Source organism: Toxotes jaculatrix, chromosome 14 (genome assembly GCF_017976425.1).
Source record: "Toxotes jaculatrix isolate fToxJac2 chromosome 14, fToxJac2.pri, whole genome shotgun sequence".
NCBI classification, from domain to species: domain Eukaryota; kingdom Metazoa; phylum Chordata; class Actinopteri; family Toxotidae; genus Toxotes; species Toxotes jaculatrix.
In genome coordinates this window covers 5,727,891-6,016,248 of record NC_054407.1, presented here as the reverse complement: position 1 = coordinate 6,016,248, position 288,358 = coordinate 5,727,891, and the positions used below count along the sequence as shown (strand labels likewise).

The 288,358-nt window shown below is 41.4% G+C and overlaps 2 protein-coding genes across 7 annotated transcripts; both read right to left on the bottom strand.

Annotated features, from left to right (window-relative positions):
• Positions 1-18,170: 18,170 nt before the first annotated feature.
• klf17 (Kruppel-like factor 17) lies at positions 18,171-20,223 on the bottom strand. Its single transcript, XM_041056076.1, has 3 exons — positions 20,002-20,223; positions 18,744-19,869; positions 18,171-18,622 (listed from the first exon to the last, which is right to left on the bottom strand). Exons 1-3 carry the CDS (start codon positions 20,095-20,097, stop codon positions 18,447-18,449), a joined length of 1,398 nt encoding a protein of 465 aa, XP_040912010.1. The 5' UTR covers positions 20,098-20,223; the 3' UTR covers positions 18,171-18,446.
• Positions 20,224-96,453: 76,230 nt separating this feature from the next.
• Positions 96,454-288,032, bottom strand: rnf220a (ring finger protein 220a). Of its 6 annotated transcripts, none has more exons than XM_041054711.1 (15): positions 288,014-288,032; positions 247,899-249,107; positions 140,008-140,137; positions 133,692-133,743; positions 130,205-130,300; positions 127,656-127,698; positions 124,738-124,862; positions 122,775-122,904; positions 115,777-115,969; positions 115,527-115,582; positions 115,206-115,317; positions 107,049-107,160; positions 103,564-103,758; positions 103,067-103,141; positions 96,454-98,917 (listed from the first exon to the last, which is right to left on the bottom strand). In XM_041054711.1, exons 2-15 carry the CDS (start codon positions 248,551-248,553, stop codon positions 98,846-98,848), a joined length of 2,046 nt encoding a protein of 681 aa, XP_040910645.1. In that variant the 5' UTR covers positions 248,554-249,107; positions 288,014-288,032; the 3' UTR covers positions 96,454-98,845. The 6 variants fall into 6 exon arrangements, with proteins under 6 accessions (XP_040910645.1, XP_040910643.1, XP_040910646.1 ...); XM_041054709.1 differs by lacking the exon at positions 288,014-288,032 and adding an exon at positions 262,771-263,143; XM_041054712.1 differs by lacking the exon at positions 288,014-288,032 and adding an exon at positions 262,771-263,143 and having other exon boundaries at positions 124,816-124,862.
• Between the last annotated feature and the right edge of the window lie 326 nt (positions 288,033-288,358).

Below are 288,358 nucleotides of genomic sequence, written 5' to 3'. Positions count from 1 at the left end.
TATAAAATGTCTAAGAACAGTGAAAAAGACACAGTTTCCTACATACAAAGGTGATACAAAGTGATTTAAAAAAGGAAACAATGGAGAAGCTTGAACCAGAGAACATTTGGTATTTTTGTTAGAAAAAATGACTTAAACAATAAATTCATTATCAAAAGATTTACTGATCTCGTCTATCAGCTAATCAAGTTTTTAAAAAGTTTCTTCATCAGCGGATTACACAACTTGTTTTGGTTCGGGCTTCACTTCACAACATGTTAAGAAACTGTCAAGCTCATCTGCACATTTCAGTCCTGTAAGACGTCATTTGGAGACTGGACCATGAGTCAAACTCTGCAGCACGTCTCCATCACTGACTCAGTGAATAAAAGTCCTAGACAGTGAACTAAAAGCCTCCCAGCAAAGGGAAAGAGAAAGTGGCCAAATATAGCCAACCACTCAAAGTTACACACATGCACACACTCCCCCTCTCACATCCATCATCCACAGAGCACCGCACACTGATAAAAAAAATAAATAAATAAATGATAACAAACAAAACTAATTCAAAACTGAACCTTACCATCCACAATATGATGTTTGAAGAAAAACCTATATAAAGTTCAGAAACCAACTTCTACATCTGAGAGAGGAACCAGCTCAGCAGTGAGAATCTAACTGGTGTGAAGTCTGTGATCAACTCACAGGGCTCTGGCTCCATCCCACTGGTTGACTCTACTAATGTACTGTATGTACACAAGGCAAGATTTGAGCTAAGCCTATTGGGCAATCCCAGGAGGAGTGGCAGTGAGAGGTTACATCAAGCTCACTCTGTCTGTGGGCTCTTATGAAGGATGTTCCCAGGCCCAAACAATCAACTTCCAGGCAGAGAGATCTCATAAAGTCCCACTGTATGTTTCTGACACTGACATAAACGTCCATTTAAAAACGAATTGAAACAATGAGTTAAAGGATGAGTTTGTATAAAAGTGAGTTCTGGGAACCCCCTCCCTTTTTTTTAATAATGTCATTTCAAATTGAATATTTATTGCTTTTGCACTTTTCTTTTTTTTCCTTTTCATGCAATTTATTGACTAATCCATAGTTAAAAAGTTGATATGTGCAGGCTTATTTGCAATTAAACAAATTCAGCTCATGGTAAAATGCAGAAAGAGGGGCCCTGTGCATGCAGCGATGTGCTTAAAAGGATGGGCTCAGGAGGTGAAGCAGCTTTGGAGACAGGTTTTGGCTATGGATGATTCAAGCGTGAGTAATGGTGCTGCACTTCTGAAACTTCAAAGCTTTTCTCTCAGTTTGGAGAAAGACTGCAGATGTAACACACCTACCTGTGTGACATCCCACACTGTTCCCACACTGTTCCACAGTGCTGGGGTAAAATAAAAATGAGCCTATGGGGCTCTTTTTACCCCCGATTCCTCCCACTCTATGTGGAAAGTGCACAGTTTTCTATGTTGGCCCAAGAATTACTGTGATAATGGGATTACGCACATTACTGTAATAAGAATATGTAACATAGGAACACAAAACTGAAATAAGGTCTTCAAAGTCTTCAAAGATTTTGACACAGAATTTTGGGATAATGTAATAAAACAGAACACACTTGTGCTTTGCTGCTGTATTAGTATATTCCCGAACACATTTTAAATTACATGGGCACAAACCAATTACATACTTTTTCATGAACAACTTCAAGTCATACAAATCGTGTAAGCTGCCTTTGGGCACAATGTATGAAATTTTCAAAAAGCTCATGGAAATATGATACGAGTGTGTCAATCATCTCGGGCAACTGTATTTACCTGGAACACTCCCAGGAACAGATTCAGTCTGTGTGGTTTGGATTTCTTCTTCTTCTTGTCCAACAGCATAAATATGAGAATGGAATTGTACATGCTCATTTCCATATAAAGCAGGAAAGTGAGATCAGATCGCAAGTGGTCACCCGAGGGGCACGCGAAGACACATTTTAATGCCAGGTGTGAGCTTAGAGCTGTCCACTTCAATCTGAGAAAAACACCAAATCATTATGTTGCATATGTACGTCTCCATGGACAAAAATCAACTTTTGGACATACAGTACATCATATGCCAAAAGGCAGACTGTATCTCAGCAAACTGCTCGACTAATCAACAGTGTAATTAGATTTCCATGTGGCTGCTTCTCGAGTGCAATTAAGCCTTTTTTTAAAAATTATGTGAGTCAGACTGTAATGATGGCAATTAAACAACACTTCTCAGAAAAGGTTTCTCAATCAACCAGAATGAAAGTGAAAGAATAAACAAATAAATAACCCTAACCCAACTCCATGGATGACACAGGCTTGAATGGATTGCCATGAATTTTGCTACATACATTTAACTCTGACTTTGGTGATCTCCTGATCTTTCCTCTAGCACCACCAACAGCTTGACATGTGTGTTTCTAAGTGAAATATCAGTTTGTTCAATACTTTAGCTGACAAAACACCTGCAAAACTAACAGCATCCTCATAAGCTGCACTTTGTGTTTAATGCTAATTAGCATATGTCAGATCGCTAACACCTTTAGCCTACCTGAGATGGTGAACACAGTTAATAACATAACTGCTAAACACCTGCATGCTTAGACTGTCACCGTGATCGTGTTAGCATACTAATGTTAGCATCAGGGGCGTCGCACCCGTGGGAGATGTGGGTGTTTTAACACCCACATCCTTTCCCGGCGAGAGGGTTCAACACCCACAGTTTTTTTTCTGCAGATTTTCCGCAGATTTTCCGCAGTTTTGCATAAACGCCTCATAACTTTCGCTCCGTTTCTCTGGCCGCTCTGTGTTCACGCTCGCTACGGCTGCCTCCTCTCCCCCTCCCTCTCCTGTTCTTGTTTCAAACGGCTTCAGACACCGCCTTTGAGTGAGACCGGCTGATGATTGGTTGTTCTGCCTTAAGTCCCGCCTCTCGTGCTGTTCGATTTATCGATCTTCTCGTCCTGAGGAGGAGGCGGGAACTAGCTAAGTTCATAGTTCACACCGGTACCGGCACCTTTTTCCTGGTACTGTGAATGAGTGTCCTTTTTGTATTTGTGTGTAGATGTGATTTTTTTTTAATTTTATACTGAGTGTGTTTTTGTACTTTTCTAGTATCACTCTTTTAAAAGAGTATTGTATACCCTTCTGTCATTGTATTCATCGTTTTTATTGTTTGGTCAAAACATATGAAAACATATGTGAAGCAAACTTTATTGGCATCCACCCCCCACGCTTCTGAAACACTTGCTACACCTCTGGTTAGCATGCAGCTCAAAACACCACTGTGCCTAAGTGCAGCCTCACAGAGCAGCCAGCCTGGCTCTACAGTCTTAAGCTGCCAGTATGCATCATCAGAGCTGCTGAAAAGCTTCGGAAACCCTCTCCCCCTTCACCCCTTTCAGTGTCAGATTAGCTGATAGATCGCTGCTATCTCTGTATTTAAATGGATATTGTTTTTCACCCCCTCTGTATGACGTCCAACTTTTCATGCCTTTGTGTGTGGTCATTCAGGACAGGTGTGGACACTTCTGATTTCCGACGTGGTTGGACAACATGTTGTACAAACTAGGAGATTCCTTCTCACGTAACTCACGTAACCTGACCCTTACACTGTGTCTACACAGAAGGTGCAATATGAGGAGCATGTAAGCAGAACAGCAGCAGCAGCAGCATTTATGGCATTTATGGGTGCAAAGCACAAGTAAATTCAAATCATTACATGATCTGTGTATAAAGCTGAACTGATTAAAACAGAAACATGTCTGTTCTATTATATGACCCTGAGACAGATGACTGAAAACTGCAGCTGAAACGCTTTCAGTGGACACTCTAACACTCTAAGACTTTCCTTGTCTTGTGTCCCCATGGCTTTTCATGTCTCTAAGGTCAAATGGGTTCAATAAGTGACAGATGACTTATACAGAGGTGATGGAACTAGTGACTAATATTGTTGAGAGATCAAAAGGTCCTCCCTTAAGGTATTTTTCACATCCTGCAGAAACAATGGTCCTTTTTCAAGCTTTTACATCAAAAAAGAAAATAAGTTAACCTCATCACACAGACTGAGACAAAAAAAAAAGCTTCAGTTAAGGCATTTTAAGGCCCTCCTGACCCTCCTGACCATAATTAGAACTATAGAAATATTAGCCTGCTTTTAGTTTTTTAAAAAATGGAGAATGCCACAAAGTTACATATTAACCATCTGGACTATTTCTTTCATAGGGCCCCATTTTCTGACGGGCACACAACTGAAGGATTAGTTAGCTAGTTAGTTTAGTTTAGTTATTTCTCCATTTTGCTAAACCATTTTCGACACAAAAAAAAACAAATGAACTAAGGCAAAGACATACAAGAAGGACTCATCAGTTACTTTCCTTTATCCTTTATCTAACGAACAGATGCAACAACAGCCGTCTGTACTCACACAATCACACAAGTTGTTCTCAACTTGCCCTCTACATTTACACTGTAACAGACTGAGGTCCTTCGGCCTGGTCTAACAGTGGATTCAAGACAAAATAGCATCTGTTATTGCTGTCGGTATTTACAATGCATCAAATTGTTGGGCTTGCAAAGCCTGTTTTCAATAATGTCAATATGCCGCAGTATGATTGGGACTCCACCAGCTCTGTTTTGTCATGATAGACAGCCTCTCTCCTACACTGTGTACAGATAGGTAAATATGACTAAGAAATTGTGATGGTACTCAAAGCAGTGATAAGTATGCTTAGGCCTTTGTTCAGCACCCAGCAAATAGAGCCAGCAAACTATGCATTACTTTGGACTGCTGAGAAAATAAGAACTCTTACAATAAGGCAATGGCATGGGGAATGAGAAGATATGGGATTTTAATATGAAGTGCAAAAATCATGATTTTTTTTTTTTTTTGTCATTGGTGGCATTCAAATGATTTTGGCTGCTGTGGTAGAAGAGTTGGAAAGGGAGGGGAAAAAAAGAAATGTGGACTCTTTCTGAACTCCGCGCTGAGACAAAAGAGCTAAAATCACTGAACCCAACAGCAGAGAAAACCTTTTCAAAGACATATTCGGATGGTAGTCAATGAATAGCCGCCGCTACAACACAAACATACGCAAGGAAGGGGTCAACCTCTCTTATCTTTTTAAATGAACAAAGACCTTGGCCCAGCAACAAAACCAGAGACAATAACAAACACACAATCACAAATATGTGCCACACAACACCCACCATACTTACTGATGATTACTGTATTTGGAGTTAGACTAGAAAGATTCCTATTAATGTGAAGGAATGTGTCGAGAATTTAGATGCAAAATAATTAGCCAAAGCATTCAGAGTGCTTCCATGTGTGATCAGTAGGATAAGAAATGTGTAAACAGGAGCATCAGAATAAACAGTGTGCTGGTTCAGAGAAATATCCCCCACCTCCACAGTTCCCCTAAGCTCTACGGCGAGTTTCAGCGCCTTGTAGCTAACTGTTTGGGTTTCACGACCCACAGCTTCTACTGCTTTGAGTCAGCCTCGCTGCTCTCATGAGCATGGTTTCTGGCAACGGCATGCAGCTGTTTTCAGAAAATAAAAATAAAAAATAAAAAAGGGGGACAAAACCATGGCGCTCCACCCGCTTAGCACCAAACGGCAGACAGACTAAGTTAGTGACTAGCTGAGGGAAAGAGTGGAAAATTAACTGACTAAACAGCCTGATGTTTCTCTCAGGAGCTGGTTGAAACCACAACTCCAAATAAATGCTAATGTTGCTCTGTATCTGCTAGTAAATGTGTAAATAGGCAATTGCTTGTAAACACTTTTGTCATAACAGGTGATAATATGTCAATATGTTTACCACATGTTCTGCTGCACCCAAATGAATGAAAAAAAATAATGCAAGTTTAAGGAATCATTCATGTCATAAGTTTAACTGTACAGTCCAACAGTATTATTCACTGTGCTTTTGTTGTGGCAACACAACTTAGGCTTCAGGAAAACACAAATGATTAAAAGACAACACTGAGGCAGTACTATACTACAGTAACTATGGGACAATAGCCATCATCAACAGCACCAGGAGCCAGAAACTGAAGCAGCTAAATGAAATTCAGCTATCACTAATTTAATTTGATTGTTTTACCACGCGTGCTTTGTCAAAATGTCTTCCATGAACAAGGCCTACGCTGCAGCCAGACAGGTCGACCTCAAGAGTCAGCTGCTGATCTGACAGCTGTCTACCTGCCAGCTGTGTGAAGACTCGTACGGTCTCTCTCACTCATTGGTAACGATGACATTTAAGTAAATTCTGAATATGAAAAGAAATTAATGAAAAATTCATTCCTGATCTACACACACAGAGAAATTACTTCTTGTTTTGTTTTTGCCCAATTAAACAAAACTTTCACAATGAAGAACTGTAAGAAATTCCCAAGGTGTAGCATGTGTATAAGATTCACACAGTGCTCTGCGTCATAATTCTCTCTACAGGTACTGTTTCTCTTGACTGTGTCACACGCATGCAGAGGCAGGGGCACATGCAGGGTTGCCAGGCTCTGTATTTTTCCATCCGGCTGGGACATTTCTGATGGCAGCACTTCGATTAAGACCGTGTTTAAACCCCACCTGATGTTTCATAACTGAAACAACCTTGAGATGCTGACACTGAACTGCTGCACTCCTCAACAAACACAAAACAGCTCTGCTTACCTGTGCTATAGGGCCCCCTGGTGGTCAAAGCATATAGGTATAAAATTTAAGCACTCCATCCTGTTCCTTTATGACCATTTCTCCTGCCTCTTCCAGTTTTCACCATGAGGTTCCACAGCAACATCGATATGTTCAAATCTGAAGATGTGTTAAGAGCAGACATTTCTGACATCAGTTCTAACTTGTTGTTGTGTTGTATCACGGCTAATATGCATCTCTCTCCTTGCACCTCTCTTTCCTTTTCCTCTGCCCATTCACTGTATATCTCCTAACCCCCTCTGCTCCTCCTTTGTTCTAGTCCGACAGTATCTGGGCATTCCAGATGTCCAGACATGTCTGGACTAATGCTTCACAAAAACAACAGTGAAATATCTCAGCCTACTGTGAAAACTGTCTGATGCAAAGCATGGGAAAATTCCATCATAACACATATCTGATGCTACTACAAATATAGTATGCAACAGTGAGAATGCAACACATACACAGTAATGTGCGATCATCTCTGACAGCTAACGTCGGCTATTATTAACCATGACCACAATATTTTCATGACCTCTACCAAGCGTATATGTAACCTAATCTTAAACCAGCACTAATTAGTTTGAGAAAACTTTAGGATAGTGAAACAAGCTGTAAGCACAAGCTTGATATATTACCACCTGCTAAAGTTGATGTGTGTTGATGTGCTAACATTCAGTTTCCTACTTACACATCTGGCAGACAAGGAGCAACATTATAATTCATTCAGTCATGCCACTTTTTTTTTTTGCTGAGAAACAACTGCATTCTTCTGCTGGAAACAACGCCGACGAGAGCGGGAGTGGGAGTTTACAATAACAGTAAAGTTAGGACATTAGCTGTTTGTCATGCACTTTCTCTAAACCTCACCTCACAACGTCTCCTGTTGATCACAGTGAGTTAAAAGTAAAGGGAAGAGGAACTGAATGTTTGTGACTTGCACATGATAAAATGCGCCTTTAAGTTGTGGTGATTTATTTTAGTCTAGGTGTCATTTGCAGCTGCCAAAAGCAATTAATAGGTGTTCGTGCTTTACATACCAAAGTCTAATAACAAAGAGGAGGAAAGCTGCAGTCTCAGCTATATTCTGTGTCATGATCCCTGTTAAAATGCTATGATGTGGCAACAAATGCGGATATCTACCATATTAATCTTTAATTTGTAACTGAGCAGACTGTAGTCTGATGAAGGTATAATGGTTGGTGTAAAGTTGCTGAAATTTTTGAGAAGTTTTGATACAATTCTTGTAGGTTTTCAGACATACCAGAGGTTTGAGTTATTAATAGCAAAATATCTTTAAATTTACACAATTACTGTGTTTTTGAGACACACACAAGAAAACTGAGCTGTGCTGAGGCTATAGGAGTCCCTGTCATTTCGACACACACTGAAATGTGTTACCTGCAGAGCACCGCATAAAGAAAGCAAACAGAAAACTCTAGGGTTGGATGAAAGAAAGGCGCTCCTGTGTGTGGACAAGGATATGGTGGAAAGGGGGTGGTGTGTGTACATGTATTGGGGGCAGGGGTTACTGCCATTCATGCATGCACAACATCTGTTGACATACCCCACTTTTAGCATTCAGCCACAGCAATACACGTACAACACACAGAACATTTTCTGATTGCGGGACACTGACGGGATTCACATATAAAAGTTATAGTGGTCCGGTAATAATGATTATTTTCATTATCACTTAATCTGTAGATGATTTTCTCAATCAGCTGGCTGTTTGATATATACAATGCTAAGAAATACTGAAAAATACCCTTCAGCTTTTAGCAAGTGGACATGTCTGAATGTTTGGTTTTGTCCAACCATTCAGTTTTCAAATTAAATGCTAAATGCAGAGTAATATTTAAAACATGTATCCACGGGCCTGTTATTGCTATTGTGATATTATACACATTGGTGGCATTAGAATATATGTGGCACAAAAATTGGTCGTGATTGGTCATAAAATGTGATCTGATCTTCTTTTAAGTCACAAGGATAAACAAACACAATCTGCTAATGCTAATAACCCACAATCTATTATAATCTTTTGTGTCTTTATTGAACACACCCATTCAAAATTCAGAGTCCTGGTGGTAAAAGCAAACGAACCCTTAGACTTGATAACGGGTCAAACTTCCTTCGGCATCAATAACCTCAAACAACATCTTGAGTTAGCTGCAGGTCTGACCTGCACCATGTTCAGGAGGAATTCTGGACCATTCGTCCTCACAGGACTGTTTCAGCTCAGACATATTCAGACATGTCTGCTGTGAACAGTTCCCTTGATGTTATGCCACTGTACCTCTGTTGGGTTAAGGTCTGGGCTCTGACTCCAAAAGATGGAGCCTCTTTCTTTGAGGTTATTTTATTGTAGTTTTACTTTCAGGGTCATTGTCCTGCTGCTGCTGCATCACCCAACTTCTACTGAGCTTAAGCTGGGGGAAAGCCACCCTGACATTATCCTATAAGATACCTGGATAAACTTGGAAATTAATTTTCCCCTCGGTGACGGTGAGCTGTCTGGGCCCAGAGGAAGCAAAGCCCCAAATCATGATGCTCCCTACAGCTTACTTCACGTTGCTATGCAGTGCCCTCACATCACACAGTGTGTTCTTACCAAACAATTCAACCTGAGCTTTGTCAGTCTCCAAAACATTTTCCCAGTAGGGTTGTGGAGTGTCATGGTGCTCTTTGGCAAACCTTTGAGAACTGTGGTGTCCTGCCACGGACAACAAGCTCCATGCACCATTATTTGCATATGGTAGATTCATGATCAGAGATATTCAAAAGCTCCAATGACTCCTTTAAGCCTTCAGCTGTTACTCTGGACTTCTTTTTTTTTTTACCTCGCCGAGTCATCTTAGCTAGATGACCGCTTCTAGGGAGAGTAGCCACAGAATTAAATCATCTCCATCCATAGACAGTTTGTCAGACTGTGGACTCGTGAATATCTAAACTCATTGAGATGACTCTGTAACCCTTCCCAGCTTTGTGCAAATCAAAAGTTCCAGATCGTAAGTTTTCTGAGGCATGGTTCACATCAGTAGATGCTTCTTGTAAATAACAAACTCAAAATGTTTTTTTAAAAAGTCCACGTATTACTAACTCCTCACTCCAACTGGCTTTTGTTTATGTCATTAGCAGAGGGGTTCATATACTTTACACCTAAATGCAGATAATTTCAAAAGGGTTCACTTACTTTTCCTTGCCACTGGAAGTACTACAAGCTGCTGTCACTGGCAGTCACACATGATTCTACATTATTAATTAAAACTCCACTGGTAAATCAACATTAGCTCATCACACATGAATCCATATCAGCATATACTGTATGTCAGCTGATAAGTAACAAGAACTTGAAGCATAGAAATGTCCCAGATATGTTTGAGGAAGTTCAGGGGCAGTGTCACTACTGCACAGTGCATCAGATAGCAGTGACAAGTTGATTGTGCAACTTTAAAACATCCCACACAGTACACATCCTGATAACAATAATACAACACAAAGTAATCTGTTCTATTTTTTCCTTTTCTGATGATCTTTTACTGCCTTTTGTCAGCTTTGTGGCTCCGTAAACCAAATCAATACAATGAATTGAAAAACAAACTGAAAATGTTTGAGTGTCACCCCCACCACCATCCCCCACTCTGCTTCCTCCTTAAGTGGAGTCACAACAAGGGGGAGGCCACTACCGATGCCACGTGTTTCTCCACGCTAAGATTAAATGTTCTCTCTGCATCACAATCTGAATTACTCTGCCTGGGTAACGCCTTTATTAAAATTGTCCACTTTATGAACACGTGTTGAATGTTGCCCCCCCCCCCCCCCCCCCCCCCCCCTACTTTCCTAATATGGTCATTATATATCCAACCTCAACATGAACCACAAAGTTGCTCCTTTAACAGGATGAAATCCCATTACAGCCCGTGGTCTGGTGAGCTACCACTTACTGTTTAGAAAATCAGAATGAAAACACAACACGCTTCCTCCTCCTCTTATGTCAAGGTGTTGTCTTACCGCGGAGGTGAGCTCTCGTCCTGCGGCTGAAGTCTGCTGTACATATATGGAGTTTATTTTTCCGCCAATATTGGGGTTATTGGAAGTTGCATCACCTTGGTCTTCCGTCCCTCTTCGGTCACAGCCGGGCCAACAACTCCTCCTTAAGCCCCTCCTTTCCTACTCCAGAATAGGCGGGGGGCAGCAACATGTGAGGGCTCTCTGTCTGTCTGTCTGTCTGTCTGTCTGTCTGCCTATCTGTCTGTCTGTCTGTCCGTCCACACTCAACCTGTCAGACACACTTGGTAGCAAAAGGGGCCCAATCAATTTGTCTGGCGTACACTGCCTGTTCTCTACTGAGCCATATCATTGAATTACTACTAATACGGTCTCTGTTGATACTTAATTATATGTACAAGCAATTAAGTATCAGCTACGCGTAATTCTACATTACACATGTTCATATAAAAGCCCGAAGATGTCTAGAAACCAAACTTGAGAGGCGCAGACACGCCGTACAGATCACTGTGTGGGCAGTAATTAAGCTCTGATCATATCACGGAGGTGTTTTACCGGCAGTGAGACGCCTTCTAACCCGCTCTCATTCATTTCAGTGTCTCTGTGAAGCCACACGTGTTCAGCGGAGGAATGCATGCATGTGTAGCTCCTTCTTTTGTTACAGGAGCATGGCGCGACGACTCCTCGCAGAGAGCCGGGTGATTGGCTTTGTGTTGTGCGTTTGCAGGCACTTTGTAAGCAGTGCAATCAGATGCGACTGCAGCCGATGTGATGCTCGGTGCGCTTTGATAATAATGCGAATTAATGTCAGTGAAGGCAGAGGTGATGATATGCGATGCTCCAGACAGGTGTGGTAGCCTCGGATACAGTATACCACTGGTGAGAGATGGAAGGTTCGGGGCGTCCACTAAGAAGAGATTAGTGGATGTGTGACAGATGACAGATGTAGCCGACAATGGGTAATGGCACTCTGGAGGTTATTTTTTCCTTTCTTTTGTTATTTTCTTTGCATGCAGACACAGGCTTTACCTTATTTTTTTTGGACCGATCAGGTTGTAGGGCTGTTGGGAAAGCATAGGATGCAGGCGCGGTGATGGTCAGAGGCTGGAGTGAGAGGAGGGAGGTGAGGAGTTTGGGGTGGCGGTCACAAATTTTTCACATCCTGTAACGGCACAAAATGTAATATGTTTAAGAAAACGCCTCAGAATTTGGGCTTATATTTAATTTCAATATACAAATACCAACGCATCTATGGATAGCCTAACATCATGGATGTTAGGGGAATATGGGAGATTTAAAAAATAATATAAAGGACAGTGCAGTAATAAGAATTGAAATAAACAGGCTAAGCCGATCAATGATTGTGACTTTGACAGCCTCCAAACAAAGAAATACAATCGTTCCTGCAGCTGCTCTTCCTCCAATTGTGAAAAATAACTAAATACATTTACTCCAGTATCCTACCTGGATACAGTTTTAAGATGTTTCTTTTTTTCTTATGAGTTTCCTTACAAAACACTGAAACCCTGTACTCCAAACCACCTAAATGTATAGTTTATATGTATATAAAATAAAGTAGATAAAACTAGCACCACTGTGACCAGCTACAACAGGAAAATGCTTCTGACACATTGATGTACCAGCACTTATCCTACTACTACTACTACTACTACTACTAATAATAATAATAATAATAGTAATAATAATAATAATAATAATAATAATGTGATTTTTCAGGACGTAGATGTTGAATGAAACACTTTAAGTGGTGATAAGTATTTGTATATATCGTGTTGCTATATGTAAAGTATCTGACTATTTCTCCCACTGCTGTCTGCTTCACAAAAAAAGCACAATTGAATACATGATTAGCAAAACAAATCAAATCTTCTTTAACAAAAAAGGAAAGATAGTTTAGGCCTTCGTGCAAGCTTCCCCAGGTATACATTAATCATTCATTTAGTTTTATACAAGGGCATATTCTCAAAGTGCTGAAGTGTTAAAAGCAAAAAAAAAAACAAAACAAAAAAACATAATGCAAATACAAAAAAGAAAATCAAATCTAAAAACAAATTATGAAATGCACCAAAAAGGGAGATGTCAGGGAAATCTTAAGTAATTAAAGTGCTCAAAACAGAAGAGAATGTCTTCCTGTCTTTTCACACAAAATAAAAGACAAAGTTCCTTAAAGTTCTGAGGTCAGAGTTTCCTTCAAACTTTCCAAGGTTTTAGAAACTGGGAGTTTTCCATCTCATTTGTCTTCATGTTGGTTCCTCAGTCGACCTAAGTTTCAATTTCATTTCATTTGTTTCATTGCTATATACAGTCAGACACAGCTAAGGAATTTTCAATTAACCTGGAGAAACACATGCCAGGAGAGATAGTTGTTACATGACTGAATGTCTTAAAAGATGAGTTTGTATGATCAGCAGAACAAAATACATTGTAGATCTGTGTCCTTTAGAACGACAAATAGAAGCGTCTTCTGACCTGACGTCTCCAGCCGCAGGACTACCTCATTGGACCTTTCCTTCCAAAACTGTTACAAATCACTGCTGAAAAATGAATCAGTTATGTGATGTGGCTAAGGTTGGTTCGGTTTAGGCAAAGATCATAACTTACAGTAGGTTTTGTTGGTTGCAAAAATAAAAAAAAATAGTTAAAAAGAGCTGCTCACAGCAGACGACCTAGGAACACGACTGAAGTTCTGAGGATTCAAACTAGCCAAGGATTCATTCATTACTGTTCCCAGCAGCACTGTGAATGTTGAATGGGTTTGTTCAATAAAGACACAAAAGCATATAACTGCTCATGTGTTATTAGCTTAAGCACATTGCGTTTGTCTGTACTTGTGACTTAGATGAGGATCAGAGAACATTTTGTGACCAGCTAACAAAGAAAACCATGTCATTCCAAATGCTCCGCCATCTTGTTCTTGCCGTTTTAAGTCCATTGTTTTGTTGAACCCCCCCTTGCTCTTGTCATAATCCCTATGGCTGCTTTAAAGCTTTGTCACTTTGGTGTAAACATATGTCGTTTTGGGGCACACGCTGAAACAAACGATGCTGACGTTCTTCCTGTTAGTACAGTCTCTGCAAACCAAAACAATGAGCTGTGAGCCTCATAAAACGCTCTGCACAGCCGATGAGAATCATCATTATGAGCGACCCCTTTCAAATTACACAATAATTTGATCTATTATCAATATAAAAATACTGTGCAGCTTTAAGACGTAGATATTGCCACTAAATTTTACATGCTGTTCTTATGAGGAAGCTGGTGAAGATAAAGTTTTATGTTTTTGAGATTTGAAGATATTGAAACTACGACACCCCATGACTGTCAGTGACAAAAGGTGGCTCACAAAGTGTCTTCTACCTTTGCTTCTTGCCGAATCACAATAAAAAGGATCCTGCACTCCTCATGACGGCAGAGAATATCTTTATCCAAGCCGAACTGATACAATCCTCCATTTATCCAATTTGGCTTCTGTTTGTTATATTTGTTCACCACAAAGTTACACTACAGAAAGAAGGTTGTCACGTCCCAGCGGGGTTTATCTTCTTGAGAGAATGACAACAATAACCACAGCAAATTTTTCACACACCGATACCGGACCGTCACAAGTAAATGCGCGGCCAGTGCTGTTGACACAGGATCTGGTTCTTCAACTATGGCTCCATATAGAAAAAATACAGAATAATACAAGGTGTTGTATAAATGTACAAATTATTGCAGGATAAGGTTTATCAGATCATAAAAATGTATTTGAATTCAACACGGTGTATGGAGTAGATAAACACTGCAGGATTTGGTTTCTTTTCTGGTGTCATGAAAATGCTAATGCTGAAACTAAAGTCATTATCTGGCATTTTTCATGAGATTAAGAAGACATGGCCTCTAAAATCTGCTGTAGACACCAGAGTTTCTCCCATGCCCTTCCTTTGACCTAAAGGAGTAATAGTGGAGTGTTTAGGGAGTGGCATGTCTGAGAAAAAGACCCTTGTGAAATGGAGGTCTGTATCAGAGTTTCCTGCAAGGATCTGTATCTGTGATCCAAGTATGTTTGATTTATGTTAATCTAATGTATTCTGCTGTCATAATAAGAGGCCTACTGTCACTTCAGGTTACATCATTTTAATAACATTTTTTTTTATTATTTCCTTGGTTTGAGCTGAAACATACTGAGAGTGGAGTTTGACTTCTGACCTAGTGACAGTTGGCAAAACCCAGAATCCCTTGGGTTAGGTAAACAAAGTTACAGGGGCACACATAGCTTTGCCTCCTTGACAACACACATGCACTCACAGAGAGTACTAATCTATCATTTCCACTATAAGGAACAAAGTCATTCAATATACAGTACTGGATGGACTTATAATTCATATACATACCATGTGCATCACTCAGTTTTGCGTTAGTTATACTTCAGATTTAGCAAATAATCTAAAGGTTCAATTTGATAAAATAAATAGTATAAGAATCTCTGTCATGCAGTTCTTTGGATGTCAACAAGAACACTTGTTTTATTTTTTCAGAAAGAAGTTACCTTTGTGTTAGTACTTAGATTGAGGATTGCGTGTCTGTCACAAAGCGGATCGTAGAGCTGGAGCAGTATGCATGTTAAGAAATAAGTAATCAATCAGTTTTATGAATTGTTTAGCTTTTAGGGCAAAAACATCTTGTATAACTTGAGGGAAAAATTGTGGTTTGTGTTCAAATAAGCACTTCGTTGAGGTTAGAGGACATTTGCTGTCATTGTTACAGTAGTAAATGCTCGGTTAAGTGTCTCCCAGTGGGCTAGAGTCATGATTATTACAACTACTAAAGGGTTGTTTTCCACTTAAATATAAGTTGTTTATGAGTATTTGCTGAAATGGCTGATGTAGTCTGCAGTATTATGTATGGTCTATGCCATCAATGTTGGGGTTTGGTGTTACAATCTGTTTATCTGTAGGACAGTTTGTCTGTCCAGCCTGAAACCTGTAATGCCTTTTTGGCTTCCCTTTATTGAGAGACCAGAGTTCTACCACTCCTCAGATTGTGTGCTAAAGGGTTAGAATAGCAAGTGATCTGCAAGGGCCTCAGTCAGTATTGAAGGTGAACATATGGACTTTCAGAACATGGTCAGACAACGCCATGTCTCCACCACATCAGAAAAGCAAAGATGTAAATGCTGCTTTAGAGTGGATACCGATGAACCTGATTCAGGTTTCCAGGTCTCTGAAAGCACACTCTCTAATTGGTAATAATAGGCCATGATCAGGTCAGCACGCATAATAATCATTCTCCCACTTCTACTTCAAAGGTGGATAAGTACAGGTACTTATGAGGGAGATTATCTGCAGTGTGCTGCATATGTATCACTAAACTGTTCGCACCTAATTCAGAGTCTTTCTCCACAAGTTGCCTAGTACTGATTCATCTTGGTGTCACTTGGTATTGGTCCAACAATCCAAGGAGGAATAATGAAGAGCCAGTGACCACTTCTGTGTTTGCTTTGGCCCCTTTACCTTTCAGTTCCTTCAATAAACTACAGAACCTACAGTATAAATAGAACCCATAAGTAAAAAACTTCATCAGAGCTTGGATGCTAAAGAACAAATTTGTCTCGATGACTCAGGACAGAAAAATGTACAAAAGCCAATTTCACCTGTGTGTGACTGTAGAAAATAGACAGCAATAAGGAGAAAGAACACAGAGAAATACTGTGGCAACAACCTCAATAGCCTGTTTTAACTGATACCACCGCATGTAGAAACTGAAGCAAAGAGGACATCTAGTGGAGAAACTGAGGGATGACATGGAAAGCGTCACAAAACATCTAGACAGGAAGCTTTGCACAGTAGTCTAGTACACACATTCTAGTAGTTTAATGGATGTCACTGAAGATACACACACACACACACACACACACACACACACATATATATAGATAGATAGATAGATATAGATAGATATAGATATACATATATAGCTTCAGTGACAGCAGCCTGTCACTGAAGCTGGTCCTCTGTCTGGAGATGATGCTGTGCAGTGGATACTGTGGATTGTGGAGGATTTATAAGCAAATTATCTTTAAACAAGACAGTTTCAATCCAAGCTGGGAGCAGAAAGTGACACTTCATGTTACGTTCAGGTCAACCATGGCAGGGACATAATGCATCTGGATGATTTATGAATGAAACAACTCTGCTGCTCAACCTTTAGAGCCTTCAATCGATTGCTTTTGTCCATTGCTGGATGTATAACATATACTGCACTGAAACACTATACAGTCCAGGACAATACACCCCTAACATGCAAAGTTGTAATCCATTTAAACGCAGCCCGTTACCCATTATATGAATGAACACTAGGGGGCGGTGTTTAATAAGCAGTGACACAAACCTACATAATGAGAGTCACCAACCCCAAACTGTCATAACATCACACTTATGCCGCAAAGTGTCTTTAAATAATATTATAGTAACTGATGATATCATGCGATGTCAGATGGACTCACATTAGACCTACAACTTGGACTCATGTTTATATAAACCCACTGACTTTTTTTTAAATCCAGATAACACAGGTATGTTATTGTGTTTCACAATTATGGGAACACCAATTTCCTATTTACACTATAACCACATTTAGTTTGCCAAATTCTAACCCTTTAGATCCTGAACCACATTATGCTTTGCTGTCTTTTTACTTCACTGTGCTAAGATGATGTTTAGTGCGATTTACCTCGCACTAAGCATCATTAGTGCGAAGTAAATCAAAGCAGATGTAGAGTTGAATGGATTGTGGAAATAAAAGTCATTGACAGATATATTTGTAAAAGTACTTTTATTTTTGAGCCTGTAAGTACATAAAAACAATAGCATTCTTGGCGAATGATACATCTGAGTTGCAATTCTGTTCAAGTACAGCAGTTTAACCATTGCGGTGGATTTCTTCATTCTTAAAAAACATATTTTCCATAACAAAATACAAAGTGTTGTGTAACTAAAACACTCGGTGATTAATAACATCTGAATTAGAGTGGGGTGAGGGTGGATTGACACGTATCCTGAAATTGACCGAAAATACATAGTACCTGAATTTTTTTTTGGCATTGCTCATGCAAACCTTCACAAAACCAAAGAAATGCTCAGCAAATCTATAAAATCTGTTGTGTATACTACCAAAGAGTGTGAGAAAATAGAATAAAAAAACTGTCAATAAAAACCCTGACCTGATTTGTAGTAGTCAAAGACATAAGATGTAAACATTACAAAAATACAGTTTACATATGTACAATGGGTCCTGCCCACAGTGAGTTTTCCCCTTTGGGAAGCAGATACAGTCTTGTCAAGGCACTCACCAACAATCAATAACTTATTTAAAAGACATGGTGAGGAAACGTCTTAAATACCAAAGTACTATAACTTAGCCAAAGATATTTGTATATGCACAGATATGTACAAAAAACGCCAGTTTTTCGACAGAGAGGCACTTGACTTTGTGGTACGAGATGAAAACCACCAGCATGACTTGTTCCTGTAGGAATAAATTTGTGGCACATCATGGGATCAACTGCCATAATATGGTTTGGATACTATGGTCCCCACAGGAGCGTTTTGTTTTACTGGCTTTGGCCAGATGCACAAAGTGCCCAGTAGTGAGCGGCCAATTCGTGCTTCTTCGGGGTTGTTCTGACCATGATCCCCGAGATGGATTTGGATTCAAAAATGTCCACTTGTTTAGTGCGGCCTACATGTGCCTCTTCATGTGGAGGGCCAGGTGATCTGAGCGAGAAAACGCACGCTCACAGAGGTGACACTGGAAGGGTCGGTGTCCAGTGTGTTTCCTGAAGTGACGGGTCAGCTCATCTGACCTGGCAAACTTCCAGCCACAGCCTTCCCAGTTACAGTGGTAGGGCTTTTCACCTGAGGGACGTAAGCAAATTAATTTGTTTAGATTAAAGTTCTTTACAACACATGAACAACACAAATTATGAAATAAAAAAAATGATTCCTTGACTGAAAACCTTAAGTTAAATGTGCTCACCTGTGTGTGTCCTCATATGGGCTTTGAGGTGGGAGCTCTTAGTGTATGTTTTCCCACAGCCCGGGAACTCGCAGTTGTGCGTCGCTGCACGTTTTCTGGCCCACGACCTGCGGCCTCTCTTTTGCTTGACGCTCGCTGCCTCATCGTGTGGGTAAAACTCCAGCAACGATGGCGACGAGGGAGGGGTGAGCATCATCCCCTGCATAGAAGCTGGGTGATGCTGCTGGTGAACGTGCAACGGCTCTCTGTGCATGTTGTACTGTCCTTGAAACTGTGGCACACTCTGGTGTGTGTACTGCGGCTGGTAAGGCGCGTTCATGTACTGGTTCTGGAGATGGTGTTGACTAGGATGAGGGCTCATGGTAGAGTTCATTTGTGCCAAATGACAGTCCGTGCGTCCCTGAGGAGCGTGGTGCTGCATGGGGTGCGCACCGAACCCCGGTAATGCACTTGGAACTGTGGCATGATGGTGCGTAAAAGCTGCTGGATGCACGGTGCGCATCTGGTGCTTCTCAAACATCTGTCCCATAAAATCCCCGCCAACAGCAGCCATCATACAAGACTGACCTACAGGCTCGCTTTTGATTTTGTATCCAAGCGGTGGCGGCGGAGATGTGGCCACTTGGTGATGACCGGGAGCAGCGGGAATGGTGGAGCTGGACTGGTGATTCAGCGCTCGCAGTTCGGTGTACTCTCGCCCGTCTCTGGGCCTGTCCGGTGAACACTCCCCCGGGTAGCTCATCTCAGGCGCGAGAAGCTCCGCCATGAGGCTGCGGACTGGGTTCGAGTCTGTGAAGCTCGCGGCGCCGTGATAGCTCTGTGAGGCCAGGTGAGGGGAGGGGTGATCGCTACAGTCTGGCACGGAACCACCGCTGCAGCTCTCCGGAGACTCCGGCAGAGAATACGCACACTGCTGCTGCTGAGGGGGAGAAATGCTGCTGTTGGTCACAACGTCGGAGCCGATAGAGTTAGACAAAATGAACTCGAGGTCCAAGAATTTCCCCAGTTCGTCGTCGTCTCTGGGGGGTAAAGCAGGAGACTGCACGATGCTGAACTCCACTTCAATGAGCGGGTTGTCTGCGCCACCTGTTGCGCTGCTTCGTGCACACTCATCCACCTTGCACAGCTGTACGGGAGCACACAGAAAACATGAAGTGAGCCTAATGTGAACTACTAGCAATATGAACTAAAAACACACATATATTCACTGGAATAAGTGTTTTTCCTATCATTTCCAAACTCAAAATCCTCTACTTACATTATCAAATTGTTTTCCTTCCATGGCTTGAACACTTGGATACGATGTCACGGCAGGAATCACAGCTTCAGCTACAGCCATGCTGACTGCTTTCATGCAACAAGCCAGAATTAGAAATGCGCACAGACGCAGTCCTTTTTGTCCATAAAGCGCGTATTTGGTTTGTAACGTTGGCAGCTGAGGAGCGTTCCAGGATTCAGGATGTGTGTATCAACAGAACTGCCGGAGCCTCTTATAGCGTCTGTGCCTCATACCGGGAGGTGTGGCTACACCCCCACCCCCACAACACACACACACGCTCTCTCTCTCTCTCTCTCTCTCTCTCTCTCTCTCTCTCTCTCTCTCTCTCTCTCTCACACACACACACACACACACAAAGCTTCCCCCACGGCACCCAGCAGTGCAAACAAACATAAAATATAATTCAGGCACGCCGAGCAGGTATATTACTGAAGTGCATTAGTAAAGATCCATGGATTAATAAATAAATGAGCATTGCTTTGCATCCCTTGGAAGTTCTTCCAAAACACACATGAAACTAAACTTTCTACTTTTTCCAACTTCACATGGTTATTTATAAATTATGCAAATTTCAATTTCTCCATTGTATTTTCAGCATGAGTAAGGCCGTAAAAGTGTGAGAAGAAGAGTGTGAAGTGTAAAGGTTACTTTTAAAAGGTATCAAATTCACCTCCACTGCGATTTCCCTCCCATGGGAAACCAAACATTTCCCTTGAGGCAGGTACAGGGGGCGATACTAAACCTGGCAAAAGTCAGGGAGTGTTGGAGAGTCAACAATACTGTGCGTAAAAAACGATTTTCCCGTTGCCTGTCAGTGTTGTGTTTAAGTGGAAATATTCCTTTAAATATATATTTTGGAGGGAACCGGGTCAGGCTGGCATCATTCTCTGGCCTTGACTCCAAAACAGTGACACTTTTATTTCACAAATGTAAAAACTCTCTCACAGTTTCATCCCAGCCTCTTCAAACACACACGGACACACACACTCGCACATCATTAATTTGTCCCGACTTGATCCCTGCGTGTTTAACACAAACACAAACGTGTGAAGAGGCGGCTCATTCCCGAAGCCCATCGAAACAACCTGTTTATCTGGAAGTCAACAAAGGAATACATGTTTCTTAATGACCCCCCCCCCCCCCCAACCCGTAATGTCCCCTGCAGACATTGCTATGGTAATGTACAGGTGGATGGGTCTCGATAGAGGCCGACGGAGGGAGAACAGGCAACAGGGCGAGACAATAAAAACTGAGAAAAATGATCTGACTTTCGTTTGACTTTGAGCCATTCATTAGTTTAGCTTGTGAACATCCTTATACACTGTATATAAAGTGACCAGTGTTTTTTTTTATGTAACACTAACCCACTAACCCACTCCAATTATACACAACTCTACATAAATCTCTTTGGATTTCTGTTATTGGAGTTTCATAACAGGTTGTTCATAAAAGACTTGGACCTCTCTGGGGTCAAGTAAAGTCACCACGCAAGGGAGAATAATGTTAATAATAATAATAATGTTAATGTGAAGATACTGTTCATGCCTACACACATATAACATGTAAAACATTAAGAAATATGTAGAAATACCAGTTTCAAAAGCCAAATTTTTGAAACAAAACAAACACTATTTGTATTAAATGTATTTCTTGCTTTCTTTCTTTGCTGCATCATTGCTTTTTTCAAAACAGCTATACAGTAAGGTTATCACAGTTTAGCACTGCATAACAATTCCCTGGTCTCACATCTCATTAGACTGGATTAAAGTGCATTTAATTTACTGCAAATACCCCAAACTGAAACGAAGCCAAACAAACTGACGCAAACATTTCTCTCTTTGCTTCTTTCTCTGCTCCTGCAGGTGTTGTGAGAGGCAGCGTCCTGCAGCCCTCTCCCTTTTATACTCCGTTATTTTTAACCTGCCGGGCTTACGCCAAACAAATTCCAGTTCTGACTGTGTGCCAAGTGGAAATGGACTCTGTTTCCTGAGGAAAACTAGACACTTGCTTCCTCTACTTTCACTCTGCAGTCACCTTTAGCTGTAGTTACTGATGATGCAGACGTGGTGCAGCTCCTGCTTGCACGGCCCACAGCTGATTAACTTTTTGATTGATTGAAAATAGTATCTGTTTAGGATGTTTTGTGTTTAGGGCACTATATACAGTGTGATGAGTTTCTAGTTAACTTTACTGTACTACAGAACCTTCTATGGAGTGATTAGAATCCTGTTTGAGATTTCCTGTCTTAGTATCCTTGAAAAATCCACAAATTGAAATTTAATTTTGCAAAGATCAGAACTCAAGCCCACTGAAAACATGTTGTGCGCTCCCTTGCAGAGAAAGCTATCCTCTATCTTGTTCCATCTAAGGCATCATCAAACTCAGGCCATGTAAAACCCAACTGGTTAAGAAAGAGAGACAGATACAGATAAAGATTCACCCGGGGCTCGGGTTTCTCCTTTTGTCATTCTCTGTTCTAAATGGGAGGAAGTCTTACAGCTCGAGTGTTTTCTAAACACAGTTACTTGAGATTACAGTTGAGCAGACAGACAGAGAATCAAGGCAACTCACCCTGAATAAACTCAAACCTTTCCTAAGTAAACATTTAAAAAGCTGTTTTATCTTGTTAAATTGTTTGTGTAACTATATATTAAAAAAAACACTATTTTTTTCCTGGAGTATGTCCATGTTTTGGAGCGTTGTTCCAGTATCTTGATTGGTAATTGAAACTTGTTTCTAAATGTCTGATTCATTCAGTAAAAGTTTTGTTGTTTTTAATTTGTTTTGGAAAAAGACATGATTTGCATTAGTACACATGCCAGATGTGTTTGTGGGCTACTCCAACCACTTCTGCTCACATTTATTTGAAACAACACTATGGCCCTGTTCACACCATCCATGTTCCTCCTCTGAGTGCTTGAAATCGGACCTCACTTCTCCGCTCTATATGTACATCATTTCTGTTTTGCAAAGACCAAATGCATCCTCCAAATGTGGCCTGAGCAACCTGATCTCAGTTCACATCTGTACTCACAGCTGTGCACTTCTGATTGGACCAGCTAAGACACGTGTTAATGCCAGGTATGAACCATACAACACCTCACTGAGATGACGGCTGACATCCTGATTCCCAACCAGGGATACTTGAAACATACAGGGCACTTCAGCAGTTGCAGGGGTGTGTGTGAATAGATTGACAATCTCAAGTAAATAAGAAAAAAATGTGAAATTACAGCTTTACTGAAAAAAGATTGAGTCACATGAACAAATGTTTTACTACTGATCATATGTGAAAAGTGGATGAATGGCTGAAATATTGAATGAATTGTTAAAATTGTTAAATATACCGGATAAATAATTGAAATGACTGCATAAAAGCAATGGACAAATAGTTGAAATGGATAAGTGACCCATCCAACTTCTGCCACTACACGTGTTTGTAGTACAAATGAGGAACTGAACAAACTGACCTGAACATTATTTCAAATGTTTGAAAAAAAGTTGTTGCTTTACATAATTCAAACTTGTTAAATAGCATCCAGTTTAAAATCACTTCAAATTAACATATTTGGAATCAGATAAGTGGTGATGATGAAAGGATACTGAGTTCATCTAACAGGACTGTAGGGGTCCGTCGGACAAAAAGGTTGGAAACTACTGATTAAATGACTCAGGTTCTCATTGGTCCTCCTTCCTGTCGGCTTTGATGCTTTGATGCGGGAATTTTCACAGGAATCATGTACTGTCATCTGATTTTGTCATCTGATTAGAAGTTTGTTTCTTCCACACAAATGTTGCATTCAGTCACTGTCTGAGACCCATTTACAGACACATGTGACCACGCATATGCATTGTTTTTGTGTTCCTGTCCAATCGGTAGCTGTGCCCAAAACAGCCAGGAACCATGCACTTAGCAGAACACACACACACACTAATAGCAATTATCCTCATCACCCACAAAGTGAGGGGAAACCCAACTGTTATCTTGGATAAATATGCCACCGTGCATGGCATGAAAAAGCAACAAAGTGATTAGAGAGAAAAAAGAAAGGACAACGACTGCACGGAGACGGCCTGGTTACCTTCTAGAAAGATATCAAAAGGAGGTGGGGTGGGGGGGGCAAGAACAAATGCAAACTGCAGAGTAGAATCATGGGAAAAAAAGAACAGCACTAACATCAGCCTCAGGCCCTGTAATCAGTAATTCTGGTCTTCCTGAGGCCAGAGTTTGACGCCTGGTGGGTCAAACAGTCTGACTGCAAGAGTGGGAAACTCTTCACGGCTGACCGGACTGGACTGGATTTAATGGGCTGTGGGTTTGGTTTTTTTTTTTTTTTTTTTTAAGACTGCAGGATTTATCAGCTTTAAGTTATTAGGTTTACAGGAGGCCAACTTATTAGATTTACTCAATATTTATTCATCTATTTATATACATACACGTGAACAAAGAGATAAATACATTTTACTTTTTATTGTATAATGTATAAAATGCAATAAATGAAATGAAATTAAAGTCACATGCCTGATTTAACATGATCCCATATGCTAATTAAGTCACTCATTATATCAAACAACAGATCATTGGCCTGCTATGGCGTTTAGCTAAAGTCCTAAATGGTTTACCTTTTTGCAGTAGGCAAAGCTCACGGTGGTTAAATGGTTTAGCAGCATTCAGCACTAATGAAGCCATTAGCAGCTAGCTGTTAGCCTAATGAGATCAGGTTGCCACATACTTAGCAGCATGTTGGCTGATTTACGTATCTTGTTTGTGTGATCAGGATCAGACGTAATTAGGAGCTGGAACTGTAATGATGACCCACTGAGTGGAGGGATACACAGAGACAGAGAGACTCATGAATGTTTGTACACTCTCACAACTCACTGCATCGTTTTTATCACTAGCCCCTGGTTAGTCTGACTATCACTGTGGATTTAAAACTGATTTTACTCTAATCATCACTATCTAATCATTATTTTAGCCTCTAGTCATTTACTATTTTTTTTATTATACAGAGCATATGCTAAGTGACCTCCTCATTCAAAATCAAATCAGCTCAAATGTGCATGTATGTCCTTGGTAAGGCTGTGCATTGTTCATGGACAGCCTCCATAACAATTACCGACTCTTACTGTTACATGAAAGTGGTTTGGTGCTTTTTAAGACTTTAGTCCAGCTATAAGAAGGTGGCCAGAGAGACAATTAAAAACAAAATCCAGGACCACACATGCAGGAAAGCTGAAATCCAGTTTTACTGTAACAGCCAGACATAATTGGAAGTTTAAATTATTTTAACATTTGTCCAAAGCAACTTAGCTCCAGTTTGACAAGGTGAAAAGTCAGACTTTAGTCACTGTAAAATATAAGTTAACAAGAAGTACTCAAAATGAAGCTGTCATCATTTTCAGAAATTAAAACTTAATCAACTCATTTAGCATTTTCATGAACTGTACAACATGAACAAAGATGCTCAGAATGTATTTTATGCAGCAGTTTCCTGGAAAATGTAGTAATAATAGTTGTGCTCTTTTTTGCATGATGCACTATAACTTCTTTTAAAGTAAAGTAGATCAAATGAAGTCTGTGAATGCTTGTGAACCTTTAACATGAACCTATGAGTCTGTTTCCTGAATCCTTAAAAAGTATTATGGCTGAAAAGTTTTCATCATGCTACTTGCTAAATTATACTAACCTTATGAGCATTGCTAATACTGGGTATGATTGAGAATTTGTGTGAAAAAAAATCAAACTTTCAGGGCACTGAACTGACTGTAAAAAAAAAAAAAAAAGGGAAAACTTCATAATGTGTCAGACTGAAGAGCAGAGGATCTGAGTTTGAGTAACTAAACTACCAACCTAAAGGCCAGCAGCTGTTATTCTACCTGATCTAGCACTTTATTCAAGTGTGCTGGAAAGAACCGGTCTCGCTTCTTTCTGTCTCAGTTTCAGCTCTTTATTTCTCTATATTAGCCTGTAGCAGCAGCTGAGAGTCTGCCCATCCTGGCTACCAGCTCGCTCTTTACCTGAAGGGCTATTTTCCTGTTCCACCTGTTTGGACTTCTTTTGTATGTGTGTGTGTGTGTGTGTGTGTGTGTGTGTGTGTGTGTGTGTGTGTGTGTGTGTGTGTGCGTGTGTGCGTTTGTGTGTGTGTGTGTGTGTGTGTGTGTGTGTGTGTGTGTGTGTGTGTGTGTGTGTGTGTGTGTGTGTGTGTGTTTCCCATGGCAGCATACCCATGTCACAAACAATAAACTTTTATAACACATCTGAATAAATATGGAGTTTGATGAACATACTGACTGTTGTGTTTTTAGGAAAGAGATCACCATAATATTTTAGTCATACACATACACTGGTACAAGTCGCCAAATTATTACGAAGTGCTGCAAAAACCAAAGCATAAGAATGAAAGCAGAGACATAGAAGCGAAATGCTCCTCAAATCAAAATATCTAAACACAGAAGTCAAAGTACAAACACTGTAAAATAGTCATAAATGCACTCAACAGGAGTGTAAATAGGGAAACAATGTGTGCAAGTTCAAGATTGGGGGGCCACAATTTCCTTTGTTTTTTTTTTTTTTTGCTAAAGATACCTGTATGTAACCCATGTGAGTGACTGGTACTGACATCAGTCACATGCAGATAAGTGGCTTCTAAGCTTTGATATACAGGTAACAGTGTCAAACAGCAATAATTAGCATAACATCAGAAGGTCACAGCATAAGGAAGGCAAGTGAAACCACTCGTTTTCGTTCTTATTCCAACCCGTCTTAGCCAGGTATTTCTGGAACATCAACTCTTCACAAACTGTTAAATTTACTTTCCCATGCATTTGTAAATGTGGCAGCTACTTTGTTCTGTTCCTTTGAAATCACAAGTGACACAGTGAAATGATTTTTAAATATATATATCTTTTAAGTAAGTTATTTCTCCACTCATTTAAACTTGTTTTCCCTTAATTTGTCACAAAGCTGTATCTTTAAAAGTGAACTGAAATTTGAATTCTAACATTTTATGTGTAAGTAAATATGAAATATAATGATGCTACAGACATCATTGATATTTTTTATCTTTCAAAATGGCTTTTGAACATATTTGTGGAAACAGTCCAGGTTTCAAGCCTCTGTGTGGGTGTCTCCCATGGCAGTGACTGACTGACACTGGAGACCAAGTGATGCAAAGAGATGCACTAATAACCTTGGTGCACTATAAACTGAAGCATGTCATACTATACAACCTGTGAACGCTAACACAAGGCATTTGTTTTCCCCCTTTTTAAGTTTGCATTCCTCTTGAAAAGAGGAAGCTAGGAAGTTAACTAGCCTAAGCCTTACTTGTTGACAGTACGTTATTTTTCGGTCATGCCATTTCAGTTCCTGTTGAGACACTGGCAGCTCCCACGCTCTCAGTGTTGTCTTAGTCCTAGATTATGCAAATGTCTACTTATCGTGTGCTGAGTCTCTTCAGTCTGTCCAATTTTGGTGACGGCAGATGATTATCAGAACTCACAGCGATGAGTCAACTCTAAAGATTCACAGTCCCTGGAGGATGGCATTATGGGGGTAATGGGCTGACACTGCAGAAAAATAAATGAAATTAAATGTTCTTTCTTTTGGTAATTACTGTAAAAACAAAGGTGTGCAATTTCCTAGAAAAATTAATTTCAATTTCACTTCAAATTTAAGGGTTACAATATCGCACATGTTTGAAACAAACAACGAAGAGTAACCAGAAGCAGTTTTTCCACACTTTTTCTATCCTATTCTGTAAAGGTCAGGAAACACAAGAGTCATAAACTCAGGGACCTGACACCGCTTCTGGCCGTCTAACTTTGTGCCATAAATAGCCAGCTTATATCATTACAAGTGGGTTTCTGTTTAAAGAAAATGGCTGACAATAGGTGCGTCATTAAAGAGGTAACGGGAGAAACACTGTGTGCTATAACGGGGAGATGGTTTAGGGTTGCTGCTGCAACATAATGTCTATATATCCTTTCAGGAGCAATCCTCATGCTCTTAGGCAATAAGCGATAGCTCTTCATCCATCTTGGCTGCTCCACTTAGCTCGTCTTTCAGTGACTGAGCTGCGTTACTGTCCTAACCACTGATGATACTCTAGAAAGACACACGACAAAGGCAGAAAATCACATCCATTGTTGTGCTTTTGTGAGAGGTATAAGGAAAACATACAATGCTTGACATTTTTGGTTATTATTTAACGCATAATGGTGTTCATTTCTGCCGTGTGTGGGTATCATATGTACATACAGCTTTCTTGCCGTTGGACCCCTTGGACACCAATTTCACCCTCAGATCAAAATATGGAAAACTTAGTGTCACCATAAGACCAAACACCTAAGCACATGTCGTGTGGGCACATGATTCACAGAACAGAAGAAAAAACAAGTCTTGGAACCATTTCAACGCCAGGCCTTCAACGCCGACAATGATTAATCCAACCTGTTCAACTTTAAGAAAGTCGCAAGCGTAGCAATCAAGAGAAATTCACACGTCTGTGATGGATGTCAGATGACGTAGTGCTTTCTGAAATACCTTGTTTCTTTGACTTCCGTCACGGGCTATGGAGAAGTTAAAGAGAGCTGCTGCACAACATGGGTGAGTGATAGGCCAAGGGGTGATGTATTGTGTATAACACGCTGTGTATTCAGTGTAAATACAGGGGCTCATGGATGGGTTAGGAGTTCAGTTCCCACTGGGGCCACCCATGCAGATCATAAATCTATTAGGAAGAGTTTTGTCACTGAAACATGCAGGACCATGGAAAGTGACTCCTGCTTGCTGTTGTACAATGTTGACAAGACCATTGTTGACAATGTTGACAATTCTGTGCTTATTGTTATTAGTCATGCTAGCAGTGTGGCCCTAGGGACGGTAATGTCAGTCTGTCTGTCAATCCACCACATTCAGGGTTCCCAGATGATGAAACCTAATTAATAACTTTGGTGATGTCCTGTCTTTTCTTACAGTGACACCATGAGGTTCACATTTGTGGTTTGGAGAGAAATGTCTTCACAACTACTGGATGGATGGCATGAATTTTGGTACAGACGCTCAAGGATAAATTTACAATTCTGCAGTTGTAATTTGGCATTTTACCAAATTAGCTGTGTTTAGGTACAACCAAACGCAGGTGGACTAGCATGGCTATAGATTTTTTTTTTCTGTTGTTCAGGGTGGATAATTATCATAACACTATCACTGGTGAGTCAGCTGACCGTCCCTCCAATGTGGAACACATATGTGCTTCCCTGTCATCAATATACAGGTGCATAGGCCTAAATTCTAATTTCTACAATTTGTACATGTCATTCATGCATTTGGATGTAATTTGAAAGACACTGAAAAGAATGAAAAAAAAAACACTGTCAGTGTTGACTTAAGAGTTGTGATTGTCATCTACACACAGAAATACATTTTTATATAACTTTTGAATGTCTAAACTAAATCTAACAATATTCTCATTTATATATAAATAGTTTTTTGCAGTATAAGCTGCCAGTAATAATCATAAATACTTAGAGGGATTACCAGTGTATGTCCTATGTAACATACCTTTATTATCTCAAATATAATTTTTCATTCCAACTTAACATGAGAGAATAAAGTTATAATAGTTCCAATGAGATTTGCTTTAAGTCTGATTTGATTTCAGTTTTTCTTTGTTTATGTGGACGGGGTGGGAAACAGACAGACTCTTCACTGAAAAGGAGACATGAGGTCTCTCAGGTCAACAACTCTGCTTGTTGATATGCTTATCTTTATCTTTCCAGGTGCCTTAACTGGACTGTGACTATGACTCTGATGACTTAAATTACAACAACCTTTTCACTGAAACCAAAGAGCCTGAATATAAACAGTCAACAAAAGTTGTAAATGGAAACAACGCTTGTTTTCATTGTTTTGTCAGCTGAATGCCCTTATATTTGTGTTTTTGCCCTAAGTGGGAGTCAAGAGCCAACTGCTTTTAATAATTTGCAAATCCGATGGTTGTGTAATATTTGCATTGCATCATATTTCACCTGCTTCTCCTTTTTCATGAAAGCTAACAGTTCTTCCTGTAGTGTGTCACTCAGTCTTAGGTGGTTAAGACAATAGTCATATAGTATTGAACCACTCAAGTCACGCGGTGATTCACGATTGGGGATTGATTGTGCATTTGAAGGAATATAGTGGCGCACCTGTTGAACATCTACGTTTTCACACTGGAATGTCAAATAAATAAATTCTTTGGTAACACTTGAGTGGGTGGAACAGTTAAACTGCAAAGCTCCTGACCACGCAATGCTACTCTGAAGCCTTGTGAAAAGGCTGAATATAAGCAAAAAACGATTTCGTGCTTTTTCTACGGCAATACTGTCATATCACTGTAACTCAGCTCCTGGTAGCACTATGTGTGGTTAAGTGAGGTACTGGTTTTGATCTTCTCATCTAACTTTCAGCAAAAAACATAAACAAGTGACTTTTACTGCAAACAGTAAGGCCTACCCACAGCTGTGTCTGTGAGCTGTAACTGGCCAGGTAATAAATCAGTAAAAATAAGAGGCCAGTGGCTTCAGCTGACCAGTGGTTTGTGCAGGATGCAAAGCTGTGCAGGACACTGTGAATGCATTCAAATACTATTGAAATAAAAGGTTTTTACTACGCAGAAAAAAAAACTAAGCTAATCAGAAACTTTTAAAAATGGGACAAAAATGTAACCAACATGGAAGTGAAAGGAGAAAATACAAACTTTTTTCTGTCTGTTTCTTCTCAGACCTGGCAGCTGAGAGCTCTAAAAGCTAGAAGACAGACGTGAGAGCAAATAATTACCTTTCCCAGGTAGCTGCACTGATTGTTGGCGGCTGGAGGATGAGTGAAGAGGGCACTGTGGGTGTGTATGTGTGTGTGTGTCTGAACACAGCATGTCCTTTTGACCTTGCAGTGCTGCAGACACACACAGAGAGACGGTTTTGTGTCCCCAGACAAGAGGTCTGCTTTCACCTGAGCAGGCTTGGCCAATTACACCCTTCAAAACCCCCCAGCAGAGACAAAGGGGAGCAGAGCGGGATGAGTGACTGGGACCAGGCTGGGAGCCCCCTTCATTAGTGGAGGAGGGGGGAGGAGTGTGTTTGGGAATGGCGAGATAGGAAAATTTCTGAATTTAGGCACTGAGAGTTAAAAAAAAAAACAAGTTTGTGTTTTCATGCTGATTTGCATATACATTCAAATCAGGATTTCGTTTTCATAGGAATCATCTTTGATGAAATATCCAAGAGCGCTGACATAGTTGTGGTTCATGATGTCCCTCGGGGTGGCTGGTTTTGGCCAAATGACATTCCTCTGTGTTTTCAAGCGTGTGAACATGTTCAGGCATGGCACATACACAGGTTTGGTATTTCTGGAGGCGTCAGCTGGCATCAGATCACATTCTGTGATTTCATGCCAAAATCTGAGAGAGAATCCAGATTCGTCCTCTGTGGTGTGGTTTGTGTGGTGACTGCAGTGAATGCGTGTGAATATTCTAACACTGAAACTGGCATGAAAGTCTGCTTCCTTTATCATGAGCGTATTTACATGACAAAGAGGCACACATGCTCACCTGAGTACACAAACATGAACCTATGCATCTGGCAGATACATTAATAATAATGTGACGCAAAATCAGTGGTCTGACATGATCAGTTTCATTCTTTTCCCTGTTGACACTTGTTACTCTTGTGATTTATGAGCTCTGATGCAAATAACCTTTAATTAACTTGTCATTTTTTTTTTTTTTTTGTAGTTTTTCCAGGAAAAGCATTTATAAGGAATTTGGCAACTTCGGTCGAGGAGATCGACATTTATTTGCAAAATCCTGTCAATCATTAAAATGTCACGATCAGAGTCTAATTAATTACATTTTTTATGAGATTGTACAGACAGAAAACACCCAGGAAACATGACCTTAAGGATTTCTCTGAGAGAGATAAGCAATCAATCCCTATGTCAAGCGACAGTTGCAATCAGAAACAACACTGAGAACTGCTTTGGGTATTCAGTTATGTCATTACTTGGACATAATTTATCTTCCTTTCTGTTGTGATCTCAAGAAAGAAATCCAGGTCAGTGAGGATGGCGTGAAACTCTTAGCTGTTTTTGAAGAAATATACATTTTTGCAAATACTGTGTGATCTGTATATGGAGCAGGACAGGTGAATTACAGGCGTTTATATGCCTGTAATCTGTGGATTTAACCACTTTTTGCTTCCTGGCTTTAGCTTTTAAGGCATTACCTCCTCCCAGGCAATGGGGGTACCACCCTGGGGAGAATCAGTCTTTAGGATGAATTTAAAAGAGTACTGCACTGATTTAACACTGCACACCTTTAACACTGTCAGACTCACTATGGACAAAGGATCAAAATCAATGCAGCAGAATCAGGGATGTCATATTTTTCATCCCACACGTTCTTCCTTGTCAAAACCAGGTGGCTATACTTCCCACAGTTCAACTCTCTGCCAACAGTTCCATTGGAGATGCGGTGTGCTGTGTCAGTAGCTGCTCATGTAGCCTCAAGCCTCAAACACAGGTGAGGAACGGACTACAGTTTTCTGATAAACTCTCTTCTTTCTATCTTCGCACCCACAGTTCTGAAAAGCTAAAGAAATCAGTGCCACCAGTGACAGATCCAGAAACATCACTGAAGACGACAAAGACTTGAACATAAAGTTAGCTAACAATGCTACAAGAGCAGCCATGCCACCACATCCAGCCCTCCATTATCCATACCACCTATCCTCATAAGGGTCACGGGAGGGAACTGGAGCCAATCCCAGCTGACTTTGGGTCAGGGATGGCATATAGAGACAAACATCTATTCATGGACAATTTAAAGAATTGAATAGAATCTGCATGTCTCTGGACTGCGGGAGCTGGGAGTAGAAGAAACTGGAGTACCCGGAGGGAACCCACACAGGCACAGGGAGAACATGCAAACTGCAGATTCAAACCCAGAACCTTCTTGCTGTGAGATGCATCACTGTGCCATGGCACCAGAAATGTTGTTAATCATTGACACTCACACCACTGTTACCTCAGCAGATGCTGAGATTTCAAGCTCTCTTAACTAACAAGCCAGTCCAACCCTATATACAGTTTGTAGAAAATACCCGTGGAAATGCTGTATGCTTGTACTCAGTTCAGTTTTGAGATACTTGCACTTAACTGTTTTCCATTTTTTGCTACTTTATCAATCTCCATTACAATTCAGAGGGAAATATTGTCCTTTTTATTTCATTACATTTATTCAGCAACCACTGTAGAGTTACTGCTTACTCTGCAAATATAAGAGTTTACACATAAAACATATGTGTATACAATATGATGTATTCTTACAAATTAAAGTACCCAGCAATAAAAGTTAAAAGCTCCATCTGACCAGGTACAACATTACAACATTAACTATATTCAGTATATCCATTAACGTAGACCGACAGCACTGTAGAGCAGTGTTTCACTGGCATAGTGCAGGGTAGTGTAACGCTGTAGATGTGATCATATAGTGAAATCAAGATCCAAATATCTCCTTCACGTCTAAAACAATTTATCAATGATTTCTACAGGACTATAACATCACACAACAGATGGCATACTAACAAGTCAGTCCACCTTACAGTAACGACAGTAGTGAGTCATTCTGGTAAACCTGTTGTTAGGAAAACATTTTGTAAGGCACACTGTGCCAAACTGTCAATCACTTTACACCTCCATCTCTTTCCTGCTCTTTTTGCTGAGGTAAGATGTTTCATAATATATTCCCTGGTGTCTGTGTTGTACTGTCTGTGTGCTTTGTGGTGTTCAGTGCATTAAACCTGCCAGGCCTTTGAAACAGCTGTCATGAAGATAGGGCTGTTATTGAAGCCGTTATATGATTTAGTCCCTGAACAGCCGCAGGGGCCTCCTTCAAAGAGAGCGAGAGCCAGTGTTAGATTTTCACAAGCAACCATCCCTCGAGATATGTTCAATCACGCATACGCATGCAAACACGCACATTCAAGATACCTACACAGAAACAGGAATTCAGAATAATGTACGCAGCTATGATTCTCTGTGTGTTTATGGGTTAGGTGTGTTGCTCGTGTATTTACATATCACATCCTTTGCAATTATGTGTACTATTATTATTATTTCTATTATTAATCATCAATCGCTTAGCTAACAGGAATGCTAAGTGATTTTGATTAAATGATCCTTCTTCCTCTAAATTTAAAAACCCACTGGCTTATCTATAACACCCACTGTGGCAAAGCTGGACACCAGGCTGTTTTTGTTTTTGTGAAAAGCTGACAGTTTGGAGATGAATATGTATATTTTCTTACAAGACACTGACATGTAAACATCAGAATTATATGCTGTTTATATAATTAAACAACTGATGGTCTTTTAACCATGGATGTTCAATGTTACTTCCAAACCTACACTGTATTTGAGCAATAGTTGGAGACACTGATTGGAGGAATCTAAAAGGTACAGACTTTTTGTTTGTGTTCAGTGGTATACACTCAGTCTAGGGTTGCCCTGCATCTTCTCAAGGAAGTAGACAAATTAGGACTTTTATCTGCACTGTCATCAAGAGAATGTAGCTGCTCCACTGATAATGAAAGGGAGATTTACTTTGCCGACTCATCTTGGGGCATCTGAGCCCATTTATCACTTTGTTTGTTTCTCTCAGAAAGGTTTGCGTTTTAGTCTTAATTTATCTTTTTTTTCCTTTGGCTAATGATTGTAATTTTTGTAATTTTCTATGAGCTACATGCTTCCTGACAGGTTAATTCTTCTCTGCTGTGTAAACCTCTCCGAAAACCCTGAGGTGGTCTCTGGATGTTTTACACAAGGCTTAACTGACCCACATTCATCTTTTGGCTTTTCAAATCAGGTTGACAAGTTTTCTCACCCCTAATTTGTCATCATATGTGCTCACTGACTTTGCTAAATACTCCCGACCCCTCACCTGTCACATTTAGAGGGCTAATGGGGTCCACTTCAGATAACTGTTGTTTGACCAAGTCTGCCTCCAACCTTTAATAGTCTGCTTCAACAGCCCAAGCAGCGCAAAACAAACTTGAGCACAGAAGTAAAATGCACCACACTATCATATGGCTGCACACATTCAGATGGAAAGCACAGGAACATATATATACACATATTTATTGACACATTTTAACTCATTTCTTGTGATACCATGGCTTGGAGTTATCTTACACATATTTTTCACACAGACCTTTAAATGTGCCAGATGAATGATTTATGCAAATGCTGATTAAGTGTTTTCAGTTTCTGGGTCATTCGGGGGTCTCTAACCTTATCTTTCACTTATTAAGCAAGGAGCAGACTGTTCACCTGACTGACGATATGAGCCACAACAAATGGCTCAGTTCTGATGTATTCCTCAATCATGTTTGTGAACAGTGCGAGTCTGAACTCTTCTTTTAAATCCAGCACTATTATTCTTTATTTCTTTATTGATTATTCTTTATTTACTATTTTTATACTTTTGTATTCTCAAGTGCACTGGGGGAAGGGGGGGGGGGGGGGCTCCACCAGTGCTGTTGTGCAATCTACATGTACAGTGACAATAAAGGCTATTCTATTCAATTATTTCCCATAACAGTTAGATCTTGAGGATATTTTTGTGTATGGGTATCTGCTCTTTCCAGGTCTTCATGGCAGAAAGGAGGTTGTGTGACTCACACTATGGCAACACAGAAGGTGTGTTTATGAGAACAGTATTGGCCCAAACATAGGATGACCCCAGCCCCCCGAGATAGATAGAAAAATTCCTTATCATTTAAGCTTTTTCTCTCTGTAAGTGAAATATGAAAAATGGTCACATGCAAAAACTCAGACTTGGCTGTTTGACAGATGGTTCTCATTTCTGCAGCAAAGATGTTTTTGGCAGAAAAAAAACATGCTGCAAGAGCCTTCAGAAACTGACTATGACTCACTAAAAATGGACATGAAAACACTTGCTAGCTTACAATAGCTTCATTAATGCAACAAACAGCCCGTAAGTCAACACTCTCTGTGTTACACCGGTTCTCTTAAAATTCAGAAAGAACATCTGGTGTTTTGAAAACATAACTGTCTTGACTCTGAATGTAAGATGAACTCCACTTTTTAATTTTCAAAAATACATACTGTCCTATATCCGGCAGATATGGTAACTGAACTTGACGGAACCTAAAATTGCTCGCAATATGTTTGTACATGAGGGAAGAAATGTAAGTCACCTTGGACATATTAGCATCTGCTAAATGTCTTCCCACTTTGTGTGTGTGCGCGCATATGTGCTGTTTGAAATCTGAATGTTTTACAAATTTGTGAAAAGTCCCAAAGTAGAGATTGTTTTCCTTTACCAGTTTGGAAATACAAGGATGGGTGCTTTCTCTGTTTCTGGAAATGGTGGCTGACTATCCTTTGGTCTACTCATTCAAACATGACAGATATGTGACATACTTCTAGTTTAATTCTAAGGAATTGTCATTGTTTATGAATGTACCAGCAGTAGCGTACTGCTAAGTTCAATGGAAAACTGCAAATAATTATTCACACAATACTTGGAAACGGTGACTTGTGAAAATCCTGTAGGTATGAAGGTTTCTGCTCATCAGCACATGATGCTTTGTCATTTTTTTTCTTAGAATCCTGTGTGTTGATGTGTGTTATCACCTCATCCATATAGTAGATGCAGAGGGCCGGACAGTTCTTCACAGTTCTTATCAGACTCTGGACTCTTGCATTTCGGTTAGAGAGAAGGCGCTATCTCACCTAGCCTTCTAAGCTCTCTGGCCTGTTCGTCACAGATTAGCAGAGATGAAATTCAGAAGAGTCTACGCTCCTCTGCGTTTAATTGGTTGTTTGGTTGTTGAAGTTCTAGTTTTCTTTATGAACATTCTGTTTCTGTTTTTTTTTTTTTTTTTGCTCAGCTCTCTTTCTTCAGCTTTCACATTTGATATTTCATTCTCCTTCATCCTTATGTTGGGAGCTGGTTTGTTGCAGCTAGAGCTTGCTGTCGTCCTTGCTCCTTTGATAAGGGGTTATGTAACATAAACATGTTGTCATTTTTTCCACAGAATTTGTTTGGAAAGACAGTGATGAAAAAAGAAGAGAATCAGAAGAAAGAAAAGAAAATTGAATATTATCTCCATCAGATGTGCACATCTTTCCCCAAGATCCAAATAAACTGCATTAAAACAACAAGAAGGATGAGGGTTTGTTATCTTTTTGTCTTCTCAGACAGGTTATGGATATGCTCGGATATGCAGGACATGCTTTGAAGTATTTACTATTTTGTGTAATCATCTCCACTTTGCTTTCTTAAATAAACATTTTGCTATTTTACTATTTTCATTTGCAGTTTCAGAATTTTCCCTAGAAGAGAAAAAACCCCTGGCCACTGGCTGCTTAGAGCAGAGGCACATCAGATACATCACAGATGAGTGCATCTTCAAAATTAAAGCCCCTGTTTACAGCCTTAAGCTATGAGGAGTTCAATAAACGGCAATGTCAAAATCTGAAAACGCCTGAAAAGGTATAGGTTTTGCTTTGTGTGTACTGATAATGAAATTATTTATCACAGAGATTATGAGGAAAGAGCAGCTAACATGGTAGAAGTGTGTCTCCTCTTCATTACATAAACTGTGAAGCGATAAGCTAAAATAAGAAATTTGTATGTAGGTATTGTGTCTAAAGTTGGCAATGCACAATTTTCCATCTAATTCTCACACAGTCAGGATAGCTTATGATCTGTCTTGTTTAAACAGTTTTTCAAGTTTGGTGTGACCAAGATGTCAAGTTGTCACGGCAGGTGGAGGCAGCACAGGTAGGCAGGACCCAAAAGTGCACACACACAGGGAGGCAGGTGCAGTGAAGTTATTGTAATTGGTGAAATAATGCTTACAGACAAAGGGATGGTAAAGCCGGCAGGCAGACAGCCAGGTACAGACAACAGGATACTACACGCAGGTGGCAGGGACACAAGGAAACACACAGTGGCATAAGCCTCTTTAGATGACATGATACACTTGAGCTGTTTTGAAAATGTACCTGTCACTGTGATGGAAGTTGTTATATAATAGAGTATCTGCTTTGACAAGTCTAATTTCTTTTTGGCTACACATGTGCTCACCACAACTGTATCACCAGTTTCACGTGTTTATAATAAACAGTGTTGAATGTCTGTGTGTTCATGTTGCATGGTGATGAGTGTTCAGTGTTATATAACTGTCCTGTTCTGTAGTCATGTCTGTCACTGCAGAAGAAAAAGTCAAACATTGAACCTGGAAGATTTTTATCAAAAAGAAGTTGTTTTTTTTGGCCCTCTAGGCTGACTTCATCACACCCCACAAAGAAGGACTTAGCTCTGCATAGCCAGGTGTGCAAGAGTGGGCAGTGACAGTAAAGACTTCCCCTTCACTTGCAGGAATCATTGGGGGTACTACATAAAGCATTGAGACTAAAATAAAAATTTTGGACACTCAAATAAAATGGCAAGAAGTAAAAACTAGTACACAGGGAGTGATTTTATAATGATCACTGGTAATTATTGTTCTTCACCCTTTGAGATTTAAATAATTGGGAGTTGCTGCTTTGAGAGCATAAATGTTTATGAAAGAATGTTAGGATAGCAAACTATATTCATTTACTTTGCACTAACCTAAGTTGCCTAACCTTTGATTTACTCGTGACAAATGGTTTCACCACATCCCCTGCTACACTACATGAATTCAGTCATAAAAGCTTAATCCATATCACGTAATCCACAAGAAGATACTCTGTATTCATCACTGAGGTCAGTTCTATTAATGCCACAAGAGGAGCCAATGGAAAAGCTTTTTATTAGATGTAGATAGATTGTACATGTTCTCATATGTTTTTAGAAACTGTAGAATTAAAGGGTTTTTTTTTTGGAAGTTTTTAAAATGTGAATTAAAGTAGTCATGGGACTGCAATAACAACAGCAGCTGCAAGTGTAGAATGTCAGAGAAATGCCATAAGAGGAACCACAAGCATGTTTTTTTTTTCTTTGTGTCAACAAGGCCTCCAGCTAACACTGTTTGACCTCTAATTTTGCCAGTTATTTTCTTGATTACCCAAATAATTATTTTGTCTCTAAAATGTCAGAGAATTATGAAATGCCCATCACAGTTGAAAACATCTTCAGATGTTTTCATTTGTCTGAACAACAGTCCAAAATCAAAAGATATACAGTTTACGATGATATTAAACTGAGAAAAACACATAATTCTCACATTCAAGAAGCTGGACCCAAAGACTATTTGGAGCTGTTCATGAAAAAATGGCTCATGGCTTTGGCCTAACTATATGTATTAAGGACATATACTATTAAATTATATTGTTAGTATGGGCAAAACTGGAAGCAATGTAGTGTTTCTTCGACACTAACAGCCACAGCTCCTGAGTCCAGTACAGTACGTCATGACTGCTTTATTAACAGACCACACATTTTCCCAGTTAGCAGATTGGCAGTTGTTGTTGTTTTTTTTCTATTTTGTTATCGTCTTTTCTATTGGTTGGATCCAGAAATGGCGCCTGTGGTTTGCAGATAACATCATTTGCTGCAGCCACATGAAGAGAAACACCAACAGTCAATTACACCATTAGTACTGATGGTGCAGGGCAGATGACAGTGTTTGCAACCACTGGGTAAACACATGAAGTTCAATCTGCTGTGTCACTGCAGGCTAACATGCAAATGCGCACACACACACACTGGCTGGCACAGATATCACTATGCTCACACATATTTATACATATTTAAAGCAGCCATCGTGATTTAGAGACATTTAGCTGATATTCAGACACAGTACACAGCTGAAATCACCAATTATGCAACTAAAATTGTGTTGATTACGTGAAAGTGTTGAACAAACATGCAATGAGTTGTGCTGACACAGCAAAAAAACGAGGCGCAAATGAGGCGTAAAGGACAAACCAATTAAAACTCGCTTTGCTGTTCTCTATTATAAAACTTTAACAGCACACTTCAGATTGCACAGCAGTAACACAAAAGACACTTTGTTTTACGAGATTCTTGGGTGGTGCATACTGTCAGAGAGAAAGGGGTTGGATAAACAAAAGAGGAAAAGCTCTGCTGTTAAAAGTGAGTCACCTGAGCAGGCTGAGCATTGCTGTGTTTCGCAGGCAAGCAACGTCACGTTCACTGCCGAAACATACATCTCCTTCAAAAGAACTAAGAGGAAAATGAAAACAAATACTAAACATAAACAACGCCAGCAGTTTCCAGGATCTCACTTATCTCAGTTCATCTAGCTCAGTAATGAGTCATACTAACCACAGAAAATCAACAGTGGAGATAAATATTACAAAAGAAATGCATCAAACATGACTTTTCTTGTAAGATGTGATTGTTTCCACAGCAATTCTATGAGATACGTCCAAAAAAGTTTAAATAAACCACCCAATCACGCTGAAACTGGCCTAAATTTCGGGCTGTAGTCCTACAGGAAAAGGTCTGCGAATTATATCAGCTTGTTGTTTGAACGCATCTACCTGTGAAATCTGCCCATGAGCTTATGAAAATGCATGACTGACTGAAGGATTACCAGGAAGAAAAACAAGCTTTCAATCAAACTCTTGATCATGGAAAGAAATAGCAGAGATTTCCAATACAGACATGGCCTACATGGTGCATTCATGTTCTGTTGTCTTAGGAAGCAATCTAATCAAGTTGTAATCTTAGAGCCCACTGACACTTGTTGTGTCTATCTAGATAAAATCCAGATGAGATGTAACACACTTTCATCACACTTAGCCACATATATATGTCTGTGTTATACAGATCAACAATAATAATACCTAGGTATAACAACAATCTGCAAACTAACACAAACACATAGATGAATGAATCACATTTACAGACTTCAAGCAAGCCCCCCTTGCCCACACAGATCATTCAATGGTCCAGCTGATCCGGGATCAGATCAATGTTACAATAGCCCTGTGCATCTTCTGTATGATCATAGACATTGAAATTTCTGGAGTCTCTTTTCTCCCTCCTTCAAGCAACAGGAAGAGTGATAGCTAATGTCGGTGTAACCGCTGTGCAACTTGCTTCCATTAGGAAGGGGGCAGATCCTGAGGAAAAGCATTTACACCTTTTCAACATTCATTCCTTCATTCAACCTTTATTTAAATCTCAAGGAACCATTGGGGGAAAACCCCTCATTTTCAATGATGTCGAGAGCACAAAAACACATAGAAAGGATAAACAGACACCACTAAGAACAGTTAGATTCAAAGGTAGAATAATTGGTAATCATAGTTTTAAAGTGTTCCATCAAAACCATTGTGTTGAGTTTAAATTCACATCGTAAGATACTCCAGGTAGACGCTGCGGAAAAACTTAAAACATTACGAAATGGCTTGAACATGTGGAATAATTATGTGACCAATTTAATGAAATACTAAGACATGGTGCCATGTTGCCTGTCAAGACTTTTTATTTCTAAAGTCTTGAAAGGCAACACACTACCATGCATGTCTCATCTCACAGATAAGGGAGCCCTTCCCACATTATCATATATAATGCAATGATGAGTAGTCACTGGCACCAGTAATGAATCTGACCACAAAGTGATAAACTGAATCCAGTGAAGTGAGAATGGAGGTAGAGACATGTCTGTGGATAACAGACAACCTCAATGATCTGTTTCCTACAGGACAAAGGGAAACTTATTTTGTTTCTGTATAGGTATCTGATTTTTTGTTTTAACTTACTTATGTGTCCATATGAAATTTCAAAGCGAGTTTCTGATCCAACCAGATGCCCAGATACTTACTCTGGGACCCGTTAGGTGCTGTGTCCTGTTAAAGTGCTGATATGTAAACAATCATCTGTAACATTTCGGGCTCTAGAGAATATCATGTATTTGGTCTTGTCTGCATTTAAAATTTAAAACTTCAAATTTAAAAGTGAATGTTGTAGGTTGTCAAAGGCTTGCTGGAGGGCTTCCCAGATTTTATACAGGGTGGATATTCTTCACTTCTATTTTATGATCCACTTGCTGAAGGAAATGCAGTTCTGGCATCCAGGCAGAGAAGCGAGTGGAGCCACTGATACTCCTCACATGTGAGATAAAGCGTCCCGATGACATACTTTCCCAACAGATACTGCAACTTAAGCCAACAGCCGATTGCCTCATTGCAGTCTGTTTGTACACAGTTCAAAATTTGCGCCTTTCAGTCCCCAATCCGGAAGCAGAAAACTTTAGGAAAGTGTGTAACGTGTTGTAATAATGTAACATCTGGCTATAGTGTGTCTCACCACCTCCTGAGGTGGTTCAAACAACTGGAATTCAGCTCATCTCGAACGTTCTTTGGATGCATTTATGCAGAGCTTTTTTAGACATTGGATAGCTATCTGACCCACGAAGTGTAAAGAAGGTCTAATGCAGCAGTCACACTGTATTCACTTGTCCAAGCAAAATATGTGGGGTGGGAACTTGGTGACATAGCGACTGCTTACTAGTTGGCCACTATTGTCGCTGGTGAGCTAACTGTTCTCTAGCTAGCTGGCCGGCCTGGCTGGACTAACGCTAGTAAGTCACAATAGTTATCACTACTCCCACTGCACTAACAAGCTTGCTAATGGATAAGTTCACGCAGTGCATAACAGTACACAGTGGAAAAGATAACACTATCAAAATGACTCACTATTGGTAGTGAAAAGAGTATTGGTGTAATTTTCTATTACAGGTTGGAATGTAACATAGCTGGACCTCTGTGAATCACAAACTGCAGCCACAGATGGAAAGAGAATAGATGTTCATGTGTTCAGATCATGTTATAAATGAGTGAATATCACCAGTAAATGCTTTGTTTAGTTTATGGTTTCATTTTTGCTTTTACTGTGCTACGTGTAATTTACTTTCACTTTATGTTTCAGTTTTACACCACAAGGAAAGAAATGAAAATAAGTTCCTGATTTTCAAAGTAAGTCCTGTGTTAAGTCTAAACAGCCAGTGGTTAATTTAGATGCTGTGATTTACAGTAGGAAGAGCAGTCTGACTCACTGGTTAGTAATGTTGCTTCACAGAGGGAAGATCATGCCATTACTCTCTTTTCTCTGTTGCCTTCCATGAACCTGTAGGTCAGGGCAATTTTTAACTCTAAAGTGCCTAGGCGTGAATCTGAGTGTGACAGTGTTTGTTGGTATGTTAGTTTGTGACTGCTTACTTGTCCAGCATGTTTCCCAACCTCTCACTCAATGTGTGCTATAATAGGCTTAATCACAAGCATTCTATGTAGGCAGAGAAAAAAGATAATATGCGGATGACCTTTACAGTAGAAATGTGAGTAATTGAGATGGACGTCATCATGGGATTTCTTCCTTTTCGTGACAAACTTGGCTACTGTGACTCGGAAAAGCCTGATTAATGTGGTTTCCTGTCTGGTGACAGGATACAGTAGAAGATACTGTATGTGAATCTGTGATAAAATGCATGAGAAAATATTACGCTGGTGTGCATTAATGCCAGATAGCTAAACATATACACCCATGTATATTAAACTATGACAATGTCATGTCATCATCTGCCGCTTATCTGGGTCCAGGCCCAGGTCACGGGGGCAACTCCCGCCCAGTCCACAATGCACCGAAGTCCTACAACACCTCTCACAGGTGGTGAGCCCATGGGAAGTGGTGCCGTCCAGAGTGGGGCTCAAACCCACGACCCAGAGAGATTGAGTCTCATGCTCTACCAACTGAGCTAACCGGGCGGCCACTATGACAATCTACAATAAATGTTCCATTCCAAATGTTCCATTGTTTGTGAGATGAATGAATGGATGAATAAATTAGCAAATAACAAAAATCAAATTTAATGTGAAAGGTGCTGATTGTAGTGACGAAGGCACAGAGAATTTATAACAGTTCCTGTCATCTCTATGGAGCATTTTAGCATCTTTTAGCTCATTGTTTTGGTTTGAAAGCCCGCTACATTGCTGTTCTGGTTCTGGCTCTCACAGCTCTCATACAGCCATGTTTTCACCCTCAGCAGACAGTTGTATTTAGAGAAGAAACTCTGTACGTTACCAGCTCAGAGCCAAACTGCATACACACAAAGTTAGCGATTGGCTTGTGAACATAGTTAAGTGTTAAGCACCTAAAGAACTGGTTGAGTTGGTGAGGACCAAAATCACAGTTAAAAGGAGAATGAATATTGGGTTTACTTTTATTAGAAGGCCAGGAACATGATTCCAAAGGAATGCCATTGTTGCTTCCTGTCAACTGGATGTATAATTAGGCTTATTGTTGGCTAACGTTCAAAATGACTTTCTAAGGTGATATCATGTCAGTGTCGTGTTTACAGGTTGTTCCACTGTCCACATGAGACCAAAAAAAATATCAATGAATGTTGCTACGAAAATGAAAAAATCAAAGGCAAGCTACAGTACCGTACATACTTCAAGCGATGAATGAAAAACACCAGAAAAGCCAAAAGATACTACAGTTTATCTGTGAAATTACATTTATATATTTTGTGTATTTAATTTACAGCTTAGTGTCTAGAGTTTTAAGTTTTAGCAAAAGGAAACACCAAAAACAGAAAGTTAATCGGTCAGAAAGACAGAAAAACAGTAAATGTGACGACCAAGATACCACAGATGTGATATGTGCCTTAGGCTGGTGCAACCTCATTAATCCTCCCCAGAGGCAGGACAGCTAACTCTTGGCTGGAACCTTTCTTTGGTTCAACGCCTCAGGCCCTCCCCAGACAGATGGGATTCACTGGTTTCCTACGGGAGCTCATCCACTCTGGAAACCATACACCACCCCAACAGAATGGTTATCACGAACAGGCAACACACACACACACATACTGTAACAGAAGCCTGTTACCTTTCACTGCTGTTGTTTTTTTTAAGTTTGTTACAGCCTGTAAGACGAGATGAGCGGATTTTGGATTATTTCCAAGGGCAACCGTGTGTGTGTGTGTGTGTGTGCACCTGTGCGTTGAGGCGAAGTTGATTTTCAGGACTGTGAGTGTTTGTGCATATATATGTGTATGTACAATAAGTATGCAAATACTGGGATTGTTTCCTGCCAAGTTTATGGGTTGTGATTCCACCCTCAGAGGATCTTGTACTTGACAATGTCTTTTTTGTCTCATCCAACAGTACACTAGTTTCCCTTCTTATGTACAGTGTCACTCATAAGTTTTGAACATTCTCCAATGACAGAACTGTAATGTGAATATTGACTTTTACTCAGCTGTACATTCAAAGTCTGACAATTAATGAATGGCCCTTTGTATTTGTGTTGAATGCCCTGCCATGAACTTACTAATGTCACCTTAAAGTTTCTGTAGTAAAGTTAATTTGTTTTGTGGACATGTACTGCATCATAATAACTTTTTCAGTGACCGTAGGTGACCATATGAGAGAAATAAACTTGAAATTTTCATGTAAGTGATTACAGTAGTTCTCAGAGAGCATAGTAAGGCTTACTGAGACAGGTGAATGAGCTTCACCTGAGCCTGACAGATAGCCTTGACCATTGCCCTCTCAACGCCTTGTGTGCCCTGAGGACAGGTGCATTTAGTCAGAGGACACCTCACATATAGTCCACCAACATGTCTTTTACACTCCTCATCCTCATCATACGTGCCTTTTAACTTCTGTACTCTATTGCAATCAGGACAATTTGTATTATACTTTAAAGTTTAATTTCCTGCATTTCCACTCACGTTTTTTTTATGACCAAATTAAAAAAAAAAAACACATAAAAACAGGTGGATAGATATGCACTTAGTGAGTCACGGAGAAGCAGAATGACAGGGCTCCATTCTATTTCATAGATAAGCTGATTCAAATATGTGAGATACAAAAACCTGACGACCTAACGAGCCTAATCAGATATTTTTTGAAGCAACTTGAACAAACTCTTTGTTTATGTGGCCAGTACCTCTTTATAATTTGGTGAATTGACATCGTGACAAGTCATACGAGACGAGGTGCTTGCACTTTCTATTTACACTGTAACCATGGATGTAAAGACAACAACACCTGGATCACTTTCAGGATGTGCCTTTTTCATATAATTTTCAGGTGGATTTAGCCTTGAACAAAAAGGATACGGTTAACAGCGGAAAGACTAAGCCGTGCTGATTCCGGCAACATGTAAGTCATGTCGCTGTGTTCACTGAGTTATGACAGAGAAGAAATGATACTATTTCTGATGCAAACTGTGTTAAATGAGAGAAAAGAGTAAAGAGAATTAAATGTTCTGCATTACAGGGAATAACTTTCATATATAGCCTGTAAATTCCACCTACGTTTGCTAAAACTCTGCCTAAAAAGTACCATGGATGAGGCTATAGTGTCCTAACTGGTAGCTATAGCTCTGCATGTTGTGCCTTAGGCTCACACAAGAATGATGGCACCAGCTTGGAAAATCAACAGCACACAAGTATGTGCTGTTGATTTTCAAAGTAATAATCAGTGGTGACATAGCTACAATGCTATGACATACTGTATATACTTTATCTGGAGACTTGTTTTCATATCACATTTTTACAACTTTCCTTGGGGTGCACAGGGAATGATACAATTAGTAGCAAATGCAAAAACAAGTATCTTGCAAGAACTGTACTTGCACTTTTGCATCTGTGTTACAAAAAATATTTTTAAAGTTAAAGTGTAAGATCATTTTCCAGCTTGTCATTGAGGAAGTGGTCCTTTGTGCAAAGGCACTGACCTTACATTGTTTTTCCTTAGAGTACAACCTCTCAGTGACATGTTATCCTCTATCTGTGTTACACCCCTTTAAAACTCCTAGGCCCTCTCACCTGTCATCCTGTGACAGTGAAGTGCAGCTCTTTGGATGGAGTGACCTCTCCATCCTCTTTTTTCTTGACACTTTGTATTCTCTACGTACGTAACCAAAGCCTCCCAGAGTAACCTCTCACTTCCTTAATCTCTCCACCCTCCCTGACTTCTTCATTTTTCTCTTTCACCACTATGATCTGTCCTATTCTCTCTCTCTCTACTTTTCTTTGTTTTTCCCTCCTTTCCCTGTCATTCTCCAGCACACTGCCCTCTCTGTTATATTCTCAGGGCTGTGCCACAAGGTGAAAGAAAATTATGGAAGTTTTTATTGGTCTTTGTAGATCCTTAATCATTTTTTTAAGAAATTAAAAGACAAATTTACTGAGTAAGTTATGCGTTTTTGTGGATATGACTTTACACAAGACAAATCAAAAAATACACATTTATGGAAAGTTAAATATTTGAGGGTTATGATACACATATGTGGACTGTCTTCTGTGGGTTACAAGTAATAAAGTGCAATAAAAAACTTCCATCGAAAATTCCTTCACATGTTAATGCCATTCCTTGAAAGTCCAAAGAGGCATGTTCGCTCTTTCACACACACACAGGCTCCTTTCATAAATTGAAGTGCTGAGTTCAACTGGTTTTTATTGTTTACACAGAAGACCCCTGAACAGAGGAATCCAGTAAAATGCTTTTGCCCCCAGGACATGACTGTTTAAGATATGGGAGATAAAACGTTTTAGCCATGATGGTAGTTCAGCTCTGTCCTCTAAATGGAAATGTCATCTAACCGGTCAGTCCACCACTTTCGTTCAGTCTGAAACATCTCAACTTCTAGTGGACAGACTGTTGAATGAAATCTGGCACAGACATTCATGGTTTTCAGAGTATGAATCCCCTGACTTTCCCTGTATATGATATTGTAAATCTTATATCCAGAGAATGTCAGTAATCTGCTTTCTTGCATACTGTTGAGTCAAGCTTTGGATGGAGTTATTCTATTATGTTATAAAGCCTGCCTGAAGTCACGTCGCACACATGCCGCTGTTAGCATTTAGCTTGAAGCAATGATAGCCTGGCTGTAGAATCTTAGTCTTATTTGCACAAAAACCTGTGTCTTAAACAACAACGCAGTTCAAAGCACAATCCATCCTGTTTATCTGTTTAATTACGTTTAATTTTCCTAAGCCATTTACTGAATAACCCAACCAATTCACACAATCATTTTCAAGCCATTTTAAGTTTGGGCTAACTGTGCAGTGTGCGGGTGTATTGTATAAAGGAAAATATAAATATTAGAAGGGGCCTCTGTACTAAATTATTTGGATCAGAAAGGAAAAACAAGGATTCCTTGCAGTTGCTTTTTAGGACAGTGTGTGTTTGTCAGAACAGCTCAGAGCCAAAACATGAGATGTGATAAGTACAATGGAAGTGAGGTGTGCAAATATTTTAGTAAATAAACAGAATAAAACAAGAAAAATAAAGATAAACCAAGGGAAAAAAAACAAATTAAACTGAAATGACTGAAATTAAATTTTAGGATGAAATTACAAGGGAGAAAGGACCAGCTGAGAGAGACTGTGATAGGCATAATAATAAGCAGGTATAATAATAGATACATATAATAATCTATTATAATAATAATAGATTATTATACGTACGATAAATTACTGTTTCAATCTGCTTTATTGTCTTGACTTGAATGTATGCCATCACTTAAAATGCATATGCATTACAGACAAAGTTCTTAAATTTTGCCTTTAAAAATATCTTTCCATAATATTTTATTCCACTTGGTTATTTTATTGTGTCTTACTCCATAAAAACACATATTTCCAAAATCTACAACCCGACTAGTTAAAATCTTTCCACATACAGCAGTTGGCCTCGTGTTTGACAATGGAAAAGCAGCCTAGGCGAAAAGGTTTGATATCAAATCACAAGGTACTGTCCGTACTTCTGGTGAAAAAAAAAATCAGCCGCCTGAATTTGTATCAGAACAATATCAAAATGTTAAAAATATCCTGTGAGAATAATTACAAGGTTTCTCACATAAAATCTTTTGTTGCAGTGAGACAGTCAGATAACTGTTGTCTCTCTAATTGGACCTCTTGTCCTTCACAGGGCAATTTTCTAAACAAAACATATGCTTTACATTCTCCTGTCCAGCTGCAGTCTGGATGAAAACAAGCTGGACAAAATCCATTCAGATTTCAGACTGTAATTTTCTTGAGAGTTTTGTACCCTGGTACATTTGGTACAAGTGCTTTTCGCTCCTGCAAACAAAATGATGGCTGGAAACACTCCATGATTAATGGGGATGCTGCATGCTAACAAAACACATGGTGATACATATGAATAGTGTCATGAGAAGGACAGAATAATACAGTCATTAAATCTCATTGATTAAAAGGGCAAATGTGAGCCTGGGCAGCCGTTTTTGGTATTTTCTGTGGCTGCTGTGTGCATGAATTCAACTGCAGTATCTACATACACAAACAAAGCAAGACGTCTGGGCCCGAGGGAGGGTAATTAAATCCCTGCTGATTGTTGCATAATTTTAATTTAACCGTAACTGCTCATAGTAATAATATTGCCAAATACTTCCCCGCAACAATCAGTATTTATCGATATTCTTTTCAAAATGTGACTCAAATACTGTCTGGATGTTGTTTGCTGTTTTACCAGGCCACACCAAACACCCCTAAGCATTGTTGGTTATTCAGTCAGAAATATTTAATGTCATAGACAACCATTTAAGATTTTAAATCAAGTTTTAAGTACAGCACTTGAGTAAACGTAAATCTTAGATTCTATTCAACAAAAAAATATTTCAAAATTGTCATTTATATTATAACTCAGACCTAATGGACAAAAAAGTAAGGACTGACTGAGTACACGACTTTTGATTTAACTAGAACTTCCCTTCACTCTATGCAGATATTTTTGAAAAACAGCTTTTTCAAAAACAGTCTTCAGAACGGATACATCAGAGAAAACAGGCTGTGTATTTTAGAGCGTGTGGGAAAACTGAGCTTTTAGAAAACAATGGCATTAGGTTAATAAAGGTAAGAAGACAATTTTCTGTCCTCTCTAAACCTCCCGCTCATTTTGAATGTTAACATAGCCAATCACACAGTACAGTACAGCTGTTGTTATTAAACTGTATTTTGTATAACAATAAGACATCAGAAGATGTCAGCTGTATTAGAATATAAAGCACAGAGAAAGTGACTTCACAGAACAGGAAAGGGCAGGACAGAAGCTGAACCCGCTTAGACTTAGTGGAGTAACTGGGCTGTATCTGTCTACACAGCACAGCTTCGTTGTTTGCTAACCAATCTACAACAAAGAGTAAGCAGTTTATCTGTTGTCCTATTGGTCAGATGTCTAAGTGTGGATGCAGAGCTTCATGAAAATAACCTGAAAAATGTTAGTGTGGATGCATATCACTTTTACAACAATACCACCATAAGAAAAAATGACACCTAGTCACAATCACAGTCTGTCACAAAGTGGAATGTAGTTGAGGGCAATGAAAATGCTGACTACACCCTGTGCAGTAATGGGTGTGTGTGAGTGTGTGTGTGTTCCATGGAAAATCATTTCAGCTGAGTGATAAGGAGTTCCCACTGTGCCCCGCTGGAAAGAGGAAGCTGGCCGAGTTTATTACAGGTCAGGGCGGCTAGGTGCAGTGTCACCTCACAGCTCTGTCTGATGATATTAAACAACCGCTCAAACATGGCTACTACACCTGCAGTGGGGTTCAAAGGTCATTCTGCACACACTCAGTGAGGCCCAGAATAGATGCAACAACAGGTAGCTGATATACTTAGACATATGCAGACAATTCCGCTCATTCTGCAGGGACGAGAGGTGTCTCACATTAATGACACAACTTACTGACACGAGGTATCACTGAGGAACGTATTGTGTTCTGTTTGCTGACATTTAGCAGCCATTTGGTAATCACACTATTCTTCTACCTAACTGTTGTTCAGAGGACAATCATCAACCTGACATTCATGCTATGGAGTTACAGGAAACTAATCTGCACATAACCAACCTTTACAAAGAAAGGTGAGTTTTGCAAGTGAATTGACTCATGAGGCATCTATGTAACTTGGCACACAGGCGCATGCATGTTTCCATGTGTGAGACTATACCTGTGACATGTTTCCCTACATGAAAAGCACACCTTAATTAACTTGGATCAGAATCTTGAGGGGTTTTTTTTCAACTGTTTTATGAGTAATCACTCTGAACATCATTCTTTCATCACTCTCATCAATCTTTACACGCTTGACAATTTGTATTTTCCATCATGTATGAGTTCCAGTAATGGTCAAAATAATAGTAGTCTAGTAGTCTACTCAAAACCTAGGAGAATAAAATACAGTTAAATCTGTAAATTTCCCTGTATATGAGTAGTATACTGAGATTGTCTCAGTATACTTCAGTAAGGAGGCTCCCTGTTTCCTGATCTTCTCCTTTTATTTCCCTTTTGATTCTGTGAATGCAAATTCAAAACTTGCTACACACTGTAAAGCTTGTAGTTCATACCATTGCCACTAAGAATTCTCATTTGTGATTTGCTGGCAGGGTTTACTTTTAGGAGATACCTCTGATAAAGTTTGTTTGCTGTTCTAAATTACACAAATACACTTGGCAAGGACAGTAACAGTGAGGTTTAGGCAAAGAGCTCAGAGCTATTGTTATAACCAACATTCAAAATAGCTACATAACCTCGCACTAAGAACCATGCACATTTCATTTCAAACATGTTTCTTAGTTGTGTGAATCTGGAAGTTTTAATCATGAAACAGTAGCAGGAAGAAAAGAGAACATAAAATAATGTTAGACACCAGTGAAGCCAGTGTCCTGCAGGTGTGAGGGACAGATGCAAGGTAAGAAAGAAATGTGCCCAAAAATGTACAGAAAATAAGGATATGTAGAGCTGGATTTATATAGTAGGAATTAAGAGTGAGAGAGGGAAGAGTCAGAGCAGGAGAGAGAGGCAGCCTAGGAGTGTTGAAGAGAAATGAGAGTGCTACAAGGCTCGGCTATATTGTGTAGGAGAATGTAACTGTTGTTCTAGATTTGCTAACAACCAGCTGAATTTCTCCACATGGGTGTAATGCAACCCGATTTTAAAAATCTCACCTCCAGCCAGGCTTTGTGAAACGCACCCATTGCTGTTTAGCTAGGGATAAGTGCCAGAAATCCTGAGGTAAACAAGCTTTATTAAATGGTATTTACAAACAAGATAAAAAAATGTTATATAATGACAGTAAGTAAATTATTTCTTTGTATTTTAAATTTGACTACATGACATTTTATTGGTAAGTGGCCACAGCATAAGTTGCCATCTGCCAACTTGTTGGGAACTATCTCTTACTTATACTATGGGCTCTGAAAATTCTGGTTGTCCAAATCAACCAATGGTAGGAAGTGGAAAGAGGACTCTAGGACCCGCATAAAGTTTTTCTTCTCTTAAAGCAAGAATGAGGGAAACTTTGAGTCACAGTAAACTTGTATCCTCATGTGTGTACCTCCCTTGCAGACACTTCTCACACACACAAACTGCCAAACAACTCCAGCGTATGGGCTTTTTTTTCCTTCCAGTAAGCAGTGATAAACAACAGTGGATGTACAGTGGGAGGCTGGGTCAGAGTGTTAAAAGGAAAATGTTTGCAAAACTTGATTGTCATGACTTTCATAAGAACACTAACCCTCCAATCTTGGTTTTTAATCTTGTTTGCTAAACAGGTTTAGCCAGTGAACGCACATACTGATCTTTCGATGTATGCTGAGATTAAATTGTGCTTCTTGACACCAAAAAATCATCTTTCTTTGGCAAAAGGAAGATAAAATTAAGTAGTAGGACTGCCTAGAAAACAAAATGTTACACCCAACACTTATCTCACTCAAATTATGTTTAAGGGAGAGTTAAACGTCACTAAATCTGATACAGAACCCAGGAATCAGGACTGTATGACAATGGCATCTCAAGCTCTTGCAGGATTGAAATCTTGGCTCTACTTTTTCTTTTTCTGTGCACACCCATATGCTGCCATTATTCAGGATATTCAGTTGAGCGACCTTCATGGGGGTTGATGATAAGTTAGCACCTGCTTTGGACAGTGAGGGGTCCTGTACTCCATCCCAGTTCAGGGAAAGATCGTGGACACACCTGAGCTCAGCAAGGGAGCCAGTGCCCCACCTCACCCAACCCAGTCTCACGTGATAAGTAGAGGGTCGACACCACCAAAAACAGTGGGATGCTAATTTGCAGCTCTACTCCTTCTATGCCTTGAGGTACAATCCCAAGCTTATTATTACTTGTCCCTTCGACTGCTCACACAGAGTACAGGTTTCTCAAATGTATATGATTCCCATAATGCATTCTCACAACAGTTAGTTTCAACCTCGTTCGTTTCACATTAGGTCATAGGCCAAGGAACGTTTTATATGGATGGCAATGTCAGTTTAATACAGGCATTCAACACATAGACAACAATGCAGACTGAATTAAAAAAACAAAAACAAAAAGGTAGTGGGTGGTGATGGAAGACGTGATTTTGTCTTCCATCACTACCCCTGGTAACTAGCCATGCAAACGCTTTCATTTTTGTCTGCACACCTTTTGCAATCTTCATCTTCATCTCTGAGGAGACGTTCATAACAATGAACTCAATATCTGTTCCATTTCCATTTCATACCTTTCACTTCTAATGTATTGTTGTGGAAGCAGAAATCAGATCAGCAGACACAGATATCTGCATGGCTTGACACCAGTGAGGGTAGTGAGAGAATGTTTTTTTTTTCGTATTTAGCCTTGCATATACTGAAATCAGTCATGAATCTTAGACCATCAAGGTTTGATGGGAGGAGCCTGAGAAACTTTTCTGAGGCATCCTGATACAGGCCAGATAAAAGAAGACACATAGTATTGTAGTTCAACTTTACAGCTTCAGCCCTCCAAATTACAGGAGAATCTAAAGTTTACAGCCAGGGTTGTTTAATTGTGATTGCAACATCAATGAACACAAATGGGTAGTTTACAATGGGAAAACTAAGGGGTTTATACACCTTGATTATAAAGGTTATTCATATTTAAATGTGGTCAGCTTGCAGTAAACACAGGACAGGTTTGGAATGTATACTGATACTATCACATAAAAAACTTCATGTGTCTGATATGTGAAAGTTTAAAGATGAATGATAATATAAGACGCATTCTGAAAGCACTCACACCCCTTCACCTTTTTCACAGTTTGCTATGTTGCAGCCTTGATGTTAGAATTGTTTAAATTTATTTTATCCCTCATCAATCTAAATTCAATACCCCAGAATGACAAGGTGAAAAGGGGATTATAAAAATCTTTGCAAATTTATTAGAGGAAAAACTGAAGGGTCACATTGACAAAAGAACTCATTCTCACATTCTCCCCTAACTGCTCAGAGGTGGCCGGTTCTAGGAAGGTTGTTAAAACTTCTCCCATTAAAGAAGTATGGAGTACACTGTGGTCTTGGGAACCTCTGCAGAGAGCTCCATCTGCAGAAAGCTCCATTGACACTGTCAGCTCTGAGACCTTATATAGAAAAGCATCTACATTGGTTCCTTTCCAAATTATGTCCACTCAATAGAATTTACCAAAGGTGGACTCCAATCAAGGTGTAGAAACATCTCAAAGAAGACCAAGAGAAATGGGAGAAAACTGATGAGGGAAGAATGACACACACACACATACACATATACACACACACACACACACACACACACACAGTTCATGTCTTAATAAAGGTCAGCATATCAGTGGTGATGTGAAAACATGTTTTGAGATACATGTAATGACTGTTTCCATGTACCCTGACATATTCTGAGATAAAGCTTAGTTTACACATCCCGGAGTAATATCTCTTACATCAACAAACTGATGTTGTCTTAGAACATTTTAGTTTATTAGCACAATTAGTCCATAGCCTCATAAACGCATAAACACAGATCTGCAGATCTGTGTTTCTCTTGACTGGCAAAGTTAACTGTTGGTGTTTCTGCTGCACCACAACCTGAATAATAATATCTTCTCTCTTTCCATTTCTGACGCCACACACACACACAGTAGCGTTGATAAGACATCAGAGAGAGTTTTTGTTAATTGCTTCGCTGAATTCCTGGCAGAGAGGAAGTGCTTCCATAACTGCAGCTCAGATGCCAGAGGTCAGATGGCATTAAAAAAAAAAAAAAGGATCACAGGCAGATGATCTGCAGCCAAAAACAACAGTGGCTCTGTTGCAAAAGAAAAACAATAAGCACAGTTTCCCTCAGATGCCCCCTTTGCTACTAGCACTCTTGACATGGTGGGAGTTCCATTACATTAGTCAGTGTTGTAGTTGCGAGACATACAGTAGACCAGCAGGTTTAGAATATGCTTAGTATGCACAGCACTTCACAGCCTAGCCTGAAGTTTCTGTCCTATAGAAGGACATGCCAAAAACTCAAGACATGTAACATAATGCCCACACTACTGACATGAGAGCACATGAGTTGGAAGCAGCAAAAACAACAATAACAACTAAAACAAAATCAAACGCTTGACAGTGTTGGATTTCTTTGCTGTGTGGACATATAGTTCACACACACTACAAGAGGGAATGGCAATGATAGCATCTTCAAGTGTGTGTAGATATGAAACAGGCCTTTAAAATATCTAGTGATCTAGTGATTGTTTAACTGGTTATTTATGTTTTGACTGACATTTATATGTTTTTTTTCTATATTAACCCCTCCTGCAGAATCAATTAAAATAGAATGATCTTTATTGTCACTATATACTCAGGTATAATTCATTTTTTGCATGGAATCTCTCCTATGTATGAAAATGAAAAGCAGGACCAGAAAGCAACCATAATAGCAACAACTCTACCTGAGGCCATCAGACTGTATAATACATATGTAGCCTCCAGAACTGTGCTCTAAATTCCACGTGAATTTCACTTAGATTAATCTCTCTATTTACTATACTATAACTATACTGTGTTTGTTGTGTATGTGTGCTGCTGGGACAAACTAATTTCCCTCTGGGATTAAAAAAGTCTATCTATCTATCTATAATATTTTTTAAAGAGTAATGATTGAGCAAGTTCAACTTTAAAGTAAAAGGCACTTGTTAAATTAAATGTACATATTTACAAAGGTTGAGTGTTATAAATAAATAACTAAATTTGGAATTGTGTTTACGAATTGTGGCTGCGGTAACAGTGTGTGAGGGTGAAGGTGGGAGTGTTAGTATGTGTGTGTTTCACAGCCTTTGATGTAAGTGTGTGTGCCACAGTCCTTTGTGTGTGTGTGTGTGTGTGTGTGTGTGTGTGTGTGTGTGTGTGTGTGTGTGTGTGTGTGTGTGTGTGTGTGTGTGTGTGTGTGTGTGTGTGTGTGTGTGCACCCACAGTCCTTGTAATCAGTTCTTTGGTTGGGCAGGGAGGGGTGTGATGGAAGTCACAGCTCTGGGAAAAAAAAACTGCCTCAGTCCTAAGTTACTCATTTGATTATTATAAAACCTAACATCTGATGAGTGGCTTGAAATGGTTTAAACTGGGGGACACACACAACGGTACTACAAGTTCAAACTCTCTGTGTGTGGACGGAGTCTACGAGTAAGATTCATTCAAACTAAATATGTGAAAATTCCTAAACTTTTGTCCGTGTTTGGAAATAAAAACAGAAAACACAGCTTTGATTTATAACTGACAGTCTGACAGCTCCACTGAGTTAGTCTCCGCTGTGCCTCATAGGGCCGCCCAGTGGGCTTCACCGCAGGGGCTACAATACCTGTCCAGCCCCTTTCCCGGGGACCCTCCTATCATAAAGTCAGAGTTGTTATTCGTGGAACGCCTGCAGCTCGAGTTACAGTTGAGTGTTTAGGACAGGAATGTTCTGTAAATGTATCTAGTAAAATGTGAACAATGCTAGTTTAATTAAACCTATGCCTGAACCGTGGAGGGAGCTGGGCTGGGTTGCCATTAGTTTACCCCATGGGGTGATACAGCGGGCTAGCAGCAGGGGCAACTATACCGGGACAACACCTTTCCCCTTAGTCTGTTCCACCCATCTTCTCTCCTGTTTCCCTTATGTATATTCACGAGGATGAACACGTGAATGTTTAAACAGAAATACAAAACCACCAATATATTAGCAGATTTGAAATTATGAAATGTTATCTAAGCTTTCATGGTGTTTGAGAGGGTTGCTTTGTTTTATTAAGGCTGCATTATACATGACTGTTATAAAAGCAGACCCATCTTGCAGGTCTGTATCTCCAAAAGGGGATCATAAAGAATCATGCTTTTTTTCTCAAATTAATTTTTGGAGTCTTATTGGGTCTCTGCCAGATAATATACAGGAAGTGACAAAATCAAAGATTAAAGCGTGGAAGGTGTGCAGTTTTCTGACTGAATGATCACTGTTTTTAAATGTTTAATATTCCAGGCAGATTCAGACAAGAAGTTTTCTTTCTTTCTTTGTCAGAGGTTTGAGCAGAAATAAATTAGCAATCTTTTTTTAATCTGAAATAAATATTTCATCCATGTCTTAAATGTAAAATGACTTCATCTGCCCAAATAGATTCTTTATATCTATATATCTGATTTTAGTGAAACCATACAAAAAATCTAAGATTTGGAGATTTATAAAAACAGAAAAAAAAACCCAACGCATTGCTTTAATTTACAACTGCCTGTCAGACAGTTTCACTGTGATGTTCTGCCACTTTGTGCCTCATGGGGCTGCCCACTGGGCCTCACAGCAGGGGCTACAATACCTGTCCAGCCCCTTTCCTGAGGACCCTCCTACCATAAAATCACAATCATTATTTATAGATAGCCTAAAGCTCAATTCACTATCTGATGTTTGGGTTAAATATACTGTAAAATGCTCCTAAAACAATGTAAAGGAGGTGATGGCACCATTCTACCTAGGCTGCCACAGTGTGCTTCACACCAGATGTTACAGTATGTGACCAAACCTTTCCCCTGGGCCTTACAGGTACCGTACCTCATATCATGCCTAGCACGATAAAGCCTTTAAGGTAACAGGCCTCAAAGGCTTGTTAGCGCTGTGGAGAAAGATGGGGATGAATAATAAAAATGAAAGTGGGACAAATTATCACTTCAAGATACTGAAAGCCATAACAGCAATGTTTCTTAACTGACAGAAATGTTCCTTTTTCTATTTAATCCCTACAGACATATTTGTATTTGTTGATGCAACAACACACTACAGCAAGACCTTTGTATATGTGGTTTCCTATATGTGTTGAAGAAACTGATATAATTGTAATTCTGGACTGTAATAAAAATGATGGCTGATGCAAAGGTGTGTGTGTACGCGTGTGGCAGTACTTGCACAGGCATGTTTTGGTGTGACTGTGTTCACGTGTCCCTGTGCATGAGCCTTCGTCCATCCCTCACCTGTCGCCCTACCTGTCTCCTGCAGTGGGAGAGGCTTCACACCGTGGAATGCCTGTTGCCATTTAAGCTCCATTACTACCTGCTGCTGCCCTATTCTCCATGCCCTCTATTGCCTGGGGTTCATATTGGATAAGAGCCGTAAAGCCCTGCGTTTCATGGGGCTGGGTTGGGTGTAATTGGAGGGAGGCAGGCCCCTCATTCCCAGCACTGCAGGGGGCTACAATCACAGGCTTGCCCAAGCCTTTGGGCCGCCCCACCAGGCGCTAAAGAGGGTCTAAAGAGGGCACCGCAGGGGATGATATCAAACACCCCCAGAGTCCCGGCATAACAGCAAATAAAACTGCAGGAGAGGGAACACATATACCGACTGTCTGTCTGTCAGGACTTGTTTATTGTGGTGAATAAAGCATTGTGCTCAGTAAAGAGGCATGCAAAAAAAAGGGGGTGTGGGGGTGTGTGTGTGTGTTTGTGGGGGGGTGGAAATTAAAGGGTCCCTCCAGAGAACTTCTTGCTTTTGTCAGTTTGTTTATGCTGCTGATTGATGAAAAAAAATAAAAGTTTTTCTTTTTTACACTAAATATACTAGTTTACAGAAAATCTCAAGTCACATTCTGAAATCACAAAGCATATATAAATACAAAACAGTTTTCTGTTTTTCTGATTTTAAACAATAATGTTAATTTTCAATTAACCCTTCAAGGAATAGTTTGGTATTTTGAGAAGTTTCTTGCCACACGACAGCCAGCAGCTAGTTAGCTTAGCACAGAAGCAGGAAAAAGGGTGAAACAGGTAGCCAGGCACTGTCCAAAGGTAATATAATCCACCTGCCAACAGCTAAAGCTCTCTAAGTAACATGTTATATCTAGCTCTTTGCTGTTGTTAGCATAAAGACTGTTTGCAGCCTTTATGCTAAACTAAGCTTAGCTGGCTGTAGTTTCATATTTAGCTGGCTGTAGCTTCAAATAGTAATGGCCTTCTAATCTATCCCTGGGTAAGACAGCGAATAAATGCATTTCTTAAAATATTGAACAATTCATTCAAAGAGTATGTACTCTTTTTTTATATGTGAGTGAATTGATCTCTGGGAGATGAGAAGCAAAGAGAGACTCATGCAGAGAGGCATGACACACACACACACACAAACACTCCCTGCATCCACATCCTGCATGGCCTGATGGGGCACCACACTACAACTTAAACCCAAACTTGTCCCTCCACATTTGCCCACAGAGGGCCTGACTTAGTCACACACCCAACAATAACAAAGAACCTACAACTCAGGATGTGTGAGCCTACTTGTCAATAGCAAGAAAGACAGTGTAAAATCAACAGCAAACGCTGGCAGTAATCTCTCATGCGAGGATCAAGGTGTGTAAAGAAGTGCTAAAGTAACAGTGAAGTTACAAGAGAAACAATATACAGTGTGTAGTGTAGATATGAGAGGGCTGGGTTCTTTCTGTGTGTACTTAGCAAAGCTTGTGTGTGTGTGAATATGTGAGAGAGAATGTATGAGCACGCAGGTTTGTGTGTCCATATTTATTCACATTTTTTACGTGTGCTTGTGTATACATTAGTGACAGATGTGTGTGTAATATTTCACTTTTGTGTGTGGATTTACATATTTTGCTTCTGTGTAAGTTTATGTGGACAAGTGTGTGTGTGTATGCATCTAGTTTACATGGTCTAAAGTATACAGACAATAAGAGAACGTTTGTTTGTGTGTGCATGTGTGTTCAGTGTGTTTGTCTATGTATTTACATGTGTACAGTATATTACATGTGTGTCCTCGTAGGTGCATACACGTCCGTGTGTGTGAGCCTGTGTTTTAAAGTGTAGATGGATGCTAATCCTCCTGGAAGCCACAGTGTGACAGAACAAAGCCCATCTCAGGTGTCCAGCAGGTCATGTTGAGTTAGCACTAACAGCGCGATGAAAATCACTGTGTCAGTTCCCTGTATTGTCACGAACATGCAGTTTGGGTTGAGTCAGGGGCACAGGTGGGACGCAGCACTGACACCGTCCAATCACAAGACCTGGATTCAAGCTCTCATTACTACTAGCATCCGCCCTGCTGACCTGTCTTTAAGACAAATCACCTACAGCTCCAGGGCTGCTGCTCTGTAGCTGACCCTGACCTCTGACCTCACTGTAGACGAGAAAAGAGAAATCCCCCAAAGGGATTTGTCAAGTGCTACGTTATTTTTTGCTACTGAGTGGAAGTGTTGATACAATTAAACACAGTATTAGGATACTGGACATAATTTTAACGTGAGATCAGAGAAAGTGTGTAGTAGTTGAATATTCATGGTTAGTTCAGATCACCGTTAGCCAATAGTTTTTTTTTTTTGTTTTTTTTTTTTTTAAACTTAGTCACAGTTGTTAGGACTTTCAAAACTACACATGTAATAACTGTTGTCAGTGGTAGAAAGCAAATAAATATTTACCATTTAAGCTATTTTTACTTACAAGTTTCTTTGCAAATTAAGATATTAAATATAACACCTATGATCATCTTATAAAGTATGATTCACTGTTTTAGATTAGTTGTTGACCAGCAATGACACAAACATGCTGCATACACTGTAACACACTGGTAATAGGAATAAAATAATGTGTTAAACTGTATATAATAGTATAACTGTGTAGGACCAACTCTGCATAATGAATTCTTTGACATTTGATACTTCTGAATGCCGAACCCGTAACCCATAATTGTAATAGATTCTGTTTTATTGTACACTTCTACTATCACTTGATATCAATAAGTACCTTAAATGATCAAAAGAGTGAAGTAAAAAAGGCACAAATAAAAACATCCTAAGTTGTAAGTACTGTTCATTCATAAAGGTGGTCAAACTCCTTCTCATGCCCTCAAGGTCTGATTGCAAAACAGTCAACAATGAATGCTTACGTCTCTCCCTTTCACCCTTCTCCTCTTGAGTGCAGTAGCTTTTACCTGGCAAACACAGACCTCTTCTTTTTCCTGACTGTGCTCCAGTCATCTTTCCCTCTCTCTCCCCACATCTTTCCTTCTTCCTTCCTCTTGTTCTTTTCCCTGTCATCCCTTGTTACTGTGAATGATGACAGCGGACTGACACCACCAAAGTACAGCCAGCTGTGAAAACACACTGAGATCTAATGGTGAGAGAGAGAGAGAGAAATAGAAAGAAGAAGACCAAAGTGTGGAGGAATATGAAGTGAAAATATGACGATTTACTTATGATTAATTACTCACTTGGAAATTGCAGTCCTCCTGAGACATCCTCAGGGACACAAGATAGCCCAGTACTGTTTGGGGAACAGTGCTTTGAGGCAGGTAACTCTTAATAGCTGGAAATTCTCAGCACAGAGACGATCTGAAGCTCGACTTTGGTGTGGCTCTTTAAATTTCCTGAGTTTTGTGGCTCTTGGCTGAAGCTAAAAGATCATACCAGCGTCATCAACGTTTTTCTCTCTCCACCATGCATGACATTAACGCCTTCACCCTTCCTGCTTTTTGTCGCTGTTACTATCAGGTTGAACATACTGTACGCAATAACTGCTACCTACTTGAACTGGAGTCATAAGGGGTACAACATGTTCATCTGCACTACTAACAGTTTCAGTTTTGCCAGCACTGCTACAGACAGATTTTAGTGGTTGTAGCTATCTATAGCTAATTAGACTACGAGCTCAATTAGCTGGTGGGAAACATCGCTTCCAACTGACTAGCTTTAAAGAACCCAGTAAAAAGTATCTTAAAGATGCACTTGATAGATAGATGCATAATGACATGGTTCAAAACCGAGGCAAAAGCTGCATGAATGTGATAATAAACCATTATCCTCTTTTATATGTTTTTATCTTTATTTTCCAGGCCAACTGTAGGAGCATACCATATTGCATCTGTACACATAGATCTGTATGTGACAAATACAAGTTTGAATCCTCTGAATATACAGAAAATTTACTAAAAAACTACAAAAAAAACTGAATAAAACAAGAATGTATTTGAATTTTATCTTGCTTATTGCTGTATGACTGCATAACCTTCAGTTAAGAGGTCACTATCACTTTTCCATACATTGGAGTGGGTGGATTTCAGTAGAGCAAGTAGAGAGAAATTTCTCATAGAAATAGAAAACACTGTGACAGTAAAGAGTGCATCAAGGTGTATGTGAACATGGCGTCGGTGCTCACAGTTCGTACATGTTTAGCCTATAAAGGTTTGGCGATAGGACGATTTACATTTTCCTATTTGTATGGTGTTTAATGAGGAAATATGGAATAGCCAAAAGGTCTGGTAGTTTAATACATACACAGTTTTTTGGTGGATTTTTCAGAAAATTATGCCGTACATCACTTTTGTGAGAACCAATTAAATGCATGATAATAAAGGGCAGTAAAGGGCTCCTAGTCTGTATTAATAGCAAGATTCAAACCCTGATCTAAAAACAATCATTTCATAAAAAACTACAAAAAAACTGAAAAAACAAGAATTTATTTGAATTTTATCTTGCTTATTGCTGTATGACTGCATAACCTTCAGTTAAGAGCTCACTATCACTTTATTTATACTTCATTCTTCATATCACAGATGATGATTTAGTGCAGTTTTCTGATCCCTGTGGAGAAATTATGCAGGTTCTTTCACTTCTCAATCACTCACCAGCACTGCAGATACAAAAGAACAGCCTTTAATTAGATACCAGGTGAGTAAACACCCTTTAAGCTATAATTACTCTGCCAATTCAATTTAAACACCTCCTTATCCAAAATTGTCCCAGTCAATTAAAATTCCTGCTCCTCCAACCACTAATTCTCACATGAATTAATCTAAATTGTATTAGTTCATGAATTAATGTCAAAACAGATTTACAGCTGTTAGTTCAACAACTCCATCCAAAAAAAACAGATTTCCTCTTTCTAAAGATATAATTAACATTTTGTTCCTCACACACTTTGAAGGGGGACAAGTTGCATGCAAGAGAGTTGCATCTCTCTTCATCCAGCGATCAACACATTGGCTTGAGTCCAGCCAACACCCATCCCCTGCTGTGCCAATTGGAATTCCTACCTGTGGCGTTCCCACTGGCACTCACACATTATAACATACACCCACACACACACACATGTGAATGTGTTTCCAGTCCGCACTGACTCCTTGATCACTTCCTAGGAAGACATTAATGACAGTTTCGAGAGCGTCACCATTACTTCACCTTAGCTTCCCCCTCTCAGGTATTTGTCCAGAGCGGAAGTCTGAGCAATTAATAGGCTGAGAGAGAAAGCAATCTGTTTGACCTTTCTAAAAAAATGTGCAATGAGACAACACAAATGAAGAAAAAAATTCTCTCAAAACTGTGCCATTCTATAGTTTTTTCAATATATTTTTCTTCTTATTGAAGATAAATGAATAGTAACAAACCGGCTCTTGTGATTAACCAGCTAAAGCCTTTTGTCAGAGGTGTGTGACTGAAAAAATTCAGTGGAAGCTGTCAAAGAACAGCATTCCTAACACTGACAGCTTGCGGTAATCTAGTCACAGCAGAAAGTGACCAGTGATCTGCCATTAGAGCTTGATGTGTAAAACAGCAAAGTTAAATAAGCTGCATATGAGAAACACACTGAGTAAGAGCCACCATTAAATACCACTGACTAACATGTCTTATTTCTTAATTCAGTGAAAATCACCACTTGTACTGTTACTTTGGAGACCATAATCACTGCTTATATTTCTAGTGATCTGAAGTCATGACCTCAAGTATGTTCCTTTCCATGTTCTAAAACAATTTGGCATCCACAAGAGCAGCTGCTGTTAGAGACTGAAACATTTGTGATTTGATCAAAGTTAAAGAGACTGGGTGCAAGCTCACATGCATGTGGAAACTCAACAAACATGCACACTGTTACAGCCAAATTATGTTGGTATTATAGCGACAATAGCGATGGACAGATAAGAGCAGTCATGTTGTGAATAAGTCCTTAAAGCTGGAAAAATACACTGTTAGCAGTCAAAATGCTTCATCAGCAGGTGGAGCTGGTGTGGACATCAGTTAGGGCCAATCACTTCAGCTCTTCTCATTCTCTTTAAAACATCAGATCTTCTTCCCAAGCATCAGATCTTCTTCGTGACTACCGTGGGGTGGCTACAGAACATAAAAAATGGACTCATGCAGGAGTGGTGCTTCATATTTTCCATAGAATGGAGTGGGTGGATTTCAGTTGAGAGTAGAGAGAAATTTCTCATAGAAATCGAAAACACTGTGACAGTAAAGAGTGCATCAAGGTGTATGTGAACACGACGTCGGTGCTCTAATTATTATCCAACACTCAGTCAAAAGGCCTGTGTGAAGTAGTAGAACAGTTCGTACATGTTTAGCCTACAACAAGGTTTGGCGATTTGACAATATACATTTTGTCTTATTTGTATGGTGTTTAATGAGGAAATATGGAATAGCCAAAAGGTCTGCTAGTTTAATACATACACAGTTTTTTGGTGGATTTTTCAGAAAATTGCATGATAATAAAGGGCATTGTCCCCTCATCCTCCTCTCAAAGATTCAAACCCTGATCTAAAAACAATCATTTCTATCAATAGGCCTGTTGTAAAATGAACATGAATGAAAGTTGTTACTTATATGTCTCAATATCAATCACATTTGGAGGACAGGCACTGGGTGGTTCCTGTTCAGCATCTTTAGTTTGAGTTTCAGAGAAGTCAGACAAAAATGAAAAAAAAAAAACAAAAACTGTGACTGTAACTACAAATGAAGAACTCTGCTTTACTGGTGCAGAACTTTCTCATATATAATTCAGATTAAAATAAAATTCTTACATCATTTGTGGAAGAAGTGTTAGACCCTTTACTTGAGTCAGAGTACCAATGCAATGTAAAAACAAATGCCATAACATAAGTAGCATTTTGAAATTTTTAACTTTACATTTAGACCACAGAACAAGTTTTGTGGTTCCCAAAGTTGGAGCAAGGCCCATCCAGAGGGTCAAAAGATTAACCTGAGGGTTTTTTCTCTAATATTTTTTTGTGAGATCATGTTATCTCAATGGACAATGATTTAAAAGCAACCATCTGACAAGTTTAGACGGGAAATCACTGTAAGACTGCTCAGAACTCACATACATCTGAAACAACTGTGTAATTGACATGAGGAGCGAGGGGTCCGTATTAGAAAAATGATCACTTGCTATAAGAATTTTAACCTCTAACAAACACTGGATGATCCCTGAACTTCTCCTGCTTTATGTTTGAATGTCAACTAGCAACAGTGAACACAACAGCTGTGATCTCAATTTACTTCTCACAACAAATGTATGGCCCTATGATTTCCGTGATCACCGAATCGCGGAATCGGCCTACCAAAACGGAATCCACTATTTAACGCGGAATATCGCGGAATTTGACATAATTTGTCAAGTTGTGTCGGGTTCCGCAATGTTCCGCATTAAAGAGTGCATTCCGTTTTGGTAGGCCAATTCCACGATTAGGTGATCGTGGAAATCACAGGGCCCTACAAATGAAACTACTGAGTGTCTCACACAGGGAGACAGGAGTCCACATACCCTCGTTTTGCTTTATCATTTCACAAACCTCAGAGTTTGCACACATATATTACTCATCCATACACTTGTTACCTCCACCAAGGAGATTATGATTTCACCCGTGTTTGTTAGTGGGTTTGTTTGTTTGTTTGTTTGCTAGTTTGTTTGTTTGTTTGTTTGTTTATCAGCAGGATTACACAAAAAGTACTGCTCCAAACTTGGTGGAGGGATGGCACTGTTTTCCTTTGGTGTATAATGCCCTACAATATAATATCCATCGAGAGAGAGGATGTCACTGTAGATCTTTTGGGGCAGGGAGGACTGGACAGGATTCACACAGACTAGTCTACCTTACATAAATAATTAATGTCAAAAGGATCATAAAATAAGTAAAAAAACAGTGAAAGGCAGTGTATTATGATATATGGGTATGACTAACTTTTAAAAGCATGTTGGGTGTCTCAAAATAATTACCAAAAACATCTTCCTCCTCTTTGGCACCTCACCAACTGAAATCATCTTCCAAATTAAAGAACAAAATATGTCACTTCCCCATGCCATCTAGAAAGACACAAAAAGCATTTTCTGATCTGATCTGATACACCTGGCAGCAAGATGATGTGACAACATTGACAATCACAGGATAAGCAACATTATGCCCTGCAGATCTACTACAACATCACTTCTTGTTGAGGAAAAATAGGAATCTGTTGCCACATCATAAAACTGAGTTATGATTTTTCAACACTAAATGTTTTGGAAGGCCCACACAAATGATACTGTCTCACAAACAGGAAAAAAATGTTTTCAGCTGAATTCAATCTATGCAATCTATCTCTGTCTCTGAATATAAAATACATTTTATGACTTTCACAAAAACGAATGTCATCCTTGCCAAGTGTTTCCTGTTAATTGTCTTTAGGTCTGAGATCTGAAGAACTTGCAAGGAAGATAATGTCGTCACTATTGTTGCAGAGTAAACAGGAACCTTATCATATTGTGCTACATCTATTCAGGTTCATCTCAGCATGACTTTGACCTTTCAATCATTGTTACTTGCCTCCCTCTGTACCTGCAGGTTCTCACTTATTGTCTGCAGTGTCCGAAGGTGCTGTCAGACCGGATTTTGATCATCATTCATTTCTGTGAGAAATGAGCTGAGACCTATTTGCTTCACAAACTTTTGTCTGATCCACAGTTGCTTGCTTTCTTATATTCTATAAGTCCAAAGCTACTCTGTAGCCTACATACAAATCAAGAAGGATCTAATATACCACAGCACAGTCCGAGCAGGAACTCAATCGTTTATTCTCCATCTGATCATGTTAAAGATAATGATTTCCAATTCATGAGATCTCCAGTGTATCACCCACAACTAAGTTAGATAAATATTTCCCACATAATCCTGTCTCCACTGTTCACCTCAACCGTGGAGGTAGAAAGTGGAGGGGGAAACCCCCTGGAATCCCTGCATCCTGTGTGGCCTGTGAACCCCAGTTCAAAAGGTCCTGAACCATTTTGCCCAGAGCCTCACAGGATCTTATATATGTAAATATTTAACATATTACTCACACTACTTAAATATTTAGTCTGTTTTTCCTTTCAGATAAAATTATACTCCATCGTCTGTACACATCTAACAGAACAGACTGTTCCTATTTTGATCAGTCCTGCTGTTTACACAGACTCGCTTTCCACTCTTCCTACACGACCGTAAAAACAACCCAGAATGCATTTTTATGCTTAAAACTTATTTTCCCCTCATTTTTCACATGAAACTACAGTGACTGTGTATTGGGCTCTGAGCACTTTCAAACTGCAGTCGACCTACAACTCAATACTGTATGGGCACAGTATCAGACTAAAGAAAATCAAAAAGGCCTTAAAATTTCAATCAAGAGAAACCCCTTGACCCTGACACATTTCCTTTTGCTACACTATATGAACACAGATAGAACAAGACCAGAAATGGCCAGGCTAGACCACTAACTAGACCCCACTGGCCCTTAATAATAATCTGGGGCTAACTGATGGAGACAAGGCAAAATGAGGGAAGGAGACTGGATCCCTTTGTGGGCTACCGGAACTACTATGGCTCTTTGTGAATGTGTGTGTGTGTGTGTGTGTGTTTCCCTCAGTGGAGGAAATGCTACCCCTCTGGAGACTATTACCCAGTACCACCATTAGCCCTGGAAGACGGAAATCGAGCCGCTTTGTTTTCCCAACTTCCCACTGGTGTGGAAATGGCACACATGAAGTCTGCGAGTCCGGAAGAGCGAAGGACAGAGTGAGCAGGCAAAGTAACTGTTTGATTATGTGGTTTGTGGTCGGAGACGTTTAGCTACACAAACCATACTTGGAAAATAGCAAATTATAAGTGCAGGTTTTACATTCACTTTATTTGTCTTCAGTGTCAACAATTATTTAATTAGATTTTGTTAATGCACACAATCTGAGTTAGAGCCACAGCTTTTGCTGAGCTCCGTTCCACAGAGTAGGAGTTCTTATCACAAGGTCACAAGGTGTTGTCATCCAAAGGTGTGGCTACCTAGGCCGAGAAGCTTGGTTGGTGTCCACCATATTAGTCACTGAAATGGAGACTGAGTCACTGAAAGGCTGCATTCGGTCTTGTTCTGTTGCTCTACTGGAGGCTTCCTATTTAAAACCAAGGCTCTGAGGCTCGAGAGCGTTGTGTCTTGTTCATAGTGTAAAGTCTTCTGTTGTTTCTAGGTGTTATTTCAGGGTATTCTCCACTTATATTAAAATCCACCCTGCACACAGAAATACTGGAAGATTTGGGGTTAATTAAATATTTGAATTTCAAAATAGTAGATATTGAAAACTTGCGGTCACTAACTTCAAAATGATCAGTATAGGCAGTACACAGGGTAACAAGGTACAACTCAAGAACTCTCATTTTACTATTGTGTCTTCTAAGCAAAACAGTCCGTGTTTCTTTCTCCTTACTCCAAGCTGTCAGATAAGATCAGTATCTGTGTTTGTGACTAACCATAAATAGAATTCATGTTTGTCACTGAAAACTTGAGAAGACCAGTCACTCTTTCTGTTTTCAAGTTGAGGAAGTCTACAGTCTATAACCTGTTGATCTCCTAAATAAAATATCCCATATTCAGCAATCCCTCAGGTAGCTGTTCAAACCTGACAGTGTTGAGGAACAGCCAGTGAACACAGAACTGAACTGACTGACTGCCAATCATATGAGAAATGTCTTCAAACCTGTGGCTAACACAAAAACTGCTCAGATGTGGTCAAATGATGGAGACAAGCTCAAATTAGAAGATTAACAGAGTGGAGGTATTACTACACAGTCATTTCAGTTTTCCAGTCTACACACCAGATCAACCATTACTGATGTGAAAGCTTCCAAGTGCTGCATTAACTCTTTTAGTGATAACTTTACTTGTCATTAACGCTAACTAAATTATCCATTGTATAAGAAATGTGGGATGAATTGCCAAACTCTTTTATAATACATTATCTCCTACACTCTCATGGTTCAACATTCAAACACACACACAACGTAATCACTAACAGGTGTTGGATGAATTTTGAATGCTATCTGGTATAAAATAACATGATAAGTGAGATATGAGTTTGGGCTACAAGCCAAGAATGATTATAGACTTCTTGATAGTGTTTACTGGTACACCTGCAGAATGTGGAGAGCAGAGCAAACAAAGGACACTGAGTCCTGTTGGCGAGCAGACAGAGCTACATTTGAATAACTTTAGCCTGCATGTGCCCAGCTTGATGGTGTACATGCAGAAAAGACACAAAAGCTTGGGTGGTATTTGAAAATGCAAGTCAGGGTGATGATGGTTTCTGTATTCCCTGTTTATGGATTGCTTCACTGTACATCAACACGCATACTGGACAGATATATGCACACACACTCAAAGATGCCATGATGGGCACAGCATAGATACCTACTCTTTTTTACTAACTGTTATTGGCAACAACAAAAATTTGTGATTCATTGATTGATTTCAGAAAAAAGTAACACAGCTAAAACATAAGCATCCACAAAAAGACACAGCTGTAGCTTGTAGAGTCACCTGAACAATGCAATGACAGGGGTGAGACAAACTGCCACTGTGTAACAGTTTCCTGTACAACTCAGTCTCTCAACATTCACACAAAGACACAGCACTTCACACATGTATTTACATGTGTGTTGTGTTTTCCCCAACATAGCCTATACAATACACTACTTTGATGTTGAACTATCAGCTCTGAAGCATTACCCTGAAAGGATAAGTCTGGTTATATTGTATATTATCTTATTGTCAAGAGTCAACAGTGGAGTGGCAAGGTTGGGGTGGACTGCAGGTGTACAAACCGTCACACCAGTGACTGAGGTTTGCATCCAGAGTCCTGTGTGTGGTTTAGGCAATGAAATCACTTTGGTCAAGGTTAGTTAAAGACAGTGGTTTTGGTTAAATTGAAATATACATGTATCTGAAGTCACTGTCAACACTTCCCATATTAAACCAGACCACAACCTTTCACTAACCATAACAAAGTGCTGTGAGTCCCTAAACAAAAACGGAAAATCCGTGTCCATGTACACAAATAAATAGATTAAATTTTGTGACTATATCACAAACTACTGTGAGACTGGGTTGGTTATATAGCTAAAGCCTGATGTGTCTATTCCTATGTGGCACAGAGCTCTATTGTTGTTCAAAACTGTTCAAAACACATCAGTGAGAGACACTGTTGCACTGGGTGACACGTTCCATTGTGTTTCTATGAACATGGCTGTTGTGTCTTGCTGCCAAAAAGGCCAAGCAGAGCACCAAATGTTTATAACCCTGTTTTAGTAACATTTGCTAAAAACTAAAGTGTTCAGTTGTTTTAGGGGATATTTAACTTTTATGAATATATTTATATGAATGTGCCAAAGACAAAGACAAGGTAGGGAACTCAGAGTGTTTTGAGAGACGAAACCAGTTTATAAAATAAAGAATAACACAAGCCTTATCCCTTAATCCTTTGATATGCAGTTAAGGGTGTCACATCCAGCTCCTGAGTCAGGTCCTGTTTGTCTGTTTGTTCCCTGATACCAGTTTAGTTAGTTTCCTGTTTTATTTTGAAATTACTAACTCCTTTGTCTTTTCTGTAGATTCACTTCCTGTCCTCCTTTGTTTCCCGCCTCAGTGATTACCTGTCCCGCCCCTAATGTGTTGAACCTGTGTCTAATTGTTTCCCCGCCTCCTAGTGTATTTAAGTCTTGGTCTCTCCTTTGTTCTCTGCCAGATCGTCTTTGTCTGTATAGTCGAGCGTTCCAGCATTTGTTCCTTGAGTTACTCCCTGTGTGATTTGACCTGGTTTGTTCTCCTTGCGGTTTTTGCCTTTGCCTGACAATTTTGATACCTCTGCCTGATTTTGGACTGCCATTCTGTGTACCGAAAAGATAGACCTCCTGATAAATGGATTGAGAGAAATTGTGGACTGGCAGGAGAACATGATGGCAGCAATCGGAGGATCCCTTAATCTTCTGCTTGAGCAGGCCCAAATGACTGTGAGTCAAACCACGTCGGTCCTGTCTCTCCTCCGGTGGCGCCTGCTACTGACCCGGCTCCTCTGGTTCCTTACAACATGTTGTCTCCTCACCTGTCCCAACCAGAGAAGTTCTCTGGCGATTCTGGAGACTGCCAAGGGTTCCTGACCCAGTGTGACCTGCACTTTGAGTTACAAGCTGCTGCTTTCCCTTCTGACCGAGCTAAGATCGCCTACATCATCTCCCACCTTACCGGCAGAGCCGAAGCCTGGGCCACTGCAGAGTGGAGTCGGAAGTCTCCGGTATGCTCTTCCTTCTCTCTGTTCACCCAAACATTCACGCAGATCTTCCAACAAGTCACCCCAGGTCGTGAGGCAGCCCGTGCACTCCTCCAGCAAGGGAAGAGCCGGGTTGCTGACTACGCCATCCAGTTTCGCACACTGGCAGCGGAGAGCGGCTGGAATCAGGCAGCGTTATTCGATGCGTTCATCCACGGATTGTCTAGCTCCATGAAGGATCAACTAGCTCCTCTCGAGCTCCCTACAGATCTGGACTCGTCGCTTTGGCTATCAGGATTGACAAGAGAAGGTGGGAGAGGGAACGGGAAAAGCAGTGTGATTCCCCGCCAGCCCGGAGGCAGCAGCCTGCTAGGCCGGAGCCTTTTCCCTGGCGGCAACAAGCAGTCTCTCCAGCGCCCCCTATTGCACCGGAGGAGCCCATGCAGTTGGGTCGGACCAGGCTTACGCCAGAAGAAAGACAGCGCCACTTTCGGGAGGGGCGGTGCATTTACTGTGCGCAACAGGGGCACATCTTGGCTACCTACCCAGTAAAAGACCGGGCTCATCAGTGAGGGAGAGGGCACTGGTGAGCCGAACCATTCCCTTTCTGTCCCTCTCGTCCTTTGCCGCAAGTCACTCTCACCTCTCCTTTCCTCTCTCTCAAGCAGGCAGTGTTGGTGGATTCGGGATCGGATGCAGACTTTATGGACTACAACCTGGCAGAGAGACTGGGGCTGTCCACTTCTCCACTCTCTACTCCCTTGGAAGCCAGTGCCCTGGATGGTCGTCTACACAGACTTTCCTGACATTTCTAAAGTGCCCTCAGACTATTGGGACCTGAAGGAGGTCTTTAGCAAGACCAAGGCCATTTCCCTCCCTCCTCATCGCCCCTATGACTGTGCTATTGACCTCCTCCCTGGAACCTCCCCTCCCAAGGGACATCTTTACTCCTTGTCAGGACCAGAACAGCAGGCTATGAAGGAGTACATTGATTCTTCACTAGCTGCTGGAATCATTCGGCCTTCCTCCTCCCCGGCTGGAGCTGGACTTTTCTTCGTGGATAAGAAGGACAAAACTCTTCAGCCCTGCATTAACTACCGTGGACTTAATCACATCACCATAAAGAACAGGTACCCCCTTCCTCTTATTTCCTCAGCTTTTAACCTGTTAAGAGGAGCCAAGGTTTTTACCAAGTTAGACCTACGAAATGCGTATCACCTGGTAAGGATTAGGGAGGGGGATGAGTGGAAAACCACTTTCAACACCCCTAGTGGACATTATGAGTACTTGGTAATGCCATTTGGATTGACGAATGCCCCAGCTGTCTTTCAGGCTTTGGTAAACGACGTTCTCAGGGAAATGTTGAACCTATTTGTCTTTGTTTATCTGGACGACATCCTCATCTTATCCCCGGACAAGGAGACTCATGTGCAGCATGTCCGGGAGGTCCTCCAGCGCCTTTTGGACCACCAGCTGTACATTAAGGCGAAGTGTGAGTTCCACGTTCCTAAGGTGTCCTTCCTGGGGTTCATCACCTCAGAGGGGGAGATTCAGATGGATCCTACGAAGGTCAGTGCAGTCTCAGATTGGCCTACACCCTCTAATAGAAAACAGGTTCAGCGTTTTCTTGGCTTTGCCAACTTCTGCAGAAAGTTCATCAGAAACTTCAGTGTGGTGGCAGCTCCCCTGCATAAACTAACCTCTCCCAAAGTTAAGTTTCTGTGGTCTCCCAAAACAGATGAGCTTTTAGGAGACTCAAAGAGAACTTCACCTCTGCCCCAGTGCTGACCCTCCCAGATCCAAAGCTCCAGTTTGTGGTCGAGGTGGATGCCTCTGATGTTGGTATTGGAGCCGTCCTCTCTCAAAGGTCAGTCAAAGATAACCGACTTCACCCATGTGCATTCTTGTCTCGCAAACTGTCCTCCTCAGAGAGAAATTATGATGTCGGGGATCGGGAGCTGCTTGCCATCAAGGTGGCCTTGGAGGAATGGAGACATTGGCTGGAGGGGGCAGTGCAACCATTCTTAGTGTGGACAGACCACAAGAACCTGGGGTACATTCGCACAGCCAAGAGTCTGAATGCTCGTCAAGCCAGGTGGGCGTTGTTCTTCAATAGATTCCAGTTCACCCTATCTTATCGCCCCGGGTCAAAGAACACCAAGCCAGATGCCCTGTCTCGCATTTTTGACCCAGACCCTAACCCTAAGGTGTCCACTACTATTTTGCCTCTCCCATGTGTGGTTGGGGCTGTTACTTGGGCGATAGAGAGTCTGGTTAGAGATGCCTTACAGACTGTCCAAGTACCGGACGGGTGCCCCCCGAACCGGTTGTTTGTTCCCTCCAACCTTCGTTCACAGGTTATCCACTGGGCACACACCTCTCTTCTATCCTGTCACCCTGGCACCATGCGAACCATGTTTGTTATCCAGCAACGGTTCTGGTGGCCCTCTATGGAAAAGGAGGTGAAAGAGTATGTTTCAGCTTGTCCCATATGTTCCAGCAACAAAACCTCCGGACGCCCCATGGCAGGTCTCCTGTGTCCTCTCCCAGTGCCAAATCGTCCCTGGTCCACCATTTCCATGGATTTTGTTACCGGACTTCCCCTCGCTGCCTCACCTCCCAGAACCCTTCATCGTGGAGTAAGCAGTTGATTTGGGTTGAGTATGCTCACAACACCTTACCTTGCTCCTCCACTGGTTTATCTCCGTTTCAGTGTGTCTATGGGTACCAACCCCCTCTGTTCCAATCCCTGGAGAAAGAAATCGAGGTGCCCTCTGCTTGGGCCTTGATTCGCCGGTGTAGGCGCACCTGGACCCGGGCCCGACAAGTTCTGTTGCGGAACTCGGAGCGCTACAAGAAAGCTGCTGATCGCCGCAGGACACCCGCTCCAGCCTACAGACCCGGCCATCAAGTTTGGCTGTCTACCCGTGACCTCCCTCTGAGAGTGGCACCTCGCTTTGTTGGCCCCTTTCCAGTCTCCAAAGTCATTAACCCCCTGACCGTCAGACTTAAGCTCCCCAGGTCCATGAGAATAAACCCCACCTTTCATGTCAGCCATATCAAGCCTGCTCTGGAGAGCCCACTGGTTCCCGCCTCCAAGCCTCCTCCCCCTCCCCAAATAATTGATGGAGAACCAGTCTATGCAGTTCGGCGGCTATTAGCGGTGCGATGTCGGGGCCGGGGGTGCCAGTATCTGGTGGACTGGGAGGGGTATGGCCCAGAAGAGAGGTCTTGGGTCTCTGCAAGCAACATTCTGGATCCTGCTCTCATTTGTGATTTTCACAGGGACCATCCTGAAGAGCTTGGGCCATCTGGAGTCGGCCGTGGAGGGGGGGGGTACTGTCACATCCAGCTCCTGAGACAGGTCCTGTTTGTTTGTTCCCTGATACCAGTTTAGTTAGTTTCCTGTTTTATTTTGAAATTACTAACCCCTTTGTCTTTTTTGTAGATTCACTTCCTGTCCTCCTTTGTTTCCCGCCTCAGTGATTACCTGTCCCGCCCCTAATGTGTTGCACCTGTGTCTAATTGTTTCCCCGCCTCCTAGTGTATTTAAGTCTTGGTCTCTCCTTTGTTCTCTGCCAGATCGTCTTTGTCTGTATAGTAGAGCGTTCCAGCATTTGTTCCTTGAGTTACTCCCTGTGTGATTTGACCTGGTTTGTTCTCCTTGTGGTTTTTGCCTTTGCCTGATGATTTTGATACCTCTGCCTGATTTTGGACTGCCATTCTGTGTACCGACCCTGTTTGGATTAAAGACCAGTTTTTGCCTCTTATTCCTGTGTACTCGAGTCGTGCTTTTGAGTCCCTGTCTGAGCCCTCCCTCCTTGACAAAGGGAGGATTTCCTGAAACATAGTGAGGGCACAAATCAAAGGCAGTAAAAGTGTATTTTCCTGCACTAAGAAGTTTCTTTTGATTTTTTTTTAAAGTTTGATTTTTTTTTTTTTTTTTTTTTTTTTGTGAAGCTGTCAGTGAAATCCACTGACAGTTTGTACACAGAACTGGCTTTCAAGGGTTGGATATTTGACACAGATTTAAAAAAAAAAAAAAAAAAAAACCTTTTCTGTACAGTATTTCTTTAAAAGAAAGATGGAAAACTATAACAGTATACAAAAAAAACACACACACACACAACCTGGATGTCTCTTGAATCAAAATCTGTAACCCACGGCTGACCAATGCTGGCAAAAGTTTGGCAAGTCTGATGGCAAAGGAGCTATCCAAGTAGTACATAGACATAACTAACTTCATTTAGCAAGAATGTAAATGGAATCCTATCAGCACGGTGCTCAGTTTTCTCTCTTATCAGGTATTCAATTGATGTTCAGCTACATTACACACAAGAGCAAATTAGCTTCAAAGTCAGTATGTGTTTTACTTTGTCTTTATATGAAGTTTCTGTGTAAACGTGACAAAAAAAGACAAGTAGTGATCTGCAACAACTTTTCAGCTTGGACCAGTATGGCATCCATCCAGTGTGGTCTGGCTCACAGCATTATAATAAACACACACTCACAAACACACAGTCATGCATGGATCAAGGCACGTATTGTTAATTCCCTTGAGAAACTGACCACAAACTGGCTCTGTAATGCAAAGAGGAAGTGTTGGGTCTCACTGCAGAGGAACTTCAAAGGCCCCAGATGGGATGCTCATTTGCTCAGGGAGATTTTCTATTTAGATGCTATTGCAGCAGTGGCACCACAGCAGCACTATCAAACATCTAGGAAACCCAGCATTTGGACTTATTATTGCTTTTTTCCGTTTTTGTTTTTTTTTAACTCTCTCATTTGACCTTGTTCTCTCCGTCCCGTCTCTTCTCAGTCGCTCACTCGTTAATTTTTCCACTGTTTTTTGAAGTCTTAAGCTTGAGTGAGAAAAGTATACAGTCTATGCATGCCTGACATAGCTCTCCACATCAAACAGCATAAATACTGATGATAACTTCAACAGCCAATTTGTTTGTCTTACAATTTGATATGTATCTCCGTGTCATGTGTTGTTTTAGTCAAAGCTTTCAAGTGTCCCAGTGATTCATGTCCTGTCAGATGGTCTCCCTCCCTCTGCTGCTGTTTCCCTCAATGTGTTTCATCAGAAAGGTGAATCACTTTAGGCAAAAATACTTACAAACCTCATATACACCACTTATAAAAAAATGTATGTATATAAATATATCCAGCTCATTAGCCTCCCATACTGTGTGTGTGTGTGTGTGTGTGTGCTCCTGCTTCCACACAGTCATTATGTCAATACAGACAACTTATAAACATAATTGACTGATAAGGAAGATGAGACGTGATGAGTTAACCTCGGCTCACTCACTCACTCACACACACACACACACAGAGAGGATTGTACACTTACTCAGACATCTGACCAGCCTCTCTTGGAGGATTGTGATAGGTTATCACAGGCCATGCCATACACAAACAAAGAGGCAGACGAGTCTCTGGACAGAGAGGAAAACGTGCTCAGACACTCACACGCAAATACATTTATAGCATACCTGTACATCCGGGTAATTATCTGTATGCATACACATACAGCATATGTGTGGTAAGAGGAATTAAATAAAGAAAAGAAGAAAACAACAAAATAAAGGAGAAAAATCAGAGGCTCTAGCAGTGTCGTAGGTTCAAGTATTACTAGCTTAACAATACACATAAACCACACCAACCTAGTTGGTCAGTTTCAGCAAAACTGAGATCTTGGTCATCACAATATAACAAAATTAAACTTTGAATGTGCTGCTTCATATACACTGACTAAGCACTTCATTAGGAACATCATATTAATACTGGGTAGTAAGATGTTGGAAACTTTCCTCTGAGATTCTGCTCTGTGTTGACATGACTGCATCACATCATTTCTGCAGATTTTGTCAGCTGCACATTCAAGCTGCCAGGCTCCTGTTCTACCACATCCCAAAGGTGTTCTACTGGATTCATATCTGGAGACTGTGGAGGCCACTGAAGTTCACTGAACTCACTGACATGTTCCAGAAACCAGTTTGAGTCTTTAGCTTTGTGACATGGAGCATTATCCTGCTGGAAGTAGCCATTAGAAGATGGTAACAATACACTAGATATGCTGCAGCATTCAAACTGTGATTGACTGGTATTAAGGGCCCAACGTTAGCCTAGAAAACATTAACCACACCATTACACCAGCAGCAGCCTGGACTGTTGACACAATGCAGGTTGGGTCCATGGACTCATTCTTCTAATGTCAAATTCTGACCCTCCCATCTACAGCTTCTGCAGAAATCCAGATTCATCAGACCAGGCTACGTTTTTCCAGTCTTCAGCTGTCCAGTGTTGGTGAGCCCACTGCACCCTCACATTTCTACAGAGTGGTTATCTGAGTTACAGTAGCCTTTCTGTCAGCTCCAACCAGTCTGACCATTTTCCTCTGACCTCTCTCTTCAACAACATGTTTTCATCTGCAAACTGAATGTTTTTTTTTCTTTTTCCCACACCATTCTGAGTGAAACTCAAGAGACTGTTGTGCATGAAAATCCTAGGAGATCAGCAGAAGGTCCTGTAGAACTTGCTTGTTTGGGTAAAAAAATAACCTAATCTATATGTTTATTTGCAGTTGTGCTGTCGAGTGACTTGAAGAACTGAGCACAAGTATAAGAAAACAGATGCTGGTTTAAAGGCAAAGGGTGGTCACAGCAGATATTGATATAACTGAGGCTTTTTCTGGTTACTCACTTTTAGTGTCTATGCCTTTTCCATAGTACATCTGAAACTAAATCTACACCCTTTCTTTCACTGAATCTTGCTCAAGTTACACTTTGTTCATGAGCATCATTGCCTTGAAAACCTGATGTCACTTTCTGTTTTGTTCCAAGGAGAATAATACTTGAGTATTACTGGACTTTTATTTATTTATTTTTATAAAGGAGGCGTTTCATGTTTATTTTATTGTCTTTGGATGCTGTGCTGCCTGTGGTCGGTCTCTTCGACCATTCAGGCTCACACCTGCAGACTTTCCTGAAATGCTCTGTGATTAAGATCAAATTCACTCAATTAACATTGAAATACACTGCCCTCTGGTGGTTAACGTAAGAAATACACTGTATTCCTGCACGCGAGGAACCCTTTGTAATGTGACTGGGGTTATAAATCAAATCCTAATATACTAACGCAAACTTATAAATAAAAGTTAATTTTACCATAATTTATGCAGCATTTGAGGCAAGAGGCATTTAACACTGTGTAAATTCAGATTTCCACCTATTTAGTAACAAAAATGAATTCATGCAAAAATGCATGTGTACATAGGCCTGTTTTCTAGTTCAATTGCAGAATCGTTTGAAATATGAACACACACACACACACAGATAATTCCTGCACAAAATAGTTTCCAAGCATCACGTAACTGTTGCTGTTTGTATACATGGCTGCTTGCCCCTGTATCAGTCCAGTTTAGATTACAATCTGTACACAGAGACCAAATTATAATAAAGACTTGTTTGTTTGGGAACACTAACTTCCAACTGTGAAATACTCCCCAGCTCTGAATGGTAAATTCTCAGTGATTATTGTTAACCAAGTGTTCCTCATCACTGGAACGGTGGATGTGTTTGAAAGTGAAATGGGATGAAGTCATCAGATGAAATAAATGGACACCGACATAAAGGAAAAAAATGTCATGAACATGGGCGATTTGCTCATCAACAAAAGCTAGCTGCTTTCTATCAGTCAGCGCAGAGTGCTTGATGTGAGAGGTGATTAGAAAAGTCAACCAAAACATAGTTGAGAAAACAAAACCTTTTGGTGGGTCAAAATGTCATATAAAAATACACGTACACTTTTGATAAAATCTATTGCGTGCTACCTGAGGGCAGCTTTAAAGACTGAGAAACACAATGGCATATCAGTCATAAAAACATGGTGCCATAAAAACACGAGTGCACACATCCTGATGTTGGATCTGCATTCATGCCGGTTTGATAAGATCGACCTCATAAATGAGTATGAATGTGTGGTAAAACCTGACTCTTTAATTACTGTATCTATTTCACAACTGCTATGTTTATGGTTTAGCATGACTGTGTATTTCAACAGAACCAAAGCAGAGGGTGTCTATTTTGTTGCACAATACTGCACATCTCATGAAGATGGAGGATGCAGAATGCCTCACAAGTATGGCTTAGATGTACTGACACAGCAAAATGATCACAGCTAAAACATAACAAAGTAAAAACAAAATGTGTCCAGTCAACTTACCAGTAGCTGAATTTTCTCTTGGGTGTTTCCAAATGTCTCGCAGATGTCTTTCATCTCTTGGGTTCAGGGCAAAGGTTTCTCTCTAACATGGAAAGAAGTGTGGTTGGTTTTAGACATTCCTCTTCTGTCTGTGTTGTACAAAGATCAGAAAGAGAAAAGACAAATCAGACATGCTGCTGGTGCTTGTGGAAAGTGCCAGAAATGCACTCAGACATTAAAAGCTGTAGGGGTAAATCTCCGGAAGATTTGGGGGTATTGTTTAAAATTTTGCTGTCATCTGAAACATATATTGAACTCTAGCTAAACCTTTTAACTAAATTACAGCTACTTTCACCTTGAGTCAAAGTTTGCACAGCTTAAAATATGATAACAAGTTGCACGACTCGGGGGCCCATGAATCTGCTCATAACCCTGAAAAATAAAGTAGCTGCCTATTTAAGAGTATCAGGTTTTCCTATAACAGGGCTCAAACGTGGCTTCAGTTCAGGCAAGTCTCATGTAATTCAGCTACACAACAGCAGAACCCTCTGCACAGGATGCTAGTTCAAGTGTCTTCACTGACTCAGAAATATAGTGCTGCTGTATAGTCTGAATGTTTCGGACTGTATTGACTGCATGAAAAATGTGATTCTGGTTTTAATATAAATAAATAAAAATAAATAAAAAAAACAAAGGTGTGTTAAAGTTGCTAATGCCACCAGCAGCTGTGTGTGAGAGACACAAACTGGGGCTATGGTGGGCCAGTGTTCCATTATCTATACTTCAGAGTCAGAACACAACACAGACCTCAGAGTCTTGCCTATTACATTGCAGTTAGGGAGGAGCCAGGCAATTCAGCTTAATAAATAAATAAATAAATAAATAAATCCCCTGTTTTAACATCATATACCAACAAGGGTCTTTGTAATTACATGCATAGCACAAAAAAATACGGTTTAGTGTGTAGGTCCTCTTTAAAAATAGATAAGATCTGCTTTGTTTCATAAAATCTCTCTCTCAAACACACACACATACACTCACACAGTCTCTCTCTCTCTCTCTCCCTCCCTCTCTTTCTCTCCTCTCATATGTCCAGCCCCATCTTGGTTTTCAGTATCAGCAGTTTTGATCATAACATTTCACTCGCAACTATCTTCCATAAGAGGATCCAATTGCACACGCACACACGGACGTGCACACACACACACACGCACACAAATGCACACATAGCTTTTGTTACGAACATAACCTGATGGAGCTTATCTTGAAGAAGGACAAGCATTATGGAGGCCCGTTGTGTGTGTGTGTGTGTGTGTGTGTTTGAATGTGTGTATGTGTGTGTGTATGTGTGTGTTGCGCACACTGTGGAAGGACAAGAATGTGATCAAAGCCAACAGGTCTGTCTTCGCTGGAGGTCACAGGAGGTGACAGACAGAGCTGTAGACACACAGAGGAAATGTTCAGGTAGTATATGAGAGCTCTGCGACAAAAAGATTCCTAGAAAGAACAAACTGTTCTCCATCTCCATTTGTGCTTGTTTTTCAGTTCAGCTCCCGGTGGAAAAACACAGGCACCTTTAGTTAGTACCTTTATGAATATTTGCTGGGCATAAAAGTACATTAAATAAAGCCAAGCACATGCTGTGTTTTGATGCTATGTGCCAAATCCTTGTTGACACATTCAGCATGAACCCTCTTTTCTTCTTTTGTTTGACTTTCTGTACTGCAGTGAGAACTGAAAGGTTGGTTAAACCTGTCCATCAGGGTTGCCACTTATCCATGGCAGGACCTTTTCCAGGAAGTCGGGAAATTTTTGGGGAATGCAGGAACTTGAAACCAGAGGGGGGCCTAGTTCAAGTTTTGGTTCCTGGTGCCTAAAATTTCCTTCTACTGCAGTAGTGCCTTCCATACCAGCATCTGTGGTGTTTGCAGTGGTGCGTGTTACCAACTGGTCAGCTTATCAAAAGCCAAGAGAATGCAACACCTTGTGTACAGCTTTCATTTACGCTGTAACCAGTGGTTGTTGCTAGCATAGATATTGGGCCATGGTACTGACTCTTCCTTTCAAAGTCTGCACACCTCCTTATCAACATCCTTTCAAGCAACACGTAGCCATGCAACAGCAATTACAAATGCTGACCCTTGTTGACCCTTGATCCTAACTCTGGCCTATCAGGCTAACATGTCCATGTCCATATACAAAGTATCATTCACCTGAGACGGTTCATCTTATATACTGGAACAGTCATAGCACAATGGTCAGCCATGCATAAACAGTAAATACTTTTTGTGATGGCTCTTGTTGCTTTGTACTAAGTGGTGACACTGAAACGTGTGCGATAACATTAAGCTAATTTTTCTTGTACACACTTTGGAGATGAGACTAAGGGACAGGAAGCAGAGGAGGTAGACAGAGCCCCCTGGGTTTTCTAAGTAAATGCAGTGTCTCCACCACACAGACATTTAATCAAGTTAAACTTTTAGCTATATGTGTGTGATTGTGGTCTTGTTGTGCACATGGCTTCATAGAGGTTTCCTTTCCAGCCACTGAGCCCTTAAACAGTTTTCCAGGTCCATAGCAGAAAGAAAAACAGATTCATTCTGAATGTTAGTAACACGGCAGAATTCTGTCAAGAGAAAACACGGGTGGTTTGTTCATGGATTGTCAGATGTGGTGAAAACACAAACATGAATGTGTAAAAGGTAAATTAAAGCCCTCAGTGTGCTCAAATCTAAACAGACATTAACCTGACAGGGTTCAAGCAACTAAATAAATAAATTAATAAAAAAAAAATACAGTGTCATCCAGCATAGAAGTTGAATTTGGTTCAACTTTTGCTGTGATGCAATCCAGCCTCATCCTATCTCAACTAACAGCTATGGTGTGTCAAACACCTACAAGTTTACATACCTGGTAGACTGCATCATCATTTCATTGTGCCAACTGATAACTTCCTAGAGTTGTCAAGTGCTACATCTTTATTGTTTTGTCATCTGACAAGCATTTTACCTGTAGCTGAGCGAGCACTCTAGTGTGGCCCGGTGTCGTTTTTTTAAATGTTGGGACTATTTTCAGTCCCAGCACCTGTTTTTCAGATTAAGACTATCTTTATAACTTTCCAGCAATCAGAGACAATTATGCAAAGCAGTTGGGGAAGTGTGCAGAAGTGTGAAGAGTCTTGACTTTGCCTTTTAAAACTGAAGAATGACTAAACAATGTAGTCACTGGCTCTCATCTATACAGCTGCACAACTCATATAAACAGCTCTCATTTATCCCTCATCTCCTGCTGCTGCCCCCCCCCCGCCCCCGGGAACTCTACTTTAGCTTTCTTTTAATTCTATATTAATGTACCATAATAATTTTCAACTTAATTTGTAAAGTCTCTTATTGGTCAATGGGTAATATTTAATTCATTCATTTTCTATACTGCTTGATCCGTCAGGGTTGTGGGAGGCTGGAGCCTATTCCTGTCAATCGCAGGGCTGACACTCAAAGACAGACAACCACACCAATCACACAGCATTTAGAGTAGCCAATTAACCTAATGTGCATGCAAACCCATGCGCGCACAGGAAGAACATGCAGACTCACAGACACACAGATGAGCCCAGACTGGGGTTCGAACCTGGAACCCTCTTGCTGTGAGTGACAGTGCTAACCCCTGGTTAATATTTTCCCCATGTAAATAATAAACTGAGGGACAAATTCTTCAATTTAAGCTTCTATCCACAGTCATCATGAAGCGGCACCATGTCGCCCCCATTTTCATTCCTTTGCATGCAATCACACCACCTCTAACCGTTAAATCTGAATGGACAGAATAAGTTGGAATTTGTATATTTGTATATCCTCAGGATAGGAGCATGCTCGGGCAGAAAGAATCCCTGCATTAAGGCTGACATTTCCTGATTACGATCTGTTCAACCATCAACGTCAATCACCTGGCATTTCACTCACACATTTACACAAGTTTCCGCTTGTTACCCACACAACTTCACTTCTACTTAGCTCCTTGACATGTCAGTTCTACACAGGCATCTTTCTCCAAGTCACAATAGGCAAATTATGCTGCATGAATTACTGTTGTATAGGTGATATAATTAACTTGGACCGATTGAAATTCAACAGATCATTTCATCTGAACCTTGAGGAGAAAAAAAACTGACGGTGAGGAAGTCATTGAAGTCAAAGAGAGGATTATCATCACTTTTAATGCAACTTAAACATTAAAACCATCTAATCACCACAGGAATATGAATACCCTTTCTAAAACCGTATCTATTATCCAACACAACAAAAGCTATTGTTTCCCACAATGCACAAGTCCTTCCTATGTGGAGAGACTATCCCTGTGAAAGACCTGGCTGGTAGTATCAAATACACAGTTAACACTGCAAGTCAAACCCTTGGTCATTGGATCTAGTGGATAAATCACTAAATCATGCCACAATAGCCACGGACTCAGCTCATTCACACAGGCCACATGAAAAGGGAAGGAGAGAAAGAGGGAAGTCTGACTTCCATGGCTCAGGCCAGCCAGACAAAAGGCTCTGGAACAGCGCTGCCTCGGGACAAAATCATATGACACTGGTGCACAGGAAATCACCCAAATTGGCCATTGTCTGCGACAACATCAAAATCCCTCTGCCTCTACACAGGGGCAGGGAGAGAACTGAGAGAAGATGGATAAGAGAGGAGGAGAAAGTGCAAGAGTGAGGGGTGAAAGAGGACGGGAGAATATGTTTTTGTGTGTGCAAGACATTTGGGAGAGAAAAAAATAGGAATGTATTTCAGTTTTGGAGCAGTTGTTGTCAGTAACGGCATTAATGTTGTGTTTGCTGTTTAAACAGGGACTGATTTGTAAAATAAGGCCAAATGTGTAGGTGTATGCTTGCAGTCTAAAGCTTGATAGACAGTAATAGCTCAACCTGCACCCTACAGCCATTAAAAATGGTAAAATGAAGAGTAATATTTCAAAAGCACAGTTACAAAAAAGTGAAAGAGGATCTAGTTAACTACTTTGTATTGACACTGGCAAATTTTTCACCCGATTCTCCTCAATGGAAAAGTCAACCAAGGTTTTTTATTCTTAAAGAAACAGTTGTGTTAATGCAGCCTGAATCATGTAAGGAATACTTCAGAAATGTCAAACTTAGTCCAGCTGTTACACTGCTTTCCATGGAGTCTCTTTAATCTATTTTTTCATATTCTTTTTTTTTTTTTGCATGTGATTTAATGGAAGCCTGTGAAATATGCAAAGAAAATTGACTACAGCAGCCCAAGACCTGATTATAAGGGTTATTTCATGACAGTTATTTAGTGTTAATTGTGTGTTAACAGTTAGAGCCATCCATTGAGGTCTGAGGTCAATTTTTACTGTCATTTCATGTAGTCTTCACTTGTGTCTTCACAAGTGTCCTTGTCCATGTGTTTCATTTATGTGCTTTTAATAGTTTTCAAACAACAATGGAGCTCCATGGCACAGAGGAATGAGACACATCAAGCTTTGGATATGCAGACAATACTGATCAATTTACTGTTGGTTTTTGTCTTCTGTCTGTGATGTGTTGATAATAACCTTAAAATCTTGAATACGTTGATCATTACAACCATTCAGCCTGAATAATCAGACATTAGTTGTTTATTCTAATACTAAATATCAACTTCAGGTTTTACATTCATCATCATGCAGATAAAATAAGTGCACGTGGAAATGGCAAACATGCAATAATGCCTTTATCTTATTTATCTTATTCTTTGCTTTGTCTGTTGCTTGCCTCATCAATTTGTTTTACGTTTATCCTACTTGCATTCTTTTCTGTTTATATATCAACCTAACGCAATTGCATTGTATAAACTGAATACATTTTAAACATTGTTGTACTGTCTCTATAGAAATAATAAGGATTTAACTGAATGAGAAAACCATAGTCACACTGGGAAATCCAGGGGTTGTGAGGACAGTTAAAGCATTCAAATGAAAGCAGGACTGTGGAACAAGTTCAATAAACAGAACACAAGGTGATCTGTAATTCTGAAAACAAGCCTACAACTCCCCCTCCCCCTCTGTTCATATATGCATTTGAACAGGTGAGTAAAGTCAGGCAAAGAGTGATGTGCAGGTAGGCAGTCAGCCAGGATGTCAGGTACAGCCTGAGGCAACACTGGCTCTCATCTATTCAGCTACACAACTCATATAGACAGACAGCTCTCCTTTGGCCTTCTCATTCATCCCTCATCTCACCCCCCACACTCTGGGAACAACCCCCCCCACCCCCCACCACCACCACCACACACACACACACACACATACACACACACTGTAAACAGGGTTAACAAAGCTTACACAACTCTTTTGTTCCCAAAACTGACAGAAGAAAATGGATAAAAAGATCAAAAGAAACATTATTTCAGTTACAACAGCCATACAGACATTAACCCGGCGACAGAGGGGGCGACAGAGTTAGCTGTTGCTTCGGTCCATCTATGATTTGAGTTCTCCTTACATTACTCCATTGTGGCCCTCCCAAATGTTTTACGTTTTAAAGGGACAGACGTCTTAAACAATAGTGCATTACCAATGCTATGTATGCAAAGAATGTCTTTAATCACAATCATAAGCGATACAGTGGCAGCTATACAGCTATACAGTGCCACAACCTGCTCCATGTCCAAAGATGCTAATTTTTGCTTGTTGTCAGCTGTTAAATGTTTCGTGGAAAAACTGGTGTTGTCCACTTGTGTCTTAATCTGATTAATACTGGAGTTTTGCTGTGCATGTGACTTTAGTAAATAATATACATGATGCAGTTACCTGTAGTCCATTACTGCGATACCTGCACTTATTATGTGCTCTACTAAATTCCATTATAGTTCACACTCCAATTTCTCACCTGATCATCTGTATCTCCAGAGCAGGTCCCAGTCTGACCGCTGCTTTCAGCAGGCCAGTCCTTCTTCCGGTCTCTCTGTGCCGCCTGCAATGTGACCAGATACCATTATGTTACCAGAGGAACAATGACTAACCATGATGATCTTTTTAATTTGAATGATCTGCTTGTATTAGTAGTTTTATTTACTTTAATAGCATCATGTTGTTTAGCCAAGTATAAATTGGGAGAAAAACAGTGTACACTGTACAGTAGTAGATGGATGAAGTATTAAGATCCTTCACTTAAGTAAAAATAACAATACAACAAAAGTAAAAATACTCCAGTATTCACATCAAAATGTTGTAAAAGCTTTAAGTACTGGTTTGGTCTGTCTGGCACCAGATAAATCTGATTAATGGGAGAGGAAAGAAGAGAAGTGCTGATTCACACATGTGATTTCAGGTTTTGGACTTTTTCTTGTATCTTAGATGTTTGGTGAGATACTGGATGATTTGAACATTTAATGAAACGAAACCATGTGAGACAAAAATCATTGTTTGGTGGAGCTGTTAACAACTCATGGACATCTGACATGTGACCCTGATTACACACTGCTGTTTGTTAACAATCTGTTGTATTTTAAAAGCTTGTTATATTATCTATTGCCCAACATCTTCATCTTAAAATTAACTAGTAACTAAAGCTGTCAAATAAATGAAGCAGAATAAAAAGAATAATATTTCCCTGGAAAAAGTAGCATAACACGGAAATACTTAAGTATTGAGTACCTCAAACTATGCTTAAATACAGTAGTAAATGTACTTAGTTACTCTCCACTGCTGACAGTAGTCACAGTTACCTGAAACGTTAGCTTTTGACTTATATACTGAGCTAGTGTTAGCTGTTCAGGTGTCCAGTTACGTACTGTCTGAAAAAACACTTGTGGCTGTCGGTCCTTCTTTCTCCGTTTTTCAGCCATTACTTCCTCCATTCGTTCACCTCCGCTGACTGCGCGAATTTAAATATCCGTCAAATTATCGCCACAGACCAAAACAACGCGCTAAATTTGAAAACCGTGTTGTACCTGATAGGTAACCTCGGGCGCAACCAAGTGTGATGGCAGGGAGGGGGGTCACACACGTGTTTTCCTTAGGAAACGGAAATTAATTGAAAATAAATAGGAGGGAATTATTCGCATATTTTCTACTGGACATTGGGTGGACAGATTGGTATTTTCTCAGTCTTTCTAAAAAAAAAAAGAATGCGTGGTTATACCCTAGTGATGTGCCCTTCAGCCCAACAGTGAATTCCACCAGCTCCAATGTTTTTTTACATTTATCTTTAATCTTTTTCCACTGCTCCCACAAACTCACAAGTTTCTTTTAAAATTAGAATAACATTTCTGACAGCTCACTGTGAAGGCTGCTACGGTTCCCTTAAGCAATCAATGGGCTTCTGTGTCAGTGGGTGTGTGCAATGCATGTGTACAAATGTTAAAACAGCAAGACTATAATCCCTGTCTGTGTTAAGCTTCCACTAACTGAGCATTGTTTCACTGTTTGCACGAGTAAGAGCAAGAAGTTTACCCATTTGCTTGTAAAAATCTTGACAACAATAACAGGACTCTTCCCCTTTGACAAACTGACATCTTAGTTATGGGATTAGGACACGGGCTAGCTTCTGTCAGTTATAAGTGTTAACATCTTGTTACTGAAGAATAATCCAGAGGGGAGTTAGGAAGGGGCTCCACAGGAGCCTGTGTAAACATCTCTCTATTATGAGTTTATCTAGTGCATCTGAGGCAGGAACTGTAAAATGAACATTAATGTTCCATTCACAAACACCAACTGAAAACTTAAGGATATCCTGGACCAAAGTTTGCAGCATCCTCATTCTTCAAAAGGATAAACATCAGGTCATATGTCTGACTGCTGAAAGAATTTGTTCCAGTTTTTGAGGTCAGATTCAAGGCTGCAGTACTCCAGTCACTTCTCAGTCTTCCATCTAGCCTCAAGTGTTTAATTATTATTGTTTGCATTATTTAAATTTCAATGGAAACGTAACTGTGGCAAAATCCTATATATCATTACTAAAAATATATTTGAAAATGTATTTTAATGTTTATTTCTTCTAATATTTGGGGTTATACAATTAAATTATTGGTAAAACTCTTTACAGGTACTGTGTGTTACTGCCATCACCAGCACGTAAGTTTGGTGTGCATACACCAGATGACTCATACTGATTCTACAGTGTATCTTTTGCATGAAACAACTAAGCATCTTTATTTTATGGATATCTCTTTCTCACATTAAGGTGTCTTGACTACAGCCTGTCTGCTTTTATTAATAATGGTTAAGTGTGATTCTGCAATGTTGCACAATTAGCACTAACAACAGTCTGTTATATCCACTTTTTTTTAGATTTAGTTTCTACTAATATTCAAACAGAGCTACAGCCACAGATTCTTCCTTCGTTGTCAGCTATAGTGTGTGCTGTCTATCACCTTCTGTTGATCTTGAGCTCTTTGCTGATTACATAAAGTGCCATGCAAACAAAACATTATCTTACAGTCAGGCTTTAGAAAGATTAGTTGCGCCTTCAAACAGGCCTGATGTTATCTGATGTGTTAATGTTAACTTGTAAAGAGCCAGCTTTAAAATGACTTTAAAATGACAACTGTTTACACTGCAGAACGTGAGAAATATTCAAATCAAGTTCAGTGATACTGAGCTAAAATGTGACTAGCACAGTATTCTGTCTTTATAGGTCAGTGGATTAAGAAGTTTTAATTATGCTTTTGTCATCTTTGTATCATTTTTATGAGGAACCAAAGGCTCATGAATGAACACCATTTCAGGCTGTGTGACAACCTATAAAATGAACTAGACTAAATCATCGTCCATTATGACGCTTTGTACAAGCGTGGAGTCCAACTGGCCGACATAATGCGATGTGTTCTTATCTGTCACCCCACCTAATATGTCAACAGTTTGTCTTGTCTTCACAATACACACTTAGGATTAACATGTAGATACTAGCTTAGGATCAACCAGTGAACACAGGTCATGCCTTGCTTTGCATACACCAGATCAAACGTGTCGCTCTAGCAGCGTGACTGTGTGTCATGTAATCCTGTCAATAAGAATGGACAATGAAGCGTATCCTCTGAAGCTAAGTCATTTTACACCTGTGCATGTGAAAAGTTGCAACGTATTTTTCATGCCCGGTTTTAAAGGTATCATAGTTTTTGGTCACACTCAAGTATTGTTATGTATGTGATCCTTTTGTTCCTAAAAACTTAAACACTTTAAAAAGTTGCAATGTGTTCACTACTGTGATGGGAGCAACTCACAATATGACCAGATCCAACTTTGTATAAAAAATGTTGTAAACATGCACAATCCCAGTAGGAAGAAAGCTATAGATTTTGGAGACTCTTTGTTTTTGTGAGTGCCACCAAACTTTCAGTGTTCTAGTAAGTATGCCCGTGACCACATTACCCATAAAACAACATGTGTTGCATACATATTCATGATCTAAAGAGGGGAAACAATTGATTTTGATGCCATATGACCTCTCATGCAGAGACACTATCTGTCATAACTTTTCATATGAAGCTTGGCTTAGTTCAGTTAGAAAGACTAGTTTCATGCTAACCCAGTTTATTCGCGTTTCCTACTTCTAACTTAGACTGTGGTCATTCATACTTTTCACTTCAAGCTGTCAGATTCTGCCATGACCCCTGTGAGCCAATCATCTTGTTGCTGTAAAACATGACAAACTGCTCCCTCCGCATCTGTCAGCTGTCATTTCAGTGTCTGATTAACACCACCCATCTCCGCCACATTCAACGCACGTTTTCCTCAGAACAAACGCCCCAGATTACAACTGTACAACCACCAGTGTCCATCTGTGGTACATGGCTGTCTGGCTCATGCTGCCACAATGCATCACAATAGGGTCTAATCCCTGAAGACGTCTGACATACTTCTTTCAATTTTTCTATTGTTCACAACATTTCAAATATGTTCAATGGGAAACTCTTTAAGCCCTTATTTCAATTAAACATGGTGTCACCCACTGAACATAATGTTGACAAGGTTGTCATATTATGATGCATAATAATACACAATGGTAAAATTGTGAAAGTGCACTTAGATGACATACTTCTAATACTACCAGATCAAGTTAGTCACACACCATGATCCTCATACTGATGCAAACCCAAAGTTACCTATTTTCTTTACATTAGCACATTAGGAGCAAACAATAGGTCCAAAGGACGAAGCAGTGAGGGTCGAGTTTTGTAAAATACAAATTTTTTACACACCAAATGAGCAATGGAAGCAAAAGTGACAGAAACTTCAATCAGAAAGAGAGCAGTGTAACCTCTGCAAGAGTGTGTGTGTATGCGTGGGGGTGGTAAAGACAAGCAGGTAGAATATCACAGGAGATTTAGGGGGGAACGAGTAACCCCTCCACCCCCAACAGACCCACACACACACACTCATGTTCCACACACCCGTTAGTCCTTTTCACCATTATCTACTGTTGTCATCTCCCCCTTTCAAGATATGGGGATCCTGTAGCAAGACCCCAAGACCCCCCTCTTTCCCCTCAGACACACACACACACACACACACACACAGAGGGCCAGTGTTCTCCCCTGGGGGGCTGACCAAGATGAAAGGAGGAGTGGTGAAGGGGACTGAAGGAGCAGATAAAACAGGTGAGATGACCTCGCTCATCATCTTTTCTCTCAGCTCTCTGTCCTTTTCCCACATCAGTACAATCACTCCTACTTTCTTTAAAGCAAACTTTAGTGTGTAGTGTATAGTTACATCAGTGTCACATACATACATAGATTTATGTTTGATGTATGTATGTATGTATATAGACATGTATGTTTCTAACAATGTGCCATTATGTTAAACAGTACCTTCAAATACTTGTATTTATACTACAATAATTTCTTTGTATGTCTCATCTTTGTTAAGTTAAAGTGAGTTGAGTTAAAAGCTAAGGAGGATCTATAAGGTCTAACATGGCCACCTGGAGGGGTGTTTGCTATAAAACACTGCCACCGTGTGGACATTTTGATTCACTGCGGGAGAAGGCAGGAAAACAATACTGTGAGGTATTACTGAGATTACTAAGTAAATAAAATAATATCTAAACATGATATAACTCAGTGAACAAGGATATGATGACAGATGTTTGCTACTCATTGTTGCAAAGACCTCTTTATTCTGATACTAACTTAGTAAATTTGGTAAATTATTCGTACTGCCCCACGTTTACTGCAGTGGTGGGAGAAGTGTTAAGATTCTTTACTTAAGGGCAAAAAACTTCTGCTACTAGTAAAATGTTTGTATTCAGAATTTCACTTAAAATAAAATCAGCAAAATGTATTCCAAGTATCAAAGGTAAAAGTACTCATTTGCAATCAATTAATGAATTAACGTGAGCATCATGTTCATGCTCTGATTAGTTGAAGTGGAGCTATGTGTGAGGCTTTGTAACCAACTTTGTAATTTTATAAACTCACCTAAAATCTTAATCTGCAAAGTAAGTAATAACCATCAAATGCAATGGAGTAAAAACTACTATATATCCCTCTGAAATGTAGTGGGGTGTAAGAATATAGTAGCGTAAAGAATTTTTGAAAAGGAGACAAAAACCATGGGAACTCAGCTAGTGGCTTTGGGTGGAGCGAGTTGATGAGCTGAATGGCCTTAATGACTCTGATCCAGCCTTGAGGGGGTTCTTCTGTCAACTGGATCCATTTCCTTCCTCTTTCTGCAGGCGCCTCTTGGATAGATTTCCTGGTACCTCTGGCACCCAACCTAGAGTTGAGCGCACACACACACACACACACACACACACACACACACTGGCCAATATTATTGTGTTAAACTCCAAGTAAGCTAGTGATTGAATCAAAATGCAGTTGTGTGTATTCTTCTGAATGTGTATTTATGGGTCTTTGTATGTTCACTGTGAACATACCACATGATGTGTGAGTATAGGATTTGTGGGGAAGAAGGTGGGACAGGTTGAGTACTGTTATATTGATTAGTCTGCGTGAGTGTGAGTGTGTGTGTTTGTAAAATGCCAATAACTACCATAGCCTACTGTGTACATCCACATTAGGACACACACTGTCTGACCTCCATAAGACATTTCCGTGGATCTGACAACAGTGGTCACAACTGTGTTCCTGTACACACACACACCCTGGCTAACAAATAATTATATTCAGTTCATCAAATTCTGTTCTATTCTATTCAGTAATGTATAAAAGTAAATGAATGTGATGAATAATACTGACCTTTTTAATTATTCTCTCTGTGGTTAAACTACAACACATTGTACTTTCTATCCACATTGCAGCAGTCTGACTCCTGACTCACCCATATGTGTAGAATTATTTATCAGATTATTAAAAGTTATTACTGCATTTTTCAAAATATTCAGAATCCAAAACTTTCTTTGTTGAAAAAATTACACAGTCCAGTTGAAAATCTAGTAGTATTTTTGGACATTACTACTGGGACTTAATCCCCTTAAGCTGGGAAAATAAAAAGAGTCACAGTTCCTACACTGTTCATCTAATGCAGATATAAACCCCCCACCTCTGTTACCAGCACACAAAGAGAAGTGAAATATACCGAAAGTTGGGCAAGCATTCCCATGGAAACCCAGAAATAATGGCCCAATGATAGGTCAAACTGATGTTTTGGCCTAACATTGGGCCCTGCAGTGGGTGTGATGCCTTTGAATCCTTATTTCACCCAAGCAAAGAGCAGCTTGGACACATACAAAGTTATATTAGTTATTATTTTAACCATGACAACAAAGGTCCTCCAACCTTTGCAAAAAGTGCTCATTTTCACCCAAACATTGACATGATCCCAAACAGAAGATGACATACTTCTAATACTACCAGATCAAGTTAGTCAGTTAGTTAGTTAGTCACAACTTGGAGGGGTGTTGAAGGCAAAGCTTTGACCCACAACAAACGTCCTGATTAGACATATCCACTGTAAACACTGTGGAGCATTTAACAGCTAAAGAGCCAGAGATTCCCTCAGGAGCTGGTACAGACCACAGTGGAGACCAAAAACAGAGCTAATAGAAACTGAATATTAATGTTTGAAGGTGTCAGTGATAACTGAGTGCTGTAACTGCTGGATGTTTAAATAAGCAACTGTTTTCTAAAAAGCTGTTGCTATATAAACTTAGAAGGTGATGAGAAATCACTGTTGTGCTCACAGCTTGATTCTGCTGCCCCCCAGTGGCCAAAAAATAGTTACTGTTGTTCAACTATCAGAGAGATACTTATTAGACAATACTGTAAATTCATATATATTCAGAGAATATTGCAGTAGCTCAACACAACTCCAGAATTTTCTACCAAGCTTATCTCCTGCTGTGGTTGCCTCTCATTCAGTGCAACTTTATTAGCATCTGACAGCATTTACAGAAGCACTTACTGGGCAGGGCTCAGTCTAATCAGGCCTCACCTTGGTTTGGGTTTTAAAAAATCAGCAAATACTGCTTTTGTTTAAGGCTTGGACACAGATCTGAGCGCCAACTAGCTGCGAGAGAGATCATATTGTTGTAATTCTTGCTAATTAATGTTGCAGTTAAATGAGCTCTGATGTTTGGCAGGATCGGTTTCTATAATACTGTTTAACAAGAGTACGCAGGCACACACACACATACACACACACACACACCTTTTCTGCAAGCATGCTGACACCATCTGGTGATCTGCTCATAGCAGCCTGATAGCAGTAGTGGGATTATGTTGGATTTTATGGAGAGAATGGCAACTGTGTGTTAAAGTCCTCTAGATGGCAATGCTGCCTTCTTGGTCTGCTTCACTAAGCAGTGAAATGAGAGCAGCCCTGATTACTACAAGCCACTTGAATGACTTACTAACCCTACATCAGCTAACAATAATATTTATCTGAGTTACTGCTCCTGGAAGACAGGTGTCAGTGTGACAATTGTCATAAAAGTAGCCCAAAAAATGAAGTTATGATTTTGTTTAGTGTCCCTGCACCTATTACCAGCCAGTCTATCATCTCACAGTACAGGATTCTAACCAGGACAGACAGAGCCAATCCCAGCCCCATATCTGCTGTGAATGTACTGATCATGGGGGAGAGCTAGGCCTCCTGTGAAACCAGTTGTATGATGTCTTCAGTGGCTCTAGAGGAGATTTTTAAAGTTTGAGAATATGTCTCCAAAGATGTCATTGGAGTTATCTGAGATTGGACTTAGACATTTCCAACAGAAAGCAAACAAACTGAAGCCATGACAAACTGAGCCATGAAGTTTGCAAGACTGAACTCATGAGATGGGTAGAGGACAACATGACTTTCTTTGTCCTTGAATATTCTCTGGATAGTAACATATTTTGTGCAAAAGAGTATAAAATAAGATACTGTATCTTTGTGCAATGTTTCCTTTGTTTATGAGTACAGTTGGATTTTCTTGCCCTGGTCACACCTATTTTTACAGAGGTTTTAAAGAATCTTAACATTGACATTATACACAGCTTTGGGATGGTTGTACTCACTGGAAAAGGAATGGCAAAAGACACTGTGCTATAAGACGAGAGTACCCAGCATGCCGCCCTGCCATCCAAAACTGATCGCAAAACAGTTGGGTTTCAAGCAAGGCTCACCTCCTGCTGTGGTTTCCTCCCTTTCAATAAAACTTTATTAACATCTGACAACACTTGTCTTAACGACTCATTCAAACAATGATCTAACACATATACATGTGGTTGTTTCACCTTATGGAAAACAGGCTTCTAACACGGCAGCATCTTCTACAAGGCTGTGTGTTTCAGCCGGCCTGCCTGAGCAGGGGTAAGAACAAATATCTCACCTCTGCTTGGATCATCTACAGCCAACAAATGGATCAAAAACAAAAATCAATCAAAAATTTTTAGAAACACATATTTTGGGATCTCATTTCCAACAATGAGAGGCTAAGCACGAAAGTCATCTGTGTTTCTTAACTCTGGGCAAAAATTTGCTGTTGAAACCTAATGTTGATCACCGCCACCACCACCTGCTGCCCCCTGTGCAATTTTTATGCTGTCACCTCCAAGTTCCCATGAAGTACAGTGCACACCGCAGACTATACATGGCATCAGCTTCATTGTATGATCAGAGCACAACCAGTAACTGAGCTAAAACAGCCTGGTCCCAGTTTTTGTTTTTTTGCAGTATGTTAAGAATAATAAGAATTAAATATACTAATATGTTAATAGGGGCAGATACATTTTGAAGCAGACAGCTAAGATTAATGGATTAATATCTGAACTGGTATAAATGTATATGATCAAAGGTGCAGCAAACTAAAGCAGTTGATAACTGTTTGAACCGTCCAGCCTCTGCCACTAAAAGTGGTAGTGGTATGATAAACTTGCCCAGACCGACAGTTGAATATAATTTTCAGGCATCCTAGTTACTCTACAGAGTTGTATCACAATTATAATTTTCAGCAGTACTAGAAGAATAATAAAACATTAGCTCAGCCTCCCAAGGACTGAAAAAAAACAACAACCTAAAACACTAAATTGCTTCCTTGGCACACATGCCTTGGCAGCAATGAGGGGGAATTGAAACAAGAAAAGCCAAGGAGGGGGGTAATTGAGATTTACAATCATTTAATTAATGTCAAATGTAGTTTACAAACGGGAAAGACATGTACCATTTCCAAGAATATACAAGACACAAATTAGTTCTGACACAATCCTCTTGTGCAATTTGTCATCTTTGGGGCAGGTTCGAATCAATGTAAGATCAGAGGAATCACAACGTGAATGCAACAGCGCAGCGTCGCAACCTTTTCCCTATTCAGTATTTACCTACCAGGATGTGTAACTACATGATGAGCTGAAACCAAAGAGAACAGAGCTAAGAGAAAATACAGGCTCCTCAGCAGAGATGAATTCAGCTACAACGGCTGCTCGACTCGTGCTTTTCTCACCCCAGAATTATTATTTGTCTTGCTATAAAGAAGGATCCCAGACCCCATTTCTTTCTTTCTGAAAACAAACGATGACTGTTTAAATTGTGGACCTTTAACATTGTTTCACAGCGGATGGAGATGATCAACTTCAGATGCAAAAAAAAAAAAAAAAAGTCCAACGAGAGCGAACACTGACACGGAGATGACACGCAGTCTATTAAAAATGCACATGAACAGAGTAAGTGTGTCTTTTGCATTAAGGCCATCTTCCTCACCTTTTTTTTCAGTGAACACAGCAACAGTTTTCTTCACTATGTCTTATTTTACCAGCCGGGTTGTGTCAACAGGACCACGCGTGGTATTTGAGAAGTTTTATTTTTTCTTTTTTTTTTTCAGCATTTCTTACAACAATACAGACGTCACAGAATACATAGTTTTACAAACACAAAGCACACCACCACCTTGGCTGCTGCTGCCGTAGAGGGACAAGGGGGAAATGTTGAGGTTGCCAGTTCAGCCTTGACCATCCTTCTTTTCCACAGACTTCCCTCATCTGTTATAACTTAGAAAGAACCTGCCCATAAATGGGTTGCCATTTTGGGACCTTTTTCGCGGCACAGCAGTATGAGAACAATGGAAAAAAGCGTTCTTTTGAGACGTGTACCAGTAAAACAAAATGTCTAGACTATGATCTGAGCATGTTGTTACTCCAACTGGGAGGAAGCAGAAATGGAGGTTATAGAAAAAGAGGCTCAGTTGGACATCGCTGCAACTAAAGAGCAGTTCCATCATTCTGCTTGTTTGCAGGAAACCTTGGGCAATGGGAATCTCTCCAGTACTCTGCAGAAAAATTACACCACCTAAATCCTGACCATCTAGTCTTGAGTAGTTTATTATTACTTAAATTTTCTTATTCCTGTACAGTGAAATAAAACTTTAACAGCTCTTCAAATTATCTTTTTTTTCTTTTAAAAATACAGAAGGCTTCTTTTAATCCAGCCATTTTTTCCCCCCAAAACATCATTCCCAAACCCTTCCAACTAAAAACAGGACTTTGATATTATATACTTCTGTGTGTGTCTGATGGTAACACGTGCCTGTGTTTGCATCTGTGTGTACATGTGTGCGCATGTGTATGTGTGTCTGTGTGTTTGTGTGTGAACTCTATGTCATTTACACCCAACATTGTAAACATACATAGAACTATATTACATGTGCTTGCACTGCATCTCGGAAGGGGAGAAATTTTGGTTTACTTCACTAGAACACCACTAAAGAGGGAAGAGGGGGAGGGAGGGGCCCGCGAGAGGAAGAAGACGAAGAAGAAGAAGAGGTGTAAGAGGAGAAAGTGTCAAACTCCTTTTCAAGGTTGTGAGGTTATTCTCAGTTTGGTTGAAAGCTCAGTTTTAGTGGCCCTTTTTTTTTAAATTCTCTTAAGCAACAGGGGCATGAAGGTAGAGTTTTCTCTCTGGAACAGAGAACAAAAAAAAAAAAAAAAAAAGGAAAAAGAAGCTTTCTGTCAAGTCTTCGGGGCAGAGCCTGTTTGTCCAGCACCACTGAAATGTCAAAGAAGAGCTATAGGGGGGGAAAAAGAAGTCTTTATATTCTGCATCACGAAGTTCCTTTCAGGTCCAGCTCTGCCAGCGTGAAGCTACCATGTGTCAGCAGGGCGTCTTCACCGACTTGCAAAGTCTTTCAGTGGACGACACCCCGCGTCACACGTAGAAGGAGTCGTGTCAGTAAGGCAGAGGAAACAAGCCTACTGACCAGTGACACTGCAGGGCTCTGTGTTTTCATTTTTTTTTTTTTAAATGGGTGGCCAGGCAGCCAGGGAGTCAGTGAGTGCTGCTCAGTCATTCATTCAAACAAAGTTTTGACCTCCTCAAAGGTTCAGCGGAGTCTCGCAGACAGCCGTCCTGTCTCTGTACGCTCTCTTTGAGCTATGATACAGGCTGTACGCGAGAGAGAGAGAGAGAGACAGAGAGAGAAAACAAATGTAGATCGACGGGGAGGGTGATGAAATTCAAGATGGAAAGAGGAATGGACTGGAAGGACGAAGAGGCGGGTGGGTGTGCTCTTTACAAGTAGACACGCCTCAGGTCTCCGGGTGAGGTGATGGTGTTGCACTGTGGGCACAGCTTCTTGTTCCCCTGTGACGGACAGAGAGAAGAGAACAGTTGGCTTGGTTATTTAGAAAATGGCTCTCTCAGGATGCATGTTTGGACTACAGCTGGGTGATAAGGCAACAACAGCAACAACAGCCGATCAACATCAAACTTGAATTAAACTTCGACTCAATGCAGACAATACTTCAAATATGTCAAAGCGACTCATGCCTGTTTGGTGTGCTTTCCCTCACACATCCCCTCCAAAGATTTGCAACACTGTTAATATCATGATAGTTGGAGCCACAGTTAGACTTATACATATATTATCATGAACAATCATACTGCACACGAGCAATTTGAAGATGTCCTTAGAGTTCTTAAAACTTGTGATGGATATTTATCAGTGTTTTCTTTTTGTATATTCTATAGACTACACTTAGATGGACAAATAATTATTGTAAAATGAAAATCATTGTTAGCGGTCGACTTAAAGGCTCAGCTCCTCTGCTCTGTATTGGTGGTGAAGTAGAAGATGCGCTGAACTAAAATCATTCACTCTCCTCTGCATATTTATGATTCCATGTGCATTTTGACAGTTTTAACAGTGCTTCACAGCTGAGCCGCTCCTACCACCTCCTTCAGTGTGAATCTAAACCTCCACTGTTTGCAGCAGAGCTCTTCCCTCTCTGCCCTCTCCCGCTCCCTCTGCACTGCTTTGATAGTGTGCCATCTGCAGTAAAGCAGCAGGCGATAATATGCAACACAGGGCTGACAGCGTAACAGCGCTCTGACTGGGTGGTCTCTACCGCTGTCCTCCACCTCTCTGACTCTTTCCCACCGCCTCTCTCCGCCAGCCAGCTTGCTCCTTTCTCGTGCTGGCTGCTAACCGCCGTCTGCGGGCGCATTCCTGCTGACAGTTTTCACTGTTCTGTTTCTGCATTGGTTACAGATGTATGAATACATATAAATGTCAAAGCAGATGATGTAAATTACTTAAGTATAGTGGTACATGTGGAACGAACTGGAAAAGGAAGCTGCAGCAATTGATTCTCATTATCTTTGCTTCCCTTTTAATTTAAAGCTTTTACCCATATTTAGGCCACAAATATTACCATCAGAGGATTATCTCTTTGGTATGTGAAGATTCTGCTCAGTGTACAGGGATCTCTGCAAAATGTCGACGGTGTGAATTTAGTAATGGAGTCTTTACCAAAGGAAATGCTGTGTGTGTGATATTCAACACAGGTACAACAGAATGCAGAGATCGCATAACTGAGGAGCGCCCGCACCTTCCAAATCCCTGCCGGTCAGTAGAAATGTTCAGGATCGTCTGACCCCAAGGATTTATAGGCTTCTTTTCCTGTAAGCCACTGAATGAACTCTTGGAATGGGTGCACAGGTGAAGGCAGTGTGAGGGGTGAACACATACACACTCGAGTGGACTGAGGTGGTGCAAGAGTCTGACAGATCTCACACACTCCTGCTAAGAGGATTTGTGGCTCCAGAGGACTCAAAACAGTCTCTTCATGTGTTAAGAGAGAATGAAGAAGAAGAAGAAGGAGGAGGAGGAGGAAAAGTGTGGAGGTGAAGAAAGAGGGAAGAGAGGTGGAAAGAGGAGGAAGGGTGGAGGATATGGAGAAAAGTCTGGGATCCTACACACGCTGTAAAATGGATGCATGCAGGTTTCTGGGAATTGTTTGTGATTTTCTTTTCTATGTTTATGTAGAGCTGCAATGATTGACTGATTAATCGATTAACTGACTGAGAGAAAATTACCTCTCACCTACTTAGATAATAAAATAACCAATTTAGTCATTTTTTGAGCAAAAATGCAAAACAAATTCCTGTTTCCAGATTCTCAGACATCAGGATTTTATTCTTTTCTTTGTCACACATGATAATAAATTGAATATCTTATCCTATATCTGCTTCTTCAGGTGTTGGTTAGACAAAAAAGACATCTGAAGACATCATCTGCATATTTGTTCACTTTTTCTGACATCTTATAGACAAAATAAACAACTGACTAATCAAGAAAATCCATTGTGTCAGGCTTTCCTCATGTAAAATGTCATAATTTTCTATAGTCAAGCCTCCAAATAACATTTCCCGGTGTCTTATAATTAACATACGTATATTATCATTAACAGATGAGCAGTCTGGTTTCCATCTAAACCGGCCTGAAAACCACATGAACGTGTGAAACAAGGTCCAACAGATTCACGTGAAGAAGCTCATTTGTAAAACATGATATTCTCTGATGTGTCCAGAGAATTCACCAAACCTCTAAACTTCCCCTGATAAGAGATAAACCCGTCATGTTCCCAGGAAGCTAAAATATAACAGAGAAATAAGAGTGTCTCTGTGACAGTGTTTTTCATTCGCACACCGTGTGAGAAGGAGCCCTCCTCTTGTTTGTTTGTGCGCCTGTCGGAGTTCTGTACTCCCGTTTAGTGTGGGCGGTTAACTGTGTGTGTGTGTGTGTGTGTGTGTGTGTGTGTGTGTGTGTGTGTGCCCGTCACGCTGCGCTCCAGCTGCCTTCCTCATTAAAGCGGTGAGGGGCTGGGCTGACGTTAACTAGATTCCCAGGCATTTACTTTGATCAGGTTGGCTCTCCCGTTTTTATAGCTGTCTCCAGGCTAACAGTTTTATGCCCTGTGTATTAGACCAGTGATGGCGGCATGCACGGGTGCACACACACACACAGACACACACAGGTACCTAGCAGATGGAAACAATGGGTCTCAGTCTCATTCAGGAACTTTTTCTCACTGAACCTCGATACAAGACAACCTTACCATTAATTTCTAAAACATGCACAGACCTCTGTTTTCTCTGTAGCAAAATTCATTTCTTCATGAATCACAATTGATCTTAAATTGGACTCATCCATGGCAGTACAGTTCAAGTGATCACTGTAATTTGCCAGAAAGCAATTTACAGTGATCAAAATACCACATGGTTTTATGTATTGTACTATTAAACATTAATCAAATCATTTGGCAATTGTGATATCACACTGGCCCAAACCAATGCAAAAACATATAGAGGCAGAGCTAAAAATCCATAGTCACACAGGTGGACGTGGACCATACGGCAGCCGCACTCATTACATGACAGGAAATAATCTATGTTGTTGAAGGGTGAAAAATGAAGGCAGCTTTGATGTTGTGGGGGCAGGGTCGTTCTCGTTAGCACGCATACACTCTGCATTCTGTCATGCTACGTTAGCTATAAGTATCACAGAGAATGATGGGAATTCCCTCATTAGCTTTCAGGGTACCCTGTCATAAACTTCAGTACTGGGCGAGTCAAAGTTTTCAGCTACTCACAGATCTAACGTTTTTTCAGGATCTGGGTTCATCCCGTCGGGAGCATGAATGTCATGAATGAATGAATCACACACACAAGTATTCATTCACAAATCCCTACCCTTGTCTTTGTGTTTGGTCCTATAATTGTTCCATTGTGAGTGCATTGTTAATTGAGAGTTAAGATCAAATGGAGCTAACAGAAGGGAACTGCTTGTTAATAGTTATTGCCCTGTGTGTGTCAGAAGCCAACCAAGTGTGCAGGTGAGTAGGAGGCTCTGGGGGGGAAAAGGGATGATGAACAGAAAACAAAATACAAAGAGGTGAGACCAGAAAGGGGAGAAAAGAGGAGATAAGAGCGAAGAAATGAGAGAAAGCCACTGAAGAGTGTGTTTATCCTCCTCCAGCAGGACCACTGTTTTTCCCTGCGCTCCATTTACCACATTAGCACCAGCTAATTACACACTGCTGAATGTATTACACTAACTAATAACCAACAAGACCAACGTGGTGTGTGTGTGTAGACCCAAGGCATTATGTAGAACTTTGAGTTGACCACTTTATTCCAACATTTTAACAAGCCTTTTGGGGACCATTCCATCTAAGCTTTTCCCCTTACTGAGAATTGAAAGTGTTTGCGTTGCCTGGATTGTGTGTGTGTGTGTGTGTGTGTGTGTGTGCAGTGAGAGAACAGGTCATTTGGGAAATATTCCATTTTAGTTCCTCCCTATGGGGCATGGACACAGAGAGAAACTCACTGACTATGAAATGAGGCTGCAATAACTGCATGTCATGAGGAGCTGCCCTGAAGGAGTGAGTGAGTGTGTGTGTGTTTGTGTGTTTGTGTGTGTGTGTGTATGGTGCGTGAGTTTGTGTGTACCAGAGTCCTGAGCCAGCATTCTTCACAATGGACATGCCAGCACTGGATGGAGGTGAGCGGCATCGTGTAGGAGTCCTAAAAAAATAAAAAAAGAGAGAAATTACACCCAGTTCACGGGACACACACATGCCAGTTAGCAACGAGTACAACACTGTACATTCCCTGACCGACCAACCAACAGCATCAAACCACTAACCATCAAACGACACAGCCAGCAGCCACAGAACCACTGAGCAAGGCAGCATGAAGGAGGGGGGGGGGGGGGCAACGAACCGGCAACCTGCAGGTCACACACACACACACACACACACACAGACACGATATCGGGCAGGCAACGAGCAGAGACGGAGGGGAGCAGGCAGAGGGAGGAGAGGATGAGGGGAAAAGCCATGAGTGAACCCAGTCTGATGGGCGCTCTTTTCTTTTCCTCTCGAAAAGAACGAAGAGATGAGGGAGGAGGAGAGGAGTGGGGGGGGGGGGAGGAGGGAGTACCTTACCCTCCGTAGGGGCTGTGGGAGGAGCCTCTTTATGCCGCTGCCGTAGCCACCAATCACAAGGCCCCTGTACAGGCAGTACAGGCCGAGGGGGAGGGACTTAGGCTGCCTCTCTCCGACCTCACTGGCCAGTGGCCGGGGCCCTGGCCACACCCCTAGGCTCTTGATCTCCGCGCCTGATTGGATAGCAGGCTTTCTCTGCGGAAGGGAGGGGGTTTGGGTGGGAGAGGAGAGGGGGCGAAAGGTGGCAGCTAATCATAGTGCCGGGCTTGTACTGGTCGCGCGCACACACATACACCACACCGACCCACACACACACATGTGAGAGACTACGCCAGTGACAGCCAGGCAGCAACAAGTCCAATGAAGCTTGGGAACGACTTTGAGAGGTTTGTAGGCTGATGACTTGGCTCAGCTGACTGAAGTCGATATATATCATCTCAAAAACCGTCATGAGGAAAACTCTGAATTGAGATATACACATTTTAATGGCCACTCCACTGAGTTCAGCTGACTGGTTTCTGTGGCTCTGGAGGCTGATTTCCAAAGTCATCCCTGATGATGTTATCACGGTTATCTCGTCTTGGGTTTGAGACTTAAAACCTTTAACAAAATAGAGATGTCGGGTTTGAAAGAGGTGGGCATTTAGGAAGCAAGGAAGATCTAATGAAAGACGCTGTTAAGTTGCATCATGGGAAATGTAGGATACATGCTTGACCCACACTTTAGACTAAAAATCAGGATATCGTGTCCTCTGCTGCTTTGATAAGTACCATTTTTTAAAATGGTCTCTTGTGCGTCTTGTAAGTGCAATACTAAGGGCTTCGGTTCGATGAAAACAATGTGCTGATATCCTTAGTTTAGAGGGGTCAACACAAAGAAAGGGTCTGTCTTTGATTTCCAGCATGTTTGAAACAGCTGTTGGTTTTAATTTCAGTTTAATGGCTTACTTTACAGACAGTATAGCCAAGCATCAGTCCTCCAACATTATAACTGTTTTCAGTGCTTTCATCTGCAACTTCGTTCTGCTCCAGTCACAATCTCTGTCTTGTGACAGCAATTAAACTGACTAATAATATTACTAGTATTATTTTAAAAAAATAGTGCCTCATATTATGTGAATACATATAATAGCAGAACTACTTTCAGACATCAAGCTAAAGTTAAATGTCCCTTCTGTAAATGACCAGTAGATGGGGGTAGAAATCCACTGATATGACCGAAGCACAGCACTGAGCTTGCTTCAGGGCCAGGGAAGGATATCAAACTACTTGAGCCAACTTGGCTACAGCAGGAGAGCACTTGTTTCCCACTTACATACAACTACCTGAGCATTGGGAGGTTATGATCCATTAAAAAAAAAAAACACGTCCTGAGAGAACATGTAATGACTTGACAGCTGTGCTGTTTCTCAGTGTAATCTGAGTCATAACTCTGCTGTTTGGGTTTCGGCTGCAGTGGAAATCTCAGGCTTCTCTGACAAACGTCTCCCATGTTTCCACTACTGAGAGTAATCTGATGATTTAAGATCAGACACACAGAGACAGGTTAAAGATAGACAGAGACAGATCAGATGTATGACATCTATGTGTACACATATTTGTGTTTCTCCATGTGTGTGAGTGAGTGAGATGTGGGACAGTGACAGATGAGCAGAGAAGAGCCTTGTGTCCATGGGGCAGTGAGTGATCGATTGCTGTGCCTTGCCCTCCGTGTCACCTCGGGCACCCAGCGACCTTTAGGAAGCGCAGGCATCAGTAATTACCCACTTCTCTCTGACACACACACACACACACACTCACACAATGCCGACGCTGCACTGTCCACAAGCTTGAAGGATGACAGGATGGGTAGCTGACACAAAGTGGGAAATGCAAACACTGATTGGGGGGGCAGGGGTAGGTACAGTCACATCTCAAACATCTGATGAACGTGAATATTGACGATGTCCCTCGTTCTGCCTGATATTGTCAAGGAACGACATGCGGCTTATATCATTGATCTGGGAGTCCAATCAATCAGCTATACCAGCTGTGAGGCACAGGAGCAGCTTTTCACTTTGCAATGCAACACTACCCCCCCACCCTATGATTCCAGGGGCTGTGTCTCAGGTTTTGTACAGAATGAACCTTCTGTGTCCATGATATAGTCCTGAATGTATGCTGTTATTTAAATATATGTAGCTCCACATTCTTCTTATGAAGCTCTTAGTTTAAATCAGACAGTAAAGCGAAATAATTAGCATTGGAAACCCAGTAGCATGAAAGTCTTTCCTGCCAGCAGACAATCCTGTCAACTTGCAAAGCCATGCAAGAGCAGAAACCACCACAACACAACACAACAGCAGCACAACACCACCAGCGCTCAAACAGTGGAAAAGCTACTCACACATCCAGCAACTACAGACACGACATGCACAATTATCCAGCACACAACAAAATACACTAACCAACCTGATGCAAGTGAAAGAAATTGTGAATGGATATTTTCTTGTTGAACAATATATGAGTAAAGTGGGCAAATTGTATCCCCAATCACAGAGTAATTAGCATGATGAAAGACTATGTACAGACTGTGTCCCTATTCAGGGTCTGAATCCACAGAGCGTATGGATCCTGATCTGGAGACCAGGCTGACCCTGCACCTCCTCCCCAAATGAGATATTTTAGACTCAGACACCTAAACTAAGGTTAAAAATCTGCAAAGTTTCACAAAGCCCAAGTCTGACACGGTCTTCTGTTATATGCACAGTAAATGTATCTGTATAATTTTCTTTTCTCTGTAACGAGATCTGATTAACGTTCCCAGGATGCTTACAGGAACGAACAGTGGGGTCTATACCTGGCTTCCATTTTCCTGTGTTGTTCACGTGACATAGCATCGACCACCTCAAACCAAATACCTGTTAAGTACAATGTGGCCACAGGCTCACAAGGAATGTGAAGTGTGGGCTGTGGGACATTTAAAAGTTCCCTGTGGGGTTTTTTTTTTTTTTTTTTTTTTTTTACATCTAGTTGCGTTATGGGGCTATTTTCCTATGATTTTCAGATTTTTCCTCCCCATTGTGTTTGTCATGTGTGTTCATCACAAAATGTACAATAAAGGTTACTCATTCTTTTGGCGAGTAAAACTGAACATAGACAGTGGATTATTTACAAGGAATCTCCACAGGGCAACTCTAAGTATGTAGAGAATATACAAGTTGTGTCCTACACAAAGGACATCAGGGCAAAAGAAGACAATATTTAGAGAAGCCTTTAACCAAATTTAATAATTAATGCAGACTTTGGAGGATCTCAGGGATTGTGAGAAATTAGCTACTATTAGCACTATCTGTTAACGCTGTAAACCACAGCGTCGCTTATTTATGGTACTACATGAAGTTTTGGAAATGCTGGATGCAGTGCCCTCTGACAAGGGGCACAGTGCCTCTGTCAAGGTATGATGTGCAGAGAAACAGAGAACATTCATGTGAACGTTATACTCACCATGCAGATGAGACACTTATATCGGTCTCCTCTCAGTATCTGCCTCTCCAGCTCTCTGATTCGAGCCTTCAGGGCCTCCATGGTGGTAGCTGTGGACTCCTCCTCCGTTACCCTGGAGCACAGGCAGAGAAAGAAACAGAGAAAGATTTGTTTAGGTTTGACATTAAAAGACACACAGACAGGTACGAGACAGCGTGTGAAATTCAACACCAGCCACGACTGAAAAGGTAAAGTCAGGCTGTATCTGCACCGCGGCAAATAAATCAGTTGTTTAAATCAGTGTTAAAGAGAGAATGACTTCTGCTCGCACTGGTGTTTTCAGTGACTTTAACACTGTCATATGCAGCTCTGGATTCAAATATATGGGTTCATTCTACAGATGTGAATTTCATTAACTCCTATCTCGTGCGTCGAGGTTGGATTCCCCATAGCTTTCTACTGACTGCCATCTGATTACGGCCCCCTCTGCCATGTAAATCTGCTCTCTGTCACTCAGTACATAGGACAACATGTTTCTATTGAACACCTTCTCAGTCTCACAGTCAGATATCTTTAAAGCCTCCCCTCCTTTCTCTCACTCTCTGTGTCCAATATATGGCATGACATCCTTCTATTTAACACAGCTGTATCCTCACAGGCCCTATTTTAACACAGATTTACTACTTCAGCCCCCCTCCCCTTACTCGCTCCCACCACTCTTTAATTTTGGTCAGACTCCACCCTCCTTTTCACTCCTCATTCTCACCCGTTACCGGCTTTAACTTAAATGCCCTGTCGTCTTTTTACAACCTCTCATGTTCACCTTTCATCCTCCGCATCTTCCCAGTTATGTTTTCCGATCCAACCCCGTGTCCTTCTTTCCCTTTACAATTTATTCCCTTGCCTCTGTGTTTATCTCTTCTTCTCATGTCCCTCCTTCATCTCTCTCTCTCCTCCAACTCCCTCCCTCATTCCATCCACTTGTCCTCCCTTTCTTCCCGGCCTCTAAGCAGCCTCTGATTAATGTGTAGCTTAACAGAAAATGTGCATTTAACACTGTCCAGCAGCATATGAAGCGGCCATAACTAAATCAATACAGCCGACGCACAGACCACAACACTGATGATGATGACGATTGGGCGCAGGGAGACGAGGCCGCACGAGCTGGCCGGTGTTTATTATAGCCATCCACTCGTTCTTGAGAAAGATGCAATAGCTGTGTGTGTGTGTATGTGTGTGTTTATGGTGATGTGGTCATTTTGCAGCCTGATAGCTGGCTGATCTATGGTATTGATCTGGATGGGGAAGGACAAGCGCAAAAAGGGAAGGGAGGATGAGTGCAAAAGGGAATTATAAGTGGCTGTGTGTGTGTATGTGTGGCCTAGGATACAGCTTCATTTGTTGCATCCTCAAACAGCAGAGGCTACAGGGGAAAGGAAACGAGGATCGACTCTCTCAGTTTGTATGTGTGTTCATCTTTTCATCTGTGCCACAGCAGCAGTTTTACTTCTTACTTCCCCGATTCTCGTCTTCCAACAAGCTCATTAAAATAAATTGACCATTTAAATTAAATTGAAGATTAAATTAAAATGAAATATTTCAGGTTTGCAAGGCCATCACCAGATGTCTTCAAACAGCCCAGTATTAAGCTGAATCATGCAGCTTAGCAGAGAAAACTTATGACTGCGTTTAGTTAAAATTCTTTTCCGCAGAAACTTGTTACGGAGCAAAGACAAGTCTGAAAACTTTGACCGTTTAAGCCTTGATCATAATCCAGGACAGACGCAAACAAAACTGCCAAAAGAAGCAGACTTTCTCTATTTTCTCATTGCAAACTGAATATTTTTGGGCCTTACACTGTTTGTTGGGCCAAACAAACACGTGAGGACATCACCTTGGACTGTGATGGACATTTGCTCACAGTTTTCTGACAGTTTATAGTTGATTAATTGATGATGAAAATAATTGTTAGTTGAGACCTGACTGGTATCTTTAATTTGACTGCTTATGGCTAGAGCTTAAACAATTAGTCAATTTATCAATTAGTTGTTAACAAGCAAATCAATCAGCAAATATTTTGGTAAAAAAAAATTTTCCCAAGCAAAAACACCATAAATTCTCCTGTTCTAGCTTCTCCAATGTCTCAGATTTCCTGCGTTATTGGTTTTATGCCATTGTAAACACTGTAGACTATATTTTAGGGTTTGAATGTTGGTTTGACAAATCAAAGAATAAGAAGATATAACATTGGGCTCTGAGAACTTTTTTTTCTGACAATTTCTAGACTAAATGCATAAAAACAGTCAACAGATTAAACAATAATTAAAATAATTATAAGTTGCAGAACTCGTGGCATTTTATTGCTTCAAGTTGGCTGGTTCTTTCCACCTGTGTCACCCATTACAACAGTGGAACATACTATTTCTTAGGTATCATCCCTTATATAATGAAAACATATCACTTTCCATTCTCCACAGGGAAATCAAATGTCACGACCAACTACAGAGCAGCTTTACTCAGGCTGCTCAGGACCTGTCTTGGTGAAGAACATTTCAGCAGGTTGACTGTGTGACATCAAAGGGACTTGAAGGACATCAACTCTAAACACAGAGACACCCTGCCGCCACAAATATAGCAGGAGATTCTGCTTCCTCCATGAGGTCTCTGGGAAAAGTCGACCTGCTCTTGGCTCCTCCCCGTAACCCCATCACCATCCCGTGTCTATAAAGACCTAGTTGGGAATCCTAGCCTGACTCGCCACTCCATGCCCTATAAACTGCTTTACCCTCTCCTCTTATAAGTCCTGAGCTTGTAAAAAGCCATTTAGCCTTGATTAGCCTGCTAGCTTATAAAGCAGCAGTGGACTCTGGCCTGGATGGGACTGGACGGGGGTTGTCCCTCAAACAAGGCTGTCTCTTTCTTTTAACAGTTCCAATAAATCCCTCTGTCGCTCAGTCTCAGTTCTCCTTTCTTGTCCGAAGCGAGTTAAAGAACGAAGATGGAAAAAAGTTTTACTCCTTTCCTCCAAACACTATTCCTTTATCCTCTCTATCTTTACGATGAATATTCATTTAGTATGACTAATTTATAGAAAACCACAAGTTGTTTAATTTTCCAATGCGATAAAATGACATGTTAATTTATCTCTATGCTCCTGTGGTTGTCTCAACAGGGGAGTGGAGGGGGAAGTAAGAGGGGAGGAGGAGGAGGAGCAAAGATTTAATGGAGGTAAAAAAAAAAAAGGAGAACAGGATGATTTCACAGGGCTGAGGAAAGGAAAGACAACTCTCTGGGGCTAAATGTGACACACACACAGATAAACAACCTCTCAACCAGCAAAAACCACAAGTAAAAAATCCTTGAGTTTAAGGCCTTTATGCTATTTGTGTGTGTGTCACTGATTTAAGCTGGCTCAGGGGTTTTCAACGTTTGCGGTCTTGGAGCCAAAATAGGAAAATTTATCTCACTCTGGAAACCGGGCTTAGAGAACATTGTTATGTTAACTCACGGGAAAAAAAGAACTAAGAGTTCAACTTGGGTTACAACTTAAAATGTGAGGTGTTCCTGGGTCAAGAACTATACAAAGATAATCTGGACTAGGACGCCCCATAAATGTGGGTCCCAAGAGCAGACAAGTGTGACTTGATCACATTTAAATTTGCTGAATCCCTTTGACTCCCTACTGGAATTTTTAAGCATAGTTTAACAGAGTTTCTGATACCTCTATGTTTTGCACCTTGATCTAACAGAGCAAGAGGAAATACAAATATGAGAAATTTGTTAACTTTGGAGCTAAATAAATCTGTGTAACCTGGAACTGAGAAAACAAGGAGTCTTGATCATAAAACCAGAGCTACACACACTGAAATACAACTTCCATTGACACAACATGCTGCTACTCCAACTCAATTACTGCCCCACAGGGTTTTCTGGATGACATGCACATGTTTGTAAGTGAAAGAAAGTGAAATATCAGTACATTTCTATCTGGAGTCATCCCTATGGCCGAAAGGAGGCGAGAAAGCCAGACAGAGACAGATAGATGGCTCTGCCTCCCCTCTATTTAGCGCTCTGTCCCCAACATGTGTGGGGCTATTTCTCATTTCATTAGTGGGTATGTGTGTGTGTGCGCGTGTGGCTTCAGACCTCTACCATCTATCTCAATCAGCCCTGTGTCTTAATCTACTGTCTACCTACATTTCAGCCTCGCTCAGCTTCCCTCTCAACACGAGGACAAACAAATAATAATTAAAAAAAGTACATTTCAGTTATTTTTAAAAACTATTTTGGCACCATATTCTGGCAAACATTTTACCCACCAGATAGGAAGAATAAATTTCTGTGCTGCGTAAAATAGCAGCAGTAAATCTCTTTAGAGCATCATTCTCTGCTGCACCCTGTTAACTGAGGCCTTAACTACACTGACACACCATGATAAAACATTTAAGTCACTATTGATTTCCCCTGCCTCTGCCCGATGTGTGAACGTGTGTGTGTGTGTGTGTGGGTCTCAGATGGCGAAAGGGAAGGGGTGGGGTGGAGGAGGAGGGGTGGGGGGCATCTTGTAAGTGCCACAGAAAAATTGAGACAGAGGACGGGAAGAAGAGAGAAATGGGATAGAGACAGAAGCAAGAAAGAGAGAGAAATGTGGCTTGGAGAGAGAACAATAAAGAGAAGAAGGAGAGAGGAAAAGGCAGAGACAGAGACTGGGCAGCCTGTGTGTGTGTGTGTGTGTGTGTGTGTGTGTGTGTGTGTGTGTGCGGGGGGGTGGTGGAGGGTAGAAATCTAGCTTCATCACTTCCAAATTGAGGACAGATTCAATTATTTGCAGAAACCACATGGAAATCTCTCCGCATTGTTCCAGCTGGAGCACCAAATTTGGCAGCAATCGCATTGGCGGCATTGGAGGGGCCATTTATCTTGGAGGGGAAAGAGCGTCTCAGGCGCTGTACGTGTATATGTATGTGTGTGTGTGTGTGTGTGTGTATGTATGTGTGTGTGTGTGTGTGTGTGAGCTCATTTATCTTGCAGGGGAATGAGCAGGGGAACGAGGACGCCCCGGGAGGCGACCAGATCATTACCCATCTGGGATCAGAGACAGAGAGAGAGAGAAGAGAGAGAGAGATTTCACTAACGCTGCCCTGTGCAAAGCCACACACACACGTGTACAATGTATCAATGTAACGAAAGGAGACAAATCTCATTTTCATTTGGGGACGGAGGGGCACAGAAGCTCCACAAATACGGGCATTTATAGCGAGCGGAGAGGAGTAAGGCAGGGAATTGCTCCAGCCAGCCAGCTGACTGCTTGTTCCAATGCAATCATTCAGCATCTAGTTGGCTCCCTTTAAATGGATACTTAGATTAAGGCTTGTTCTGCTCCAGGTGGCCACTAAGACCTCAGCTAGAGCATCATGTTGTAACACCCGCACCTACGTTTGGGCCACAGAAAAAACGTTTTGATCTGTGCCTGTACCTCTACAACACAGAAAAAAAAATCCTCAAACCTCACACATCTATAAGATTTTACACAAGAGTTAAGGATTAACAGGACCCTTGGTACTCTACCACTGAACGTAATGTCTTAAATGGTCCAGTTGGAAGCCCAGGCTGAAATCCAAGGGGCCTTCCTGTTGTGGTGGTAAGACTGTAGGACATCTTCCCACAACTGAAGGCATTAAAAGTCCCTCCACTGAGGACATTCTTGTATTTTGGCTCTTGGATCTTCATTACTTTCAATGTCCCTGTGTTCTATAAATTTTACTTGTAGGTACTCTTGATTTTTAACCTTACCATAAAATCGTCTAGCGCTTTAAATGTACTTTGGTTAAATCAAGTAACTTTGCCTTTTCCTCTCCTGATACCCATTCCACCATCTCGTCTCAGGATATCAGCTGAGTGAAAGAACCAATCTGATCTCCCTGCTCCCTTATCCTAAATGGAGTCTGTTTTTTGTAAGGAAACAGGAGAAACTGATTGCTGTGGCAGTAAAAACCCAACTGGCAGCCTGCCTTGACTGAGTAAATGTGACTGATAGCTGAAACTCTGATTTTTTTGTAATGACATTGACAAAGAAACTGTATTAAAACTGAACTGGCTGCGTCTGGGCAGCACCAGATCTAATTAATAAGATCAGCATCTGTGCTGATGCTTACTTTCAACCTGAAGGTGACTCGGCCATCTATATATTGGCCGTTTCTTGTGAATACAGAACTATGGGGACTTTTCACCTGAAAATCTAATCTTAGTCTGTTCAACAGTGAAGCACGACAGAAACTGAAATGTTAGAAACTCAGGCTTAGAGCCTGTTCCTCACTTATACGTCAGCTGTCAATGATTTAGTCTAGTGAACCAGTCAGGACCTGCTGGACCGCTGCGTCTCCACACTGAGACACCGACCGCTCTACATCTCTTCCTCTCAAACACAAACGCACAGACACACAAACTAAAACAGGAACAATCACACTGCAAATTATCGAATGCATCCTCTCGCTCAGCAAACACACACACACACACACACACACACACAGAGCTCTTGCCTTGCAGGGCTGTTTCTGATCAATACACGTCAAGCTGCTCTGCTTATTCACCAGTTATCTCCTCTGCTGATATTTAATATGGGGAACACTCACACTGGGAGCCGATTGATTCATTTAAATGAAGCATTTATCGCATGCAGCCTCGCCAGAGGTGAAAGGGGACATGTTATGTAAAGCTATAACCTGCAGGCTACAATTACCTCTAAAGTAATATTTTAGTGGGTATAAACCTCCAAAAACCTAATTCCGTCATTAGTTTCTTGGTCAGCAGGCAGCGTGGCCTTCGACTCAGGTATCCAATGACAGGAAACACACATACATGAAATCTCCACTAACATTGTGCCTGAGGAAATGACTGAAGTGGGAAAGGTTAAACAATGAGATGAGAGCGATGATTTTTAAGGGGCACTCCAGGTGAGCAAAGAAAATCACTTTAAGAAATAAGGGTTTGGGATGGAAGGTAACAAGCAGACATCAGAATACTGACCCCAGCTGTATGTGTGTGTGTGTGTGTGTGATTGCATGGGGCAAAAGGACAGGAGAATATGCCATACATGCAAAAGCAACCAATCTACCAAATCCCTCTTCTTCTTTGCACTCTTGCCCACCGATGTTTCTCTCTCATTCTCACAATGAGCTGACCTCTATTACCAATGCAGGGGACGGTCTGTGTGTGTGTGTGTGTGTGTGTGTGTGTGTGTGTGTGTGTGTGTGTGTGTGTAGTGTGTGTGGTGTGTGTGTGAGTGTGAGATTGTTTACTTGTGGCAGAGTATGGATGAGAAAATGGAAATGAGGGAATTACAGAGCACTGGCCTTTCACACGTAGGGTGTTCTAATGGATAGGATAGTGTGTGTGTCTGTGAGTGTGTGTATGTCTGCAACCTAACCAGCTAAAAGGTGTGGGTTTTTTTTTTGTAATGTCCAGTTCTGTGTCCACCTGGAGTTGGACAGGTAAATATGATCATTTTGGGAAGTTAACATTTGACAGTATTTCTGCTGCACATACAAACATACAGTCTTATTCATTTGCCATCGTTTACTAAAGGGGCTCATAAATGGCATATTTGAAATTTGGTTTATGATTTTGTTTAATTTTGGAGACTCTGTCAATAAGAATCTATTCCTCAAATCCAAACTGTGTCCAAGCCAGAATCAAACAATCCAAAGAAGCGCAATCTGTGTGAAAATAGTTTACTATCATGCATCGTGTGTCTGAGCTGTGATGACGGCGTGTGTGTACACACGTGTGAACAAAGATTCATCCTGACACTAGTGTGTGTCTAGTATCTGTTTGAGTCTATGTCTCCATTAATGATTCTAAGGTTGCTCTGTGCTCTAAGAGAACAACTGCAAAGAGAATCAATACCTGAAGAGACCCTCTACATCTCTCACACACACACACACACACACTCACACACACACACACACACACACACACACACACACACACACACACACACACACACACACACACACACACACACACACACACACACACACACACACAGTGAAAACAGAAACAACACAAAATGCTATCATTTATGACCCTCTACGAGTTCACTCTCCCACAAGTAAGAAAACTCATCAGAAAGTCATAGAAACCAGTTCATGTGCGTGCGCATGTTTCTGGGGAACCTACTTTTCGATCTCGCTGTTTTTACAGGTGCGCGGGGCACAGGAGGAAGAGGAGGAGGATGAAGGAGTGCTGGGGTCTGTCTTGCTGCTCTCGCCGTTGCTTGTTGAAGGCATCTCTGTATACACAGAGGCAACACGGTTAGGAATACACACCTAAACTTCTTATTAACATTTTACTTACATGGGTGAGATTTAACATACATTCATACATACATAGAAATTAAAACAAAGCCAAACAAACCATTCTTACTGGTTTTTAACCCAAATAAGAAATGAAAAAAAGTTTTAGTAGGACATATGGAGTGTTGTTCGGTTCCATACTTACCATCACTAGCCCATTTGGAGAACTCGGGCGTTATTCTGTTCGAGGGCATCCCACCGCTGCAACACAGAGCCACAAACCGTGGTGTGAGCAAGAACTTAGAGATAGATCAGTACTGTGTAACAGTGCTGGAACTGAAACGATTAATTAGATTATTATTTAAAAAATTAGAAAATGATCGTTATTTTATGAGCCATAAATAGTGTTAGAGATATGAACTGTGCTGGTTCAATTAATAGTTAAGCCTTCGTACTTCAGCACGGCTCCCCGTAGTGCCTCCCTCTCTCTGGCCTCTCCTTGGTCCTCCCCGGCTCCAGAGCAGGGGATGATATCGGCCTCGGTGTACTGGGCTTTGCCATACTCCAGGGTGTCGTCTCCGTCCACGTCTAGGTCGGCGTCGCTATCTGCCGCGCTTTCCTTGATATTACACGTGGCAAAACCTGTTCCTGTGAAAACAATAGAGAGCACTGTATGTGTCCTGGGGCTCTGACACACACTCAAACCTGCACACTCACACTCAGCACTGCCTGGTGCTCCCTAATATTAAACAATATACTTGCCCTGTTTAACACTAACTGTTTTTAAAACGTTTCAAAATTTTGTCTCAAGTTTAACTCGGCTTATTTTTTAGATATCCTGGAGGAAGGTGGGAAAAAGAGGAAAATGTGGTCAGAGAAAGAGGGTGAGGAGAGAGACAGCATTCAGACATTGGGTGAACTGATGAAGACTGACACCTCACCCATCAATCTTTGGAGGAGAGAGACAGAGAGAGAGAGTGAAGAGAGATAAACCCAGTGATGAACGCTCAGACAAACCCTTACCGCTGCCTGACTGCTCCCTTCAGCTCCACTTAGCCACAGAACCGCCTGTGTGTGTGTGTCCGTCACTTAGAGGTGTCTCTTCAGTGTTTGTTTGAGACTGTCTGTCCCTCTGTCATTTAGGCCCTGTCTCACCAACCCCTTGAAGGAGTGTGTGTGCGCTCAGGAGTGTGTGTGTGTGTCTACCTGTCACTTACACCATGTCTACCATGCAAAGGTAGGAAGGTGTGTGGGTGTGTGTGTGCAAGAATGTTAGTGTGTATGTCACCCTGACTATTTAAGCACTTGAAGGTAGGTAGTGTGTGTGTGCGTGCACTTGCACTTCACTTAAGATGTGACTGTGAAGGTGTCCGTGTGTGTGTCTACCTGTGACAGGCCTGACAGCCATCTTATTTACACCTATCCCAATTTCTACAAGCTCTCAACTGGACGAGTGTGCTGTGTGTGTGTGCACGGCAAGAGTGTGTGGGACCAGATACAAGCTAGACAGAGTTGACAGCCATCTTATTTAACCCTCTGTCTCAGTGTGTGTGCACGTCTCGATACTAGACTTCCTATAACAGTTGGTCTCAGTGCACTGCGGTGTCTCACTGCACTATAGTGTCTTTGTCAAAGTGCAAATCAGCCGCTAGGGCTTGTCTCCAAGGTTCTTCTGGGATTTAAACATCTGCCGCAGCTTCTCGTCCCACCTAACTCTGTAATTCATTTCATTCCTACTCTTGGGGGAAAAAAAAAAAACCATAAAAAAAGCAGGGGGAAGAGAGAATGTGAGCACGGGAACAACTGAAAGCTACTGTGATAAAACGCACCACCAATGCTAAGTCATTTTATAACAGGCCCATGGTTTTTAGTGATCAAATAAAAAGGACCTTTTAACTTTTATTTGGTCTCGGCGGCAGAGGGGAACATATGGGAACAATGGGTGCACAGTGTAAATCTAGCAGCCTGATGGCTCTGCTCAGCTACTGAGGCTATAGGTTTTCAGGGCACAGCAGAAGGCAAACTGAGCACGCGTTACAAAAATACAAGATTACAAAAATGTACCTTTATTTGTCAAGCAAAAATGCCAAATATCTGCTGGTTTCTGCTTCTCACATGAGAGATTTTGTATGGTGTGCTTCCTCAGATTTTGGACTGTTGGCTGAATGAAACAAGTAATCTGAACTCATCTTCTTGGGCTGAGGAAAATTGCAAAGGGCAATTTTCTCTATTTTCACTATTTTCTTTCATCTTAAACCAGCGGCTGTGCAAACATTGTGCACCTGTGAGGTTTGACCCCATGTGATCAGGATATGAATTTCAATTTGCTTGTGCACACACTGTAAAAATATGTGCTCTATCATTTTTGAGAATTTAAAAATCCAAATTTTAAGCATAGGCTTATTATATCAACACCCCTTTAATGCCCAAAAGACTCCAAAAGTCATTAAGTCTCAAGTTACAAGTATTATACATCAGATCAATAAAATGTGATGAGAATTAATGAAGCACAGACGCTTGAGTTGCTTACACAAACACACACAAAGGATATATAAACAAATGAGCTCACTCTGGAGTCATTTGGAAATTAAGCTTTAAAATGTAAAAAAAAAGTTGAAAGCATAATTTTTTATTTAGACTGCACAAACGCGCGCAAATGATTTAGAATGGTTTTATTAATATCCTGATCATATGGGGTGCTGCTGGAAAAAAATCATGGAGGGGGACACTGTATAGAGATGACAATCAATTACTCAACAAAGACCTCTTTAAATGTAGATAAATGTCTAAAAGAAAAAAAAACAGTGAATTGATAATAAACTGAAAATAAAAAGTTTTTTTTAATTGCCGTTAAATTGCCAAGAATATGATGCTGTTCTTATTGATACACAAGTATATCTACTAAACTGGATTTCACATGGCCTGATTTGCATGTGTATACATATCTGTGGTGTGTTCACTGTGAGCGTGTGTGTGGCCTGTTTGCTCAGTGTGTGTGTGTTTGTGTTCTCAGTCCTTTTACCTGTTCCTCTAAGCAGTCTTGGCAGGCCAATCTAATCTGGCCAGGGAAAGGTCAGCCCCACTCTAACTGCCTTTCACTCACATTATGCACCAATGCCCCCCCCACCCCCCTTTCTTCACCTCTCTTCCTCCTCCTTTCCTCACCTCCTTCTCCCTCCTTTTTTGTATCATCACTTTTTTATTCTTTCACATTTCTCTCATTCATCTGCTCTCCACTCTTCTGCACTTCCCTTGCTTTTCTTGACAGTTTGCTTCTTTACTTCTCTTCCACCACATTTTATTGCTCTGTTTTGTTTTCTTCTACTCGTGTATCACTTCCTCTCTCTGTCCCTCTCCTGTACCAGTCCTGCTCGATGAGCTGTTTCCCCTCTTTTCTGCTGGATGGGACAGGATCAATATACACACTTGCATTCTCCCACATCCCCATCCTGGCCTGTCTCATTATCATAACCAACTCCTGAATATCGTTAACACTACACATTTTATCGTGTCAGTTACATGCTTCATGACAGCAACACAGGAGAGACTCAATTTACATACATGTCACCACAACAACTTTACAATTACAGATGTGAAGAGACAAGACAGGATCAAAGGACTCATCAGGCAGACTGGGAGCCCGGATCAACCCACTGACCGACCCCGGCGACATCCCGTTACCATAGCAATTATCAGGACCACCCCAAGAAGCAGAGAGGAGGGGTGTCAAAGGTCATCGCACTATCTCTCTGCCATTTACAGGTCAGAGGGAGAGAGGGAGAAAGATGGGGAAAGGGACACAGACACAAAGACATGAGACGGCCATCTTTGAAGTGCATTTACAAAGAAGAGATTTCTCCTCTTTCTCGATCCCTCTGGGCCATCTCAACCTGCAATAATCCCCCTCTTCTTCTCCTCCGTCTCTCAGGACGGCCTCATATCAAACCTCAGGATCTGTCTGTCTGCCATTCCATCTGCCTCTCAGTGGCTACAGTAACAGAAAAACTATTTTCTTCCAAACGTCAATTAAAGTTTGTGTTTTCAAGCTCGGTGATGATGCAGGAAAAATACAGAACACTAACATGCACAGTAAATAAAATATGTATTATATGTAAACGTAACCAAGCACGTTCAAGACATGCTAAGAAGATCAGGATGGAAAACGACATAAAAAACATGAGTGAAAAGATGTTGCTCTCTTAAGCCTTCCCTGATCCCTAACAAGTTACGAGTAACAGTCAAACCACACTTCATGTTACATTAGGAGCTAAATGCGTAGCTGGTGTTACTGCTCATAATTTAGTGATTAAAGGGAGATTATTTTCCCTCACTCCTACCAGTAATAACAACACTGAGCTCACCAAGCTAACAGCTGAGATGTAGAGCTGAAATGATTAATCAATTGATGGATTAGTTGAATGTGTGCTGTTTTATATTTTACACTTAATATCTTTTTGACTTTAGACGATTGATTGAACAAAATAAGCAGTTCAAAGATGCTGCCATGAACTCTGGGACACTTCTAACGATCCTCTGACATTAAAGCAAGACTATGCAACTTTTGCAGAGCAGTGGCAACAGCTGCCTCTGCAGCCACAAGTGGTATTTACAGGATGCTGGTGCCCGGCAACAAACACTTTGACATGATGTCCGTACTTAGAGCTAGCTGCTGCTTATAGCTAGCTGAAGACCCATGGATGGTGGTGTGTGGACTTAGTGCTCTAAATTACATTACAAACTTCTCGTGGGACATTGTACCTGCTCAACACATGTTACATAGTGCAACAAAATGACTGTTAGCTGCAGAGACCTGGGAGCACGGGGACATTACTAAATGTAGCTCGACATGGAAAGAAATAGAACAAGTATCAAAAAAGGTTTCGAACACCCCCCTGCCCATTCAAAACACATGCAGATCTGGAGAAAACTTGGTTCTCATAAATCAAAATTTTCTTTTCCATATCTAGTTACTTTGCAGCTCATAAACCAGACACTTATAAAGTCCACTAGACAGATAAAGAAAGCTGTCTGTCTGTGCTATGTGGGTCCTTTCAACCTGGCTAAGCTGGTGCGAGACACAGGGAAGTCTTCCCTCACACAGAGTTGAATCATAAACTGATCTTGTTCGATTTTTTTCTCTCTCCCTTCCTCCCACCCTTCCTCTCCCCCCCTTCTCCCTTGAAAGGGCCTCGTTCCCTCTGCCTTTCTTCCTTGCAGTCTCAAAGGGAGGGAAGGATGGTGGCACTTCACAGAGGGATAGGCCCTCTCTTCATCCCGCCAGCTGAGGAGACCCCCTGCAACATCTCTATATCCGTCTAGCCTGCCAAGAGCCTGCTGGATTCAGCGGCGTCTGTTAGAACCACTGAGGAGCTTTCAAGACAAAATCCACCTTCTGAGCCTTCTGCCGAGTGTGTGTGTGTGTGTGTGTGTCTGTGTGCGTTTCAAGTCGCTCTCCCCAGGCCACCTCAGTTATCTGTGTCACATCACAAGGTGCCCTATTAGAGCACGGCAGAAGGGTCCTGTGTCTGCTCGTTTAACGATGTGAAAGAGAGACGGACGGATGGAAGGAGCGTCGGGGAGATGGATGGACGGGTGGAGAAGCCACCTCCCACCCCACGAGCTCCTCTTTGGCGCGGTTTAGTTGAGATTTCAACATTGATCTGTCTTGTCTCCTCTCTCTCTGGCTCACAGAGAGGGAGGGGGGGGGGAGAGAGGGAGGCAGGTGAGGCTCAGCATGTGTGTGTTTAACAACTGATCGAACAGGGAGAGAGGGAGGAGGAGAGCAGGAAGAGGGACAGATGAAAGCAGAGGCAGAGCCAAGAGAGTCTGAAGGAGCCTCTTAGAGATGACAACAACTCTTTACCTCCATCTGCGCACTTCTTCATGGCTTGCCTCTGTCTTGCTTTCTCTCCACATTTTACACGCAAACACAACTGAGACTGTGAGCACAGTGCATACATAAAACTGTGTGTGTTCCAACAATTAGGTAAACACAAATAACACTTTTGTTTTGTTTAGAGCCAAATTTTGTTTTGGCATGGACTTCCAGCAAGATCGAGCAAACTGTGCTGGATTTTTACCCAAGAAGTGGCTAATGCTCATTACTGGTTGTAAGTAATGCTGTTAGAACAGTCACTGTAATTCATTACTTTACAGTTATACTGCACATCAGACTCAGTAGTTGTTTGGTACTCTCAGATTCATACTCTTCTTTGCTTATTATTTGAATAAGGCAGTTTAAGATTAAAACTCCTGCTTTGACAATTTTAGATTGTGCTTGTGTGACATTTTATATTTTAGAACTGTGTTTCATTTCATTTTGCTATAAGTACTGAAACACAGGTCTTGTATCAGCACTAATGTTGATAATGATCCCCTGTGCTTTTCTTATACTGGTGAAACTGACAAACACATCCTTTCATGTACTGCTGAAGTATTTGGCTAATTAGGCAAACTGAGGGTCTACTGAAAATTAATCAGCAACTTTTACAGCAGTTAATTGCTGTAGGATTATGTGGTATCTAGCAGTGAGGCTGCAGATGGCAACCTCTGGGCTACTGTAGAAACAAGATGCAGCCTCCGTGGAAGAGGACCTGCTTCGTATGTAGATGTGAATTGCTCATTCAGCCAACAGAAACACAACAATTCTTAGTTTCAGGTAATTATATACTAATGGAAACATAATTATAAGTATTATAACACATTTCTGCCAATAGATCCCCATATAACCTACACACCATTACGGAAAGTACAAGTTTTAGAAGAGCTACCAGAAAGAGAAAGTGACTTACAGCTAAGAGGGAGCACTGTAGGTGTGTTGTGTCACAGAGCAGCCACTGTGCTCCCCAGTGACCAGCTCTCCCATCCAGTTCTATAATTGCATTCCTAGGCTCACACACACACACGAACACAGAGCGGTGACCAGCGGGTCAATTGCCCAGCTAAATGTGTTTTCCTTCCCCTTGCTAAGAGGGTTGTGTAGGGCCGAGCCAAGCTGAGCCGGGCTGACCCCGGGCCAACCCACACGGCCACCAGACCACAGGCACCATTTACGACTCCCCGGTCGACACCGGTCTCGCAGAGCTAACACTGCTCACGCTGGACAGGAACACAGGGAATGATGGATGAGCCGAGAAACAAAGATGGAGACCGGCAGACAGAAAAGAGGAGGAGAGAACAAACAGGGAGCTGGGCTGACCCTGTCTGCGCACTGCAAACTGCTGTGACTGGACGCGGCCATGGAGCCGTGACCGGTCAGTCAGTCATCTAACGAGCAGACGACTGGACGCCTACCATCATCACACAGCACACACACACCAGCAGTGATGACAGAAAACCACAGGAAAGATGGGAAAGACAACCTACCTCTGAAAAGGAGGTTATCATCTGAAATACAACGAGCATAGTGAGATGAGATGTGTGTGTGTGTGTGTGTGTGCGTGTGTGTTTGTACCTCTGAAACCTCCCTCCAGCAAAGCTGTAGCTCTGATCCTCTTCTGCCCTGCCCACTCGTACTCCTCAAAGCCCCGGCCATTCTCTCCATCCATGTCTGCAGAGTCATCGTCGCCTAACGCACCCTCACGCTGACACACAAACACACACAAGGACATATATTAATTACAGCAAAAATATACTTTTAAAAAGAGGTATTGTTCTTTTAACTCTCGCAGAAACACAGGTCTTCTAAACTGAGATTTGCATTTGTTCATTTTACTGTTTTAAGTAGCCCTGTGAAAGACAGGCCAGATCTCCATAGCACACTTTACCTGTACTGTACCAAACCACGTGGAGCTGTGATCAGGACCTGTACTGTCTGCATGCTGAGGACATCCAAAAGACAAGAACGGCAAAGGGAAACGACACCGCTCATCTCAATCACATGTAAAAGTTTGGGTTGTGCACCAACGACACTGTACATCTGAACATCACTAACTGTTTTCTTCTTCTTCTGTGGTATTTGTTTTTAGTCAAAAACCAAAACTAAAGAGCAAAGGAAACAAAGAAAAGCGTTTGTTACTCAGCAGCTTTGTTTTGCTGTGCTTGTTGCAGCTATAAAGAAGTCCATTCCACCTTTGAACTGTCTGAAATCGATCTGCCGAAAAAACACAATATGCTGAAAAAGGTCTAAATTGTGTTTCACTTGACTTATATTGAGCCACGAGCGAGCCCTCAGTGCAAAATATAACACTTTCGGCAAGTGCTTAAGAATAAACCCCTTCTAAAAGTTTAGCGAGTGTTCAGTTCTTCAGCCAAATACACTTTTTGACGGTTTAATCATCTAATAAATTCTGTACGTGATCTTGGTGCTTAAAACGTTTTTCAGGGTTTTTAAAAAAACACTGCAGCTGCCTCACCACAAGGATGAAAGGGAACAAAAACACATGGCAAATTTTACAGTGACCCCTGCTTTGTGATCCATTTGATCAGTCAGAGCTGACGGAGGCAGTTACATTTTAGGCCTGCCTGTAAGTCGGAGCTACACAGCGTGGTACAGCACTGATCAGTGTGGGAATCTTTTGCTGTGAACACAGCTCCCGTGGCAAGGTACAGCACTGGAACAACAAAAGAGTGCTACTGAAAAGAGGTATTAGTGTCTCTACAGCTCGAGTAATGGAGTCAGTGAGGAGAGATTCAGGAGGAGTGGTGATTAGGGGTGAGGGTTTTTTGTCAATGGTCGACCCTGTGAGGTGCCCAGCAGCAACAGGGAGGAAAAAAAAAAAAGAAAACAGAAATAAATAGTGTTGGAGCTACATCTACTGCAAGCAAAGTCTGACTGACCACGAACTACAGAAACTACAGGTGTCACTGTTATGCTCATACTGGAGCAACATGCCAATGAATGGGATGCAGCCATTTCATATGGGATAAACTGCAAAATACAAGTTTCTTACTTGAAATTAGTTAATATAGGTTTTTAAAAAAAGCTTAAAAATGACATAACACTACAGTCACTTAGAGATCATTATTTTTTATAGGCCCTGGACTCTATTTCATGTGGGGCATTAGAATTACTTTTCTATGAAATATGAACTCAACTAAAAGCTGAACTGTGACAGCAAAACTGATTCTGAAAGCCTGTGTAAGCAAGGTCAATCACAAGCTTCCATCTCTGCATCAGACTGATTCAAATGAGTCCGAACACATCAAATGTTAATGTCTCTGTTGTATGTATGTTCCACTCTCTCTCAGACAGTTATTCCCATATGATGTGAATGCAGTGCCGCCATTTAAAGAAAGTTAAGAGGTGGTCAGTGTCTAGATGAACTACTTTTACTACTGGCTGGTATCTGCACTACAGTACAGAAGTGATTGGACAGCATCTACAGGAAGTAAAGAGGTGACTGGTCAGCATCTACAGGGATAGAAGGGTTGATAGGCTGTCCGACTGGCAGGGTTCGGGGCCCGGATTGTACTACCTGGATCAGGCATTGTTCCACATGTCTACTCATCTCCTCCTCGCTCCCAGCCAATGGGGCGCTGCACAGCGGACATACCTGGCCCCCCTCCTCAGGCTTCCTCCTCTTCATCTTCCCTATACGGGCTGGAATCAGGAGAGAAAGAGAAACAGACATTTTTAACATCACGTTAGTTTGTTGATAACATATTTAAGTTTTATCTACATGATATCACTGGTTTCAAGGCACAGGAGATCACCCAAAAATAAAAGCCCTGAGGGATATTTATGTAGGATGAATGTGTTCCTTTATTGAATGTAATATACCTCCACAGAAGGCCTGCTATTTATTCTCAATTCTGCACAAGCCTTCAAGCATAAGAGAGAGGGCTGAGCTGGCTAAAGTTGGCTCCTCCTGAAATGTGTTGAGAAAGAAATGACACGAGCTGAATGTGACAGTCTCAATCCTGTGCTGACACTTTACATCTATGCCACCCCTCTCCCTCCATTTCTTCAGCTTTTCCTCTCCCTCCCTCTTGTCTGAGCCCCTCCCTTCCCCCCGCCACGCACACACATTTAATTAGAAATTTAACAGAGCAGAACAGCCGTCATTGCGCCCCGAGTCTCTGTCGTTTTTTCTTAACTGCAAATGGTGCGCAGGGACATTAATTTTTAGCTGGCTGGGAAAGCAGAGGAGGCCATGAGGGACTGTGGCAAGGGATGGAGGGAGAGGAGGACATAAGGCAATACGCCATGGCTGCAGGGGAAGAAGATGGAGAGAGTGAAGCTGGGAGCTTTACAAAGAGAAACGGCCTCCTCCTCCTCCTCGCCAATTCTCCCCTGACGCTAATCGAGGGGAGCGTTGTTAAATACAGAAGGGAAGGGGCTGCTAATTAGGTCCGGCAGGGATCTCTGCGCCCCCGCCATTATACCCCACATGAGAATGATTCCTGGTTCCACATGAGGGGAGAGAGAAAGTAATGGAGGGCGAAGTTTAAACTAAGTCTTCTTCAGCTCTTGTCATGGGCTCTGACTAAAAGCAAGTTATCTGTATGCTGCATCAAGACGGAAAAGAGGCAACACCGTGAACTGACATTTGTGTTAAATATCATGGACCTTAAACCGTGGGCGTGTTTCTGATCTCAGTTCAACCTGAGGATCGTGTTAGAAATTCAGCTCTGTGGACCCTGGCTCATGAAAACACAAGATGATGATTCTTGTCTTGCAGCCTGTTTCAGACTTGAAGATAAAAGCAGCTGGAGTACGGATGAGGTCTTGTGTTAAGGGGAGAATTGAGGAACACTCTTCTATTGTAGATAATGATCACTACCAACAGCAAGGTGCCAAAAATGAAATATGAGATGATTTACAGTCACCAAGAGGGGACATCTGTGCTTAGAGGTATATGTACTGTATTGTAAGCAGTTTCTTTTGACCAAATTAGCATCCTGTGATGGGGGTTTTTCACAGCAGACATTCTGACTTGGCATACGACTCTGTCCTTTTCAAGTGTCCCAGTAAGCCATGACAGAGTGACAGCGAGCCAGCAAGCACAATATTAGGATGCTGAAACTACCAGCCTATTGGCTACATTGCCATCTGTGCAACAACATTTATGAATCCTTAAATGACAACAGAGAAATGAAGCGACCCAGTGCTGCTTTACAAAACCTCTGTGTGAGGACTGTGGTGAAACTCAAGACACTGCTTAGCACCAGCTCCTCCTGTCGGACTGGACCACTTTTCTCAGAGCTCAGTCCAAGTTTGTACCCCTCCTTTATTATCATTATATTTAAGTCACAGAGCTAGGACTGTGATTTTCCCAAAAATGAATAACCGGCGAGCTCTGAAAAACCCAGAGGGTTGTTTATTAACACTGTTCTGATCATCTGGATGATGATCCTGGATTTTAAACCTGTTTAAAAAGTTGCGACTGTATTTCCAAATCCAGGTTGCCAGAAATTACATGCCTTTGCTTTTTTTGTTAAATAAAACGGCAATAAATTCACATTATTTTGAGTGAAAACATAACACAATGGGGAAAAACATAAATATATACTTTTATAACATATGTTAAAAATGTAAATATTGCTTTACTTTATAAAGCAGGGACATTAACATTTCCAACGGCCCTCTTGGTTTGAATTACAAAAAAAGATTAACAATTTGGGAAACGAGCTAAAAGAAACAGTTTTTTTTTCTATCCAGGTAATAAGAAAACACTTTTTGCCTTATACTCAGAAGACAAGAAGAAAATGCATTTAAAACTAAGATTCCTTTGGCATATGGGGGAAAAAAAAAAAAATATATATATATATATTTATATTTATATTTATATTTATATATATATATTTATATATATACACACACACACACACACACACATATATATGTATGTATATATATATATATGTATATATATATATATATATATATATATATATATATATATATATATATATATATATATGTATACATATGTGTGTGTGTGTATATATATATGTGCGTGTGTGTATGTATATATATGTGTATATGTATATGTATATATATGTATGACAACCCAATTTTGTCTCCTGAGCCTTGATACCAGTGAAATCATGTTTTCCAGTTATTTGTGGTAACAATAATCAGTTATCACTGATTGTTGTATTCATTTAAACTGCTGGAAATACACTGCTACATGTGTAATATGTATGCTTTATGTGACACATTACATTTAATTTTTTTTTTCCTCCAAATATACTCTACCATGTCCTTAAAATTTAATTTCAGTAAATCTTAACATTTTTCCAGAGATTCAACAACCAAAACCAGGTCTGAGAACAGTAATAAACTCTTATTAAGGACATTTGGACAAAATGGATTTGTCTGAGCCTTATAATGTATATTAAAAGGCCACATTAAGCATCACTCAGGAAATGAGATGATTTGTGTACATACCATTCAATCTTGTTTGCCTGTTTGCCCGAACTCGTAAAAATGTCTGCAGGCAGGAAGGGAAAAAAGAAGAGGGAGGAAATATACGTTAGACACTGAAAAAACATTATAAAACATTTACAAGGACAAATATAACTTTTCAGAATGAGATTGCTTTGGATGCTGAGGGCTTGTGTACAGGGACTGGGGCACTATAAACAACTGAACCTACTTCTCTCTTCTGTTCCACCTCCTCCATGACTGTCAGCTTTCTGTCACAGCTCCTTCTTACAGCCGCTAAAACTCACTGCTGCAAACTGCCCGAGTGTGTTTCCAGACACCGAACATCAGCGCAAACTACTGCCCGTGTCTATAATTTAATACGGATGGAAAAGGATTGAAAGTGGCGCCCGTATCGGCAAATACTGCTAACGACCGGCGCCATGTTGGCTTGTTTTGATCATGTGACGCGCTGGAGACGGAAGTGGGGAAACGTCACATGTTGTTCTGCGTATCGGTCGCTGGGGGGAAGCAGCGGGTTTCATTAGCCACTTTCCTTTTCAGTAATGAGTTTGGTGTTTAAATAAAGGCTTCATTAAATACACAACTATTAACTACAACTGCTGCTGTTTATATAAACTAATACAAAAAAAGATTCTGTGTGTAAAAGTAATGACAAAAATGTTTCTAAGCTTGATAATTTGGTGCTGTTTGTTGAGGTTCTACTTTCTACTTTCTGGTGCTTTCTAAATATATAGTATATATAGAAGTATTCTGATCCATAAGCAAAAGTATAAAATAGTTATAAATAAATGTAAAGGATTAATAGCACAATATTTTCCTCTGAAATGTGGTGAAGTAAATGTATGAATTAGCATAAAGTGGAAGTACTCCAGTAATTTACAAGAACCTTAAACCTGCTCTTAAGTACAGTACTTGAGTAAATGTATTCAGTTACTATCCACCACTGGCATCAGTAGTGTACAGTTAATGCAGACATTTGTATCATTGAATCTGTAACATTTGGGGTCCGGGGTAGTTCAGGATGCCTGGGGTAAATTCCTTGCATCAAGTAATGGTCATAACATTAAACTTAATAGCATTGTGAAATAAATTAAGCGAGGTCAGATTTCTTTATTCTCTCCACTCCTTCTCTTGCAGAACGTACGTCTCAGGTCTACCGCGATTCAAACCCAGAGGCCTGTATGTCTTTAGCTATATGTGCTGACTAAAGCAACCCCAGTCGCAGATATGGATGCCCTCTGTTTGACACGGCAGCAGTGAGTAGGTATCAGTTCAGTCCTCTCACCGGCCCCATCATCTATCAGTGAGGGACGTCAAGCAGCCAGGCCAGGCCTCCTCTTTCTGTTCTAGCCCTCCATTCATCTCCTCACTCCTTCCCTCTCCTCCCTCCTCTACCCTCCCTACCAGCACTTGAGTTATAGGCTCACTTGCCGTGCATCACCACTACTACCGTATCATTATGATACACTCACTGAATGGCTGCGGATAGGTCAGGTTTTAAGAAGAAGGGAAAAGGTAGATAGAAGAAGAGTGCTGAGACAGACTGACAGGCAGAGAGAAGGTGGCAAAGTCTGCCATTATGCTTCATTTTCAGGGTGGTAAAAAGAGTCACCATTGACTTAATCATTTGTATAATATAAGGTGATTTCAGCAGTTTCACTTAATGAGAAAATCTACTTTATCGCTATAAGGTCTTTATGAGCTGTGTCATCCTGAACGTATGGATGTAATGTCTGCATGGACTTAATAGTTCTTATTTTATGGTGTAAGGGGGTAAAGCCACTTAACCCAGAGATACATCATGGCCAGAAGAATTACCCGAACAAACTTTGATGAATATAAGAGATAAAAGCAGTCAGGGAGGGCTTTAAAGACAGCTGAGATTTAAGGAGATTGGCCTGTTGGTCAATTTAACTGCTGAGAGGGCGTAAAAACAAAAATCTACCATCATCCCCTGCTATGCTGTTATACATCTGTCATAATTAGGGAAATTCACAATTTGATTCAATACATTATGGAAGTCTCGTGATTTGCTAAATTATTAATACGGCCAAAAATCTACTAAGTATACAATACATTTAATTTACTTTAACATTAAACGTAATGAAAGTAAAATATTAGCTTCTTACGAGGGCAACATTGATGTTTTGCCTAATTTAATGGTTTCTCAGTAGCAAAATAACAACATTATCAGGTAATTTGTATTTTGATTTAGTCCCTGTTACTACAATATACCTTCACATTGCCTAAAGTAACACGCCTTCACTTGGAGACCAATGGTATTCATTTGCATGAGCTATGTAGTGGGATGGAATTTCCATGTTTATATTTAGCGTATCATGACTACTGAGTATTTGTGCTTTGAGCTTATGTAACAGGGTGCATTTCACATAAACTGGTGAACTAATAAAAAGGAGGAAAATTATTTTTTTTAAAAGTACAAGGTTGTCAGGCTTGTTGTTCTAGCTTTAAATTTCAGGGGAGGATAGGTGAGCAACTCCTCTGTGTGTGTTTGTATGTGTCTTTGTGTGAGTGTCCGTCAGTGTGACCTGGTATCTGTCGGAGTGGTGGGCGTCTTCAGAGGACAGAGGCGAGACCACGGGAGACTCTCCCTCACGCTTGATGTGCACCGACAACAGCATCGACTAAAGGAAGGGAGAGAGAGAGAGAGAGAGAGAGAAATAAAATGCCTTCTATATGCAGATGATCTTGTTATATTATCACCTCTGGAGCAATGATTACACCTGCACCTGTCCTTGCATTACAGTTGCTGCATGGGAACAATCAATAAACACAGACAAGGCAAGAGTAATGCTGTTTCCAAAGAAATTTAGATCTGAGAGAAACAGATACAATTTCACTGTTCACTGTGTGCTACACCTCACTTTGGCTTGACAATAAGAGCATTTGAATGATTTAACATGGCCACGAGGTTCCTTTGGCTTTTTATCTTATTGCAAAAGTCCATACAGACCAAATGTTGTGAAGAAAACATTTGTGTGCTTGCTGCTGAAATTTGTGTGGCTCAAATGACAGTCGGAGTATGAATAACGAAAGAATTTGAAAAGCAGTTAAAATGTAAGTGCTGAGTTGAAATGTCAGTGTCAAAAGATATTAAAATTTCAGCTTAAGTTCAAGTACGGAAAGGAGTCGAAATTTCAGAATCCACTTTGTGTTTGCATTCTTGTTCCTGGAAGTCGTCCCTGGCACCTCCAACTGAGATGAAAGCAACTGAAAGCAGTGTAAGTGTTTAAAGCAAAATGTATAGATTGAACGTTGGAAACAACTGCAACAAAATGTCTTGTGTATATCAGATGAACAATATCAGAAAGGAAATAATTTAAATTTCTAAAATTTAAAGTTTATTTATGTATTACAACATATCTCTTACACAGAAAAGAAAAAAAAAGAAGAATGAGGAATCTTTACCCTTGGACTATTTCAGGAGTGTTATTGCCACAGATGCTGAGAGCGACACGTCATTGATGATGACTGTAACCTGCCTGACTTTGTCTATAAAATCCCTTCCACTGATTAGAGTTAATGTTTATGGGACATTAAGAGGAGTTAGGGAAGAAGGAGAGGTTGAAAAAAGAGGAAGCAGAGCAGCGGATGAGGAGGAAGGGTAAACATCTGAAAAGGAGGAGAGTAACGGTCTGACATTACAGGACACTGCCTGTCCATAAATCTGTCTCACAACACGCTCTCTCTTTCTCTCTCGTGGACATACACATATAAAACCATATCAGCTTCTAACCCACTCTGTGACAAAGACAATCCAGGGAATTCCTCAAGTGAACAAGAAGCAAGCAGATAAAAAAGAGAGAGAGAGAAGAAATGAGAGGCAATATCACTTTTTTACAAGGCTTAGTCCTGACAGAGTTGTGTGTATGTGTGCGTGTGTGAGTGTGTGCTTATGTTTTCATATGTGCCTGGGCTTTTTTTTTTTTACAAGGCAGCTATGAAATATTTGTATTTACAGTCGTCTCCTATTAATCAAGTGGAAAGGGGCAGAGCAGAGGCTTAAGTGCTCGACAGCAGTAATCTAATAATAATATGTGAGAAATGACCAACCTCCAGTGCTGCCACAGTAAATTGGACATTATGCATGGTGCTTTTATGCCTGTGTGTGTGTGTGCGTGTGTGTGTGTGGTCTTTTTTTTTCCTCTTTTATCCAGGTTTAAAAAGGTCAGGAATCATTTACCTGGGGGCGTCTGGGAATATGCTTAAGTTTTATCATTAGAATATGACATTTAACGGTATTCTACATTATAAATGAAGATCTTCCAATGAAATTTTTGTCTTTTAAACCAACCAATTAAAGCAACATGCAAAAAGATGGGCTACAAAAAGGTTGTGTTTGAAGCTACACTCAGGTGAATCACTGGATTTAGACCCGATTGTACAGAAATAGTATCTTGAAATTTGACTATAAAGGCTGTAAACCAACGTGTGTGTGTGTCTGTGTGTTTTGTGAATTTGTGTTGTAAACATTTTTAACCTGTTTTGTAAATGCAAATCAATAGTGAAGACATAAAAAGAGGCAAAGAGAAAAAGGCAAATGTGTATCTGAATCTTTTCATGAGCATGTGAAACAGTGTAGTATCCAACATGGGTGTGTACGTATGTCAAAGACTGTGTGGCCTGACAGATATCACATGTTTCTCCTCTCACCCAATCACCTTAGCTTAGCAAGTGGGCCTAACACCCCATAAGGAGGTGCGTTAGGGTTAATCTCCAGTCTAGCAGGGTTGGATGGCACATACTGTAGAGGCGACGATAACAACAGGCCCGTGTGCTCCAGGCTGGCCCTCTTCATTCTTCATGCCCTGCCGCTGAATACTAAACAACAGTGGTGAGATGCACAGTCACGGTCGGAGAGGAAGGCCAACACTCACCCCTCAACCCTGCTCTGTCTGCCTTTCTCAAGTACAAGCCCACCCACAGTGCTGTGAGCATTGCTTTAAGCCTGGGTCAGCACCCAAAGGTGTGTGGGAATGAAAATGGATCCCGTGAATTATTCTAAAACTCTCATGGTGCATTCATGTGCACGTTATTTGTACTTTTACTGCAGCGGGGCATCCAACTTTCACTTGGTTTTTGGTTAGAAACGAAAAACAAACATGAAAACGATGAAGCACCTCGGTGCTTTAGGGGTTCTCTCAGAAAACACTGACACAGGTCTGAGCAATAATGAAGAGCAGAGTCAAGCTATACATGCAATTCATAAAACCATCTCACCATCTTGTTATTTCCTGTCCTTTTTTTTAGGAGTCTATCCAAAGGCCCTGCAGCTTATTCAAAGGACTTTCCTGTTAAATCTACTGTCTAGAGAACATGTTACATATGTGGAAAGGTCTTCTTTTCTTTTTAAAAAGGGTCTCAGCCTGGCAGCTAGTGATGTGTTCGGATGAGTTAGTGGAGGCAGACACCATAAAGGAAAGCGACTTGATGGAATCATGAATCTGTCTTCCTACAGTCTGACGTTATCTGTCTTTTTTTCTTCTCGTTTTTTCCTCCTTTTCTGTCTGTCTGCGTCTCTCTCTTTGTCTCTCTAATTGGAACAATCACAGTACTGTGCCTCTTGGCCCGGCTGCCCGTTGGATCACAGGAGACTGGTACTTCTGTGTGTGTGTGTGTGTGATATAAGACAGAGGCCTACGGTACAGCTGATTTACCCATAGTGCAGCAGAGAGGAACAGAGTCTCAGCATCAGAGTGTCAGAGTAACAGCTATGCACACATTTAAATTTCCATTCAATGTTTTAAAATCGTTCTTTCTCTTTTCTCACTATATCAATGCATAATAAAAATAGTTTTGATGTGTGACCATGTTAATGATGACTGATTGGCAGAGGACGTCGTTTTTGCGTTGCACAAAGAGCCATTAAACCTGTACTTAGATTTTAAATACAGGCGGAGATAAAGAGAGATGAATGACAATCTTAATTCCCGCTGTGGGAACACAAACACAGATGACATATTATATTATAAGACTGCCTGTGGATAAATACTGTATGAGAAAATTAGGTCTCACCTTAGGGGTTCCTGGAGTGGCTGCTCCATCCTTGGGTGAAGGGTTCTTACTGCTGTAAAGAAAAATATAGAATAGAGTGAGGTTGTATTACATAATGCAGTGCAGGGTTTGATCTGTTTGCATGGCTCACACTTATTGAGAAATCATGGAATATCCAGGAATTGTTATAAATGGGTCACAGACCAATATGCCATTTTTTCAATTCTTTCATTTTTTATTTAGTCGCCTCCGTGTTTTTTTTCCTGTTTCCCCCTTTTCCTCTCTCTTTCTCCCCGTCCTTCTCTCTCTCTCCCCTTCTGCCTTGGCCTCCATCTCTTTCCCTCTCTCGCTGACTTTCACTCAAACACAGAGATAAATTTCTCCCAGTCTCTTGAAGTGTTGCGACAGGCTTGACATTGACAAAGCGAGACAGGGTTGTCATGTTTGCTTTAAGACCCTGTTAGCACTCCAGACCTCCTTGGACACACACACAGACACAGACAGACACACACACACACACACACACACACACTCACATAGACTGACAGACAGACAGTGGCAAACCATGGAAAGAATGGTGCCTGAAACTGAATTGAGCGCGACCTCTAATCTGACAGCATGCCTTGGCAGACAAGGGATTTCCTTTTTCAATGGATGGATGGGTGGATAATAAGAATAAGAAGCCTTATTTATATGTCACTTATCTGAGAGAAGAATTTACAAAGTGGTGCACAAAAAGGCATAAGAGCAAGACAAGGACAATATAAGACCAGAGAGAGGAAGGAAGGAATATAAGAGGGATGGATGTATGAAGCACTGTGGACGTGTTCATTCCTTATTCTGTGATATAAGATGTACTGCAAGTCATTTTTCTATCTTAAAAAGAGATGGTTGACATTACTCTGGTATATTAATTGTTTTGGTGGAAACCACGAGTGTACAGGCAACAGCCATGCATTTAAAGGGGCACCAATTTTACTCACAAACACAAGTTTATTAGTCACTGGGAGAGCAACTCTACCTGTGAGAACAGTTGTATAATGTCGCCTGTTGTTCTGGAAGGAGCTTCGTGAAGTCTGAGGAAATAACCCTGATGATATGATCGGGCTATCTCGGCTCAGTGACAACAAATTTATAACAGTGGAGAGGTGGATTTTAAATGTGGGGCATTTCACTGGCAGAAAAAGTCTAATGAAAAGATGATGGATGCATGATGGGAAATGTAGGATCCAGTGTTATTAGAGCTTGACACCTACGAGAGGCTAAATTTTAAGAAGCAGCTTAGTGAGTTGAAAGTTATTATCAATAGTTATCAGTTATTGTTAGTTTTCATCAGTCTTCATTGCTGCACTGCTGCACGGAGCTGAATGAGTAGCACAGATGATGTGTATCAGTGTACAGTATCTACATGTGTTTGCATGCGTTAAAAGCTTTTGTTCATGGTGAACTTGTCTGTGAAAACGTGTCATTACTGTTTCTGAGCTCTTGTGTGTATCTGTGGATGTGCACATGCGTCTCTTGCAACTGTGTGTATGTGTGTCCCTGTCTTGTGTGTGTGAAAGCTGAACAGTGTGCCTCACCTACACTAACAAAGAGAATAAACATGGGTGACACAGTCAAGCTGCCGTGTAATGCAGGGGAATCTGCCACCACCCACCCAACACACACACACACACACACACACCTCTCTTACCCCTTTTCTATCTCTGTCTCTGTCATCTCTCTCTCTCCTTCTCCCTCTATCTCTCTTTTATTCATTACCTGGAACCTCTGCAGAGGCATCAACAATAACAGCCACCTCTACCTGCTTGTTGACAGTGTCAAACAGCGACAAGAGAAGGAGGGAGAGGGAGAGAGAGGAAGAGAGAGCGAGGGAGGACAGCAGTCGCATGCCTGCCACGATGGGAGAAAATTGCCACAATGACAGAGGGGGTGATGGAGAGATGAAAGGAGAGTGAAAAGGGGGAAAGAAAAGAGGTGGAAGGAGATGAAATGTGAGGTGAGAGAGAGAGAGAGAGAGATGCGGTGAGGGAGGAAGAGCGGGCAACATAAAGACAGAGATCGAGCGAGGGAAAGATGAAAGAAGACAGAAAACAAGAGAAAGAAAGAGAGGGAGTGATGGGAGAGTTGGTGTGTCATCGCCGCCTCTTCTCGCAGCTTCACACGTCTGTTTGCCCGGTTCTATGAATTTTTGATGGCGAGGGTTATGGGGCTGGAAATTCCAGCTGCCTGCCATTTCAAAGCCAGGAGAAGAGTGTGGAAATGAGCAGCACAGCAAAGTGAAACAAACACACAGACAGGAGGAAACGCAAGGAAGGGAGGAAAAAAAGATGGGACATGAAGCAATTTAATAGGTGTTGTGGTAATGAGGCATGCGTGTGAACAAGGGGAGACAGGTGAGCGCATGTTGCTGTCTCAGACATGTCTTACAACACATTGTCCCACTGTGTCATACAGGACCTTCTCTGAACTGGTTAAACCTAAAGAAGGGGCAAGAACCTGTGAGATCGCGAACAGGAAGCAGTCATACACTGTAGGTACAAGGGATCAGGTCCAATGTGCCACTTTGTTTTCACTGACTACAACAAGTCAGAAGATAAGAGATCATAACTGGGGACATAAAGGGACAGTCCAGCAATTTAGTGTTACACTTCCATTAAGCTGGGGTGATTTGCAAGAGATAGATTAAGAAAAAAATGGAAACTGCGGTGGCTGAGAAATGTAAACTTTTACTTACTTTTACCTACATTTCCCATAATGCTCAGTAGTTTTTTGTTTTAAGTTTAAAGCCAAATAATCAAAAGAAGACATTGTAGATGTACAGCTGGACTCTCAGTCTGAGCAGTACTCCTCGTGATGGGTAAAGTAGTAAAGTAACAGTAGTTAAAACTCTGTAGAAAGCAGGCGTAGAACGCAAAACTACTTTGCGTTACCCACAGTACTTTGAGGAATCATTCATTTGAGATGTTAATGTGATTTTTTTTCATGATTCCAGAAAATCATTGGTATAAGATGAATGATCTCTGTGATCTGTTTGTCCTCCTCAAACCTGTTTAAATCTGCATCAGTCCTACACAAGGAGAAACAGGCTAGGTTTGACTGACAGCTGGAAGGGCCCTTTGTCCCTCCCACCTCTACTCCCTACCAGAGGAGGACAGAGAGAGGAGGCGGGGGGGTCTTTTTTCAGAGGGAGTTGGGTGGAATAGATGGAAGGAGGAATCCAAGGATGGTGCTAACCTCAAGTTACTGATTGCTTTTTGCCTTTTTGTGTTGTCTGCTGGAGAGGAGGGGGCTGCTCCGGTGGAGGCACATTGATTATGGAGGAGGAGGAGGAAGAAGAAGAGGAGTGGGGATATGAAGAGGAGGGGTGATGGGGTATGTTGATTACTTTGCCCCCATGAGCCACCTGACATGTACAGGGCATGATAGATTTCCATTTGCTCAACTCTACGTGTGTGTGTGTGTGCGTGTGTGTGTGTGTGATTTCCATGTCCATACATGAGAAGCTGTGGCCCATGAACAAGCGACAGGGCTCACAGTCACAGGAGAGGACAGGTTGGCAGTTGTAATCAAACACACACACGCATGCATGCACACACACACATACAGACACACACACACATGCACACAGGCAGAACAGAACAGAAAAGAGAGGAGAAGAAATAGAAAACAAACAAACCCACAGAAGCAGAGATATCTATAGAGGAGACAGGCAGATATGGAACACACACATTTTTCACACCAGGACCCTCAGACACACACACACACACACACACACACCTTCTTCTCCATACCCACAGCTCTTTCATTCAGCAAGTGCTGGTCGTCATTAAAGGCAGATTTACTACAAATTGGACCAAATTCCCACTGTCACTTTCAATGATGGCTGCTACCATGCAGAGTGCCAGAGAGAGGCAGAGGGAGAGACGGTGTGTGTGCATGGTTGTGTGTGTGTGTGTGTGTTATAGAATGAGGTTGCTTTTGTGATATAACACACACAGGCGCACACACCTTCTGCCTTCATTTCATCTCCTGCTCGCATTCTCTCGAACATGCACACACATACAAAGTCACACTGAGACATTTTGCGTGTTTGAGTATGTGTAAAGGAAAATTTCTCTCAGAATATTTGGAAATTGAATCTGTTGCATCCGTCTTTTCTCTCTCCTCTCTTGGCCTCTATTTTTCTTGGTGTGTGTGTGTGTGTGTATCTGTAGGATGGGTTAATGGCAAGTAGCTAAATCAGCCAGCCGTGACGTTGGCCACCATCCCATCTCACCCAGGGATGACGCTGTTTCCTTAAATAACCGTGTGTGAGTGATGTGTGTGTGTGCGTGTGTGGGTTTTGAGCTTGTGGACTATCTCAGACCCACAGGGAAGGGCAGACTACTAACCTTTATTAATTATTAACACACACACACCTCAACCATATCACACATTGATGGATGACTGACCCTTACTGCTCCCTCTATTCTATTCTATTCTATTCAAATTTTAAACTTGGTACTTTCCGGTTTTTCCAGGGCTTTCAGCCACATCTCATGGTCTTCATCAACAGATGAAGTCAGATGGCAATTTAGTTGTTATCATGACGTATAGGAATTTTAGATAACAGCTAAACTGCTGCCATGACAACTGAGAAAGCTCCAAGTGGAACTTGCAGTGAGAATTTTTTTTCAGTTCCACTCTTTTCATTTAGTTCTCTAGATTTTTTTTTTTTTTACTGAAAAGTCATCCATCCTTTTTCTAAGTTCTCTCTCCATCTTGTTCATATCGATTCTTCATTCTTCTTCATGACTCTTCTTATTGTTTTCTGAGTTAAAGGACACAGGCAGATGCTTAACAATCTGTATCTTTCCCCATTATTAAAAAAAAAGCTTCCTCCCTTACTGTGTTTCTGTCTCCACATACATCCTTTCCTCCTCACAAAGCCAAGAACAATTACACATGTTGACCCATTGAATCTGAGGACAATGGGTTTATCCCAGGTCAGTGCTGTGGCTTGAGGAGAGGATACCCGATTAAATGTTAGCAGCTAAAGACAAGATAAAACCAGGTAACGATTGAGGGACAGGATCAGGTCAGAGGGAGACAGAGGAGACTGTTAAAAAAGAGTTTGGTAAGAAACATGGATAAATGTGAAGATGAGAAAATGAGAAGAGAGAGGAAGAGGAAAAGAAAAAAGCAAAACAGAGGAACAAAAGAGGAAGATGTCTGGGAAAAACAAGAAGGTGTGAAAGGAGAATAGGGAGACGACAGCAGAGAAGAGAGGAGAAATAAGGAGAACTGGTGTACAGACAGGAGGAGGGGTGGTGTAGGTGTAAACGGTGGGTCAATGAAGTGTGATTTCCACGTGGGGTGACGCTATCTGTTGCCCCGTTCCTCCGGGTTAATGGGGACTATCATAAAGCTGGGCCGCTGAGGTGGACACCAGGTCACGTCACACAACACACCCACACATGTATGTACACAAACACACACACATGGCCAGACGTGCGGTCAAGGTGAAATATGGATCCTAATGGTTGTGTCCCATCGTTAAAAGGGCTTGTAGTTGATTTATCCACCGTAAAACAGCTCGTGCAACTGCCATGATGAGAAGAAGGGGGCAGTGGTGAACTTCAGGTCACAGGTTTGAATCCTAATCCCTGAAGGAAACACTTAGCGCTACGTTGATGGCACGCCTCCGCCTTTTATGCAGATTTATGGCACCAAAATCTCTGCTAAGAAAAAATATGGGTCACTGAGCCTGACATAAGAGCTGAGTTAAAGCTCAGCCTTCACCGTATGCCTGAAAAACATTCATCTTCATGAGTCCTAAAACTTTACCTTTCCTGCTCCATTATAGTGTCAACTGTGTCAAGCAAAGTAATGATGACGTATGTTAAATTAATTTATATGACCTTTTTGACACTCGGACTTGAGGAATATTAAAGAAATACCTCTATTTAAATTTGGAAAAATTTCTTATTTGCTGCTTTACAGTCAAGAAAAGGCAGATATCGGTTGGTTTTCTGTGCATAAACAAACATATGCAGACATGTGTTTAGTTTAGCTTAGCTTAGCGCAAAGACTGAAAATGGGAAAAGCAAGTGAGCCACTTTCAGAACCTGAAAAAGAAGTAACCTAACTTAGCTTGCTCGGTTAGTTAGTTCAGTCTCTGCTCAGTTGTGATTTGAACTTTGACTTGATTGAACTTACTGTAAACTGTGTGTGTGTGTGTGTGTGTGTGTGTGTGTGTGTGTCTGTCTGTCTGTCTGTGTCTGTCTGTGTGTCTGTCTGTCTGTCTGTGTGTGAGTGTATGGGAGAGAAAGACAGAGATGTGTTCAAGGCCCACCTGAGGCATATGGTAGCTAGCCTCTCTATCTCTGTCTCCATGTGTTCCTGTAGCTCTCCGGGCCTGAGCAGCACCTGGCAGATGGGACAGACCGGAGCCTGGCTGTCGTACAGGGACATCTTCTTTTTACCTGGAGACAAGACGGGAAGCAAAACAAAGAGAAAAACATCAGTATGTGTACAGGACAAAGAAAGAGCCATGCACCCACACACTTCTTTTTTTTTTATGAATCTCTTAATGTCTGCTCATGATCAGATTTAACTTTTTGTCTGTTTAATCTGTTTGGAAACTGATACTAGTGCTACACAGATAAATAAACAACAGATTACAGCAGTTGTCACATTCTGTGAAATTGTCTGGGCTGGTCTTTTGGTAGAGTAACAATTTTATTAGGCTAAAACTCAAGAAAATAAAGTTACAGATTCAGCATCAAGCACATTCAAGTGAACTTCATTTTGTATTCTTGCATGCACAGAGGATGGAACTTTGCCCTTACTCTCTAAAATCACACATTAAGTATATATGCAGTGAAACTCTGCATTACACACACGCACAGTAAGGGGAATAGAGTGCTGTACAGTCTCCATTGTGTAATGTTTCTCTCAGGTCAAAGCAGATTTAAAGAATTGTCAGGCATGGATGAGATAATGCTGTATAGAGTCTGCCAACACTACCTCACTTCATTGTCCTTGATCAGCAGGGCACAGGGTGGGGCCCACCTGTACGTGTGTGTTTGTGAGTCATTGTGTTTCCGGGGGTATGTGTGAACAGTGTGCGCATTGTTGAGCGTGCATTTAGCAAAACAGCCTTTGTGTTTGTGTGTGCATAAGTGTGTGTATAGTGCTGTACATCCTTTTTTTTTTCAAGCTTATCTTTGAGTCTGTCTACATTGGCTAAAAATATCTGCTATTGAAAGTGTCTCAGTGCTTAATGTTGGAGGACACTTCCTAAATTTCCTGTATTTAGCCAATCTAAAGGGCTTTTTTTAGGCCATGAACAATAGGCTCCGCCTCAGCCAGGATATCCTGTTTAGACTGCTTGTCACCACGGCAACAGGAGGACCAGGTAAGGGGACTCCCTATCTGTCTTGTCTTTGGTGTTTCTCTCTTTTTTTTTAACGCACAAACACGCACATGTATAGATACACATGCACACGCAGCCCTCTGGGGACACGTATCTTTGCTCACATATTGGTCAGTCACAACAGTTTCCTGCAAGAGGACTCATCAAGAGACAACTAGTGGGGAACATGCACACCTACACACACACACACACATACACACACACATAATTCCACACACGTCATCCCCTCCCTCTCTTTCTCAGAGCGTGTGTGTGCATACTGGCCTCCCATTCTCCTGCACCACTACTTAACAGAGCCCACAGCACTGGACACGTTAAGTGACTTTGAAAAATAGGTAATCGATTACTCTCTATCTCTCTCTCTGCCCTTCTTTCTCTGCCTCTATTTTTTCTCTTTCCACACCTATCCCTCTCACGCACTTTCTCTCCAGCCTCATCCATTTCTAATTTTCTGCTCCCTACCTTCCATTTATTTGTTTCATTTCCCTCTCCTCCTCTTTCATCTACCTCCCATCTCTTCTTTCATTATTTCATTGTTCTTCTTTCTTTATTTCTCGTCCCTTTTTTCAGCTACCCCATCCCGTCATCTCTCTTTTTATCCATGTTCCTCTATGTTTCTCATCTCCTTCCAATAAGGCACAGAAGAAGAGAATTCTTTTTCTCTGCCTTATTGTCTCCTCCACCACGCTCCTTTTGGTACATTTCCCTTTCTCTCCTCGTTTCTCCATCTCTTTTTCTCGACCCCCTCTCCTCCTTTCTCCCCTTTATTGCTTTGACAAGATAATTTCAGTCATGCTGAAGCCGTCACCATCCGCCACAGCAAACAAAGAAAGATCCAATCCCTGTCTGCAGCTGATGGGGGCTCTTTCTATTCTGCAGGCAAACACACACCTGGAGGACATGAACAAACACACACACACACAAACACACAGCCCATGTACACAAACATGCCTACACTTGATTATTTTTTGGCTTTTGTAATATCACAGTTTGTTTTTTTTTAAATAAATGCTTATTTGGCACATTGTGAGTTTACTTTTTTTTGTATTTCACCGTGCTGTGATTTTCTTTTGAATTGTGGAATTTTCCTTATGGATGTGACTTTTATTTGCACTGGCAATAAACTGAGAATAACCGAATGTAAATGCGAGCTCCGTGTTCGGTGAATTGATTTGAATTCATCTTACAATAAGGCCAAAAACAAGCTGTTAACCACAAACACATTTAGTACACGCACAAAGTTTGCTATTTCTGATGTAATGGAACAGGTGGAAAATCCACCCCCATGTGAAAGAATACAATATATATATATAATACTGATAAATACTCAGTTTCATAATTTTGCACCTCCTTGAGTTCAAAGTGTCAAAGTGATTAAAAACAGGTCACCAACCAGTTGCTCATTCAGATCTTCAGTCATAACAGTATTAACAATCACAAATTATTTGTTCCAAATCAAAATCTGTATTTTGCAAAAGTCAGCTAAATTAAAAGACTTAAGTCAAAACTGTTTTTGTCTTTTCTCTCATTCATTATTTTCCATCCGTCTTCTCTCCTATACGTCTTTCCTTTTTCAAATCCATGTTTTCGGTCACCTTTTTGCTATTACTCTTCCTGATTCTTTCCCATTTTTCCCTTCCTTTCCCTCTCTCCCTCTATTTTTCCCTCTGTTTGTCAAACGCTCCCTGAGGGAAGTGAGTGATGGGGAGCGGTGGACGAACAGATAAATCCAGGGGAGGAGGAGAAGAAGAAGAGGAGAAAGGGGGAGAAGGGTAGGGGTGGGGGGGTGTTGATGTGATGTCGCACACCGGGCTTGTCAGCGCCTTAAAGATGATTAATGTCAGGGCAACACACACACACACACACACGTACATCAGTACATACTCCTGCTTTGGACCTCACAGCTCAAACACACACACACACACACACACACACACCCTGCGGCACGACAAGGGTGCGTTTAATCTCGGGGAGCAGAGGGAGGGCACCCGAGTCAGAGAAGGTGGGGGAAGAGGATGGAGGTGAGGAGAGGGCCGGACAATAACAAGGAAATAGGCCTGACAGGACTTTTTAGTGTTGAGATTCCTCAGTGAATGCCAGCTGGCGGAGCGAACGAGGGATGGATGGATGCATGGATGGAGGAGAGGAGAGAGAAGGTGTGGATCTCTCTGACAGCCATGATGGAGTGTCGGCCTGATCCCCCCTAATGTGCCAAGATGGATTGTCTCATCTCTCTTTCTCCGACTTTCTTTCCCTTCTCTCTCCCTCCATGTGTCATTCGACCTCACTCTTTCTTACTCCCTCTTATCTCCAGTTTTCCTGATTTCACCCTTTTGTTTCTCCTTCCAGACCCGATCTCTCTCTTTATTTAACCCAGCCCATCTCTTTCTCACTCCCTTCTCTTTCACCGACTTCCCTCCTTTTCATATCTGTCACTTGATCCAGTTACTGGCGCTCACTGGTTTTGGTTCATGTCACAAAACAACATGTCACCCAGCTGGCAGGAGGCATATCCACTGACTTTTTGCATCTTTTATGTGAGTAACCTGTTTAATCCCAAATTTAAGTACATGTATTTTATTCCTTAGACCTCCCTGAACACACAGACTTTATACCCTTTTGATTTTAAACAGTCAGTCAGAATTCATACAAAGGCGAGGAGGTCAAATTCACTACCAACAACATGTCTGAAGAACAACCACCTATTCACCACTGCACCGTGAAAGGACCAAGAAAAGACATCTGAAGATAGTGTAGATCTATGCCTCCCATGTTTTGGTTGAATGAGGATACACATGGGCTGTGGAACGTTGTCACAGGCTGTCCACTTCTTGACGGGCTCACAATACTTCTCAGCATCATTGGTTGCTATGATTACAACATTGTTATCTCTCGACTGTATGATTATCTTTTCACCCCGTGACCTCAGAGCTTTAGCATGGCAGGTGGCACTGTCTGACTAAGTGAAAAGGTTGTCAAGTTACACCCTGGAAGAACTTCTGGTTGTTTGGCTAGACCAAGGACTACACTCGGGCCCTGTCCTAGGCCAGTTTCAGGGAGATGTGTGCGCATTCTGCAGCAGGGCTCCATTTGATACATATACCCTGTAGAAGAAGAGGTCATGAAGAGGTCAGAAGAAGAGGTAATGCAAGACTTTTGAGAAGACTCATTCAGTGCTGTGCAGTGATCAACCATTTGTACAACTTTAATTTAGCCTTTGTTCACTTTTGTTACAAGACCCTAACTGCAGATATCAAAATAGACTTCTTTTGGATTTGGGAGGAATATTACTACATTAAAAGTACTGTCAACGCCAATTTCAGATATAAAAACATGTGAGCATCCATTGTATTTAAATGTTTGTAGTGGGGGTCTCTCAGAACCACAGGAGGAGTAATGAATCATTTGAAATTAATCTGTTCAAAATCAAGTATTAAGCTAATGTAGTCTCCAGCAAGTTAAAAAAACAAAAACACATATGATCCATATTAGACATCAAATAAGTCCTTGATTAGGCTTTTATGGTCCTGTACATTTTAAATAATGATAGGAATTTCACACACATACACACACACACACAACTAGACAGGCAATTATAGACACCAGATGGTGAGGAGGATAGAGCTAGATCATACGGAAGAGTGGAGAGCAAAGAGGAGGAATCTTCCTTCCCTTTTCGAATGTCGTCACTTTCACCCCAACTTTCTTCCTAATATCCTTTCCTTCTCCCTCCTTTCCTTCCTTTGTGTCCTTACTTTCTCCATTGCTTTGACCTTACTTTCTTTGTACTTCTAAGCCTTCTGCCTATCATCTTTCCTTCCCTCTGTCCATCTCTGTGCACCAACAATTGTATGATTATTACAGCTTTTACAGGATTTAGCTCTTTAACCAACAGCTAATTCATCAAATTACGTCCATCATCATTTAGCAGGTTTAATCGGTTTGAACGCTTCCAGCATTCTTCATCTTCCTTTATTTATTCATTTATTTCACTTTTTCTCCTCTCCTCTCTCTCTCTTTCTCTCTCACTCTCTCTCACTGTCTCTCAGTGTCTCTCAGTGTCTCTCGCCCCTCTCCCTGTGTTGCTTTGGTCCAGATGAAGTGGGAATCAATAGATGCTAGATAGCGCAGGCTAACAGTCACAGACTACAATGAGCTGAGGTAAAAGGCCACCTCCAGAGAGGACAGGGATTGTCAGCTCAATACACACTCTCAATGGAGCCAGAGATAAAAAACCATTTGGGGTGTCCTCATGGCTCAATGGGCTAAGAGGCAAACCTTGTACTCACAACACTGTGGGTCCAAATCCCATTTAATGACCTGTATTGCGTGTCATCCCTTTGCTTTTATCTTTGCCCATCATCCTGCCTCTCAGGAAACAGGAGATTGGCGTATGTTGGACTATTCCTGAAACCAAAAGCTAAAACAATGTTACGTATTGGCTGTAAATCGAAACCAACATTATCCTAAAGCTAGCAGCAATTTCTTGAAGTTTTTTTGTTTACATTTGTTAACTTTTAAAAGAGGCAAGCAGCTGGATTGAAAGAAATGCTTGACTTGCCGTGAACTTGAGTATTTCCTATCTTTAAAATCTGCTGCATGGGATTGAATTAACTTGTAAATTATACACACAATCAGCTAATGAGCACTGCGCATGTAAACTGGATTTAAACACAACAATAAGAGTCAGAAAAGAGGAGGGCCAGATTTATGAGCTGGCACACAGACAGTATGTTTGCGGGCGACACACATGTCCACGCACAGTGCAGCGTGCACACTTGCAAAACACTCAAGCACATTTCCCAAATGGAATCACAAAGTGTCTCCATGTAGAGGCTGTTTTTCTGTCCTTGAACAACTGTCTTCTTCTTGTGTGTGTGCGTATAAACACACTTCCATTCCCCCTCCCTGTTGTTCCCCTAAATGAGTTTTCTGACATGCATCAAGTGTTTATGCCTGCTACCCCTCTTTTCTCGTCTTCCCCTCCTCCTTCTTTTCCCCCCTCCCCTCGCAGCGCGCCCGGCCGGTTAGCTATAACACCCGCCAACATCGGTAAACAAGGAAATCTCTCAGCCGCGGCCCGGCGTGTAACCGCATTACCGCGCCCGATAACCTCTTCAAATAATGTGCGATAAGGGGAATTTGATTTGATTCACGGAAAGGGAAAGGGGGCCACTTCTGCTCTCCCTCCAATCTCTTCCTTTTTATTTCCATCCTCTCCTTCTCTTTCTTTCGTTCCCTTCCATTTTTCTCTTCACCCTGCCATCTTCTCCTCTTCCTCTTTTCACTTAGCCCGAGGGTCTGAGCCTCCTCCCCCCCATCTCATCCCCCTCTTATTCTCCCCTTCTCCAGAATGACACCGCCTCGCATCCACAATCAAATAAATCCCGCAGAGGTGTCAGCCTTCATTTCGACTCTCCCCTCTCTTCTCCCCAACTAGCGCAAGGTGAGGTGAGAGGCCTCCGTAAAGCCATCATCTCCATAATGGCAAATATGAGCCCTAAAGCCCAAAACCAGGGGCCGTATTAACACAAATGGGACTAGCAAGGTGTGTGTGCGTGTGCCTCCCAGTGAGGTGATATGGTTTTTTCTTAAGTGAGCTGTGATTTAAGCAGGCTAGACACTAGGCTGATCACTAGCTCTGTGTGTGAGTGTGTGTGTGTGCAAAATAGATGAGGCTGTGTGGCTCATTCAGAGGACATTTGATGAAATGGAACGGGGGTCAACTTCAGTTTGCCACCCAGGCTGCGTTGCTTTTCGCTCCGTGCATGTGTGCATTTCCTGTGTCTGTCTGACGGTGTGTGTTTATGTGTTTGCGTGGTCTCACTACTTGACAGTGATGCATGGCACTTTTAAATAGCACTCCTCCACGCCCTGCTCAAAACTCATCACCAGGCTCTTTCACTATCCCTCCCTCCCACCCCCACCCCTCGCGCTCCCTGGGGTTGTCACTTTTAGAAAAGCAAATGAAATGTCGGCGCGGCGGAGAGGAGGCATGAAGAGATAGCCGGATAGAGGGATAGAGAGGGAAAAGGGGTGTGTGTGTGCTCGCAGAAGTGTGGATGTGTTTGCTGTCTTTTTAAGTCAAGGGATTCAAAATATTTCTGTGTGAACATATGCACTTATATATGTTCTTTCATTCTGCCATTGGACGAGTGGAGAGACCTTTCAGGGCTGCTTTGTTCTTAAATAGAAACCAAAAGAAATGTATATGAAATTTTTGAGGATTTAGGAAATTGAAAGGGAAAGACCAAGAAATTGACACATCATAAATCACCAAGCTGCCTGGTTTTGAACATGTGTTGATAAATGGTCATCTAATGATCCTTCTGTGTGTGTGTGTGTGTGTGTGTGTATGTGTATGTGTATGTGTGTGTGTGTGTGTCAGCAAGTGTAATGCTGGTTTTTACTCCTGGGACGCTGCTGCATGTGTGTGAGTCTGTCTGAAAGACAGCGGTGTGATGCTAGCGAGGTTACCTCCGACTACTGACAGCTGTTTATTCAATCAGTCACCTTGTCAGTGTGCGTGTGTGTGTGTGTGTGTGATAGAGAGAGAGACAGAGAAACAGAGAGAAAGAAAGAAGTAAATTAATGGAGCATTAACCAAGCACTGACCCACAGAGCAGAGGTACATGCAGCCACTATAGGCCAAATCTCAATTCAAGACTCCTATCACGCACAAACACACACTCTCACACAGGCTTCAGGCCTTAGTTCCCTGCCACAGTGTTCTGCAGGAAAAAAAACAAACTCATTCAAAACAGATAAAAGCAGGTGTAAGTTTTTGCTGCTTACAGAATATTACTTAATATAACTGTTTGATTTTATGTATCAGAAAGATTTCAAACACGAGCGTTGAATTACTGACTATTAAGAAATACAGATCTGTCATTAGAAAATCAAAATCCTAATGATTCCTTGTGCCACGTTCTTCATTTTTAATTCTCTTTCTATTGTCCACACATTAAAACATGACATAATTAATAATTAATTGTTATAATTAGCATTTCATATTTAATGATGTTGGAAACCTGTCAATTGTGCATTTTGCATATTAAATGATTCTTTTGAACCTAAATGCTATTTGTGTATGTTTTATGTTATTGCACAGTAAACTACTTGCCATATATTAGTCTGTGATATGTGTATATCCATCACACTCATTATTATGATCATTAAAAAATGTACGCACCAAAAGAAAGCCACGTTTCTGCTTTTCCTGACCTGTGCCCTCCATTTTCTTGTCTCTCTGCTGACTGACTCTATTCCGTTTGTCCTTCCTCAGCTGTGAGGACGAGGAGGAGGAGGGATACCTAACAGTGAGGTGTGGGCGTGAGGCCTGTCGGCACTCATTTCCATCCCAAAGGGCCTCATCACGACAGGAACATGCAGAGTCAGTGGGCAAAGAGGGACATCAGCAAGTCTGAAATAGACGCTCTGAGTCAGCCCTGGTCACCACACACACACACACACACACACACACACACACACACACACACACACACACACACAGACACCACTTGTTCGTGTGTGTATGAGCAGAATGTTATCATGTGAAAATTACACTGCATGTTAAGCATTGTGTGTGTGTGTGTGTGTGTGTGTGTGTGTGTGTGTGTGTGTGTGTGTGTGTGTGTGTGACATGGCATCTATAAATATGGTACAAACTCTGATTTGTATAGATCTCATTGATTATTCACTTATTATTATTATTGTTATTAATGTCAGAAATTTCTCTCTGACATACAACATGGATGATCATCAGTGCACCAGCCCCACTAGTGCACACCTTAAACTGAGTACCTGTAATTCAGACAAGCAGGTTTTCCTATGTTACTTCTCTTAGTTATTTCTCTCTCTCTTTTACCTTCCTTTTTTCTTTCATTCCGTCGTCTTTTATCTCTTCGTTCCCTTTTTTCTTTCTCTCCCGATTCCACCCTCATCCTGCCTCTCTCTCTCTCTCTCTCTCCCTCCCTCTCATTATCTGTCTCCCTGCTGCTTTCATATGGTCTAGCAGCTGAATTAATTACCAAAGCCAATTAACGCTAGATTGGCTGATGTTTTAACTAATTAGCTTTAATGAGGGTGCCGTGGCTGCCTGCACTGTGTTAATTGAATCCTAACAGCGGAGGAGGCAGCCTGTGGAGGCAGAATGAGAGGGATGGATGGATGGATAGATGGATGGATGGATGGATGGAAGGATGGAGGCATGTGCACACTTACATACACACACACACAGCTTGGTAATGATAATATTTAGAGCACATCACAGGAACACCCACCCTGTTGTTGCCACGGGTTTATCATTAACATCCTTGGCCTTTCTTACAAGACACTGTCTCAAACACACACACACACACACACACACACACAGAGGAAAATGAAAAAAAAGGGAGATGATTATGTTATGTCACCGTGTGCATTCCCTTCATTTGCCGGGTAAAAGTTTGTCTCAGCTAACTAGGTTTTGTTAACAGAACTCATATCCTCACCATGTATCTCCTGGTTATACATGGCTGTGTTTGTTATTGCAAAACGTGCCTGGCTAAGAGGAGCAGCAGATTAAAATCTTAGATTAATGTCATGCTGTCCTCTCGGTGCCGGATTACCTGCTGCGTACCTGAACTTCATTTTCACCTGCTTTGTGATAGCAGCATCATGAGGATGAGATGTGAAATCCAAAAGGTCCTATGGATAAACCTATAAACGCAAATTCCACATTATGTCATTTATAAGGTTTGAATATTTTCATCTATGAGTTCTGCAAGCTGTGAGTCAGATTTTTGGTGTTTATTAATCCAAGTTCCTCGACCCTTAACCACACCAAATCCTTCGGTTAATTTAAAAAATGTAACAACATCAAAGGAAACATAAAACACTATTAAATTCAAGAAAACTTGTCCTTTTTAAGTACAAGTTCCACACTGGCCTACAAAACCAAAATGCAATAAGTACAGATTTGGTTCCAAATTGAGTTAAGGCAGGATGTGACATTTTGGCATTTGTTTAACCATATAAAAAAGCCACAAAACAGAGCTTAAACCAAACTGTAAAAACTTCACTCTGCCTGTGTAGTTACTGTATTTTTGGGTTTTGTTGTTGCTGACCAGGGTGCAGTTGCTTTAATATACTGTGTGACAGAGAAACAGCCAACGACACAGCTTAGGCTGAGACATACATCTAGTAAACGTAAAGCTTTGAAGACTTAAACCTTAACTTAATTAAACCACAGTGGAGAGATTAAACCTTTATTGAAATCAATCTGTACTGTGCCAAAATAAAGGAGACACAGCGGTTCCACCTGACACTCACACTGATTGGAAATGACTGTAGATTTCAAAAAGCATTTTTTTAAATCAACAGTATAACTTTGAATTACTAATGCACCAAGTTAGATAAAGTTATAATCATCATGTCCTCCCTCTGTGAGTCTTCCTCCATCCTGCTGATCCAAAGAGACGAACAGCAGCAGATTGTCTGAGGTGGCTATAAAAATCTGCATGGCCGTGTAAAAGGCTTAATGATTTTAAAGTTACAAGAGAAAAGAGCCTGCAGTTTGTCTCATCCATCAAGTCTAGCACCGGCGCCTTCGCCAAATGGCCCTGCCACCTAACCTGGTGCTCAGCACTGCAGGGCCAAACACACCCGCCCTCCCTCTCTCTCTCTCTCTCTCCCTCCCTCTCTCCCTCCCTCCCTCTCTCTCCCCATCCCTCTCTGTCTCTAGCACACATTTTATCTTTGTCACACTTAAATTATTTCTTTCCTTACTCTTTGAATCTCTTACACCTTCTCTGTGTCACCTTATATTTTTCATCAGTTTCCTCTTGGTATCTCTGTGAAAAGACAGGAACTGTAGAGTATAGAAAGGTTCTGAAAGGATTTTGTCCCCCCAGTTTAAACCTCAGCCTTAAGAAGTTTACTTCGACTATATCCAGAGGACATCTGAACAGAGAAAGGCTGGAGTCTCCTGTATAATTTAATAAAACAACAGAGCCCTATATAACGTGATGGTCTTCATCATTAATATTTCACCGTTATTCCTAATAAAACACATGTTTTTTTTTCTCTCGGTTTGGTGTGCAAAGGTTAAAGTACCCATGAGCCTCATTGGATTTTGATGCCACAGGCTGGTTGATGCAGAAAACACTAACCACGTTCCAAAAATCTGTCTTTCATATTTGTAATGAAACGCACCATAGCTGCTGAACTGATTAAAAACTGGTTGATTCAAATTGTCAGAAGCACAAAAATCACTCTCTATTAAACTGTAGTACCAGAATCACTTTTCCTCACCAGAGCACGTGGTTTTTACTTCAGGACACTGTGCTCATAATATTTCAGGAAATCAAGCTGAGCTCTTTACCAAGGTTGTGAGAGAAGGTATTATATCATCTTTAAGCCCCCTGTAGACCCTCAGGCACCTCCTTAACCACTTCCCACTACAGCCCACCCCCACCCCACCTTGCAATAAGCTTCCTCTTACACATGTTAACCCTTTGGCCTGTTGTTGCAAACTGTAATCAATAGCAGCACTCACAACTCTCTCTGTTCCTCTCACATGTTTAGAAATCAGGCAAAAAGACAGACATCCGTTAATACTAACCATTTCTATGTTTTGATTTGATTTTACCGCCTCCCTGTCTGTCTGCCACATACTCTGACATACATATCAAATCCATGTTAACACACACACACACGTATCCCTCAAGAGATGCGGTCATGTCAAGCAGAGGAGTGGGGATTTTCGTGTTCCCATTGTCTGCTCATCTGTCAGATGGTGGTACACTGCATTCACACACATCCACACACACACTGAGAAGCAGAAACTTTTCAGTACTTTGACCAGTGTATCTGAATTTTTTAAATTCTATCTCTATCAAGCAGTTTTCTTTTTGTCTAAAATAGCGAGAGGTGCCTGCTTCAATGCTGCACGCTGCAAAAAACTTCCTCTCCTAAAAATAATGCTAATACATGCTCAGTGAAAAAGTAAGAAATTAATAACAAGGTGCTGAGATCATTGGTTTACAGATTGTAATTTCACTTTTTCCAGTTTAAAGACATACACCATATTTTTTGCTAAATCAGATTATTTAACAGCTTGTGCTGCATACATCCATGTCTTCTGCTTCCTTCTTCAAATTACTTGTTTTTCATGCTGACATCAATGGGCAGAACTCAGATTTATAGCTTGTGATAACTAACTCTGGAACATTTGGATTTATGGTTTCTATTAGTGACACTCATGTCATTCAGACACAATAAACGCTATAAACACACAGATATACATCCGTGGTGACAACAATAGCCAAATGTAAATCAGATAAATAGATGAAATTGAACAGTCATTCAAACGGCCCCATTCAGCTCTGAAACCTCATGAGCCTTTTGTACAGCAGATGCTATTGTAGGTGTGTGTGTATGTGTGAATGTGTGTGTGTGTGTGTGTGTGTGTGTGTGTGTGTGTGTGTGTGTGTGTGTGTGTGTGTTGGCTTGTCAGCGATTGAGAAGAACCTATTTCCTCTTGCTGAATCCCTGGCTCTAAATGATGGATTGATATCTTTCTCACTGTGGATTATATGTGCATATGTGTGTGTGTGAGTGCGAGTGTGTGTGTGTGTGTCACTGGCCCTCTCAGCCTCTTGCTGCCTCTCCTCTCAGGCCCTTATCAGCTCTTGTCACAAACAGAGGATAGGGGATAATCCTTCATACAAGGGGAGCAGTCTGGCCTTCCATCTATCTCGCTGTCTGTCTAGCTGTCTGCTATATTACCCCTCTCACCAGAGTGTCACCGGAATAGAAATCAAACAGACACAAAGCAAACTTCCTGCATCTCGGTAATCTCTGTTGGCACGACTTAGATGGCAAGTTTGATGAGAACAAAACTTGTATTTTTTTTTTTCTACAGTTTGGTCGGATTGTACAAAGTTTGCTTCGAATACTGTGTAATTATTTGCACTGAGGATAAACATATAAGTTAAAAGTTTACTGATGGGAATTTTGTGTTTTCCTTGGGTGTCAGTTGCCCTGGTTGAAAGAAAAACGGACCACAGGCCCCGCTGGAAAAATGACTGCAACCCAGATAATGAAAACTTTCCTAAGTTTCTGGTCAGGCCTACGCCTTGCGGCGCTGTGTTGTGGTTTGGGTGCTTGCCATGTCCTCATGACAGTGGGTGCTGCGGGTCACCCTGAGTTCCAAGAATCAGAGTGTTCCCTGGCTCTAAATTGGAGCAGACAAGGGTTTGCCTGTGAAAACATGACTTTCACAGCATTTCATAATGTCACCGAGAATCATTTATATAGCACTCACATAAAATAATTTACACGAGCACTTTTGTTCTAAAATGAGATTTTAGAGAGCAATAAAAATAAAAATAAAATAACATGAAGACATTAGAACAGATTGTTGCCCACACTGACTTGTACCACTTGAGAAAAGATCCATTCCAGATGGGAAAATCATGTTGTCTTATTACTTTGGCTCAGCCTAAAATACACGAATACTCCATACCCACATTACATTCTTTCTGATGCCTCTGACTGTCTGTCTGTCTGTCCGTCTGTCTGTCTGTCTGTCTGTCACTCATTCCCTGTAAAGTAATACAATCCAGAAATGGGAAAAATGTACAGGATAAATATATATCTGGGTGGTAACACTTGACAGGTGCAGACCTGATGTCTATCTGCTGGAGTGGGTATTGCACAGGTCACACCTGAGGCTATTTTGTGTATGTGCATGAGTGTGTGTGTGTGTGTGTCAGTGCATGTGCATGCAATTGGACATCATTGTGATCTTTATCATCATGCTATCTCTCTGCTCTACAGGACTCTGCCTATCATCTCTTTCTCCATCCATTCCTACTCATTTCCTGTCCTTTACTTTCCCTCCTCTCCTCTCCTCTCCTCCCCTCTCCTCTCCTCTCCTCTCCTCCCCTCTCCTCTCCTCTCCTCACCTTTTCTTTCCTTTCCACATTTGTCCTCTGTTTCCTTCTCTCCCTCCGCCTGGTGATATCGAAGTGCCCAATAGAGGGGGATGTTTCACTACACTTTCGTGGGGCCTTGGTATTTTTCTCTGAAGAAATAATGTTCCACAAAATGTCCATCACCTTACATTTTGCAAAGTGTCAAATCCATAAAACAATTCCTTTTTTTTTTTTTTAACAAAAGCATTTTCCCTGTTTCTGAATGTCTTAAGATGAAATGTCTTACATGAAAAACACTTGTTCAACTAATGTGAAAAAAAGATTCAAGAACAATGATGAAATTAAACTGGACAAAAAGAAAAGTCAGTGACTTTTAGAAGCTTGTCTTAAGAAAACAACACTTTTTATCTATTTGCAGGGCATCAGGGTTTTTGCTGCACTTTCTCAATTGCTGCTTTTGTATAAAACCATGTATCTACAAAACATTAACTTTACATGAGCTAAGACAAACAGCCTCATTTTCAGTGGTGTGACAATGCATTCTTCAGACTATCAGATGGGGTTTTAATAGATTTTTTTATGATTAAGAAGTAAGATAATTTCCTCATCTCTTTGAGAAACCCTCGATTCTTCAGTTTAACTGACAAATTAAAAATCTGCAAATCCTGACATATGTAGTTTTCACTGGACAGTGATGATGCTGTCTCTACTTTTGTTTACTCTCAGATTCAGTATGGGGACAGCTTGAAGGCTTTCAACTCCAAAAACACACACACACACACACACACACACACACACAAACTCATACACAGACACACACAAACTCATACACAGACAGGGTTGAGGGGACGGGTCTGCAGCTCAGATCAATAGAAAATTAAAGAGACCGAAATGGTTTCTGCTCACATATTAACCTTCCCTCTCTTTTCTCCCTTTGCCTTTCTTCTCCTGTCTTTTCCATCTTCTCCATCATCCCTCTCTCTCTCTTCCTCCCTCTCTCTCCGTGTCTCTCGCCCTCCCCTAATAGCCGGTGCCACTGATGACAACAGTGTTTCAAACAACTTGAGTATAGGTTTTAGTGACAGGGAGAGAAGAGATGTGTTTTTTTGAGTTTGAGCTGTAAAAACGGCAAGAAAAAAGAGAGCGAGATGGTCGGATGAAGGGATGGGGGGGCAGTAATAGCACAGAGACGACAGGGGCTTTGGATACTCTCTCTGTAGACACACACACAAGTACACACACACCGTCTGGGGACTCAAATCTCAGAGCAATTTTCAGGCCGGATGATTGGCAGCTTGATGCGTATTCTTCCCCTACAAGACCGGCTGATAACTCCTGCTATCCCATTCCACTCCACCATCCCTCCCTCTCTCTTCTCTCTTTCACTCACTCTCACCATTTTTTTTTTTTTTTTGCTGTGACTCTCTCAACACCCCCATGACCCGATCCCCTCCTACTCCCTTCTCTCACCCCTCTTTCCATCCTTCTTTCCCCCTCTCTGCCTCTCTCTCTGGGCCTGTTGTGGGGCTATTACAATGACAGAGGCGATAAGGGACATTTATCACATGTGCGGTGGGGTGAGCGAGAGAAAGCCCTCAACAGGTCTAGGAGGAGGAACACACACACACACACACACACACACACGCACACACACACACACACACACGCACACGTCCAGACACACCACACACATTCAGCATTGAGACACGCAGAAACACACACATCATATGCATGCAAATGTGCGCGCGTCCGTGCACACTTATATACATAAACACAGACAAATAAATAAACAGTCAGAGGTTGCACATGCTTGCACACAACTGCATAAGCTCACACACTCACACACATACACACACACAATGTAACGGTGAATCATCCTCCTTCTCCCCATTTTGTATTTTGCAGTTGAATGAGGCCAATTCCCCATAATTCAATACAGTTGAAAAATGAAACCTCTGTAAATCGCTACAGCGATTTTACAGATCCCCGCTTATCCTCATAATTCATTATTTCCAAACTGTAACAACATTACATTTCATTTGTAATGCTCTGCCTGCCTCAGCCATTTGCCAATTGTTATATCTTATTGTTTTTCCCTCTCCAAGAGGGAGAAAAGTGAGTTATTGGGGAAGAAATGGCGACTGGCTGGGTGGCAGGGTTTGCTCCTTCTCTACCTGTCTGTCTCCATGGCTGTCTATTTATCACCTTGACTGTCTCAGGACCTGCCCTGTCTTCCTCTCCATCTGTCTGTCTGACAGACTGTCTCACTAACTGCCTGTAATGAGAACGCAACAGGCAACAATGAACACAGTGAACAAATGAGAACAGAGTTTTTGTCCTTATTGTGGTCAATTGATAATAAAGCCATTGTTTTTCAGCCTTATAGACACACATAGACTCACACGGACTGAGTGGACTATTGTTTTTCAGCACCGTGGTACAGTCAGATCCACAGCTGGATCGGTGCAGGGCAGAGCCTGGGACAAGGATGGGGTGAGGAAGAGGAGGAGGTAAGGAGTTGGGAGAGGAAGAATAGAAGGAGAAAAAACAGAGGGAGGAGAAAGGGTGTGTGCTGATGGATAGAAAGAAGAAGCATTGAGATTGTTTACTTACGTAAAAATACCAACACAACAACGTAAAATTACCTAAGTAAAAATCCATAATTCCTATAATTCAAATTCATAATTTTCTGTAAGTAGAAATCAATACTTTCAGTGCTTCCTGTTGCACTTGGATGTTCATGATGATTATTTTGGGCGACATATGAAAAATGAAATTATAAGCTAATAACACAACACACACCAAACCATCTTCAAATGCTCAAATAATCTTATCATATGAGATTATTCACTGAAAAGAAACCTTTACTTTTTGATTTTTCTTTAACTACTTAAAGCAGCTCTGCTTGAAAAAAAAAAACAACTTACTACTGAAGCAGGAAAAAAAATGTTCTGCAATTTAAAACATTATACAGCAACCCATTAGCTTTTGCCAACAGGGCAGAGAAACATCATTTCACACTAGGTACTGCAAAATAACTCAAGATGGGTGTTCGAAATATTTACAGCTTCAAAAAGGGATTCTTCAAATAGGAAAAAAATCACTTAGATCAAATACTGGAATCGCCATTAATCTGAGAGCTAAAAACATGCTTTGATGTCTCTTTCTCTTGCACACACACACACACACACACACACACACACACACACACACGCACACACAGATGCTGAGACACTATCCTTCCTGCAATCCCCCATTTATCACAGCTGTAGCCACTCTCCAGCCCTGCCCATGTTACTGTACCCTGTCACACTGCTGGCTAAACAAACTGCTCCTTGATGTATGAGGGCTTACACCGGCCATAAACTTATTCACTTTTAACTAGCATGCTACCGGCTTGGCACAGCCAGACATCACCTTTACACTGTGTGTGTGTTGTGCTGTGTGTGTGTGTGTGTGTGTGTGTGTGTGTGTGTGTGTGTGTGTAGCATATGAAAACTGCTTGTGAGAAATTAACCCCCTGGGTACTGCTTATAACTCACTCCTCTCTTTCTTTCCTCTCTCCTTCTCCTCCCTCCCTTCCCTGTCCATCTATCTTTATTCCTTAGCCCAGGCATTAGTCCTGTATCTATTACCCATTAGAGTTTGTATGTGTCTTTGACAATAGAGGAAATGGCTCAGCGGTAGAAGGAGGAGAAGAAGAGGAAGAATCACAGGTCTTATATGTCTTACTGGACGACAAGAGGCTTTCTGTTAGTGAATGAATGGCGAGAGAAAGTGTTTCTTCTCCTCTCTTCTCTTCTCTTCTGTGTTAATTGAGTACATCCAGATAGGACGAGAGTGTAAAGCCATATAACCAATATCAGATTTATGGTTAAGCTTGTCATGTTGGCACCATGGCACATGTGTCAACCTCCAACACCCCCCACCCAGCTCCCCGTTCTCCCATGGTGCTTTGCTGTTTTATTGACTATATGTATTTATTGTCTCCAGTCAGTCTGGAGTCTATCAGATGACGCTAATCTGGCAGAATGTGATTAACAATTAATTGATGGTTGCAGCGTTATCAATGGCATTGCCTCCTTGACATGGATGCACAACACAAACAGAATATGCACACAGACGCACACACAACTCAGCAGGTATGAACACACTCTGGTGCAAACATGCAAACGAGCTCAAATGAAAGCGCACACACACATCACCCACCAACACGTACGCACCACATCAAGCAGCACCACCTATGCACACAGCTAGTAAAGGTTAATTATGTAGTTTTTTTTTTTTTTTTTTTTCCAGCGTTTTATGGCTGCAGTAAGTTGTAGCTGCATGGGCCCCCTTCTTATCAAGCAATAAATTCATTAGTGGCTAACACACCTTGCTGGGGCAGCTCATTTAGTTCTGACAAACAAGATTAGAGGACAGAGGGGGCAAGAGGGTGGATCTGAACCAAGAACTCTGAGATCATAGGACACTGATGTAGACATGCAGGAAAAAACTGTCCTTTTAGTTTTACTGTCATAGAAGAAATAGACTTTTTTTCCATTTTTTTTTTTTTTTTAGATGTACTAGAAATGGAAAAAGTGTGAAGGCTGGTTTACAAAACACTGAATGCATCAAAGAGAGTGGAGAGTGGGAGATGAGTAGCCACACCAGGCGGTGCTGCTTTTTTACATTTTCTAAAACATGGTAAATTAGAACGTTGTGGAGATGTATGATTTGAGTTTAACTACATGCAAGGCTGGGATATGAGTATGCGCTGGAAATTTGTGTTAGGTACAAGCACTTAGCATTAGTGATTAGCATTCACAGGCTAACTGAAGTGTTCACAGTTAGCATCAATGGACATTTAGAGCCACTAAACCCAGGTAAAAGGTTTAGTTAATGTAGACCAACCCTGGGAGTTTGTTCAGTCTTATTTTACAGTGTTTCACTGTGATCTATAAACATGTTCCGTGTAGTTTTAGTATGAAAAAGTTAAGAATATTGTTGGAACACAGACTGTTAGATAGAAGCAATATATATGTTTTGCAGAGGTAACTGTAATTTAATGCGTTGCTCCACTTATAACTCAGCATTTCACTCTCAGCCTGTAACAGAGGATCGAACCATATGAAAGGTTAAAATATATTTGTTGAGGGAAAGAAAAAAAAACAGTAGTGGACAAGCCTTATTATTTCATTTAAGTGTAATAACCCTTACACACACATGGTTTTCTTTAAATACACACACACACTCCCTAACTCAAATACAGCTTCACTCGCCTCTTCTTGTTGAGCTAAATTGGCAAATATCACCCACTGTGTACAGATGCAAACACACATACACTCTTCAGGCATCGTTTTTTTTTTTTTCCATCTCAGATGAAAAGGATGCCAGCTTGAGACGTCAGCAGACAAATCAAAAATTCAATCAGTCACAAGGTGTCATCATTAGGGCTTATCGCACACACAGGATGTGACAGACCTGTGTCTCTGTGGGTGTCTGCTATTGGCAAGTACACACACATACACAGACAGACACACACACCTACACACACACACACACACACACATACATTTGAAGAAACATGAACAAAACATCCATCCATTAGTTCTAACACTTATCCTTGAACAAAACATACACACATAAACAATAGTCAGTTTAAACAGCAATGCGCACACAGGCAGCCTCACACAGAAAAAGAGATGTAAATATGTGTGTATTATAGATACCCACCCACACACCCACACCTCAGGCACAACACTTTGCACTGCTAAAGCATCGGGACTTTAAACTGTGTCTCATTTCCACTGCAAAGAGGCAGGCAGACAGAAAGAAAGGGTAACAAGCTGTTTGGTTGTGTAAGCTTTCATCCAACAATACACAAATAAAAGCATATTGAAGAGATCACTAGATATGAAAATGTCGCCTTAAGCACGCTGGAAGGCGTCTTATTGAAAAAAAAAAAAAAACACAGCCTCAACATATGATATTATCAGCCAAGCAGAGTCTAGATAGAAAGCTATCCCCACTGATTTGAATGCACTGATGGTGACATGTGACTCTAAATTGAAGCAGGATCTTTTTTTCTCAAACAGAAATACTGTATATTTGCTGTCAGTTGTATGTGTTATATGTTTGCATGCAGATTTCAGTTGGTATTAAAACTAAAAATCAGACAAAAAAATTGTTTCACTGAAGAAAAACGTATTTATAGTGAAGTTCTTATTACCACAGAATAACTGCATGATTATAGCAAAACCCGTGTTTTAATGTTTTACTAATAGCTGTCATGTGCATGCACTTAAATAGTAATTTAAGTCAAGGTTATTATCCCTGCTAATAAGGAAGTATGGTAGTCATATCAGGGCCTACATGGTGATCCAGAACAAACAAACAAAAACATGATTATGGGCTCATAAAAATAATTTAGGGTCATATTAAGGATCCTTGTTATCCACAGCTGTGAACCAATACAGCAAACTGTACCTGTTAAGTCATACAAAACAATTTGAGAGAGTAATAATGATGCTTGTTACTCACAGATGCCTATTTAGGGGAAATATTAAGGGAACCTGTCATGTATTTAGGGAGCAGGGGAGCTGTGTTTAGGCCTGGTATAGTGATCCAGGATAAACACACAACAGCAAGCTTATTTACAGACTGAAATGAGAGCCGGATCCTTTAGGATCAAGTGCTCTAGCTGTTTGGAGGAGGAACGTACTTGGCATAAACTACCTTTAAGCTCTCAATCAGACACACAAACATACAGACAGACAGCAAATTACCAATTCCAAGTTGCTCGGTAGTTTTTGACCATGCACTTAAATGAGGCCCAAGCTTGTTAAAACGCACTTGTGTCACATTACTGTAACAGTTTGAGACCCATTTTGAGATTGGCGTGTCCTCAGTGATTTATTTTCGTGGGAAAAAAAACGGAGGCCTGGTGCAGCCCTCGTTTTGTAATACAAGGAAGAGGTTAACCTACGTTACCCGAAAATTTATGCTGCAGTGTAACTAGAGCTGGTCCGTTGGCTCTCCTGAAACCACACACACACCACACATCCCCTTTCCTCTATTGCAACGGCTTGGCAGGTGCTGCTCCTGTAACAGTGTGTAGTTACAGGAAGTGAGTTTTACTCTGAGTACCACAGAGAGACAGACGAGCAGATTAGCTAACAATGTGGTGGAAGGAGGGAGGGAAAAGGAGAGAGAAAAGTGTTGGGAGGTGTGAAGGTGTGTGTGTGTGTGTGTGACCGTAAATCAGACCAACATCACATGAACCAAAGGCCCACAGAGTCTCGTTTCCCTGTTCTTACTGGAAGTACACACACACACACACACACACACACACACACACACACACACACACACCCTGATAAACACTGAATATTGTTTAAAATGGGGGTAAGACATATTCTATTCTATTCTATTTGATTCTATTCTATTCTATTCTGCAGAAGTGTACTCTGTTCTCCTCATCAGCACAAAACAGCTCTCATTACACTCATACTACTTCAGTAGTCACCAGATGGCATCCACCCTCCGACTCCCACCCCCACCTCACCATGCATCCACCACCCCCCCAATGCCTTCCTCTGCCCTATTATTCTTATGTCAGTAAACGTGGCCTGGTATAAATCCAAGCCTTTTAGTCGTCTTCCACTCACTATAATATGGCCATCACCATTAGAATGCACGCACACACACACACACACACACACACACACACACACACACACACACACACACACACACACACACACACACACACACACACACACACACACACACACACACACGGGGCGTCTTCTCTATAATAAGGCCATCACCATTAAAGCTGTCAGTGCCGGAGTGTTGAGTATTACTGCAGAGAAATTACACCTCACTCACCCTCCATGACACTGTGTGACCTGCAAACACACACGAGCTCTCCATCTGTCCTCACACGCATGACTCTATGTGCATGTAATGTTCACTGTATCTGTACGCGTGACCGTGTGTTTCTCTGTCTACGCCTGCCCATCCAGTGAGAGAATCTTTCTCACCATGCGTCAGGGGACCGTATCTGTTTTCAGCTGGGAGTCCTCTGACTGCCCCTGTTTGACACATGCAAACATGCACATTCTGTTTTGCTGGGCGAGCGAGGACATTTTGGGCTCACACATACACACACACACACACACACACACAGGAGAAAGAAAACAAAATATGGGCTGAAAAATTGAGGCGGAAAGTGGGCCCATTTAAAGATCTAAAGACAGTTGTGAGGAAAACGGTCATTTGGAGTGGAAAGGATGGAGGGTGGCAGGGCTGCCACGCCCACCGCTGGCTGGTCACATAGGAGAAAAGGGTTTGATAAAGTCAGAAGACTGAAGGAGAGCTGAGAGGACGGAGAGGACAGGGACACAGGCAGGATGATGGGAGGGATATGATAAAACCGTAAAAAATGCAATAACGCTATTGGACAATGCTAAACAATTAATTGGTAACCCTCTATCTAATCTCAATTTTATTAGAAACTGTCAATTTAAATAATTTCCCATGAGCACATTTACTTCCTGTCTGAAACATAACTGCCGCTTTGGCCCTAAGGTGTTCACTCTGTCTCTACGAAGAGCGTAAAGATCACTAAAAAACTGCAACAGCTCCTGTCTGATGAACATATATCCCACAAGTCCTATAGCATAAACTTATTTATTTTTTTATGCATTTAAGTTTCAAGATTTCTAATTTTCAGTTTGACCAAAGTTATGTTTCTAAGTCGTATATATATATATATGTGATTCAAGAGTCTTTATTGTCATTATGCAAGCATAACGAAATTTTTCAGAGAATCTCGGCTTAAAGGCACATGTGAATAATAACATAAATACTTAAAAAAGAACACTTGTGAAAATATAAACACAAAGTAAGTAAAGTAAAGTAATAAAGTGCAGCTTAGTGCGGTCCAGTGTATGGAGTGCGTGTGTGTGTTCCTCTGTTGTTACTGCTGTCATTGTGTATTACATTCACACTTTTCTACAATGTCTCTAATGTGAGTCATTAAGAGTAAAAACAGACCTGAGTTCCAGATTGTATTGTTCACATTACAAAGTAAAGCACCAGGATTGTGTGCTTGTGTCTGTGTGATTGGCCATCTCAGTGCCTTGCCTGATGGGCTGGTGTCCCGGCAGCTCAATGACGTTTTTGCTGGAGGCCTCTGAATTGGCAATGATACGGCTGGTCTGAATGGTCTGAATGTGGCCTTAGTGACCAGAGGACTGGCTCTTTGTCAGGACATTGTCAGGACAATGAACCTGAAACTGCTTTTAACAAGCCAGAGCTTGATTGTTTTTTTGTGTTTAGTTTTTTCCTGTTTTGTACTGTTAAACAATCAAGCAGCACAAAATGTCTTGCATCCCATTGTTCCATAACAAATGGAGTTACTTTCTGTTGGCGTCAAATACTACACATCACACCTTTAACTAGGAAAACATTTCATTACAGCACAATGTGAGTTTAACTGTAAATGTATGACCTCACTATTGTTCATTTTGATAACAGCCAATTTTTACATTTTTTTTTATTATGAATCATTCATCAACAATGAATCAACTGTGGCCTTGACGTCCAAGTGTGACAAAATGCTGTCTGCGTATCAGTTTGGCAGAAGGGGCTGGCTCTGAGCAGATTTCTAAAACCACCAAACGAAAACAGACACACACAATGTGCCTGGAACGAGTGCTGATGCATTTATCACATTAGTATTAGCCCTTCTCTCTGTTACCGCAATCCTCACAGCTGGTGTTGACATGCGGTCCCCGGACCCCCACAGCACCCCTGAGGCCCTGTGTGTGTGTGTTTCTGCATGTGTATGTGAAATATTCTTGCCTATTCCCTAAAGTGATAATTTTCTCCATGTTAACAAAAAAGTGTCTCGTCTTCTCAACAAAACACGAGATATGGGATGACAGGAAAAACAGCAACCAAAAAAATGAATGGGGGGGCAAGGAAAAAGGGGGAGACAGAAAAAAGAAGAGAATCAGGATATGAGAGAGGATAGGAGGGGCAGCGAGTGACAAGGAAGAGACAAAGATTGGTGATGCCAGTTTCCATATGACAAGTGGCGACGTTATGAAGATGGACGGGCGGCCGAGATGGAGCGCCTGACCTTTCCCAAAATGCCACATGTCACCGTGCTTTTATGTCACTCCCCGCAAAACAATATGTCAGGGGCATAAAAAATCATTACGCCCTCTCTGAATTATGCTGTTATGGCATACCGCAAAAAAATAATCATTAAGATGACATTATTCCACACTTAACTAGGAGGAGGACGAGGACAGAAGGGGGTGGGGTGGGATGGGCGCAGGGAGGCTCTTTGAATTTATGATTTGTCGTGATTTCACGAGTAACGTAGTGGCAGTGAACCATTGTCTTTTTAGATGTATTGTTATGACTTTTATGCTTTGACGTGGGACTTTGGGGGAAAGCTAAAAGAGCACTGATGATTGCACAACGATCATGAGAGGAGAGGTGACTTCTCACAGTGCAGCTGTACTGCAGCCACCTCACAGATCCACAGTATATTATAGTCTATTTAAAGTGAGCATCTGAAGCTGAGACAAGGGAACATTGACTGAACAGAAATCCTTAAAGAAGAGACGGAGCCTTGGAACCTCTGATAAAGGTTCAATATCTGACACTTGAGCCATGTAATTGTCATCTTACAGCTCCGTAATATGCCCACAGGACGTAGTATTCATTTTCTATGTGGAGAATAAAAGTTAAGTAGCCATCTGAGATTATTAAAATAGATGAAGCATGTTACTGAGGTGTCTCATTTTAAATGCAACAGTGTGGTGTTCATCCTATCCAAAAGTGTGAAAGGGCCAGTGCTGTTATGCAAGAAAAATCTGAACAAATGTGCTTTAACTCAAACTGTCATCCATATACTCAGGCTTAAGACAATTAATTTGTATCACTGTATTTTCTATATTCACTATTAATATACTTAAGTGGACGATCAGCCAATGCTGATGTTATTACTTACACCTCTGCTTTTCTAGTTGTGACAAGTCAAAATATTTGCCTTGAAAAAAGTGCATACAGGTGTAACTTACTGTGATGATGGAGTCTGCTAAATTGAAAAATTCACATTAATATGAAGGCTTGGACCCGGTGATCTTCTCAGAAAGCATGATTGATTTTGGTGGAAGTGTTACCATGCAGAAAGTGATGCTGTGTATTCTTTTAAAATGAACAATCCATGAACTCTTTCTACACATTCACATATTCCTGAAAACAAAAGCTGCTCAGAAATTCTTCATTTTTGCAGGGACACTGCGCTATCGTTTACAGCTGGTAAGAGCGGTTCAGACAGAGGCTGGCACATGATATAGCATGTTACCCCCGTGAACAGAACGGTGGCTTTATGTCCAATTGAACTATTGATCTGAGGGATTGCACGGTGGCAGACTTTGACATTTTGCCTGGTATTTCAGTTGGGAGATGTTCTAGATTCAGACATTTGACCTATATAACCCTGAACATGACTGCACACACACACACACACTGTACACACAAATGCACACACACACACACACACACACACACACACACACACACTGTCCTGTCCTATCTGTGTGTGCATGTCGTCAGTTGTAATAGCTCCTGACATCAGCAGAATTGAGTTTGGAGTCAATGTGGATGTCCTCTATAAGCCAATCATCCAATCAGCGCTCTCCTGACTACGTGGGTCAAAGGGCAGGGTGATGTCATACTTTCTGACAACATGACAGAAAGCCTGAGAGAGAGCACAAGGGAGAAAGAGAGAGGGAGAGAGGGAAGGAATATCTCATAGGTTTGGGGTGCTATCATGACGCAGCCATGGACACACACAGACACGCTTACACACACACACATATGCACTAAGGACCCTCTATGCTTCTCAAAATCTGGCAGCCAACAATAAAGCACTCAGTGAAACATTTATGACTTTCATAAACAAGAGCCAGTGATTAATGTTAGCCCTCTTCTTTGGGATTTCTAATAAAGTATGACACATTTACACCCTCGGTCAACGCAGCCAAAGCCCTATTAAACATGTCTGAAAGGATAGATGGCCATGGCACACACGCATACACACACACTCCCTCACAGAAGAAAAGGAAATTAACCAAACAATGTCTTGCTCATGTTTTTCCATTCAAGTCATAACAATCAAAGCACCCTTATGTCCAATTTGCCGTGACATTTAAGGCTCGGTCTCCTCTGATCGGAGCTCTGGCGTGGCGGCGAATCTCCTCACTTTCCTGTATAACTCTGATTGTTCTGAGATTGCCTCCTACTCCTACTTGTCTCTTAGTCTCATTTAACAACTGGACTGAGAGGGGAGACTTGTAAAACCTATGATATATTACCATGAGGAGCGAGAGGGGAAAAAACATCCACAACAAAACTCTCACGGGTGAAGAGCCAAATGTCTTTATTTGCCTGTTTCCTTTGGGAAAATCACTGCTCTGCTCTCTCTTCAGTGAGAAACTGTTGTCACTTCTTTTCCAGACTTTGCACCTTTGTGATATTAATATGATGTGTTGCATTAGCGTAACAAAGGGAAACTGAAGTCGTATGGATATATGATTACAATTACAGTACAGTACATAGCTATATACTGCACAACCTTTAACTTCAAACACATCAGAGTAAAAGTTTAATCATGGTTATTAAATGGAGAAAAAAGAAATTAAAAAGAAGCCTGAAACCACTGGTTTGATACCTGCTTTGATTGTAGAAATGTCAGTACTGTGGCTGAGTATTGGACCTAACCCAGAAAAACTGTGCATAATAGTAACTGTAATATATCAATGAGCGTAAAGATCTGCAAGGGAGGAGAGGGAAGAAGAAAAAACTAAGGTGTAAAGGAAAAGAAAAAAAAGGGAAGGAAAAATGGAAGGTGGAAGCTATGGGAAGGAAAAGGAAGAAAGGGAAGGACAGCAAAGGAAAGGAAAGGAAAGAAATGTGTAAAATTAAAGGAAGGGGAGAAAAAAGGGAGCTCTAACAAAATGGAAGAGCAAAGCTCTTGGTTTTCTCTGTGTGTCTCTTTGACATTCATCTGAAATAGCTGTTAAAGTTAAGACTAGTCAGTTAAATAGGAGCTTGATCTACATATTTAAAACTGCTGCAAACGCTTTTTTAATCATGTTCAGATTCAGATTCAAAAGGTCAAATCATACCAAGCTGTCTTTGCATGGAAAACTCAAATTTAATCTTCTTATTTGGACTATACTCTTGTTGCTAAGTCTCCCTGCGTCCTTGGGGCTATTTGGATGCAAGTATGAGTGCGTGTGTGTGTGTGTGTGTGGTAATAAACCATGCCATGACTCCAACTCTCCATTATACTGTAATCATCTAAAAGTAGAGAGAGAGAGACATTAAAGTGGGAATGAGGACATTTTAAGAAGGGGAAAATCATGAGTGCCAATACCACAGTGAGAGTGCCACACAAACTCGCTTTAACCTTTAGCCTCCATCCCAGTTACACCAGACGCACTGAGGGCTGTAGATGTAATAATTTCATTAGTTCAACATGGATTCTGTTTTCTGTTATTTCATTCACCCACCTCAGAGTGATTATCAGTGGTGGTGTCATGTTAAATAATCAACCAGATGATGATGATTATTGCAAACAATCACTAATTTAAACCAAATTAAGTTTACGCTTTTGGGAAACATTTACATAATGTTATAATTTCAATAGTCAAAAGACGAACAGAAATTAAAAGTCATTTTTGTAAAAAAGAGTGTCGTTGGTATACTTATTTTTAAACACCACACAGAAGAAATATGTTCTCCAAGAAGTGTGTATTTTTGGCTTGCACCGACAACATCAATCATGACTGGTCCAGTATATATGTGACGGCCTAAATCAGTAAGAGCACAGAACCAACGCTATCAACATTTATGCTACACTAGGCTGTGATGCACTCCAGTCAGCAGTGAAATTCCCACGTTTCAGGCTTAGATATTACTGCTATTACTACTGTTTCCATAAAATATGCTCCCCTAAAATACTATGATAGCATCATCATCATAGTATATTTTCTTTCCTTATGAAAAAGTGAGTTTTACTGTACATGAAACATATATGTCATTGTCAAAAAGGGGTGTAAACTTACAGTTTAGACAGTTTTACCTTCCTCTATATCGCTGATTTCTGGCCCTTCTCTCTACACAATACTAACTTTCCCAGCATGTCTAGCCCTCTTCACCCCAGTCTCCACCCACTGTAACCATAGCAGCATTTTGTCTAAGACTTTACCAGGAATCCCTTCGCCCTCCATCCCTACAGTACACCCCAGAGCCACCCATTGTTTTATTGCCCAGTGTTGTTCTCTGAAAGACTGGAATTCACCACTTCATGGGGTAAAATCAAACCAGATATGTGGGGCGAAAGGGGAAGTGAGGGAGGGGTGTGGAGAAAGATTTGTACTACAAGTTCTTTGGTTTTGGAACTGTACTTTATTATACATATTGATGGTTACAGACCATAGCATTGTACATGTTTTCAAACCATGAAATTTATCATCCTGTTGTTGTTTAAATGGGCTGTGATTTTTTTTTTTTTAACATTTTAAAACAGTTCCTGATACATGCCTATAAAGTTATTAACTAGGACTGAAACAGTGAGAGTGCGGGAGGGAAAAAGGGGATGGAGAAAGGAGGCAAGGGAGGGTGTGTGAGAGCCTGTGTGCTAGAAGGGAGGGGCGGGTTTAGTAGTGTGTGTTTGCCAGGCTCCCTGCTGGGCCTCCATTCATTGAAGCTGGTCTTTTACAAGGGACCCTGCCTGGCAGAGAGGGGCAAACCTGCCATGGTAAAAAGAAAGGGGTGGGGAAGTCCAGCTAAGGATGCAACTGTTGCTGTGTGTGGGGGAAAAATCAGTTTCAATTCAGTTTTGTTAGTCAAGTAACTGCTATCAGCGATAAGCGAGTAGGTATTCGGCAAGACATTTAAATATAACTGAATTTAAATCACAAACATAAATAACTAGTGTATAACAATAAATGTGTGTTCCTGTTGTTATATTTTACATTCTGGCTGTAAATGGGTATGTTGCTCTTGTTGTGACAGTGCTGTGCATGTTGGAAGAAAAGGATGGTGTTCGTGTTCGTGGTAAGAGGGGGGACTCTTATTGTGAAATCCCGGTGGAGGGTAATTGGAATTCAATAGGAGTTAGATCATGGCTGCTGCCTTAGTTCCTTTGAGGGAAAAGCTATGGGGGATTAGCAGTCGTTAGCCCATAGTGATGTGAAGTGGAAAGGAACAGCTGGCTCTCAGCTAGCCACATGGTGTGTGTGTGTGCGTGTGAAATTTTTGTGTGTAAGAAAAGAAATAGCAAGCAAAAGAGGGTGTTTTTAAGTCTGTCCCCCTCTCTGTCCGTGTGTGTGTGTGTGTTAGTGAGGAGTGTGATTGCCACTGAAATCCCTGTACCAGAGGTGCAGCACTTAAGTGAACTGCCTCACCACAATGGCTTGAGGTTAGGTTTAGTAGTTCTTTCCTAAAAGCTTATGGCTGTACTTCAGATAGCTTATCGCCTTTTCTATTCTATTTTATTCTACTCTGTTCTATTCTATTCTATATTCTTTGGTTCCTTGTTGCCGCCTCCACAGTATAAGTTTCTAGTCTGTGGGGAGTCCTGCAGTGTTTTACAAGCTTTGAACACTTTGTTATTTTATATAAAAGTCGGCAAGCCGGTTTGCTGAATACTTTTGCCATTTTATGTGGGAGGATGAAGGAGGGATAGAGGGAGGCAGGCAGTGAAAGAGCAGGAGAGGAAAGGTGGAGTAAACAGGCCTATTAGACGATCAGCCTGAGGACTGGGCACGTGGCTCCATACTGCAGCGAGCAGCGACCACCGCCATAATAATGCAACACAATGTTGGAACATGGCCCTGTACCTTTGATGCTTTTATGTGTCTCTGGGTTAGATTATACCGTACGCTCCTTTTGATTTTACTAACAGTGGAGTTTACAGAGTTACTGTGTCCTGCAGAAATATCACATTATCTATGACAACATCCTTTTACTACTTGTTCCACCCTTACTGCTCATGCACTGCTAGCATTTCTAACACAATTCAGACATCTAGTGTTACTGTCACTTCTGTCGCTCACTGATGCTGGTATTCTATATTTTGACCAGGGTAGCAGCAGCCTATAGCTATGTATATCCTATTCCTTTATCACATAGTGAGGGCTGCTGCTATCCAGCGACCATAATTTTAAATGGGGATGTAGCCCAAAATATAAATATTAGGTAAATGACACATTAACATGGAAGGTTTTATTGGCCCAAATATTGGCTGCTGTTGTTGCCTGTTACCTGTTTTTATAAACTGATATTTTCAACTCCTGGTCAAAAGATGTCAATTTAGGGTTCTTAGACACCAGTAAAATTATCCCGGCTGTCACTGAATTGATTCAACTATCCAGCTCCCACCCATAGCAAAATTTATAAGGCTTTCTCACTGCAAGAAACTGAAATCCCCAAGTCACCATAAGTCAATTTATTTCACCCTTGGAGTGACCACAGAAACTCAGCCAACCAAAGTGCTCAGAGTGACATGGTAAGATTTAAAATCAGCCCTGCAGTGGTTCCCAAACAGGTGGTGAAAAAAGCAGCACTGCTACAGAAAGCTTTTCAGATGATAGGCACGGCCTCGTGAGAGACCTCAATTCAAACACTGTATGGGATATATCAGACCTTTGTCTCACCCCCTCTGGGGTCAAAACGACAAGACCTACTCCTCTCATCAATGTCATGTTCTCTCTCTTTCTCTCTCTCTCTTTCCATCTCTCTATCCAGCCAGGTCAGGCTATTAAATGGTAGAATACATTATAGAGAAGGGGGCTAATAGATTGGAATATTATAACCATACAATAATTTCATGAAAAAGTCAAGGAGGGATCATCGCTCTTATTAACTCCTAGAGAAATTGAGGCTGAAAAATGTTCAAATAGAAAATGTTAATGCCAGGCTATACTACATGTAATTGTGCCTGCGCCATTCCCTGGGTTGGCCCCATTCATGCCACTTTATTAGTGGTAATTGAGGATATGAATTATAAATGGGCGGTGATTTCTCTCCTCCTTCTCATTGAAAGTGAAGCATAATGACCACTGCCATTGTTTAACCTTCATAATCGTGTGTTCTCATTTCTTTGCTTTCCTCCTCCTTTCCCTTTTTTCTTTTAACTTCATAACTACTTGTGTCTTTTCTTTTATTCATGTCTTCTATTTTTCTTTCCTGTCACTCCCCAGTCTCTCCACACAGATCTCCGAAATTTTTCCTCCCACTTTTGACTTCTTAACTGCTCTCGCCTTTTCTTTTATTCCTCTCCAGTCTCTCCACTGCTACATTACTTTCCTATTCTACACAGCTAAATCAGCAGACCATTGTGGTTTGCTGGAATTAAAACTATAATAGTTTAAAGGTAGGTAACACACAGACATGCATAGATACAAACACACATAATAATACACCCACACTCTCAGATGAGGGGGTTAGCGTTGCTTTTTACCTTGCTGTAATTGCATAATAAGCCTACCAGTGATGTGAATGCCCCAGGCATGGGATCCAGCACAGGGGGGCTGGTGGTTTTCTTGGCATCGTTTCTGAGAAGTTCACTTTTTTATTTAGGCTTTTTAAAGATCAGCAGCTCCACACCTACCATCCAACAAAGTCCATTAGCCCCAGCCTCTCACCCACGACCAGTCTGCTTTTTATTTACAACATCAAACGTTTCACTTCATTAAATTACCTTTTCTTTCCCCTCCCTCCCTTCTTACTCTCTCGCTCTCTCTTTCCCCTCATAGCTCTCCTTGTTGCATTTAGTTGAAACATGTTTTCCGAAACAAAAGGACGCAGGGTGACGGGGGGATAAAACAGCCTTTCGATGCAGTCTGCAGTGGTTTTATAGGGGGAAATAATGGGTAATTGGGAGAAGGTATTTAATAGGAAACCGACATTGCACTGTAATGCAACTGTTGTTAAAGAGAGACTCACTCAGCCAGTGTCTCTGAAACGTGGAGGGCTGCTGCTCACTATTTTCCTTTTGAAGTCATCAGCTGCCTGTTAAGTGGAGATGACTGCATGAGTCTGTTCTGGAGACAAAGTGTAACTGCTGTCCTGCAGGGTCTAATCAAACTGTATTGTTAGTTTTTTGGGGACTAGGGTTAGGTAAAATGCTATGATGTATTTTAGGTGTTGCTGAAACCATTAATCTATCTCAATTTCTTCGAAAGTATGCCTCATACAACCTTTATTTTAAAATAAAATAAAATTAAATGAAGGCAATGTGATATCATCTAAGTAGTTCATTTTCAAAGACTTTTTACACAATTGATTGTTTACTTGATCTAGCTCCAATCTTCTGTTAGATATGCAAGATGTTGTGTGTGAAATCCCTCTGAAACCCAAATCTTTTACTCAGATTTTTTTTCCTTCAGCATTGATTGAGAGTTTGATTTGATCTAGGTCCCTCATGTACTGCCACATCTGCAGCTTGTACTGCTGTGTGAAGCGGGCGTCAGCTGTGTGAGCATATAAATGAAACCAGAGAAGAGTGAAAGCTAAACATTCTTCGAGATCAATATTCCAATATCTAACATCAGGGAACTCCAATAAGTACAACGCCAGGGACACTTCAATGGCAACATCAAGGCAGTGGGGTTTACACATACACACACAAAAACACACATGCACACACACGCACAAACGATTAGTGGGTTTCAGATAGTGATCAGGCAAGCACCATAAAATCCATCCTACTTAGGAGAAAGGAATAATCCATTTGGGGACAGGTTTCAATACGGTCCATACTAACCATGTCACGGTGAGGCGCTCACCAAAAGCAATGGGGATAATTTGGGGCCAAGATACATTGGCAAATTTTTGAAGCAATGAAGTGAGGTCATATTGCCAGAAGCAGAGATAAGAATTAGCAATCAATGTTCATCAACGCTGTTAACATAATGGGCCTAAGGCCAACAAATGTGACCAAATACTGGTGGTTACAATCACTGTCAAGCTAGCGCTTGCTTCTGGTGAGCTGTAACCATAGGGATTACTTGACCAGTTGCTTTCTGCTGAGTGCTCGTGCTTTATAACTAACTTGCGTGTAATTATCGAAAGGTGGATAGAGGCATTCCAGCGTGTTTGCAAATGTGACCCATGATGGGTATATTGAATAAAAAGGAGACATCAGGCAGAGGAAAATGGTTACAAGACATCCATCTGCAATGCCTTGTTGTTGCTCATCTTTCACCCAAATTATTAAGTAGCTTCCATTAGTCTCGGACATCTTTGTTTGGACAATAAGCAGCGAGGCTGAACTAATGACCCTCATCCTAATTACATCAGAAGAGAGGCAGAGGTGTGTGCTCCTACACAAATGCGCTTCTGTCTATTTGTGTGTATTCATACGAAGCAGTGACCCCAACGACCAGTGGTCATCGAGGCAATGACCACCACTGGTCGATAACCTCCCACCCAATCCACTCTCTCAACCACCTAACCGTCCTCCCCACCATCCCTTCTTCTTCCTCCTCCTCCTCCCCACAAAGCCCATTCACAGCCCCAATCAATGTCGAATTATGGGTTATTTATTGAATAATCAAAAAGGTATTATGGGTCCGACTGGCTGACTAGCCTGCAGTAGCTGACAATAGAGAAATAGAAGGTGGTGGTGTTGGGGGGGGCTATTTATCAGCCTAGCTGCCATGCATGCATTTGAAATTAGGGTAATCAGTTGGCATGTAAACAGTAGGCCTAGCAGCTGGCTCCCAGACAGCTAGGCTATTACTCACTCGCCACTTATCACCACTGACGTCTTTGTGTGTGTGTGTGTGTGTGTGTGTGTGTGTGTGTGTGTTTGCATGTGTGCATATATTGGTTACAGGTGACAAAGTAGGCATTTAGGATTGGTGGTACTTAAGTTTTATTGTAGGAGAGTGTGTGTGTGTGTGTGTATTTGATCTTGGATGTGTTATGTAAGTCAGTATTAGATCCCCTTTAACCTGTGGGGGAAGACTGGAACTCGATCACTAATAAAAAAGTGGATGCAGAGGGGTAATTATCACTTGGTTTGATTATGAAAGACAATTTTCAGAGTCAGAAACCTTAACACAAGGTCCACATATCAGTGTGTTCAGTTTTAACCTGCGTCCCATGGTCTTCATCAGCAGATAAAGTTCACTCAGTTGTCGTGGTCATGCCATAACCACAACCAACAACAAGCAAACTCCATCTGTTCATTAAGACGATGAGATACAGCTGAAATCTACAAAATATCTAGTAAGTAAACCAGACTTTTTTAGGGTATTGTGTGATTCTGTTTACCAACACAATTTCTAATATGTAGTTCACATTATTACGAACTTGGACTGCTTGAAAAATATATGACACATAGTTATGTGGATAAACTGGTATTACATCACTCACAAGCTGTCCTCACAATGGTGGCATGACCACACAGAAGAAAACAACTATTCATAATCAATGCAGAAAATCGTAGGGGTTAAGATTTGAAACCCCGAGTCCCTAGGCCACTTGTAAACTAATCTTCCAGGGCAGCCTTTGTGTTAGAGGTCAACAGACATCATTACAGAGGGTGTGCAGGGGGCAGAGGAGAGGGCAAGGCTGCGCATGTGTGTGTGTGCATGTGTGTTTGTGTGAAGGGCAGATGAGAGGGCAGGGTTGGCCGCTGTGGGCAGATCGTCTTTCTCTCCAGAGCTCTGGCCTGTGAGGATTGGATACTTGCTGCTGGGCTGAGAGTGGAGGGCTTATTCTGACAAGGATGGTGAGACTGGGCAGACAGGACCTGATTTGTGTTTTAAACACCAAAACAAAAAAAACTAAAAAACAAAAAAAACAAACAAACCAAAAAAAAAAACACTGGACAGTGAACTGGAAAAATATCTTGGTTTGAATGTTCATCAGGGGTAAAAAGATAAAGTCAGTAGTTACAGTAACCCCATCAGTTATGATTTTTTTAGGGATTATAATGCGTCATAACCACAGGTGGACAATAAGGTTGCTGTCTAACAAGTCTGACCATTGACCTTGCCTACATGTCCCATAATGCTCTCTGTCTACCTTGTTTCAAAGGTGAAATCATACACTCTTCAGCCTCTCTCCTCAATTAAAGTTATGTTTCATATAACTGTGTATTTGTATGGCTCATAGGCACAGCACAGGCAAATGAGAGCACATTAGTTAAAGGGACAGTTCACATAATTTCCAAATTAATTTTTCTCATTTACCTCTGAAAAATTATTTTCATAACTTTGATAAACATACACTTTAATTGGAGGATAAATTTGTGTACAGCTATAACAGTGCATGTTGAGTATACATATGTGTCCGTGTATGTGTCTGTGCTGACTGAGGTTAAAGCTATATCTTCAGTGTCTGTCTCTATGTATTAAATTAAGTGGCATCTTGGTGTGCTCCCCTTAAACAGCCCTATCAATCTGGCCCACTTATGGACTCCATAAATTACAAACCAATCACCATACCTCACTAATGCTCCGGCTGGAGCCACGGTGCATGGGAGCAAGGAAGCAAGGAGATGAAGAAAGACGGCAGGAAAAGAAAGAGGGAGAGTTGAGAAGGAGGGAGACGGGAAGTCAAGACAGAGGGATTAAGCAGAAACTGTAAGAAAGACAGTAACAGAAGGATAGAGAGATTTTTTTATCCAGCCTTCCACGTAACTGTCTATTTGTCTCCCCCTCTTGCTTTTAAGACCTCTGTACTGTCGACACTTATTGCATGTTGCCATATTTTCATCCCTCAAAAAGCATTAGAAAAGCCGATGTTGGGGTGGGGTAAGTGAATTAGAATTGGTTTTTGCCTCCCCTGGCCACAGAGGGAGGTAGAGTTACCCACAATAAGATCAGAATGAGACCAATTTTGTTTCCGCTGCCATTCAAAACAAACAATGGGCACCTAATAGCCCTGCAGCATCTGTGGCCTCGCTCAGGCCAAAACACGCATGATGGCCCTGGTCGATAGACGCCGACAGCTAGATGGACGAGTGGAGTCACTCACAGAAGCGCACGCACGCATGAAGGCAGCCACACACTTACGTAGGCAGACAGGCTCGCGTGATTTTCCCTGATAGCTGCGAGCTGCCAGGAACACTAGTTAGCGGTTGCTGTAAAAATGGCCTGAGTGCTTCTGAAGACACCGATCATATCAACGAAAAGAGGAGAATAGTGGCTTATCGACTCGGAGAGGGTGACGGACAGGGAAAGAAAGAGGGGGGAAAAGAGAGAGTTGGGATTGGTGGTCATGTCTAGGCAACACATACTGAAGGTGATCTAATCTGGAGGCATTACACTGACAGACAGGCCGTAATCAGTGGTTACTATTTGAGGACAGGGAATGGATATGGATGCTGTTTTGTGTTTTGTTGCTTCTCTTCTTCTCAGACGAGAACCTTGAACTTCTGTTATGCAGCCCAATACATCAGTTTTGATTCATTTAGTCCCACTTCTCACACAAAAACAGAAAAAGATGTTCTTCAGATGCTCTTCAGAAGCTGATGTGTGTAATCAATTTGCTTTCACCATTCTGCCCTGAGGCTGAAACTTGTCCCGTTTTAGACCAATATACCAGACCAAATAAAGGCTTTTAATAACTTTTATGCTTGTTCCACCACTATTGAAAAATGTATTTTTTTTCCTGTGATCATTTTTTTTCATTATAAAGGTTCCCAAGAAATAACTACATGCAAAGCCTCCCCCTGTATTAATTTTGTAAACCCAAAATATTTGTTGGCTGCAGCTTTCTCAGTGTGAGGTTTGGCTGATTTTTACTTTTCCTTTGCGATTTTTTTACTTTTCCTTTGCGATTTTTTTTCTTTTTAAAATGAATATCTTTGGGTTTGGAACCGCTACTACAGACAACACAAGCTGTTTGGAAGATTTCAACTTGGGCTGTAGGCAGTGGTGAAGGGCAAGTCCAAATGATTAAAAAGACACGCAGCCATAATTTTTTCAAATGTTTTTTGAATACCACACTGCAAAATGAGCATTTATGTTTGCCTCAAGAACATGGGGGACAGATAAATTGTTTTTGCACCTTAAAATCTTCACTCATGCTTTGAGGATCAAATGATTAAAAACAAAGAAATTCCAAATCTTTCAAATGTTTTCTGTTTCCTAAATCCTAAATCTTTAGAAATACAATTTCTTGTATTCGTCCCAGAGAGACGGGGGAAGGCTAAATTGTTGTTGCACCTTCAAATCTATACTTAACTCAAGGAATTGCAGGTAATAATTTGCGATAATAAGGAAAATGTCTCGCCAGGTCCACTGCTCCTCTAATACGCCCTCTGGGTTCTACTGTAAGTAAGGATGCTCTACGTACAGCAGCCTGACCTCACACTGCCCTCAGTTAATGACATTAGGACATACACGTTGGTGTTGCAACAGGGTCACCCACGGTGCACCTATACACACACACACCAAATGACCTATGAACATGCATATACACCCACACGAAGTCCCGAGTCCCCTGGGCGAACCATTAAAGAAGCTTCCCTCTCTGGTCGCCTCTCATTACAGCCCATTAGTCAGGTGCATTTGAGAGAGTGTGTGGGGTCACCCTTCACTGGCTAACAAGTGGGGTAACGGAGTTAAGCAAGAGAGAGACCAAGGGAGGAGGGGTGCTTTGCTTACACCTGCCCACGCACACATACACACACACACACACACACCCTGGGGGTATCGATTGCAACCGCTGTTTCACCTTTGCCTCTGTGACCTCCCCAACGATGTGTTTATTTACTCCATGCGACACGCAAACACACAGGTTTGACTCACGCCGCCTGTCACGCCATAACCAGCAGGGGCATTAGGGAGGCACATAAGGAGGCCTTTAACACACTGATTTAGATAAGCTTCACCACGCAGGGCAGACTGAGAGTAACTCTTTGGCCTTCCTTAAGTCATGCAGCTTTACCTGAGGCTGAGGAGACGGGGAATTATGGAAGGAGGGAGGAAAGAGAGAGAAGGGTCAGGTGGAGGTGGAGGAAGACAGAAAAAAGATGACAACTGACGAGGACTGGTCTACTTTCTGTAAATCATATTCTCAACAGCAATAATCTGTGACATTTTCATATAAATAAATGTCAGCTCATCACCAGCCCTTTAAAGCTTTATGAGGGCATATCTTGTCCTCTTGCCCACTAAAAGAAAAATTTATATTTCTCATTTATTTAGGACAAGCAAAGAATTTAAACACCACCATGAGGATCATGCACATATACACTAAGACTGGTCTTATCTATAGGAGACTACCTGGAACCAGGTTTGAACCTTCATAGGGTGTCCTCTGTGAAGAGGTCACTGAAGGATCTAGTTTATCAGTAGCGAGAACCTGACATTCCACATGTATCCTTACACTGATTCACTTTTTTTCCACATTGTTTCCTGGAGTACCCCTCCTCCTCCTTCCCTTCCTTTTGACACTTCAGCTGATAACATTACAACACAACGTGGAAGGGTCTTAAGATACGCAACATAGACTTTTATGAGTCTGCCAACCCCTTGATGAACTTTACCTAGATCCACTCTGAGAGAAAGGAAATACATAATGCTGCTGTGAATGGGGAGTTACAGTAGAGTTTGAACCCTCAGGTTGGAGCCTATTTTCACCACTCTTCACTGTGGATTTCAACTCATTAACCTCATTTGTTTAATGACCCTGCAACATGCTCTTGACACTTAAACTATTACCATAAACTGCAGGCCTTAATAATTTATCAGTTAATTTTTGGGCGTGATCATACCACTAGGATCACACCACTAACCACTATAATTTATTTAATAGTGCCATATACTGAACAATAATGACACCACGAGAGCAGCAAAGTCCAAACTAGGGAGGGACACCACTGAAGTGGCAGCAAATGGTTCTTAAAGAATAAAATGGTTCTTTAAGTTTCTCCTAACACTGATTACCCCTTGAACATAACTTTTGGTACAGAGGAGACAAACCCATGTACTTGGAATTAGCCTCTGGGCTAATTAGAGTACCTCAGCATTCCCTCTGTAACCTCTGTGGGTATTCAGATCTAATACAATACTTTTACTTATAGTATTTAGTTGTTAAAAATCTATATAAAAGCAGCATTACTTGATGTTTTGCCCACTAGGGGGGAGTGGAACAAAGTGTAAACACAAAACTGACAAATTATCACCATACAAAGTGTACTTTTTAGCAAACAAATGCCTTTTTAAACATCCAGGCGACAAAGAGCAACATTAACATTTATCCAGAGTGATGTTTCTGGGCACCTGATGAATCTAAGTTGAAAACGCACTTTCCCTTTAGCTCTGTTTCCATCTCTACCAACTATTAGGGTAGAGATGCTAATACCAGACTGCTTAATCCCTAAATGCTCCATTATAATCCTCATCTGGTTGCTAACTTTCTCTGACTGCCATTTGGTGCTGGGCCTGTAATGTACAGTTGGCTCATCAAAGCTTTCTCGCTGAAAACTGCTGCCTTCTGTTGCTGGTAATGAGGATTAACATTGACAGTGAACCAAAACATTAAAGTTGGCGTCGTAAACCCAAAACAATGAACTGAAAGATGCTGCAGAAGCAGTGATGAGTGTATGCTGTTGTCTTGTTGCTAATAATAATGGACTGAACCGCAGCCTGTGAGTTGGTGGTTGAACAACTGACAAAGGTGGAAAATGCTAACAGTATCACTGGGGAGTGTGCACATGCATGTGTAAATGTGTATCCATGTGTGGGTTTTTGTGCATGTATGCATACATACAGTATGCGAGATGGTGTGTGCGTGTTTGAGTCGTCAGCCAGCTAGTAGCCAGGCAGGCACATCCATAGTGATTTGTAGTAAAATTTTAATGGGGGATCCATACATATGTCTAGCTGTCAGCTTTATGAGGGCGTTTATACAGGCAAGCCTCACCATGCCAGCCTGGACTACAGACAGCCAGGACACAGACACTGTTCTACACACACACACACACGCATGCACACACATGTCTGTTTCTGTCACGATCTCTTTTAGCAGTGCCACAGGGACCAGTACTGTCACAGAACTGTCAGCGCTGGATGCTCGGGGCCCTAAATGAAGGCATCAAGCGCTCTCATCCCCCGCTGTAATAAAACCCAGTCAACAAGCCCCCGCCGCGGGCAACGCATAATGGGCTTTTTATTTCCGTTTGGTCGCCCCAGCCTACAGAATTAAAGCTTAGTTTGGTGAATGGAAGACAAGGTGGCCTCAAGGTCACTGGAAGAGCTGGAGGGTGAGGAGGACACCTTTAGGTTTCAAACCAAAAACCACAGAATGCGCTGGTCTCAGCGTTTAAAGAATGGGAATTTTAAAAATGTGAAAATACCAACATGGTCTTGTAATAGTCCATAGTCAACATTTCTGACATCTTAGCAGCATGTTTATCTTAAAGTGTTCTGAAATAAGATGAAATGTCAGAGCTGGTACTGTCTTAATAAAGGAAACATCTGAATCCGCTGCCATCACCAGAAACTGGAATTTTATGTGACGGAGACACTGAATATAGTATTGCATGGCAATCATTTTAAACAGTAAATAAATAAAGCTACAAGTTAGCAGTTGCACTAATTAGGAGCGTAGTTTGGCGGCAGCCCAACAAATCCACTGTGACCCCAGTGATCTCATTTACCCTACCTGCTCCATTTAAGGAGGAACAGGAAGAAAACGATCTCTGCAGAAAAGGTCAAGGGTCAGTCCGTGTTGTTGTGTCAGAGAAGAATAACTGGTGCTGTGTGTCAAAGGCAAGTCGTATGTGCGAGAAAAGGATACTCCATGTGGTGGCATTCAGTAATGAGAGGAAAAAAACAACAGAGGAACAGACTGTAAACAGCGACAGGTGTCTTGTTAGGTTAGAATTACCAGAACACACACACACACACACATGCACACAGACATACGCACACTCCACTCACGCACCTGCAAGTAACCATCTGGCAATGCTCTGAAGAAACATTTTGATTGTTTTGTCTTTTGTAACTGACAAGATTATCCAGTGTGCTTGAATTCCAAATGTTTTCAGCAAATTATTTAGTCAATTAGATAAACTTTAAATTCCACCAGTCGAACCAACTGATGCAAAGATTTAGACCATGTGAGACGGCAGCAGATACCAGTGACATGCTGAAGCCATAAAGACTATTTTTATTAAGGTGTATTTTTATCACTGATATCAGGGGTAATTAATGTCTTACTTCACATCTGTCCACATTTAATGTTTAACCAGGTCCAGAGGAGTACTGGCCCGTGGGCACACGGGATAGTTCCCTGTAGACTGACACATTGACTGACCTGTAGTGTGTAAGTTTTTCTGTGTCAGTCCTTTTTTACTGATCCCCTTTTTGAACCTGTGATTTGAGTTGTGCATGAGAATGCACTGCATGTGTGTTTCAGGACTGGTCCCAAATACATGCATTTGTGTATTTTGGTCTGGGTTGTTTTTCATAGTTTGGGCATTTGGGACATTTTGTATCATTTAAAGGGAATTTTAATGTTACAGCATACAGTTTACAACAGTGTGCTTCCAACTTTGTGGCAGCATTATGGGGAAGGTCCCTTCCTGTTCCATCAGCTCCATTTAGATATAGTTTTTGAAATTTGGTAAGGAAGAACTTCACTGGCCTGCACAAAGCCCAACATGTTTGGGATGAATTGGGACCTGCTACCTGCCAGGCCTTAAAATCAGAGCTTGAACTCATTAATGCTTTTGCAGCTGAATGGGAGCAAATCCCCGCAGTCAGTTTCCAAAAGGTGATGGAAAACCTTACCAGAGAAGGAGTGCAGGCTGTTATACCATCACATTAATGTCTATAGTTTTGGAACCAGACTTCCACCAATTGCTTTTGGGTGTAATGTTTGGGTGTCCTCGTACTTTTCCAAGTGGAGAAGGGAGGGACAATGTCAGTTGTCAATTAAAGCAAGCCAAATGACAAAAGTGGACATGGCAGGTTTTTCTCTGACAAAAAGACTTGGAAGAGATACGTCATTATGAAAGTGGCTAACCATCACTGAAGTACTTAGTGAATGCCTCCTGATAACTCCAGCTAGACTCCCTTTTAGGTGATACTTTACTTAATTGAGTGTGAAACCTTTATCACTATCGAGACAGAAAAGGGAAGAGGGATGGATGAATGAAAAAAGAGGAGAGAAAAAGAGGCTGGTAGAGGATGAAGGAGAGGACAGGAGAGAGCCTTAAGAGAAAAGAAGAGCACAGAAAAGGTGTAGTAAGGAAAAGATGACGAGGAGGTGAATGAGTGTCCCTTACCAGATAGAGTGGTCATATAGCCAGGTACCCTCCAAATGAACCTCCACCCCTCCCCTTGTATTAACCCCCATCCCCTCCACCCCCAGTATACTGAACCCCACCACTCCGTCATGCTATTACCTCCCTGTCTCTTTCATTATCTGCCGTGAACTCTGGGTAACCTCGTCGCGGCCATTCTTTATGTCACGGCCCGCAACGCGAGCCGTGATTTAGGCCCATCCAGTCCACCTAATTTGATTTCATCATCACGGGGCGCAGCGAGAAATGGGGGGAGGAGGGTTATGTTGTGGGAGAGAGGGGGAGACAAGGGGGAGAAGAAGAAGAAGGTGGAGGTGATGGTGGTGGAGGGTTTGGAGGGAGAGAGGTCAGGGGATCTCAGGAGGGGGTCACATCGCTAAGCGCGAGCCGAATGACTTGAAGAGGCTAATAAAGTAATCAAGGCCTTCGTTACATGGTCATAATATTCGCCCTAAAACACTGATAACTATTACCAGGCCCAATCATTAGCCAACATTAATAGCTTTTTCCTCCTCTCCTCTCCTTTCTTCTCTCCCTTCCTCTCCTCTCCACTTCTTTCTATTGGCACCCTCTATATAGACATGTATCTATACCATCCAAAATAGACAGATACACTTTGTTAAACCTCTAAACTATGTGCACCACATAGTATTATGAGACAGTCCTCCCAACAACAACGACAGCATCAGATGTTTCAGCAAATGCCCCAAAACTACTTGTGTTTAAGTTCAACCCCCCTAGCAGCTGTAGGAATTATGACAAGAGAGAAGGAAGAAGTCAGTTGATGCTGTAGAGTGACAGAGTCTGTGCAGTGAGGAGGTTGAGGTAGAGTCAACATTGAGCTTTAACAGCAAACACCATTTCTTTGTTTCAAACTGAGAGTCAGAGTTAGTTTCTTTTAACCATGACCATGATCATTCCCTAACCCGGACCACATGGTTATTACTGTAACCATGTTGATCCCCCCCAAATTAATCACTGTAACCATGATGACCCCCACCAACCTTAACGAAGTAGTCATTTTAACACAAACGACAATATTTCCTCAACCTTAAACAAAGTACTTGTTACAACGCAAACCATGATCTTTCCCTAACCTTTCCCTAAACCTTACCAAACCTCAACCACGACGCTGCCACATCATATAACAGATTGTTCAGCAGTTTCGAAGGCACAGACAAAATAACTTCATACTGCTAAAGGAGACATCAGATCATGTCAGCAGAATTAAGCAAAGTTGCAATTTCTGTTGATACACTTTAGTGTAGTGATGCAACATTTTAAAGGCAGTTCTCACCAACAACACTAAAGCTTTGGTTGTTTGTTCAAATGGCTTAATGACCAGTATGTGCACAGTTTTACTTGACATGGTCCCTTTGTGGCAGTTGTCTCTCAGAAGCAAAGCCAAAGTAGTGTGATGTTGTTACAGCATCACACACCCTTTGTATGTAAAGAGGCTGGGGTGGATGTTTCAGCGCTATTACTTTGATATGAGAGACTGCTCTTTGCATCTCATTTCCTACCAACAGTCAGCTCTGGTTTTATTTTAACTTTAACCCTCAATCACAACTCTGTGGCTATGACCTTAACCTGATCTTGACCACTTTTGTGCCTAAATCTGAACAAACCTTAGCCTGATACTCCACAGCTGCCGATTGCATGTTGCTACTAAAGACATGTCCTCCTCAGCTTAAAACACACACACACACACACAATCACAGACACATATACAGACAGACAGATGTGTACCCTGTTTTGTTTGACACACAGACACAGACACTGTCATTGCAGGGTAATCATCAGCCATTAGGATACATGGAGAATGACAACAAAGCAAAGTGTCTTCATAGCCAAACTGGCTATTATCTTTCACTCAATACACCATAAAGGAAAGGAGGGAATTTAGAGAGTCTGCACTGTTCAGGCTATTTATGTAGTTAACTTCCAGTTGAGCTTCAGATGAAATTACGTTATGTCTTTGTAAGCCTGTTACGATGAAGAGGAGGGTGGAGACAGAGACATAGAGACATTCAAAGAGAAAGTCTAGACAGAGAGACAGAAATGATACTCTTCTTCCTCCCTGTGTTTTCTTCAGAATGCCTCCAGTTGCCAGCAACTGAGTCACAAACACAAACTGCCAGCTTGTGTTTGAATTGAAGTCCAAGTGCAATGAGGCATCTAATTCAACATAATAAAATATTCTGTAGACAAACCAACTTTAGAGGGTATGGCTAAAAAAAAAAAAAGACAGATTGAATGCAAGACGCTGATTGAATACAAATCTATAGGTAATGATATCAGTATTTCACGTCGAAAACAGAAACCATCTATCAAAGTCAGAGCTGAGGAGAACGCCTCTTCACTCTTCAATATAACTGTTTGACGGGAACTACATGGTAATGCATAACGATCGCTTGAATGCGATTATCTACCAGAGAGGGAAAAATGGCCATCTATTTTCACAGTGTTTGGGAGTGTTTGAGTGTGTGTAACGAAGTCAACCCAGACACTTTTACAAACCTCTCCTGTTCCAGAAAGGGTATTTTGTGCTCCACATACACACACACACATACATACACACACTGTTGTGGACGGCTGTAGAGGCCATTCACCACTCAGTCAATCAGTGGCCATCTGTGGTCATTCAGTTGTGTTGATGCATGTGTGTTTATGCTGTTTGTGTGTAGATCTGTGCTTATGTGCATGTGCATTTAGGTGTTTGAGTGTACATTGTAAGCATGTACATGTGTGTGAGAGCAAATGTTTGTAGTTTATGTACCTGCACTCCACACTTAATGAACAGACATGAAAATAGTGTTGCTGTTCTCATGCAACTCTCAGCAAGAAAGGTGAAAAAGTATTTCCTAACATCTCAAAAAATTCCAGGAAAGACAAATATGGTGTAACATGGCTTGTTTTTCATAGTTTGGCCACTGTTTCCATCTGCTGTGATAATACTGTCTTTAGCAAAATAATGACTGTGATTTTGGAAAACATACCATCACCAGAGCTAAGTCTGACAAGGCAAGAAACTCAAGTGGTCTGACACTTAAATATCAATATCTTACCTGCTTGCATTACTTTTATTATGAGTGCACATATTTCCAAATAATTCCTCTTTGCTGCAGCAGTGGAGCAAACACCCAAAACGTGACACTTCAATGACGACTAAATATTTAATCAGCGCTAGTTATTTTCTGCCAGGTTATGCCTCCATCTGGGTAGCAGCCGAGCGTGAGCTCATGTGTGTGTGTTTCTGTGACCTCAAAATGAAGGATTGAAAAAAAAAAAGGGACTGTCTGCATTCCTCCCTGTGTCTTTCTCTCTCCTAAACACACACACACACTTTGATTCTACTGGCATCATTACTACGATGCTGTTCTATGTGAGGACCATATGTTCAATTTAGTGGATGCCAAGATATCATTGATAATGATTACAGCAATGATGATGTGTGTATGAGAGGGGAACACAGAGGGTGGGGTGCATTGCATGAGTCATTGTGTAGGGTGTATAGGTGCAAGGCAAAAAGCCGTTTCTCCACATTTTGTTGCTGTATGTAATATCCATGTGTTCCATTCATTTAAAGTGAATTATATGAGGAATATGTGTTCATTTAGAGGGTGTCAGACTCCTTCTGGCTTGCTTCATTTTGAGTGTGTGTATTTCACAATTTGTTCTTCTTTGGCTCTGAAAGTTTTTCAGTTTCTAGCAGGAGCATAATATTTTGTAGATTTGAGGACAAATAAAAGAGAAAAAAAAATGGGACTTACCTGGAAGGAGAAGCCAAACAGAGGGAGAACAAGACGCATGGAAAACAGAGGAAGAAAAAGAGACAATATTAGGAACATTACTGAGCAACATATGGCCTGTATTTCCACATTCAGCCTCTCTGAAACCAAGTAATGATTTTTATATGAAAAAGGACTTTCACAGCACCACAAGATGACCGTAAATCCTAAGTCACATTATTTTTGACCACTGTAATTATGTGAATAGCATGCATGTCAACAGTTATATGCGTGTCCTGTTTGAGTGTGTGTGTGTGTGTGTGTGTGAGGGTGTATAGTTTTTTAATGCCACCCAGCAACACAGAAAAACCTTGTTAAATTCAAGTCGGGAACAGACATACTCTCCGTGCAACCGCAACCTTCCTCCTCCCTCTGTGTCTCCCTCCCTCCACCTCCTTCCCTCCCTCCCTCCCCTCTCCTTACTGTGGTGTAAACACAGATTGTTAGGTTAGGGGTTAAAAGTGTTGTGCTTAGATTCTCTCTGCACTAATCTCATTTCTCCTCTCTTTGCGCGTCTATATTTATTTGGTTTTGTCAACACTCACATCTCCTTCTCTCTCTATCTCTCTCTTTCTCTTTCTCCCTCTCTCTCTCCCTCTCTCTCTCCCTCTCTCTCTCTTTGTCTCTCTCTCTCTCTCCTCTGCCAGTGTATTGATCGTTGCTAATGGATTGGCTCTGATTCCGGAGACGTCTAACATGCTTTCCTATCCTCTTATTTTCACCCGGGGAAATCAATGAGGAAAGGCCTGAAAATTTAGACAGGATCAGGTTTTAAGGAATCTACAGTGAGACACAGCCCACCGGAGTGTGAGGAGAGAGATGGAGAGAGAGAGAGAGAGAGAGAGAGAGAGTCTCTGTGGGTGTGAGTGTGTGTAGGTGAGTTCGTATTGAGAAACAGTGTGTGGCTTTAAGTTAAAGATGCATGTTTGATGCATGCATGATGCAAACTTCTATTAATACGCACATAAATCAGTTATTTTATTTCCAGATTTATTTTAAACTCTTAACATCCAGTTTCCCACCTTTAATTCCACATGAAGTGTCTTTAAAGCTGGAACAATAAACTTATCCTGCACTGTCGGATCGTACGCTCAAGAATATGAGCCACTGAGTAAAATTTTCAAACCTGAGACGCCCTCTATATCTTTGCATCCTGCATTTTATGTATAAACTTCTGCTTAATTTGTACAGTTTTTCCCTAAAACACCACCTCGCATCTTCTACAAAACACTTTATTATTTGAATTTATAGCGTATTGTACGTCACAGTATGATTTACACCAGCTCTAAAACTATATTCTGCATAAAAATGTGTCAGTTTGAGTTTATGTCCCTAAAGCCTCGACTGTGACCCTGCATTAATTGCTATATTTTATTTGTGACATCAGTGGAAGGTAGATTTACGGCACTTGAGTACAATTTCAACATAAAATATATAACTATTTCTTGTATTACTTTGTACCTAAACATTTAAAAGGAAAATATTTTACTTTTTATCCTCAATGCAAATTCAGACACACAGAACACATGATCACCTTGTGATGGCCTTTGTATAGATTAATGTAACCAAGAGTATACACAAGAGTATACACAGGAGAGGAAATTAACTCCTTGTATCCTGATCGGATACAAAATTAAAATTATATTTCCATATTAATACATCAGTAATAATGATCCTGTGAGCGAATGTACACCATTTAATAATAATAATACACTCTAACATCTCTACAACTCTTTTACTTTTGATAATAAATACATTTGCTCATAATACTTAGTACTCAAAGTATTAATGTACTTTTATTTAAAGAAAACCATAAACGCAGTACTTTACAGAGCATTTTTACACTCATGCATTGCTACTTTGTGAAGTGAAGGATCTGAGTGCTTTGACCATCCACACTCCATCACAATAAAGAGAAAAAAGCAAATAATTTGTGTCTCAGTGTGATATTTCTGACCACGTATTGACTGCAGGGCCCCACACGTCCACATGCTCTGGAACTATGAATAGCAGTTTGACATCAATTGATGAATAGATCATCCACAGTGATACAGCTCTCACTACCTCTCCCTCCCTCTCTTATCCTGTCTGTCTGTCGGTCTCTCTCTTCCTCTTGTTTCCTTTGTTTCTTGGTGCTAATTTGACAACAGAACTAGCTGACACGAGGGTGTGATCTTGCTCTACTACTCTGACCTTCGGTCACTGTGCGGCTAATTTTGCTGCACAAATAAACACACACACACACGCACAGAAGGATGAACATGGACAGAGACAGAGGTCCCCACTGCTGCTCAAACAACGGATGGAGCTGTGTTAAATCTGAGAAGGCAATCAATGACCACTGAGGAGTGTGACTGTGTGAGTGTGTGTATGTGTGTGTGTGACATGCAGGGGGCAGAAGGGCCCAGCAGGTTTGAAACTCTATCCTGGGGCCAGATCATTTATAAATGGGAGGATATTGATGACTTCAATGTGTGTGTGTGTGTGTGTGTGTGTGTGCTTATGTAGGTGTGTGTGCATGTGCAGAGGAGAGATTGTGCCTAAGTGTGTGTGTGTGTGTGTAGGTGGGAAGACATCAATGTGCTCCCTGCCTCTTCACACAGCAGAGCAAATTGGAGAAGTTGTCAGGAGTCACAACATGAGGGGCCAGCCAGGGGATGAAGAGGTGCTGTAGGCAGGATGGCGCTGAGCTGATGGCTGAATGGGAGGAAGGCCTGGGGCATGATGGGATGTGAACGGTGGGGAAAAGATTGGGTGTATAATTCAATATGTAGTATTATGTTTTGAAATCTTTGTTCCCTTAAAATAATTTTTAAAAAGTGGAGCTACCTTACCACATTCAGACAGAAAGGAAATGATAGTTGTAAGACCGGAAATGGGGCCAAATGAATTGTAAAGATTTATAGTTCTCTAATTTGTTCCCTGCTCTTTCCTTACAGGTTAGGGCTGTACAGCAGTAGAGCTTCTACAGTAACGGCAATTTCATACTATGTAGACGTAGCAGACTTTGACTTGTTGCAAACCAGATCATCAAGACTTCTGGCTTCAAATGGTAGCAATTAAAAATGACGGTCTTCAAACCAACAACAATACTTGATCTGACATGGCTGTAAGTAAATTTTAATGTCCAGCCATTGTGTGTTCCCCAGTGTTAAGGTCAGATCTCTAGAGTTCACAGAATGTGTACATGGTCCATTCACATTCCCTGTAAATTACTGATCCAGTTGTCCTCTCTTTGATTTGGTTTAAAACATAATTAAAATGCATATACAGTATATTAGGCAGCACTTTGGTGCCTTCCAGGCATCAAAATCATAAATCACAGAAACTCCCAATTCTATTATAAGCAGGGACAGACACTGATGTTTTTAGTAGATGTAGAGGTTGATATAAATTGAGAGGATGAGGGATGGAGGATGGAGGGGGTGTTTCTCTGCGAATACTCCTCCCTCTCCTGAAAGCTGCTTTCACCCCCCCTAAAACCATCCTCTTTACCCCCCTACACTTTCACTCTCCCACACACAGCAACAGAGTGGCTGCTGCTTTGTCCTCTTACACAAACATTCCCACAGAAAAGGGGCAGAAAACCATTTACCTCCTTTTACTTACCCCCCCCCCCCCCCTCCCCCCCGCCATCCTGCCCCTCAGAGGTTGTATTGGGGCAGAAAAGGGTATCCCGCCTCACTTTCTCCCTCCTTGCCTTCTCCCTGTTTTTTCCTCCCCCCAATTTCACACACACACACACATGCACATTCAAACTGAACCCACCCGGTCAACAGCTGTACATGAGGTGACAAATTGGGGTCTTTGTCTGCTTAAAGGGGGGTGGGGAACCCCTACTTTGCACACACACATGCACGCACACACACACACACACATTAAGCCATCCACCTCTATTGTGGGCAAGTTCCATCGCACAGCAGACAATGCATATTCCCCCCAATGTTTAAGAGGAGAAATATGGTGCTGCCTTTGTGGGAGGTAGAGAGCTTGAGTTCATTGATGGAGTGATATAGAGACAGACAGATTAACAGGGAGAAAGACAGAGAGTGAATAAGGGAGAGCAAGAGAGAGTGAGAGGAAGAGAGGAGGGAAAGATGGACCGGCCATTCACGTGGAAGGGATGGAAATGGCAAAGAGAGAAAACAGAAAGTTTTTAAGAGAAGGCGAAAATCCTAAAAATCCTACACTGTGATAATTACCTTTAATAAAACTATCTTTGACTGTACATTCAGCACATTAAACCGCTGCCATCCTGGCCTCAAATAAATGAATTAAGGAGATGTGGGAAAGGGGTTAAGATGTTGGTAGAGACAGGAATTTACGCTTTTTTTCTGGTTCTGTGGCAGGTTCGGTTACAAATGAGTCTCGACAAACCTCGTAAAGATGCCCAGAATAGACCCAGCGTCTCACCGCACTGATTATTATATTGCTGGCTTCTCAGGAAAACGCACACGCACACTCAAAAGAGAACTACTACAAATTCCACTGATGTTACAGGTCATTTCACAGTTTTTGCTAAATTTACTGCTCATGTGATTATTATGACTGCTAATAACATAAAAACATAAAAAAGCATACACTACACATTCACTGTCTTGCTAAGAATTATAATAATAATAATTATGAATCTGCAGTCAGGACTGTTAGCTTATCTTAGCACAAAGACTGGAAAGAGGGAAATAGCCTAGGCCAAGACATAGCCCCAGCACATAAACACAATTTATCGTTTTTACAGCTTGGTTTTAGTCCAGATTAAACTAACAAAGAATGACGTCGATTACAGAGCATTTTTTCCTATGCTGAGCTAACTGAGTGCTGGCTGTAGCTTCAGATTTAGTATGTAGAGTGGTTTTGAGCTTCTTATCTAACATTCGGAAAGAAAGTGAAAATAAATCAATAAATCAAATCAACATTCTCACAGATAAAGAAGGGCATTCGGATGTCCTGAAATGGGACTGGTGACACTCCTAGAAACCCCGGCACACACACCCACACACACACACACACACACACCCACATACACACACACACACACACACACACACACACACACACACACACACACACACACCCACACACACACACACACATGCATATACATACCCAGCAGTGGTGGGCTGACCCTTGGGGTGAAAGAGCTAAGCGTTTGACAGACTCCACCTCTTAACTTGTTAACTTGCTAATTAGACCTCACAGTCACTTCATGGGACTGGACAATAGACTGCTGGCTGAGCAATGAGCAGGCTGTGACGCACACACACACACACACACACATGCGCACACACACATACACACACTAACCCTAAAAGCTAACAACCCCCCATACACACTCTACTGATGTGACCACCTGCCCCCTCTTGCTCTCCAAAGGACAGTGTGTGTGTTTGCCTTTGTGTGCGTGTACATGTGTGTATATGTCCGTGGTGGGAGGGTTGGTGATTTGGGGTCTAGTTGTTGTGTGTGGGGTCTTGTTGCCACGGGAACAGGGGGGGAAGAGGCAGGACTGATGTATAGGGTGAAGGATGTTGTTCTCCCTCTCTTTACTCTTATATGTCTCTCTGTCTGTGTCTCCTTTATACACACACACAACTAAAGCCACCAGTAAAGAAATAGGGGCAGGGATAATGTGTGTGTGTGTGTCTGTGTGTATGTGTGTGTGTGTGCGTGGTGTTTGCCCAGTGGTCTTCAGATCGGGGCTAAACGGGGTTAAACATCTATCCATGTTAGAATCCCCTTCTCTGAGTTCTGTCATTAGCCTGCAGCTTAGAGAGCTATTACTGACACAGCTGCTGCTGCTCGCTGGGTAAACACACTCACACACACACAGACACACACATATGCACTCTGTGGTATAGCAAGCTGCCCACAGGGATTGTGTGTACTGTCTGTTTGTGGAGCAAGGTTGCCAAATATCACAAGGCTAAAACAGTGAATGTCCAACTGGCATCCATTCACTGTCTGTGTTCATGTGTGTATGGGTATGTGTGAGTGTCAGTGTGTGTGCAGTGTGTGTGAGTGTGAATGAGCATGATAGTGCTAATTTTCTTCAATTTACATACTTATGTTTGGCTTTAATGTACAGCTGAAACTATTTATTGGATTTTCAAATAGTCGATCAACTGAAAATTAATCAGCAACAAGTTTAATGATTTTTCTGTCAGTCAAATATTCTCAAAATCTGATCTGAAGACTGGCGTCTCCTCTTTGTCTAAGACAGAAAACTGAACTGAACTTTGGGTCTTGGATCGTTTGCCGGACAAAACAATCTGATTTCTTCAGCTTGGGCTCTGGGAGATTTTAAAGAGAATACATCACCCTTGTCTGTTGTTCTCAATACTAAGGTACAATATCAGCAAATCTGTACAAATGATAAAGTTGCCATGTTCTGTACTTGATGGGAACCTGGAGATGACAGGATACATCTATGCACAGATAGGAGACATGTGGTAACCCTATCACCAGACAGCGTTACCACACAGGGTGGAGTGGTATTATTTCAGTTTATAGCGAGTGGTTGGTTTCTGGGTCCTGGGAAAATAATGAAGCTGCCATGTATAGTCTAGTGTGTGCTCTGTACTGTGGGTAGGGGGGTGGGGGGGGTCAATAGGGGTCCAACAGCAACCTTTTGCTCCAAGGCCCCATAAGAGATTAATCCACCCATGGTTGTAGAGGTAGAAGCAAGAAAACAGTGATGGTTGAAATAGCAAAGCAGCTCTGAACATCATACCGACGGTGAAGCCACGCACCTTCACCCTCCTGTGTGGACCAACCTGCAGACATTTACTGGAAATAACTGAATAAAAAACACATGAGAAAAACAAAAAGCAACAAGCTGCCCTGTGGAGTCGGCCTCACATGAGGTGTTTGTAGCTCCCTTTAGCCTCGTGGCATCTGGGAGCGCCACGGGGAGTCTGTGTGTTAAATAAATGACTGGGGAGTTTAGCCCATGTGCTAACCATGTTAGAATAACACGAGCAGTGCTGGTCCCGCTCAAGCCTAACGCAGGGCTCTTCCGCTGGGTCTCCTCCCCCGGGTGAAGCCCAGGCTCCACCCGGGGCCCTGTATATTTTTCCCTGGCTGCCTTTTTATTTTCCCTCGGCTCAAACCGATCAGATCAAAGAGGGCCTTGACCTTACGTCCCTCCATGCCTTCATCCAGACCAACCCTGCCTGCTTTTTTTTCTAGAGCCACCAAGGTTGAGAGAAGAAGAATGGATGCAGAGGAAGGTGTAAAGTGTTTGTCTACTCATCTGAAACAAGCGGCCAAACCTCTGAGGGCTTTGAGTTACGACGGCAGGGGAGAGGAGGAAAAAGAAGGAGAGGATAGGAAAGTGGAAGGAGAGGAGAAAACAGGTCAGGCTTGCCGTCATTTCCAGAATCTCAGTTGTGATACCATGGGAACGCAGACTGATAATCATCCAAAGGCTACATTCTTTGTGGGACTTCAGTGTTTGTGAAGGGCTTGGCCGCATTTTATTTTACTCTACGTTTCAACTTCATTTATTAAAGTACAATTTGCACAGAAAAAATTCTATATAAGGAGGATAAAGGTGTCTAAAGCGATACAAGGTGTGAGTTTGTGTATGTACCTGTGCGTTCAATTGCGAAGCTGTGTGTGTGAGTGTATGTGTGTCCTCATTTGTCCTCCCACCGAGCTCTTGTTGCAGACAGTAGCCATTTTCAGCTTATAGGGCCCTTCATCAAAGCTTCAAACCCACCCATGGTCTTGCCTGCTTGTTACACACTCTCTTTAGCACGTGTGTGTGTGTGTGTGTGTGTGTGTGTGTGTGTGTGTGTGGCTGCCAAGCTAACGAGGCACTAGGTATTGTTACAGGGACTCACTCCAACCGCACCATGAGCAAGCCATTACACCAATAAGCCTGCATCATTTCCAAAGAATCCAATTAAATTTCGGTCTTACAGTGCTGCACTCTGAAAACACAGATTTTCTCCATTGAGAATGTGCAAACACACACACATATATACACACACACACACACACACAATGTCTCAGACATGGCGCAGTCATCTTTCCCTGTGTTTCCCTCTCTTAGCTTGCTTGTGTTTTGTGTGTGTGCGTGTTTTTCAACAAGGGTAGAATAAACCACTGATCCAGCTGTCCATGTCCATGATATCTCTGTATTTGAGGTGAAGAACCTGCATGACTCTCTCTCTCTCCCTGCATCTGCTGGTCTGTGTCGATCATCCTCTCTTTGTCTGTCTCTTCAGAAGTACTCGATATCTTTTTTCTTCTTCACCTTCTTCCTTTCACCAGCTTGTCTCCGTCTCCCCTCTTCTACCCCTCCTTCCTTTCCTCTCCACCGATTCTGGCTGGCATCTGTTAAGCCGCTAAAGAGAAAGCGCGTATGCATGCTTGTGTGTGTGTGTGTGTGTGTATGCGTGAATGTGTGTGTATGTATGTGTTGGTCTTGCTGGGTTGGATTTGAACAAGCCCATGCCTGTTCTGCCCCGGTGGCCTATGAAATGAGAAAGGCAGCCACTGTGCTGCAGACCTCCACTGATAAATCTACCAGGGTTACCCCTCCATGTGTGCATCTGCATGGGTGTGTACGCGTGTGTGTGTCAAATGCATGTGTTTGCATATGTGTAGGCGTGCATGCATGTAATGTGCGCGTGTGTATGTACAAGTAGTGATCATCTGTGTTTGCGTCTTCAGCTCCGTGACGCCAGAATAGAGATTTGGAGAGATTTGATTTCACACACCCCAAAGCCAAATGTGTGTCTGAGTGTGTCTCTGTGTGTATATATATACGTGTGTGCGTGCACCATGTGGTGTAATCTCCCATCATTGCCTTAAACGCGTGACATTAAAACACCAGCGAGTCGATTCTTCTTCAGACATTTGGTTTTTTTTTTCTTCCCTTCCTTCTTGTCGTTTGTCTCATTTTTATCCTTGTGCACATATTCGTCTCGGGAGAATTAGAGGTCATGTTACCAATCTATGGAGCGCTCAAAGACAGGGTAGAGAGAGGTAGACTGAGATAGAGTCAGACAGAGAGAGAGAGTGGGGTCTACCAAGAGCACTCAAAGCCACCAGGTTGCCCTGCTTATGACAGCGAGGTCAGATATTGAGAAGGTGAAGTCAATACAACAGACCATTTAGGAGCCATATTCATCTGGAGACAGTTTCGAATTAGGGACGGAAAGAAAGAAAGAAAGAAAGAAAGAAAGAAAGAAAGAAAGAAAGAAAGATTAATGCATGATAATTACTTTTTCAAGGTTGTAAAGTTTATGTGGTGTAAGGCAAACTAAATATACACCATCCTATATGAATACAGAACATGTATATTTCAAGGGAACATGGGAGATGAGAAATCTGTTGATGAAATTCATGTCATAAAATCAAAAGCTCCACAACAGCTGCTAAATGGACTTGATTAAGACCTTTTTTCCATTACTCTGTCCAAGCTCAAGTATGGACTTCAAACTTCAATTTCAAACGTTATGTCATGGGGCATACAGGTTTAAAATATGTAGTATGTTGCCAAATATAGAGACATGCATTAGAAATGCCTAAGACAGCCACAGTGCAAGCAAACAGATGCTCTCCCTGAAGGTGTCTGATTAGACCTCTTCTCAGGACTGTGTGGACTTGTCCTGTTAATTTAGTTTCACCTGTTCGGGTGGAACAATTCAGTACATCCTCACCATTCTTATTAGTTCATAGAGTTTCATGAGTTTTAGAGAGTAAAAAAACTAGCAAAAACACCTGTGTGGATAGGGAGGTTGTTTAATTAAAACATTTTCATGATTATTTTGCAAATGTTTTAATTAATTTCTCACATTTCCCATCTTTATAAGCTGTTTACTAAGTGAATAGGTGCCATTTGTCAATCAACGGCAGATTGTGATTCTTTGTTTCCTGCAAAATGTGTGATCACCTAGGAACCCTTTTTTTTTCAGCTTCCTGCATCTTGGTGACAGTGTAAGAAGTCTTATGTCCAGGGATTTAATGCACACTTACCTTTCTCTCAACATAATAAAATAATGGGCCTTCAAGCTACAGCATAAATATGTGCAACTACCCTGAGGCCGTCTCCAAATGATTCTGCAAAAAGGATGAACATCCTTGATTTGGAGATGAAAAGAGAGAAGTGTATTCAGGTGTAGTCAGCAGTTACTGTAGTCAGCGCTTTGCCTGCCATGTTTACCTGCTGTTTACATAAAACAGGTCTTAGAGCAGGTCTTAAAGTGTGAGAATATTACAGCGTTTTAGCATCACTGGTACAGCTCTAGTGCTGCATGAGGAATGCTACAACTGCTCTGACTCTCACCAAGGGGCTCATTCAACAAAGCAAATATTGTCACACACACACACAAATGCACGGACAAACACACCTACATAAGCACGCATCTACGCAGACACACACTACAATAATTCATGCGCAGAGGCATAGCCCTCGTAGCCCTCTTGCACACGCACACAAGGGTGATGGGGGTCATTGAGGCGTTTTTTATGAGTAAGGGCCTGTTCCTTGTCTACCATATTTCACCTCTTTAGTGTGTGTGTGTGTGTGTGTGTGTGTGTGTGTGTGTGTGTGTGTGTGTGTGTGTGTGCATGAATGTGTAACAAAAAAAGAAAAAAAAAACAGACCGAGACATTATCTTCAAGCCATGACAGCTGTAATTGTGGAGCACATTAAAATGGGTGCAGGGTGACACCTCTAACCACCTTCTATTAAGAAACACACACTCTCACACAGCATCCCTCCCCTCCTGATCTCCCTCTGTTCACACACACACACACACAAAGGTGGTTTCACTGTGGTCAGCCAAGGAAATGAGCATCTTCAAGCCCGTCAAAGCTGAGTGCTTTGAAGAGGGCCAGTCTGGCTAATGTGTACATGTTGATGTCTTGATTATATGTGTCAAGTATCTGTCCATATTCCTCAATAGACAGGTCTGCCTGGTAATAAAAAGGAGGAAGGAAACCTCTTACACAGAAAAATTAGTGGAGAAGAAGAGAGAGAAAGAAGCAGCACTCTGGATTCTGGTCCTTTTGGCTGTCACCCGATATGCACAAGGTTTTCATCACTGTTGTTTTGACCCCACTGCACATTATAGACCTCGGAGGTGAAAGCATTTCAGGAGCTGTACTCTTAAATCAATGCTGAAGTAGAGTATCTAAGACCTGTAGTATGGACAGTTTTGTTTTTCTGATCCATTTTTATTCAGTTAAGTCTTAAACTCTAAAGCTTTTATACACGCAGATCTTTGATTCTGTTCGGATATAACCTTACCACTGCAAGACAGATTGGACTCTGATTTCTGATGATTTTGTTGGAGTCTGGTTTTGATTCTTCAAGCTTTTGTCCTCTTACATTATGCAAATCAAACAAGCAATATAGTAAAAGATTACACTGCTTTAATATTATGAGTGTATCTGCCTCTTATCAGCACGGTCTGTGACATTTTTTTGGAGCCTGTCAAGATTCATATCTGACAAAGCAAAATCCTCCAGATTACAAACAAGCTGGAATGGCAGTGGTAGATATGGGTTTTAATTAATTTCAGGATCATTAATGCTGCAGTGATTCATGCTTGGATCAGGTTAAGATAGAGTTGAGTTAAAAAGGATAGAGTATAGAAAGAGATGGATGTGAGTTGAGATAAAAAGGAGCATTAGGTTAACAAAGAATCAGGTCCAGAAAGATTCGGGTGAAGAAGAATCGGGTTAAGCGAAAATATTATTTCATACTAGGTCAAGCTGATATTTTTGGCCTGAATCAAAACTCTCAAGATCCGAGAGGGGGTGAGAGAAAAGGAAGTTTTAAGTTCTAACACCTTAAAATTAAATGATTTTCTGTGTGAGGCATCATGCTAGTGACTAATTTTGGTTTACAAGTTATATTTTGAGACAATGTTTTACTTTTTGTCTAGTCCTTCTCATTTATAGAAACACACACACACACACACACACACAGAGGAGGTGCCATCGATACAGCAGTAATCTGTGCAGCCGATAAGCCAGGCACAGGCTTTGGTCGTGAACAAAGGCGAGGGCAGGTTGGCCATTATAGATCCTCCCTCTTCTTCTGTTCTCGCTAAATCACTTCACCTTTCTGGATCACACACTCACACAGACATAGACACGCGCTTGCACAACATATCAGCACACAGGAATGAAGGTACACGCACGCACACATATACTGTAGGAATGCCTGCGCAGAGACACACTCATGCACAGAGAGATTTAACATGGACAAGTGGGCACTTGGTAGAAGAATTCAATTGGCCTCTCTCTCTCCTCCTCGCTCTCTAGGTTTCCCTGCCTCTCAGGGTGTCACAGGACATGCCAGGCCTTAATGCCTTCCAATCTTCTCCCCAACACACACTGTCGCCTTTCATTTAAAGGCCTGCTGACAGGGATGACCAGCATCTCCACTCCTCCGTCCCTCCCACTCTCCTCTCCCTCTCGTCCTTTCTCTATCTCCGTCTGTCTCTCCCTTTCTCACTACTCGTTATCGCTCTCTCTGTCTGTTACTTAAACCATCTGCCTTTCTCCATCCATCACTCAAATTACATCTTTGGATGTGTTGGATCCCCTTATTAGCTTTTGTTTGCTTACTTTCATTATTTTGCCTTTCTTTTTCTTTTTCCTTTGGACTATCTGCCTTCGCTCTTTCTTTCCTTCCTTTTCATCATCCCCTCCTTTTTTCTTCATCCTTTCCCTTTTCTGCTCCTCTCTGCTCCTGAAATCAAATCTAATGCTCCCTTTCAGTGTAGTCTGTGTCTGGCTCGTCCTCCCTCTCTCTCTCTCCCTCCCTCCCTCCCTCCCTCCCACTGTGTCCTCTCCTCTCTAACAGCTTTCTATCTATTTGTCTCAGTGTCAGTGTTCAGCACCTCACACCGCCACTTTAGCTCCTCTCCCCATTGTGCTTTCCCAGCCTGCCACGCTGGGTTTTCAATTGGCCAACAAGAGTAAACACCGGTTGCCGAGCATCAATCACATCACACACACCGGCAGACAGAGTGAGAGAGAGTCTCCAATTTCACTGTTGCTTTTTCTTTTTTCCACCAATTTTACGCAGAATATGGTCAGAACAATCTAAGATGAGACAATAGCCCGGGTGACAGGTTGTGTACGTGCCTGTGTGTGTGTGTTATTACAAAGTGAAATGGTGTCTTTGCAGCAGCACATAATAACACGATGGAGATGGATGGACAAAAAACACGACATTCATTCAACAATTGAGCAAATTATAATCTAAAAAAGCAGAGCCAGCAATTACTACATCAGAACATAATGATTCAAAATATTTGTAAAGCGATACGTATTTGAATCGAACAGAAAAATCGATGGAAGTAGCAAACAATCAGTAAACATCTATCAACATTTAAAGTTGTATATTTAGAATATAACATCATGATTTTCTTGAAGTACTGATGTTGGACTGAACACAGGCTTACAGCGACATCACTGATCCTTCAGATCTCATCAATGAAGTTGTACAGTAAAATGGAATAATAACCTTTTAGAGGAGTGATGCCAAAATTATGAAAATTATGTTCTGAGAAGCTGGTTTTACATTTTACACCAGATTGTTTTAAATAAAAATGAAGGAACTAGGTAGTTGGAAGCATAATGGGTGACCAGAGCAAGAACAGCACCACTGAACCCTGATCCAACTCTAACATGACCACTAACACACACACGGACGTGCAGGGAAAAATGCATAAAAGTGTGAAGTTCTCTCAGAAGTAAGTCAGTCAGCATGAGGGTGACAGACAGAAAGTAACAACAGAGTGAGAAAACCAAGTAGCTACAATTGTCTGCATCAATCAAAACACAGCACAGAGGCGTTTCTTCCACTCACTCACACTCACACTCACACACACACACACACACACACACGCACACACACACACACAGACCCTGGACTGAAGTGCAGCTTTGAGGAGCCTTGTTAAAGCACCTAACTGAGCAGCATAACATGATGATTTGTGCTGTTGGTGAGTTCGCTCTTCTCTGCCCCACAACCACACACACACACACACAATATTTGCCTGTCTCCCTCACCTATTCATAGATACACATACGCATACACAAATGTACACGCACACATGGACACATTCTAGTTGTACTGTAATAAGGAATTATTCCTTCATTATTCTTGCCCCCTCAGTCCATTCTGCACCCTTTCACCCTGCCACACCTGATTCTCACGCACATACACACACATTAGTGTGTATCTGTGAGTGTTTGTGATGCATTTGTGGTTTGTACACACTGTGTTCTCCCCCCGAGCAGTAAATCAGAGCTGTGTTAATTGGTAGGAACAACAGCAACGCTTTGGCAGTATATAATGTTTTATGTTTGTTTCTTTATTACGATCTTTAATGTTCATCGCCGTACGTGTGTGTAGGTGTGTTGGCTCATTGATGTGTATGCGTGTGCTCTGGCTTGTGTGTGTATATGTACTGCATTATGATCCTAATGAGACACTGTAGATGAGAGGGGGACTGGAAAGGCGCAGAGGAACAAGAGCATGATAAGCTTCTTAACGATGATCACTCAGTGTGTTTGAGTATGACAGTGTGTACGTGTGCGAGATGCATATGAGTGTATGTGTGCGTGTCTCTCTCGAGCCTCTCCACTCACAGGCGGAACACAATCAACGCAGCTCTCATTTGCAATCAGTAATTAGAATGCTAATTAGCCCCTGGGAGCTAACGGGAACTAGTGTATTACAAGGGCTTGATTAGGACTGCTCTATTCCTAAGGGAGGGATTTACACCTGCACGCTATTGGCTCAGACACCTGTCAGTCATGACCTCTCATCCAGTTGGGTTGGATTGTCAGTGAATTTGAATAAATTAGGCACTGGGATAACACTTACTGAGCAGTATTTGACTACAAACTCCCCATAATGATGAGAAACCTCAGTGATGGTGAAGTGAATTAAAGATACAGAATTAAAACACAAGATCTCAGTATTTCAGGGAAGACTGAAGAACTTTAGCCTTTAGAGTATCATTGTTGCCAAATGTAGGTTTGAAGTGCAGTTTTAGTAATTTATCGAAGAAGCTACAATTGTTTGAAACGTACTGAACTTTTTAATCAATGTTAAAGAAGTGAATTATCCTACAGTATCCTACAGTTTCGACGTCAAAGCCTTCAACTGTTGTTTATTTAGGTAGCTAACAGCTGTTCATTAACTAGCAGAAAGGAATGGGTGAATCCTGTTTATTGATGATAAGCAGGACAAAAGCTTTATCTTGGTGGTTGGACTGGTCAGAGATCAGATGTTCCCTTCTCTTGCTTTAATGAGACAGGAAAAACGTCGGCCAGGTTCAGGCTTTGACTTCAGCAGTGTTATCACAGGGTCGGCTATTTCCACGGGGTGTTCACTGACGTAGTTATACTAAATAATTACATCTACACCTAAATACTTACAATCTCAAGGTCCATGAAGTGACTGAGTGGAAAAGTGGCCTGAATGGCTTCTTCAGACTGACGGGTTTTGCAGTGTCTACATAGTCTGTACAATTCTTTTAAATGAGTAGTTACAAGCTTCTGCTTGCTATTCAAGAACTTCACTGCTTCTTTCCTTTGTGTATTGTAGTTTATTGCAGGTATTTCGTGAGTATGAGGTCTCTCACTTGCACAGTTTTCATTTACCTGTGTCCCTCGTCCTCTATCTTTACCCTCCACTCTCTGCCTCTCCATCCTCTAACTGGAGAATCAATCACAGTGTTGTCTGTGCTGCTTAGATGCTGCAGCCAGGTCCATTCTCCTGTCTCATTTAACATAAGACCATGTTGATAACAGCCAGCAGGTCATTATACCGGCTCTGGATTGTGTCTCTAGCTACTCCCAACAGTCTAATCTAAGTAGAGAAAGAGAAATGGCAATGGACTAGACCAAAGCTTCCGCAACTTCTTCATCCTGGGGCTGAAAGTGAGTAAATTTAGAGTCACACTGGGACTAAAACTCATGAAAGCACACTACTGCTGTAAAGACTAAGACCTTAAAGGTAAGGTAAAGGATACAGCAGCACATAGGAAAACTACTACATGGAAGCTTGAATTCATGCTGCCTCTTGCAGACAGAGAAATATGAATTTATCTCAGTAACATGAAGTGATGAATTAAAAACTCATATCAGCAAACGACAAAACTCAACAACTCTCTCTATCTCAAGTGCTTTCTAATATCTGGGTTTTGTCATTCTGCTATCAAACCTTGTTGATATTCTGCTGTCTTTGTGTACTACTGGCTCCAGTGACTGCCATCACACACTCACACACAGACACACACACACACATTAACAGTGTATAGCGTGACTATCACATCAGGTCTAATTTTCTCCTCCATTCAGCCAGCAACCTTAGACATTGGTACACACACACACACGTCCAGCATACACAGTCAAATTTGCACACATACTTTGCTCACATGCATGAAGACACACATGCTCACACATCGAGTGTTAATTCTGGCAGCTGGTTTTTATGGAGTTTCTGTTTTAAGTCTTCTGAGGAAAATGTGCATCACTTCTAGTCAAATTTTACTCATTTGATTTTTGTTGTTTTTTTCTGGGTTTAGTTTGAGAGAAGACACTATATCATCACATAACATCAGTACTATGATCTTTGTTTAGCAAACATTTAGAGGACGGTTTAGACGGACCTCAGACGTTAATCCTGGAACTTACTCACTCCACCTGATAGCAACACTAAAGATGGCAGACTGAGAGTAATGTTAATGTTACCTTCACAGCATTTGACAGTTACATTATCTTACTTTTTAGTAAATGTCAGCCTGCATGTTTTCTTAGTTTGTTTCAGATGTTTTGTTGCTGCCAGTGTAGATGAATTTAGTCCATAAATTTCTTTATTCTGAGAAAAGGTAACGTCAGATAACACTACTGACAGAGACACATATTAGTTAGTAAGTTTCATATTAATAGTAGTGCAACAACTTAAGTGGCTAAATCATCTTCTGAACAGAAAAGGAAACTGTTATCAGGGGCCACAGTCTGTGATTCTACAGATGCCGAATAAAACTCTTCACCAAACCTGTCCATTTGTCTGTCTTTCACATTATTGTTTAGTTTAAATTAGTCTTTTTGAAAGGTTATTTTTTATTTAGTTTTTGTCTTGTTTTCATCGTGAAAAAGGTGGTGGGCGAATATTCTCCATCATAGTTTTAATTAAAGAAATGAACACTGCACATCACAAAGGCGTGATGTGGGGTGTCACTGTGGGGTGAACATACAGACTGCTGGGTGATGAAGAGCATTGTTACAACCCTATGTGTCTGTGTGTGTGTGTGTGTGTGTATGTGTGTGTGTTTTTGTATGTGTGTGCTTGAGGTTGCTTCTTTGTTGCACCTCCAGGCTATGCTAACTGCATCGCGAACCCACACTTGTGCACCATACATTACACAAGGCTAATAATACACACAAACACACACACACACTTCTTACAGCTAAGCACCTGCACTACCCTCAACACACACACTCACACACACACTTATCCAGATACATTGCCAGCCTATTCATTATTTGCATCGGGACTCTTCAATATTTCAGCAGACCCTTCTAATCCCATTACTGTGATTCTCAAAAGTGTGTGTACATGCATGAGTGTGTGTGTGCGTGCGCCGCGTGTGTGTGCATATTAGCAAGCCATGCTGAATGTATTGGAGAGTGCGGGAGAGGGCTGCTGGAGATAGTGAGAAAGGAAATCAATCTTGGCAGAGGTAAAGAGAAAATGAGAGGATAAAGACAGAGGTGATAAAAGGCTGGAGGCAAGGAAGACAGGGAAAGAGAGGGGGGAGAGAGACAGAGAGAAGAAGAGAGAAAGAGAGGGAAAGAAAGAAAACACAAAGAGAGATAGATTGGGGTCTTTACGATGGGCATCTTTTGAGGATAAGAGAGGGTGGGAACCCTTGTTGAATGGTACAATGGTACACTGCCTAGTAGTGTGCATGTTTGTGTGTGTGTGTGTGTGCGTGTCCTGCATGGCCACAGCTGGGGAATAGCTATGAAGCCATCCTAGCAACCAAACAACAGTCCACCAAGGGTTGAAAATCTGGAAGTTGCTGGAAAATCATTAGGAATGAATTGGCGAGAGCTCAAAATATCTCTTGAATTTATATTATTATATATTTATTTAAACGATTGTTACAGTAGAACTCGTGTATGTTCAAAATAAATTCGAGGCACAGTCTCTATTTTGAAGTTGAGAGAACATGCAAACAAATGCAGCCCTGCTGTGGAATTCAGTGGGGGGGACGGGTATGGGTGGCACTGACTTTGGTTTATGTGTGTGTGTGTGTGTGTGTGTGTTTGTAGAGTGGCTGCAGTAATGTGAGGATGTCCAGAAGCCCAAATACTTCCTCCGTACTCTCCCAGCCCTGCAACAGACACACTCACACACAGAAACACTTCCCTCTCCTTCCTTCATAAAACCTCACTCTTTCAAGTTTGAGTGTGTGTGTCTATGTGACTAATTACTGTGCAGAAGCAGCCAAACACCTGTCTATGTGTCCTAGAGGAAGACAAAACACAGAGGGAGCGGACTAAGAAAGAAAGAAAGAAAAAGTGTCAACTGTGTCAGCACTTCAACTGTGAGTGTGCGTTTCTGTTTGTGTGTATGACAAGCCACCTCTGTCTGCCATTTTCAACCTGCTGATACATATTTAATGTCCTGCCAACCCTGCATATAGACCCCTCATTATGAAAAAAGGGACACACACTCACAGACACGCACACTCACACACACACACACGCACACACACACAGACACGCACTATGTTTCACATTTAGGGTCGTAAGAGGAAATGTCACCTTGGTCGCGCCAGACAACAAGCGATCAGTAAAAATCTCTGACATGACTACCGCCACCCTGAGGAATTACAAAGGCTGTGTGTGACCGTGAGAGTGTGTGCGTGTATGTGTGTGTGTGTAAAAGAGAGAGAGACAGAGAGTGACAGAGAGAATGAAAGCTAGATACTTGAGAGAAACAAAAACAGTCAAACTCTGGAAAGTTAAAGGAAGGAGAAATAGGCAAAATGTGTGAACAGTGTGTGTCACACAGAGATCAGCATTAATGTGGTCACAATCATTTACTAGGAAACTAAGACTCCTTATTTTTCGTTGCCTCTGATGTTTGTGACCAACTAATTGGAGCTACTGAGGCACTCATGTAAAGTCACTCTGGATAATAACACGAGTGTGTGTGTGTGTCTGTACAAATGAGTCAGTGCCAGTGTGTGTCTCCTTAGAGCTTTTATCATTAGGGGTGAGTGTGAAGCTAGCTGATTTCCCATTCAGTAGTGGTTGACTGATACTCTGTAACCCTGCTCAGCTGAATGGCCTGGGACCGTTTTAACAGCCAGCCACACAAGTTGAAGCCATTTCTCATAGCGACTTCATAAAAGTCTGGATCCCCACCACCCCCTACTTCACCCTTAAACCCACTACTCCCCCTCTCTGCAGCCCCTGTCCTTTCCTTCACTTCACTTCCCAGTTGTCCAGCTGCTATGAACTCACCATCTACTGTTTTCAGGATGTGATTGAATGTGAGTGTGTGTGTGTGTGTGTGTGTGTGTGTGTGTGTGAGTGTGAAAGAGGGAAATATGACTTACCTGAGTTAATGAGATGAGGGAGGTGAAGACAGGCAGCACAGGTCCGTAGAGAGAGAGGGGGAGAGAGAGGGGGAGAGGGGAGACACAACACTGTTTAGAAACCATCTGTGATTGACAACAGAACACATCAAACTGAATTTGGTTATACACCAGAAAAGGTTTATCATGAAAATTCCATTTAAATTTCATGTACTGGTATTTCTCTGGCTCCCTGTGGATCAGACACTCACATAATTTATGAATAAATCATTTCACCATCAAGTATTTCTCAAGTTTTAGAGAAATATTTATGTTTTCTTATTCTGCTGTTAAAGGAAATTTTCAGTTTATTACAACCTGGATCTTTTTCTTTTTGTAGTTTCAACCACAGTTTGCATCAGTTTTGATAATGTTTCATTCCACACCACAATAAAGTCAAATGGGCTAAGAAACACATGTATACAACAGACAGTTTGGACATTTTCTCTGATAAGTTAATTAAGTTAATTTCACATGGATGAACTTGTACAGACATTTAGACTCTTGACCTTTTTAACTCTTTCTTGAAGAATTTTTATCTATTTAATAAACAACCTTCGTCTTCTGTTAAGTCCAGTGAGGTATTTTAAACACACCGCAGCAACTTAGTGTGTGTCAATGACCAGCTTTATTTTCTCTTATCCAGTAAGCTTGCTCCATTCTGTGGCTAATTGACTGTCTAATGTGGAAAGAGGGATCAGTCCACCAAAGAGTGAACAGCCTTTTGTTATGACAGACACACAATACTCTCCACAATGATGTGAGTCAAGTGGAAGGTTTATGTGTGTGACTGTGAGACAGATCTCTTCATTAGGTGCTAATGTCTGACTTCTCTCTAAAAAACCCCCGTTAATTAAGAGCAGGTACAAATGTCGGTGCTGTCACATATTGGAACCTAAAATAAAAAAAGCTGTAATAACTTCATACCTTCATGTCTACTTTAGACACATTTTCCCTACATTCAGTTACAGTTTGTACGATTTGTAAAAATAAATAAATAAAATAGGCAGCAGCGTTTCTGTTAGGTATAAAACAAGACAAATGCACGGCAGGAAGGACACACTACATAAATGATATAACTATGTAGTGAGTGAGCTGACTTATAACAGCAGTGTGTGAGAAACAGTACAACACATGTGCTGGTTAAAAAGTGGAGCCCACCACTGGCAAACTGCTCCTTGTAGACCAATAAAAAACAAATGCTCGATGGAGCAATATAAAGTAAGAAGGAAAAAAGAAAAAGGAAAAACCACCCAACACTCATCAGGAATATGATGGAGTGAAGCCCTACACAGGAGGGAGAGCAGGAAGAAAACAGGGATGCTCATTAGCAGATAATGGGAGGTGTGAGTGCACTATCATGTGTAATGGGTGGTGATGGAAACAGCCCAGTATGCCCACTATGCTGCCTCTGTTCCATGTGGAGGGTGAAGCCTTGTTGTGGTTTGAGCAGTGGAGGCCACCTCCAGCTAACAGCTCCTGGTAGACCTATAAATTTACCTTCATAAACAGGAGAGACTGGGAGAGACGGGCAGAGGAAGGAGGTAGAGGAGTGTAAAGACGGGGGGGGGGGGGGGTGAAAAGACGTGAAGACAAAGGAAAGGAGGGGAGGAAGCAGGCATGAGGGAATGTAGGACAGATGGAAGGGAGAAGGAAGCAAACAAGGGAGGAAGGTTGATAGACGGCAGTGAAAAGGGGAAAATGAATAAAACAATTATAGGTAGATATGAATGAAATATGTCCTATCCACTCTTCTTTTTATTTCCTGCTCTCTCCTGTTCTTACTTACTCTTCCTGCCTCTCTTTCCTTTTTCTCTCCTTTTTCTCAAATCCTTATTGCCTCTCCCCTCTTTCCTCTCCTATCCTTATTTCCTCTCTTTGCCTTTTCTCTCATCTCTCCTCTCCTTTTCTCCTCTCCTCTTCTTTCCTTTCTGTACATTTCTTACTCTCCTTCCTCCTCTTTCCTTATATCATCTTCTCTCCATAGTAAGCAATACTTTCACATTAGGTTATTTGTTAATAAGTGCAATATTTAACTGATCAGTCAGCCATGTCATTCACTGGTTTAATTAACCAATAATTTTCACTATTTGTGTCAAATTTTCCACCTAACGTGACAAACATTGTATTATTAGTCTATTCTAATAGGAGCTAAAGTTATAATTAGTTTCACTGTATTGTTTCCAATTTTTTAAAATTTAATTTTCTATTTTAAAAAAACACGGACAAATCTTTGAAATGCATGGAGGTGAAAATGTTCGTGACAAGGCTGGTTTGATCATTAGCAGCGGATCTACGACTCATTGGAGTGACAGGCCTCGGAGGGGTAACCTGCAGCAGCCCTGTTCAACCCCGCTGAAGAGGCTGCTTCTTCTCAGCCAATCACTTCCCCAGATGGGGGTCATCCAGGAAGTAGGAAGTAGGGGTCGACCAATGAAGAAGCAGACCTGGCCTCTCCCGTTGACCCGTGACACCTTCCTCTCACAAAAACAGACCTGACCTGTCCATGTGTCTGTCTCCTTCTGTGTTTGTGTGGATGGGGAAAGGATAAGATCAGACTGGTGTCCAGCTGTCCTCACGCCCCACCCAGACAAGCAGAAACCTTGACCACCATTGTTTAGTGGTGGGAAACACATAAACACACACACACACACACCAAATGACTGTCTGCGTGTTTTAGTGGCCAAATGTGTGTTTACAGCTCCAACTTTATGAGCAAGACAAACAACACATAGACAGATAAACAGACATGAGTGACACTGTATTTGATGGTTTGTGTCTTTTCAAAATAAACTAGAAGTAAAGAAACTATAAGCCTAAATGAAATAAAATGAGAGGAAACGGACTCAGACAGCGTGCCGTAAAACATTGCATTTCCCTCCACAAACTGTGCCAAACTAAGGCGTAAATTTCTCCAAATTGTTTTCCCTTGCCTCTCTGCCTCTCTGTCCCTCTCCTCCATCCATCACAAGACAAACCCCTGAGATCTCCGAGAGCAAAGATGACTCACATCGATGAGAAAAAATAAGATTTATATCACGCCATCTCGCCACATGAAATTGTATTTTTCTCCTTTTTTTTAAAAACTAAAATCCAACCTCTACGACTTCATGTTTGACTTTCCAAAAAGTGTGTGTGCGCATATCTGTGTGTGTGTGTGTGTGTGTGAAGTTTTCTGTGTGTGCTGTGCTTGTCTTTTGAAAGCAGCTGGAAACTTCAGAGAGAAGTGAGCCTCCAGCTAAGGCAGTCATCCACTATTAGTTTTACTGTTAAGCCCATCAGACTCTTTCTCTCTCTCTCTCACACACATACACACAAGGACACACACACACATGCACACAGTGGGGTGACAGTGCTGTTTCTGAACTTAAGGCCTTAGCTTTCTGGGATTTGTCTCTAATAGTATCAAGTACCACAGCTTTTCTTACCCCCATTGACTTTCAATGGTGCTAATTCCCCTTCCTCTAATGCTCTTTTGTGAGGCTTTTCAACACTAACTTCAGAGTTAGATCTAGAAGAGCAGAAATTCTTGTTTGGGAATGTAAACAACAACAAAAAAAATAGTCTTGAAGTAGTTTATTTCTACAGCTACAGATTCGAAGCCTGAATGTTACATCAAACCCAGATTTTCACCAAAATCATTCTCAAAAATTTGACTGATTTCTAAAAAGTGATCTGACAGCCAATGTCCTTCTCTAACAGCCATTTCAAGTTAATGTCATCAAGAATTTAGCATGATCTTTCAGCCACAAAGCAACTGCTATACATGCCAGAAATACATCAGAGGTGAATTACACTGAAACATGATGCAATTTGAGACATGACATATTCTCAAATTGATCCAAAACTGGCTTTTGAACCTACATATCCATCTGTGCTCGTAATGATTTGTCAACCCCAGGGAATCATTGCCGCATCTATCTCCTAACTCTCCTTGACTTTTTTTTTCTTTGCATCATCCCTCATTCCTTTAACCTTCTTTCCTCCATCTCTCCCCTGGACCCAGAATGCTTTGAGCCTCTTCCCTGCTGCCTTTGAACCAAGATCAGAGGGAGCATTTTGGCTTTCTCTCTCACACGCACGCACACACATGCACACACAGTGCTGCTGATGCTCGTTCAGGTGCAAGAGATCGTCTGCTGTTTTGATTGAGTCTTTCTCTCTGTCCCTCTGTATCTCTCTATCCATGTCCCTCACTCTTTGACTCTTGAGACTTGCAAACACACACACACACACACACACACAAATCCAAACAACAGGCTTTATAATCAGACGTTTCCTAGTTCTGATAACCGCTGTTAATCATTAAGATGATTTGTGATTTAAAAATAAATAAATAAATAAATAAATGCAGCAAGAAAAGAGAGAGAAAAAAAGACATTTTAGCCACTTTGATGTGCATGTGAAATTCATTTCAGTGATCATTTGCATCATCTTATTTTTCAATGCACCTGTGTACCAGGTGTACGCTAGACAACTCTTCATTTATCCTGTAATAAAATCCAACACATAAAGAAAAAAGAAGTGGAACTAAATTAATGCAGCTAAGTGAGAAGAATTTTAGACTGCTTAGTTTGTGCACAAAGGCTCTAAACAACTGGTGAAAACACAAAATACTGAATGTAGATCATAAATGTTTGGTTAAATAGAACATAAAAATAACTTTTTATTTCTGAACACTTCACAGTTAATGAGTTATTTACCAGGGTGCACACAGAGGAGTATGTAGTTAATATCTGTATCAACAGGGTAAATATCCTACTACTTGTATTAACAGCTTTTTGGCTATGACATAATTATCATAGCTTTCACTTCCTCCATTTTCTTATTTTTAGAGACACACAGTACGAAGCTCATGATGCTGACGGAGGAAGAGCACCTGGTTGAGAACACATTGCACCCAGAGTGGCTGCCAGTTAAAGCTGTTTTCGTGTTCTTGCTTTTTTAGTGTCTGAATTTGTGCACAAATTAGCAGATTTAAATGTTCTCACTTTTCTGCACTAAAGGGCTCCTTTCTCTTTGTCTTTTGGTTCCTACTGACTCATTTGGGAAACCTGCTTCTCTTATGTTTCAGTGTATTTTTCTGAAAAAAAAAAAAAAAATGCCATACGTATGTTATTTCTTATGTGTGAGCTAAGGACCTGACTCAAGTCTGACCTTTTAATCAGTGAGACCTGTTTAAATTTGTGCTGTATCATTTTTACCAGTTGCTATTTAAGTAAGTAACTAAATGTAAATTATAACTCAAAATATCCCCACCACAAATCCTCCTACAGGAAGTGACAAGAACAAAATGTGAGATAAAGGTGTGTGTGGCAGCTACTGTGTGTGGAATTGTAAAGACTGGCTGGACACACAATTGGGTGGATGGATAGATGGATGGTTGAGCAGTTGAACGTTTAATTTCCATTTTGAAGAAGTCACAGTAAAAGGCAGCTGGTGCTTTGTGAAAATGGCAACACAATGGCATTGGTGTGTGTGTGTCTATGTGTGGGTGTGTGTGTCTGTGTGTAGTGTGTGTGTTTAAGTAATATTAAAAAACGCAAAAAAGAAAAAAGGTAGGTGGGTAGCAAGCTTAACTGCTACCTTTTACACCTGCCAGGAGGCAACTCAACTGTTTATATATGTATATCTGACACACACACACACACACACACACACATACACACACACACACACATGCACGCTAAGAAAAAGAGAAACAGCCAGCAGTTACAAACAAGCGGTTCATCAACCTAGCTACAATTTTGTGTAAATTTCTCCTTAAAGAAACACACACACACAAACACACACAGTCAGAGTTGTGTATATTGCGCAGCTATCATATAGTTGCTGTCAAAGCCACCGCCAATTATGACCATTAGGGGTCCCATCATGTCACTAGCTGTCCCTGCGACACCACCCCCCTGCACCTCCCTCCACCTCTCTCTCAGAGACCAGACCCTATAATCTAACCTCACTTTGCTCCCATCTCACACACACACACACACACACACACACAGTTCAAACAGATTGTTACATGTGCTGTTTTTATCTTTTCCTTCTTTCTTTCCATGTAATTTTTTTTAGACAGAGGCAAATAGATGTTAGAGGTATTGAAAGAAAGTTTCTTCCTGTAAGAATAATGAGCCAGAAACAGCATGATACTAACGGAGAAATCAGATTCCTTGTTTCTGACTCCCTCTGTCTTTCTCTGGTTTTTATTCCACATAAAACAGTTAGTGAGGTTGACTGATACGCACACACAGAGAGACGTGCTTGCTAAGTGCACCTCTTTCATTTTTACTCCCTTTTCCCGATGTCTTTCCAGTGCCAGCAGCACAGGTACATGAGTGATGTTTGCATTGTGTGCATTGGCTTGAAAAGGAAATGGCTATTAAAGAATGGAGAGCAGAGGGAGAAGTGCACAGTGTTTCACACACCATGGAAGAACTGGTTCTATACATTGGGACCTGTCATTGACAGAGAGATACACATTTCCTGTGGGTCAGGGTGTGTGTTTAGACAGTGTCTGACTGTGTGTGTGTACAGGAAGCTATTAGCCCCAGTAGCCAGGGGCTAGACAGTTGTTAAGCCACCTGTTTCGGTTAACAGGTACCTTTTAGTTTATGAGTCTAAATAGTCTGTTTCCTATGGAGAGAAACAGTGTGAGTGTGACTTCCAGAGTTCCTTTAGTGGTGTGCATGACTGTGTGTGTGTCAGCTTGTTTTCTACAGTTGCTTAGTGACTATGAGGGTAAACACAACACATGTCTGTCTATCAGCTCCTAAAGCTGAAAGAAAATCTACATAAAATCTAAAAAAAAAAACAGATAGCACAAGAACAAGTAACTGCAATGCTAAGATCTAAAAAAAAAAACCCACGAAGAATAACAGAAAATATGATTTAACCCCAAACTCAGAGAGGATCACAACACTGGCACAACACCCACAATGGGTGATGTCACCCTCACACACTAACACACACACACCACTTTCTTTGTCTGCTTTGCTGCAGCTGTAACTGAGTATGGCAGCATTGCTGGAGCTGGCAGAGTTGCCAACATGTTGCTACTGCATCAGCAGTGCCAGGAGCCAACACTTCCTTGCTCAAGTGTTTCAACAGCTCAACCAGGGGACCCAAACTGGGGTCACTGCAAGATTTAATTGGGCAGCCAAACTATTTTTGGGCTGTTGAAGTGTCCAGAAAAAAATTATATATGACATTTATGAGCACGGGTCTTTTTTAATTATGTTACAGAGAGAAACAGTCACTCGCTGTTTTGGTTATAATCCCCCCCCCTTTTTTTTTCTCTGTGAAAATGCAACAATAACTTTGTTTTTTGTGCTGCAAGGAGACAAGATGTACTTCAACAAAAAAAAAGAAAAAAAGCAGGAAAAGAAAGAAAAAGTATCATGTTTAAGTGTCACAGCAAGTGGTAATAGCTTCAACACACACACTCCTACACACACACATACAGGTGCAGCACCCTGTTGTGTCCCAGTGTGTGTCATTAGGCCTATCAGGGCCACTCTAGAAGGATTAGAGAACTGTTAGAGGAACAAGGCTTCACACACAAACACACACACTCACAGACACACAATCAGTGACAGCTCACCACTGGGCTGTCTACACGCTACTGGACACCAAATCCCTGCTCGTGTGTGTGTGTGTGTTTATGTGTGTGAGCACGTGCCAGTATCTGGTGTATCATGCTGTGAGCACTAAGCAAAGATATCAGTGTACCGCTGAGCCCCTTACAGAGCTAATCCATCACATACACGCACACACACACAAACACACAGAAGCAGACATCGCGGCACAATTTTTCTACGCTAGACCTATTACATTTCAAAGTTAGTTAATATCTTTCCTCATTTAATTTAATTTAATTTTATTTATTTATATTTGTGAGAAAACAACCCCTAGCATGTTTGCACTGCTTTAGATGTTCTTTGAAACATTATACATTGCTTTCTATTAAAGATAATAATAATCATAACAAAAAAAAACCCAACCAAAATGGATTAGCAGCTTTGTGAAACTGCAATGCCTTTGTTTTAATAAATTAACAGTGCGAGAGAAGAGAGAAATAAAAAATACTGGGAGACATGAAAATTACAAGGAGAAAAGAAAAACAAGATGGAACATAAAGAGAAAGGAAGAGGGAACAAAAGGAGCTTTCTTAACTCTCCATTTATGCTGCTTCTTTGAATAAAAACTATCACAGATGGTTCTTTAAATATGGTGGACTGGACTCACCCACCCAACATATGCACTGACAGTCTGTCTGTCTTTATTCACCCCTTCTATTTTATTCCACCTCTGCCTTGTGGTTCTTCCCCACCACTTTCGGAGAGAAGATGCAGGGGAGGAAGAGAGGGATGGATAGACAGAGGACAAGGAAGAAAGCGGGAGGTTGAAGGGGTGGTGTGGAGGTGGTGGAGGAGGGTGTAAATGCAGCAGCAGTGAGTCAGTCAGTCAGTGGTTTGGAGAAGAAGCCAACACAAAAGGAGTTGATGTGTGTGGCTCTTTTCAAGGCTGTTTTTGTGTGTGTGTGTGTGTGTGTGTGTGTGTGGATGGTAATGTGTATGTGTGTGTTAGTGGGGGGAACTACCCCTTTTTCAGGGGTAGTTTGGGGTCGGGGGGTTTGACAATGGGGTGGAGGGTTGGGTGCATTAAGCTCCCTTATAGCAAGCTGAGCCCAGTCACCGAGCCAAGGGGCTGGTCATTTCGCTGTTTTCACTGAGGGGGAAAAAAGGAGGGGAAGGAGGAGGAAGAGGTGGGGGTCTCTCTGTGGTGACAATTTCCACCTCTTCTTTTCTCCAACCATTCTTCTGCTTCTCCAGAGGCTTTTCTTCAGGGTTAATACAGCCTGCAGCGGAGGGTGGGATGGGGTGGCATGGTGGAGGGGTGCGCTTTAAGGCCAAACTAAACCCCTTCAACCCCAAAGGCTTTTATTACTATCAAGAACTGTTGGAGCACTTCAACTCCGACTGAGAGAGACACAAGAAGAGCAGGAGGGCTTAATATATTTTGTTCTTTTCTTTTTCTTAGCCATTGATACATAAGATGAAAGATTTGTGGGATGCAATATACAGTAGTAAACAGGATCAAAAGGAAACCTGGAAAAAAGTAATGACACATGGCCCTCAGCTACTGTTGCTATGTCCATGTCTACATTTCCATAGGGTGCCTGAGAAGATGTGACATTTGTCCAAGTTTAACCAACAGCAGGCTTAAGATTTATTAATGCTTTTGTGATTAACTAAACTATCTCCTGTTAAAAATAATGTAAAACTTTGCTTGTAAATAATAAAAGTTTCCTCAAATATTCCAGGCAACTCATTCTGCTAATGTTACGGTATGTACATGCGCCTGTGGAGCACTTGTGGAAGAAAAGAGAGTAACAAAAGAAAGAGGAACACAGCAACAGAGAGAGAAAGACAGAGAGGGGAAAGGATGAAAGCTGTCTCCACTTTAAAGTGGATTAGGGGCACACAGCGCTGAAACAATGGGAGGTGAAAAATCAAATTAGGCCTCCCGAAACATCAAACGAGGGAGGCCAGGAATAGCTAAGCTTCCTCTGTCGCTAATCTGTTGACTCAATGTGAACGATACACGCCGCTATTCAACTGAAGACAAGCTGTTCTGCTTCTCTTCGCTTCTGTGTGCTGTGTTTGACTTCTTTTCTCATCTGGCCTCTTTTTTTTTTTCTTTCTGGTTTTCGCTTCTGTCCGCCTTTGAGCCTTCTGCTTCAAAGGCCTCAGTGCTAAGGTGCAGCTGAAGTCAAGCTAGCAAATGTTGACTGCTGAAGATGATATTATGGGGTTACTGTGAAAAATTGTCCTCACTGGACTATCCTGCCTGTCTTTTAGTCGGTCTTGCTCTATTCTTCTCTGTTCTTTCCTATTTGTACCTGCTTTTTTTCCCGCTCTCCTCATCATTTCTGTTTTGTTCCTCAGTTCACTTTTTGTTACTAAGCTTCCCTGCTGTCACATGTTCCTTTCCGCTTTCCTTATTGTACATATTCCATATTTATATTCACTCCCTTGTCTTCTTGTTTCCTCTCATCTCCTCATGTCAGTTGTGCTTCTTCCCCATGTGGTCTGACTTCAGAGGGATGAAACTTATATACAAACCATATAAAGTCCATACAGAGAACACATATATGAATTCTCATCTTGGTCTGAGAGGGGGACCAAAGAGGCGCACACTGATTGCAGGGTGGGCAACATAAAAAAAGCAGAAAAAGATAGAAAAATAACGATGTCCTGACTTTGAACTTAAGAAATATAGACATAACGAAAGCAGAGGCTCCCAAACAGGTGCGCTGTGTGGTACAATTAAGCAGAAAATCAAATAAAATATCCTGCTCTGTGGCATGTACTGTATGAAAATGTTGAACAGGCCCAGTTGATTCTGATTGAAGTGACTCTGATAGAAGGTTCATTGTTGGGGCAGAGACGGCAGGAGCTTCAGTCACAAACACTGTTCAACTGGCTGGTGTTTCAATAGGAACAGTGACTAAAGTGACATCTGCATTCAGATCAATGGGAAAGAATTCAGATAATAGCGTGAGAAATTGTGGTCGACAGCACACGTTTGATGACCGTGATGCTCGTACAGCAGTGAGATATTTTAGGAAAAACATAAGAGCAACAGGTGATTGAAACTCTGCAGGACATGATCAGACTGTCAGTGAGAACAGTCTGTCAACAGTTACACAGAGAGAGATATTATAGCAGGACCTCAAAGAATTTACCCCTCATTACAAAGACACAAAGATATATACGTAGGAGCTCAGTTATGCAGAAACCAGACGCTCTGGTCTACAGAGATGTGGCTGAAAGTAAAATGGTCACCTAAGTCATTCTTCACCATACCGTATATCCACCAAGTGGACGAGGGCACAGTACAGGTTCTGAATACTTGACCCCCACAGTGAGGGGGGGTCCAGTGGCTGTTTGCTGACATGGTCTGGGTCCACTTGTCCCCCTTAGAGGGAAGGGTGACTCTAAATCAATACAAAGTTCATCAGCTTCATCCTGTGATGAAATGTTTCTATCATGATGGGAGTGGTCTCTTCCAGGATGACAGTGTTCCCGTCTATAGGACATGAGGGGTCACTGAACGGTTTGATGAGTATGAAAATGATGTGAATCATATGCTGTGGCCTTTTGCAGCCTCCAGATCTCAACCAAATTGAGTCCACAGTCTTGGATAATCAATGCCAAGGTGCAGTGAAGCTGGCAGGATGTAGTGGCCCAGCACCTTACTAAGACACGTTATGTTGTTTTTTTCCTTTCATTTGTCACCTCTCTGTACATACGGCCTGGTTCTGACACTGTTAACAGCCTGACCCTTTAATTCTCTTTCATGCTTATCATCTTCTCCCTCCATTTCACTATGTACTTTTTCCTCTCCTTCTTCCCTAACTTTTAATCCATTGGATGAATTTATAATATGATATTTATTCCAGCATCATACGTGAAATAAGTACAAGTAAAACTGTCCTGCGTTGTTGTTTGTTGGTGTGCATCCAAGTAACATGACCTTTCACTGCACACTCACTGTCTACATCTGGATGTCTATGGCACTAGAGTTTCCTTGCAAAATGACTTTCTCTCCCTCTACCCCTCCCACAGTTCCCAGTAAAGAAGAAGAATGCCCCAGCAGCGATGCATGTTCCATTGTTCACGCTCTGCCTCCAATTTGCTCTCCACATTCTGTGGCCTCGGCCGAGACGTTACGCCGGCTTAAGGGACAAATCGCACACACAAAAAGGGAGAGAAAGAGAAAAAGACAGAGGTGGGGGGTGGCAAGGAAAAGATATGGAGAGAGGAGGGGTGTGGGGGGGGGGGTAGTTTAACCCTCTTCACAGCAATGCAATTATGGTCTGCATTTGAAGCCGGTGGGGTTTTGTGGCAGCCTCTCTCGCTCTTTCTCTCTCCGTCACTCTCTGTACTTTAGCGGCGAAGCTAATAGCCATAGCTTCAGCAATTTCTACGGTACATGACATTAACATGGTAGTGTGTCGCCGACAAAGGGAGGCATTCAAAGGGACTTAGAAAAGAGCAGCGGTTTCGCCTGGTTAAGTAGGCCTCAACCTGCCAAGACGGCAAAACAGACAGACAGCTAGTGTGTTTATTACCCAAGCCACCTAGGGAGAGGAGAGGAGAGGAAAGGAGAGGAGAGGAGAGGAGAGAGGAAAGGAGAAGACAAATTAGTAACTCAGACAGAGAAAAGCAATAACATCCTATTTGCCGTGGTGTATGTGCTCTTTCCCTTTAGCTCTGTTACATGTGACCCTTTAAATATGAACCACTGAAAAGTGTGAAGCAGCCACATGAGCGAATGAAACCGTACACCCCCATGTTAAACAATGAACGTAGACAATTAAAAAGACCCAATAAAATAACACTATATGGGGAATGGCACACCAAATAGGATAGGGTTTCATTTTACATACAAGTAAAATTCAACACATGACTGGGACCACCAACTACGACAGCTGCTTGCTCTGGTAGCTCTAAAAGTATTCATACAGGCAGAAAGATAATACATGTTGTGGAAGTGACTGTATGAATGAGTGTGTATGTGCAGTGTGTGTGTGAGAAACAGGTGGCCAGTTTTATAATTTGCCATACAGTAGCAATGATTTTTTTTTCTCTCTTTATCTGAGTGTTACCCTGACTAATTTGAGTGGGCATGTGTTTGCCTTAATGCCAGATTCTCCACGGGCCTTGAGACGAATGAGAACATTGTGCCACTGTATGATAATAATTTCAACAAGTATACACATAATCTCAACGTAATCCAAATATTATGTGTTGCATGTTGCTGTTCGTGGCATTTCATGCTGCACAGCAAAGGATTTTTGTATAGTTTTTGAGAAATGTTTGTCTCTTAAAAAGTAACTTTCCCCTTTAAACATTTCATTATAATATAACTATATTGTGTCTGTGGTAATAAATAGTAACCTTATTGTGCTTTATGGCATATTGAAACTTCATGTTTAATGCTATTAAAATAATGTTCCCTAAGGAATTGTAGTTTTTTGGCAAATTATGTTCAAAATACCTTTCAAAACATTTAGTAGTAGGTTTACTATAACTAGGTCTATATTAGCAATAGTAATGGTCTCTATCTCTGAAACACACACACACAGGCACACACACACACACACACAGAGCAGGATGCGTGAGGTAAAAATGGGGGCAAATGAGCAGAAGGCAGAGTTAGTCAGCAGACGTGGGTTCGACACAAAAGACGTTTCAAAAAGAGAAAGTTAGGAATCACAAAGAGAGAAAGAAATGAAGGAGCAAAACGGCTGCCTAGACACAGAGGAGGAGGAGGAGGAAGGGGGGAGAAGGCTAAAAGCGAGGGTAAACTCCCAGATTCATACACACACACAACAAGGGAACCCCCGCTCCATTCAGAAGACCATCTGTGGCTTGAAATGGATGAGTGTTGTGTGTGTGTGTTCAAAAACATTTCTGTTTTAATTCTTGTGCCTCCCAAGCGGGCGGAGCAGAGAGGGGAGGAAGAGAGGGAGGCAGGCGTGAAAGGTCCTGCCTCTGCGTCCTATCAGTTTCTTTCAAAAAAAAAAGAAAAAAAGGGGAAGACCGTAAACAAATAAATGAGAGATACAGAGGGAGTGTATATGTGTGTGTGTGTGTGTGTGTGTGAGGGCCCCTATAACATAGGGCCAACTACACAACCCAAATTACACGGGGCGAGCTGGACAGACACAGCTATTTTGGAAACAAAACCACTCTGAAATCTGGCATTAGGGACACACAGAGTGACTAACCGGGACAGACGTTTAGGGCCACTTTAGGAAATCCACCATGTCCCCCTTGTTAGAAAAATACATGGCCAATAATATTAATGCCAAATTAGCCTAAAATCATTTTCAGTCATTGTTTTGCTAAATAATGTTCAGTTTTACTTAGTCAAATCACAGATGTGCACACTTAAATATTTGAATTATTAACTAAAAGTACCTAAGACATATTGTGGTGGTTATGGCATTATGGTGTTTTGTTATATCAATATTATATTTATGACACTCTTATGGAGACCTACACTGTGCTGATGGTTCTAAATATGGATATTAATCTCCTCCTCCTCTTCATATGTTGTTTGTTGTTTTTCTTTACTGAACTGTTATAAGTACTGAAATTTCCAAATCATTTTTTTTTTCTTTTGTATATCTTTGGTGATAGTAGATTTTTTGAAGTATACTTTTTTTAGTTGCTGCATACTGTTTTAAAGATTTGTATGATATTATTCTGAAATGTATTATAGGCATATTCTAATATTGTAAAGCAGTTTATAAAGTATCAGTGCTACTATTACATCTTTTTTTGTTTTATTTTGAAATGGAAAACATACCCAGGCACTAAAACTAAAGTTGTTTTTGTTTTTGCCTCTTGCTTCTACCCCCCCCCCCCCCCCCCGCCCCCCACCCCAACAAACTCCCCTTGTTGTTGTTTCCCTCTCTCCAGATTGAGTGCCTCCAATTCATTTGCACCCCCCTCCGTGTCAATTAATTAAGTGCACGCTTTTCTTTGGCTGTGCACGCCAATTAGCATGAGATAAATATGCATTAGTTGAATTATCTTGTCTTGTCATTTACCACCACCACCACATCCCCCTACCCCCTGCACCCCTGTTCTGATGTTAACAGTAATTTGCATCATGAGTATTTTTAAATGCGTGTTAATTAGGCCCAGGTATTAGGTCCTACCTTGAAACGGGACCTGAGGAACGTGTTCAAGTACATTTCCAGCCAATGGGAGCCTGACATATTTTAATTAAAGGCTAGAGATGAGTCGGAGGAGAGGTGTTTGCATATTGTGCGAGCATGTGGTAAAAGTAAAGACTTCATTCTCTAAAAATAATTTTTAGATCAGTCTAGTTATTAATTGTTGTTGATCTATTATTATTATCAGTTGTATATCTGTTAAACATTTTTACAAGACATTCAAAGGATTTTTGGACCTTTTTAATCTTAAATTTAAAAGCATAGAAACTGTATTAGTACTATTAGCCCACTTGTAAAACTGAAAGATGTGATCCCTTCCCATAACATGATGCCAATGGCCTTCTCCAAACTTCCTGCAAGATAATCAAATTATGGGCCTAGAAGTCGATTTTCTCTAATAGGCACAGGGGCAATTCAAACGATAGACTTCATAGCATTACATCACTCACAGTGCACTCTGACAAGCCATTTACTGACAATGAATTACCTCACTGCCCATAAAAACTAAGCTAATGTGAAATATCACATATTTTAATCAACTTGGAGGAGGGGGAAAAAGTATTGCTCCTCTCAAATATTTGGACCAAAGCCGGACATTTTGGTGGCAAACCTTAATTAAATTAACGTGGGACCATATTTGATTTGTGCCCATTAAAAACTCTGGGCTTTATGGTGTAATTCCTAAAAAGTATCACCAGAGGTTAACAGCTTGTAGAAAAGCACCGTGCAGGTTTTTTAATTACGTTTGGACAGTTTTTTATTGTCCAAAACTAAATCCAGGAAAGTGATTTTTCAACAGGTTCTCTCAGAGCGGCCCAGCGTTAAATCAAAAGAAGAGCATCATCTAAAGGACACAGGGCTTCATTTAGTGTTTCTGTAAAACTAAGTGAGGTGAGGAAGAGGAGGATGGATTGGGTGTCTGCACCTAATACATTACATTCTCTCTCACACATGCTGTATTACAGAGAGTAGTCTCAGTGGGAACTTACTCTTAAAGAAATCAGTTATCTATAGAAGATAACTGATAAGACTGTAGAAAGATAACTAACAGATACTGAAGAAACAAAGTGCTGTCGAAGTATTATAATTACACTGTATCATAATTCACTACAGAGTAATTCTGAGCACCACAGACACACAATTTAACCATACATCAACATCAAACCAGCAACATATGAATGTCATATCTCTTTCTAATTATCAGCAAATCCCATTAAAACGAAAGCCAAGCGTGTAATTGTGTAACCAAAACAAGGCTACACAATCTTCTACAACAGCAGTGCACTGGAGTAAATAGTGCATCTGTGGGGGACTATTTTAAGCTGCAGATTCATATAGAAAACTGGGTATTTACAACTCAAGGTCAGTGTATTGATAGGTGTTTGTCACTGATGCGTCACAGTTTTTGGAAAACAGACAACAAATACTTTTACTTTAACAGGGTAAAAAAAAATAGCAATGAATTGCATTGCTACTTTTGGTCTGTTCGTGGGAATTGTTAACAATGTGAAAAACAAAGAATATTACCAGCCTTCCTTTCTTTGCTTGTTATATTTAAATAATATTGCTGTACATTAAAACAGAACCTATTAATTTGTATAGAATTACAAAGTTGAGTAATCTGTTGTCATGGGAATAGTCCCAAAGAAACAAAGCTGTAAATAACTTTGTTGTGACCCAAATTCATCGCAGACATTTCACTGGATTCTGCAGTATTTTCAGAGAGGAAGAGAAAGAGAGCGAGAGCTTCATGAAGTCAAATAATCTCTCACTGAGCGGAGCTGGTTTGCTGAGCACTAAATTCTCTCACATAACAAAGCCTGAATGCCTGAGAAAGGAACTGCAGAGTAGCGTCAGTGTCTGTGTGCGTCTGTGTCTATGAGGGCTCTTGTTTCTTGACCTCTGGAGCCCTCAGTCCAAGCTGACCCACTCAGACACAAGCTGACAGGACCCCCCACCCACTCTCTCTCTCGCTGTCCTCCTCTCTCTCCCTCTCTCTATTAATTATCATTTGTCCAGATTGAGCGAGCATGCATCATCTGCCTCAACTTTAGGGGATGCACTCACTCAAAATGCAAATTTTCTGTCCACCATACTCCTTTCTTCTGTCGCTTGGTTTGCGTGCAGGAGTGTGTGTGTGAGTGTGTGTGTGTGTGTGTGTGTGTGTGTGTGTGTGTGTGTGTGTGTGTGTGTTGGGAAAGCAGGGGGTCTGTCCTAACCATTCAGTGAAAGAAAACCAGCTTGTCAGCATTATCAGTGTTCTCTCTCGAACCCAGGGGCCGTTTAGTGACGTGCACTCAGGGAATTGAACCCCTGCACTGCAAAGTCAGTACCTTGCTCAACTGGCCAGCTATAAATGTGTTTTGGCTAAAAATAGAAAAAAAATGTTTTGTTTCTCCTAGTTTTTTCTTTTTCAAAGTTAAAGAGAGTGACATAAGTCAAGTTGCCTTTTTGTGACTTGGCATGGAAGACTCAGCATTGAAAAATGGACTGTGTAACTATGGAAACACTTTTGGCACGTTGCTTCTTTTGTCACACACATGGATTAACACCTGTTACCAACCATCCAAACTCATAAGTTTGGGACTTTAATTACAGAAGTTTAATCTAATGTCTAAAATCTGTCATGAAAGTAGAATTGTATTTGGTGGAAGAAGAGGTAAGCAAAATATAAAAACAAAGGAAACTGGGAGGTGTTGGGTGGACAGGGCAGAGGGGATGGGTCAGTGTGTGTGTATGGAGGGGGGGGGGCAGTGTGAAAGGCTGAAAGAGGGGTGCCTGATGGAGACTGAATGCCACCACCCAGTAGGCCGTGAAATCAGAAACCCTTGCCAACAAGACAGCCACCCGCACACCAGCCGTCGCTCAGTGTGTATGAGTGTTTTAGAGTGTGTGTGTGTGTGGCAGGGCCTGTCTAGGGAAAGCGCAGTCATGCAAGGTATCACCCAGCTCCTCCTCCTGCCATCTCCTGTTGCTCCCTGTCCTCCTTCCTCCTCCAGCTCTCCAAGACACTTGATGTCCACCTTGCATGTGTGTCAGTCTGTATTACAGCTCTGTTATTTCTCAGTGTTTCAATGTTGAGTGCTTAACTCATTTATAATATACTTTAAAAAATTATGCACAACCTCAGAATGAATTTAAATCTTGTTTGTGTAACTGAGCATGTTGAAATAAGTAGAAAGGACCTCTGATGTATGCAAAACAAATGTAGTTTGGTTGCACGTTCTTATGCAGCTGTGGTCGAGAAAAATCTCCCGTAATACAACATGACTCATTGACACCTCTGCAGTGTATTTAAACACACACAGTGTGTAAAGAGATAAATGAAAGAGCATGAATACACAGAAAGAAAAGGTTGATGTGTGAAAGCAGTGCTTTAAAATAACACCTGTTTCTAATGCTGGCTTTTTTTTTACTTTTCTCAAAGAAAAACTGCATTTTGTTTCCTTAACTCCTGTTTTTCCCTTTCTTGAAAAAAAAAGTGTTCTGAAAACGTCCCCCGCTCCTCCTCCTCCTCCTCTTTTCCCCTCTCTGTCTTTTCTTTTCTCCTTTAACAAACTCCCCTCTTTTCTTGGTGTCTCGGTTAGCGGGCCTGATTACCATGCTGCCGGTGACTTTTCCCCTCTTGTCTCACTCTCAGTCTTTCTAAAGGGTACTTAATAAAATTCTGAGTCTGGTCTTCGTGTGTGTGTGTGTGTGTGTGTGTGTGTGTGTGAGTGTGTGTGTGTGTGTGTGTGTGTGTGTGTGTGTGTGAGAGAGAGAGAGAGAGAGAGAGAGAGAGACTTTTCCCTTGTTTTGTTTCTCTCTCTTTCTCTAAAGGGTACTTAATAAAATCTGAGCCCTGTGAGGCCTTGTCACAAAAGCATGGCACATCTCTCTCTTTCACACACACACACACACACACCCATGCATGGCCCTTAATTTCCATTAGAGAAGAAGAACGCAGAGCTTTCACAAACTAGCGTCTGGGTCTGCAGTTCATTCTCACTCCAATTTGCCAAAGTATATAGTTTGGCCAGAAAGAAAGAGAGAGAGAGAGGAAGAGAGAGAGAGAGAGAGAGAGAGAGAGAGAGAGAGAGAGAGAGAGAGAGAGAGAGAGTTTTCCTTGCTGCAGATCAGCCGAACCTTTGTTAAAAATAGTAAACTAATGTGCTGTTTTACATTGATAAATTATCACTGAGATGCTAAATAGCAGGTGAAAACTGGAACAGGAGTCAGCTCTTTTCAGGACATTATATTTGACAGAAATTTGTAAATTTTTGCAACAAATGTTCAAATATCTCACCCTTCCCTTCAGTTTTGATTAAAAGTGCTATAAGAAGATGTTAATGGTTCCCTTGCCACATTTTTTGAGACATATAAAATGATTCTGCTTCAATAATAATTTGTTTGTTTATGGTATTTTTTTTCTCTACATAAAGTTAGATCACCTTTTTGAAAAATTCTTCTACTACACTTTGGTGTGTATGAACTATAATTTATACAATATACAATCATGATATATATACGTATACATTTTAAAAAAAAACATTGAAACTGTATTGGCACTTGTCAGACATGCTTCCCAGACTGGGCAGAAAGGAGAAAAATGTTTACTCTGTACCTCGCTAATCATTTAGGGGGTTGCGGGAGTCATCTGTAACGACCCAATATGGGCTTTCTTCCTGCTAGAAGACTAATGGCTTTAGTATTAATGAAACTCTTTCTTTCTCAGGATGAGAAATTAATTAAAGATAGAGAGGGAGAAGGAAGATATTAAAAGTTTAACTAGGGCTAAGTAATTAATTACCCTCTCGGAAAGCATTTGACAAAGATAAACTCTTGCAAATTAAGATTTGTTTCTGCTTATATACTGTCCAGGCAAGTACATCACAGAACATGGGATCATACGTGTAAGAAAGACAGAAGGACGAGAGGGAAGAAAGGACAAAGAGAGAGAAAATGGAAGGATGACAGGAAGGGAGAATAATAGTGAAAGAAAAATGGCAAGAACAGGGAAGGAGAGAGGGAGAAAAGAATGGAAATAAGTGAGGATGAAGAAAGAAAGAGAAGGAAGAAAGACTGAAGGAAGGCAAGTGTTAAAAAAGACAGGCACATAGGACGAAGGAGGGGAAATGAAAGGAAGCAGGGCATAACGTGGAAGAAAAGTTAAATGAGAAAATCAAAGAAGTAGAAGAAAATAAAGGGAAATTGAACATTAAAGGAATAAAGAAAAAAGAGATGTGGAAGAAAAGCAGAAGGGTGGAGATGGTGGATGACAAAGGGAAGAAGCTCTTCTCATCTACCGTCTCGCCCTCCTCTCCTCTCTGTGCTGACGGCCTCCTCCTTCCATCCTCCTCTTGTCCTCTCCCTCTCCCTCGCCCGTACTCCCCTCCCTGCTAAATTATTCAGGGCCACTTCTGCAGCATGCTTGATTAAGTTTTCATTTCTGCAAATTACCATTCGGAAACGCGCCGCGCTACTGAATCACATAACCGCTACAAGCTACAAGACTGTTTACCTGCTGTTATACAGGGAGAGAGGGCGATATGCAAAGAGAAACAAAGGCAGCATAAATGATTGCGTTATACCTTAATCATTTCTTTGTATTGTTGTGATCATTATGTATTGTGAACTGCTTTATCAACACGGTTAATGCTTTGACACTCATGCCAGTTAGGAATCTTTCAATTTAACTGCAAATTACACGAGCTGAAAAGAGACAGAATGAGAGAAAGAGCAACACAGAAGGAGATAAACAGATGTAAAGAGCTTGTGAGGGAGAGGTAAAGGCTGCTGTTCGAGTCTCTAATCTACTGTACATATATAGTGATGTACTCTGATTGCACAAACAGTCAATAGGTCCTATTAGGAAGAGCAATGAGAGGGAGACCAAACATTTCGCACCCAGTTAAACCCCTATTAGTGAGCATTGTAGTCACTTTTCAACTGTTTGAAGGGTCCAGCACCAGAAACCCCCGCTGCCACTGAGACGAATGTCCTTTCCTGGACTAATTGAGATTCAGTCCAATGAGAACTGCAGTGGTAGATCAGTACATTTCTCTATGTACATGAAGATACATTAGTCCATACTCAGTGTTAGCAATGGAGTAAAATCACTATGTGCAACGTGAAAGACGTCAATAATGATGAGCGCACAGTGAATTATCACCTGACTCTGCTCCTCTCAGCACCACGGAGCGTTTTAGTGTCTTTTAGATAATTATTTCAGTTTCATGGCCTTCGGTTTTACATTCTGATAAACTCTCACACCTCTAATGAAGCTGCTTTCAGGGAAAACAGCTCTTTTGCCATCTGTCACATTCGGGTAAGTTATTTTGGTTTTACGTTATCGTAAAGTCTTGTAGGTTTCTGTGTAGTGAGGTTGTAATTCTTTTAAATCTGAAAACCTGTAAAAGCGTCCTTTCCTTCCCTCAAACAGACCATGATCCTTTCAGGAATCTTTCAGTGGACATGGACTTAACCCTGGCAAAGGTCACTGTAAAAATACTGTGAACTGCACTGAGCTCAAGCTTATTTTTAAAGAACTTTAAAGAACACAGCAAGGTGGTCTAATACAGTGTGAGGTCTGAGCAATTGTCCTCTTGGACCACAGGTTCTGTAGCTTCCTGCAGGGCATCCTGCATGCCTAACAGCACATCATGACTATGATCAGCATATAGAGGGGGATCCTCTGGGGGCGACGTAGGCTGCAGTTAGGGAAATGACGGTGGTTAGGATGAAGAACATGCATGTTTAGGCCTGGGAGAGCCGGTGGGAGTTGTGTACATAATCTGTGCGTTTGTGTCTGCAGGTGTTCTGGGCTGTAGGAGCTCCATACGCATTGTTGTTTTCAGGTGTATGATTAGGGAAGGGCGAGATCCTAGCAGGGGTGAGGGCCATGGCTGTGGGTAATGCATATGTTCATGTGTGTGTTGTCAGTATGCAAGAATGTGTGTGTTGTGTGGGTAACATAGTAGCCTCTGAGGCCCTCTAAGGCAGCAGGTATCCGGCTCTTGTGAATCAACCTAATAAATTCCCCAGAAAACTTGGACTAGACCCCTGTGGAAATTACACAGGAATTATTAGCACGCACACACACACATAAACAAATATGTCACGCACACACATACTCTCTTCCTTTACTTATGCCTCATTAGCACTAATATTGGTTCACATAGGTAAATTTACGATTGGGCATGTGTACAGACAGCTAATCAGCAACAGACCACAAAGGGCCCCTCTGTGGTTACAAGATAAAGCAAACCATCAGACTCACACTCACACAAACACAAACACACACACACACACACCTGTAGCTTTCAGATAAGCACAGTCTTTGATGATAGAAACAACAGGTTCTGATTTACTACTTTGGATAACTGCAACAAAATGCCTGATAATTCATCCCTCACTGTGTGTGTGTGTCTGTGTGCATGTTAGTGTGGTAGGCTGTTGATTTGTGAGGTCTTTCTGATGAAAGCAATCTGTCACTGGGTGGCTACACTTATGTCAGTTTGTATCATGTACGGCTGCATCTGCGCGTATTGTGAGCGCGCCGTGTAAAGGTTGCCTCGTAGATTTACGGCCGTCTTCCATGGCGAAACATCCAACACGGTTCTTCCTGTAGCGACTGACAATGGCCGGTGGATTAACGGTCCACCTCCAGCCTTCCTCCTGCCTCTTCCTCTCCCTCCCTTTCTCTGTCTCTGCCTCAGTGTTTCTCTCCGCTTGTTAAAATCCAGCTCCTAATTAGTGCTTGTGGAGCCTGGTGATATATTATCTGCTATCTTTCTTACACACGCTGAAGAAAAGGAGACATTTATTTTAGTGGTCTTTGGTCTTTCTCTTTTCTTTTCTGTGTCTCCTGGACAGTGTCTGATTCCTTATCTGCTCTGCTCCTTCTCACTGTCCTTTGTTCTCCATTTAGCACTATTGCTCTTTTTCTTTCTGCTTGTCTGTTGCTATGTCAGATTAGCTCATGTTCACACCAGCATTAACACCGTCTCACAAACATGCAACCTCCTCATCCATTAGACCTTTGTGTTGGTACAGCAGGGATCTCAGAGGATCCCTGAGGAGCAAAGGATTCCACCCAAAAAAAAAAAAACTGGCTCAACTTTTACTTGTGACTTCACTAGACACTTACTTTATAGGTCAAACTGTTGGAGGTGCACACACACACACATACATACACTGTGTGGGGCAATAAGTCATGATTGTGCTAGAAATCAACTGTATGGCTTCGCAGGACAAACAAATGTTTTATGGCACAAAACAGGACAAGATTCTTCCAGTGGAAACTGAGCTTATACAGTTTGAAAATGAAAGTGAATTGCACCAGAAAGAAAAGAGTGGATAAGAAGTCCTGAAAGTGCTCAGAACAATCCTCTATTTCACGATATGTGACTGTGTGAGATGGTCGAAAGCTCTGAACAGTTATCCTTGAATTGAGCTTACAGCCATGTGAGGAACTAACACCGACCCTGAACATTTGTTTGTAGTGATCATACTCTTCTCATACATATTTTGACATGACATTTAATTTGGCAAAATGTTACACAAAGTAGCTGTAATCATTTTATTTCACTCTCTTTTCCGTATTTGAGGTTTTAGCTCTGTGTTTTTGCACCTTCTTGCGCTTTCTCCTTTTGCCCTGCTCTTCTTCTCTCTCTCTTTCTCCCCTTCTGTCTCTCTCTCAGCGCTGAGGCCATAGATCTCTCTAACAGGCACTATCTGCAGCCCTAAGCCCTAATGAGGCATCATAAGGCGAACAGTTTGCAGCAGCGCCGCGCTCCTCTTTTATTTGCCAAACCATATCTCTTCCTCTCCCCCACCCCGACTGCCCTCTCCTCGTCTCTCAATTGCTCTATCAGTCTGCCCTGCTCACCATATCTCTCCCTCTCTGTCTCTTTCCTCCCCTCATTCTTTCCATCTCCTCCCTTTCTCTCGCCCTCTCTCTGTCTTGCTCTTCTCGCCATTGTGTTTTATCTCCCGTCTCATTCACCCGATGAGCTCCCTCTCCCCTCTCTCTCTCCCCGTCTTGGTGGTTTGAATCATATCTGGCCGTCTACATATGCTAAAGCCTGTGTAATTACAGCAGCTCTTAAATAAAGACACGCTCCTAAAGCTGTCGGCTGGAATCACAGCCAAACAAGGCAGGAGGGGCCTCCCAGCAGCAACAAAGCTGTCATAGATAGCTATGGATTTATCACTGGCAACGATGAGGGGAGAGGGAGGGAGTGAGAAAATATATTTCACATATTGTTTGAGACATAGTGGAGGGTAAACCCACCTACTCTGAAGTTTAATCGTGTTTTCAATGGGAAGAAAAATGTGAGAAAATTAAATCAGATGAGACAGAGAAAAAAAACTGCTAAAAGTGGGAATAGAGAGCAAGGAGGGCAGATGATCAGGGTGAGAGAATGCTGTGGAAAAGGCTGGAAACTGTGGTATATACACTCAGTTGGCAGTTTTTTCGGAACACCTAGCTAAAACTAATGCAGTCTGAAACAACAGTCCTGCAATGACTCCATTCCATTCCCTCAAAGGATAGCACTGTCACCATGGCTCGCTGTTGATCAACGGTGCAAACCAGCAGGTCAGAGTTCACCAAAGTTGAACTCAGCATGAAAGATTTCTGTGGATTTAGTTCGCCACCACAAACAGATCCACTCATCACGGCGATTCCATTGGAATCATTTGATTTTGCTGCACAGTGATTTTAAGCAGCTCTCTTTTTTTAACATAGTTCCACGTGAAGAACTGAGAGAAATGTGATAAAGTACTGCTCACTTGAATCCATTTCTTGGCAGCATTGTCTGAAAACACTGAATGCATTATCAATCCCCTTATGACAGCTCTTTAAAGCAACGGTGGCAGAAAGTCTCCATTCTGTAAAACAATTTCTCCCCCCTGCCAAACAAAGACGTCTATTCAAGCCTTACATGTCTCCCTGACCATAAACTCCTCCTGTCTGTCAAAATGTAACAGCTAAAGTCAATATTATCCATGCGGCTGTTCTTTAAGGGATGAATTTCAAGTGCTCCACTTCTGTATATCATCAGCCTGTCTGTCCTTGAACCTGCACTGACTACACCTAAATGAGAGATCCATGTGACTGATCTGGTTTTGCTGTTTTTCTCCTCCATTTTAACTAACTCCTCCACCTCCTTCATTTTGCAAAGACTCCTTCTGTTCCTCCTTCTCTTTTTTTTGCCTAACTTTTTTCCTTCTTCTTCTTCCTGGACTTTGGTAATACTGTTGTCATCCGTCTTTATCATCATCGTCATCATCATGCCCACCTTTTGCTCATGTGTCTCCAGCTAACCTTTCTACCCTTTGCACGCCTTTGTCTTGTCTCATCTTCCTCCCTCTCTGGGTCCTCCCACTCCTTCTCCTCCTCTTCATCCTCCTCCTCACTCTCCCCTCCTCATTCCATTTCTTCCTCTCTCTTTCTGTCCTGACTTCTGTAATTCATCAGTGCAAGCAGCAGTACAGATTGATCAGCCTCTAAAGGCTGTGTGTGCTGCTGATGTAGCAGTAACCTCCACTGAATAGTGAGCAGTGTGTGTGTGTGTGTGTAGGTGTGTGTGTGTGTGTGTGTGTGTGACCGGCACTGGGGGAAAGTGGAGGGGACATTTTTTAAAATGTATTAATCGTTGTGGTAACAGGGGATGAGAGTGGTTGAGACAGGCCCATCTTTTGAGAGAGCTACCATATGTGACACATGCACACACACATGCCTACACACACATATACACACACATAGCTGCATTCTAATATCCCAAGGGTTCAGCCCAAGTGCTTTACACCCTTGTATCAGCCAACACGCGTGCACACACACACACACACACACACACACACACACACACACACACACACACACACACACACACAGATAACTAAGATGCAATCCTCACTACACACACAAACACACACCACCTATGGGGAAATACAAGGCAATTTATCACTAATCACTAGACTCCCTAACTTTGTATTCATCTGGATTTCCTATGATTAATAGCTTTCCGCAGCAAACTTTATCTCTCTGAAAAATGCATTTGAGTGTGTGTTTGTGTGTGTGTGTGTGTGTGTGTGTGTGTGTGTGTGTGTGTGTGTGTATGTATGTGTATGTATGTGTGTATGTTTGGAAGTTAAGTGCTCCAAAGTATAAGCAGACATAGACCAGTGTTTAATTGTTTGGGGAGAGAATGTTGGATTAGCCACATGATTACTCCTTCTATTGCATCTTTCTCTGTCTTTTCTGCACTCTACGTCTTTTTACTTCTCTCTCTCTTTCACTCTTTTGTGTTCTGCACTCCATCCGACAGGATATGCGATGCAAAGGGGGTGTGGGGGGCATTTGTGTAAAGGAAAGAAAGGAAGAAAGAAAGGAGATCCTGAAGGAAGCCTTTAGAGCTTTCTTTCTCTTTTATCCATGTTTCCCTCTTTCTTTTGCGACATGAGTCAAACGTATACAATCTTACAACTGGCTATTGTGAATCTAATCTGACCTGTGGTCAGTCCTGCCATGAATAAAACAAATATTTTAACCTCCAACAACCTCCAATTATTTTTTAAAGGAAACAATTTATTGCCCATCTTCAGAAGATCAAATTCTGTTCTGTTGCTGTTATATTAAACTGGTTTTCCACAATTGCAAACCATTAAAACAAAGTAGCTGGAATAATTTAATAATTTAAAATCTTTTTATTGACTTGTATGACTTTGGGTTTTGATGGTAGATTGTGTGTGGTCGAGCTTTCTGCAAGACTGGAGAAGGAAGAGGAGGAGGTAGAGCGGAGGGAAGAGGAGATGAGAGAAAAGCAGGAGGAGGAGGAGGAGTAAGGGATGAAGGCAACAGAGGAGAGGAAGCAGAGGAGCTGGCGAGTGGAGGAGAGGTGACAAGGCATCAGGGACAGACAGAGGCATGAATAATTTATCAACACTTCTGATGGACAGATTAGGGGAAAAAATGAAGAGAGATGGAGCGAGAGAGAGAGAAGAGGGGTGGGAGGGAGGGAGGGAGGGAGAGAGGAAGCAAGATTGAAAGCAGAGGAAGGGGAGGAATAAAATGACAAACAGAAAGAGAAAGAGAAGAAGAAAGCAAGTGAAGGGTGGAGGGGCCACACACTGGAGCTCTTTGATCCTAACAAACCCCTCTCACCCTGACACCACCATGCCATCTGTGGCCCGCACTGTGTGTGTGTCCCTGTGTGTGTATGTGTGTGTGTGTGTGTGTGTGTGTGTGAGACAGAAGACTCAGTGACAAAGGAACATAGAGATAGAGGGAAACAGATTCAGACAAGGTGTGCATATTGTGTTTTTTTTTTTTATCTGAATCAAGTACAGTCACAAATTCAAGTGTGTTAGCTTAGTGATTTCATTCTGCATGCTGTAATCCTAATGTGATGGCATTTAGTGAAAAGCAAACCCCCCCAAAAAATGAAAGAAAAATATGCACATTCTGATTTTATCACTATCCAGTGATTTAAAGAGGAAATCATCCTAAATTGACTTAAAACAAATTATTGTAAAATCTCGTTATGGCAATGAACAAGAAAACTATATGTGTTATGTAACAGATCAATTTTCAGCCCATCATTTAGCTAAAACTCATCAAATCAACATGATGGAAATCCCATGATGCCTTCTGGTAGAGAGGTTTCTTGCGCACAGACCAAACACCACATTATATTGCAGGACATCACATGTATTTTGCACCATGTTGCCAGTTGTGCGCCTTCTGACACACTGAGCTTTAGGAAATAAAAGTTAATAGCACATTTCGGGGGTCATGCACCTTTTAATCTGCAGGCTTCTGAATAATTAAAAAGGCCTTTGGTTAATTTGTCAACTCTCTGTTCAAATGCCACAGTTTACATTCTTATTGATGTGCATGCCACCTCGCTGTGTAATGTGTGTATTGATGCTAATTATCAACACAGTGATGACAGGACAGAGGTGGTCACAGTACCCTCAGGTGCTACAATGCATTAATTACTCACACACTCACACACACACACACACACAGAGGACATGTGCACACATTCTGCCTGTCTTTTAGTGTTATTTCTGTCTGTTAAGTCTGTCACTCATCTTCACCTGCTTTGACTTTCACATGTTCTTTTTGTCCTCTCTCATTTTCTCTTCCTCTTACTGCGACGGCCTCTTGGTGCACCTGCCTTTCATCATTGCAGCCAGCACTTTTCAGCTTATACCACTGACCGTGTGTGTGTGTGTGTCAGCAGGTGCAAGGTCAGCATGCAGCCTGTCGACATTATGCTGCAGCCCTTTAACGCTGTGGACAACAACCCCACGGTGTAGGAGTCTTTACCTCCCACCCCACACTATCCCCCAACACACACAAACTGCCATGACCGGTTGCCCCCAGCGACCAACCATTACCACGGACCTCGCACTGTGCTGCCCGTGCCAGGTCACAAGACATGTGACCTGACTGAGCACGCATACACACGCATATGTGCAATGAGCCTTCCTGACATTGATGCAAAGTCAGTGCAGTGTTTTTCTGTTAAAGCCTTTTTATCCTCCTGTCAGTAACTTAATATTTGGGTTGTCTGAAGTTGCACTAACTAATATTTTAATGTGAAATATGAGTAAAATGTCTGAATGTAATGTGACAGGTGTCAGTTGTAGTGCTGAACCCTCAGTTCCTCTCAGCTCTACAAAGCATTTTAGCATCTTTCAGCTCATTGTTTTGGATTTCTGGTCCGCAGCTTTAGTGTTTTGTGTGGTAAATGCTCAACATCAAATATCAGACTGGAAAAAAAAACGAGCAACTAGCTGGTGAACATTGTGGTACATTTAGCAACTAAAGAGGCAGATATTTCCAAGAGACCAAAATAGAGCTAAAAGGAAAGTGAATATTTGGACCTACATTTAATCAGGAAAGCCAGAAGCACAAGTCCAAATGAATGTTTACAGCTTTCTGGGGTGCATCCAAGTTGGGACAAAGGTCAGGCTAGCTGTTCTGCCCCCGTATCCAGTCTTTATATTGGCACAACTGTGTGGACCAACCCTGAAGTCACTTCACAGTCTTGGCAATACAGAGTCAAACACTCTGTCGCGGCTTCCCTAGCTGCAGTTTTTACAAGTTTGAAATAGAATAGGCTGGTGGTCTTTCTCCTTCCGCTATGTAGCCAAGATGGCAACTAGTGAGGGTGAGAAGTCTCAACTTTTTGACCATTATGAGTAAACCATCTGGATACTCATTTATCTGTGTACTGCATGCTGCCATAATTGTGTGTGAATACACTTACTCACTCAAAACAGCAAGCGTAAAGCAAAATGAGACACAGTGAAAGCCTTTGGTTAACACTACCTTCAGTGTGATTTGAGAGGCCGACTTTAATCTTCCCACCACTGGCCTTTAGGTCCTGACCCAGACTTTGCGCGACACTGCTCTGACAATTACATGAAGGTACACACAGGGTTCCTAACAGTCTGCATAGCCCTGACTGGCAACGTCCCACAGGTCATTAGGCTTCTTCCAGGAAAACAAGGCAAAGCTAACAAGTGCACAGCGAGGTTTAATGTGGTGTCAGTGTTAAGATGAGAGAAAAGCTTGTCCCTGTGGCTGGCTTTGTGTTTTTTCATCCACTGATGCTTTTTTTCTTCCACAACCAAAACTGAGTGTGTAACAGACAGGAAACAGAGCAAGACAGATAAAAACCCTCAAGAACAGCAAACTAGGTCAGGCTGTGCTTTTAGATCTGTGGTTTTTACTTGCTGAAATAATCTCTGTCTTTCACTCTAGTGTCTATGTGGACTCATGGAATATGAAAAACTGTTTCATTGATTATACAATCAAATGTATTTTATCTTATTTAACAACGCTGCAGGAACAAGGCTTTCTGCTTATGAAGGAAACAAGGAGGAACGATCAGGCTGTGTTAAGCACTTGTGCACACAGACACACACCGTTGCATATACACACACTCGCATGCACACACACACACACACACACCTTCCCCCTGTTGGGTGTAGAGGAGAATCAATATGTCTTTGAATGAGGGTCAGAAGGGTTGTCTGCCCAGGGAGAGCTGACAGATTTGCTCTCTTTTGCTCTGCTAAGCCCCTGCCTGCTTCTAACACCCCCTGACACACACACACACACACACACACAAACATGTAGATGGAGAAACACACTCACACATACAAACAGATGGAAGGAGACACACACACACACACAAAGATGTGACGCTTCTCCAGGAGGGCAGAATTCCGAGCATTTTGCCGCAGGGATGTGATATTAGACATTCCACATCGAAATGAACCCCGCTGCGTCCCCCACTGAGTGTGTGTTTGTCCGTATATATGAATGCGTGTCAGAGGATAGTTGTGGAAGCCAGGTTTAGACAACACAATCTACCCACACCCTTGACCAGTGTCATAACTCAGGGTAGGAAGCACACATTAACTACATGAACTACCTGACCACCTGACTCCAAATAGCTCTTGCTCGCACAATATACACACAAATACACAAGACACATATCATACAGAAACAGCAGCAACATATTATGAAATCTGGCAACAAATTGGTAGTTTTAAATGTATTAAATCAAAGCAGGGATGAGGTGGAAGTGCATGTGTACCTGTACATCTTCAGACAGGACCATATAACCACCATGTAAAAAGCAGAAAGGACAAAAAATGGAAGTTGACTTAAACCTGCAAAAAGATATCGTAACAGCTAGTCAATCATTTGCCACTTGTCTTTCTTTTCAGAGAGGAAAGGTCTTTAGGTCTAGTGCGCTGACAACCCATAAATATTAACAGCAATCTCACATTTTATTGTTTAAAATATTATTGTGCTCTGCAGTGGTCGAGTCAAACCTAATTATGGGTTAAGGTTAGCAGTTAGGGTTACTGTACAACAGTTTGTTGTTTTATAGTATTAAAAAAATTAAGAGAAAAAAGACTTAAAATTTCAACGATTGGTGAGCACGAGCTGAGCATGGCAAAAAGGCTTGAATAAGGGACTTTGGGATTTTTTTGGAGATCTATAATGAACAATTATTGAATGTAAATCATCACTGTAACAGATTTTTTTTGTCAAACGGGTGTGAACTGGGCTGGGTGGTTTAAACACACAAAAGCACCACAGGGTTAAGGAGATAATAGTCTTAAATACTGGATATTCCCATTCTTGATTCCACCAATGACACCAAATGGGTACGATTACAAAGCTGATCAAAGTACCACAGGCCATTTGAAATGGATCATATGAAATGGATTAAAAGAATGGAGGGATCAGAAAGACTGAAAGAGGGAGAGAAATGATGAAAACATTCATCTCAACAAGAAATAATCACAAAATATCAGGCATCAACAATAGATCAATTGTTGATGCCTGATCCTAAAACATGATACATTTACAACAAATACATTTAGAAACACCTTTTTTGTTACATCTAAATGAACAGTTTCTCTCTTTCCCTTTGGTTCTTCGTATTATTTTATTTTCCTCAGTTTATTTTCCTCCCAACCTTTCACTCATAAACCAAAAGGAAACAGATATGTGTGTGTGTTTGCTTTATGTTTTTTTAAGCGTGTCCCTGTGTGTACATCCTGTGTGGTTAACATACTAGAGCAGCAATTAGTAATCACTCATGGAGCTAATGACATCAATCAATGAGCTTTTAAAACCAGCCATTTGATAATTACAACCATCAATGGTCACCCATGGATGTAGCACTGTGCTCTCTAGTACTACGCTCTCTCTCTCTCTCTCTCTCTCTCTCTCTCTCTCTCTCTCTCTCTCTCTCTCTCTCTCTCTGTGTGTGTGCGTATCTCTTCACTGTGTCTTTCTTTCTCTGCATCTGTTAATATACTTCTTTTTAACATCTCAAAAAAATTATTTACTGTACATGACTATTTTTCCTATATACACGATATGATTAGGAGACTAATCATATAGTGAAGGCTGTGAGTTTAAATTAAAAAAAATAAAATAAAATAAAATACTGGCGCCAAATTCTATCTGGGTGATAAAATAAATCCAGAGGTCTTTGGTAAAATCTCACTAGACAGTTACACTTGAATCTGGTGTAAAGAGGAAAATGGATGGAGACAAAGATGGAGGAATGGAAAAAGATAATTAAACAAAATGTAGAAACAGTTCTGGTTACCATCAAATTCGTAAGTGAGACGATAGCATGCATGAAAGCAGAAATTCAGAAGTGAAACAAGAAAAGGAGAGATGGATGTGTCACTCTTAGTTTTACCCACTTCCCACTTCTTTGTCAGATTTTAGATTTTATTCAGAATCGATGAAGCCACTGTCTTCTGTCTAAACAACAGCTGAGGTTCCTTTTCTTTTAGTCAATTCAGGAAATGGCTTTCTATGGAATTTGTTGTCACCAACTCTGAACTGCACTTCCAATTTACATATTAGATTAGGTACTTGAGTCACTATTTTTGGTTGACATAGTAACTGCCTTTTTGTCTTAGTTATTTTTTTCCTTTTTTCATTATCTATACCTAAAATGAATGGAAAGATCAAAATGTTATGTTTTTGTTATGTTACATTTTTGAGCTTTCTCACTTGGTTCAGGCCTAAAACTGGCTCTTACAACCCGGTTGTGGTTGTATGGGCATTTGCAGGTGCATTTTCTATCATCAAGTGCATTTCCTGTTTTTGTCTGCAGACGAAGACATGAAACGCAGCCAACATTAGCTGACACTGAAGAACAATAGTACAGTTTGAAAAAGTATAAACACATATCCTGTATGTCTGCAAAATAAAATCCATAGGTCTCTTTGGCTGTTGAGTCCAATATCACATTGTTTTGTGACCTTGACCCTAAAATCAGTTTCACTCAGGGAAAATGAAGTGTCCGTGTGGCCACATGACAACTACAGGATCTGAATATGAGCTAACCTGCACATCATATAGATACACGAGTATGTGCGCGTGTATGTCTGCTAATGTGTGTGTGTTTGCGTATGTGCATTTGTGTGTGGGCGTGTGGTGCAGATGCACAATTACCAGGCAGGCGCGAATCGATAGGTGCCTGCTGACAGATGGATTAGCACGGTAAACAGATGATACACACACCGCTAAATTATTCATCCGCTGAACAGTGGGCTGGGTTTCCACACACACCCGGTGACGGGGGAGAAGAACAGAGAAGTAGGGGGAGGGATAAAGGGAAGGAGGGAGAGGGGTGTGAATAAGGGGGATGAGGATGAAGAGTCTGTAGGGGTAACTTGTGTTTTTTTTTTTTTTGTTGTAGAGGTCCACGGAAACTATTCCTTCTTCATTTGGAAATTCACTCAGAAGGTGTGACCTTTAACAAAGGTCACTACCTGAACTCAAACCTGTGAGTTTATGAGTGTAGTGTCTGTGCCTCAGCTCTGCTTAGAGACTCCAACACCCATGGACAAACCCACTCCCGTGTCCTTCTAATGCATTTTAGATATGCAGAGGCACCACAGGGTCAACGTGAAGTGCTTTGCAAGGCATTTGAGACAACGAACGCACACACGTGCACAAACATCGACACACTCATCTTTTCTTTATCCGCGTCTTTTTCTGAAGTGCAGGCAAATCCGTGATCATCGGCTCTTTATGCCTTTAACAAAGCCAGCGGCATGAATGCAATTTCACACACATGCAAACACACACTAGAAGTACGGAATATTGTGGATAAACCTGATCATGCCGTAGGAGAGATATGCACCATTATGTTGTGAGTTGAAGCACCTTTACTGCGGATAAGCAGGGGAACTTGTCATAGAAAGGACATCCCCTTTTAAAATCTGTGTTCTCAGATGGCCTTTTGGTTGGAGGACTTTAGATGGCTGTCATGATGCTGTTAGAATGGGAATTAACATTGGTGGGGGACTTGGAACATTTTAGGAACTGATTTCACTGGAACCTGCTATGAAAAGTGGATAAAACTGGTATATAAGGTAAGGAAAGGATGGTAATAAAACAGGAACTGGACAATGAGACCTTTCAGTCCCTGCAGCTCCCAGAGTGCACTCCCAATATTGAACTGTATAGATTCTGGTACATGCAAATTATATGCGCACACACACATCCACACTCACTCTGACATGCATATAAAACAGCCATTAGTGATTTCTTTCACCTTTCTAAGGGACTTTTGCAGCAGTCGCTCGGTTTTTGCCTCCCTGGGATGGTTGAAACTTTTAAAACCAAGGAGGAAGAAATCAAGTGAGATGACAGCAAATAGGTTACTTTATCACTAACCGCAACTTTCAACTTCAAGAGAAGGAAATAAATAGTTCATGGTCAAATAGTAACAGAGAAAAAAAAAGCCTTCTTCCTTTTTTTAAAAGATATCTTTCACTTCCTAAAAAGCTACAGGTGCAAGTGGTTTAGTCACTGCTTTCACGTGAAAAAATAAGGTGTGTGTGTGTGTGTGTGCGCTAAGGAACAGGCCCATCCAGTTTTGTGAGGTGACAGTGCATTACGAACAGCTAACGATCTCGAACAGCAACACCCCATCCCCACACACATACGCAAACTGTTCGCTTGCATCATGGCCGCCATCAGCAGGAACCAATCATATTTGATGAATAATTCAATATTAAAGAAGGTGTGACCAAGACAGGGAGGCGGGCGAGCCCCTCTGCCAAGCAAGTGGGCTTTTTTTTTTTTTTTGGAAAGGGGCCTGCTGTTTGTGTATGTGTCTATGTGTGTGTGAAAGTGAGAAAAGCAAGGAGGGGGAGGCCTGTCACACTAGACTGCATCCACAAACTGGCTGCAGATTAGATTACTGAGGAGAGGAGAGGAGGGGGGTGAGGAGAGGAGAGAAGGAGATGAGGACAGAAAGGAGGGAGGGGGAAGAGAAGAAGAGAGGGATGGAGAAAAAGGAAGGCTAGAGAAAGAGAGCTGGGAGAGGTGAGAAGAGGAAGAGAGGTGGTGGCAGACTGAGGAGAAAAGAATCTTTTAACACATCTGCATTTGGAGGTATCTGAATTCTGGAGCTCTGTTGAGAAACACACATCTCTGCTTTCTACCAAACATACAGGAACACACAATCTGAACGGTACTGAGCAGAATACACATTAGTGCTGTCTATCATTGTCATATAAATTGGGAAACTTTGGTAAAGTTAAATCATGACTTAAGGGAATACAACAGTGTTTCTCTTGGTCTTTGCTGAAGTGGATAAACATATTGGAGCTGCTTTTTTCTAAAAAAATGTTTCAAGTGCCCATTCATTCATTTCACCACTGCTAGAAACTCAATGGTAATTACAGATGGTACAGTATATTTTCATTTGTGCAATAAAAAAATCAATGAGCTTTTGTGCTGTAAAGCAATGCCTGCCTCTTTCCTGAATAATGTCACTCATTGTAACACAATGTAAAACACAGAGAGGTGCAGAGGTAAGTTCAGGGCTGTGGCATGCCGTGACCTTATGTGAGCCTGTGAGTGTGTGTCTGTGTGCAGATATTAAAAGTTAAAAGTGTGCTGCGTTGCCAGGTGTGCTGCAGTTGTATGAGGCTCAGTGGAGTTTTAACGCAGAGTTTTTATTGGCCGAAGCTGACATCACCAAGGGAACAAAGTGGAATTCCGGAACCCTGGATGTTACGGACCTGGCTCTGTGTGTGTGTGTGTGTGTAAGTGTGTGTGTGTGAAAGAGAGACAGAAAGAACATCAAAGCAACCTGTTCAGAGAATTTCCCAAATGCAAAGTAACATCCTGTCCTTTCAGTGATCAATCTGATTTTTACAAGTTTCCACTGTTTCCAGAAAATTCCTGAACCTAATAAAACATCAGTGGGAACATGGAACGTGCAGTCTTATGAAGAAGGTGTGTTTCAAGTAAACTCCTATTTTAAGAGAGAAAATACGATTAAATGACTTTTGAGGCTGAAGATCCTCTCTCCTTCCTTCATTTGCCTTACACCAGCTCCAGCGGCTCATTTGTATAACCTACTCCACCACACAAACACACACACACACACACACAGTCATCTGTGTTCAAATGGAGTGGCTGGGCCGACAAAAGGCTCGACAGGAAGCGACTAATCCTTGATCTGTGCAGCGTCGCAACAATGGCCACAAGATTCACACCAAGCGACATATGCACACACACAATTGCACAAGCACACACACATGCACACACACTCGCATAGACATACGCATAGACAACTGCTGCTTGCTTCCAGTTACCACCCAGAGCGAGAGAGAAAGGGAGGGGAAAGGAATGGCTTGAAAGACAGATGGAAAGAAAACTATTTCCATACTCCAATGACTGTTTTGTTAAATATATATATAAATTTAAATGTGTCTAACAGCTAAGAAAACTTAAATACCTCAAAGTCACAATAGACACCATTAACTATCATTAGGCAATATGTGCACAGTATGGATGGATCAGATAGGTGGAGGATGGTATTGACAGGGAAACGCACACACACACACTCCTCACCCTGGGGGAGCTGCCAGAAGGGGCAGAAGGGCACACACTTGGGGGTAAACAAAGCCACCACGAGGAGGATAGTCCCTGATATGTATGTGTGTGTGTTTGTGTGTGTGTGGGTGAGTGTGTGTGTGGCAGACAGTGGAGACTGACAGGGAGGCAACATGAGAGGGACAAGCCTTTTAACATCTGGCTCAGCACTGACAGGAAGACACACACACACACGGGCGGGCAGGCAGGCAGGCAGGCGAGTCCCAGTCCTAATTATTAGAACACTCTTACTTAACTTAACCCTGCCACTAGACCGTGACAGGCAGAGATGGAGGTGGTGGGAGGGAGAAGGGGGGGAGGTGAAGGAGGGCATATTTTTGTGAGGACAAGGAGAAGGATGAGCGTTTCTGTCTCCATGGCTGGTTTTTTAACTCCTTTCATGCCACAGAGGAGAGAGAAAGCAACACTGAAAAAAGAAGGAAAATTATAGACAAACCAATAACAAAAAACAAACAAAACAAAACAAAACATCAGAACCGTAAAATGCTTGATTGACTTGTGGTCTGTGGGATAAGTGCAGTGCAGAAATCCCACAGTGACGACGGCTTCGCACTAAAGATGGAGGCAAAAAACTCAAAACAAAATCTGTTTGTCATCCATCAACATCAGGATCAGCGTTATCCAGCTTTCCTTTGTGAGAACTCTATTTTTTCCCAGTTTATTTTTTCTGCTGTGACTTTTATTTATTTATTTATTCATTTTTAGCTATCAGTTTGTGCTACTCTGCCCCAGAAAGGAACAACACACATGACATTTGCTCAGCGCAAAGGGGGGGATGAAGATAAACAAAGAAAGGAGGCAACACCAAAAAAAGAACAGAAGAAAGGCAGAGAGGAGGACGAAGAGGAGGCCTCTTGCTGTGTGTTTTAACAGCTGTGGGTGATGCACTCGGTTAAACATTAAAACTGTTACATGTTGATGGGAATGCGAGTCGAACAAGACATAATAAGTTGCAGCCTAAAGCGGCACATTCTGTTATTTAACTAAAACTCTCCTCAAGTAAAGTCAGTAATGGCGGATATTATTACCATCTACCTGTCTGTGTCGCGCTGCCTGAAGAATTCCTCTGCTTTTATTTCGGTCAGGCAGATGGGATCTGCATTTCAGCTCAACATCTCGCCATCCTCCCTCTTTCCTTCCCTCCTTCCTTCCCACAACGCTTTTTTTTTCTTATTGCTTTTATCCTTTCTTTTATCTCATCCCCCTTCTTCTCCCTTCCTCCCTCGTCCTCCCCCTTTCCCTCACTCTGTGCTAAAAGAATTTGTGTTCTCTTTCTTTTCCTGCCAGAGATTCCTGTCTTTTTTTCAGTTATACATTTGTCTTCTAAATGACTTTTTTGCCTTATTTTTATTTATTTTTTTGTATTGCCCGCCTATGTTAATTGTGAGTATACACTGAAGAAAGGAAGACAGAAAGAGAAAGAAAGAAAGAAAGAGAAAGCAGAGCTGGGTTGGGTATTCAGGGTCAGGTTCAGTGTAAATCTCTCAGCCTTGTAAATGTGGAGAGCACAGAGAATGTAAACAAACTTACTACAGAATGTAAACAGACTACAGCTGTCACACACTCATATGGGGAGATGCACATACACACATAGGGAGAGGAGTTGGGGGGGGGGGGGGGGGGGGGGTAAGGGTGGAAAAATGATGGAGGGATGGTACTGAGGCACACACACACACAAACCTTCACATGGACACGTCGTGCAAAAACATCAAATCCCCTCTGCAAACAAACAAGTGCACTACGAAAGCGGATTGTTCATTTGTCAACATTCCCATTAATTCCAATCACACATCCCATAATTCCATTCTCTCTTTTACTGTATGCACAAAACCCCTCTGTATCCCTTCATTCTTCTGCTAAAACCTCACAATGTGAATACAGTAAATGGTAATACCTTTTACAATGATATGACATGCATAGTCCTCTTAAGGCATGATGGGGCTTTTATGCACAGGTTTAGCGGCTGACAGGTTAGCGGGTTTAGTTAACAGCCAACGTGCCTGCCGGTGCAGTGCAGGGATTTGGGAGGGCTTAGCATAGAGTAGGCCACTGTTGCCTGGAGTGGCATGCGGTGAGCTTGACAGAATTCCATGCAAGGGAAGTTAGGGTTGTAGGGTTTGTTGTTTAATATCTTTGGGGTTTTTTTTTTTTTTTAGTGTGGAGCAAAGAAGCAAGGATCACCTTCATATCTGGGATTAACCTGTATGACAGGTGATTGGATTGTGACTGAATAAATTCCAGATGTAAATGGACGATTGCAGGGCAGATGTGAAAGTAATAATGCTGGGGATCTGCATCACATCATGCTCAAACTTGTCTCTTGTCAGTGAAGTTTGTGTTGTATATTAATTTTTTTTTTAATAACTTTTTTTTTACTACATTGCATGGGTTTCATGGACAGGTCTTATAGACATGAAAATGGATAGATGATAAAATTTACATCACATGGATCCATCACGTCTTTGGGGATTTGGACAGTAAGTCAAAGATCGCCTGCCACCTAACATCTGCACATGTCCATGGTGACGAGACAGTGAAAGACGCTTCTATTTAGAAAATACAGTGGAGTTCAATTTTGCAGATCTGACTTAGAAGTCAGATTTTAGAAGTTTTCTAATATGCAATGGGGAGTTAAACACAGAAATAAAATTCATGTGATCGGGTTGTGATGGAATTAAATAAAAAGAAGTTGAAACCTCAGTGTTAATGGCTCAAAAAAGCAGTTTTCTTTGTTTGTTTGTGGTTTGCTCATGAAAACCACAATTTGTCATTGAAATCTCCAGAAAAAGCCAGTAAGAGAACCTTGAATCAACATTATTCTGTCAAAACTCCAGAAATCATTGGAGATGAGTTAAAATAATTGCTATAATTGCAATGTATCTGCTGTCAGTGCACAGTGACTTATCAAGCTAACGTATGACATCTCCAATTGTGACACACTTCCACACGATTTGATTACTGAGATGTTCAAGAACAGGGGACAAGCAAAATGACGTGCTTCCTGTCAGCTCTGAACTCTGATTTATGATCAGTTATGTGTAATTAATTTAGTAGAGAGATATCAGCTTTTTAATGACAGCTACAAATTATGTCCATGCAAATAATGTCAACACAGATAAGATACACATTTAATAGGACAAAGGTTCAAAGTTCATAAGCTGGACTAAAATCTGCAGTGTCATGCTGCTCTGAATGCACCCTTATTAGGTTAAGCTGTGTAGCCTATGGGAACAAAAAAAAAGCAGAATTCAAATATTGAGAAGTTCTGGAAAGTTCTGAAATTTAATCTCGTGAAATTTAATGATTTGTTTGCCATCATATACATTTTCAAACTTCTGTCAGTTTCTATTAAAGAATCGGTGATGACACTGTATGATCCCAGGCATCATAAACCTCTTTCCACTGCGAGTCTGTCGAGAGTCTGCTACTGTATGTGTGAAGCAGCACGGAGGCTGCTAGTTAGCTAATGTGTGTGTGAAGCAGTGAGAGCACTGTCCTCATGGGATGGTACCAAAGTGTTGTTTGTTCTTTACGCCTCCACTGAACAGCCAAAACCAGTGAAGGAGAACCCATAATTCTTTTCTGTAAGCAGTGCCTCTGCACATCCAATTGCATTAGAAGCGTATGGTAGAGGTGGAGGCTACTTGTGCCAAGATTTAACCTGATTAGATACAGATTCAGCCGTTCCAAAAGACAGCACAGGAGCCCTGCACCCATCTCCCATTCCATTTCTGGCTTCAGTCTTAGTGCTCATGAATCTGTAGTGATAAGGTGGCACATACGCCAGTGACACACTCAGCACTCAACTACCACAGTTCTCTTGAGCAAGGTGCTGCACCAGTATCTGTGCCTTGGTGCTGCTATAAACACAAGAAGTTAAATCAGGAGTATAATATCTCTGAAACAATATCCTATTCTCGGGCAGATTTATGAATCTTCCCTTCTCTTGTCTCTTTGTTCTCGTCTCGTCCCTCTCTCAGTTTATGTGCTCTGTGATATCTTTCTCCTCGTTCTTATTCCCCCCCAGCCAGCCACCGGGTGTCATTTTCCCAATTTCATCCCTCTCTTTCGCACCCTCTCTGTCTCTCCTGCGGTGGTCTTTTTATCGGATCAGTCTCAGGTCGTCGCCTCTTTCTCTCATGTGTTCCATCAAGGATGCATCCCTCAAACACGCACGCACGCACACACACACACACACACACACACACACACACACACAGATACACACACTAGCTCAAAGACGAATTAGGAAAGTGAAGTAAAGACAAAAAAGCAGAGATGTGCTAAACTTATGAGAGACTGAATAGTTAAAAATACCAAAAGCGAAAGATGTTTGTTTTATACATTATGAGCACGTCTCTATGTGTGTGTCTCCTAATTTGTCACTGAGATCCGATGCAGCTTGTTGACATGTGTAGAAGATGTCGGTGCTCATGCTGAGAGCTGTTTGTGTGTCTGGAAGAGTGTTTGTGCATGCTTGTGTGTTTGAGCTTGGAGCTCTTACAACTCCTCTCCCACCTCCTTTTTATTATACACACAAACACATACACACACACACACACACACACACACACAAACATGGCCTGCCAAGGTTTTGGGTATGTGGGTAAATCTTTTGGCAACGGGGCAGCCAGCGTAGAGCTATGATGAATGCTGATGGCAAAGAGCATGGCCGGTCTCTGAACCAGTCATTCATACACACATACACACACACACACACACACACACAAACACTAATCAGATTCACAGCGCGTGAGGGCCAAATGGCATCCTTCCACTGGTGAATGTTAATGTGACCAGCGGAGCTTGTGGGCTTGTGAAACAAGGATAGGGAGAGCCAGGAGAGATGATGACAAGAGAACATAGATGGGATTGTTTATTGGCATGTGTAGTGCTAGTGTGTGAAAATTTGCATTCTTTTACAAATTGCAGCAAGTTGTACTTTGGTTTTAATTTGAGAGTCAGATTTAGATTTGACTGTGTGTGTTTTGCTGTATAGGTTTGTCCATGTGTCTTGTTTGCACTTAATGATCACAGTTGTCTGTAGAATAATCCTAAAATGTGATGATTTAAGTTGTTTGAACCATTTTGCTAAAATGTGGGATGAATATTGGAAATGTAACGTTATGAAAACCCTACACACATTAGTCCTAAACTCAAAGCACAAACTAGATATAAAACTATTGCATTACAATTTGTGATTTAGGGGTGTGTCTAATTGTATCAGGGACCATACATCAGTACAGCCAAGAAAAGGGTAATTTTACCTCACTGAAATATTGTACAACCTGTCATTTTCGTATTGTTAAAAGAGCATTGTGAGGATGATTTGTATTTGCATTGGAAAAGACTAATGTGTAAACTAAGATAATGTGTAAACCTATGTAGTTTGAATGTTGTGTAAATGCATTTGCTGATGTGAGGACATTATGCAATGAATTGCAACATTTTGTCTCAATATGCCTCACAAGCTAATTTTGCATCCAGATGGGTGACAAATATGTTTGAAAGAAAAGCCCAACATAAAATGTTGCATTAAGATCTACAACAAGCCTCAGAATAGCTTCAGTATGCCTTGTCAAAGACTCTGGACTTTACTGGAGGGGTGAACACCATTCTTAAAAATGAGATACCCCCTCATTTTTTTTTTTTTTTTTTTTTTTTTTTGTTTTGTTTTGATAAAAGTGGAGGAGAGCACAGGCTCTGAGATCTGGCGACTGTAAAGACCATAGCATGTATTTCACATCATGGTTGTGTTTATCACACCATTCAGTGGCCCCTTGTGCCCTGTATGGTTTTCCTATGATTTGTCACACCATCTGTATGCACAGGTTCAATGTGGTTGCACTTTGCTTGAGAGCAGTATAGAAAAGGTATAAACTTCTACTTACAGCGCTCAATGCGGTCCTCAGGGCTGGAAGAAGTCTCTCGATCAGACAGGAGGCCTGACACAGCGAAGATCTTTTTCCCACTGTCCTCCACTGCCTTCAGGGCGCTGCTGGGTGAGCCTCCAGGAGGGATCTGAGCACCTCCAAAGTCGTACTCTTTCCCCTCTGCATCAGAGTACCGCAGGTGGGGTGAAGCTTCTGCATCCAGACAGCCTTTGAGGCGCTTGGCTGGGGTGAACGCAGACTGATACCCACCTGGTGCCCCATCCCGATCTTCCGGAGGTGAGGCAAAAGGCCTGAAGGCGCCAACGCCACTGTGATTCAGCATACTGATTGGCGAGCAGTCCAGATTAGGTGGGGCAAACTGATGATGGAGGTGGAGGAGGGACGGAGGGAAGTCCCTGTTGGGGAATCCTGGCGGGACTGCACCTTGGCGGTGGTACATTGATGCAAATGTGTAAGAACCATTGTTAAATGGCAAATGGACGTCTTTCTCAACAGAAACCGGCACACCAAATGGACGAGGCTGCTGGCAGGGAATGGAGGCGTCGCGAGAAGCTTCAGCGGTGGAGGCCAAGACCATTAAGGCCGGGGAGGCCAGGGGATTGGGCAGGTAGGAGGAGCTCTCCATTTTGAAGGCTGCCCTGTGGAGGTCCATGTCTGGATGGAAGAGAGAGGTCGTAAGGAGTTTGGGAGGAAGAGGAGGAGATGATTCCTCCTCAGTGAGATTGGAGACAGTGTCCAAGACCCTTGGAAAGGGTCTGAGGAATTGAGGGAATCTGGTTTGGAGAGTTAAATAAGGGAGTTGGGTTTTTAGCAGAAGGGGCTCAGAAAAAAGCCATTCATAGGAAACAACTCTTTAAGAAATTAAGGAGTGTCCACCAACGTCAGGTCGGATTAGCTTGTATTCAGTTCATTTCTCTTCAGTAGAACTAAAGAGAATGAATATGTCTCCAGTCAAATTGACTTGAACTCTGTTCAGTCCAGATCATTCCATGCCAGGTAAGTGCCACTTGGTTTATTTAGTCCTTTACAGTTTGGCCCAGTTCCTTTCAATAGATACAACAAATTTTTAAGATTACGTTTTTCCTCCTGGGTAAAAAGTGGTAAAAGTCTCCCTTCTGGAGTGTTTGTTGGAGGTGCTGCAGAAGCCAAAGGGTCCTGGGAGGGTGGACATCAAAGCTGGTTCCTCACCTTCATGTGGTCTTCATACTGGAGGGAATATGAAACACAAGCATTAGATTTCAAATCAATTTCAGAGCTTGGTGATTTTGTGTAGGAATTTTGGATAGTCTTACGATGTCTTACAAAAGGAAGAGGAACAATTGAAAACTCTCAACCAGTTGTTGTCATGCAAGTCGCGGGACCAGTTGTCTCACCTATTCTGTCAAGTTAACAAGACAGTGCAAAGTAACCTTTCATCTCAACGCTCTGCTTAAACCCATTTAGACTTGAAATGCAAGGGGCACAGATAATTACACATCATTTATTTCGTGGACTTGGGGTCAGACAAGACCTGCACTTTGACAAATACTCCATTCAGAGATCTTTTGTGGCTTTTGCCATTTTGGACAGACTCAAATCCCAGTTTTACCAACAAAAGTGCTTAAAATCAGCTCTTTTGATTTTTAGCATTCATGATACAATTTCAAAATCCTTTGTCCACCCTTTCACATTTATCTTAAACAGCTTCATTTTTTCTCAATGATAGATACTTTCAGAGACAAGAGACGTATCTTGCCTTCAATCTGTATGTAGTGGAAAGGAGGGGAGCTTAGTGGAAAATTTTTAATAAAGGAGCTGGTGGAAGCCAGGACTTGAAGTCAAAGCCTTTGGGGGACAGAGTGTTCTTAAGCGGTCACTGTTGTTGAAGCCGCAAATGCAAAACCTCTTGGGAAAAAGTGTCACTGCTGATCAAATCCTGTAAATCCCTGCCCTTTGACAAAAAGCCAAGAACTATTTCAAACCCAAAACTTCTTGCTCTTTCCCCTCCCCCTTCTCTTCTGCTCTCTAAAAACAACACAAAAAAAACTTCTCCGAACTGTTTCCACATCAAATCTTTCCACCCTGATCTCTACAACCCTCCACGTCTCATCTCTTTCCAAATGTCCCCTCCTTGTCCTCCATCCTCCTAATCTGTACATCTCCACCTCCTCTTCCTCTTCTCTCCATCCTCATCTCCTCTTCTCATCTCCCTGGCGCTATCTCTCTTCCCTCCCTCTTCCATCTCAGATCTTGGTCTAAGCCGCTTATTCCTACCATCTCCCAGGATCTTATTGGACCAGAACCACTTGTCTTAAGATAAGGACACACACACATCCACACTTCACCCACAACCACACATCTGATAAGAGGCTATGTGGCTCAATGTTCAGCTCGACACCCGACTCGGTGGGGCGAACACACTCCATACTCTTGCAGGCTATGCTACCCTCTCTCCAATCTCTCCATCTAACCACTTTTAATTCCCCAATTTTACTATCTGTCCTTCCATTCTCTTTACATCTCTCCTGTCAATCTCTTCTCCTCTCATCCCTCCATCTCTCCCTCCCTTCCCCATCTCTGCCTCCCTCTTCTCCCTTGGGTGATTCAGATGGGTGATATCATATCAGACCTCTCCATCTGCCATCCACGAGCCAGAGGAAATCTGACTGAGTGAATAAATTAGCCGTACTTGACCTCGCGACCCCCCAGCATCCGTAGCAACAGACCAGAATCTTCCCTCCTGGGGATTAGATCGGAGCTTGCGATTGGTCGGTCTGAGGAATGCAGAGAAGCAGCCGATGAAACGACAAAATAACATTTCAGAGATCCTTATCCCCAAAGGGCAATTTGAAGGTGGCTGGCTTGTTAAGCAGCTAATATGTTAAGATTTAGGGTAGGTAAAGATGTGCTTGTAGCACATAAGTGATTGTGGGATTTTGTGCGTCGCTCAGGATCAAAAAAAAAAAAAAAAATCAGATGACTGACTTAATGCAACTAGGTTATCATGAGTAATTTAACACGATGTTGTTGAATCTGATAAAATTTATATCCCATTTTGTACTGAGAAAAAGCAATGATCTCAGTTATGTATTTATAAAAGTCACCGTTGCCATCAAAATTCAACCCCAGTGTGACTTGAAAAGGTCAAACACGGAGTCATGTGCACACATACATAAAGGCACAACAAATACAAACTCACACAGTATCAAGTAGCAGCCTGGCCTGCTCTAGACGAGCTTCAAAGCTGCGTTGACTACCAGCCAACATCAAAGGAGAAACTCCCTGGGAAATGAAAGGAGAAAATCTTTTATAGCTATCAGCTGTCCACAACACTCATTCAAATCAATTTCCAAACCTGATCTCGGCTTTGGCACGCTCCTCCACCTCCCACACAAAGACACACACACACACACCAACAACTGCCAAGAGAGAGCAGAGAGGACAAGGGCCCAGAGACAGAGAGAGAGATGGAGAGATGTGAGATGTTTTACATTACCGCAAATGTACAGTAGGCTAGTGTGGAGTGTTGAGGACGGCTTACGCTAACACGCCTCTGGTCTGGACAGATGCCACAGAGTAACATTACACGCCTCTATTCCTCCACCTCCACCACCTCCTCTTTTCATCCTCTCTTCTCCACCTAAGGCAATCCATCCTGGAAATAGCACCTTGAAAAAGTAGCCGTGAAAAAACTCTTTTCTTTCTGTCCTCTTTCTCCCCTCCCTTTCTCTGTCTATCAGTTTACTCCCTCTCCTTCTCTTCCTCTCTCCGTCTTTCTCACTTTCTCGGCCTGGAGTCCTCTCTGTGTTCACGCTGTAGATCAGATCACACAGTCTCCTGTATAACCTCTAAAGCAGGAGTGTGTCTGAGGTGTTGATAGGGAGCTAATACACTGATAAGTACCGGGATATTTCAATTTTATTATCATTACCCAGCAGGCCGAGGGGCGGTGAGCGAAGGGCCGCCAACACGAAGCAGCCAATCCAATAAGAGGATGGTGGATATTCCCTTACAGGCCGCAAGAGGAGAGGAGAGGAGAGGAAAGGAGGAGAGGATGTGATATCTGAGCAAAGGATACAAATCTCATCTCTCTGGCACATGCATACAAGTATTTGATGAGACCAGTAGAAATTGATACCAAACAGCCATTTAACCGTCTGTCTGCATTCAACGTTTGTGTTTGCTTTTGTATCCATGCTTAATCATATTAAAAATAGTATGCACCAGTGTGTAATTTACAATATTTTCCAACTGTACTTGTAATATTACACTAATAGAAGTGTCACAAAGTTGCTAAAAGTCAGTGATGTTTTTCGGCAATCATAATTTCATTTGACATACACCTATGCATATCATCAATATACAAGTGCAATTACATCTAACGCACACATACATAATGTCAGTCGGTGCCACTTACAATCCCATTTGCCACTTAGGGATACCACCCACACATTGTCTGACACTGGCTATATGCATTTTATAATAGAAAATGTCACAGGGGAACATTTACCACGCTGTCATAATTTGATTACAGTGTGCAAGAATGATACAGCTGTCAGTGCGATATTAAACACAAACAGCGAGGAGGGCTTTTACACGTCAAATCTGCACTTTAAGTGACAATGTTGTACCAGTCGGTGAAATTGCAGTGTCAACAACAATGTGCTTTAACATCATTCTGCAGGGAAATTTCACTCAGGAAATATGAGCTACTGAGAGGTGGGGGGTGAGCAGGAGTACTCACAGATTCCATGTAAAATAATTGGTAACTGTGGTCATAGACATTATTATTGTTCTTTAAATATAATAGAATGTTATTTGCTTGTTGGGCCACTCATAAACTAAATTTCAGGGGTCAGAGACATTTTAAAGGTGGCTTTATGGAGGTAAAATATCACTTTACACCTGCAATAATAAAAATCAGTGACGGTTTTTCAAAATAAGGTTCCTATGTAAACTGGAACAAAACGCTTTATCATCCTCACTTGTCTTTGTCGTCTGGATGTTACAGCAGATTCCTTTGTTTGATCAAGAATTGCAGAAAAGAAAAATAAGCAGCTCTGAGTGTCAGGATCAGAAAAGTGAAAGGGAAAATGCGATCCAAACAACTACACTGGTGACAAAGAGCACTCGTCTTATCGAAGCCTTCCTTTTTGTTGACTGGTCGGAATAAATATTTTTCTTGCATGGCTGCTTTGAGTGTGTAACCTGCGCTTTTGCTGTTCCAACACATCACCGAAACTTGTCAGATCGAGTTTTCCAGTGTGTCTGCTGAGTTTTGGAGAGGAACGAAGAAGAATCCAATTTTTGTTATAAAAATGTCTTGTCGACTGTGACTGGTGTGTGTGTGTGTCTATGCATGCATCTGTGTCTAAGTGTGTGTCTGCGGAGGAGACTGTCGGGAAGCAAAGCAGCTGAAGTTTTTTTTTCTTTTTTCTAATGGAGACAGAGAGAAAAGCAGTCAGAACCGCAGGCCTGTCTGAATGCGTGTGTGTGTGTGTGTGTGTGAGTGCACACTTCCCGGTTCATGGGTATATTTAGAGATTGTTGACAAGCGTGAAAGTGCCACTTTTACATTTTATTACAAGACATGCCAAGCTGTGTCATTCAACTCATCTCTCTGGTGAACACACACACGTTCACCGATACGTACTAGATCATCTGTACAGACAATTTAGAGTTACAAAAACCTTTGATGCCTAATAGAACTTGATTGACTAAAGTGCATGTAAAATTTTATGAATATATGCTTTCATTATTGCATTTGGTATTTAATTAATTTAATTAAGGACCCATCTAAACTGTGTGGCATAAAAGAGAAAACAAAACAAAAGTGAGAACAAAATGTTCATGTTAAAAAGCCCTGAAAACTCAGGGTAAAATTTACAGCCTCTAAAGTCTACCCTCAGCCTCTGCCATCCACATACACTGTACTTCTCTCTATGTTCTTTACCCTACCCTGACAGCCTTGGCACATCTTATTTTAAGGTAATTATAGCACTGTCCTTTTTAACCACTGTAAAAATCAACATGGGCAAGATAAGATAGATGTGAAAGAACCTCCTGTAATCACAAAACCTCCTGTGCTATCATCACATATTTTGAGAATGACAATAAATATAATTGAAAAAAAATCTAAATATTCCATTTTTATTATTGAAAAACAAAATCTCATCAGCAGCCATTTTTCTAGATGGAGCACCTAACACCCAATCATCAAACATGTCGTCAATGTCCACACAAGTTAACTTTTCATGAAATAGGGCCTTGTTTTAAGTTTAGTGACAGTGGATATTTCTTACAGACTTTTAAAGAAGTTTTTTAGTGTCTAAAATATGGAAGAATTGTCTTAAATTACAAATGAGCATTTAATCTGTTAGTCTATCTGCAAACCTAAAAATCAAACATGGAGGTACGTGGCTTTGGTGTGATTACATTTCTCTCATGATCATAATGCATATGTGCGTGACATAATTAGAACATCGAGAAACAAAAGGCTCGCTCTGTTTTCTTGAAGTGGTTTAGGCAAAAACTACATTTTTCAAACAGCGCAGAGTAAACCAGACAGATCTGAAAACACATTTCACCAGCCAAGAGACAAAGAAAACACTGCTATTTAAAACCCTGCTGTCAGATATTAAATATTTGCCGTAATGACACACGCAGAGAGGGAAACAGAGAAAGTAAACTGTGTCTGTACAGTGTGTGTGTGTGTGTGTCTGTGTGTGTGTGAGTGTGTGTGGGTGTGTGTGCCTGTTTTTTAGCATAAAAAGCATGAGCTGACCAGGTCCACTCTGTATTCCAGACAGACTGCAGTGTTTGTGCTTGTGCATTTGTAGGTGTGTGTGTGTGTGTGTGTGTGTGTGTGTGTGTGTGTGTGTGTGTGTGTGTGTGTGTGTGTGTGTGTGTGTGTGTCTGCATGTGTTTGCTGATGTCCGAAGCAACAGTCGATACTATTGAAATCTACTCATTCATGTCTGGCCATGAGGCAAAGCTCAAATGTCCTTGTGAATAAGAATCACACCCATTTATCTCACCCCCCCTCTCTCATTATTTGTCCTTGTCTTTCTTTTCAGATGTAAAACCCCAATTTTCTTTCCAAATGCTTTCAAATATCCAATCTTATGTTTCTCTCTTCATTTTTTTCTTTGTCTTCTCTGGTATGAAATCTGTAACCAGGTTATTGGCTTCGGTCAACAGCTGCTGCAGTTAACAGGAGATATATGCATGAGCAGGGAAAAAAAAATATTACAGTAAGATTTAATAATAGACAGACCCACACATCATCCTGAGGTGGATAATGACACTTGGGCAATATTCAGCTCCAAAATCAATAAGGATTGGACAAGTGTGTGTCAGTGAAAATACAAGCTTTCTGCTGCAGTCAACTAACTACAAATATATTTTGCAGAATATGCTACTTAGCAAGGAATGCTTCAACTACTTTGTGTTTTCTGAGTGCAGGGGAAAAAAAAAAGAAAGAAGAGGGACAATGTGATTTTTCTCATGTTCCTTTCCTATTTTCATATTTTCTCTGTGACATTCATGCAATACTCCTGCAAAGAGCAAGAGGATTTACTTCTCAAATAAGCCTTTGTGATTTCAGAGACAGAGCCATGGCCGGCAGACAAAAATCATTCTGGAAGTCGGCCCTGACCTGTGGCAGGGATTTCTATTCATGGCAGCACCATCAAGGCCCAGTTCAGCAGGGCCAGCTAATTCCTGGTACCAGACAAGCTTAAATGGGAAAAGCACACCATTCCATTGCTCATAGATTACTATCCCCAAAGTGTATTTTTGGATCACTGGTAAACCAAATCTTAGCATCTTTTTTTTCTTTTTTCTTTTTTGATTCCCTGAAATGATGTTAAATACATATTCTACATATTTGGCTGCTGTCAGGTGCAGCCTTGTTGGTCTGCATTCTGAAAAGGCCAGAACTGTACTTTGTAATTTGGAAGCATTTTGGAAAAGGACAAAAAATAACAATAAATAATCTTCGAAGACAGGAAAATCTCAGTTTGACATCACTCCTAAGTTGCTTCATATCTAACAGAGGACAGAATTACAAAAATACCTTCCCGTTCTATTTGAAATAAAACAATTTTCTGTGCTGTGATCTATGTTGCAGTTGATACGGAGGCTGTGCCTGGTGCTGCGACAGTGAGCTTAACGGAAGCCAGAGAACACGTTGATCCAATAACTGACAATCTGCTCTTATGCCTCATATTTATCTGTTTCTGTTGAAGCCATAATACTTCTAACTTTAGGCATTTCAGAGATGAGGCACACGCTCGCAGTCAAACGCCTGACAGATGACGCCAGTGTCTCCTTGCTGACCGACAGGTGACTGAGCTTGTTTGCTTGCTGTCCTGCAGGAGTGTGACTGAGTGTGTGGCACCAGTCGCCCTGCTATGACTCTTTATTGCTGTGCTGTGCCGGCGTGTATAACAGCAGCCACTAATCTAGCTGGCTGGCAGGCAGACAGGCGGCTGGCTGGCCGATTTGTACTACAGGCTGCATGCAAGTGCAAGCCAATTAGTTTGAGTTTAACAAGGAAAAACTCTTGCCAGGTACACAGTTTTTGCTGTAATAGTCCTCGATGGTGGAGTTAATAATGATAATACAAACAAAGAGAAAGTTCTTTAATGCCTGCAGGGAAATGGCCTGTTCTGCTCTACATAGAGGGCAAAGGTCAGAGTCAAATAGAGAGCAGCAGCGCTGAAGCTGGAGGGATTAAGGAGGAGGCTTTCTCACGTGAAAGCTTCGACCAACAACCAAATCTTTAACTGATCACCAGGCTGCCAAGCGTGCAATGTGAATATCAAACTCCTCGTGTGTGGACATACAGATGCATAAAGGTGTGTGTTCCTGCAGGTATGTGTGTGTATTTATGCATTGGTTGGTCAGATCAGCCTCCCTGTATCAGTCTCGTCTCCTGCCTGGATGCCCGGCTGGCTGCACAGAGAAAAATGATAAGTAGGCTACACAAATACTGCCTGTCTGCAATCGATGGACGCAAATGCACCAACAGTGTCTTCTGGGGAGGTGTGTGAGGGAAAGGGGGGGGGGGTGAATATTAGCTTATTTTCCAAGCAGGGAGCTTGTGATCCGGCTCATGGTGTAAATTGACGAATGGAGGGGTGGGGGGTGGGGGTCTGAGAGAGATATGATCTGGTGGTTGGCGGGGGGGCAAAGGTGGGGGTGGAGGGCGATAGACACAGAGAGAAAGAGACACGGAGCACTATGGAGAATAGAAAGTATCTGACATCCGACACAACTTCTCTCCCCCCCATTAGGCTAATTCTTTGACTTTCTCTTGTTGCCAATAGCATCTTCAAGTGATATTTCCTCCTATAACGGCATTACCAGTGGCTGCCTTCTCCAATGCAATCAGACCATTAAACACAGTGCAGCATCCCCTCCATGGAGTGATTTCCTTCCAATAGAAAATGACTGGACGTGAGCTACTCCCCTTTCCTGTCATCAATAAAAGGAATAATTGGGTCTGCATGCATATTTGCAGAAAGAGGATAAACTTCACATTCAAAGCAGATTTTTCCCCCCTCAGTTTGTTAGAAATAACAATTTGATTAATTTTCAGCACTGAAGTCAAGCACTTCTGAGCATTTGATGCATTTCTATATATATATATATATATATATATATGTATGTTTATTGAATATGATAAAACAATACCATGCTTAATATAATTTAATAGTGCTTCTATAGACAGAAAAAAAAACTTTCCTCGCTAAAAATGCTAATAATAATAATAATAATAATAATAATAATAATGCACTCTAATTATTGCAAATAAAAGTGATGGTATGTTGGGAAAAAAAACGTCAAATAAAAAGTTTACATCGAAGTTCAGACATGACACACAAGACAAATCAATCAAAATCTCCCCAAAAACACAATGTGCGTTGCGGACAGGCTGCAATTTCCAGTGAGCAGAAGCATTTTGGGTTGGTTTGATAAGCGAGACAGCCCTGCAATATCCATCCATTAAATTATTGCATCCGGCTCTTCGCACTTAATTATGGTGATTATAAGAGCGATAACAAGACAACAATAACGCAAAGTTTTAGGATGCAGACCGCGCAGGACTCGTTCCCTCTCCAAAGGGGGGGTGGGCGGGTGGGGTGGGGGCCGCTCTGGCGTCTGCGTGTTCAAACACTTGTTATTTGCCGGCGACGCGCTTATTTCAATTACAGTCTGCATGTCAAATTAGCTCCCGTACGTAGTGTTTATTAGCACAACAAAATAATAAAACACAACTCACGGAGGGAGGAAGGAAGGAGGAGGAGGAGGGATGGAGGCATAGAGGCGGGAGGGAGGGGGTGAAGAAGTGGAGGAGTTGGTTCTGCTTTTAATAAAGAACGAGGAATTAGTGCATATTGATAGGACTTAATAGACCGAGGGGGGTCATCAAACTAGTCGCGACTGAGCGATCCATGGTTAATTTACTATCAGTGTCATGTTATGGGGGAGAGCAGAGGGTGGGGGGAGGAGGCGTTAATGCGCGCATCATGACGCATTAATATCCCCAAATATGAGAAATAGCCTTTTCGGATGAGGATCCATTTCTATAGGCCTGAATAAATATCAATTCATATTCGTGCCGGGCGGTTGTTCAGAGACAGAAAAAAAAAAAAGAAAAGACAAACATGCAGGAGTTTTGCAACAAAAGTTACATCCGCATCTTTTTGAAATTCTTGATTACTCTCCTCTTTTCCCTCAGAGAATTGGCGGAATAAATAAAACTTGGAGAGCAGCATAATCACTCCTACATTCAACCAAAAAACAAAAACACTTCTACTTTTAACTCACTAATAAAAACATCTCCCAGTGATGTATATGATTTTGAGGCTGCTTACCAGCTACTCAATGATCATCTACGACGCAATAAAAGTGATAATTAAACCGATGGGAGTTTTTATTTTTTAAATTATTATTATTATTATTATTTCGGACGCGGTGTTTCTTCGGATCCCAAATTAGAATAAACTTCTCTCCCTGCGGCCATCGATCCGAGAGAGAGGTGTGAAATGGACATTAATTTTAGTTCACTTCTCGCTGCGCAAAGGAGGAGAGCGAGGGAGATCAATGGCGAGCAATAACAGCTGACTGCTGAGAGAGAGAGAAAGAAGAGGGGAGGGAGGGGGTAGAATCGAAAACGCTGACAAATAAATCATCTTTTGCTACTTTTCCTCCAACCTCGACACTTTTTTTTTCTCCTCTTCTTTGCGCCTACGGACTATTCCTCTGGGAAGAGTGGAAAGAGAGAAAGAGAAGAGGAAGCGGCCTAAATGAATAAATAAGGAAAGTGAAACGACCACAGATATTCTCAGACTTAATATATATATTTTTAAAAGGTTACATTTAAAAGGGGGATATTGTTTGAGAAAACAAATATGCGGAATTCCTTATGACTGCAATGAAGTGCAAATAATTTATTTCGTATTTGGGGCTTTTAAAAAAAGGCATCACTGTGTGAGTGTGATTTCTGTCTGTGTAGTCCTAACGCTCCGGGGCACATATCAAACACACCGTCTGTATTTATGTTCTTTGACATAAAAAAAAAAGTTACAGCTAAAACACCTAAATGATTACAGTCAACATCCAGACTTTCACATTAACTTATCAGTAGAAATATCAGGCCTTTGGAGCGCGTTTAAATGTGGACGGAGGACAAGCGAGTTTAATTCAGCTGACACCAGAACATGAGCGGCGACCTATAAATCATGAGGTCTGAGAAACTGAAGCGAAAAATAATAAAATGATACAAAAACTGACAAGATGGTGCATCACTGTGGATGACAGCATCTCACAATGGAGACGAGCGAGCACGAGACAATTAGAAATTAGATAAATGTAGTTTTTTTCTTTTTAAATGCAGTTTTAATTTTCCTTTAATTAAAAACGAAATTGACATTTTAGGAAACGCGGGCTCGTTTGAATTGTCGTTTAAATTCGTAACATTTGATGTGACAAATGTGAGTGAAATCAATCTGATAAATCGGACTGAATGTCTCATTAGTGTGTAATTAAAAATGTATAAATAAAACTGGGATTTGGAGTCATTTTATAAAATCAGATCCCTGTGTGTAAACATTAAAATATATTGAATAAAGCTGCTCTTTAAATCACATTAATCATCAAAATTATTAATTAAACGAAGACAATCAATGGTATCAATCACTGTACAAGAGGAATGGGCTCCGTACAACAGGTTTTAAAGCAGAAATGACATGTCATACATGCGGATTATTATGAGAGAAAAATATATATATATGTATATAATTGCTTAATTTTAATTTATCATTAAATTGTGTTCATAAGAAACGCTGTGAAATTAAAACTTTGCACCGGAAACAGACTCGAATAGAAATCATCACGCCTCTGTATGATTATATTTGAAAAGGATGTTTGTGTGACGCCTCTCTCTGCCTTATTCATTTTCCACTTTTAAAAGATATTTATCGGTCGCTAATGTGTTTGGTTGGAAAATGAAAAAGCTCGGGCTGGTTCGTTCGAAGTGAGGGGCTGCTGATCTGACAATCAATGAAATCAATTTGAAAAGATCCATCACGCTGGGATCACTGGATCTGAACCGGAGTTTCTGATTCCCCCCCCCCCCCCCCCCCCCTTTTTTTTTTTTGAGGAACTATAATTCAATCATCACAGCGCGGTGAGTTCAATGACCCGCCTCGGGCGCACCTTTGCTCCAAAAGTGCGTTTTTACGCGCTATTTATTGCTGGCACTGAGAGGACTTTTCAGCTTGGAAATTACTACTAATGGGTCTGCTGCATTTTTCCCACACTACTAATTTTATTATTCCCTCTTCTCAGCGTTGCGGTTTTGCGCGGCTGTGCGCGCTGATCCGGGGCGCGTGCGCGACTGCTCACTTGTTTGCTCCTGTGAGGTAGGTCTTGTTTTTTTTTTTTGTTTTGTTTTGTTTTTTTTAAAAAGCGGCATGGATGTGATTAAGACAAGGCGCGCACACAGGCAAAGGAATAGAGGACTAAGCTTAAGTTAGTGGAATCATCAATTCACTGCGAGTGTAAAAGATCATAAGCTGAGAGTCCAGAGAAACTGAGAAAAGAAATAAAAACAAACTCAGGATTTTCATCGTTTGCGCCTGCGCCTTTGAATACGAAATTTAATTTTTAAACAGAAATACATAAAATAAAAATTTTAATGTCGCTCTCCAAACATACGGCTTAAAGAATTTGAGGACACAAAAACAACCTGAAAAACATCCTGAAACTCCCATTATAGAGACGAAGGAGGTGTTTGCCAAAATGCTGAAAAAAATAAATCTGGATTCTGTTAAAAGCAATAATCCTTTCTTCCTAATGAGACGAGGCAGGAAGCCAAAAATATCAATTAAAACTGAATGTTGTGTTCCGTAATGCCGACGCAACAGCAGCAACGGGACCTATCGTTTTGGGGGAAGCCGTCTTCGGCTCACTGTGCTCGGCCATGAAGCTGGAAGGCCCCGGGGACGTCCTCTCGCTGGGCGCTGCTTATTTAGGGGGAGGATGTAAATTATAGTGGCTCCCTAGTTAACAGGTGTTTCCCAACTGTGTTTAGGCCTGTGTATATGTGTGTGTGTGTGTGTGTGCGTGTGAGCGCACGTGCACGCGTACGCGACGCAGCAAGTCTGCTTTTTGAATTCAAGCCTCTTTGAGAGAAACTGAGAATAATTTGTTGCGCATTTGAGAGGAAACACTCTCATACAGGGGGTAGGATTTTCTTTGTTTACATATTTTTTTTTCTTCATGCTTTGGTAATTTTGTTTTTTATTTTAACTGCCACGGTCACATCTGACTGAATAAAAACACAAGTTCAAAATTCGAGATTAAAGCACAAATTCGTTTATAGAGAAAAGTTGTCCCTTTATTACAATGTAGTGCAGGAATCCGTCTCACGCTTGTGTCTGTGTTACGTGATGCGTTTAAATTCAGCCTCATCAGAAGCTTTATTGGACCCAAACTAACGGGGCCAATCTGCGGCAGTTAAAGCCACATGTCCTCATCATTATGAGCGCTTTAGTGCTCCAAAGCAACTGTAACTTTCACTGAAAACCAACGATAGAACTATTCAGTGAGTTATAACCCCCGCTGTCTCCAACAGAGGAACTAATTTTTTAACTTTAAAATAAATATATTCACTTTGGGCCTGCAGACTAAAGTTCGTTCCTGAGGGTTTGCTGCGTAATGATGGGAAAAAAGGGTCTCGGGAGCTCCGCAGGGATAACACAGATTATATTTTCTCTGACTGAATTTGATTGTATTTTTAAATGTTTTTTTTTTAATTTCGGATTTTTTGAACGTAATTCAAGGACCTAATCACAAGTTCTGAAAGGGCGAAACCCGCGTTCCTCAAACGCAACGGCACAATCAGTCTTTGGAGTTATGAAAAGTTTCAGTATTGGTTGCAGCGCTTGGCGGTGCTGCACATTTCTAACGTACTGATGTATGGTGATGGTAATGTATTCGTAATGTCACTGACACACGCACAATACTCAATTCAAGTGATTCCAAGAAGCCACTTTCTTGTTCGGGAACCTCGCATGTGCGCGCACACACCCACAGATGCGAGTACAGATAGAAACTCACACGCACTCACGCGTACACGCGTAAAAGTCCGTGTCCAAACGGACACAGACCGTGTCGTGATTTTTTTTTTCCAATTTTTCCACGCGTGGAAACACACGCCGCGCGCAGCCACCTAAGCGCACAAACCCCGTGAAAGTTTAGTGAAACGAGCCGAAATCCGCTTCCAAAACAGAAAGAACGGCGGAATGCGAGAAAGGCGTGGAGACACAAAGTGTACAAGCTTCAAACCCAACAACAACAACAAAACACAGTTACTCACCTCTTCGCGGCAGAATCCGCTTCTACTACAGACGACTCCTCGGTTTCCGGGGTTTCGCTTTTTTTTTTATCCTCACAACAAACCGAAAACTTTTCTGCGGAGTGGGAATATCAGTAGCAGTGGCCCTTCTGACTCTTGCGCAGCAGCACCGGAGATAACGGGAGGCGCTTTGGGGAAGCAAAAGTAGTTAACACCTCCCTGTTAGGTTACCAAAGCGCAGCCAGAGAGGAGGACAGAGAGAGCGAGGGAGAGAAAGAGAGGCTGACTTTCCACAGACACAGTGTAAAGTGGCTATCAATAGCGCAATCGCGCGTGCAGCCCCTCCGCTGAAACACCGAGAGGGACGATCAGTGAGAGGAAAGAGGAGTGAAGCCGGTGCAGGAGCGCAGGATCGCAGAGACGGTGGCAGGCAGTGGTGGTGTGAGGGGAGGTGGGGGTGGTGTGGGGTAGGGGGGGCTCTCACAGTGCTCAGCAGCGACGTGTGTGAGGCTGGAGCTTGGGCTGCGCGAGGCTGAGCGGGGAGTGTGTGTGGGGGTGGATGGGGGAGGACTGGTGGAGGGAGGGAGGGAGGTGTCCAGGGTCCAGGGCGCTCCGAGGTGCAGTGCTGCCGCGCAGCGCTCGGGTCGCTCAATGACTGACAGACAGACACTGACATGACACCTCTCTGCCTTTTTTTTTTCTAGGTTAAAAACAACGCGCTTGTTATTAATTATTACCTCTTTGTCATTTCTACGTGAGATTTTTCTAAAAGGCCATCAAACCGCTCACACGCTGCTCTTAAACATGGGAATGCGTTTTTTTTTCTTGCCTTAAAAAGAATCCGGATCATTCATTTTCCTCTCCTGAGAGATCAGGGGACCTGGACAGTGTAATCAAGCTTTATTTCTATCCCTCTTTTGCTGGATAAAAACCAACATGGTAACAACATTTCTGCCAGGACAAAGTCAACTTCACCAAAATTGGGCTTTTTTTTCTTCTACAAAATAAAGAGTCGTTAGGAGAATTTTGACGGAATCCGAGGATCAATTTAGTTTTTGAATTTGCACAAGTGTGTTTGTCCGTGTGCGTGTGTGGACACTGTTTCTCAACACCCCAACCATCCCGCCACCCGTTCTGCCTCTCCCCTCTGTCTGGTGTTTCGTTCCCCAGGGTGATTTCCACTGCGCTTTGTGCGCAAAGTGAATGAATTATCCCCCACCACCGCCTCCCCCCTTTCTCTTTCACCCCTTGGAGAGACTGCTGCTTGCCATAAAGCCAATGAAGTCCACCTCTTAACAAAAAGAGGTGGACTACCAGGCACTCTTATAAAGTGCGCACTAGAAACTGAAGTTAGTGAGACAGAGGGAAGTTCACTAAACCCGGAGCTGTGTGGCCAAGTCCGATCGACCAAAACTCAACACAATATACAAATATACAAAATGAACTCGGTAATTTTTTACAGAAAAAAAATTATCATCATTACGGGAAACTCAATTGTGTTAAATTTCACCTAACTATCCGAAGAGGAAACACTGGATCATCCATGTTTATCCAAATCCATCCAAATTACATTTTGGGCTTCTTTCCATGACCAGCGACAAAGCACCGACAGACCCTTGTATCCACATACTCCTTTGACTACAATTAGCTGAGCACCACTGTTCACAAACTGTCAGAGTTAAATTATGAGGAAATAACAGGGCACAGATTTATGGCACAAACACAAGCCCCAAGTGTTTAGTTATTCATCCAAGCTTTGGAACATTAGACCTGGGATCTTTCCGATGTTGTGGGGCTGTGGCTGAAAGAGAAAGACTAAATAAATTGAGCACTGGACAAAATAAAGTGTGTGTGTGTTTGGGGTTGAGAGTGTGTGTGACAGACGGGGAGAGAGTGAGGGAGACGTACAGAAGGTTGTCCTCTGTCTTCCTCTCCGCTACACCCCCCTGCTGGTCACACGTGGAACTGACCAATAGTCCAATAGTCCAGTCTTAAAATTACTTCTTTCTTCAGATAAAAGTCACTTTGGTCCAGTAACTGTGGCACAGTGTTTTCATGGTTGAAAGGCGCTGAATTGGCCAACACTGATGGTTAGACATTGCTTAGGATAAACAAATCTCTTTGTGTTATAATGAAATGAGTGTAGGTGACTTCAGCACCCACACCTAAACCATGTGAGGGAGAAACTGTAGTAGGAAAAATACTAATACTACTAATAATTTTACTTTTGGATTCACATGATATTCAGCTGAAACTAGAGCGATAAAATACTGGGTTAAGATGGATTACTGCAAGAACAGAACAAAGTATTTTTATAGTGAAAGAAAATGGAAGACAAGTGACAGTTCCTGATAAACAGAAATAATGTAACATACAAAAGAAGACGGAAAATAGAAACCATGGAAGCTTAGATACCTTCACAATGCCTCTAAAATGATTCTGCAAAGGTAAAAAGAGAATCTAAAAATACTACATTTCAATCACGACAGAAGCTGGTAGATAAACTGTTCTTTACCTGTGAATTTCTCTCAGGTTGACCTTAACCAACATTTAACAATTAGAGCCAACAAGGCGGATTCCACCTCATTTGTCTCCCAGCCACAGTTCATCATAGGAGACCTACAAGCACATGTAGTCCTAACAGGGTGTGATAGCTTTCTAATGGAACTCGCACTTTGATCTGGTTTCACGCTATAATATACCAGAGTTTTAGGTAACAATGGCGTGGGAAAAGTGAAGAGGGTTGTGTGTGTGTGTGCACTGGGTGGTCTCCATACACATGAGGGGCAGTAGCAGCAGTAGCAGTGCCATTAGTGGTGTGTTGTCTTGCTAATAGGCTCAGTTTGGAGTCAATGGGCTGACTGGGGAAGAGGACCATCCATGTATTAGATCCCTCTCCATTCAAAGTCTAATGCCACCCTTCAGTCCAACCCCCCTGATGTTTTTAAATGCTGCCTCTGTGTGTATTGACTAGGAAGCACTTTGATAGCACCTGTGTCACTGCTGAGGCAACTGCACTGCTTCTTCCCCCCACTCTAGAGTGAAGACATTTCCCATGCAGTCAGTGTACCAGAGGGGGAAAGGAAGGTTTAAGTATGTTTAAAGGTGTGTAAGAAATACGGACTTTATTGAGAGTGGATTCACCCAAATTACAGCTGTACAGATAATTTTGATTTCACTTGTCTAATTTTCTTTAGATATCTATCTTTGCCTTCACAACCATACATACGTGGAGGTGAATGCTGTTTGGTTTGTTGTGCTCACAGCGCTGAAAAAGATAAATATGTATTTCAAAAGTTCAACAGAAGCAGCTTTTCCCACAATCACTGTCTCTTAACATTCTTTTAACAACTCTAACTATACCCTTCACAGTGAACATTACTTTCTACCAATAAAATTGCTGATGTTCTGTGGATTATCCAGAGTAATCTTGGTATTTTAGATTTAGTCCTGCCTGAAAAAATACAGGACCCTTTTTAATTTGAATGAGCCCTGTCCCGTGATGCAGTGGGGATGTTATCTATGAAGAAAATGGCACAAAAAAAAAAAGCTGTTTTGTCCAGAAAACTTCAGAACCTTGGAACAACACAACCTGATGTCAACCAGCAAGATGCTGCACACCATGAACTTCGTATTTCTACTGTTTTACTCACAATCATTGCAATGAAAGACAGAATAGATGCTGCAGAGATAACTTTCCAGAACTGTAAAATCCTGTCTCATGCTATGCAAAGCCTTCAAACTCATGGATCAAATACTCAAACTGGACTTTGTGGATTACTCAGTATTCCATGTCTCACTGATACCGTAAACTTCACAGTCTCACCGGTGATCACATTTAATCGTTCATCATTATAATTGCAAGACAAACACTAAAAATACAGTCTTCACGTTACGACTAACGCAGCCAACATCACAGCCAACACAGTGCGTTTCCATCCCACAGCCAGACCTCCCCTCACTGACGCTGTGACAAGTGTTCAGCTTTGCGTGCTGTATATTAACATCGGGTCTTGTTCTGTTTTAAGCAGATTTCTTAGCATCCGTCTGAACTGAGTCATGTCCTAGTGTTATGAAACCCCTGACAGCTCCCCTAAAATGACAGTAAAGTGATAATGAAAAGCCAAGCTGACAGCAGAGGGCCGCGGCTGCCCTCTCGCAGCCTGCTTTCACCCCTGCTTGGCTGGGTTTATCCTTAAATCAAATCCCACTTTTTAAAAGTCTAAAATAAGAGGGCAAGATTGAGGGTATGACAAGCTGTGGGTTCCTGTTCTGTTTATGTTGCTTGCTGGCTTGGCTAATGGGCAATCTCTGTAAAAATCGGGTAGGGAAAAAAAAAGGTGCTGTAGAGAAGACATTTTCATTTCTGTTTGAGCTGGTTGGTGTATTTACAGATAAAGACAAGTTTTTCTTGCAGTTAACCCTTCTCTATTTTATGGCTTGAACCCGTAATCCTTTGATATTTTAAGGCAGCTCATACTTGACCCTCCCTACCACCCAGTGACTTAAGCAATACAGTGTAAAGTCCTTTACACCATGTGGGACTTAATTCCTTAAACAAACCATGTTTGAATGTGATTTACAGCTAATCTGGACAGGCGACGGTCATTTCTATCTTTCCTTTAATAATTTACGATTGGTGGAATTTATAGCAGCGGCTCCCCAGCCCTGCATGCCGCCAAATCCATATGTCTGTAATATAATGAGATTTTAGCACAGCGAGATTATAAATTATGGTGTGATTTGTTCTCTTGCTGTTTTGTCAGGGCATAGCCTTTGAGTGTGTGTGTGTGTAGCTTGGGGACATGGCTGGCATTTGGCTGCCACGACGCTCTAATTGCTGACGTACACACAGATAGATGGGACCTGATGGTTAGTGTCGCCACTGGAGGGAGGGAGGCGGAGAAGGGAGGGGAGAAAGAGAAGAGGACACAAGAAATAAAAAGTGCAAGAAGAAGAGGAGGAGGAGAGGGGAAAGATGAGGAGAAAGAAGAGGCATAGCCGGCCAGAGGAGAGGACTGGGAGGAGGCAAGGGAAGTGGGGCATGGATGGATGGATAGATAGATGGAGACAAGTGAGGAGGAGAGATATTGTCTTGTGGCAGTAGACGCAGCTGCCAGCAGCTACACAGCCAAGCGGTTAACCACACTGAAGGAGCCACATTTAGAGAAAGGAAAGCAGAGAGGAGGGACAGAGACTCAGCCACATTCATCTCACCCTCAGATCCGTTGCTCCAGGGAGCTGTTGGAAAATGAAGAATTACATGGCCCTGATCAGATTACATTACAGAACAAGTGATTACATGCATTTGACTCTTGTACAAAAGAACAAAAAATGAAGGAAGGGAAGGGAAACATACATGATCTGATTAATTATGTAATTATGTGGTATTTGTTCTGGCTATGATACATGGGCAACATTCTGAGGGAAGGTAAGATGGGTAATTTCATCAATGTTTCACTGCTTGCCATGTATCCCTGCTGTAATATAAATGCTGATTTTGTCCCCAGTCATCACTTAAGGACTTGGAAACTGTAAACTTAAAAACAATTGCAGTCATTATATTATAGCAAAAAAAAGGTGAGTTATAAGACTTATAGCATTTAGAAAACAGAATTGAGGCTGAAATGTTTCTTAGTTTCTCATATGCAGATTGTTCTACAAAACCAGGGGTTCTGTTCAATGCCAAATTTTTTTGTCTGTTTATTTTTTTTTAACATCCAGTGCCTACATTTTTGCTTTCTATAGTATCTGTGCATAAATTCTGTACCTGGAAATTATGGTAAGGATAGGGAAAGACTTCGCAAATAAATTGTGGTTGGGAAATTTCTAGGGTTCAGCAACTGAAGCCCTTGGTTAAAGATGAAAAAGGTTGGGACATTTAACAAAAAGAAAGACACATGTACTACATACACATCCTCAGTGATGTTACAGAGTTCATCAAGTGTTTCAGGTCTTTCAACATCATACACCCTCACTCAGGTAACACCACCAGGGTTGATCACACCCTGGCTTGTGACCCAGCAGCACTGGCCCATGGATCCCTCCTCCTGATCCAAAGCAATCTACTAACCCTTTCTGCGGTCTCCATGGTGGACTAAATGGCTTTCCTCTTTTCACCTCCAGTGATGTCAAATTGAGTGTAGACCTTGCACAGTAAACAGCAAAGCCTCTGCACCCCACTTCAACAGGTTCACAGCACACCTTCCAGCTACTCCTCTGAAAAGAAGCAAACTTGTCCACCATTTCCCCCTCTTCAGCACCACAGCCCTGGCTTTAACAGGTCTGAAACTCATCCTTGCCCAGGAGATTAGCTTTTCCAGGCCCTGGAGGAGCCATCTACCACCAAGCGCTGATTATGTGGTGACAGTGAGGTTGTCCATAGAGGCTCTGAACCTCTGCAGTGACCACCTCCTAGGCTTCCTTCCAGGTGGGATCTTTGGTTTTGAACTCCACCACTGGGAGATGGTATATCGGAAAGGGTTCTGAGGGGTCCTAACTCTCGCTCTCTATCTGGGTCACTCAGAGTGTTGTGCAGGAAGTGGTCTACCTCTTCCTTAGAGCAGGCAAGATGGCCGCTGCACTTTTGTCTTAATAGCTGCTTTGTGAATCCAAATGGATTAGATTTAAATGGAGTTTGCTTCTTCGCTCTCTCTCACCTCTGTCTCCTGTGTGATTCTGCTAAACACAGGGCCACAAGCTTGTTCCTGATGATGTGATGGAGCTCAGCCAGTAGTGGTGAGTATCAGTAGCTTCATATTGTGAGAATGATAAGTGATGAGGAAAGATCTCATACAAAAGGATCATGTCAAGTTCAAGTTGATTACTGTGTGAAAATCCTAAAATACCCTAGTAGTAGCAAATATTCAGTGCACTGGTAGTGGATAGAGAACCACTCCTTAAAGTGACCTTTGTTAAAGATTTCCAAACACGTGCCTCTTTCGGTTTATAATGACTGGCAACACAACTTTGTTCCAATGCTGTGAAAGGTCGAAGGCAGGCGGTCTGTGTGGATGTTTGGAAGAATGTGACTCTGACACAGGAAAATGATTGTTCCTCATCCCAAACATTTCCAACATTCAGCATTGGTTTCTTTTGACCATGACCATGATCTTTCCTCAACCTTTACCAAGCAGTTTTATTTGCTTAAAATGAACTTGCTCTTACCAAAGCAATGGTCAGTCAGAAATTTCTCATAGCAAATGGGTTACAGTGGTTGTATAAGCTATTTTGGAAGGCAGGAGAGGGTAGATCAAATGGATGTAGATTAAAAAATGGAGATCTGTCTTATGTTAGACGTCACATTCCAAGCACATGAATACTTTTTTTTTTAACCATAATAAATAGCATTGTGTTTTCATATGCATGTAATAAAATTTTGGATGATTGTTATTGATATTGTTACCTTTGTTGAAGATTTCCTAACACGTGACTCTTTTGTGACATTACATTTAACACATCTATATATGGATCACAACAAAAACTAGAATATCTGAAAAAAATACTGCAAAAATAGTGCAAAAATATGGGTTGGAATATTGGGTTGGCTTCAAGACCGGGAACGATCAGAGTGTATTTCCTCCCTCGTTTCTCTGGTCTCTCCGTCATCTTCAAACATCCGTGGGGAGTGACTTGTTATTTGCTCTGAGCTGTCTGCATGGTTTGGCTTTTTGATTAGAGAGAGACATAAAGAAAGAGAGAGGAAGACACAGGGAGAGAGCAGAGATAGTGAAGAGAGAGATAGCCTTGAGGCACATGTCAAGCAATGTCACAGATAATCACACATTGTCTTAAAATAGCTTTGAAAATGACAATGTTGGGGTGGGCTGAGGAGGGTGATGTTGGGGTTGGGGGGACGGTGTGAGAGATGCATCAGAGCACATGTACTGTAATTAAAGACCAGATAAAGTTAATTTCTGACAACTCCCCGGGGGAACATTTATCAAGGGCAACATATAAAAAAAAAAGTCTCATCTGTGAAAAAGAAGAGAGGAGCTGAGGGGTCACATGAGTATCTAATGTGTATCTGCTTTGTTCTCTGAAACAGAGATAAATATGAGGGGGGAAACTACAATGACAGAGAAAGAATGAGCAATTTCCTCAGTCAGTCAGGTGAAGATGGTGAAGTGGTCTCCTTCTATGATCATCTACCCAGTAAAACCATCCTATTTCATAGTCCAAGTAATCCCCATATTACTCCACTGAAACTGTACCTGCTGCTATAGTCTGGGGCGCTGGAGAATAATTTGAACACGCTGATTAGAAATACACCTCATTTTTTTCCCCAGAATTAAATCATTACACAAGTTTTGGATTGCCAAGAAATCTTAGTTGTAAATGGATGAAATAAAATAGTAAAATTGATTGTTGTTATGTTTGCCTGTTTTAAAACAAGACTGATGAAAACGTTCCTTGTGTCTGTGACACGACCCATTATGGGTTTGACAGAAAAACAAAGTAGAGGCAGCCAAACTGAGAACAATTTCAATTTCAAGCAAACTAAATTGAAACTTTAGCATCACCTCAATGGCACAATAAGATTTCAAATACACCGCTGAGAAACATTAGAAGAAGTTATGATCACTACTGAGGCCTTAACTTGTACTTGAAAAGGAAAATAAAGTGAGGGAAAGCTTTGACTTCGAAATTTAAGAGAGAAGTTGGGGATTTTTCCTCTTGACTACATGTTTCTTCCAAAGGGTTCCACAAACTGCTCGTACCCTCAGGCCGTACTAACTGCACATGGCTCCTTGTTGACGATCAGCTCATTGGTCTGTGGGAACCCTGAGCAAAACACTCCAAAAATCAGGTAACCACATTAAAGCAAGTAGAAGTCAGCACACCTGCTGTACAACTATGACATACACAAACTATAAAAGATTTAACAATGAACTGCCAAGTTCGTCTTCTTCTACAGCAACTTTCCTTTGTAGTGTTGGAGAGCAATGATAACCCCCCCCCCCCCCCATGGACATATTCATTGTCTCGGACAGTGCAAACACAGCCTCAGAGAAGACTGCACAGGGACTGCTGCAGGTAGCATGTTGGAGCCTTTACAGGTCTTCAGTTAACAGCATGAAGAAGCATTTCTGCACTGGCTTCAAGATTCAGTTGTGGTGAATGACACTTGGTCCTAATTTCAAAAGCACTAACTACATATTAAGAACAAAAGAACCGAAGGGGTTTTTCAAATCTCTCTTATAGCATTAGCAGTCATGTTTGAGTGAGGGAAGGGGCTAACAATGCAAAAATGATTACTGAACTGATGATAGAAATGTATTCCTTTTGTCCTCCTAAGTGTGAAGATAATAACTGACTTTGACAGTGACAAACCGGCAAACACTTCAAACTCGATCTGTGCATCATTTGCTAAATGCAACCACAAACAGCAGTTAAAGGATGATGACACACTGAATTTTCCTTCATTTCCTATGATCCTCTTGAGTCGGTTTCAATAAATGACCTGAATCAGAATGAGACAAATGGGACTACACAACAGAAAACACAAACATGGTGAGGTGGAGTGTTTACTGCTTGCTCTTCTTTTGTAATAAAAATACTGAAATAACATGATATGCTAAAATGCAGTAGTCACAGTAACTCAAGAAGAAAAGAGCCACAAAGTGAATAAGTAACAATAAATAAGTTACAAGCAATTTTAGGTGTAAATTTGCTAAATCAGCTAATATTTGCCACCATAAGCTACTAGTTAAAACAGAAGAAGCAAAGCTGAGGAGTTATATATATATATGACCATGTTTGACAATTAAAATTATCCACAGATGCTACACAGTGTCAGCTGTTAGTTACTGCAGGAAAACATTTAAATACAAATATGATGGAATAAACAAACACTCCTGACTTTTGTATTTCTAAAGTCCACTTGTATTTTTTTGTTGAAATGATTTGCCCATCTTCTCTATAGCTGGCAGAAGCTGGTAGTTAAGCTAAAAATAATGTTTATTCCTGCAGATGTTTAATGGTCCGTCAAATGGGATAACAAGGACGGCTGATTTGTGGGCCTTTCTCTGCAATTACCCAGCCTTCCCACTTCCTCCCTGTTTAAATTAAACAAGCCATTGATTTTATGCTGAGTATTATTGTGCCATATTCCTCAAGAGTGCTTTTGATAGAGATATGGAGTGATTGAACTCAGACACAAAAGAAAGACAGATATATAAAGACTGAAGCAGAGCTAGGAGGAGAAAAGCAGATGGGAGAGTGGGTCTGTGGTTTTTGTTTCATTTGAAAGATGCGATGAAAATGTTCATTTTGTGCACTGATTAACATTAGTGCTTCTTTCTCTCAACCCTGCCATAACACGCGGGACTGATATTTAGAAAACAGAATTTTGAAGACACACACATGCACTGGTGTGACCAGCTAAAATGAGACAAACACAGAGATTCAGGAACAAAAGGTGACATGTAAGATGTAGTAACTTGCTGCTTGTAGCTTCTTCTTGTGGGATTCAGGTGAGTGACTTTAAGCGGACTTTGACAAAAGTTGGTCGGCTTCAGAGCTACAGTACACTCACCATGTGATCAAAATGAAGGGATATACCACGGAAGATGCGTTTTTAACAGTTTATAGATGATATTACAGTTCAGAGACACATCTTTCACATTGGCTCAGCTAGATCTGGATCTAAAAGGCACAATATGAACAAACCGACGTGCATGTAAAACACGTAAAAATCTTACCAGACCATACGTAAAGCTTACCAGTGTGACTGTTCAATGTGAATGAGGAAAAGGTTTTTTTCTTTATATCACTGTCCTAAAAAATATACTCAGAGGCAGCAAGAAACTTGCTACAGCACATAACGTTATTAAGCTGACCAGCCCTTTAGGTCTATGAGGCTGTGGATGAACAAGGTTCACAACCCACCTGCAAGTATTTACTACAGTCCTGATCTCATATGCCTGACCCAGCTGAGGGTAACAAGATGCACTTTGTGATTTGAGATAAAAAGAACTCAACTTCTATTTACATTTGTTTTCCAGATTTATAACCCGCAGACACCCGGCAATACTGTATACCAATAATAATACACACACAGGGCCATGCTCTGTACTGTCTGTAAATTTTGATTTCTCTTCCACTGTGTTAGTCATGCTTCTACAGGCGATTATGTTTCATTGTTGCTTCTGAAGGAAAAATGAGATCACCTCTGACAGGTTCATCATGCAGGCCTTCTACAGGCATTTTGCCTGACTTGATGGCCTGACAGTCAGTGACTCTATTAGCCATGTGTTTTCATCCAAAACACAGAACTGTGCTACCAAGGTTTCTAAGCACATGCACACACCGCAGACACCGCCGTCACTAAGGAGTGAAGATTACACAGAGAAGTCAAGTGACAAATTCAAGTGGCCAGAAGAAATATCAATTCATTTAGGACCAGTGAGCAGCAAGCCAGCTGTCAGAGAGAGAGGGAGCGAGAGATCAAAAGGGCTTATCCCTGATATGACAGATGCATTAGACACAAGAGCAAGACAGTTAATTTTGTGTGTCTGAGTGTGGGTGTATGTGTGTTTATTGGCAGCATGTGTCTTTGTGGAAGACACTGAAGAATCAAACAATCAATTGGCTAAAGCCTGTGTATTGTGTTTTAGAATAAGAGACAGATGAGCGTTGTGAGCACAATATGTACAGTATCTTTTTAAGTTTAAAGACAAAATCCTCCAAATGTTAACACTGTCAAAATGCAGCTATTGAATATTTCCCTTACAATCTTGTTTTTAATCATATTTTTCTCATTCTAGTGGGAAACTGGTGGAATGTAAGAATAGAAAGAGATGTCAAGATACTTCCAGTGAAGCTACACAGGGTTTTAAAACAATCAAACTGAAACAACCACAACAATCTCCAAAGAGACCTAGGCCATGCTGAGTCTGACCTTGGCACTGGATCAAAAAACCCACCACAGATGTGACACTACTTATATATTTTTGAGGTGATGGACATCAGTTATGGTGTAATCTGTGCTGTACCTGTGTACAAACCCATTGCAGGTACACTAAAGCCGCTTTCACATAGGCATAAAAATCTAAGAATCAAAAACTACCAACACTCAACTATAGTTGTAAAATTTGAAAAATGACAAAAAGCCGTGGATCTGTGTTTGTTTGCAGAATTAAGTGCTGTCACAGAGTGTCTGGGTTCACCCTTACAGAGAATTGGAATTACCTCTGAGTAGAGCTAATTAACGTGTTTTGGACATCTGATCAGGATGTCTCATGGAAGTTTACCTGTAGGGGTTTTGGTTATGTCCAACCGGGAGGGGACCACAGGGAAGATCAATAAAAGGATGGAGGGATTATCTCCAGCCTATACATCCCATCTAGCTTTGGACAAAGCTAGGGAGAAGGGCATTTAGGCTACTGTGCTTAGACTGCTGCCACCATGACACTATGGATGGACAGATGGATGAATGGATGGATGAAGTTGCCAAAACCAAACTGAACTGGACATTAGCTGGTGGATCAGTGAGGATGGAGGAGTCACATTATGGCCAAATATGCTTTATTTATTCCTGCTGCTCCACTGACATGAACTATATTTAAGTCAATCCACAGTTTATTGATCTTCACCCATGTTTATAGCTTTCATCTTGAATAGGAATCATGGTCTAATCCATGTTTTATAGTTAATATGCTGTCATTGTACTGAATGTGTTTTTCCATAATGGCCTTGTGATTGAAATAATAGTAAAATCAGAGCAACATTGTCTATAATGGGAATGGTGCTGCTTATGGCTAAATCAATATTCATGTATATATTAGGCCAATAGTTTTGCAAGAGGCAATTACCGCTGTAGTGAAAAGGTGTCATTGTGTGTGAAACAAAATGACTTGGAAGTGTAGACGATTTTGATTAGGCCCTTTCAAGGTGATCTCAGGACATTTTTATGTGTCACTTCTTCCCTCCTCTTCTCTCGTCTCTCTCGTTCCTTTGATGAAAGAACAGAAGTGTACAGATGTTGAAGTGTGCTGACATGTCCTTGTGGGGGGATTTCAACCATGATGCTAATAACAATAATTAGCTCCTAAGTGTTTGTGGAGGGGGAGGAAGAGACATGAATATTCTCTCATTGTGCATGTGTGTGTGTGTGTATGTGTGTGTTTAAGGACAAATGGCTTCCCCATGTCTTTTTTAAAAGGACAAATTAGCCATAATTGCTTGTTTCAGGGGTCTTGGGATGAAGGCAGCTTTTTGCTACTTCATTATGCCACACACAACACCAACACACACACACACACACACACACAGTCAGACTATTGAATCTATTAACAACATAATATTGTGACTATTTATGAGCAACACAGCAGTTAAACGGAATCAGAGTGCATTTACTTCATAATGAAAACTGCTGACTTACCAACGACTAATTGCAGTGAATGTAACTGTTTATGTATAAAACTTCTATTAATGCGATTTAGAAGAGGTTAACATATCGAACTACTACAAGAAAAGAATTCTGTGTTTAATTGCAACACATTAGGATTAATTCCTTTCATCTTTTCACTTGCACTGAATGCATAGGAACTAAATCCATACACCACTTAAAGCAATCAAGGGGTGGAAATTTCCTGATGCACAAAGACAGACTCTCCCATCAGCTTTGATTAGCGTTACAGTTCGTCTTTCCTGGCTGTTAGATATTTAAGAAATTATTATTAATAACAAAATAATTTCCACAGATTAACCCCATTCTGGCTTTATTCCTGATCCCCTGGCCTTTAGGAAATTGATCTGGGGAAAGATTGATGGCTTTCCTGCTGTTTTAAAACGTTTGTCCTTGCTGGTCTGTTTTTTTTCTATTCGTCTTCTATTGTACCAGAGTTACGTACCCAGACGTCTGTTTAATGATGCAGATGTATCTCTGAATGTGACATTGAAACAAACTCAAAGCACATCTGAGATTATTTGCTTTTAATTCACGTATTTCATGCAGCTTGCCTAATGAATTTTGTTTTGCAAAGGATTATTAGCATTAAGGGAGGTAATGTAGGACGCAACAGTTATGCACTTTGTGAACAAATTTTACAAGCAATGTCAATGTCTTCACTGTCATGATTAAAATGATAAACATGCTAAACATGTCAAGATACTAAATCATGGGACAGCTTTTATGTTTATAAAAACAAATTATGGAACAGTTGTTTAAATGAAACAAAAGATTTTTAAAAGAAATAAAGCTGACTTTAAATGCTTGCTTTAAATGGGAAACACACAGCAGTCTCCCGTGTTAAAGTCAAAGGATTTGTCGACCCATTCATTGGCCCTGACCACCTCCCTACCAGGACTTTGTGGTTCTATAACCTGACTTCTTTCTTGGCAACTAGAAGGCTTTGTTACATGAACACAATTACGGGTCAAAATAAGCTGCTTACTCAAACAACCTATGGGGTCATTTTTTATGGGAGGACAGTCTCTGTCACACAAATGTATAAAATCAGATTGTGGATTTATTTAGAGAGCTGGATACATTTAAGCTTGCAGATAATTTTCACCAGTGGGCACTTGCGGTTGTGCAAAGAAAATTGTCCCTGCGGCACAAAAAGCATTTTACTCACAGATCACCATTAATAAAGACACGAACTGTTGACTCCCCCGAATAGGGGTCTCTCTCTCTCTCTGTCTGTCTCACTGTTTCTCTTTGCAGATTCATCACCACCACTGGAATTTAGGGCTACCCATAAGACCTTGTGAAGAGACAGAATTTAAACTGGTTAAACTGTAACATGGCGCAAGATTGTACAAGATGCAATCTGTCATTAAACACAAGGCTTTGCACAACAGAGTCAACTTTAAGCTCTTATTATACTTCCTGTTTCCTGCATGTAAATTCTGTTTTCTGCACATGTCTGTGAGTAAATATGTGCAGCCATCCATGTGCAACTAAAAATGCATGAACCATACGTCCTGCCTACACATGTGTACATGTTCACCTATGAAAACAGAACCACTGTACACCCTACTCTCTTTGCCTTAACCCATTTTGGAGTACATCCTGCCATTTACTGCCAATTATTTTCCCAGAGGCCAACAGTGGTAACCATTACAAGACACAAAAACCATAAAACTGTTGACAAGACACCTCACCATTTATTAGATGTATAATGAATCTTGATACCACAGAGATTTAATACTGGTAAAAGTTACTCAGAGCTGGATTTTTTTTGTTTGTACTTGACATCATCTCACTTCTCCCACCGAGGTCTTCTCCATTTAGCCTATAATTTTAGCCTCGCAGGTCAATGTTGAATGTCCCTGGTTAGTGTCCACAGCCAGGAGAAAGGTGATTTTTGGATGTGCTGCCATCATGACAAGTGTGTTGAGCTAAAGGATGACATTGGACAGGAGCAGAAGTTGCCCTCATTATCCACGGGAGGAAAACCTGATGTTACCTGATTTTTGAAGGCAAGAAAAGAAGTCTTTGCATTGCAAGTGTGAGGGTTGACAGAAAAGGAAAAAGATGCATAGTGTAAAGTATTTTAAGCCTTTTCCACGTACAAATGATCCATATGTTGGACTGGGAGCCACAACGGTAAAATATTGTAAACATAATTGCAAGTCTGTGGGTATTGCTTGTCCGCACTTATACAATTCTGTAACATAAATCAAAATGATCAAATATGACATATACTGACACCAACCCTGTGACATCAAGCAACACAAGTCTGCAGCATGCATGGCATGCAAAAAAAAATTAAAAAAATGCATGTCTGTTCTGTTCACATATTTTATGAATGTGTCATAAGTGAGGAACCTATAGCACTGTGGCCCTCTGGGATATGTAGTTCTAGTAAGTGCTTCACAGAGGGGATGTACCCCATGCTTTATGGGGTATCTAGATCCTTAAAGAGCCTCATCTTCAAGGTCCTAGGAGTCAACCAGTCCCCTTTAAAAAACATCAGCTCCAGTGTCCTTTGGGACATGGAGTTCCTGATAGGTTTGTACCTTGTAGCCAAAGAATTGTAAATGTTGACCGAGAGGATATCAGTTAGTCACCTCAGAGACTGCAGGGTCACTACAGAGGATTTCCATTTCCTTTAAGAGGCTGAATGAGCTCTGCACAAACATGAGCAGATGGATGGATAGATGGGTGAATGGAGAGACAGAGAGAGAGAGAGAGCAAGTTACAGAGAGAGGGAGGTAGCATCCTTATTTATTGTTCATGCATTTTTAAACAGCAGACCAGCAGGGTCAAATGAGTAAACATGACTTAACCTGAGGGCAAGAAGAAAGGAAGAAGAAGTGCAGGAGCAATGACATAATTGGATATGTACTGTAAGTGTGGCTGGATAGAGAGAATGTAAAACTATTGCTGTTTGTTAACAAACAAACAAACAAACAAAAAAGCCTGCATGAACAAATGAGTCAGTTTTGCAAAAAAAAGTGAATGGAATTTATAGAATTTTGTGTTCCCTAAAGACAGTCAGACTGTCATAAAAGGTTCTCTTTGTTCTGCAGTTCCACCTTTTTTTTTTTTATCATCCAATTTTTTTTTCTCTTCTTTTTGAATCTTTACAGCCACAAATTTACTGCAGTGAAGATCTTGGTGTGAAGCCTGTGTATTTAGGGGGTGGCAGGGTCAAACTCTGCCCTGCAGGTGTCCTGACCTCTGACCCTTGAACTTCGCATACAAATACACACATGCGCAAAAATGCACACCTGCACACACTGCCTCCAGCATATGACTGTGACTGATGTCTCTGAGATTAGTTATATGTCTCCACAGGGAGTAGAACACAGCAGCCAGTATGTCTTTCTCAGCGTGTGTGTGTGTGTGTGTGTGAGGCAGAGAGACAGGGAGAGTGTGTGGGGGAGAGAGAAGGTCTGCATTGATTTGACAAACACAGGCTAAAGACACGAAGACTACGGTGACCTTTGGTCTTTTCTGTGTGTGTGTGTCTGGGCATGGGCATGACTGAATGATTTGCTATGTGTGTGTGATTTTTTCCTGTGTGTTTTGTGACATCATGCCACTGTGTATGTGATGTTTTCTTCAAACAGGGCCCAAAGTTTAAAGGTCTGACAAGATTCAGCTCTATTTAGTATAAATGCCAGACACCTATAAAACTCAAATGGCTCGAAAAGGTAATATCTGAGAATATCAGGCTAATGCATGTGACTCCTGACAAGAAAAAAGAAGAAATTTGTGTTAATTAGAATTACAATAAACCTGCACAGCAGAGAGTAGGCCGACAGATATGAGGGTGTATAGCCTGCGTGGCCTCTTCCGTCCCTCACCCTCATCTCCGTTGCCATGGCATTGAGGTGTGATTAGAACTCCAGCTAACCAACATGGCTGATGATATTGACTTCCTGTCTGCTTCATGCAAACAGGATGTGACAGATTTAATTTGTTTGTCAGCCCACCTTAATTTAAACAGAAGGCTGGAAGTAGGAGAGAGGCAAAGACTGAGGGAGGAGTGAGGGAATGAATCGCAGGTGTTTCCAGTCTTATAGTGGCTGCTGTACACACAGAACGAGTGTGTGGCGATCTTTAAATACTCCCTTTCTTTCTTTTCTTTTTTTTAAAATTGCACACACCAATCAAAAATTTAAAAAAAATGGAAATGCCCTGAGAGATAAGTACAGAAGAGTGTGTGAGGAAGAGGAGGAGAGTGAGGAAGGAGTGTGTTTGTTGGTACATGTAAGAATAGACATACTTAAACTCGGAAAACAGACAGAGAGGAGAGAAAGAGAAGAAGGCACAGTAGATTAAGCAGGAGAGACTTGATTGTGACATGATGGTGTGAGTAACAAAGTCTGAGAGACAGAAACACAAGAGGAGGGACGGAAAGGGGAGAGGGATAGAAAGCAGAGAGGGGGAAGTGGAGGAAGAGGAAGGTGACTCCACCTTCCAGCTTCAAGACAGAGCATGAGGCAGATGGACAGTCTGGACTCGTGTGTGTCTGAGAGACAATCCTGATGGCGGCTGAGAGTGAGAGTGTGACAGTGAATACAGAGGGCTGCATTATTGTTTAAATCATTGATTGCTTCCCTTTTCTCTCTTGTTCTCTCTCTAGCTATCTATTTATCTATCTTGCTCCCTCTCCTCTATGCTGTTCTGCTTTTCAGTCGTTCTTGCTTCTTCACCTCAGACGTTTCTGTGTCCATCACCCAGACATCCTGTCTTCTTGTCTTTGTTCTCACCCTTCCCTCTCTCTTTCTGACAAATTTACTGTAACCACCTTTTCATGCTTTTGTCGTTTCTCAGCTGCTGTTTTTCTCCATTCTCTTCTTCTCATGGTTGTTGTTACTATTCAAAGGTTCTGAAGCCATACATTAGTTTCTCATTAGTTTCTCATTACTGATCTATTTCAGTTTACTAGAGGCACTGTTAACTGTCCATTTCACTGAAGGCTGCCAGGGAAGTTGTAGCTGTGTTTTCTCTGTTCGGATTAAATGTTAAGATAGATGAGATATGTCATTAAGTGTATTTCCATTCACCAATTTAAGTGCATTTTTAGTTTGTGGGGAAACACCAGACATTCAGAAAAAAACAACAACCAAAAAACAGTTAAAATATCTCCAAAACGTTTGAGTAGAACTGAGGCTGTTCTCAGAACAGAGGTAGGAACTAGCCAGTATTAGTGTGGTGTTGCTAATCAAGTGTTGGGCCATTTTCTGAGTGTGCAGGCACACGCAGTGCTCCTTCATTATGTACATTTTATGTGGGTTTCAATTTAATTTTAAATGGATAAAATTACACTCAGGAATCTATAATGATAAAGTGAAAACATGTTTTCTCTATTTTTTCCCTAAAATCATTAAAAATCAAAAGCTGAAATCTCTAATTTACATAAGTGTTCAAACCCTTTGCTGTGGTCAGGTGGATTCTATTTGCTTTAATTATCGGTGAGAAGTGTCTCGAACTGAATTTGAGTACCTCTGCGACAAACTCAATTGGATATAGTTTCGACAGGCACATACCAATATATATAAGGTCCCACCATTTACACTGCATGTCAGAACAAAAACCAAGGAACTCTTTGTAGACCTCACAGAGGTGAGGCATGGATCAATGCTGGGGTATAAAAAGGGGTGTGCACAGTAGGAGCACAGAGCCCTCAATAATCGTGAAATGGAGTTTGGAACCACCAGGACTCTCCCTGGAGTTGGCTATCTGACCAAACTGAGTAATAGGGCAAGAAGGACCTTGGTCAGGGAGACATCAAAGAACTATCGTTCTAACAGAGCTTCAGAGGTACACTGCAGATACGGGAGAACCTGCTGGAAGCATGACTATCTCAGCAGCACTTCATCAATCAGGCCTTTATGGTAGATCAGCTAGACAGTAGCCACTTAGAGTAAAAGGTACATGACAACCGGCTCACAAAAAATGTGGGGCAAACACAAAGCAGTATGTCTGTGGGCCCAATGTCAACAAAATAAAAGGGTTAAACTGATATTGTATGTCAGTTTTAAACGACAGTGATGGGGGAGTCTATCCATTGCTTTTCCTGTTTTGATAGTTTTAAAGTAAACATTTTCCTCTGTTTCATACACTAATCACCTTTATTGTCACTCAAAGTAACTTTGATAAAAACAGCCAGGCTGCTCACATTTCTCCTGAATTCCCTCGTGTGCAGACCTCAGCACATCTGTTGCCAGTTGTAGAACATATTTCCCAAACATTATTTTGGTAGCCAGTTGGGAAGTCACCTTCCTTCACGCCAACACACTGCCACAAGGCTGTGGTTCTGGTTTGTTACCACGGAGACGAGCACGCAGAGCGACGGTTGCAGTGTGGCAGCGATGCTTGTCTTGGCAGGGAAACGGCCAGCGCTGAGGTCGAGTGACAGCCAGACACGCACACACTCACACACTCTCTCTCTTTCCTCAAGGCTCAGCAGGCAGGGGGTGTGAGGGAGGGAGTGTGCGCGCGTGTGTGTGTGTGACAGTGTTAAGCAGGCAAGGGTGACAGTGACATGACACTGGTGAAATAATTATGAGTCCAAAACAGGGCTGACAGGGAGCAGCCCGTGCCCTTCAACTATCTGTCAACTGTCATTAACATAGAGCCCTGATACACAGCCTGAGGAGAGAGAGAGAGGGAGAGAGAGGGACAGAGAGATGGGAGAAAAAAAGGAGAGAAGACTATGAAACTACAGAGAGGAACACGGCAAAAATGATCCATCTTAGAAAACCATTTCATCTCAAACTGAGCCCTTGCTTTCAGGATAAGTTAACAGGAATCAGCTCATCTGCGTGGTCAGATCGCTCTCGTTTAAATGGTTTGAAATGACTTGAAATAACATATGTAGTGACTGGAGTATTTGAACACAGATTGGAGAACAGATGAGGAGGAAGATAAGAAAGAGAAAGTTAAGACTGGGAGACAAGACAAGATGAAGGGCTTTAACTGCTTTGTTTCTTAGTGGTATAATCATAGAATTTAAGTGAAGTGTCATTTTCTTTTTCTTCTTTTCCTTTTGCTCATAACAGCTACAGCCGTTCAGTTAAAAGACAAAACACTATACTTTGAAATGTTTACAGCAACGTAGCACAGCTTATATATGAAAGGGGCTGCGGGGGCATGTTTCTATGTGTATGTGTGGCTTCAGGCCAAAATAACCCCAGAAGTCACCCTGTTTATAATGTGTGGATTCTACTCTCTGAACAGCAAATACCAAGGGTCATGGGCAGTGGCACTGTATGTGGGAGTGAGTGTATGTAGAATAGTACAACAATTTCCTCTTATTCTCTGCAATATGAAAGCATGCCTTAAGCAGCCATTCTATAACAAATGACAAATTCTTCCTCCAACCCAGGAAGAACTTGTGCATCTATTTACAGCCCCAGCAAACACACAACAGGTCGAGACGACACGTTGGTTTTATAAAGACTAAAGAAGAGAGTCAACATTGTTGTTTGACTCAGTGACACTGAACTCATACACTTTTTTTCTCCTGCTTCAACTCCAGTCCATCATTTCCCATGTAATCCGTTTCTATCCAGTGTATTTGGGTTTTGTGGCTTGCATGTGGGTAATTGAGATTTACTGTATGTGACTGAGTGAAGTAAACTAGGAAGGAGCCTCCTTTTAGTTTTCAAAGATAGGAGAAGACAGAAACAGAAATTTAAAGAGACGTGTGTATGGGCAACCCTCTTAGAAATTACATACATTATATACAACTAAAGTGCCAGGAGGTGGCTGGGGTAGATGGGAGACCCATGAAGTGCATGACATCACACCAGAGACAATCACAGAGTCAGGTTTAGGTAACAGAAGTTGGTTGAGGTCAGAGAAAGACTGTCGTTTTGGTGAAATGTAAATAAATACAATGTGAAACCAGACCACAATTTTTACCTAAACTTAACCCAGTGCTGTAAGAGTCTACATAAAGTATTCTGAGATGTTCAGTTTCAACATATTTGCAACAAGCAAAGTAAATTAATGACTTGCTCATTGTGTTAACAGAAAACAGGATCTGGTCGCAGTTACAAAACTTTGCTGTTGCAGTTTAGTTGTATGTAAATATAAAAATAGAAATGTGATTTTTAGGAGACAGGGTTCTTGTGGGAAGGAGCAAGGGATGAAGAATTAAAGCAGAGTGAATTAACAAGTCTCGTTTTAAACATATGAATTGTAGCAACTGTTCAAATATGATGCTCATAAATAAGGGTAAATACAACACCAGCACAAAAACTAAAATCTAATGTATTCAACTTCCACAATTACTTTTAACTTTTCTCAGTGATTTTTTATTATTTATAAGTAAAAACAAAAGACCTCAGAGGTAAAAACACTGTTGTCAAATACCCCATGAGATCTCGTTGTCCTCCTGTAAATGTGTGTAAAAGTGTTTCTAAAGCAGGCTGTGGATTGATATGTGGATTAGGCGAAGACCCAGGTGAAATATGTCAGAACACCCTGTTACCAAGAGTCAGGGTGTAAAACGCCTCAGTGTACATAACTCTTCTTAACGGGGAGTAAATCCCTCCTCAAAACAAGAAGACACACAGTACATTTCGCAACAGTATATTTGGAAATAAATCTCACATGATGCACCATGAAACACTCACAGAGACGACGAGAGAGAGTTAAGGAGGAAAAAAAAAAGAGAGAGAGAGAGATGAGAGGGGGATTTATGGACAGGAGCGATATCCCAGTGCCTAAGATGAGCAATATGGCCAAGAACAGACTGACGGACTGAAAACACAAATAAAGAGCCATTTTTATGACGTGAATGGATGGGTTCCCTGGAAGACACTTGGCTGGATTTTATTTGGTGGCGGCTTTGGCCCGAGCCACTACATATTTCTGTTTTATGAAGAGACTCAGCGGCTAAGACAGCGGCTAACAGAGTGGTGCGAACCCTCTCACCTCATTTGGATTGGTGGAGAACACAGGAGGAACGTGAGGGGTAAAAAAACAGGTGAAAGGCAAATACAAAGAGAAAGAAAAAATATTTTTTAAAAAGTGTGGAAAAGAGGACGGTGGCCTAGTTTATGAGATACATAAAAACACAGCAGGGTCAAAAGTTTAGAATTTGTCTGTCTTAGATGGCAGTAGTCCAGTTGGCATTTACCTGTGTTCCCTAAATTCAGACACTTGTCTCTCTTATCTGTTTATTAATAGACTGATCTCCTTGATCAGAAAACCTCCAGATCTATTGATCGATCAGTGCTATCACATTCTCAATTAAAATCAGAAGGTCGACTGCAGAAGCTCGATACACGCCAGTCCTTGTCATATGTCTTTGATAAAACGCTGTGCGAAATTGTTTGGACAGTGGGATGAGTCACGGTATTGTAAAACAAATTCCTGTAGCTGGTAAAATAGTCATCACTGTAAAATTAATTGCACCCGTCGCCTGGATCTCTGACAGCGAACATGTGACAGTTGTTGCTTTCAGTGTGAAAACCCCAGTGAAAGCAGAGACGACTCAATCTATTCCTCCGCCTTTCATACAGTATCTCTTTCAATCTCTCACACACATGCTAATCGTTCCCTCTCATTTGCATCCTAATGATTTCACTCTTCCTTTTTAGTCCTCGTCCGATCCCTCTATTAAGTTATCTGCCGCTCGAGCTCCCTCCCTTGTCTTTGTGTAGGTGTCTGGTGACTTTTCTGTCTGTGTGTCTGGTGTAGGCTTTTTATGGAGGTTATTATTTGGTACCAAGGGGTAGGATTTCAATAGTGTGTTTGGTCTGTTATAGGAAGGAACCACATGAAAATAAAAATTAAGAACAAAAAAAAAAAAAAAAGATACAGAAAGCACCATAAGCTAAAAGTAAAGTTATTACAGCATCACGGAATGACCTTATTATTTCAGTACAAACTGAATGAAGACATAACGTCAGAGTCAGTCAAAACCCACAGATATAAATAGAACCTAAAGTGAAATATGGTTCAGAAAGACATACGTGATATCCTGAAAGTTTGTGGAATCAGCACAGTCTTATGAGGACACAGCTAAAAAGGCACTGAACTGCACAATAGATTCCCTGTGGACTCTATATAATCTATACTACACGTAGCCTATAGCATGTGGTATGGTTGCTAATGTGTGTGTGTATTTATGCATTTCTTTTTATGGGCCTCCCTGTGTCCTTGGTGCCTACAGGAGCCGATTACACTGCAATTAAACTCTACACAGACTTCCATCTCTGTGATGTGTGTCTGTGAGAGACAGGGAGCTGGAGTGTGAGTGCACATGTGAGTTCCTTCTCTCACTGGAGGGATAATAAGCAACAAATATACAAAAGCAATAAATTAATGGTGTGGATAATTAACCAGCACCGTGGCTTGAAATGCATGACAGGGCACCAGGCACCATTAGGGAACTCACAACTGTATTGTGTGTGTGTGTGTGTGTGTTTCTGCATGTGCCTGTCGTCGCTTCAGTAAATGTGTATACGGTACTACTCATTTAAGAAGTAAGAAAAGCCAACAGGGAGAAAAACACACATATGCCATGTTCACATCAAGGAGGACATTACTGTAAATATGATTTTCCTACAGGTACATAACGTTCATTACTGCTTGCAAATCACAACCATCTGCACCCTTTGCACCTCATGAATTAGTATCTTGGAGGATTTTGGTGACTATCTGAGGTACTCCGTTGCAGTATTTTGCATCAGCTGTCACAAAAACAAATTGCCTCTTGCTGCCACATCATCAGGTTGCAGAGAGACACTGAGACATTAAATGACACAACCCAGACTGAAAACTGTGCGTGTAAGTATTGTCCTCATAATGATTATTGTTTGCTTACGTGGCATTAATACATGTTTGTAACTTACATGGCTCTATTTCCCTGGTCATCAGGGTTAACTGGCATTTTATTTTACCCTAACCAATCAGTAGAAAGTGACATATAAGCCCTGCTGATGTAATTTTTAGCCAATGCAGAAGCTGCAGTCGTGGTTGCTAGTAGCAGTTTTTCACAACTTTTCACAACTAAAACATTGATTTAAGTGTTGTTATTTCTGTGATTCAATTTACAACAACCTGTATACGGCGTCAATCTCACACAAGTTGGGCAACATTTTTCTACTATTTAAAAATAAATTGTTAATAATAAGGTTTTTCAGAAAAGCACCCCCACCCCCTTTCTCAAAATCCCCCTGTGGCACTCAGACAATTAGCCCAACATAATATCATCCCATTCAACACAAAAAAAAGAAAGAAGAATGAAAGAGAAAGGCTAGAACATTTGAACAACATAGATACAGTCTATACACATCAAGGTACATTATTTACCGAAAAGCTCAAATCAGATACTGTTCAAACCAGCAGCTGTGTTGACTGGGATTTAATGTCATAATAATTGTCTCAAGTGGGATGTAACTTGATTTCATTTGGCCAGGTAGGTTTTGTAGGTGGGTATTCAGATCTCCAGCTTAGTGTTATACACTTCCTTGCAGCTAAAAGAGCAACATTCATGTACAATTTATCCCATGGATCTGAAATGCTTGTCTCTAGTAGATACAGGCAAAGGGGCCCGAGAATATCAATGTATTGTGTCCAATTTTCCGTTGGCATTTTCAATGGTTGTAAGACGATAGTGATTTAGCCCTCATATAAAACTCTGATATGGTTGAGTATTTTTCCAACCAGAGGAAAGAGCTGTCACAGAGCTTTATGTGACTTGCTGAACAAAGTAGAGATGTGGGCTATGATTCAGAGGTCTGGGACCAGACTAGTGTTTCGGTGTAACAGATTAATCAAGTTTGGGTTTTGGTTACGTAACAGCCTTAAAGGTGACTGTGATGAGGAGAGCAGGCAACTTACCAGAGCTGTACAGTAGGTTTCTGCTTCTTGATGAAACTTTGGAGAACTGAGGGGTTATCCAAACTTCTCCAGAGCTGTGGCATCTTCAACAGCTGCTACAAACCTACATCATATGCATCATCTGTGGGAACAGGGAGAATAATTCAAAGTGAGTCCAATTCTCTGTTTCAACAGAGGCCTCTCTCTCTTTTTCTCTGTGCTGTAGCTCCCTCCTGCACATTTGTCTCGGGGACAAACTGACAAAAACACCATACAGTATTGAGGTTTACAATCATGCCCTGCAAACTGATCCTGTCTAGAGTCCAACAACATAGATTTTCATTTAGATAAAACTGTGTTACCTGA

Excerpts from the sequence above, each read along its gene's own strand:
- klf17 (XM_041056076.1), bottom strand. The coding sequence starts at position 20,097 with ATGAAAGCAGTCAGCATGGCTGTAGCTGAAGCTGTGATTCCTGCCGTG. Across the intron at positions 19,870-20,001 it reads AAGGAAAACAATTTGATAAT|CTGTGCAAGGTGGATGAGTG; the intron begins GTAAGTAGAGGA and ends GCTCCCGTACAG. Across the intron at positions 18,623-18,743 it reads CCATATGAGGACACACACAG|GTGAAAAGCCCTACCACTGT; the intron begins GTGAGCACATTT and ends TACGTCCCTCAG.
- rnf220a (XM_041054711.1), bottom strand. The coding sequence starts at position 248,553 with ATGGACCTCCACAGGGCAGCCTTCAAAATGGAGAGCTCCTCCTACCTG. Across the intron at positions 115,970-122,774 it reads GCTGGAGGGAGGTTTCAGAG|GAACAGGTTTTGCCACGTGT; the intron begins GTACAAACACAC and ends TTGTTTTCACAG. Across the intron at positions 115,583-115,776 it reads CTACGGGGAGCCGTGCTGAA|CGGTGGGATGCCCTCGAACA; the intron begins GTACGAAGGCTT and ends TCTGTGTTGCAG.